The 269,227-nt window shown below is 55.7% G+C and overlaps 19 protein-coding genes and 1 long non-coding RNA gene across 54 annotated transcripts in view; 12 read left to right on the top strand and 8 right to left on the bottom strand.

Moving 5' to 3' along the window:
* Positions 1-7,324, bottom strand: part of MEX3A (mex-3 RNA binding family member A) — a 15,603-nt gene extending 8,279 nt beyond the window's left edge. The window contains exon 1 of the mRNA XM_068174785.1: positions 6,797-7,324. Coding sequence (XP_068030886.1) covers positions 6,797-7,265 — 469 coding nt within the window. The 5' untranslated portion in view covers positions 7,266-7,324. The remainder of the gene's footprint in view (positions 1-6,796) is intronic.
* A 25,191-nt stretch (positions 7,325-32,515) lies between these two features.
* Positions 32,516-55,567, top strand: LMNA (lamin A/C). The gene is made up of 12 exons (XM_068175093.1): positions 32,516-33,017; positions 48,607-48,763; positions 48,944-49,069; positions 49,166-49,336; positions 49,437-49,562; positions 49,654-49,874; positions 49,966-50,170; positions 50,302-50,409; positions 50,569-50,688; positions 50,769-50,864; positions 53,264-53,515; positions 54,196-55,567. Exons 1-12 carry the CDS (start codon positions 32,668-32,670, stop codon positions 54,226-54,228), a joined length of 1,965 nt encoding a protein of 654 aa, XP_068031194.1. The 5' UTR covers positions 32,516-32,667; the 3' UTR covers positions 54,229-55,567.
* Positions 55,568-56,028: 461 nt separating this feature from the next.
* On the top strand, positions 56,029-68,389 carry SEMA4A (semaphorin 4A). 6 transcript variants are annotated; one of them, XM_068175090.1, is made up of 15 exons: positions 56,029-56,111; positions 63,285-63,422; positions 64,384-64,544; positions 64,657-64,719; positions 64,801-64,899; positions 65,415-65,523; positions 65,635-65,751; positions 65,841-65,971; positions 66,189-66,358; positions 66,435-66,585; positions 66,823-67,012; positions 67,100-67,215; positions 67,310-67,473; positions 67,546-67,658; positions 67,749-68,387. In XM_068175090.1, exons 2-15 carry the CDS (start codon positions 63,287-63,289, stop codon positions 68,357-68,359), a joined length of 2,331 nt encoding a protein of 776 aa, XP_068031191.1. In that variant the 5' UTR covers positions 56,029-56,111; positions 63,285-63,286; the 3' UTR covers positions 68,360-68,387. The 6 variants fall into 6 exon arrangements, with proteins under 6 accessions (XP_068031191.1, XP_068031190.1, XP_068031189.1 ...); XM_068175089.1 differs by lacking the exon at positions 56,029-56,111 and adding an exon at positions 60,187-60,334; XM_068175088.1 differs by lacking the exon at positions 56,029-56,111 and adding an exon at positions 61,810-61,939 and having other exon boundaries at positions 67,749-68,388.
* A 2,513-nt stretch (positions 68,390-70,902) lies between these two features.
* On the top strand, positions 70,903-81,650 carry SLC25A44 (solute carrier family 25 member 44). Its single transcript, XM_068175094.1, has 5 exons — positions 70,903-71,036; positions 75,941-76,051; positions 76,363-77,090; positions 78,969-79,096; positions 79,487-81,650. The coding sequence occupies exons 3-5, from the start codon at positions 76,469-76,471 to the stop codon at positions 79,676-79,678; spliced, it is 942 nt and encodes a 313-aa protein (XP_068031195.1). The 5' UTR covers positions 70,903-71,036; positions 75,941-76,051; positions 76,363-76,468; the 3' UTR covers positions 79,679-81,650.
* Positions 81,651-82,751: 1,101 nt separating this feature from the next.
* Positions 82,752-86,317, top strand: PMF1 (polyamine modulated factor 1). Its single transcript, XM_068174859.1, has 5 exons — positions 82,752-82,884; positions 83,041-83,146; positions 83,818-83,918; positions 84,586-84,781; positions 86,116-86,317. Exons 1-5 carry the CDS (start codon positions 82,754-82,756, stop codon positions 86,167-86,169), a joined length of 588 nt encoding a protein of 195 aa, XP_068030960.1. The 5' UTR covers positions 82,752-82,753; the 3' UTR covers positions 86,170-86,317.
* Positions 86,318-86,749: 432 nt separating this feature from the next.
* On the top strand, positions 86,750-88,853 carry BGLAP (bone gamma-carboxyglutamate protein). 2 transcript variants are annotated; one of them, XM_068174860.1, is made up of 4 exons: positions 86,750-88,053; positions 88,320-88,364; positions 88,449-88,515; positions 88,630-88,853. In XM_068174860.1, exons 1-4 carry the CDS (start codon positions 87,993-87,995, stop codon positions 88,760-88,762), a joined length of 306 nt encoding a protein of 101 aa, XP_068030961.1. In that variant the 5' UTR covers positions 86,750-87,992; the 3' UTR covers positions 88,763-88,853. The 2 variants fall into 2 exon arrangements, 1 of the variants encoding a protein (XP_068030961.1); XR_010993953.1 differs by lacking the exon at positions 86,750-88,053 and having other exon boundaries at positions 88,328-88,364; positions 88,633-88,752.
* Positions 88,854-94,677: 5,824 nt separating this feature from the next.
* Positions 94,678-125,209, bottom strand: SMG5 (SMG5 nonsense mediated mRNA decay factor). The gene is made up of 22 exons (XM_068175047.1): positions 125,022-125,209; positions 119,154-119,252; positions 118,384-118,507; positions 117,604-117,760; positions 114,634-114,723; positions 113,274-113,363; positions 112,224-112,302; positions 111,540-111,665; positions 111,020-111,088; positions 108,962-109,170; positions 108,703-108,840; positions 106,969-107,670; positions 103,982-104,151; positions 103,645-103,720; positions 102,645-102,820; positions 102,117-102,275; positions 101,848-101,907; positions 100,875-101,034; positions 100,411-100,501; positions 99,750-99,824; positions 99,320-99,458; positions 94,678-98,941 (listed from the first exon to the last, which is right to left on the bottom strand). Exons 1-22 carry the CDS (start codon positions 125,096-125,098, stop codon positions 98,858-98,860), a joined length of 3,150 nt encoding a protein of 1,049 aa, XP_068031148.1. The 5' UTR covers positions 125,099-125,209; the 3' UTR covers positions 94,678-98,857.
* Positions 125,210-126,926: 1,717 nt separating this feature from the next.
* On the top strand, positions 126,927-128,967 carry TMEM79 (transmembrane protein 79). Its single transcript, XM_068174871.1, has 3 exons — positions 126,927-127,831; positions 128,040-128,253; positions 128,482-128,967. Exons 1-3 carry the CDS (start codon positions 127,102-127,104, stop codon positions 128,684-128,686), a joined length of 1,149 nt encoding a protein of 382 aa, XP_068030972.1. The 5' UTR covers positions 126,927-127,101; the 3' UTR covers positions 128,687-128,967.
* Positions 128,968-141,172: 12,205 nt separating this feature from the next.
* TPM3 (tropomyosin 3) lies at positions 141,173-157,531 on the bottom strand. Of its 14 annotated transcripts, none has more exons than XM_068175129.1 (11): positions 157,327-157,531; positions 153,885-154,018; positions 152,948-153,065; positions 152,641-152,711; positions 151,776-151,851; positions 150,661-150,723; positions 150,446-150,515; positions 148,611-148,689; positions 146,753-146,816; positions 142,872-142,992; positions 141,173-142,330 (listed from the first exon to the last, which is right to left on the bottom strand). In XM_068175129.1, the coding sequence occupies exons 1-10, from the start codon at positions 157,456-157,458 to the stop codon at positions 142,915-142,917; spliced, it is 885 nt and encodes a 294-aa protein (XP_068031230.1). In that variant the 5' UTR covers positions 157,459-157,531; the 3' UTR covers positions 141,173-142,330; positions 142,872-142,914. The 14 variants fall into 14 exon arrangements, 13 of the variants coding, with proteins under 13 accessions (XP_068031230.1, XP_068031228.1, XP_068031236.1 ...); XM_068175127.1 differs by lacking the exon at positions 151,776-151,851 and adding an exon at positions 151,196-151,271 and having other exon boundaries at positions 157,327-157,528; XR_010993969.1 differs by lacking the exons at positions 146,753-146,816; positions 151,776-151,851 and adding an exon at positions 151,196-151,271 and having other exon boundaries at positions 157,327-157,528.
* A 6,923-nt stretch (positions 157,532-164,454) lies between these two features.
* Positions 164,455-167,687, bottom strand: C29H1orf43 (chromosome 29 C1orf43 homolog). Its single transcript, XM_068175142.1, has 7 exons — positions 167,528-167,687; positions 167,027-167,128; positions 166,734-166,842; positions 166,511-166,564; positions 166,081-166,247; positions 165,913-165,971; positions 164,455-165,525 (listed from the first exon to the last, which is right to left on the bottom strand). Exons 1-7 carry the CDS (start codon positions 167,594-167,596, stop codon positions 165,327-165,329), a joined length of 759 nt encoding a protein of 252 aa, XP_068031243.1. The 5' UTR covers positions 167,597-167,687; the 3' UTR covers positions 164,455-165,326.
* Positions 167,688-167,707: 20 nt separating this feature from the next.
* Positions 167,708-197,818, top strand: UBAP2L (ubiquitin associated protein 2 like). 10 transcript variants are annotated; one of them, XM_068175119.1, is made up of 29 exons: positions 167,708-167,790; positions 171,655-171,784; positions 172,354-172,431; positions 173,491-173,601; positions 176,086-176,254; positions 176,531-176,626; positions 177,331-177,376; positions 177,688-177,797; positions 179,335-179,394; positions 182,644-182,696; positions 184,155-184,240; positions 184,681-184,852; positions 185,704-185,905; positions 187,074-187,351; positions 187,629-187,801; positions 188,496-188,685; positions 189,262-189,316; positions 189,751-189,925; positions 190,119-190,191; positions 190,833-191,028; positions 191,134-191,222; positions 191,874-191,927; positions 192,519-192,600; positions 193,723-193,940; positions 194,030-194,135; positions 195,281-195,348; positions 195,637-195,834; positions 196,305-196,355; positions 196,837-197,818. In XM_068175119.1, exons 2-29 carry the CDS (start codon positions 171,695-171,697, stop codon positions 196,930-196,932), a joined length of 3,375 nt encoding a protein of 1,124 aa, XP_068031220.1. In that variant the 5' UTR covers positions 167,708-167,790; positions 171,655-171,694; the 3' UTR covers positions 196,933-197,818. The 10 variants fall into 10 exon arrangements, with proteins under 10 accessions (XP_068031220.1, XP_068031219.1, XP_068031221.1 ...); XM_068175118.1 differs by having other exon boundaries at positions 179,335-179,409; positions 191,880-191,927; XM_068175120.1 differs by having other exon boundaries at positions 179,335-179,409; positions 196,320-196,355.
* Positions 197,819-199,033: 1,215 nt separating this feature from the next.
* HAX1 (HCLS1 associated protein X-1) lies at positions 199,034-200,877 on the top strand. The gene is made up of 8 exons (XM_068175141.1): positions 199,034-199,196; positions 199,338-199,543; positions 199,624-199,775; positions 199,899-199,944; positions 200,063-200,178; positions 200,273-200,423; positions 200,497-200,655; positions 200,744-200,877. The coding sequence occupies exons 1-7, from the start codon at positions 199,144-199,146 to the stop codon at positions 200,613-200,615; spliced, it is 843 nt and encodes a 280-aa protein (XP_068031242.1). The 5' UTR covers positions 199,034-199,143; the 3' UTR covers positions 200,616-200,655; positions 200,744-200,877.
* Positions 200,878-201,408: 531 nt separating this feature from the next.
* AQP10 (aquaporin 10) lies at positions 201,409-203,421 on the top strand. Its single transcript, XM_068175126.1, has 6 exons — positions 201,409-201,579; positions 202,192-202,318; positions 202,414-202,551; positions 202,638-202,756; positions 202,828-203,045; positions 203,125-203,421. The coding sequence occupies exons 1-6, from the start codon at positions 201,409-201,411 to the stop codon at positions 203,414-203,416; spliced, it is 1,065 nt and encodes a 354-aa protein (XP_068031227.1). The 3' UTR covers positions 203,417-203,421.
* LOC137463763 (uncharacterized) lies at positions 201,579-203,324 on the bottom strand. The gene is made up of 3 exons (XR_010993971.1): positions 203,192-203,324; positions 202,715-202,981; positions 201,579-202,295 (listed from the first exon to the last, which is right to left on the bottom strand). It is a non-coding gene; the product is annotated as an uncharacterized lncRNA (long non-coding RNA).
* A 263-nt stretch (positions 203,422-203,684) lies between the features above and the next one.
* Positions 203,685-213,244, top strand: ATP8B2 (ATPase phospholipid transporting 8B2). Of its 5 annotated transcripts, none has more exons than XM_068175110.1 (27): positions 203,685-203,848; positions 204,610-204,661; positions 205,333-205,446; positions 205,596-205,694; positions 205,852-205,913; positions 206,024-206,096; positions 206,472-206,542; positions 206,696-206,775; positions 206,985-207,143; positions 207,221-207,309; positions 207,383-207,579; positions 208,292-208,500; positions 208,653-208,696; positions 208,771-208,936; positions 209,006-209,194; positions 209,394-209,509; positions 209,660-209,824; positions 209,902-210,013; positions 210,138-210,243; positions 210,364-210,505; positions 210,591-210,774; positions 210,965-211,188; positions 211,482-211,565; positions 211,732-211,977; positions 212,064-212,202; positions 212,291-212,421; positions 212,500-213,244. In XM_068175110.1, the coding sequence occupies exons 1-27, from the start codon at positions 203,796-203,798 to the stop codon at positions 212,785-212,787; spliced, it is 3,594 nt and encodes a 1,197-aa protein (XP_068031211.1). In that variant the 5' UTR covers positions 203,685-203,795; the 3' UTR covers positions 212,788-213,244. The 5 variants fall into 5 exon arrangements, with proteins under 5 accessions (XP_068031211.1, XP_068031212.1, XP_068031214.1 ...); XM_068175111.1 differs by having other exon boundaries at positions 203,695-203,848; positions 204,610-204,668; XM_068175113.1 differs by having other exon boundaries at positions 203,747-203,848; positions 206,469-206,542.
* A 768-nt stretch (positions 213,245-214,012) lies between these two features.
* Positions 214,013-218,091, top strand: IL6R (interleukin 6 receptor). The gene is made up of 10 exons (XM_068175185.1): positions 214,013-214,179; positions 215,389-215,634; positions 215,717-215,840; positions 216,194-216,378; positions 216,460-216,620; positions 216,690-216,834; positions 216,916-216,959; positions 217,087-217,165; positions 217,258-217,366; positions 217,442-218,091. The coding sequence occupies exons 1-10, from the start codon at positions 214,080-214,082 to the stop codon at positions 217,629-217,631; spliced, it is 1,383 nt and encodes a 460-aa protein (XP_068031286.1). The 5' UTR covers positions 214,013-214,079; the 3' UTR covers positions 217,632-218,091.
* A 500-nt stretch (positions 218,092-218,591) lies between these two features.
* Positions 218,592-223,145, bottom strand: SHE (Src homology 2 domain containing E). Its single transcript, XM_068175186.1, has 6 exons — positions 222,126-223,145; positions 221,369-221,495; positions 220,275-220,583; positions 219,693-219,843; positions 219,473-219,592; positions 218,592-219,073 (listed from the first exon to the last, which is right to left on the bottom strand). The coding sequence occupies exons 1-6, from the start codon at positions 222,507-222,509 to the stop codon at positions 218,887-218,889; spliced, it is 1,278 nt and encodes a 425-aa protein (XP_068031287.1). The 5' UTR covers positions 222,510-223,145; the 3' UTR covers positions 218,592-218,886.
* Positions 223,146-226,168: 3,023 nt separating this feature from the next.
* On the bottom strand, positions 226,169-232,519 carry UBE2Q1 (ubiquitin conjugating enzyme E2 Q1). Its single transcript, XM_068174775.1, has 11 exons — positions 232,421-232,519; positions 231,986-232,090; positions 231,599-231,703; positions 231,230-231,280; positions 229,232-229,372; positions 228,586-228,670; positions 228,089-228,149; positions 227,492-227,582; positions 226,796-226,891; positions 226,591-226,657; positions 226,169-226,200 (listed from the first exon to the last, which is right to left on the bottom strand). Exons 1-11 carry the CDS (start codon positions 232,517-232,519, stop codon positions 226,169-226,171), a joined length of 933 nt encoding a protein of 310 aa, XP_068030876.1.
* A 613-nt stretch (positions 232,520-233,132) lies between these two features.
* On the top strand, positions 233,133-237,143 carry CHRNB2 (cholinergic receptor nicotinic beta 2 subunit). The gene is made up of 6 exons (XM_068174868.1): positions 233,133-234,182; positions 234,650-234,795; positions 234,895-234,939; positions 235,189-235,298; positions 235,406-236,366; positions 236,889-237,143. The coding sequence occupies exons 1-6, from the start codon at positions 233,291-233,293 to the stop codon at positions 237,057-237,059; spliced, it is 2,325 nt and encodes a 774-aa protein (XP_068030969.1). The 5' UTR covers positions 233,133-233,290; the 3' UTR covers positions 237,060-237,143.
* Positions 237,144-239,147: 2,004 nt separating this feature from the next.
* Positions 239,148-252,775, bottom strand: ADAR (adenosine deaminase RNA specific). Of its 3 annotated transcripts, none has more exons than XM_068174865.1 (15): positions 252,675-252,775; positions 248,452-249,981; positions 246,984-247,170; positions 246,741-246,901; positions 246,181-246,322; positions 245,791-245,996; positions 245,423-245,579; positions 244,308-244,479; positions 243,626-243,719; positions 242,151-242,279; positions 241,912-242,045; positions 241,218-241,400; positions 240,666-240,778; positions 240,093-240,220; positions 239,148-239,783 (listed from the first exon to the last, which is right to left on the bottom strand). In XM_068174865.1, the coding sequence occupies exons 1-15, from the start codon at positions 252,755-252,757 to the stop codon at positions 239,543-239,545; spliced, it is 3,660 nt and encodes a 1,219-aa protein (XP_068030966.1). In that variant the 5' UTR covers positions 252,758-252,775; the 3' UTR covers positions 239,148-239,542. The 3 variants fall into 3 exon arrangements, with proteins under 3 accessions (XP_068030966.1, XP_068030967.1, XP_068030968.1); XM_068174866.1 differs by lacking the exon at positions 252,675-252,775 and adding an exon at positions 251,852-251,997; XM_068174867.1 differs by lacking the exon at positions 252,675-252,775 and having other exon boundaries at positions 248,452-249,722; positions 249,824-249,959.
* Positions 252,776-269,227: the final 16,452 nt, after the last annotated feature.

The raw sequence follows: 269,227 nt of genomic DNA, 5'->3' as shown, positions 1-269,227 counted from the left end.
CCGCATGGGGTGTTTTCTTGACACTTTCCCTTCATGCATAACTGAAATTTGAAAACACCATGTAACAAAGCATTTTACTCGGGGGATTATTCAAAGGGGAGGGAGGTGGGAGGGAGGGAATTGCCTAGCAGGTGGTGTCAAAATGAAGCTAAGGGAAGAAAGGGACCCGTGAAAGCAGCACCAATACATAACTTGGTGTATGTTCTCCTCGTTGTGGCAGCACACAGACATCAGTGTGTCCATCCCTGGCAGACCCCTGCCACTTAGATTTTTATATTTAACAGAGAATTAAGCCCTTTCTCATTGTGTTTCCACAGCCTACCTTCTATTATCCTGGGTTTTGTCAATAATGCAGATCCCAAAGCATTTCATGAAGGAGGCTATAAGCTCAGTTCCTCCCCTCACCCTTTTTTCTCTTTAATTTCACTGATTACCAATTGACTCAAAGTAAACGTGTTTGCAAATTACCTGAGTACATCACAAACATTCCCACACAGGACCAAACCCTGGAGGAGTGGAGAGCCTCTGGCACCCAGACCAGCCAGCTAACTGGAATTAATCCGCACAGCAGCCATCTCTGGCTGAAAACATATAAATAAATTGAGTCTAGACATTGCCAAGATGGGTGGTGGGGGTCAGGGGGAGATCTGGATGCACAGCCACCTTCTCATCTCTGCTTTCCCCTGCATCACGGCACCGAATCCATCAAAATTAACAGAGAAAGCTCTAGGAGCTTGGTTCACCTCTCCAGCAAAGACAGCTGCTCACAAGGGACACGAGGGTGCTGGATGCCTCTGATCTAGCTGTCGTTTCCTTGGCATGAACCCATCCCAAATGTTCTCACTCTGGGCAGCCCCAAACCGGTGTTTTTTTCACGGGACCTCAGCAGGGTTTACCCCAAGGCTCCCAGGCGCTGCTCCATCAGCGGGCAGAGGATGATCAGAGCATGGAAGGGATGTGCCCAGCACAGCACCACGGTGACAATGCCACCAGGACAGTGCCATCACGCACAGCTGTGCCTGCGGAGCAGAGCCCTCAAATCATTTCACTTTGGTGTAAATTCAGAGTTAGACCTGCTGATGACCTTCTCCTCGGCGCTGCCACAAGGCCACATCCTGCACAGGTATATTCTGTTACTGATGCAGTCTAGAGGCTCCCACCTGGCACCAACTGGCACCTCCAGCCCAGGAGCATGACCCTGACCCTGGAGGCACCAGAGGAGCTGTACCAGCCACAGCAAACATCTCCGGAGCCAACCCCGAGGTGGATCTTTTTGTTTGATTGACTGTGTTGTGGTTTTATTTTGGAAAACACACCCCACAAATCACTCCAGGTCCTGATATTTCTTGTTTTCATCAGATACAAAGTAATCTCTACAGACAAAAGCTTTTTATCCCCCTTCTCATTTATGGCAAGGCACCGTTACACAGCACAGATACAAATTACACCTGCGAATACCCCACGCAGTCCCTTCTGGCGCTGCTAGTGGGGTGCAAGAGGGTCTAAGGGCAAATTAGAACTTGGTCTTCTTTTCTACTGTAGTCATAAAATTGAAGAGGATCATAAAATAAACAACCCTCAGCTACCTCGGGTAAGGTGGGGCATTCTTTTCCCCGTTAACATGAAAGCCTTGTTAAAAGACAAGCACACAAAGAACTTCACAAATAAACCCTCCTGACGGCCTGTGGGGTAAGGTTTTGCTGCATTGAAGACCTGATGAAAGTGGTGTCAAAAAACACAAATGCACACAAAAGGACCACAACCAACCAACTAAATATCTTTGCGCGGAGCGTTTATTGTCCTGATGATGCAAGTTGTGTTTACAAGAAGGGGAAAAACACCACCCAACACACCATGCCAGGAAAACCAGCAACCGCCTTGTTCCAGCGCGGCGATTTTACGCTTTTTCACGTTGTGAGATGAAAGTTGTTTATAAAAGAAAAACCCCACCAAAACACCCAACAGAAAAAAAAAAAAAAAAAATAAAAAACCCAGCGCCACAGACAATCACAAGGCGGAGGAAAGTTGGGAAGTGGAAGCCCCCAGCCCCGGCAGCGATGCATGGCGTGGAGTGGGTGTGCCCATGGCACAATCCTGCGCGGAGCCGAGCCGGAGCCGGGCAGAGCGCGGGGGAAGCGGGGCATGGCGAGCAGCGGGGGGACGCGGGGAGGGGGCTGCCAGACAAAGGCGGGGGCCCCCACCCAGTGACAGCACGCTTTGCCACTGCCCTAGATTCCGGGCGGCTGCGCTGCGGCGCGGTTCACTCGGTCAGCGCGGCAGCCGGCCGCCCGATCCCATGCGCGGGGGAGAGCGTGCGTGTCTCCCTAGAAAATTCCCTTTGTCTCCCTCCCAGACCCGTTTTCTCCTCCCACCTCCAGTTCAAACAGCGCAAAGTCGATCCCGTTCCGCACTTTTCCCCGGTGTGAATTCAGAGCAATTCTCATTAACACTTCGTAACGACCCGACACCGACTGCAATGTCTCTCTCCCTTTACGGCCCATCCCGAGCTGCCAGAGCAGCGTCCGGAGGTTTGTCTTCAGACCCCACCAGATCGGGTGGCTTTCAATCCAAGATTTCAGTGAAGCAAGGAGACAAGAAGATCTGCTCCCCTCGCTGCTCCTCGGATGCTGTACATACATCCACCTCCACAGGGTGGGTGGGGGAGCTGCCATCATCAGACTTCCTCAATGGAAAAGGCTTCCTCGGACTATTTTTAAATGCTGAAAGCATTGGAGCATGTTTGGAGCTACACAAAGAACCCAATCACCTGGGTTTAGTGAAGCTTCTTGTTATTTGACTTCACCTTGCCAAGAAAGAGCAATTTATGTTAAGATCCTCTCTCGCATAATCTCATTCCTGGTGACAACAGGCTGGTAGGAGCAGGCTGGGAGGTGCTGCATCAAAGGGTGTCTGTGAGTACAGGTGACAATGGATGCTATTACTGTGATGAGACCAGGAACCCTTAGAAGGACCAAAAATCCTTAGAGAGTCCAAAAATCCTTACAGGGAAAGTCTTATCTGGGAGAGGACGCAGCATGAAGCCAAAGCAACCCCACACCTTCTCCCGACACCTGCACACGCCAGACACACAAAGAACCAGCACCATGTCACCCTAACCACAACATCTGGCCTTAAATGTGCCCTTCCGTCTCTCCCCTGGCTCCACTGACAGCAGCCCAGCTTGTCTGTGGGAGCGGGCAGAAAAGTTGGATACGAATCTTGATCTGGCTAATCCACACCCATCTCGGGTCACTCCTAGGGAAGAACCGCAGTGACTGACGATCTCTGCCCCTTCCTAATTTCACAGTCGGCACAACCAAAACATGATGCCCTTCAGACACTCTCCATTCCTCCCAGCACGCACACCCCATCGCAACCCACATCCCTTGATGTCCCACCATCTCCTAAAAAACCTACTGCAAACCCCTCCAAGTGCTTTGTCTTTACAATTTCATCGGCATGGCCGTGAGAGCCAGCACAGCCATGGACAGGCTGTTGCAGGCAGGACACCCACAACGCGAGCTGGGAGGAGAAATAAGAGAGCCACCGAGCACCCTGATGTGCCACGCAGGCCTGGACTGGCTCCAGAACCAGGGAGCACTGTCCGTGCCATGGCACACACCAGGAGGTTCGGTCACCCAAACTCAGCACAGCTGGAGTTCACACACATGCCAGGGGAAGGGGGGATGACCTGCGGGAGCCCTGACTCAGGCAGAGACTCACTCCTGCCCCTGCCCCCCACTGCGACAGGAGGACAGGCGTGGAGGTCATCGCTCCACCTCCAACCAGGGCTACCAACCGTGCCCAGGGGCCACAGGCACCAGTCAAAGGGATTCTTGTGACTTCATCCCCTCATTCTTCCTTTTCCAGTTTCCTGTCCTCCAGTTTGCAAAGCAACCCTTGGCACATCCCAGCAGCCACCCAGCTCTTTGCCACGGACCCCGGGGCACCGTGTGGAGGAGTCTGTCTGGCCAGTTCCCACCAATCCCCCTTTCCACAGCCCACCACCTCATCCCAGCCAGTCCACCACCCCAAGCGGACTCGTGGCCGCGCTGCTGCTCAAATTCAGCGCACAAAGCAGCCCCAGCACAAACTGGAGCAAGGTTTCCAGCAGGAAACCTTGGATTGGCTCCTCCAGGGCACGTTCACAGCTCCTGGGGAAAGCAGGAGCTGCCAGGCTCAGGTTGAGTTCCTGCAGCATCTCTGGCTTGGAGCGAAGCCACCCCCTCTGCCACGATTACACCTCTTCACAAGCCACCCTTACAGACATTCCAATAAAAATATATCGGGATTGAGCCTTATTTACACTCAAGTGCCTTTTCACTCCTTTGGCAAAGTGAGGGGTGGCCTGATAGCAGGTGGAATTCCCATGGCCAAGTGTGTGCACCAGGGCCCCTATGCCCAGATCCAGGTCTCTCATATCCACGCCTGCCTGTGAGGAACATTTTCATAGACGGTTGATATTACTATAAAATAATCTGAAGGGATAATATGTTTCTTCAGAAAACAGTAAGTTGAAGAAAAAGCTAAACCCTGTTACCAAGTAAAGCCGTGAAATAATCTTTATTTCATTATTACTTTTGCCCCCCTCCCTTTTTCAAGATGTTTATCACCCTGTTCACAGGTATCTATAACACAATTGTTTTCCTAGAAAACCATCCCCACAGGAGTGGTACTCCCAAGGGATGACAATATGGGATTCTGGGATTCCTGGTCAGGCATCCATGAGAGTACAGGAATCAACCCCCTGGGAGCCCCACACCCAGCTCCAGACCCTCTTAATCCGGCCTTTTACACAAAAACAAGGCATAGGAGACAGTGGAGACATTCCTACAGGCCTTTAGAAACAAGTGTGGGCCATGATCTCTGCTGGAGTGAAGAGCCGTAGCTACAGGAACTGTGCTGAAGGAATCCCCAGCACAGGATCCATCCCACCCACCTCCATGATGGGCCACAGGCTGCACCATCTGCCCCACCAGCCAAAGGAGCACAGCCACAGCTGCATCTGCACAGCTCCGGCACACTGACATTTCAGTTTCCCAGATGTGGGAAAACCCTCACACACACACACACACACACGAAAAATGGTGGAAAAAATCCAGGTCTCCACGTTCCTCTCCATCGCTCTGGACACAACAGGCACGTGCTGCGTTCTGAACACATCGAAACACACCCCCTTCTCAGGAGTCTGGGGCAGCACTGAGATCCTGGAAGAAAACAGCCCTGGCACATTTCCCCTTGGTTCCGCCTGCCGAATCCTCTTTCCCAACTTTATAAAACAAAGGGGGCCTGATTCTCCATGGCCTCACACACACCAGTGCAGAGCTGGTGCTGAGCCCCACCGTGTCTGCCCGCGCTCCACTCCCGGCAATGTGAAGGCAGCACAGGGAGGATCGGGATCGGGGCCAGTGGGATCTCCTGGGCCAGACCTTCACCCCTTCCTGCCCATCTCCCCAGTGAGGGGCCCCCATCCCAGCGTGAACGCCAGAGCAAGAGCGGTTCCCTCGGCTGCAGATGCCCCAAGTTTTGGGGAGGTCAGCACCCCCCGGACTCCTGCCCACTCTCCATCCCGGAGAACCGGGACCGGTCCGTGGGAACCGGACCCTTGCTCCAGGGGTGGGAGCAAGCAGAGCCTCCCCATTGTTCCAACCGCACGCCCTAGCGTCAGAGATGTCCAGCAAGGAACCATTTGTGTCCCTCTCCCCGTGGCTTCCCCTTGCCCACCTCAGCCCTTCTCTGGGGGTCATCACCCCCCGGGTGCCAGCACAAACCCTCTGCTCAGGGCCCTTCGATCCCAACCCACAGGGGAGCATCTGCCCATGGAGCCGCAGGCTCTGCCCATCGCACTTCCAGAGCGTCAAGTTACTTGTTCAGAGAAAGAAAGAAAGAAAAAAAAGCCCAACACTTAGCCGCACTATTATTATTTTTTTTTTTTTCTCTGTAGCGACACAAAACTTCTCTCAGCAGCGCCGTGCCCCGACTCCCGCAGTGCCCACGGGAGGCGCGGGGCCCCGCACCGCACACCCGGGAGTGGTGGGGGTGGGCGAGGGGTGACTTAAGAGTGGGTGTGGTATGGAGATATATATATATATAGATATAGATATATAGATATATATGTATGTATTTTTTTTTAAAGCCCTCCTCCATTCCACCTCGCTCCGAACGGAGCCGTGAGAACAAAAGCATCACTGTGGCGGCGCGCGGGCAGCGGCTGCGGGGGGCCCACGCGGGACGGCGGGTCCCGCTCCGGGTTCCCCCCGCTCCAGGGTCCCCCCCGCTCCCGGGGGCGGCGGGAGGAGCTCGGCTCCCACCCGTTCACCGGCCGCTCGGACCGAGCCCGGCACCACCACACCCCCTCCGCCCGGCCAACAAAGGGGGACTCCGAGGCGCGGGGCCGGGCTCAGCCTGCACCCCCCGCCCTTCCCCCGCCTTATTCCCAGGTTTTTTTTTTTTTCTTAAGGAGAGCGCGGTCGAGATCGGCTCTTCGGCAGAACCGGGGAGCGGCGCGCGGGGCTCCGGTGCCGGTAGCCGGACAAGCCCCCGCAGCATTCCCACAGACCCCCCCCCCCATCCCACCCTTCCCAAAAAACCTCCGTGCCGGGAGCGCGGCCACCCGCCCACAACCCGGGAGCCCCGGGCTTTGTCCCCGGCGGGGCCGAGCGGCCCCGGCCCCGAACAATGGGCGGGAGGGAGCGGCGGGGGCGGCGGCGGGGCCCCCCGGCCGCGGGGGAGTGTCCCGGGGCCGGCGAGCGGCGGCACCGGGGGAAATCGGGGGTACCGGGGGCCCGGCGCTCACCTTGCCGTCCCACGATCTCGGCCACGTGCTCGGAGCTGGGCACCGGGACGCACTCGGTGGTGTTGGAGCTGCTCTTGAGCCGCAGCTCGGCCTCCTTGTAGAGCGCGCACAACTTGGGCTCCGCCGCCCCGGCGCTGGGCGCCGCCGAGCCCTTCGGGGCCGCCGGGGGCGGCGGCGGCGGCGGCGGCGGCGGCTGCTGCGGCGGCGGCGGCGGCGGCGGGGGCTGCTGCGGCGGCGGCGGCGGCGGGTTATTGTTGTTGTTGTTGCTGTCCTCCACCAGCACCACGGCCGAGGAGGAGGAGGAGGAGGAAGGCTCGCCTAGCCCCAGCAGGCAGAGCTGGTCCAGGGCGAGCTGCAGCGCCCGGTCATCCTCAAGCAGCGCTCTGTCTTTGCCGCTCCCACCGAAACAGCCTAAATCGCCGAAACCCCCGTTCCTTTCCATTATCCCTGGGACTACCAGGCTAGGCATGGCTAACAAAGGCTTGGGAGGGGGCTGGGGGCTGGGGGGGGGGGGGGGCGAGAGGAGGGGAGGGGGGGACACAAAGAGCTCGGGAGGGAGAAGGGAAAAAAAAGGCAGAGAGAGAGAACGAGAGAGAGAAAAGGACCCTCCGCCCCCCGCCCCCCGCCTGGCCAAGCCCCTTTCCCGTGTAACCCGAGCCCCGCGCCCGCCGCCTCCACCGCGGTCCCCCCGCCGACGCCCCCGCCCCCGGCCGCCGCCGCCGGGGGGTGCGGGGGGTGCGGGGGGCGCGGAGCGGAGCGCGGCCCCGCGGGGGGAAACTCTTTTGTTTGAAGGCGGCTGGGCGCTGCGGGAGCGGCCCGGCCCGCGGGCTGATGGGGGATGTAGTCCGGTCGCGGCACACCCCCGCCCGCGGCGGCGGGGACCGGGGCGGCGGGGCCGGGGCGGCGGGGAGCGGAGGTGGCGGGGGCAGGCGGTATGGGGAGGGGGACCCGCTGTGACACCGGGAGGGGGATGTGGGCACCCACGGTGACACGAGTGGATGTGAGATGTTGGGGGGACCGACTGGGACACGGCGAGGGGGCTCCGGGGGACCCACGGTGACACGAGTGGAGAGGCTGCACGGGCACCCACGGTGACATGGGTGGAGTGTGGTGTGGGGCACCGCCTGGGACACGGAGGGGGCGTTGCTGTGGGGGGACACATTGTGCGGAGGGCGGAGGGGCTGTAGGGGCACACACTGTGTCACGGGTGTAGGGGCTGCAGGGGGACCACGCGGTGCCACCAGGGGAGGGGAATGCAGGAGGATCCACCATGTCACCGGTGGAGGGGCTGCAGAGGGACATGCCGTGACATGGGGATGGGGGTACACGCCGTGACACGGGTTAGAGAGGTGTGAGGGGACCAGCCGTGCAGCGAACGGGTGGAGGGGACTGCGTGGGAAGCCACTGTGACACGGCTGGAGGATGATGCAAGGGGATCAGCCATGCCACGGGTGGAAGGGACTGTGGTGGGACCACTGTGCACTGGGTGGAGCGGGCTGCAGTGGGATTCCCTGTGTCACACGTGGAGGAGGCTCCTTGGGGACCCACCATGCAGCGGGTGGGTGGAGGGAGCTGCATGGGGACCCACGGAGACACAGGTGTAGGGGCTGCATGGGGACCCACTCTGGCTTCCACGAGTGACTCACTCTGCACACCCCTGGCAGAGAGGGATCGCAGGATTCTTTGAGGGGACCCACTGAGTGCACCCAGCATGGAAGGTCATGACTGGAAGGGGTCTATGTGGGGACCCAACACTGTGGAGGGGTCATAGGCAAAGGAGGGTTTGTGTGGGGACCTGTTGCTACCCGCTCGTGAGGGGTGCTGCAGAGGTGTCCAGGGTTGGGATCCATCCAGAGACCCACAGGCACAACAGGGATCCCTGGGAGGAGTGGTGGCTCAGCAGGGACACCTTTGGGCACAGGCTAGCAGGGCACCAGGGTCAGCGAGGTGAATGGTGGCACAATGGGGCAGGACCCCCCTCCCATGCACAAGGAGCTCACTGCTTCATCCTTGTGAAGGAGGACATGGCCTTCCAGAAGGCTTCCCCACAAACATGAGGACTTTGGTCTTGCAGTGGGAAGACCCCTGACACAGCCACAAGGACAATACTGCAGGCCTGGGAATTATGGCAAACAAGAAGGGGGAGCCCCCCAGCCCCCCAAGGCCTTGTAGTGGCTCCAGGCACAGCGAGGCTTGGTGAGGCTGCTGGGGCTCAGCTCCCCATCCTTGGCTCTGTGCCCCAGCAAAGCCCCCTCCTTCAGACTGGGAATGCTGGGGTGGGGGCCGTGGGACAGCCCTGCTCCCTGGGCTGGCCTTTCTCATTGAAATGAGGAGGATTCAGCGTGGAGGGAAGCATTGACAATTGCTCCCCAGCTCCCAGCCAGCCGGGCTGGGCGGTGAGTGTGCGAGCGCGCGGTTCTCCCCTCGCCCCTTTCTTCTCTTTGAATCAAACCAGATGTCTCCCATGAAATGAGATTGCCGGAGCTCACACTGGAGAGGGACAATGCAGAGGGATGCGAGGCTCCCGCCGAGCCACATCGCGCTGCAGCTCTGGCAATGGCAACGGCTGCGGCGAGGGCTGGGGGGTGGTGGCACCGGTGCCTTGTCACCGGGGCTGCACCTTTCTACCCCCCGCTGTATCCTGTGTGATTTGCTCTCTCTGGGATCCTTACAGGAAGGTTTTTTTCTTTCCCCCTACCTCCCCTTTCCGGGTCTACCAGCAGAAGATCTCAGCTGCGGCTAAACTCGGCAGATGGGGCACCCAGCACAAGGAGATGGCTCATCCACTGACTCAGCCGGTAAGGTGCTGCTGGAACTCTCCCTGCGAGTTTGCCCAGGCACTTTGGGAAGGGAAATTTTTGCTCTCAGTTTGGTTTTGGCGTCCAGGTTTCCTGACGTGTAGTACAAACTCAGGGAGATGCTGGGACACCAGCCGGAGGGGCAGCTCCCCTCTGCGCAGGACCCGGCGTGGAGCTGCTGTGGGTTAGAGCTTGTGGTGGTTGTGCTGCAGGTGTGCACAGAAAAGAGGGAAAAAAGTAAAGCTAAGTCAGGAGAACCCACCCACTGCTGTGTTTCATGCAGCTCTTTTTTGGTCATGGCTGTAGAACAGTGTCCTGAATGAGGCTTTATTTCTTTTTTCACCGTTGTGTGGTGATGGGACTCCTGAGAGCGGCAGTTCAGGATGTTTTCTTTCGTGGCAGTTTGGGATATTCCTTCTTCTAAGAGGTGTCTCTTTGTATTGGGATGTGATGGATGGTGGCTCCACAGGGCACACGCACATCCCATGGCAAGTTTTAACACAGGCACTTGGCTGGGTGTGCCCCATTAAATGGCCAAAAAGGTGCATTTAATGCACATGGGCGTTCACACACACACTGCTGGTTCCCTTGCACACACCTGCTGGCTGTGGCTCACTCCACGCTTTACAACCAGGTGAAACCCTTGTGTGTGTCTGTGTAAGCATGTGTTACAGGTGCAAACACACGGGATTACGTACGTTGAAATATGCCCATAAACCACACGTGTTTGTGTCCGAGGCGTTTGTGTGCACACACGTCTCCGTGCAGGGGTGTTCCCACTGCGGGCGAGGATCGTGTGCATGCCCATGTGCTGGTGGTGGGAACTATGGTGTTCTGCCCTGTAAATTGTGGACTTTTCACTTGTCCAGGCTGGATCTCATGCGTGAGGCTGGTAGCAACGCCTGCTCTGGAGGCAGCACGTCATTTTAGGGACATGGTTTTGCTTCCACCTCCATTTTAAGTTCTGTCACGGAGGTCTCAGGAGAAGAAAGTGTCCCTGAAAATCAGAAAGTGAAAGGAAAAAAGGGAAAAACTGTGGACCTCCAGCTCTGAGCATTCCAGCAGCATGAGCCAGTCCCAGAAATCACCAAACTGACTAAAAAGTTTGTGTGACTCCAAAAAAAAAAATTGAAAATTGAGTTCCTTTTCATTTGCCTCCTCCTAGGGCTGTCAGATTTCACTCTGGTTACATCACCTTGCTCTTCTGCACAGCCACAAGGTCTAGAAACTTACTTTAAAAAACAAAAATTCATACTCGCACAGATTCACATGACTCACAGAGCTGGGAATTTAAGGCAACCAGAAACGCTCCTAGAAAAATCACAGGAACTGGCAACATGGGCAGTGACTAATCCTGATGGGTCCCTGATAGCAGCATCTCTCAGTTCATACAATATTTTGGGGGCGTAGCTGGGCTACAACCAAGACTTTGATCCTCTTCCCGGTGATAGCAGCTGCTTGGGAATGATCTTACCTCCCGTCTGGCATCGCTGCCTCTGGGGAAGCTGGATTTTAGGAGTAATTCAGGTTAAAGTTAGCTCTGCCAGGTGGCTTGAGCCAGCTCCATGAGCTGGAGTAGGTCAGAGGGGCTCACATCGCGGAGCTGTCGGGGGCTGGATCATTCCCAACTCCCTGGATAGAGAGGTAAAAGGTTATTTTTGGGGGGCAGGTAGTGCTGGATTGCGAGTGAGGATTTCACCATGGGTGTAGTCTCTGCACAGCTATATCCACTCAGCGAGCACCCCTGCCGAGGTTTTGGCAGAAACGCAGCGTTTCTAGTTAAAAAGCGGGTATTTCCAAATGTTTTAAAATCCACATCCCCGAATTACTGTCGGGGGGGGAAAAAAAAAAGTATTAATTAAAGCCTGGGACGGCGGCGGAGTCCTTGGAGCGAAGAGGTCAGGATCAGGCAGCGGCATCACGTGCAGGCATCCCGAGGCAGGAGGCTGCAGAACGATCAAAGAAAAGGGAGAAACTGCAAACTGCAGCTGCTGCCGGTGCCAGAGCCATCGGGGAGGGGTGGCCGGGCACCACGGCTGGTGACAGAAAGTTCTGTGGGAGGCAGGAATAAAGCTGACATTGACTGAGGAGGTGCCAGCAGCCTGTCCTTAGGCAAAACAGCGACTTAGAGTCACCATCAAGAGCTAACGCAGAGAGAAACTTTCTGGATGAATTTGTGTCATCAGTGTGAAGCCGAATTTGGCACTTCCCAGTGCTGCATCCCTCTGCCACCGACATGACCCAAGTCTGGGGGAAAGGTGGCAGCTGCTGGGAAAGGTTTAATGCTGTGGAAGCATCCTACATCCCATAGACTGAGGTGATGAGCTGATGGTGGGGAGGACAGGGGGAGCAAACACCTGCTTGGAACCAGGACACCTTTTTAGGCTTTTCTTCATTTTCATTTTGCATAGAATCATAGAATATCCCGAGGTAGAAAGCTCAAAACTGGGATACCATCGCCACGAGTGCTTTGAGACATCATCTCCCTGTCCCTGGACAGATCATTTCAAGAACTGCTCAGCTGCACGTGAAACAGAAGTATCCCAAATGCTGGGAGGCTGTAAGGGCTCCCTTCTACTCTAAGCCCACGTGCTGGCCATTCCCTGTAGGACACGGTTCAGGGGGGACTCCGTGGCGGCCGATCCACCCGGGATGTCCCTCTGTCCCCAACTGTGTCCGTACAATTCATCTGCTGCCTGTTGACATTAAACCTCTTTGCTTTGTCAATGGGACTGGCAGCAAGAGGAGTCTCACTGTCCGTGGAAGGATCCTGAAGTGCTTTGCAAACATTTGTTAATTAAGCTGTTCTACGAGATAAGTAAATTAGCGCAAAGCCTGATCCAAAGCTCCTTGAAGTCCATTGGTTTTGGTGAGTCCAGGTCCATGGGATCAGGCCCAGGAGACCAGATTTTAAAACCCCTCAATTTTGTTAAGAGCTCAGCATATTGGCTGCAGATGGGTGCTAAGCTACAGGGACAATCTGGCGCTGGGATCGCGGGTGCCGCACCCTTGGCAGACTTGGTTGTGTTCATAACGTGGAGGGTTTGGACTTCTAGTCACGAGGGGTTTGTTTTTGAAAACTGCACTAAGGTTGCTGAAGAAACTTCTGCTGAAATCTGGATAATTTTAGTTCTGGGGTCAAAAGGGGGTGTTCAATTTCAAGGTCACGCTCTCCCCTTATTCCTGCTGCTTATACATGTTGCTCATTTTCCAAGGAACACGTTTTCCCCCCGTTGGAATCCCATCTTCTGCGAGCAGATAATTCCCGATTTCAATTTCTAGAACATCAGAATCACCATGTGTTTCCTTGGGTATGTCCTCTTTTGAATTTTGTCCAGGGGCACGTTGAGGTTTTGACACTTACCTGTGTCCGAATCTCCAGAAATCAGCCCAGGAATGCCAGCACAGCCGCGGATCAGCTCCGTGAGCATCACACCCACCTCCACCGTGGTGCCAGTGGGGCTGGGCTCCTGCATGTGCTCCCTCTGCCTGCCTGGCGTGTCCACCATCAGTCAGATGCTTCCTGGACATGTCATGTGTTGGCCAGATGGTCCATGTGTGCCCAGCAAATCCAACATATCCAGGACGTGTTGGATTCGCTGCACGTTCATTGTCAAGCTGTGCAGCGCGTGTGCACATATTTCTGTCCAGGAGATCTTGAAGGGAAACACTTCTTCATCCAAGGGACTTGCCTCTCTCCTGTTATCCTGACAAATGAACCCTCTCTGTAAGGGGCCACCTGAGAGAGAGGGACGGGCCGTGTTCCGAGGACAAAGGGAAATGTCTTCAAACCAAAAAGAGGGGAGATTTACGTTAGGTACTAGAAGGAAATTCTTCCCTGTGAGGGAGGTGAAGCACTGGCACAAGCTGTGGCTGCCCCATCCCTGGAAGTGTTCAAGGCAAGGTTGGGTGGGGTTTGGAGCAAGCTGGGACAGTGGGAGGTGTCCCTGCCCATGGCAGGGGGATGGAATTTGATGAGCTTTAAGGTCGTGTCCAACACTAATCATCCCATGATCCTATGGTTCTATGATTTCCAGTTTCAAGACAGGAATGTGAGTCATGGAGGCAAACCAACTTGTACTGAGTGCAACAAGAGTGGCACTGGCATTTCTGTGAGCTACACACGAGCTCCCTCAGCACAGTCACATCTTCCCACTTGGAGGCTCAGTGTACCCACTTTTAATGCTCTTTCTAGTTATGAGTTATTTTAAATGAAAACAGGGTAAGTTTATAGGAGGGGTGATGCCCAATGACATCCCATTCTTTCAGGAACATGGATGTGGGTGGTGTTGGCTATTTTTAGCCAAAGAAGGCCAACAAAGAGTTTTGAAGCACGGATTTGGTGCTGGAGAAGAGTGACACTGATTATTCACACTCACAACATATACAGTTAAATACATGTGAAATAGATTTTTTTTACCTTTTATCTGGGTGTTTTCTTGCTGTTTATAAATCTCGGGTGGAGTTGGCATGCACGATCCTTAAGTCCTTTGTGTCTTTCTAAGCAATTTGATCGAAGTCATGCAGCAGGTCCGGGGTGTAGTCCAGAGAGCCAGCATCCTGTTTTTTCTCCTCTGGACAAGTGCTATCACTCCAATTTTGTGCAGAAGCACCTTCCCCTGTCTCACTGCCTCACTTTTCCCCATCATATTCCACAACGGTTGTTGCACATTTTGACAGAGATGAGGAAAGTCATTACGTTGCAGGTGATGCCTCCTTTCCAGGGAGGCTCTAATCATCCTGTCGTGCTCCAGAGCTCTTCCTGTCGGTGCTAATTTTAGTCTCATGGTGGAAGTTGCTGCCGGGTGCTCGGGCTGGGATGGAGCCTGAGCCACGCAGGTGTGTTGCAATCCTAATGCTGCTCCGGCATCCTGCACGGCCCCGGCAGTCTGGATGTCAGACCTTGTTGGGAAAACTCTAAGGAACACATCTCAGCGCTTTTTTAGCTGTTTTGCACTTGCTTATGCCAGTCCAGGGATGGCTGATGCCTCTCCAGAAGCACAGCAGGGACAGCGGGGACCTGCTTTTCCAAATAGTTCAGTCTCATGCTGGCACCCAAACCAAGGGCCAGGTTTTCCCAGGTGTTCACATCCTGGCTCTGCCTGTCTGGGCAGGCTCCTGCGGGAATGCTGAGCAATTCTGAGAGAGCGGGTCCTTGCTCTGCTGTGCAGAGAAGACCTTGTCAGCACAGGGACTTTGGGCACAAACAAGCAGGTGATGCTGTCAGGTTTTTGCATTGATTTTCTCTCTGCAGTTCCAGATCCTTTTGGAAGTATCTCACAGCTTGAAAAGAGGTGTTTTATCATGGCTCTGGGTTCAGCCTTGCACTGCTCTGCTCTGGACACTGCTTTTGGTGGCGTAGGTTGATGAGTGGGAGACGCAAGGACCCGATGTGTGAGAGACCGAGCAGAGGGACCCAGAGAAACTGTGGCTGCCCCATCCTCTTGGCTGCAACCAAGTCCTAAGGGAACTTAAAGCTCATCTGGTCCCAGCCCCTGCCATGGGCAGGGACTATCCCAGGTTGCTCCAAGCCCTGTCCAACCTGGCTTTCAACACCTCCAGGAATTAGGGGCAGCCTTCTCCTGGCACCCTGTGCCAGGGCCTCACCTCCCTCACAGGGCACAACTTCCACCCAATATCCCATCTAACCCTGCCTTCTAGTAGTGGAAGCCATTCCCCCTTGTCTTGTTCCTTCAGACCCTTGTCCAAAGTCCCTCTCCAGCTCTGTTGGAGCCCCTTTAGGCACTGGAAGTGGCTCTAAGGTCTCCCTGGAGCCTTCTCCTATCCAGGCTGAATTCGAGCACATGAAAAGTTTCTTAGAGTTCTCTTCACCTCTGCCTCCCAGAGGTTAACAGTCCTGGAAGTTAAAAACTGGGAGGAACAAGGTCTTTGTCTAGCCTGGCCTAGACTCCTGGTCTCAACCCACCTCAGTTTTGCCCAGGCACCACCACCACCACCACCACGTGCTGCTGTGCCAAGCACACGGCAAGGCAGAATCAGGCCCTGAGCCAATTTACCCCTTCTTCTTATCAGTCTAGACATCCTCATTATCCAGATAAAAGTCTGATCCCTCCCTGAATCCCACTAAGCTCCTGCCTGTACAGTACTGAAGGCAGAGGGCACTCGCCCTCACCCAGGACTCCCCTGCGGGTGGGAGATGCTGCCCCCAGCTCCAGTTCCTGAGCTGGGAGCAGGTCACAGGGTGAGTGTATATTATTCCGAGTGCTTTACCAATTACAAGTCATTACTAATGCTTTTATTACCATTATTTAATAGATTGTGTTAATTATTATTATTAATTTGCTTTAAAAGCAGTGTTTCCATAGCAACAGGGAGATGTGTGCTGCTTTTCAGGCACATCAAGTGGACACTTTCCCATCTCTTCCCCAACGGGCTGGCAGCCTACCACAGGGCTGGGTGATGGAGGGGGCTGTGCTTTTGTCCCCGAGGAGACCAGGAAAGATGAGAGCACCATCTCTGTCCCTGGAGAGTCCCTTGTGCCATTACAAAGTTCCTGCGGGATGCAGGCTTCGTGCCAAAATGCTGCAAATGCTGCCCCAAGAGAGCAGAGCAGGTGTGGTAATGTTTGTACCTCGGTGTGACCCAGGAGTGAAACTGTCAATTCCCACATTGCTGATTCCCTGGACTCCAGTGCTCCCTCAGAAAGTGCCTTGTCTCCTTTTATGTTTTCCAGACAGCTGCAGAAGGACCGGGTCTTGGAAGCCAGGCTCAAGTTCAGCAGACCTGGCTGCAGGATGTCTGCAGTGAGCTGGGGGCTGCTACTTGGCGTGCAGGGAAGCTCTGAGCCTCAGCTGGTGCTGCAGGGGTTCCAGGGGTGATAGAAGGACCATCCAGGATGCTCAGGTGCCACTTCCCAGTCCAGGCTGTCTGCAGGCTCTGGTCCAGGTATCCCTGTGGTGAGAGGGGAAACGCAGGGGCTGGTGCTGGTTCTCCTGGGGTGTGGTGAAGGCTTTGCCAAGGCTGGGCAGGTGCTCGCTGCTTTGTAGATTCACACTCTACAGGGGTTTAAACACTGAACCCATGTTTAAAGTTGGCCTCTGACCCATCACGTCCCTCTGACACTGGGCCCTGCTGGCTTTCACCCCACACTGCCACAGTCACTCCTCCCAGGGGGCATGTGCCTCAAACACAGCTTCTGGAGGTGCCATTTGCTGGGGACTGTGTACCCCGTCCGTGGTGGAGGTGCCTGCGTGTCGGGCTGTGTCCTTGCAAGAGAGGTTTACAGCAGAGGAGGTGCAAGAGGCCAAGGTCAAGCTGAGCCAGGAGCGGTCTGTCAGGGCAGGTTCTGAGCCCCAGCACTGCTCAGGGAGAGCCCGTACCCAGTGATCACTCCAAAACGAGCTGGAACACTAATTGCTGCCAGCCACAACACAAAGCCCAGCACTGGAGAGCCCATGGGGACCACGGCTCCATCTGCCCCAACCTAAAGGAGTCCCAGGAGGGCCAGAGCCAGACATGCTGTCACCTTATCCTTGCTGGTCCAGGTGGCTCCAGGGGTTGCACCAGGAGCAGACACACATCCCCACACTGGCTGGGTGCCCTGCCTCTGCCTCCTGCTGGCAGGTCATCGCCAATTAATTTGCCCACTGCTTTTTGTGTTGTCAGAGCAGTGGAAATCCATGGTCTTCATGAAGGTTCCCAAAGCCAAATCCTCGATCCAGCAGCTCCTCAATGGGGGTTTGGAAGCTGCAGCCTTAAGGAACACCAGCAGTGACACCCGGGCAAGCAGCAGCACTCAAGGCACTTGCTGTAAAGCTAAAAGCATTTGTTCCACAGTAGCACATCCCACACCATTGCAGGTCACCCTGCCCTCCTGGGGCAGTGGGTTCTGTCGGGCTGGGAGAGGGGATTACCCTGCTCAGCCCTGCATGTCCCCGGGGAGAGCAGCTCCCGGCAGCCTTTCGGCCGCTTGGGGTCAAAAATGGGGGTGGCAGGTGCCTGGGACAAAGCCTCGTGTCACCATCACCCCTCGTGCCAACTGCGGCATTCCCAGGGTTCGGGGGGCTCTGGCTGCCCTGGTGTGGGTGGGTGGGTGCAGGTATGTGCAGATGGGACCCACCGGGAGCGCGGTGGCACTGCGGGGACACCCCTGCAGCCAGCTCCGCGCTGCACAAAAGCTGCCGAGCGCGCCCGCGCCTCCCCCTGCTCCTCGAGAAGTGAAGAAACACAAAAGAGAGAGGCAGGAGGGCTGGGAGCGGTGGGAGAGAGGGAGGGAGGGAGAATCCCCCATGCCCGGAGCTAATCCCGGCTCCTCTAGGAGAGGGATCTCGAATAACAACCGTCCGTGGTCGAGGCCAGATGGATTTGATTTAATAACAAAGCAGGGGGGCTTGGGATCGTTTCGGAGCCTGCCCGAAGGGCCGGATCCTCGGCAAGCAGCAAAGGGCCATCCCAGCCGTGTAAATCCGAGCGTGAGCTGCACACTGCTTGCACGCTTCCCAAAATGCCGGGATTGCCTCGGCTGTGGGGACATCTTCTGCTTCTCGGCAGCTCCCCGAGCCCTGCCACGCGTGGGGCACAGGGCAGCGCCAAAGGCACAGGGGCTCTGGGATTGTCACGTACACTCAGCCAGCGGGGAAAGGGGATTGGGAGGCAATTCCTGAGCTGTGGTGTCTCACCACTCAGGGCTGCCGTGGGCTCAGACCCCTTTATGGAGCACAGGGCAGCTGTTGGTCCTGCTTTGGCAAATCCAGGAGACCCCCACTGCACCCCACAGTGGCTGAAGCCTCCCACTCCTTAATTTCAGCGTCTTGGAGGAAGGGAGGTGGCTCAGGACAGTGTCACCCTGCCCCTGTGCCATGCCAAAGCAGGAGGCTGTGGGTTAGGAGAGGGGATAGCACCCAGGGCAGCAATGCTGATCCTAGGTGTTGCCCTGCTCCTGCCTCAAATTCCACCTTGGGTTTGCCTCCGAGAGGGTGGGTGAGTGCAGGGAGGAGTTTCCTACACATGGCAAGAATTCAGCCTTTGGGCAAAGACCCCCCTCCAGCTGTCTGAGGCCCCTCCCGCCCTTCCAGGAACATGGGGCCCTGTTCCTGACCCCGTTGTCAGGAGATGCAGTGAGCACCTTGGGCCGTGCCTGGCCTGTTCCCTTCCTTGGAGCAGCCACAGAGCCAGCGCCAGCAGGCGGGTGCTGGGCACCATCTGGCTGAAGCAACACCAAAATCCCCGTATCCATTCCTGTCTCCCCCAGTCCTTTGGGATGCTCCAAAGGTGATAGTCCCGTGACTGGCAGGGTTGTGGTGCAGCAGAGCAGCACCTCGCTGCCAGGCCATCCCCACCGCCCTGCTCGCCACGTCTGCCAGTTGGTGCTCGGGCCAGCAGCCTCCCTGGAGATCTTGTTTCTGGAAACCGGAGCAGCCCCGGCGTTACCCCGCCAGCTCCCCAAGCAGTGGGAGGTGCTGCCGTCAGCCCAACACCTGCAGCTCAGCCTGCGACTGCTCCCATCCGGAGCGCCTGGCGCTCTGCCGTGGCAGCAACGAGATCCCGGCGCCAGCGATGTGCCGGCAAGGGCAAGAGGGGTGTTTTCTGCTCGGAGAGGATGGCAGGGCTGTGCAGCTGGGCTGGAAGGGCACCGGGAGGCAGGAAGAACTGTGGGTCCATCCCAGAAGCAGGGAGCCAGGAGCCTGGCTGTGTGTCCGGCACGTTCTGTGCAGAGAGGTCGGGATGCAGGAGCTGTCGCTTGCATCCCACATCTCCCATGGCCTGTGTGTGCTGCTCAGAGATGCTGTGCCCATCTCCCATGGCCTGGGTGTGCTGCTCAGGGACACTGTGCCCATCTCCCATGGCCTGTGTGTGCTGCTCAGAAACGCTGTGCCCATCTCCCATGGCCTGTGTGTGCTGCTCAGGGACACTGTGCCCATCTCCCATGGCCTGTGTGTGCTGCTCAGAAACGCTGTGCCCATCTCCCATGGCCTGGGTGTGCTGCTCAGGGGTGCTGTGCCCATCTCCCATGGCCTGTGGGTGCTGCTCAGGGACACTGTGCCCATCTCCCATGGCCTGTGTGTGCTGCTCAGGGGGGCTGTGCCATCTCCCATGGCCTGTGTGTGCTGCTCAGGGGTGCTGTGCCCATCTCCCATGGCCTGTGTGTGCTGCTCAGGGGTGCTGTGCCCATCTCCCATGGCCTGTGTGTGCTGCTCAGGGACGCTGTGCCCATCTCCCATGGCCTGTGTGTGCTGCTCAGGAACGCTGTGCCCATCTCCCATTGCCTGTGTGTCCTGCTCAGAAACGCAGTGCCCATCTCCCATGGCCTGGGTGTGTCCTGCTCAGGGACACTGTGCCCATCTCCCATGGCCTGTGTGTGCTGCTCAGAAACGCTGTGCCCATCTCCCATGGCCTGTGTGTGCTGCTCAGAAACGCTGTGCCCATCTCCCATGGCCTGGGTGTGCTGCTCAGGGACGCTGTGCCCATCTCCCATGGCCTGTGTGTGCTGCTCAGGGACACTGTGCCCATCTCCCATGGCCTGTGTGTGCTGCTCAGGGACGCTGTGCCCATCTCCCATGGCCTGTGTGCTACTCAGAAATGCTGTGCCCATCTCCCATGGCCTGTGTGTGCTGCTCAGGGACACTGTGCCCATCTCCCATGGCCTGTGTGTGCTGCTCAGGGACACTGTGCCCATCTCCCATGGCCTGTGTGTCCTGCTCAGTGGTCTCTGGCTCGGGGCGCTGTGTTCATCTCCATCCCCATCCCACAGCTCTGCCCTGGCACCACCACCAGGGTTTCTGATTCCTGTTTCCACCCGGCAATGCTGTTGGCAGCACGTCCGTCTCCTGGCCGGCTCACCGGGACTATCTGCTGTCCAGGAACCTTTTCCCCCTCTCTTTGCTGTTGGCAAAAAGCCTGGAGGGAGAACCGGCTCGGTGTGGGGTGGTTGAGGGAGGCACAGGCTGTGCTGCCACTGCTTTTCCACTGCTGGGTCAAGACATGGTTGTTCCTCCCCACGCCAGCATCGAGGGGATGCTCCCCCGACACGGGGTGCCCAGTGCCTCGGGGACAAGTGCTGCCGGCAGTGGAGACCCCACCGAGGGATGGATTCTCTCCTCATCCCCTTGGGAAGACGCCAGCCTCGAATGGGAGCTCGGGAGCATCGACTCCCAGCTCTGCTTCCCTAATGAGAAGCAGTCTCTCAGGCTTGGCCCCGTGCCTGTAAAAATGAATCTACGCTTGTGCTTTCGGTGCCACGTGCTCCGCGGCCAGAGCAGGGGGTCTGTGCTGAGGGGTGGCACGGGCCAGCGAGGGGGTGGCACGGGCCAGCGAGGGGGTGGCACGGGCCAGCGAGGAGGTGGCACGGGACAGAGAGGGGGTGGCACGGGACAGAGAGGGGGTGGCACGGGCCAGCGAGGGGGTGGCACGGGACAGAGAGGGGGTGGCACGGGCCAGCGAGGGGGTGGCACGGGACAGAGAGGGGGTGGCACGGGCCAGCGAGGGGGTGGCACGGGACAGCGAGGGGGTGGCACGGGACAGAGAGGGGGTGGCACGGGCCAGCGAGGGGGTGGCATCCCCGCGGGCGAGCACCCCCGGGCTGCTGGGAGCCGGCGGGCTCTGCGTGGCAGCCGGACGATCCCCACGCCGCCCCGAGTCGCCAGGCTGGCACTTGGCAGAGCCGAGTGCCACCTCTGTCCCGAGTCCCAGCCTCCTTCAGGAGGCACGGGGTGAGGCCGGCCGTGGGCTCCACCCGCCGGGACGCGGGGCGAGCAGCCAGCCGCGGTGGCCAGCGCTGTCCCGGGGCTGGGCTCCCCGCTCTGTACTGCGGCCGTCAGACACGAGATGGAGCTGCCGATCCCTCCTGTGCCCCTCCCGGGCCTCGGGCCGTGCTCGGCTGAGCTTTGGCCCCCGGCCGGCCTGGCCACGGAGCGCCCTTGGCATCACCTCCGGGGGCTGGAGGCTCCCGGTGGCCGCGCCTCTGGGGGTGCGAGCCCGCGGTGAGACAGGGTTTGCCGCTGTGTCCTGTGCCCATGGGGACTGTGCCTGGGCTGGCCCTCACTGCCCAGGGGGAGGGGAAGCAGGATGGGCCCAGCTGTGTGTCACAGCAAAACCACAGGACCGGTCGGACCCTGGGGGTCACAGAATCGCCGCGTGGTTTGGGCTGGAAGGGACTTTGAAGGCCATCTCCTTCCACCATGCTGCCGTGGGCAAGGACACCTTCCACTATGCCGGGTTACTCCAAGCCACGTCCAACCTGGTCTTGGACACTTTCAGGGATGGGGCAGCCTGTGCCAGGGCCTCCCCACCCTCCTCCCTTTATCCTTTGACAGAGCAGAGGCTTGTGCAGAGCCGGCAGTGTGGGTGATGCTGAATTATCATTAATAATACCTTGCTTTATTTGCGTTATGGTAATTTCCAGCATCCTCATAGGACGGCAGGTCTTGGCTTTGCAAGGGGCCATGTATGGAAGTCCTACAGAGAGGATAGATATATCATGGGACCTGCTGATCACCAACACAAGTGAGCTCATCAGCAGCATCAAGATTGGCGGCAGCCTGGGCTGCAGTGACCACGCACCAGTGGAGTTCACAGCCCTGGGGGATGTGGGACAGGCAAAGATTCAAGTTAGGAGTGGACCCTGAATTGTAGGAAAGCAAACTGCAAGCTGTTCAATGGGACCCCTAAGAAACTGCCCTGAGGGACAAGGGGGCAGAACAGAGTTAAGAACTCTTTCCATAGAGTGCAAGAACTCTCAATCCACATGAGAAAGAAACCAGGAAAGGAAGACAAGAGACTGGCATGGCTGGGGGGAGACCTGCTGGTCACCTGGAAGGGGCAGAAGGAAATGGACAGGCAGTGGGAGCAGGGGTCATGAAAAGAGGATAAATGGCAGCAGATTTAGACTTTAAAAGAGTAGGTTCGGTTTAGATATTAGGAAGAAATTCTTCCCTGTGAGAGTGGTGAGGTACCAGTACAGGTTGCCCAGAGAAGCTGTGGCTGTCCCATCCCTGGAAGCGCTCAGGGTTGGACAGGGCTTGGAGTAGCTTGGTCCAGTGCAAGGTGCTGCTGCCCTTGGCATCAGGGTGGAAGGAGATGGGCTTCAAGGTTCCTTCCACCCCAATCAGTCTGTGATTCTGAGATTCTATGTGCTTGGAGAGACCACCTCTATGCAGACAAAGCCCCAGGTGTTAAGACAGTCATGGAAGAATGGAAAAAAGGCAGAATATGCTGAACCCAGACTGGCAAAGGGAGGCATGGACTTCTGCATCATTTCCAGATGAGCTCTGAAGACCCCATACCTCGCTGGAGGGTGGAGGAGAAGCTTTAGCACTTGGGCTGAGCACTGCCGACCAGGCAGATCTGAGCATCCAGTGAGTGCAGCCAGGCTTTGCACAGAGAAGGGCAGAAGGTAGAAGTGGAGGCAGTGGAAGGAGAAACTCACCTCCAGCATGGAACAGGAGGGCAGTTTGGTGCTCTCTGCCTTTGTCGTTGGAGCCAAGGGTGTTTTCTGATCGTCCATGAGTCATTCCCAGTGGGATCTGTCCTCCAGCCCCCCTTGTACAGTGGTTCTTGGGGCTGGTGTGCGTCACAGCACCCTCTGCTTCTGCTGCCACTGGCCCCCACAGCCTCCATCCTTCTGCTCTCTGCAGCAATTGGGGTCTCCAGCCAGCACCGTCCCCTTTCCAGGTACCACAAGCTCCATCCTGCCCAGTCCAACCCCACCCTGTGGTCTCAGCTCTGCCCTCAAATCACAGCAGAGATCCCCCAGCTCCCCCATCCCAAAACCCTCTTGAAAGAGTGGCTGGACCGCAGGGCTCACAGAACCCAACCCACAGCCACGGGGCCCTTGGCAACAGGCAAACAAACAGCCCGTTGCTGGCTTCGTCACCAGCGTGATTCATGGTGAGGCTGGGAGCCTGTTTGGCCTCTCCTGCCTGGGACAAACTGGGATGAAGCACTTTTTTATCATGTTTTCCCTTTGATGTTAATCTGCTCACCTCCAACCTCTGCTGCCTTTTACGTCCAAACCCCATTAAGGAAACTCGCTCTGCTCCTCCGCCCACTGGCCTGGGGATGCTGCAGGAGCAGCTCCAAAGGGCAGCACAGGTGAGCCTCGGCCACAGAGCTGCTCTGGCTTTGTCCTGTGCTGGAGCCTCGGATTCCCCCTGCAAACCACAGCTCGGGGTCTCCCTGGGGACATTTTGGGGCTCCAGGCCCTTCCAACATACAGAGCTTTCTCCACGAGGCAGATTTGTTCACCCTGCTTTGGGAAAAGACTTCTACCTCCCAGCTTGGATGAGAGCAGCCTCAGGGCTGTTCTACCTGTGCAGGGGTGAGAGTGAGTCCCACACCCCCTCTGCACCACGCTCTGACTCCAGCTTTGTGCAACGTCTTGCTCTAACTTCTACAACTGAACCCAGTTTCGTTTTCTCCCTTAATCTGAGGGACTCTCCCAGCACTTAGTTTTAGTACTATTTTGAGTGCATTTCTTGTTTTTTTTTTTTTTTTAATTTGGCTTTTTGGATCACTAAATGTGGCAAAGCCAACCAGCCACATCATGCTGCCCTCCACCCCAGTGGCAGCACTGAGCGGGCCAGGAGGGAGAAGTGCAGTGAACAGCAGAAAACAGCCCTGTTGCAGAAAGCACTGGGGATGGAAAGGAATGGAAGCGGCTGTGGACACACCTGTCAGGGCTGGCAGGGTTTGCCCCGTACAGCTTTTCCTGCTGATGGAATATGGGCAGCAGAGGTTCATCACACAGGAGTGTGGAGAGGGGGAAAGGTGCTCAGCAGCCCCACGGCCCATGCCCTGGTGTCCATCAGGGCCCTGGGCTGGTGGCCATCAGTGCCTGGCAGTGCAGGGTCCCTCTCCAGAGGCTGCAGCCCCAGCACTGAGATCTGGCTGCTCTGAGCATCCCTGCTGAGAAGGAGCCAGGGGATGCTCAGCATGCTGAGTGCACAAGGAGCAAGAGCCTTGGGACAGGGAGAGAATTCCCCGAGGGAACGGCTGCAGCTGTGCCAGGGGAGGGTCAGGCTGCATATCAGGAAAAGGTTCTTCCCCCAGAGGGTGATCAGGCACTGCCCAGGCTCCCCAGGGAATGGGCACAGCTCCAAAGCTGCCAGAGCTGAAGGAGCAGTGCTCCCAGGCACAGGGTGGGATTGTTGGGGTGTCTGTGCAGGGCCAGGAGTTGGACTCATGATCCTTGTGGGTCCCTTCCATCTCAGGATATTCCGTAATTCTACAGTTTTTCCCATGGAGTCCTGCTCTCTGAGCTTGTCAATATTGCTCAGAGTTGCCTCTGCAGCAGCAAAGGTGGCAGATTTGGAAGGAAAAAAATGGAAGAGTGGAGACTTCCATGTCCCTGTCATTCTGAGCTGAAATGAGCTAACACCATCTTTTATATGAGAAAATGTCTGGGATGTTTCTGGCAGGATGTGCTGACACTGAGGTGTTCATTGCTGTCGGATCCAGGGTGGTCAAAGGACAAACAGGAGTAAGATGCTGGGTTTGAGGGAGCAGTGAGTTTATAAAACATTTCTGGCATAAGAAAAACCTCAAGATGCTGATAGCTGGATTTTCTGGGGCTTGATTTCCTTCTGCCAGTGTGGAATGGTCCACGTGCTCTGCTCCCAGCTGGTCATGGACATCTGCAGACATAGCCCCTTTCCTGAGGAGCTGCGAGGACAGAGGAGGTGGCACCACCTGAGGAACTGGAACAGCATGAAGGCTGCAGGGGAGGTGGGATGCTGTTTGGAAACATGGAGTGTGTCTGCTCTGTCCCCTCTGCACCAAGGATCCCAGGAAGGCTATGCCAAGGCCTCTCCCCCTTTCTGCCTTTGAAAGGCAGTGGAAAGGGATCTGACTCTCTGCACAGGCAATGCGGGGCTCCAGGTGTCTCACGTGCCTTGTCCCTGTCCCCATCCCTTCCCCAGGGCAGCAGGAATGAGGGAGCCAGGCCTGGGGGCTGCTCTCCACCACAGCCCCCAGGGAGCTTTAATCCCTGCAGCTGGAGCAGAGGGGCAGAGCTGGACGTTGTGCTCATGGGCAAAGTGTAGAAGAGGAAAAGGTCACTCTAGAGGTGGGAATAGCTCATCCTGAAGCTGTTCCTGGAGATTATTTTTCTTGTGGGATCCTTAAAGCCCCAAGCAGTGGAGACCCTTGAGCAGAGGATGTTTTGCTGCAGGAGCAGCAGCAGCCCTGGGCTGTTTCTCACACCAGAAGACGCCCATCCTGGGGATTCCCCGGGAGAGAGTGAAGGTGCCAGGAGCCCTGCCAACCCAGGGACTTGGGCCCTCAGGGCAGATTTGGGGCTGGGCTGGCATCCCGGAGGATGCTGGGCAAGTTCAGCAGGGCTATGGTGAGTCCTGGAGGCAGGATGGCTTTTATCCACCTTCAGTGTGGCACTGGGGAGGGCTAAGGGCTGCCAACGGCCTGGATCCTCTCCAGCTCTATTCTGCACAAACATCCCCTCTGCACCTCCCCTGCCCTGCGAGGAAACGGGTGAGCTGCAGCCCTGCTGTGGGCCGGGGGTTCCTCTGGCCCGGGATGAGGGCAGGCACATCCACATCTGCAGTAAGCACATTGCTCTCTTTCTCAGGATTTTTCATAGAGGGAAAGAAATAGAAAACAATTTCTATTTCTGCTCCTTGTTTTTCTTATGTAGAACGTGTTTAGAGAATTGTTTACCTAGGGTGATTATTTAATTAGATTCTGGTGAGAATTGTTTGAGCCTGATGGCTAATCCAATCCACCTGTGTCTGGACTCTTGCGAGAAAGTCACACGTTGTGAGTTAGATACAGTAGTTAGAAAAAGTAAGTATGTAGTTTTAGTATCTTTTATATATTAGTGTGTTATAACATAGTTACAATAAAGAAATCATTCAGCCTTCTGAACTAAACATCATCCTTTCCTGCCAGCGGCTTCACGTGCATTTTACAGGTGAATGCACACCTGTCCATGTGTGCATGGACAATGCACATCCTGTCCATGGCACTGCCAGCCCTGCTGGGGCTCAGCGGCTCCGCTGCTCTGCGTGCCGGGGGCAGCTGGCACAGACTGCGGGAGGAAACCTCCACAAACCGCATCCCAGTCCTGGCATCCCCGGCCGTGCCCCAGGCTGGAGAGGCAGTGCCACGGGACTGCCTGGGGGGCTCCAGGGGGTTCCCAGCCCCCGCATTGACTAGCTCATCCCGACCTGGGAGTATCCCAAGGGACATCCCATCCCTGCCTGGCAATCTCCTGCGGGACATCCCTGCTTTAGAGCTTTTCTAGCACAATCTGTGGGAGTGGGCAGGAATCAGCGCAGGCAGCTCTGCTGGGTTATTTGTGAAGCCCCCCGGTGCCTCAAGGCACTGTGTGCCCACAGAGCTCCAACTGCTGCAGATCCCCAGCTCTCTCCAAGGCTGAGATGACTCTGCTGCTGCAGTGTGGGAAGCAAAGATTAATTTCCAGCTGTGCTGAGGGTCCTCTAATTTGCCCCAGGTGTCTGGGCAAAGCGCAAAGGGATTTTTTAACTCCTTTGAGTCCCCCCTCGGGGTTGATGGGGGTCTCGCCAGTCCCTGCAGGTTTGGGGGCTGTTCCAAAGTGGCACATCCCGGGCTGGTGTCTGCGTGTGTGAGCCTCCATCCCTCTGCCCCAAGCTGGCCTGGTCTCATGCCAGCCCATTGTCTTTTGGCTTTTCCTGCAGGCACCAAGCTCACTGCTTTGGGAAAACTGGTCATGAGAACGTGAGCGTGACCCCAACGCCGCAGGGCTGGGGGCTACAGGGAGCAGCGAACTGGCTTGTATATTCAGAAACACTTCTTTCAGTGAAATGGGATATTTTGAGCAGATGTTTGTGTGGTCTACTGACTTTATGGAAAGTAGGCTGGTCCTGCTTGATAGAAGGATCAGCAAGCTGGAAAGGGGCTAGGAGGGCTCAGCACCTCATCCCTGATCCCCCATGTGCTTAACCCATGAACTGAATAACGAAGCCACAACACAGCATGAGAGCAGCTTTTCCTTTAAAGCCCTCCCCTTGGGAGGGCTCGTGGGAAGCCATGAGATGCATTTTCCATTGGGTCACCGCTTGCCACTTGGCAGTCTGACCGCAGCACCCGTGCTCAGGGTTTGGGAGGGTCTGGGAGAGCTTGGAGCAAGCTGCACAGCGCAGAGTACGCTCCCCTCTGCCTGGCAGTGTGGGTGGGCTTCCATCCTTGCACCCATGGGTCCCTGCTGCCTTCTAAAGAGAGATTCAGATGCTGGGTTTTAGGGATGGCTTTTCTCCTGAAAGTGAAGCGTGGGGATGAGGAGGGACATGGCCGTCTCCACTGCCATTGCTGTGGGCAGGCATCTGCCCCAGCACACGCAGACAGAGCTGTTTCCATCTCAGGATCTCCAGCAGAGCAGAGGTGACTTGTTCCAGTGTCCCCAAGAGACATGGCAGGGACACTGTGAGCCTGAGCCCGCACCTACAGAGCCTCATATTTGGCCTGTCTGTCCATCTGCTCTGCCTGGCTGCTGGTCATGGGGAGTTTGCTGGTGCTGGTGGTTCTCAGATTGTCCTGGGTGGAGGGGCAGGGTCCATGCCAGAGAGGCTTGGTGGCTGCTCTCCTTCCCATTGTTGGATATCAGAGCAGAACCTCCAGCGCTGCCCTGGCTGCTGCACGCTGCCAGCCGCAGCTCCTCAATAAATACAACTGGTAAATCTATTAATTTTACAGCTCTAATTGATGTATTGCTGTAATTACCTTTTATAACAAGGCAATTAAACCCTATTAAAGATTATTAGCTAATTAAAACTCCTCTATGCACACACCCCAACCCCCTTATGTGCACAGATTGTTGGATGGGGGGAACTGGAAGCCCATTGCAGCTGGGTCTTGAGGTCAGCGTGATGCACGGCGTGATGTGATGGGTCAGGATGCTGGATGGGGAGATCATAGAATCACAAGCTTGTTTGGATTTAAAGGGACCTTAAAGCCCATCTCATTCCACCCCCCTGCCATGGGCAGGGACACCTTCCACAACCCCAGGTTGCTCCAAGCCCTGTCCAACCTGGCCTTGGACACTTCCAGGGATTCAGGGGCAGCCACAGCTCCTCTGGGTAGCCTGTGCTGATGCCTCACCACACTCAGAGGGAACAATTTCTTCCCAACATCTCTAAACCTTCTCTTTTTCGGTCTAAAGGCATTCACCCTTCTCCATGTCCTATTCCTGCCTGTTCCACCATCTGTCTCTTCATACTTGGGTGTGTCACTTAGCCAGGGCTGTAAGGGATCAGGATTGCTGTGTGCATCCAGCCCAGAAATTTTCTGCTTTCTGGGATCAGATGGGAAAAAATGTTGAGGCTGGGATCTTCTCCTCCTGGTAGTAAGGCGGATGGGGGTGTAGGGCTAAGGATGGGCCCTTGGGCAGAAGAATAGGTTTAAAGGGGAAAAGATGGAATGTGTCTGCCCTGGAAAAGAGAACAGGCCCTGTGCTGGGAGCAGGATTGAGGGGAGTACATTGGAAGAACTTGGAAGGTGTCTGGGAGACAGGGGTGGCTCGGCCCTGGGTTGCTGTGCACCTGCAAAAGCAGGTGCCAAAAGCTGTGCAGTCCAGGAAGTGAACCCCAGGGTCCTTGTGAAGAGCCTAAAAGACCTGAAAAGCCATCAGCAAAGCAGCCCACAGGGGTGTCCCCAGGAATGCTGCCTGGCCCCATGGCTCATCCCTTCCTGTGCCCCTCCACCTGCAGCAGCCAGGGAGTGGGGGTCCCTGGAGTTGCAGCTCCTCTTGTCACTCCCAAACCCAGCTTCATCACTGCCCACACGTTGTTTGTATCACGAAATTGTATCAGTTACAGGCCCCAAACTGGGCTGGTTTTGGAGGCCAAAGAGCCGGAAGTGCGTTTAAATTCCAGGGATGTGGCTGCTCTTTGCCTTCTGAGTCATGTGAATCAGATGCAGCCTCTGCTGAGAGCCTCTCCTCCAGCCCCAGCCTCCTGTCCGTGCCTTGTCCATTACTCTGCTGCAGCGTTCTGCACCCCAAGTTCCCTCGGTGCCCACAGAACCTGGAGAAATCCGTGTTAGTGGATCCTGGAGAAATCCACGTTAGCGGATCCTGGAGAAATCCACGTTAGCGGATCCTGGAGAAATCCACGTTAGTGGGTTGAAGCACAGCGCCGTGCCTGTGCCAGAGCCGTGGAGCACAGCCAGTCCTCTGGCTCATCTGGTTTGAGTTAAGCCCTCCTGCCTTGCTCAGGTGCCAAGCGCCTCTTTGCCAGACCCAGTGACCAGCTCAGGGCTGTGCTAGCCGTGTGGGGCTGGGATGCCCCTGCCCCTGGGGGTTGGTGGGCAAGGGCAGCAGCATGGGGTTGTCCGTGTCCAGGAGAAGGGGTCTGCAGAGGAGCAGTGTGGGGACAGCACTGTCCACCCCATCCCGGGGGAGCTGCGAGAGGAGCAACTGCTGCAAAGGAGCTGAAGTCTGACCCTCCCTGGGGGCTTTTCACTCCGGACTGCCAACAACCCCTGCGGGCTCCAGAGCAAGCAGGCTCCCCCAGGTCCCCCCTCGATGCCCAGCCCGGGGGAGCCCTCAGCTTTGGTCCCCCGGGCAGTGAAGGGTGGGATACTGAGCCGGGCTCCCGTTCACAGCAGGAGCTTTGGGGGGAGCATGAGGAGCCAGGAGTGCCAGATCAGCGACAGGCTGTGCCAGTGACCCTTAGCTATGATTTCCAGCTGTTGCCCAAGCTGGTCCCTCCCTGCCTTTACCCTGGATGCCATTTCCCACATTAAGGCAAGTCAGCTTTAGCCCTGCGGTTCGTGACGCTCCAAGGAAAACGCTCCAAGGTCTGTGTCCCCGCGGATGCTCTGGACGCAGGCAGGCATCTCCTGCTGAGAGAGCACCCTCGGGCGAAACGGCCTTTGCCTTTCCCTCCCACCCAGGGCTCGGGGTTTGAAACAAAACAGCGCGGAGGCGCGCAGGGCGGGCGGTCCGCGCGTCCCGGCAGCCTCCGAGCGCGCCGGGCCCGCCCTCCGCTCTGCCCGCCGGCCCTCGGGGCCGTGGCCACCATCCCTGCCTCCTCCATGCCTCGTGGCCCGGCCACAGCGTCCTTCCTGCCTGCTGTCGCCTGCCTCGGGGTGTGACACGCACGGGTGTCCCCAGGGCTGCGGCGTCCCCCCACCAGGGAAGGGGCAATGCGCGTGGGAGGAGGGAGGAAAGGTGTGGGCAAGGAAAGGCAGCCCGGGACAGGTTAAGGAGGCAGGAAAGGAGGAATTTGTGTGGAACTGGACAAGGAATGGCGTGAAGGAGCGCAGATTTCCCCCTGGAGACGCCGGGAGACCAGGGCTGAGTGGGTGGTGGCACAGTAATGCCTAGAGCGCTCCGGGGGCTTCTCCAAGCAGAGAGGGTGACCCTGCGGGCCACGGAGGGGAAGGGGGTGTAGCAGAGGCGGGGGGGGGGGGAATCCCACCCCCCAAGCCCTCCCCGTGGCAGTGCCAGGATGGCTGTGCCCAGCTGACACCCCCCATTTCTCCCCTTTCCCCTCCCGTCACAGAACTGCTGCTTTTTGAAAGTTTGACCCTGGATCGTTGCCGGGTCCTTTCCCCAGCCCGCGCACCGGCTGCCAGCGGGTTAATCATTGCCGGAGAGCGCACACACGCGTGTCCCGTGTGTGCTCTGCGTGTTTGCGTGTGTTGCTCCGTTGCTGTGTGAGTCATCCTCAGCCCGCCCGCGGCTCTGCCGCGCTCCCTGAGCGCAGCAGCAAATGGAGCTTGGATTGCAGCGCGGACAGGAGGAGCCGGGCGGCCGTGGCTCCGGAGGCGGCTCGGGTTGGCTGTGCCCTTGACTTTGGACCCCTCAGCTCGCAGGGAATGGTTGGGGAAGGCTGTGCCTTAGGGTGTTCCGGCTCTCGCCAGCGTCCCCAGCTTCGAGGTGCAGCTGCCTTCCCAGCTTTGCTTGCCGCAGAGCACAACTTTCCAAGGAGGAGCTCCCACGGAGGAAGGTGGATCTCCCCCCAGGACCCCCACCCACCCCTCATTTCTAGGGTGTAAAAGGGTTGCTTTTCCATTCCCATTGTCATTTTATTCCCATTTCTCACACACAGGAGGGTTTGGTTCCAGAGCACAACGCAGGGAGGGGGATGAAGTCCAAGGAGGGGACATCCTCTCTCTCTGGTAGCACTGGGAATGCCTGGAAGCATTTGGCAGATCTGGAAATCACGAGCTGCCCGAGTCTCGGCAGCGCTTCGAGGGAGACAGAGCACCCCGCACCTGCTGGGAGGACTGGGAATCACCCCTGCTGGGAGCTGGCCATACTGGAAGGGTGGTTGAGTGGGACTGGAGAGGACTGGGAGGCAGGGGAATAGGAAACAGGGCAGGGAATTGGGGTGGGAGCTCAACTGGTGCTCAGAATTTGGGGAGGTACAAACTGGCACAGCTGGCACTGAGGAGAGCTGGGAAATGGGGAATACCAGTGCTGAGAGAACTGGGCAAAACCAGTGCAGGGAAGTGGGTAGGTGCGTGGGGGCATTCTTTAGTGTCCCAGAGCTCTTTGTGTGGGATGCCTCAGGATTCAGGGGAGCCCAGACCAGGGTGTTTGGGGACTGTATTTGGGGGCTGTATTTGGGTCCCTGGACCCCAGAGTTTCAGGTACCTCAGGGTCCTGTGCAGCCTGTGGGTGTGCCAGGACCCCCCATGCCCTGCTGAGATGCTGCCTGCCCTGTCCTGTGGGACAGCAACCTCCTGGAGGTGCTCAGCCCAAGGGTCCTGGGGGTCCCTGGCTGCACCCCCTCACTTCAGCCCCCCTCAAGGTGCCCTTTTCCCTGACACTCCCAGTCTGCAGTGCAGCCTCTGTCGTGGGAATCGCCCTAGAAAAGCGTGTGGAAAGGGGTTTCCCCGGACTGTGTCCCCAGAGACGCCTTCCCAAGGCCCCTTTACCCAGGGATATTTTCCCAGCCTTTCCTAAGGAAGGGCTGGGACTGATGCGACTTGTCTCCACCCATGTTTTGGATAACTCCACCCGCCGCCGCCTCTCAGCTCCTCCTCCCAGTGAACAGCCCAGCTGGGATATAAGCAAGTCACTCAGACACCGGGAGCTGCCGCGACAGCTGGGCGGGTGGCGTGGGACATCGCGCCGTGACCTGAGCCGTGCCCTTCGCCTCGACGCCGGACCCCATGGCGACGCCTTCGCAGAAAAGGAGCACCCGCAGCGGGGCTTCGGGGACCCCCTTGTCCCCCACACGCATCACCCGGCTGCAGGAGAAGGAGGACCTGCAGGAGCTCAATGACCGCTTGGCCGTGTACATCGACAAGGTGCGCTCGCTGGAGCTGGAGAACGCCGGCCTGCGGCTCCGCATCACCGAGTCCGAGGAGGTGGTGAGCCGCGAGGTCTCGGGCATCAAGGCTGCCTACGAGTCGGAGCTGGCGGATGCCCGCAAGACCTTGGATTCGGTGGCCAAGGAGAGAGCTCGGCTGCAGCTGGAGCTCAGTAAAGTGCGGGAGGAGCACAAGGAGCTGAAAGCCCGGTGAGTGCCCTGGGGATGGCGGGGACTGCAGCGGGACGGGTGCTGTCGTCATGCTTGGCAGGGAGCCGGGAGGGAAGAAGGAGCGACCTGGAGGAGGCAGGGAGAGAGAGGAAAAATCCGTGGCCTGGCCGGGGCTGGAGTGTCTGTGGTAGGGACCAAAAGAGGAGAGAAGCTCTCTCGTCATTCCTGCTGTCCTTCCAAGCGCCATCTTTGGCCGGGATGCCCTTGGAGCGGGGATTTGGGAGCAGAGCTGGGGACGCTTGGGGCAGGGGCTGAGCAGACATGCCCTGGGCCCCCGGTAGGGTCCGTGTTATGCGGGCCGCAAGCGCCGGGCTGGCGGCCCCTCTGCCTTCGTCATGCTGGAGCTATTCCTAAACACGCTCCGGCACAGCCCGGGAAGCGGTGCCAGCCAGCTGGCTCTGTCCTGCCTACGGATTTCGCCTGCTCGTCCTATTTTCCTTTGCTGTCTTTGGCACCGGTTAAAGAACCTGCTCCAGGTTTTGTTTGCCTTAACCCTCCCTGTGCCAAGCTGCTCCCACTCTGTGGGGTCCCTGGCTGTGGGGGGAAGAAGTGTGCAGGTAGCACTCGTGTCCCCCTCCCACCAGCTGTCGCTGGGTGATGTGCTCCCATTGAGGCACGAATTCCTCCAGCCGCTTCCCATCGGCTTCGTTTCTTTTCCTCCCTGCCACCAGAAATGCCCCCCTCGTGGACCCCTCCCTGCTGCCACTGAGTACCTCTGCCCTCCTCAGGGCTGTCACCGGTTGCCAGCACAGGTCCCCTGAGGACACGGGGCTCCCTGGCCAATGTCACTGCTGGCCAAGCAGGGGCTGGCACTGGGCTTCCCCCGGGCTCTGCCAGCCCGTGCAGCGTCGGGACGTGTCCCTGTGGCGCTCAATTCCCGGAATGCCGCTCCAAGGAAGGAGCGAGCGGATCCCTTTCCGTCATCGGCTTTGGCTCGCAGCCGTGTTCGGGCTGGGCAGTGGCGGGACAGCCCCCTCTTATTCCATTTGATCTTTTGCCTCTTATTCTGGACTCCTCGTTTTGAGCCTGTACCAAATGAGGCTAAAATTAACTTCCTTAGCAGATGCCATAAATATTCTACCTGGGAGGGAGGGACTGTGCTGCCTGTTCGAGCCGTATCCGAAAGCCGTGTGGGGTTATATTTAGCTTTCTATTTCCCGTGCGCTGCTGCAGCTTCGTCCTCGGATAAGGCGGTTTGCTGCTCGCCAGATCCCTGCTCCCGGATCCCAAGGATCCGGCTGCTGGTGAGAGGAGGAGCTGAGCTGTCTAAAGGCTTTTTTTTCTCCCTTATGCAAACCCAAAACTATCTTGGCCACGATCTTTCGAGGGCTGGAAAAAATGCCCGGCCCGCAGCCGTGGCTGGAGGGGAGCTGGCTGCGCTGTGGAGCCGGCCGTGTGGAAAACGGATGTGGATTTTTTTCCCTGCGACGGGCTGCGCTCCGGGAGCTGCCGTGCCTGTTCCCGGGCGCTGACAAATCCCCTGAAAGAGTGCAGTGACTCTCGGGGGTTGCCAGAGAGCAGCTTGTGCTTGAGAGATGGGTTTCGGTGGGTTTTGGAGAGCGGTCGGTGCGCGGGGCTCGGGGGGACAGAGCTGTTTCCGAGTTGAGTCATCTGTGAGTCACGGGCGGTGAGATGGAAGAGCCGAGATGCGGGGGAAGCCGCTGCTGTTCATTCCTGCCTCTGGTTTGTCTCCTCTTCCTAGGGCGCGGTATGAGGGCTGCTCTCCAACCCCTAAACCCTTGCAAGGAGGCTGCAGCTCATCTTGTGTCCCTGGGGATCTGCTTGATGTGCCAGGGCTGCTCAGAGAGCAGCACAATCGGCTGCTGAGCTGCGATGTTGCTCCTTGGGCTCACTTTGACCGGGGTATCCCGAGTCTTTAGGGCATGAGGGAGTGGGGCAACCACGAGCCCAACCCTGCGGAGGGGTCAGAGCTGCTGGCGGGATCAGGAGGGCCCCGTTCTGACGCTGCTCTGCTCCCTGCCATCCGCTTGGGCAGGGATGTGCCCGCTCTGCCGGCTCTCCCCGCCCACCCTGAGCCCTTGGGCCAGCCCTGGGGCCGCTTCACTGTCCTTGACACGGTGAGACTTTGGCTAATAAGTAACTGGCAGCCCTCTGCACCTCTCGCTGTGCCCGTCAGCCCCGGAGAAGCGCCGGGTATCTCCCGCAGGGCAGGCGCCCGGGGCCGTGTTATCAGCACCCACAGCATCGCCGCTGCCTCATGCAGGGGTTGTCTTGCCAGCACAGAGGGAGGGTGGGGGGCCGGGATGCCAGGGCATGATGTGACACGGCCCCGGGTGCTGGGTGCTCCGTCTGGGGTGGGGAAAGAGCTGCTGGCTGGAGGGGGACAAGCTGTGCAAACAGGAGACCAGTCTAACCAGTACCAGAGCATGAGTGCAAGAGCTGCATGGGTGGAGGAGGGTCTGAGAAGAGCTGGGCTGCCTGCCCTCTGCCTCCTGCCACCCCTCTGCTCCTGGCCAACTGCTCTTCTCTTGGGAAAGTTTCCAGTGGGATTTTCCCACTGTTTGGCTGCTTCCAGACGTGATCCAGGAGGGGTTTCCCAAAGTGCCCACCTGGCTCTTGGCACGGGGACCCTCAGCCCTGTGCAGCCTGATACTGGTGTGCCCCAGGACAAGGGACTCCTGTGGGCAATCCTGCCTGTCCTGGTGCCACACGTGTCCCCAGCTCTGGCTATGCTGTAGCCACGCTTCAGGCGAAGCAGAGGGTGTGGGGAGGGTTCCTGGTGACTCAGTGGTGCTGGCAACAGAGGCATCATCTGTTCTCAGGCATAGGACTAGTCTGAAATGCCCCTGTCCCTGGTGTCCTCAAGCTTCTGTCCCCTCTCCTTGGAGGACACCCGGATTCCAGCATGGCACCTCCATGGAGGTTGGAGAGGTGCTCTGTGCTTGGTCCTGCCCATTGCCCCCTCTCCCTAAGCTGGCTTCTGACTCACAGGGTGAACAGAGCCACAGCCCTTGCCGTGCTCCATGAGAGTTCATCCCATCCCACAAGTGGGAGACATCCCACAGTGCAAGGGGACGCAGGGGTTGTAGAATACAGCCCTTGGGCACCTTCAGTCCCAGGAGAGACCCCTGAGGAATTCAGTGCACACTCCATGGGCAAGGAGTGGCCATGTGGTGGCCACACAGTGACCAGCTCCCCTCTCCAAGGCAGGAACCAGCCCTCGTTAGTGCCAGGCTGATGAGCAATGCCTTCCTGACTTGCAGCCCCTAACGTGATTAAGGCAGTGCCTTGGCAGCGCCTCCTCCTCCCGGGGCCCAGATCTCATCCCTGGCCCTAATGAGGACAAATCTCCTGTTTCCCAAACGTTGTTGTGGAGGGGGAAGCTCATCCAAGGGCAGAGCAAGGGAGGCAGCAGTGGGCTGCCAGGAGGTGAACTCCACAAGCCTTCCCCCAGCCCAAGGGGGTTTTGCCCCATGCTTTTTTCAGCAGTGACCCTCCAGGCAGGAGCAGGTAAACGAAACCTGTTTAGTTGAAAAAAGGGAGGAAAAAGAATTAAGGCTCAGCGCTGCTGGTGGGGGTGGGGAGGGGGGACATGCACTTCCTTCAGCAGCAATGAGCTTGTGCTGGAACATTTTGCGTGGGGTGAAACCTCAGGCTCCTGGGTTTCTCCCCCATCTGCCTCATGGAATCCCTGCCAGGGAGGGAATGCTTTGGCTGGGAGGAGGCTTTGCCCTTTTGGAGCAAACAAAGAGCAGCTTGTGCAGCTGGGGATGCTTTGAGGGGAGTCATCAACACAGAGCTGGGCTGATCCAGACCTCCGTGGCCCTCTGGGACCCTCTTAAACACGCCAGCCACCCTGAATCTCCAGCCCCGTGGACACATTGGTTGTCTCCTGACATCTGCAGCCAGCAGCTCAGGGTGGCTGGGCATGCCGGCCCTCCTGGCACGCTGCAGGGCTGGAGGGTTCCGTGGCAAAACGTTTCTTCCAGGCAAAGGTTTTCATTAGCTGTTCCCAGTGGAGAGGAATTCTCGCCTGTGCAAACATCCAGCCCCTCTTTTTCCAAGAAAAATTGTGGCAGAGAAACGTGCTCCAGCACTTTTGGTTTGTGCCCTCGTTCCCACTGCTGTGTTTGCCAGTGTCTTCCAGCCATGGCTCATCCCCTCACTTTTCCCAGGGATGAGTGGAGTCAGAGGAAATCCTGTTGCCTTATATATATTTAGGATGATAGGATCCAATCTGGTAAATTAAGGACTTTATCTTTGGAGCTGGGGATTAAGAAGAAGCGATTGCAAAGAGAATCAGGGCTGAGTTTGGTGTGGGAAGGGATCCTGGATCCCTGACAGCCCGTCCCAGCCTGCCCCAGTCTCACATGCTGCCACAAGTGTTTTCCAGCCTTGCACGTGTCACTTCACGAGTCTGAGTCCCATCAACACTCTGGAGCCCAGAGAACAGGGAGTTCCCCTGTGTGGTGCTCAAGGATGCAGACAGAGAAGGTGACACAGCCAGGGTGGGACATGTGGGGCGGCTGCCAGCTCCATATTCTGCTGAATTCATGGCCTTTGGGAGGGGTAGTTTCCTTTTGTGCTGCTGGCAACCAGGAAAAGGGGAAGTCACCAGAGTTTTCCCTCTGATTCTGGCCAAAATTAGAGCTGTCGTGGAGGATTCCCCAGGAAGTGTCAGCCCAGTGGGTTCAGGGTGAGCTGGGAATCACCTCCCACTGTCCCACCGCTGGCTGCATTACCTGTTTCGCCATCCTGCTCTTCGTGAGGTTGTTTGCTGAGCCTGTTCCTTTGTGACCAGCTCAGCACGTTCCCAAACAGCTGAGGCCGGTGCCATGTAAAACCTGTCTCTGTTGACAGCTGCCATCACACAGCATGGTGTCAGGGCTGGGTGCCCACCTGCCTCTGCTCCCTTCCCCTCCCTGCCCAGGGTTGAATATCCCCAGTGTGAAGCTGAACAACTGTGGGGGCTGGCATGGTCCCTCAGCCCTGCCTGGTGCAGTGGCAGCTGCAGCCCTGACTGCAGAGACATCTGTGTGACAGCCAGACACTCTGCTACCCAGGAGAAGCCCAATCCTTCCAGGGATGGGGCAGCCACAGCTTCTCTGAGCAATGCCAGGGCCTCACCACCCTCACAGGGAAGAGTTTCTTCCTAATGCCTCGTCTAAATCTGCCCTCTCACTTCAAAGCCATTCTGCTTTGCCCAGTCACTCCACGTCCTTGATAAGAATATAATAAAACCCCCACATTTTTCCTTGTTCCTGTACCTGAAGGATGTCGCAGCATGTCCATGAGCCGTGGTGTGATCCAGGGCTGTGGGTGCTGGGGAAAGCCAAAGGGTGTGGAAGTTGGTGAATGAGCTGCATTGAACTCAGCCCACAGAGTTACCACAAAACCCAGCTGGGGCTGGGACACCTCTGTTCCTGGCGAGGCTGAGTCAACATTTCACGTTCTCTGTCATAAACCAGTTACCTTTTCCCAGTGAAGGTGAAAGTGCCCTTGGCTTGGGGTGTCCCCCAGGCTGCAGCCAGTGCTTTATTTCTGCCTTCCATGAGTTAGTAGAGCTGGGAATTGCAGCAACAGCAGGGGCAAAGTTCCCCAGCACACAGGGTGGGTGCTACCCTGCCTGCACTGTACCTTCCTTAATTATGGGGTTGCGCCTGGCAGGCGTTGGGGCCGTGTCCCTGCGGAGAGGTGGCAGAGCCAGGGTAGAAACAAACATGGGCTCTCCTGAAGCTGTTGAATTTTTGTGTCGGGGCTGTGAGTGGCTCAGAAGCACCTGTGTAGGAGCAAGGTTCGGATAGCAGAGGTCTCTCCTCCCTCTTGCACCAAAGCCATCTCCTGCCACTTGCTCTGGCTGCTGCTTTGCACACACACGTCCTCCTGCCATCCTGGTCAGGCAGAGCTTGGTGCCACCACGCTGCAGTGCTCAACTGGAGCTAAGAACTTTCCGTTTGTTGGGGTTATTTACAAACACTTTAAGGACGCAGTTTCTCCCTAAAACCCCCTCTGAGCCGCGTGAGCCCAAAGAAACATCCACGCCGTTGCTGTGGATGCGTAATGTGGGCTTCAAAAAGGGCCAAAGGAAGCGTGGCCCCGGTGCCCATCGGCACTGAGGGGTGGCCAGTTGCCCCGCTGAGCTGGCAGCCCCCACTGGGACGAGCCGGGCGCCCCCTGCTCGCGGTGTGGCTGTGGCGGGGCTCTGGATCAGCGCTGGCTGAGCGCTCTGCCCCTTCCTTCCTGGCGCGATGGCAGATAGCCCGTGTTATAAACGCCAATCGCTTGGTTTTTAAAATTTTAAAAGTTTAATAATCATAAAATGGTTATAAAAATAGTAGTACAATTAGAGTAATGAAAATTTAGAGTTAGGACAATTACAAGACAATAAAAAGCAAAGAATTACGGACGTCCGGATGCTCTCGGGCACTTAAGCCCGATAAGCATGCCTTGTGAACAAAGGAATAATCTTTAAAAGCAGTAGCATGTTGCATATTCATACATCTCATACATGATGCATAAATTCCTTGCAAATTAAGAACTTTTCTGGTTTTTGTCAACTTCTTCCCCTTAATCCTGGTGGTTCCATAAAGACAGAGAGAAGGTGGAAGAATGTTTGTCTTTTCCGATAAGGAGGCAGTAATTCTTTATGGGCCCCTATCACTGGCATCTCTGTGTGAAGAGTTTCTTCATTATCTCATCTCTTGCTTGAGCTGGTAAAAAAACCCCACATACATAGGCTCTATTTTAACTACAAAACTACATATAGTATTAAAATGTTAATACAGCACTTCTAATCAATATAACATAATACGTATAGTATTCAATTTAATATTTGCGAAAAGCCAATCATAAAACATGAATTTTTCACAGCCCAGCAGCATCCGTGCGGTGCGAGATGCTCCCCCGCGGGACACCAGGCTGCTCTGGGAGAAACTGGGCGAGTTTGCTAAGTTGAGCCTCCGTGTCGTGGGCTTTAGCGGGGAAGGGGAGCCCTGAGGAGAGCAGCCTCAGCCCTGGGCATCGTGCTTTGCTGTTTGGACCCCACTTTCAGGGCAGAGATGCTGCTTTGTGCGATCCGGCCTCAGCTGTGCAGTTCCAGGGCAAAAAGCCAGCGGACGTGGGCTTGCCTGGTGGTGAGGCTGGGCAGGAGGGATGTGGTGGGAAGCCTGGAGCATCTCATGGTGGCTCTGCTCACAGGCAGTTCTGTGCAAGCGGCAGCTGGGGCTAAACTGTGCTTTCTAGGGATACCACATCTGCAGTCCTCGCTCTGGGGAAGTGCTGATTTCCTGCCCACGTGCCAAGCAGGTCTGGGCTCCATCCCTGCACAGCGCAGGCTGGCAGAGAAAGCGGACAGAGGTGTGCTGGCAGCTCTGCACATGGCACAGTGAAGCAAAACATAGGCAGTCACCTTGGTCGCTGCTCATCCCTGTGCTGAGCTGCATTTTCCTGCTGGAATCCCATCCATATCCATCCCCACAGCCACTCCAGCTGGAGCTGCCGGTGCCGGCAGTGACTCAACACTGCAGCCTGCCCCAGCCCCGCTGCCACCGCCACATGCAAACAGACCTTGTGGCAATGTAAACACCTTGTCTGCCTTTATCTGCTGCTGGAGCCGGGATAGCAAACCCTATTGTTCCCAGGACTATGTGTGGCATCTGGACCCAACAATCCCCTGCTTTGTTTCTTAAGCAAATGCTGCTGGCAAGAAGCTTTGCGTACCCAATTTATGAAAAATGGGGTGAGCTACTGCTGCTTCGGAAGAGAAAAAGGAGGCCTTGAACTCATCCCCTGTTTTGCCTCTCTTGGCTCCTTTCTGCTTTGTCCCACCTTGCACAGGGCCCTGGTTTCCATTGTGGATCAGGATGCAGCAGGAACAGAGCGACCTCCTCATCCCTTCCCACCCCTCTTTGGGCTCAGGAGCTGCACGTGTGAGCAGAGGAGAGGGAGCTGCAGCCACATCTGCACAGTGGGCAGCATGTTTCCTTGCTCCTGGGGCTGGGATTGCATCCCTGCTCCACATCCTGGCTGCGCTGCCATTTCCTAGCTAAACAGGAGCTTACGGCTGTTTTCCCCCAGTGCTCCTGGTCCCGAAGACATGACTAACACAAGTGACTCAGTTCCCTGTTTTTAACTTCCTTTGTAAAGCTCCCACCATGCCCAATCTCCCAGGGAAACACCGGGAATCTCTGCTTTGTCTTCATCCTTTGGGATGGTGGTTTACGGGCTCAGCGTTTTTCCTTCATCCGGAGAAGGATGGGTTGAAGTGAACAGAATGTTCTGGGGCTTGCATGGAGGGGCAGCACTCAGAGCTGTTCTAGGTGGAAAAAAAAAAAAACAAAACCAAACAAACCCACAACTTTCCCATAAAGTTTTAGCCCAATTATTCAAAAGCTGGCTTTTGCTGTGTTGAAGTAAGATAGTCAAGGCTGGGCAAAACTCCTTCAATTTCATCCAGTCCAAAACTTAATTGTTAATTTGTCATTACTTTACGTGTAATGTAACTATATTAATGGTACAATTCTGACTTGTTAAAATGGTGAGTGTTCAGAGTAGTGGCATGAAACTTGGAATTTCCTTCTTCCCTCCTCTTCCCAAAGGCTTTGGCTTTAGCCCAGCAATAGACAGCACTGCAAACTGTTAGCAAATTCTGGATTGGGAAAAACAAGCTGACAACACCCTCAAGCACATGGTGGGATTTCTGGGGCTGTCCTGTGCAGGAGTTGAAATCGATGATCCTTGTGGGTCCTTTCCAACTCAGGATATCCCATGATCTCAGAGCTTTTTTCTCGTGTCTCTTCTACAGAAATCTTGCCCTCAGAAGGTGGAATTGAGCAGTAGGGAAGGTGGTGTATTGACATATTTGAGTTGTGTCCAAAAAAAATCCTCTCTCCAGCTCAATTCCAAGATTTTATTAGCAAGTTTCTTTTTCTTGATAAAGGGTATTATTGCTTAAATCTATATTTAGGATGATTCGATTCCAGGCCATCAAATGTCTTTTAGATAACCCACTTCAAGATTTCATGGGAAGCTAGGAAAAGGCAGGCTGGCATGTTTGGAATGGATGGGTTTGGGTTGTGCTGAGCCTGGGCTGTGAGTGGGGTTGACCAATGTTTGATCTTGGTGTTCTGAGAAGTTGAGATGTTCAGGTTTATAAAAAGATAGAATCACATAATAGTTTAGGTTGCAAAAGCCCTCCAAGATCATTGAGTTCCCCCAGCCCTGCCAAGGCCACCACTAACCCGTGTCCCCAAATGCCACATCTAGCTGCCTGTTAAATCTCTCCAGGAAGGGGGAAACTCCACCACTGCCCTGGGCAGCCTGTTCAAGCATTGGTGACTTTTTTCGGTGGAAAATGCAGTTTTTTCAAGCAAGGAACTGGCGTCCCTCTGGAAACCCCGGGCTCAGCCCATCCCCTCAGGACCTGCGCAGACACTGGCCAGGTTTTCCCAGTGCCATGTCATTCCTGAGCTCTTCAGGACAGACCTGGGACGGGGCCAGGTTTGCTAAATCAAGTTTTGGCTGGTAGCACTTTGCGTGTCACCCCAGGCTGGAGGCTCGTTCCAGGTAACCCGGGGTTTGGTGGCAGACATTCCCCACAGGGAAATCCTGCCCTCATTTTGCTGCCCTCCCTGTGCTCCCAGCACCGGGGACTCCAGTGGCTGATCCTCTTTGCATCTGTCTCCTGGGGCTTGCTGCACCCTGGAAAAGCTTTTCCCAGGCAGCTGGGAAAAGGAGTTCCGTGGGTAACAGGGGGTCCTACAGGCAGCAGATGGGGTCCCACAGGTGGCAGGGGGTCTCCCAGGCAGCCAGGCACTGGCGGACACAGCTCTGGGGTGTTGGGATGCGTACTCCAAGCTGGGACACTTGTCCATGGAGGATAAGTCCTGCCCTTTGTCTGTGCCGACGCACAGATTTATGCCTGACACAAACCTCCCCCAAAAACACAGCGTGGGCTGTGGAAAATCAAATCCTTCCCATTCCCTCGTGACTCCCACGTGGCAAAAGGGCAAAACCCCCTTTTCTAGCTCTGAAACCCCTCTGGTAAAGCCACCCGCCCTCCAAAACCACGGGCTGGCCTGTTACTATGGGGGACTCAGCCCAAACAGCAGCGTCAGTTGGTGACTTGGGATTTCCATTCCGAGCTGCTGGTGCAGGCTGGGGTGAGTCACCAGCTGGCGTGACAGCCTGGACAGGGAGTGAGGACACTGGGGCTCCCCAGCCAGCACCGAGCTGCAGCATTGTTAATTCTGAGCAATTAATACGCTATCTGTTCTCAGAAATGTGCTTTGAGCCCTTAAGCAGCGCGTGGCTGTTTCTCCTGTGACAAGAGGGGAGGCTGAAGGGTGACAGGTCTTTGCTCTGGTGCATCCAGCAGGAGAAAAGCTTCTCAAACCTCCAGGGGGATGTGTGTGGCTGATTCCTGGCGGTGTCAGTATGGTCAGGTTCCATCACACTCCAGTGTGTGTGCACCCACAGCTCCCAGCAGTGCTCCTGGTGATGGGAGCTGTGGAGGGACAGGAACATCTTGGATTTGGGGAATCCTAGACAGGGGGGTCTGTTTGCCTCCCCCAAAAGGCTTTTTCCTGGTTCCCAATGAAGCAGCAGTTTTGGTTCATTTTAAGGGTGCAAGGAGAGGCCAGATCCCAATTCCAGGAGGGGAAGCCCACCTCCTGGGAGATGCCAATGTGCTGGTTTTGCTCCACTGGGGCCACGTGGAGCTGGACAAGCCCCTCAGCCCTATGGTTGAGCATGTCATGAGTGTATCAGGAGCGTGTGGCGGGGCTAGCACTGACCCTGGCATCAGGAAGGGTCTTTGGCACCACTGATGCCAGATGTGGAAGCTGTTTCCATGCACGTGTGCATGTGCTGGCATCCCCGGCTGCCTCTGGTGCCCCACAGGATGCTGGCTCTGTGCAGACACTGTCCTTGCTATACATCATGCTGGCTATTTCCAGCTCCCCTGCTAGGAGACCAGCCCGTGTTTATCCTGGTGATTTGGCAGAGGTGCTGCGGCACAGATGAGTCAGAAGCTGGGAGAAGCAGCTTTGCCACATTCCCATTGCCCCACTGCAGAGGTTTTCCAGGTCCGCCTCTCCTCGTGCTGTCCCTGCTGCCTGTCCCTGCTCCCTGGGGTGGGGGAACAATCCTTGATGGAGAAACAACCCCTGGGACTGGGGAACCATCCCTGGGATGGGGTGGTGATCCTGGGACAGATCCCTGGCACTGCAGGCAGCATGGACAGCAGCCTGCCCAAGGTGGAGCAAAGCAGATTTCCTTGGTCCTCCCAGCAATCCGAGACTTCCATGGGCACACGCTGCCACTCCTGCCTCGGGTTCCCAAGCTGTAAACGTGTCAAAGCCTTTTCTGGGATAGCCAGGAGCTCTGGCCCCTGGCAGCTAGGTGGGACTGAGACCTGCAGTCTGCGGGGATTTGCAGACGTCCATAAAGTTTTATGGATGGGGCAGGAGCCGACGAGTTCCCTGAGTTGGCACCTTTCCCAGGGTGGGGCAGCTGCAATTTGGAGGCAGGGAAGGAGGGGAACGCCTGCGCCTCTACGAGCTCCATCCCACTCATTGGTCCTCTTCCAGTGCTGCCCATGCTTCAGGAACACTTGTGGGGATTAATAGTGGAGAGGGAAACCAAAGAGTGTTTCCTAAAAATGCATTTGAGTGGGCTCTGGCATCTCAGAGAGGGTTGGCACCTTTCCAGCAGCCTGGTGGGCTCATGCCTGGAGCTGTTCCAACAAGCTCTGACGACTCTGTCCTGTCTTGACTTTTCCAGAGGGAGTGCCCAGACCTGCCAGGTTTCCTGGCTGGGGTTTTGGGGCAGAGAAGGGGGGAGCAGTAGCAGATGCTGCTCTGCAGGGCTGTCCCTGAGCCCTCTCTGAATCCATCGCGTCGACTTCGCAGCCTCGCGTCTGTCTGTGCTGAGCACAGCCAGAGCAGATCCAACTTTCCATTAACATTTGAGTTTTCTGGCAGCTCAGCTGCAATTTTCAATCTTTTTTTTTTTCCTTCTTCCTGCTTTTAAAAGCTAAAAATAAAATGTCTTGAGGCCCCTTTTCCCTCCATCTTTTCTCTTGAGACATTTGTTTCTTGAGGGTTTGATGCCCGTGTTGTTTTTTCTCCTCTTGGATTGTTTTCACCTGTGGCTCTTGCAGCACAGGGGATCAAATCCTGTGGGATTTGGAGGCACCCAGCCCTCCAGAATGAGTATCTGCCTCCCTTTTCACTGGGGAATTTGGGATCTTGTAGGCTCTAGTAGGCAGGATGGGGAGGCCAGTGAAACCTTCTGGGGAGGAGGAGGAGGAAGGTCTGTCTTCGTCCTCCTCTCCAGGGAAGGGGGAGTGACACAGCTGCCATGGAAATTTTTATTTTTAGCCCAGCGCCAGCTGGAGCCTGTGAGGCTTCCCGGGAATAAAGGCAGGACCTGAGGGCAGGAGAAGGGAAAACTCAAACCTTGGCTGGGCTGGAGCAGGGATCAACAGGGCCAGCGTGAAGCAGTGGGATGGGGGTCCCCAAGGCCAGAGAGGACTCACCTGTGTGCTGATACCTTAATCCAGACACTGCTGCCACATCCGGGGTCAGGGTGTGTCTGGAAGGAACATGGGCCAAATGCTCAGGCCCCAGGGAGCCGAATTCTGCCAACCGCTGGACCCCCCAGAACAGAGGACAGGAGAGGATTTGTCTCACCCTCCTCCCTCTGGCAGAACCACTCCCAGCTCAGTCCCGTGGCTGGTGAGCTCCAAGCTTCTGGCTCTCCTCCTCACATGGAATCCAGAGCTGAGCACAGGAGGCTTCTAAGGAAAAGGGATTTGTCCTTGAGCCGTTTGGGATTTACTATGGGGACTTGCAGGTGTTGATGCCCAGAAGCCTGGACACTTCTGGTCCCAGGAGAGGGCGAATCTGCTGCAGACACGAGTGGAACCCTCAGCATTTTTCCTTCCATTTGTCACTGGTCAATGGAACTGCTGTCTCTTGAAAGAGTCATACACCATCCAGGTCGTGCTGGAGCCCCATCCCAACGAGCCAGTGTCCTCCAGCTGCACCCGAACCTCCACAGCCGGCACGGCAAGCAAAGAGCAGCAGCAAACCCCAGGGATGAGCAGGAGTCACACGGCACTTCCCTCGGTCAGGAAGGGCAGTGCTGGGGTGGCCACGCTGGCCACGGGGCTGAGCCAGGGCCAGATGGGAAAACTCAGCGAGCCTTGGAGCCTCGGACCCGCTCCCAGTTGGCATTCTTGTCTTATGAGTCACTGGCACGAAAGGAGTGGGTTGAACAGGAAGGACCCAGCACAGAGCTCCAGCAGCAGCTCTCGGGCAAGTGAGACTGCGGTTCCCCGGGAAAAGGGGGCCAGCAGCATTTCTTGGTCAGTTATTCCGCTGTGGGCTAAATTCCAAATTCTCTAGACTGCTCAAATGCTATTTAGACATAAAAGAGGCTATTTTATGGGATTTATGGACTATGAAATCATACTCTGTGCATATCATTGAGACCTTCTTACCTGAGAGCCCCAAACATTAAAATATGAAAATCCGACCATGAATTCTAGAATTCATTACAGATCCAACATGCTACACTGAGCCCTTTACACCACAATTAAGAGTGTTCTGGGCTGGGAAAGGAGCTTTCAGAAATTGAAAGAAAGGCAGAAGACAGATCTTCACTCACTTCCAAGAAAAAGTCTGCAAGCTGCTTCTGGATTCCCAGAGGCGCTTGGGCTCTGCTTTTCCTGACAGCAGCACTTTAAGTGATTCTGAATTTCGTTACTGTACGTGTAGGAATTGTTTTTGTGTGTTTTTTTTTTTTTTTAACTGTCCTTAAGTGGAATTCCTGCTCTTTTAACATGGAATAGCCTGGGATTTGAAGGCAGGTTTGCACTTAAAAACAGTAGCCTGGGATTTTGAAACCTTTCCTTTAATCTCCAAAATAACAGAATAACTTCTCCATGCTGGTCGGGTCAGGAAACAAAAAAGAAATGCTGGAAAATCTGCTGCTGGCCAATCCAGGAGCTCCCAAATCCCGCATCTGCGAGTCTGGAAACGCCGTCCCTGCCGCTCGTGGGTCCCGTTGCCGGTGCCCTGGGATGGGCTGAGTGCCGCAGCCGCTCCCTGTATTTGTGACCGCGATGTCTCGGCTCGGGCGCGCCCTCCCGGCCCCGGGCGTGCCTCGCTGCCGGCTGTGCTCGCCCGCGGCGAGGGGCTCCGAGCCGCTCCTCGGGCCGTTCCACCCCTGCCGGTCCCGCACCCCGTTTTGAGAGAGGTGGGGTGACAGTCCCACCGCGGGCTTGGCGGCTGCTGGGGGGCCGTTGGGTCTTTTCTTTTTATAGGACCTACCAAAATAGCTTCAGGCTGCGTTTTGGTGGCGCAGGCAGATCGGATTCCCCGGTCACACGGTGGGTCTGTGAGGAGCGGCTTTGACCTGCTGGCAGAGGGCTGGAAAAGGAGAGGGGGGCCAGGATGGTGGATGGTGATGCCAGAGGTCAGACTGAGGGGCTGAGGCACCACAGCTCTGCATCCACTGAGCACCAGCTGAGCTCATGGCGAGGCACAGCCGCAGCAGTGCAGTCCCCAGCCCCTGGTGCTCCAGGAGAGGCATGGAGCTCTTGGCACTGGCAGGGTGCCACAGACTCCTCTGCCTGGCCACCTGACGTGGGCAACACCGGCTATGGGGCCGTTTCAGCTCCTCCCCAGCTGCTGCTCCACCATCCAGCCCCGTGTCACTCCATGCCGTGCCGTGCTAGCACATCTGACTGTCCCATGCATGGTGGCCTCTGCCATCACAGTGCAGATCGCTGTCATGCTGTACCAACTGTGCCGCAGCACGACGTGCGGCGGTGTGCCACCATCCTGCCCTGCATCCCGGCACGCCGCACGGTGCCACTCCTGCCCCAGCCTGGTCTCTCGCCGTGCCGTGGCGTGCAGATTGCACGTGGCTGCTGCACCCTGACACTCCTCCTGCTCTGCCAGTCATTGCCAGCCCTTCCCGCTTGCTGGGATCCCAGCGAGGGCTGGGTGTGCCGGGTGGCTGGGATGTGCTGGTCCCCGTGGTGGGTGGTTGTTAGGGACAGCAGTGAGGCCCTTTTGGGAGTGGTCAGAGGGGGACAGGAGTGACACTCATTGTGCTCGGGGTACAGTGCACAGGCTTTTCTGAGAACAGCCCTGAGGAGAAGAACTTGGAGGTTTTGGTGGATGAGAAGCTTGACAAGACCTTAGAGTCCCTTTCAGTACTTAAAGGGACTAGAAAATTTTGAGAGGGACTTCAGACAAGGGTCTGGAGTGACAGGACAAGGGGGAATGTCTTCCCCCCTGCCAGAGGGCAGGGTTAGGTGGGATATTGGGAAGAAATTCTTCTCTGTGAGGGTGGGGAGGCCCTGGCACAGGTTGCCCAGAGTAGCTGTGACTGCCCCTGGATCCCTGGAGGTGTTCCAGGCCAGGCTGGATGGAGCTTGGAGCAACCTGGTCTAGTGGAAGATGTCCCTGCCCATGGCAGGGTGTGGAACTAGATGAGCTTTAAGGTCCCTTTGAACCAAAACAATTCCATCATTTCTTGATGACTATGATTATTCCTGCTGTGCCACTCACCTGTGCCACCCTTTGCCCTGCAGGAATGCCAAGAAGGAAGGGGACCTGCTGACTGCCCAGGCACGCCTTAAGGATGTGGAGGCTTTGCTTAATTCCAAGGAGGCTGCGCTCTCCACGGCCCTGGGGGAGAAGAGGAATCTGGAAAATGAAGTGCGGGACCTGAGGGGACAGGTGGCCAAGGTGAGCAGTGGCAGCTGTGTCTCCCAGACTGACCCAGGGATCCCTTTTTACCCCCCAGCCTGGGGCTGCCCGGTCCCCGCTGTGCCAGGGGCTGTGGATGCAGTTGGGTGGTGGGTCCCCAGCCATGCCAGGTGCAGTGCCCAGAGCCCACTGTGATGGTCCTTCTCGATTCCCTGCCAGCTGGAAAGTGCCTTGGGCGAAGCCAAGAAGCAGCTGCAGGATGAGATGCTGCGCCGCGTGGATGCTGAGAACCGGCTGCAGACCCTGAAGGAAGAGCTTGAATTCCAGAAGAACATCTACAGCGAGGTGAGCTGTGACGTGCTGCCCTGGGGCTGGCATCACCCCCACTAGGTGTGTTGTGTCCCTTCCCTGAGGTGACACAGTGTCCCCTGCTGTCCCCAGGAGCTGCGGGAGACCAAGCGGCGCCACGAAACCCGGCTGGTGGAGATCGACAACGGGCGGCAGCGGGAGTTTGAGAGCAAGCTCTCTGAGGCCCTGCAGGAGCTGAGGAGCCAGCATGAAGCCCAGATCAGGCTGTACAAGGAGGAACTGGAGAAAACCTATGGGGCGAAGGTGAGCAGCTTCCCCACAGCGCTCTCCTCTCCCTTCAGCCCCAAAGAGCACGGGTGGGCTGTGGGTGCTGAGATGCTGATCCCCCTGTCCTGCCCCCCAGCTGGAGAATGCCAAGCAGTCAGCTGAGAGGAACAGCAACATGGTGGGCGCTGCCCATGAGGAGCTGCAGCAGACCCGCATCCGCATTGACAACCTCTCCTCAGAAGTCAGCCAGCTGCAGAAGCAGGTGAGTTGAGACCAAAGGGTGCCCTGGGGATGGTCCCCTCCTGGGGATGGTCCCGGGTGGAGTGGCCCACCCTCACCTGCCCTCCCCACAGCTGGCTGCCAAGGAGGCGAAGCTGCACGATCTGGAGGATATTCTGGCCAGGGAACGCGAGACCAACCGGCGCCTGCTGTCCGACAAGGAGCGGGAGATGGCCGAGATGCGGGCACGCATGCAGCAGCAGCTGGATGAGTACCAGGAGCTGCTGGACATCAAGCTGGCTCTGGATATGGAGATCAACGCCTACCGCAAGCTGCTGGAGGGCGAGGAGGAGCGGTGAGCACAGGGTGCTGTGCCCAGCTCTGGGCTGAGCGGGTCCCAGCCCTTGTGTCCTCACTGGCTTCATCTCCTCTTCTCCCCCTGCCAGGCTGAGGCTGTCCCCCAGCCCTTCATCCCACAAAGGTGCATCCCGAAGCCACCTGTCCACCCCAGGCTCCTCCAAGAAGCGGAAGCTGGAGGACAGTGAGAGCCGGACCAGCTTCTCCCACCATGCCCGGACCAGTGGCCGTGTTGGCGTGGAGGAGGTGGACTTGGAGGGCAAGTTCGTCCGTCTCAGGAACAAGTCCAACGAGGTGAGTTTGCCTTCGGGGAGATCCCTAGAGTCCCTGGGGTGAGGTTCAGCCCTGCTTCACCCTACGGGCAGGAGGTGAATGGGACAAGTTGGAGAGGAACCAGGGTTCTGAGGGTTGCTGCTCTCTCACAGGACCAGGCGATGGGCAACTGGCAGATCAAGCGGCAAAATGGGGACGATCCCCCCATTACCTACCGCTTCCCCCCGAAGTTCACCCTGAAGGCTGGCCAGGTGGTCACGGTGAGTCACTGCCTGGTGGAGGATCCAGGCAAGATCCCAAACCCTGCCAGGCCACTTACATGGTTGGTGTGTGGCTTTTTGTGGTGATAGACCCCCATCCCCAGGCTGTGGAGTCTGCAGACCAGAGAAGTCACTTTTCTCCTGTTTTTTTTTCCCTAGATCTGGGCCTCGGGAGCTGGAGCGACCCACAGCCCCCCCAGTAATTTGGTGTGGAAAACCCAGAGCAGCTGGGGCTCCGGGGACAGCCTGCGCACAGCCCTCATCAACTCCAACGGGGAGGTGAGAGCCGATGGCAGCTCTGGCACGGGGAGGAGGGTGGCTGGCACTGAACGTCCCAACTCACCCCCTGTCCCCTGCAGGAGGTGGCCATGCGGAAACTGGTCCGTACTGTGATCATCAACGATGATGAGGATGAGGACGATGATGAAATGAGCATCCACCACCGCCACCACCATGTGAGTAGAGCGCTGGGGATGCCGCTGGTTCCGAGGGGGTGCAGCTTCAGGCAGGGTGGGAGGGAGCTCAGCATCAGGCAAGATCAGGCATAGAGGAGAAGGCAGTGGGGAAGCTGCTGTGGAAACAACTGTATGAGAGAAGCCAACAGACCTCTGGCATCTGGAAGAGATTGCTGCTCACTAAAAAAGCTCTGAAGACCTTACTGGAAGTTGTCTCCAACCCTAAGGAACCCTGACGTGCCATGAAAAGGGCCAGAAGAGTCAGAGGGAGGCTGAGCATTGCTTGGAGGATAGGATGGTGGGAAGTTGATGGATGACACTTCTTGTCAGCAGCTGCTCTGTCCTCTCTGCTTCATGAGGGTGCTGGAACAAATCCAGAGGTGGCTTTGTCCTTCCTCTCAGCCCATCTTTCCCCATACGGAGCTGAAATATGCACCAGGAGGAGCAGCAGGCAGTGGGCAGAGAGCAGGCAGCATGCCAGGAGCAGAGCTGCAGCCACTTCTCCCTGAGAAGCATCCCTGGCTGCAGCCCAGCACCCCCCAGCAGGACACACATCGTGTGCAGGGGATGTGTGTCCTGCACACGAGATGCCCGCAGGAATCACGTGCAGAGAGGTGCCATCATGGCCAAGCCGTGCCTCAGCGAGGGTGGAAGATCTTCTGGATGTCACCTGCAGAGCTCTGCAGGAGCAAAATGGGGCATCCATCATCCACTGCCCTTTGAGTTCTCTGGATCTGAAGAGCTGTGCTGAGATTGATATCAGCACGTTGAGCTGGTGGATTGTCCTCCTCTACTCTGCCTTTGTGAGACCCACCTGCAGTGCAGGGTCCAGTTCTTGGGCCCCCAGCACAAGAAGGACGCAGAATTGCTGAAGCAAGTCCAGAAGTAGCCATGAAGATGCTCTGAGGGCTGGAGTCTCTCTGCTCTGGAGGCAGGCTGGAGGAGGTGGAAGCAGCCTGGAGGAAAGAAGATATCAGGGAGACCTTAGAACTCCTTCCAAGGCCTAAAGGGACTCCAAGACAGCTGGAGAGGAACTTTGGACAAGGGCATGGAGCGACAGGACACGGGAGAATGGCTTCCCACTGACAGTTAGAGGGCAGAGTTAGATGGGATACTGGAAGGAAATTGTTCCCTGTGAGGGAGGTGAGGCCCTGGCATGGGTTACCCAGGAAAGCTGTGGCTGCCCCATCCCCATCCTGGAAGTGTTCAAGGCCAAGTTGGACAGGGCTTAGAGCAACCTGGATTAGTGGAAGATGTCCTGCCCATGGCAGGAAGCTGGAACGAGATGAGCTTTCAAGTCCATTCCAACCCAAACCATTCCATGATTCTGTGATTCTCTTCTATATTGACCATCCCTGGACAGAAGAGCCAAGCTCCTGCAGCCACTGCTGCCCATTCCTCTGGAGGCTGAATCCTTTCCAAGAGCAAACTTCTCATTGGAAAGCTGCCAGCTTACAAAGTGGTGAGGAAGAGGATGTTTTCAGGAGCACAGTTCAGGTGTCTCCCATGTGCAGAGAGCTCAGGGTGTAAGCTCAGGGCCCACTGGCAGCGTGCTGGCCCCAGTCACCTGGGATTAGAAACACAAAAATAAGGGTTCTATTTTATTAGTTTTAAACCACGTGATGGAGAGGACAGGTGAGTCAGACTCTCTTCAGGGCCTAGTGTGAAGAGCTCTCCTGGGTCACACCGCTGCTGCCACCATCCTCAGGGGCTCTGCACAGAGGATGCTTGTCGGGGTCGGGTCGGTAAGACTCCAGCAGTGTGGAAGTCCTTTTTCCTTAGCTCGGCGGTCAAAGAAGACGTCTGGAAGGCGTGAAGTTGAGTTTTCAAGGTTGTTTATTTCTTCTTATCTAAAATATTTTCTTTCTGACCCGCCGAGGTCTAGCTAGTACAGAAGCCATGGCAGTCTGCTGCGAGCTTCGGGCGTCTCCCACATTATATACCTAAAATTACGTGTACCATGTTTACAGTTCTTGTACTAATACCTCAAATCTATGTTGGACAGTGTGTCCCTATCTTAGACTAATAGAAAAGTGTCACTATCACACTGAGACATGGAGGACAAGAAGAAGGAAGAAAAGGCTAGGGCACGCCTAGATTCTTCCATCTTGTACCCCTGAATTACATTCTAAAAAAACCCAAAATTCTACTTTTTCACTCTGTGTTAATCCCCTTATTACACTACTCGAGCTCTTTTGGTTTGTAATTCTTTATATAAGGTTGGTAGCCTCTCCCATGGGCTAGAATCGAAGCCACAGGTGTTTTTGACTTGCTGCCAAGGTTCCTGAGCTCCCTACCAGGGTCTCGAGACATCTAGAGAAGCCAGAGGGATGTTCTGGACTCCGACAGATGCTGCGGCAGGGGCTTGAGGCCGTTTTGTCTGTCCCCCCTGTGTGTAGGGCTGCAGTGGCTCTGGGGACCCCGGTGAATACAACCTGCGCTCCCGCACGGTGGTCTGTGGCACGTGTGGCCAGCCGGCCGACAAGTCGGGCACCCAGAACGCCGGCATCAACACCATGTCCTCGGGCTCGTCCACCTCCAGCGTGACCGTCACCCGCAGCTACCGCAGCATGGGCGACTCTGGCATCGGCCTGGGGGACAGCCTGGTGTCCAGGAACTACCTCCTGGGGAACTCCAGCCCCCGCAGGCAGGTCAGTGCCGTTCCCAGGCCATTGTCCAGTCCCTGGCACTGCACTGCCGGCTGGCCCAGTGCTGCTGGGTCTCCACCTGGCACTGTCCTTTCCCTGCAATGCTGCAAGGGTGCTGTCCCCTCCCACCTCTTGTCTCCCTGCTCTTCCTCTTCCTCTTTGGGCTCGCACTGGGATGGATGGGATGGGATGGATATATCCTTTATATCCATCTTTATAAAGGATAGGGGGTTCTGAGAGGGATTGGAAAGGGTTGTGGCCATTGCAGCTTCACACCCCATTCCGTCTTACACTCAGCCCCCTTGGCGCCCCAGAGCATTCCCCATCCTCCACATCACTCATTCCACTGCAGCTAAGTGTTCATGCTGGTTATGTGAATATTTCAGCACGTGGATATATATTTTCTATCTATATATTAGATTAATATACAATATATTCTATATTGATACTCTCAGTCGATGTTACAATCCTCATGTATCACCTACCAATAATTCTCAAATTTTGGAACTATGAACACCCCAGCTTGGGAGGATTTATTTATCACACCCCAAGGGCCAGGATGGAGGAGAGCCTGGGGGCACTGTGGGCATCCAAAGGATCCCACTGGACACTTTGTAGTCAGAGCAAATGGATGGTGACACTGGGGTCTTCTTAACTCTCTTCTTTTTCTTTCTCCCTCCCAGGCTCAGGCTGTGCAGAACTGCAGCATCATGTAATTCCATGGCGCATTCCTGTGGTTCCTGCCTGTCTCCAGCTAGGTTTGTTTTTTTTTCCCAAAGCAACAGATTTTTTTTTCCCTTAAAAAAAACAAGATATCAAAAACCAAGGTTGTTTTTTTTTTTGTTTGTTTTCTATAGCAGGAATTTTATATATATATATATTAAAAGTGCTAAAAGATGCTTTGATTTTTTTTGTAAAGAAAAAAATCTATTTCTATATTAAAAAAACCAAACCAAAAAATAGCTTTTCAGCTTCAAATATTTTTAGAACTTCAGCCAAAGACAGCAAAGAACTGTGTTTACAGAGCAGCCATGCAGGAGGAGTTTGTAGTTGAAATGCTCCTTAGATTGTACCTTTTTTGCCAAAGCTTTTTACGTAGGACAGGGAGAAGCGCAGCCATACCCACTGGAACTGCGTGCCACAGGGGCTGCTGTCCTGTCTCAAGTGGAGCACAGTGCCTTTACAACCCTTTTTCTTGGGATCTGAAGCCAAAATTCCCCTTTTTCTGTCTTTTTTTGGATTGTGATTCCTGGCGGTGCTGGCGCGGGGGCTCCTGGCAGCTCGCGGGCGATGCCCACGTCTCTCTGTGGCCATTGCCCCCTCCCCAGCCCCCTGCCCGCTGCACTCCCGTGCTCTATGTACTGTATTCCCCATATTCCCCATCCCAGGCACCTCTTGCCCTTTTTCTTAATCAGCCGAGTTGTGCCTTAGCTGAGGTGGGGGCCGGGCTGGGAGCCCCACTGGACCCCAGCTGAGTGGAGATGGAGATGGGGAGGTGAAAAGACCGGAGCTGCGTTTTGGGACCAGATGGATTTGACAGCTGGGGTGATGGGATGGACCTCGGTCCTGCAAGCTCAGCCCCAGTGGGGCCCCCCAGGGCCCCTCTTTGAGAGCCACTGCATCCAGAGGGGTTCACCCCACTTTTCCTAAGCTGCGGTTTTTCGGGCTCGTCTCTGGTGGCCAGAGCTCAGGAGCTGTTTCAGGGATTAAGAGAAAGATGCTCAGTCCAGGTCAGAGTTGGTTTGCCAGGAAAGCACCTAGGAAGGCTTTTTGTTCGAGTGAGGTGGATTTTGGGGTCTGATAGGTGCAGCTTCCCCCTTGGCAAGAGTCCATCCAGCCACTGGCAGATCTCTTGCCTTTTTGCCTTGATTGGGAAATGCCTGCAGCCCCGCCTGACCTCAGGTGCAGCAGAGGGGTGGGGCTGGAGAAGGTGCCAGGACAAGCTCCCCACTCCAGTGGGTTTTGGGGAGGTCGTGTATGTATCTGTGCTTGCAAAGCTTCTGTATTACTGCCTGTATTTTCTTCCAGAGTCAAAATACAGCTGAACCCTTCCCATGCTGTGTGCTGTCATCATTGCTGTCCAGGGGGATTTGGGGGTGCTGTGCTGCCCCCGCCAACAGCAAAGGGACCCCCAGGGATCTCTTTCCACCCCACAGCCAGGGCTGGGGCTCAGCACCCACTGTGGATGGGGGAAGTGGGGTGGCCCCCTACACCCTGGCTCACCCGAGGGTGGGTGGCTAAGAACTGGGCCAGCTGGGCAAGGAGCCCCCCAGAGTGGGACCGGACAGGGGGTGGAGTTTGAGGTCAGGACTCAGAGGTTCCTCTTGGGGTTTGGGGGACCAAACACTCCCCAGGATGGGATGGGCTGGGTGTGCGGAACCTGAGCGAAGGTTTGCTCCTACCACAGGGATGACCCGCACACTCTGCCAAGGGGACCCCCTGTGCCCCCGGGCCGTGCCAGGCACTGCAGCCAGGCAGGAGGGGACGCTGGGGAGGAGCTGTAAAGCCGATGCATAATCCGCTTTACCAGGCACAGCGCTGCGGAGCCGCGATGTGAGGGGACGCAGGCACAGGGCGGCCGGGGCGCAGGCACAGCCAGGTAGGTGCCCGGGATGCCCAGTCTGGGGGTACCCCTGCCCCAGAGCTTGGATGCCTGGGCCCCCCCATGCTGTGTGGGGCTGCACCACCCCAGGTTTGGGTGCAGCAGGGCTGAGGCTCGGGGGGCAGGGGGTGCCAGGGGGTCCAGGGCATTGCTGCCACCTCCCAGCTTCAAGTGAGGCTGCGGAGAACCAGCAAGGTGCCATCTCCCCTCCCAGGAGAGGGGCGCAGGGAGGTGTCAGAGGCAGGTGCCCACAGCATGAGAGGGGACACACTGACCCCCTCTCTGTGCCGTTTGTCTCCCATTTCTGCCATGCTGCAACGCTGGGGCAGCTACCCCCACAATGCTGCAGCCTGTCCCCTTCCATGGGCATTCAACCCTACTCCAGGCCTGGCACTGCCAGCCCCCAAAAGTCATGAGGTTGTGCCCAAAATAGCAGGTTCTGGAGTGATGAGGGGCAGCCAACCATGCTGCTGGTATCTTGTGCTGCTGCCTGAACGTGCTCCTGGGAGGAGACGGGTCAGGAGACACGAGAACTGCCATGGGGAACTGCCATGGGGAAATGCAACAGGGAACTAACACCCCGGATCCTCCCCATGTCCCCACGAGGCCTCAGTGTCCTGGCACTCCTGAGCTGGGTCACACTGGGGAAAGGCTGAGCTGGAGCCCCCTGGGGTCTGTAACACAGCCCCCAGGGTCATTGCAGAGCCCTGTAAGGACATGATGGGTTCCTCACAGAGCCCCATGGGGTCTGTAACACAGCCCCCAGGGACATTGCAGAGCCCTGTAGGGACAACACAGACACGATGGGTTCCTCACAGAGCCCCATGGGGTCTGTAACACAGCCCCCAGGGTCATTGCAGAGCCCTGTAAGGAAAACACAGACATCATGGGTTCCTCACAGAGCCCCATGGGGTCTGTAACACAGCCCCCAGGGTCATTGCAGTGTCCTGTAAGGACAACACAGACACGATGGGTTCTTCACAGAGCCCCATGGGGTCTGTAACACAGCCCCCAGGGTCATTGCAGAGCCCTGTAGGGACATGATGGGTTCCTCACAGAGCCCCATGGGGTCTCTGCCCAGCCCCCAGGGACATTGCAGAGCCATGTAGGGACAACACAGGCATGATGGGTTCCTCACAGAGCCCCATGGGGTCTGTAACACAGCCCCCAGGGTCATTGCAGAGCCCTGTAGGGACATGATGGGTTCCTCACAGAGCCCCATGGGGTCTGTAACACAGCCCCCAGGGTCATTGCAGAGCCCTGTAAGGACAACACAGACACGATGGGTTCCTCACAGAGCCCCATGGGGTCTGTAACACAGCCCCCAGGGACATTGCAGAGCCCTGTAAGGACAACACAGACATCATGGGTTCCTCACAGAGCCCCATGGGGTCTGTAACACAGCCCCCAGGGTCATTGCAGAGCCCTGTAAGGACAACACAGACACGATGGGTTCCTCACAGAGCCCCATGGGGTCTGTAACACAGCCCCCAGGGACATTGCAGAGCCCTGTAAGGACAACACAGACATCATGGGTTCCTCACAGAGCCCCACGGGGTCTGTAACACAGCCCCCAGGGTCATTGCAGAGCCCTGTAAGGACAACACAGACACGATGGGTTCCTCACAGAGCCCCATGGGGTCTGTAACACAGCCCCCAGGGTCATTGCAGAGCCCTGTAGGGACCACACAGACACGATGGGCTCCTCACAGAGCCCCCTGGGGCCCATGCACTCCCCACAGGGATCACAGTGTGGACCTTGCACAGCCCCATAGGGACCTTTCACAGCCCTGTGCAGCCCACAGGGACCTCACAGAGCCCAGGGGGAGCCACGACCCACAGGGACCTCACACAACCCTATGGGGACTTTGCAAAAGAGCTCCAGTCCTCCTCCAGCCAAAGCACTGACTCAAGGTCAGGTTTGTCCCGCTCCTCCTGTTGCCCCACGGATCTCAGCCCTGCTTTGGGTCCCCCAGTGTGGCAGGAGGGAGATGGGATCCCAGAGCAGGGGCCATGGCCTGGCCTTGCTCACTTGTACCCTGAATGTTGGGGTCTCTTCAGAGACACCCTGCGTGGGCTGGAGCACCGGGGTTCGGGCACGTGTTGAGCACCACCAGTTTTTTGGGGGTAAAGTTTAGCACGGGAAGCCTTGGAGCAATCACCGGGATGGGGTAGAGCTGGGACTGACTCCAGTGTCTGGCAAGCCACCGGGGTTTACCAGCCAGGCCATGGCCCAGTGGGTGCTGGGGGCCCCGGCAGCCCCACGCCAGCCCCTCCAGGCCCCTGCGTGCCCAGGGAGATTAAGGTCAAGCCACCCCACTAATCCCAAGGGGGGGTTAAGATGTGAGCTTGTGCCCACTGCTACCCCCCGAAGCTGCACCCCGATGTGCTTGCAGGTTGTAGGACCCCCTCCCCAGGGCACCCTGGGGGTGTCCAGGCAGGGCTGAGGGGCTGCAGCTCAGCCTTGAGGAGCCTCCACAGCGGGCTCCAGCTCAGCTCCCAGTGCTGCTGGGCACGAGGCACAAGCTCTTTACAGATCCCTGCACAAGGCTCCAACCTCCCAAAGCCTGGGAGCTGCAGGGGCACTTGGCTCTGCTCTCCAGCCCTGGCAGAGCCAGTACCCCAGGCAAAGGGGCTGCTGCAGGCTTGAGGCTTTTGGGGGTGCCGAGGCTGCACCCCAGCTGGTGCAGTGCTGGCAGCTCTCCGGCAAGGCTGAGGTCGTGCAGGGAAGGTGCTTGCAGAGGGGGAAGGATGTAGCGGCTGGAGATCCTGTTTTGGGGATCATGGGGCTCTCACACAGCTGGGAAGGGGAAGGGAGCAAGTTCCACAGGAGAAGTGAGGTCTGCAAGCACCAGTTAGGCCAGGCTTTCTGGCAGGGGAAATTCCAAGGGGGAAATGCCATAAACCAAAATTTGTGGATGCCGGGTTGGGGAGAGGGACACACATGCAGCCTGGTACCACGGCTGCACCCTAAGCCTCCTCCTGGGACCCCCCAAATCCACACAGCATGGGAAGACAGAGCCAGGAGCACTCATCTGGGATGGGTCAAGTGGGAGGGTTGAGGCAGCCAAGGGGATGCAGGGATGGGGTGTGGGGATGGGATGCAGGGATGGGGTGTGGGGATGGGATGTGAGGATGGGATGCAGGGATGGGGTGTGGGGATGGGATGTGAGGATGGGATGCAGGGATGAGATGTGGGGATGGGGTGTGGGGATGGGATGTGGGGATGGGATGTGGGGATGGGATGTGGGGATGGGATGCAGGGAGGGATGTGGGGATGGGATGCAGGGATGGGGTGTGGGGATGGGATGTGAGGATGGGATGCAGGTATGGGATGTGGGGATGGGGTGTGGGGATGGGATGCAGGGATGGGGTGTGGTGATGGGATGCAGGGATGGGGTGTGGTGATGGGATGCAGGGATGGGGTGTGGGGATGGGATGCAGGGGTGGGGTGTGGTGATGGGATGCAGGGATGGGATGTGGGGATGGGATGTGAGGATGGGATGCAGGGATGGGGTGTGGGGATGGGATGTGGGGATGGGATGCGGGGATGGGATGTGAGGATGGGGTCTGGGGATGGGATGCAGGTATGGGATGTGGGGATGGGATGTGGGGATGGGATGCAGGGATGGGGTGTGGGGAGGGATGTGGGGATGGGGTGTGGGGATGGGATGTGGGGAGGGATGTGGGGATGGGGTGTGGGGAGGGATGTGGGGATGGGGTGTGGGGATGGGATGCAGGGAGGGATGTGGGGATGGGATGCAGGGAGGGATGTGGGGATGGGATGCAGGGATGGGGTGTGGGGATGGGGTGTGGGGATGGGATGCAGGGATGGGGTCTGGATCTGGAGGTGTTGAGATGGAGGCGCAGGGACTTGTTGCCAAAAGCTGAGAGCACGACTGGCGTGAAGGGCCCCAATGTAGTTATGGGGGCACAGGAACGTGTCAGGATGTCACACGTGGGGGCAGAGGGCTGTCCCTGCCCCTCCTGGGGGCGGCGGGTCGGTGGTGTGTGAGGTGAGGGGAGGTAGTGCCCGCTCGTGTGCCGCGGGGCCGTGTCCGTGTCCCGGTGCGGGGGGGTCTCGGGGTCCGCAGCCCCGTGTCCGTCCGTCAGGGTCTGTCGGTGCGGGGGGGCCGCGGATGGCCGAGGTACAGCCGTAGCCATGGCGACGTGAGCCGGATGTAGGGCCGGGGGATGCTGCTCCCGCCCGCCCGCCGCAGGTCGGTACCGCCGCACCGCGACCGGGGCCGGGGGCGGCCGGGGGGCCCGAGGGGGTCTGGGGAGGCTCCGAGGGGGCGGGAGGTCGAGCGGGAAGGGGGATGTCGCCATAGTGGGGTTGGGCTTGGGGGGACCCCCAGCGCTGATGCTGCCAGCCAGCAACAAAGAGGCTGAGGTGCCGGCGCTGGGGAGACCCCCGGTACCCCCCGGTACCCCCCGGTACCCCCCGCACTCCCTGCCTTCACATTCCTCCCAATACCCCCTTTCCACTATCTCCTGGGCACCCCTCCACACCTCCTGCACCCCTCAGCTCCCTCCTGTGCATCCTCCTCTCTCTTACCTGCACCCCCCAGCTCTCCCCACCCTTTGTATCGAACAACCCCATCGACACAATCGTCTCCCATTTCCTCTTGCGTACACCCCCCCAAATTCCTCCCCTTCATCCTCCCATGCCCTTAGTCCACCCCCCGCTCCTCCCTTGCCTTCCATGTCCCACACACACACCCTGCTCTGGATCTCGGGGCTTCTTCCCCCAGGCCCAGCTGCCCCAGCCCCCCTTGGGTGTTGGGAGCATTCCTGCACTCCCCACACCACAGGGATGCTCCTGGGACGCGACATGGGCAGGGGATTGGAGTCCAACTGCAGAGAAGGACCAAACTCTTCTCTGCTGTGGGAAATTCCTGCACTCCCCACACCACAGGGATGCTCCTGGGATGTGACATGGGCAGGGGATTGGAGTCCAGCTGCAGAGAAGGACCAAACTCTTCTCTGCTGTGGGAAATTGAGGCACGGGGAATGTCTGAGCAGCTGGCAGATCAGTGCCACCAGCTCCACACCTGCCCTGCAGCCGTCACAGCTCACCTTGCCGAGCGCGAGGGCTGGGCCTGGCTCCATCCTGTGGCAGGTGATGTGCTCCTTGCAGGGAGTGTGCGTGTTCATTGGCAGCACAATACTCCCTGGCTAAGAAGGAATCCTCCAGGAGGAGATCCAAGCAAGAGCAAGACCCATGAAGCCACAGCTGTGGTCAACCCAAAAGCACAGGGGAAACTGACCCACCCCAGTGTTGAGAGACCCTTGGCGGGACTCCCTCCCTTGTTCCAAGTCCTATATAGGGAGGCTGTAAATTACATTCCCCCCACCATGTCCCCCAGACCACTGTGACCAGGGGACCCAAAAAAAGAGGAGAGACAAGGGTGAGAAGGGATTCCAGCTTCGCACGTTGCTGGAGCAGCCGCCAGGCTGCTGTCACCTCCCATCCTGTGTCAGCCCTGGCTCACGCTGGGGAACACTGGTGGTTTTCCTCAGCCCCACCACAGCCCCAGTCAAGCCTTCAGCCTCACCGAGGAGCCTCTGCTCCCTTTTCCATCCCGCCTCCCCCTCCGCGGCCTCAGTGGCTGTGGCCCAGGGCAGAACAATGCGGCCGGTCCAAGGCTCCGTGCGGCCCCGTCCCCCAGCCAGCCCTTTGCCAAGTGGGAAATCCGGGGCAGAGTAACCTACTTTCTGTGCTCACAAGGAGCTTCTGTCCCAGCCAAGCAAGGTGGTGAGCACAGCGCTGCCCTCCCAGGGCTCCATGTCCCGGTGGGCTGCTCTGGGGATGGGAGAGGCAGGTAAGGAGGCCCCAGCAGGGTGGGATGCTCCTCAGCCTTGTCCAGAGGGATATTGGGGTACCTCAGGTGTAGCTCTCATGTTGAGGAACTCCAGGGCTTTGGCTTTGGAGGGTTTCTTGCCTACAGCCATCCCAGAGCAGCCCGGGGTTAAGGATGAAATCTCCAGGGAAATGGGTTCCTGGAACAGCTGCAGGAGCTTTGTGGGGGTGCCCCATGGGGCTGTTTGTGGGAAGCCATGCTCTGCCCTGGGTGGCTGGTTTTCTGGGTGATGCCTGTCCCCGTGGGGCTGGTTTTGGGGATGATACTCAGGCCTGCTGTTGGCCCGCACAATCCACAGGAAAATGCCATTGTGTTCCTCACCCCAAAGATTTCCCCAGCAAGCAAAGCCAGGCATCTGGGCACATCTTTCTCGCCCACGTCACCCCTTGGAGGAGCAGAGCTCCCTGGTTCCCATCCCAGCTGCCTCCAGCAGGCTTCGCTGCTGTCCCTGCGGGGGTGCGAGGCAGGGAAGGCGGGCGCAGGCGCCCACTGCCCCAACCTGCTGGGGCTCGTCCTCTTCCAGCAGGACTTTCAGGTTCCCGCAGTCCCGGCGGAGCCAGGCAGGGCTGGGCTGGGCCGGGCTGCAGCGAGCCCAGCACGAGCCGGGCTGGGAGCTTGGCAGCAGGGCCAGGCTGCAGCTGGATCCGGGGCATGGGCCCACGGGAGACTCGTGGCCACAGCCCCCGGGGCTCGGGCACCTGCCCGGTGCCCATGCTCCAGGGGGGGAGGTGAGCGGCTCTGTCCTCGCCCGCCAGAGAGGTAATGCCGCTCGCTGGGGACACGGTGGCCAGCAGCAAAGGGGTCCTGGGGACCGTGAGGTTCTGCAGACGTGGCTCTTTCCCCAGAGCTTCTGGCATCAGCTGCACAGAGAGCTGCAAGACGGGGGTTCCCGTGTGTGTTCCCCCCCATTTTGTGGACGCTCTGGTAACTGATGGAGCCAGACAGAGGAATCCTTGATGGGGATGGGCTCTGAGGCTCTGGAGGGGGCGAAGGCAGGAGCCTCTGGACACTGTGCCGGGGTCCCGTGCAGGAGCCCAGAGGGTGAGGGGAAATCTCTGACTGTGCCAGAGATTTGGCTGCAGGAGCGCCGCAGGGCGAGGGGACATCTCTGAGTGCCGGTGTGGCAGTGGGAAGTTCGTGCCCAAACTGGGGGGGGGGGGGGGGGGTCATGTGGGGCTCGAGGTGCTGAGGGCCCCCCCCCCCATCCCCCACCTCTCTGCCGGGTGCTGCTTCCCCGTCTCGTTTCCGCCGGGTGCAATGACACGCAGCCCAGCAGCGTGTGCCCTCACCCTCACCCTCTCCGCAGGGATGGTGGTGGGACCCTCCTGGGGCGCATCCCTGCCGCCCCCCGCCATGCCCGCCGCCCTTCGCCTGCTCTGCGGGGTGGTGGTGCCGGCTGCCCTGCTCTGCGCTGAGCCCCTGCCCCGCGTCACCTTCCCCAGCGGTGAGTACGACCCCGGGAAGAGCTGGGACAGCTGGGGAGGGGGGGTACACAGCCTCTGCGTGGGACAGTGTCCATCCAGCATCAGGAACCTTGGGGTGCCCCCCGTCATAGCGCCCCCCGCCCCATCACTGACCCTCCCGTGGGGTTGGAGACAGCGCCAGTGGCCGCAGGTGATGTGATGGGGGATGAGAGTAGATGAGGCTGCTTGGCACCCCAACACCCCATGGGCCAGATCCTACAAGTGATTTTGTCACCCAGCTGGCACCCAGGGTCTGCTCAGGGTCACGCTGGGGGACGAAAAGCTGCCTCTGGAAGGGACAGGGCACAGCACGCCCAGCTGGAAGGCATGTGGCCAAGCAGAGATTGGAGGGGCTGTGATGTGGCGATCGGGCTGCAAGAGGGTCTGTGTGCCATGGCAGGGCTGAATCTTTCCAGCCCTGATTGCGCTGTCACTTCCCTTTCCCCATGCAGCCATGCCCAAAATTGCAAACCCCCCCCAGTTTTGGTGCCTGCTGGGGAGGAAGGAGAACCTGCAGTCCCTGGCTGTGCCCGAGGGCACCCTGGGGGCTGGTGACCACCCCAGCCTGGCACCTCGGGGGCTTGTAATCCCTCCAGGCTGGCACCCTGGGGCAGTGCATCCCCCAAACAGAGCACTACCCTTGGCCATGGCCCCAGAGCATCACAGGCACAGCTTGGGGGGAAACGCACCCCGTTTCTGGGGTTCTGCAGCTTGGGGATGTTCAGCTCTTGCAGTAGGAGCTGGAGGGGGACAGTGGGAGGTGGGGACCTGGAGGGTGAAGGGGTGCTAGTGATGTGGGAGCTGAAGGGGAAGAACCGCACCCCATTTCCTGTGTGGGATGAGCCACAATGGCAGCTGCTGCCACATCCGCACGCGAATGATGGTGGTGGTGGTGTGTGTGTGTGACCCCTGGGCTCCCCTCACCCCCTCTGCTCCTGCCAGGGGACCCCCGGCGGACCCTCACGCACTTCAGCCAGGACAACGTCTCCCATTACGACATCTTCCTCCTGGACGAGAGCGAGGAGGAGCTGTACGTGGGGGCACGCGACTGGGTGCTGGCCCTCACTGTTGGCACCCCTGGCAGCATCCGTGCCAAAGCCTCGGTGAGCAGCCACCACTTTTGGGGAGGTGGGAGAGGGAGGTGCCTCTGCTGTGTTTCAGTTTCCCTGTGGGGCTAGGCTCAACAGCCTGGGCACATCTTCATTCCCTTTGCAGATAATGTGGGGACCCACAGATGAGAAAACCTCTCAATGTGCTTTTAAGAAGAAGAGCCAAGAGGTGAGATGGCCCTGTGGGGGCTCAGGGATCCCACAAAGCTACTGGGGTGCTCATCACCCAACTCTGCTCTTTCCCCCTCAGACTGAGTGCTTCAACTTCATCCGAGTCCTGGTGGCCCTGAACCAGACCCACCTCTACGTCTGCGGGACCTACGCCTTCAGCCCCGCGTGCACCTACATTGTGAGTGTCCTCCCCAGGGCAGGACACTGGGGTCTCTGGGCAGGTTGTAGTGTTGCTGTAAGGACCCATAAAATACGGGCCCAGAAGTGTGTTGCATCACGGGGGTCCCCAGGACGCGGGTGCTGGGTGTCCCCCCCAAGGGACATCTTTGTGTCCTCATCTGCTAAAGGAGCCCTTGGTGATTCTCACTCAGCTGCCAGCAATCCTTCCTCTGGCAGGGAAATCCCAGTTTTGGAGTTTTGGGTCCCCTCAGGTGACTCCAGGCTCTCTGTCCCTGCCTCGGTTTCCTCCATGCTGAGCACGTGGTGGGGACTGCCACTCCTTAAAATGAAAATGAGGGAAGGTGACAGGAGCCGGGTACCCCCAGCATCCTCTGTCATCAGCCCCTGTCATCATCCCTGCACCCACCTTGAAGACATGGGCCACCCTATGTCTGCAAGGTATTCCACAGTCATTCCCTACAGATTTGGGGTTGTTTTCAGTCCTTTGGCTGATTTTTCTCCCCTTTTCCACAGCACCTGGAAAACTTCACGCTGGTGCCCAGTGGCAGAGGACAGCCCTTCCTGGACGGGAAGGGCCAGTGCCCCTTCGATCCCCAGCACACTTACACGGCCCTGCTGGTGGGTGAGTATGGGGCCAGTGGCCTCACAGGTGGGCTCCCATCCCTGGGATGGAGTGGAGGGCGAGGGTGGGGGGTCCTCGCCGCGGCTCAGCCCCCACTGTGTCCCTGGGCAGATGGAGAGCTCTATGCTGGCACCATGAACAACTTCCAGGGCAACGAGCCCATCATCTCCCGCTCGCTGGGCACCCGCACCCTGCTCAAGACAGACGCCTTCCTCCGCTGGCTCTCGGGTGAGCAGAGGGAAGCTCCTGGGCAGGATTCCTGGGGAGGTGCCCGCAGCCCCCCACAGCTCCAGCTTCTCACCCACCTGTGCCTGTAGCCGACGCCGCCTTCGTGGCCTCCTTCAGCGCACCTGAGGACGACAAGGTCTACTTCTTCTTCGAGGAGACAGCGGACGAGTTCGACTTCTTTGAGAAGCTCCTGGTGCCACGGGTGGCCCGTGTCTGCAAGGTGTGACAGCGGGGAATGATGGTGGGCTACGGTGGGGGTACAGCGATGGGGGATGATGATGATGATGGTGTGACAGGAGACAATGGGACCGGGACAATGATGGGAGACAATAATGGGGATGATAGTCGTACTGTGATCAACAACCATGATGGGGGACAATGGCAGGGGACAAAGGGGTCTTGTCACCTTGGTGATGAGCACCCTCTGGCTCCCACAGAGCGATGTAGGGGGGGACAAGGTGCTGCAGAAGAAGTGGACAACTTTCCTGAAGGCGCAGCTGGTGTGCTCCCAGGCTGGCCGCTTCCCCTTCAACGTCATCCACCACGCCTTTGCCCTGCTCCGCCACGACGGCCGCGCCGACTTCTACGCAGTGTTCACCTCGCAGTGGTGAGTGCCCAGGGGTGTGGAGGAGGTCCAGGGGCCTGTGCCCTGCCGCTGCCCACCTGGCTGTCCCTCCCTGCAGGCAGGCGGGCAGGGCGGGCAGCGCCGCCGTCTGTGCCTACAGACAGGAGGATCTGGAGAAGGTCTTCGAGGGCAAGTACAAGGAGCTGAACAAGGAGAGCTCTCGCTGGACCGTCTACAGTGGCCCCAACATGAGTCCCCGGCCTGGCAGTGTGAGTGCTGCTCACTCAGGGGGACTGGACTTTCCAGGGGACAATGCTGGTCCCCAAGAGACGGGGTCTGTCTATCCCCGTTTGCCCTGTGTGCTCACACTGCAGGTGGCATGAGAAAGGAAAAGGGTCCCTCTGCACCCCGCTGAGGCTGGCCAGGGCAGCGCGGTGATGCAGCGCATCCTCCCTTCCCACGCCTCAGTTTCCCACACCAGCACAGACCCCTCTCTCCCCCCACAGTGCTCCATGGGTGCCTCCTCGGACAAAGCCCTCTCCTTCATGAAGGACCATTTCCTGATGGACGGGAAGGTGTCACCCACGCAGGGGCAGCCTCTCCTGGTGAAGTCGGATGTCACCTACACGCGCATCACAGTGCACGAGACTCGCGGCGTGTCGGGGACCACGTATCGTGTCATGTTCCTGGCCACAGGTGAGGTGACATGGGGGGCACACAGGGTCACCCATCCGACCCTCCCCATGGCTCCAAAGCCTCAGCGATGTCCCCTGTGCCCCACAGCCGAGGGTTTCCTGCACAAGGCAGTGGAGCTGTCTGGGGGTGCCCACATCGTGGAGAGCATCCAGCTCTTCGCAAAGCCAGAGCCGGTGAAGAACCTGCTGCTGGCGCCAGGGAAGGTAGGGCAGGTGTGACCACCCAGACACCCAACAGCCATCCAACGCCGGCACCGGGGCCAGTGGGAGGCTCAACCCTGCACCGCTCCCTCCCCAGGGCATCCTCTATGTGGGCTACTCCAGAGGCGTCCTGCAGGTCCCGCTGGCCAACTGCAGCCTGCACCGGAGCTGCGCTGAGTGCGTGCTGGCGCGGGATCCCTACTGCGCCTGGCACAGCCCCGAGGGCTCCTGCCGGCCCGCCCGCCTCGCCACCGAGGACAAGTGAGGAGCGGGCCGAGAACGGGGAGGGGTGTGGAGGTCACTGGGATGCTGACCCCGCTCTCCCGGCCGCAGGAGTGCGTGGCTGCAGGACGTCGAGACAGGGAGCCCGGTCACCACGTGCCACCGTGGGAGGAGCGCAGCCATGCCCCGATCCTGGGGGGCACCGGAGGATCCCGCTGTACAGGGTTGAGTATGGGAGCACAGCGGGATGGGGTTCATGGGGTGGGACGGGGCGCATGGGGTGCACCGCGTCACCCTGTTCTCCACACCCACAGGGCTCAGCCCGCGGCTGAACGCCGTGGTCCCCCTGCCGTGCCCCCGCCACTCCGCACTGGCCACCTACAGCTGGCAGCAGCCCAGCGGTGCCCGGGGGCACACGGTGCTGCAGCCCGACCACACGCTGGTGGTCATCATGCAGCAGGGAATGGCCGGCACCTACAAGTGCCAGGCCACAGAGAACGGCTACACCTGGACCGTGGCTCACTACCAGCTCAGGGACTCCGACGGGGACAGTCTGGATAAGGAGGGCTTGGCCCGGGGGTCCTCAGGCCCTGGCACCCCCCGGTCATACTGGTTAGAGTTCGTCACGGTGACGGTGCTGCTGGCGGTGACGCTGACCGTGGCTGCCTGCCTGGCCCTCCTCGCCTACCGTGACCAGCTCAGAGCTCGGAGCAAGGTGCGGGGCTGCAGCACGCCCCACAGCCCCCCATCCCGCCCCCGGGAGAAGGTGCCCCTCAATGGGGGCACCAGAGAGCCCCCAGCACCTGGAGCTGCCACGGAGGAGGAGGAGGAGGATGAAGGCTCCCATGCTTGCTGCCTCCAGCTTGATGGGGCCATCGACGTTGACAACAACCGGCTCCACGTGCCAGCAGGGAACACAGCGTGACACTGCCAGTGGGTCAGGGAGACCCTGGGGAGGGGGGATGCGGGTAGGGGTGTGAATGTGAAAGGGTTTTTGGTTTTGTTTTATTTAATACACCTGTTTTAACCTAAGGCTCACGTTCTGGGGCTGAGGGTGGAATGGGCCCTGGGAGCAGCGGGCGTGGGACGGGACAAGAGGATGGGATGGGGCAAGGGAGTGGGACGGGACAAGAGGATGGGATGGGGCAAGGGAGTGGGATGGGGAGCGAGCGGAGGGCGAAAGAATGGGGACAGGCAAAGGATGTGGCACAGAGGAGAAACGTCCCCGCGGGGCAAGGACGTGGGGCGGGGATGGCTGGAAATGGTGGATGCTGACACCTCTATTACCCCAGGGAAAAAACCCAGGTTCCATCAAAACCGCAGCACGGGGCAAGCTGCGCTCAACGCGGGCTCCATCCGCCAGCGGGGCACCCACGCTGCCCTGCCACCCGCCCCCCAGCGCTTCACGACCCCGACCCCTGGCTCCCCCGAGTGGCAGAGCCCCCACTCGTCCCTGGCTGTCCCCCCGCCCCGTTTCCCACGCGCCTGATCCGCCTTTTCGAAGCCAAAGCGGCTGTACGTGTTCCTGCTCTTCGCTTTTTTATTAAAAGAGGCAAACTCGGCGCCTCGCGTTGCCGGGTCCGCGGGGCAGCCCCGGGGGCCTTTTGGGCAACGTGCGAGGGGGTGTGCGAGGCCTGGGCCAGGGGAACGCGTGTGCACGGCTGGGACACGGGTGGGCGTGGACACGGGTGGGTGTGGACACGGGTGGGTGTGCAGGGACACGGGTGGGTGTGGACACGGGTGGGCGTGCAGGGACACACGTGGGTGTGGACACGGGTGGGTGTGGACACGGGTGGGCGTGCAGGGACACACGTGGGTGTGGACACGGGTGGGTGTGGACACGGGTGGGCGTGCAGGGACGCACGTGGGTGTGCAGGGACACGGGTGGGTGTGCAGGGACACACGTGGGCGTGGACACGGGTGGGTGTGCAGGGACACACGTGGCTGTGCAGGGACACGGGTGGGCGTGCAGGGACACACGTGGGTGTGGACACGGGTGGGTGTGCAGGGACACACGTGGCTGTGCAGGGACACGGGTGGGCGTGCAGGGACACACGTGGGTGTGGACACGGGTGGGTGTGCAGGGACACACGTGGCTGTGCAGGGACACGGGTGGGCGTGCAGGGACACACGTGGGTGTGGACACGGGTGGGCGTGGACACGGGTGGGTGTGCAGGGACACACGTGGGTGTGGACACGGGTGGGCGTGGACACGGGTGGGTGTGCAGGGACACACGTGGCCGTGCAGGGACACGGGTGGGCGTGGACACGGGTGGGTGTGCAGGGATGCACGTGGGTGTGGACACGGGTGGGCGTGCAGGGACACGGATGGGTGTGCAGGGACACACGTGGGTGTGGACACGGGTGGGCGTGCAGGGACGCACGTGGGTGTGGACACGGGTGGGTGTGCAGGGACGCACGTGGGTGTGCAGGGACACGGGTGGGTGTGCAGGGACGCACGTGGGCGTACAGGGACACACGTGGGTGTGCAAGGACACACGTGGGTGTGGATACGGGTGGGTGTGGACACGGGTGGGTGTGCAGGGACACACGTGGCTGTGCAGGGACACGGGTGGGTGTGCAGGGACACGGGTGGGTGTGGACACAGGTGGGTGTGCAGGGACACGGGTGGGTGTGGACACGGGTGGGTGTGGACACGGGTGGGTGTGCAGGGACGCACGTGGGTGTGGACACGGGTGGGCGTGCAGGGACACGGGTGGGTGTGCAGGGACACGGGAGGGCGTGCAGGGACACGGGTGGGTGTGCAGGGACGCACGACGGTGTGCAGGGACACGGGTGGGCGTGCAGGGACACACGTGGGTGTGGACACGGGTGGGTGTGCAGGGACACACGTGGGCGTGGACACGGGTGGGTGTGCAGGGACACACGTGGCTGTGCAGGGACACGGGTGGGCGTGCAGGGACACACGTGGGTGTGGACACGGGTGGGTGTGCAGGGACACACGTGGGTGTGGACACGGGTGGGCGTGGACACGGGTGGGTGTGCAGGGACACACGTGGGTTTGCAGGGACACGGATGAGCGTGCAGGGACACGGGTGGGTGTGGACACGGGTGGGTGTGCAGGGACACACGTGGGTGTGGACACGGGTGGGTGTGCAGGGACACGGGTGGGTGTGCAGGGACACGGGTGGGCGTGCAGGGACGCGGGTGCAGGGACGCGCGTTCCTGTGCAGCGTGCACGTGCACGGAGGGGCACGGAGAGCGGGGAGTGCGGGCCAGCTCTCTCACCCCCGCCCATCACTCCCTCCTGTGGGTACAGCCGTGCTGTTTTCCCCTCCCGGCCTCGCCCCGGCCCCTCCAGCACGCAGGACCCGCACGCAGCGCTGAGGGCCACTGGCCCTTTAAGAGCCGTAATTCGGCGCGGTCCCTTTAAGGCGCGCCCCCCCACCCCCCCCCCCCGCCGCCCTCTTTAGTGCGGGCCGGAAGCGCGCGGGCACTTCCGGTGCGACCTCTGCCCGCTCCCAAGATGGCGGCGGCGCTCGGGTGCTGACGCCGCCGGTCACTTCCGGCGGGGAACGGCCATGGCGCGGCGGGGCCGGCCCGGCCGGGGGCTCGTCGGGGGTCCCTCCCGCCGGCGTCAGGTGAGGGGCTGTCGGGGCCGGGGCCGGGACTGCGGCGGGCCCGGGAGAGGCCTGGCCTGGGCCAGCAGCGGTGCGGCAGGGCCTGACGGTGGTGGCCCGGCCCGGCTCGGCGCGGCGCCGGTGCGGGCGGCGGCGGCGGCGGCGGCTGAGCGGGGTCCCGGGCAGGTGTGGAGGCTGCGCGGCTGGACGGGAGGGCGGCAGGTGGGGGAGAGGGGGTGGCTGGCGAGGGGTGCACGTAAGGCGGGGTGGGGGAGGTGGTTGGTGTGAGACCCCTTGGCCTTGAAAGACCCCGGGGGAAAGGGCCGGAGGGTCCCGGGGCAGACGGGGAAGGGCCCGGAGCCCCCCTCGGCGAGAACCCCCGGGGCAGGCGGGACAGGGCTTGAACGGCCGCGGGGAAAGGAGCTGGAGGATCCAGGGACCCTCCTCAGGGCAGAGGCCGAAGCCCTCCCGGCGTGGATGGGGACGCGGCCGGAGCCCCCCGGGGCTGCAGGGGTAACGCTGGCTTGGGGACAGTGGGGACACCCCGGCCACACGGAGCCGCGGGGCTGGGGACGCGGCTGGCCCGGCAGTGACCTTGAGCGGATCGCGGACCGAGCTGTCCCGCCGTTGTCTGCCTCAGAGCACGGCCGAGTTCCAGTGGCCAGGGATGGGAGGAGGTGCACTCGCCCGGGGCCGGGAGCGGGGGGCTCCTGCCCGCGGGGCGCGGGTGCTGGCGGGGGAAGTGCTGTCATCGGAGCGCCGCTGCCGCATCGGTAACGGAGCCACAGCTGTCCCGAGAGCTGCGGGCTGCCAGCGGGCTGGGGCTGGAGCAGGGCTCCCTCCCTGGGCCGGGTTTGGGTCCCCTCCCAGCGCGGGCTGAGTTTAAGGAGCGAACTGCGCGTTAGGCCGGCTCGGTGACACCGAGCTGGATGTGGCGTTAGCTTGGTGAGCTCGGTGACAGTGAGCTGGATGTGGCGTTAGCTTGGTGAGCTGGATGTGGTGCCAGCTCAGCTCGGTGGGATGGATGTGGTGCCCTAGCTCTGCTCGGTGGGATGGATGTGGTGCCAGCTCAGGTCGGTGAGCTGGATGTGGCATTAGCTCAGCTTGGTGGGATGGATGTGGTGCCCTAGCTCAGCTCGGTGGGATGGATGTGGTGCCCTAGCTCAGCTCGGTGGGATGGATGTGGGGTTTGCTCAGCTCGGTGGGATGGATGTGGGGTTTGCTCTGCTCAGTGGGATGGATGTGGTGCCCTAGCTCAGCTCGGTGGGATGGATGTGGGGTTTGCTCAGCTCGGTGGGATGGATGTGCCCTAGCTCAGCTCGGTGGGATGGATGTGGGGTTTGCTGGATGTGGGGTTTGCTCAGCTCGGTGGGATGGATGTGGTGCCCTAGCTCAGCTCGGTGGGATGGATGTGGGGTTTGCTGGATGTGGGGTTTGCTCAGCTCGGTGGGATGGATGTGGGGTTTGCTCAGCTCGGTGGGATGGATGTGGGGTTTGCTCAGCTCGGTGGGATGGATGTGGGGTTTGCTCAGCTCGGTGGGATGGATGTGGGGTTTGCTCAGCTCGGTGGGATGGATGTGGGGTTTGCTCAGCTCGGTGGGATGGATGTGGTGCCCTAGCTCAGCTCGGTGGGATGGATGTGGGGTTTGCTGGATGTGGGGTTAGCTCAGCTCGGTGGGATGGATGTGGTGCCCTAGCTCAGCTCGGTGGGATGGATGTGGGGTTAGCTCAGCTCGGTGGGATGGATGTGCCCTAGCTCAGCTCGGTGGGATGGATGTGCCCTAGCTCAGCTCGGTGGGATGGATGTGGGGTTTGCTGGATGTGGGGTTTGCTCAGCTCGGTGGGATGGATGTGGTGCCCTAGCTCAGCTCGGTGGGATGGATGTGGTGCCCTAGCTCAGCTCGGTGGGATGGATGTGGTGCCCTAGCTGTGCTCGGTGGGATGGATGTGGCATTAGCTCAGCTCGGTGGGATGGATGTGGGGTTAGCTCAGCTCGGTGAGCTGGACGCGGTGCCGGTAACACCAAGGTCAAGGTTCCATCCCCAAATAGGCCATTCACATTCACTCCAGAGCTGGACCCGACGGTCCTGCTGGGCCCTGTCCAGCTCAGACTGTTGTGTGATTCTGTGCTGGAGGAGGTGCCAGGCAGCCTCGGGCTGACTGCAGCTGGTTCCCAGGCCGGTGCTGAGGCATTAGCATGCTGGGCAGGGCACATCCCTGCCCGGGGCACACAAAGGCCCTGTCTGTGTTTGCCAGAGAATCATCTTTAGCTCCAGCTGCAGCAACGAGCGCTTTGGGGACCAGACTGACAGGGTGGCGTTAAAAGACATGGACTGGCGGGTTTATACTGAGTTCTGTGTGTGGGAAACTGAGGCTGTGCCCAGATGAGAGAGCAGGAGCAGGGACGCCCTGCTCGGTACCCCCTGCTTGGATTTCCAGGCAGAAGTTCAAGAAATGCTGTTTTGTGCGTGGTGGGAAGGAACCGCTGAGGGGTGATTTTGGCAGGAAGCTGCTCCAGAGTTTAAGGATGTGTGAGCTGTGCTGTGCTTGTACCTTGTTACGGAGAGCAGTTCAATTCTTAGGAGATGTAGCTGGATTACTTTTATATCAGTCTCCCTAAAATTCCTTGAAAGATCATCAAAGAGTCGCTTAATGAGTGTGACGGGATCCCTGCCCTGAGCAAGGCCGTGGTCTAAATTTCTGCAAGATTAAATGCTCTGAGCAAAACTCTTTATGTTGGCAGAGTAAGAATTGCAGCCATGCTGGTCATCCCTGGAGCTGCCAGGATCCCTTCCTTCTTCCACACAGGAGGGACTTTGAGTGCCTCAGAGCCATGGGGTTAAAGTGACTTTGTCTAATTCAGATCCTGAATGAGAGGAGTTATTGGTGAGAGTCCAGAGGAAGTTGGAGAGGACTCCAACTCAAGAAGTTGTGGCTGAAATTCTAAACCCAAAGCACCAGAGCGCATAAAACTAAATAAAGATCAAGGAATTATTATTATTGTTGTTGTTGTTTTTGTTTTCCGTATTGCAGTAATGAGAATGTTTTTTGCAGACAGCCCTTCCCCTTCCTTTGTGGGGAGCTCGATTCCATCCCTGGGTGGCAGAGGAATTTTGGAGGATGGACTAAACCCTCAGGCTTCACCAGGGAATCATATTGGCTAGACTATATTTTAATTTTTTCAATCAAATATTAAGCTAGTGGGACTCTTTACCAAGAACTAAGTTGTGTTTTCATAGGTGCTGTGCACAGATAATTCCTGTGCAGGAAGCTTTGTGTGTCAAATCATGTCAATATTAGCAAACCCAGTAAGGCTGTAATTGTAACTAAAGCAATCCAGGCTTTGCTTAGCCAGGCTGTGCTGTTTGTTGTGCCTTAACTGTCAAGGCAATTGGCTGGCAGGGTGAAGTGTAGCTCACTTTACAATGGTAAGAAGGTGGTTTTTTTGGGGTGTTTTTAATTCCCCTGTCCGTCTGCAGGAGCTGTGGTAGCCTGTAATGCTGTTTGCTCCTGTTCAGCAAATATTTTGTTGGTCAGCGGGCAATGAAATGGTCACTTAATGGGACACCCACCCCTGATCTGCCTTAATTTCATAACTGTAATTTCTTCTCTGTGCCAGAGGTAAACAACTTCCAGTTGTTTTGTTACTGTGTTTCTAACAGAATGTCTCTGGCCTGTGTGAGTTCTTCATGAATTCTGAAGCGTTGAGACATTTCCCTAAGAATCCCAGACTGGTTTGGAAGGACCTTAAAGCCCATCTCATCCCACCCCCTGCCATGGGCAGGGACACCTTCCACTATTCCAGGTTGCTCCAAGCCCCATCCAGCCTGACCTTGGACACTGCCAGGGATGGGGCAGCCACAGCTTCTCTGGGCACCCTGTGCCAGGGCCTCAGCACCCTCACAGGGAACAATTCCTTCCCAATATCCCATCTAACCCTGCTCTTGGTCAGTGGGAAGCCATTCCATCTGTCCTGTCACTCCAGGCTCTTGTCCCAAGGGCCTGTCCCTTGGAGCTCCTTTAGGCACTGATGTTATGGCTTGGTAATGTAAAGTGCCCCCAAATCAGTGTGTGGTGGTGACTGCCCATCCCTTTGAGTTCTCACTTGGTGAATCTGTTTTCAGATCAAGGTTTTGGCTCCCTTGTTCCTGTTCCTGCTTCTTGCTCTAGCTCTGCTCTCCAGCAATTCAGCTCGTGCCTTGGCACACACTTCCAGTGCCTGGAATACAAGTTATGATCCAGCTGCAGTCAAGCCTTTCCCAAAAGTTCAGCCACCCAAACACACCAGGGTTTTTTTAATTTGATGTGAAAGTAAGTCCTTACCAGCAGTGAACTGGTCCATGTTGTTTTGGGCGATTCTCTGAGCTGTGCTTCTCCTGCTGCCTGGCCCTGTGTGTAGGTTCCCCTTAGCCCAAGCTTGGTTAATCATGCAGCAAGTTAATTTACTAATTACAGCAGGTGAAAGCACCAGGAGCCTGGTTGTGGAGCAGCAGTTGGTGCCTGCTGGGACCTGGTGATGAGCTGCAGCAATTGGGGCTGGGGGAGGCTGAACCAGCCCCAGCCCCTCCCTCCTCATCCTCCCCATTCCTGGTGCTCTGAGCACAACCAGCAGTGGAAGGGGGGTTATCAGACCAGGAGCAACGATGGGGTGTTGGAAGGGAGGGTGAACTTTGCTCATGTAGTTGACAAGCAGTTCAACAGAGAGATCCTGTGCTGTGATTTAACCCCTTCTTTTCAGGATCTTGCTCATCAGTGTGGAGACTCCACATGGCTGTCTTGCCTTGTTTTCCCGTTGTTGTTCTTTTCGCCTTCTCATCACCCTCCAGCTTTAGAAAGATAAGAATGGAAGTGCCCAAAGAAATGGGTCTAATTCCTGCAGGGAATCTAGGAACAGAAAAGGATTTGTCACTTTCTTCTTTGTACAGATTCTGGAACTGAAAAGTGACGTCCTGACACCTGGGAGCATCACAGACCTGGAATGACTGGGGAGAAGCTGCTTTGGTTGGCCATCCCTGATCTTGCGTGTCCATTAAAAGGTGTGTGTGCTGCTGGAGTGGTGCTCATCTGCTTCTGAAAGCATGGGAACTTTGCTTTTCCACAGAGCAGTCTGGGCTGTGGTGAGAGCTGCTGCTGGAGCTCAGAAAACAGCCACAGTGACATCAGAAGGTGTCACCATCAGGCACATGGTAGGGCCCTGCCTCTGGAGGTTACAGTCCCTCTGCTTGGCTGGCACGATGCTGTGCAAGGGCTTGCTGTGTGCTCGAGGAGAGTCAGCCAAGTTTGAGGTGATGTGGGCGGTTGTAGCGAGTGGGGCTTTGTCCTCTACCCAAGGGGTCTCTCATTTCAGGTGCCAGCACTTGCAGTCTGCTTGGTCAAGGCTGGAAGGCTGGGCCTGGATCTGCTCTGTACCTTTGAGGGAGATCTGGACCTCTCCTGCTTGACCCCAGGGAGCCATGGAGGATAAACGGAACATCCCCATCATTGAGTGGGAGCACCTGGACAAAAGGAAATTCTACGTGTTTGGGATTTGCATGACTATGATGATCCGGGTGAGCGTTTACCCCTTCACGCTCATCCGGACGCGGCTGCAGGTTCAGAAGGGCAAGAGCCTGTACAACGGGACTTTCGATGCCTTTGTGAAAATCCTGCGGACAGAAGGGACGGCTGGGCTCTACCGTGGCTTCTTGGTCAACACCTTCACCCTGATCTCAGGACAGTGCTACGTGACAACATACGAGCTCACTCGGAAGTACGTGTCACGGTACAACAACAACAACGCTGTGAAGTCCCTGGTGGCCGGTGGCTCAGCCTCCCTGGTGGCCCAGAGCATCACGGTGCCCATCGATGTCATCTCCCAGCACCTCATGATGCAGAGGAAGGGAGAAAGCATGGGCAGGTTCAAGGTGCAGAACCAAGATGGCAAGCGTCTGCTGGTCTTCGGCCAAACCAAGGACATCATTGTACAGATTTTCAAGGCTGACGGTTTTAGAGGCTTCTACAGGGGTTATGTGGCCTCGCTGCTCACTTATATTCCCAACAGTGCGGTCTGGTGGCCCTTCTACCACTTCTATGCTGGTAAGTGAAAGGAGGTTGAAATGTATCCTATCCCAGGAGAGCCAGAAGCCCCTCGGATGGACTCTTGTGGATTCAGCATGATTTCCTTTCTCTCTGGGGGTGGGAGCAGAATCTGTCCTGAACTAAGGAGCTACATCTGGTTGTGTGGGAATTCTGCAGATGTTGGGTGGAAGTTTAACAGAGCAGCAGTGTTTCAATGCAGAACAAGGGGTTCGAGTGCTATAGGGCTTCAAACTGGATGGCTCCAGGCAAGTGGGGCTTCAAGCATCTGCTTTAACTTTCTCTTCCACTGATCCCAAATAGTGCCTTCTCCACGGGAGTGAGGAAGGCAGGGTTTTGGAGCCACCATGTGAGTATAGTTCATCTTTCAGTTCGGGTGAACTCAGGCATCTCATATATGGCAAAGGGACTTTTAGAGCTGCAAATCTCATGGCAAAACCGTGACAGAGACAAGGGTGAAATCTTCCCTGGATTTCTGTCAGGTGTTGCTTCAGTTTTGGCAACTTTAAAACTGACACTGAGTCTTGTGATGGAAAACTGCACTCAGTAGGAAGTTCTTTCTCCCTAGCTCAGTTCTCGTACTCCTTAGGGTGTTTCCAAAGGCTAAAGGTGTTGGCCAGCTAAGGTTTATTTCCACCTCTGATGATCCTTTAGATTTCTGCCGTGCAGCTTTGCACATGGTTTTTAGGCATCTATTTACCTAATTTCTGCCAAAAGGTGGTGGCAATGAGCAGTTTGGGTTTTGCTGTACTGGGCCTAAAGTACATCTTGGAGGTCAAGATGCACCTGTTCTTCAAAATCCAGATGTCTCAAAGGTCCTGTGTACTTCACAGAGTTCGAGTAGCTAGAGGAAGCATTGGTGCTGCATTTAAATGGCAGTGGCAGCTTGGCATGTTGGTGTGTACTTTGTGGGAGTGCTCCCATCAGTTTCCATGTCAACAGTTTATAAGACCAAGACCCAGTGTACAAACTGTAAGATTTTCATGCCAAAAGGGCTCAAAGGAGGGCATGTAAGAAAAGGCAGTTGATACGGAGAGACCGGAGCTCTCAGCTTCCAGCTCTTTCCCTGTCTTCTCAGTGGACATTGAGATGATGGGAAACATAAGCCCAGCTGTCAATGAATCTGCTTTGGCTGCATTTCCCAGTCCTCTGTCCCTGGAGCAGCAGCTGGGGTCACTGAACCCTCCTCGGGTTCAAAGGACACTGCTGGCCCTGATTCCAGGCAGTGTTCAAGGTCTCAAACAGAGCTGCTTCCTTCCCTCCTGCCAGACAGGCTTCCTCATTGTCCAAAACATGGGGCTTTTGAACACTCTTCTGTCCAACTTTAACCAATAAAAGTGTGGGAGATTCAAATCCTATTGGCCAGGCAGCAGGAGCAGAGTGAGGAAATCTGGGATGAGCACTACATGGTGCTTTTCTCCTTAGGGATCCACAGTGGGATACCAGGGTATCTCCTGGACAGTGCCCAGTAGTGACAGCTTTCTGTACAAATCTCTGCAGACACCTTCCAGTGGAGCCTTGTCTTAAGGCTTCCTCCACCTCCTAAAGAGGGTGGTTATTTTCATGCCCTGTTTTGGAGATGTGGAAGCTTATTCTGTCCAGTTTGCCCCACAGGCCTGGGAGCCAGAGTGGCAGCTGATGGGAGGCTGTGGGACTACGCATGGGGAGTGTCCTGGAGCCACCAGCGTGATGAGTCCTGCTCCCTGTGCTGTGCCAGCTTTCTGGTTGGTGTAGGAAGCACCACTTTGAGATTCTGTGGGAGGAGCTGGCAGGCTGTAAGCCAGGGATTCTGCCCGCTGCAAATCAGCTGGAGTTAGAGGGTGGAGTTAAGGAGATGATAAGCAGCCACTGAAAGTTTCCTCTCTCTCCTGTTCCCAGAACAGCTTTCGAGTTTGACTCCTAAAGACTGTCCTCACCTCCTTCTGCAAGCGATATCGGGGCCACTTGCGGCTGCCACGGCTTCCACCCTCACCAACCCCATGGATGTGGTGAGGGCTCGGGTCCAGGTAAGAGCTCAGCGTGCTTGGCACAGTGCAGGGTGGGGCTCTCATCTCTGTGGTTTCAGGTGAGCTGCTTCCCCGTTCTCCCTGGGCCTTTCATCCTGGGTAGTGGGTGTTTAATTGGCCCTCGGCATTAGCAAGAGGAGCCCAGGCTGGCAGTGCCAGCCTGGCCTGCACAGACAGGCTTTCTCTTCAGAAAGGGAGAGGTGCTGCTTCCTGCTGCCTCCTTAGGACTTTGTGCTTTTTTTGCTCCCCTCCTCAGGGAGTTCTGGAGACCAGATCAAGGCTGTTGGACTGGCTGATCTGCTGTCTCCAGAGCGTTCAGTTGCAGCAGAGCCCCAGAGCAGCTCAGTATGGAGTCTGGCAGCTCTGTCAATGTTTGTTCTGGCATTGCAGGTGGAAGGCAAGAGCTCCATCATTCTCACCTTCAAGCAGCTCATTGCAGAGGAAGGTCCCTGGGGGCTGACTAAAGGCCTCTCTGCCCGCATCATTTCGGCCACTCCTTCCACCATCGTCATCGTGGTGGGGTATGAAACGCTGAAGAAGCTGAGCCTGCGCCCAGAACTGGTGGACTCAAGGCACTGGTAGAGGCAGCTGGTGGAGGAGAACCTTCCTGTGAACTCTCTGAGTTTGGTCTGTGGCAGGGGAGAGCCTGGGATGCGACACAGCTGCTGTGCCTTTGTCTCTGGCTGGTTTCACAGCACAAGGCAGATGCAAAAGCAGCTGCACTTCACCTCTAGATCTGAGTGTCATGCAATGGTCTGCTGCTGGTTTTGCTTAAACTGTGACCTTTGGCAGTGCTCTTTGCCTGGAACAGTCCATTCCAGGTGTGTGAATGCATCCTGGCAAGTTATTAATTCCCTTTTTTTTAAATTAAAGACTTACTGGCTTAAGCAAAAAGCCGGTTTATTCTCTTTAAATTATTTTCATCTTTGCCAAACTTCCAAGGAGTCTCACAGCCCACAGCAGGACCCTCTGCTGGGATGTCTCTAGTGGCAGTTGTGCTGTGGGAAGCTGGAAGCAGAAAATAGACAAGTGACTTTCTCCAATTACCTGCTTTTATTTCTAGAAGATGTGAGACAAGAGTAACCTGGAACCACTTCAGACCTGATTTCCTGTGTTTTGAATAGATCTACATACTTGTTTTGTATATTCTTGGAAAATGTTCCCTGTCTCTCATCCTCCAAACAGCAAGCTGGGAGCTGAGCTGGCTGTTTGGAATTAGCTGATGGCAGTTTTGACACCTAACCTGTGTTTTTAATCTGTTGTAATTTAATTTTTTTTTTATTTTAGGGAAGCTTATTCTGATTTCTGGAGAACTGAATGGTTGTCCTGTGGCCTCGTTCAGTGTGTCAATCCTGCATGTTCAGAGTGGCTGCGGCCACTTCCCACCTTAGCTAGTTTAAGCCCAGAAATGCAGTTTGGAAGTGTTTGATCGTGGTGCTGCCAGCAGCTGGATGAGAACTGAATGGGCTTTGGGCTATAATTAGATGGGATGTGGGGAAGGGAAAACCTCGTGCTGGCTTTTGATCCGGTTCAAACCTGACAGGCGTGTTTATATTGAATAAGAAGTGGTGGTTCACTTCATGAGTTTAAATTCTGCTCATCCAGTTTGGGAAGGGCAAGGATATTGTTTTGCACATTTGCTGGATCAGAAGCCTGAGCTATGGTCTGTGTATTTTACCAGGTGAAAACTTCAGGGGGACGAAACCAGAGGCTGCTTTTTGGGGAGGGGAGGGGAGGGAGGGGATTGTTTGACTGCACTCTGCTGCTCTTGGTGGTTGAGATTTGCCTTTCATGCTGCCAGCCCACACGTGGTGCTCTTCTGGGTCAGCCACCTCCAGGGTGGTTCGGGGTGCACCTCCACACAACAAGAGTGCACCACCTCCATTCCCCTTCTGCCATAACCAGGAATTGTGGTTGAGGTGCTGATCCTGCTGACCTGTGGCTGCTGCTGGACTCCACGTGGCTGTCTCTTCCTGAGGGGACTCGCCAAGTGTGGCTCTGCCCTTGGTCCCGGTTGTCCGTGCCCAGCAGGCACTGGACATGCCACCATGCCTGCTGGAGATGGAGAGTGCTGAAGATGCTGCTGAGGTGGGAGAGGCTTCGCTGCTAAGGGCAGAGCTTCATTCTAAGGTGCAGTGCTGTGATGGGCTGTGGGTGTGTCGTCAGAGCCCTCTTCATCCCATTTTTGTTTCTTGCAGTGCTCAGAAAGGCACTGGATGCTGGAGCCACTGGTGGAGTTGTTGGAGCAGCACCTTCTGCACCTGCTCTGTTCACGTGTTTGTCGTTTAAAAGTTGACACCAGTTGGCTCTTGCTCTAATAATAGATTCTGCTCTGAAAAGCAGAACAACAGCACCCCAAATCACAAGGCAGCAGGATGTTAACCCTAATATTAACAGGAGCAATCACCATCAACCTCTGCCAGGTGCAGCAGGGCCAGTCCCAGTGTACAGAACAGAGGGGCGGCAGCACCAGTGTGGGGAGACACTGTCAAACTTAATGTTCCTCTCGTAACCAGCAACGTTCTTGACAATTAATAAACGTGAGAGACCTTCAGTTTGGTGCCTGCGTTTAAAAGCACATGACTCCCCACACCAGGGGAGGCTGCTGCTTTTTGTCGTGTCACAGAAAGGGTTTCACCCTTAGCCTTTGGACTAGGGCTAGGAGAGGGACGTGAGCTGCCTGAGAACTCGGTGGCTGCTCGGTGGCTGCTCGGTGGCTGCTCGGTGGCTGCTCGGTGGCTGAGCGAGCCAGGGAGAACCGGCTGGAGCACATGGACTGCCTGTCAGCAGCTGTGACCCAGAGCCGCCCCCAGGCCGGCTCCTGGTTGGCTGTTAACATGGGAAATGTCGCTTTTTTATTCTCTAACCGAGCTGAACTTCGCTGCTTCTTTTCTCCTTTCATTCTCCAGGCTCGATCGTTTTATTTCACCAAAAGTCGCTGGGGGGCAGGGCGGGCATTTCCCGGGGCACTGGGGAGAGAAGGGCGCTTTGTCGCGCTGCTTCGCTTCGGGGCCGGGCGTAGCCCCGCGCCGGGAGGCGGCAGTTTCTCACCGCGGCGGGTTTTGTCGCGGTTCGGTTCGGACCGGGAGCGCCGGGCGGGGCGGCCCCGCCGAGTGGCACAAACCCCGCGCGTTCCCTTCCCGCGCGTTCCCTTCCCGCGCGTTCCCTCCGCGCGTTCCCTTTCCGCGCGTTCCCTTCCCGCGCGTTCCCTTCCCGCGCGTTCCTTTCCCGCGTTCCCTTCCCGCGCGTTCCCTTCCCGCGCGTTCCCTTCCCGCGCGTTCCCTCCGCGCGTTCCCTTTCCGCGTTCCCTTTCCGCGCGCTCCCGTCCCGCGCGTTCCCTTTCCGCGTTCCCTTTCCGCGCGTTCCCTTCCCGCGCGTTCCCTTCGCGCGTTCCTTTCCCGCGTTCCCTTCCCGCGCGTTCCCTTCCCGCGCTCCCTTCCCGCGCGCTCCCTTCCCGCGCGTTCCCGTCCCGCGCGCTCCCTTCCCGCGCGTTCCCTTCCCGCGCGTTCCCGTCCCGCGCGCTCCCTTCCCGCGCGTTCCCTTCCCGCGCGTTCCCTTCCCGCGCGTTCCCTTCCCGCGCGTTCTCTTCCCGCGTTCCCTTCCCGCGGGGGCGGGGCCCCGAGCCCCGGCCAACGGGCGGCGCGCGCCGGCCGGGCCATGGCGGCGGCGGCGGGCGGCGATGGCGGCGCGGGCGGGGACGATGGCGGGGACGGCCCGGCCCCGGGGCGCGCCCAGGTGTTCAACACCGTGGTGGACACGTTCCTGGAGAAGCTGGTGGCCGCCGGGAGGTGAGGCGGGAGCGGGGAGGGACCCCTGAGCCCGGTCCCAACCGTGCCGTGACCCAGGGCCCACCGGATCCTCGGGAACAGCCCCGCAGCCGGCTCTGGGCCTGGCCCTGACCCGGCCCCACCGTGAGCCCGGTCACGATCGTGCCCTCCTTGCAGCTACCAGAGGTTTGTCAACTGCTACCGCTGCTTCTACAAGCTGCAGCCCCAGCTGACCAGGAGCATCTACGATCAGTTCATCTCCCAGCTACAGGCGTCCATAAAGGTGAACGGGGAGCGAGCTGGGGGGCTGCGGAGGGGTTTGGAGGGTCCAAAAGGGGGTTCAAAGCCACGGGGGAAAGTGCTGAACGGGTTGATATTAAGGGCAGCAAATACCAAAAGCAGAAAGCTGCGGCTGCTCTCCAGAGTTCTGTCTTCACCAGAAAAAGCGGGAGGATCATTCAGGTTGGAAAACACCACTGGGACTATCGAGTCCAAGCATTTCCCCAGCACTGCCAAGGCCACCACTAAACCGTGTCCCCAAGCGCCACATCCACGCGTGTGTTGAATGCCCCCAGGAATGGTGATTCCCAGGGTGTGGGCTCTTCATCCAGGACAAGGCTGGAAGGAATTTGGATAAGGGATGGAGTGACAAGGGGCAGTGGCTTCCCCCTGCCAGAGGGCAGGGTTAGATGGGATATTGGGAAGGAGTTCTTCCCTGTGAGGGTGCTGAGGCCCTGACACAGGTGCCCAGAGAAGCTGTGGCTGCCCCTGGATCCCTGAAAGAATTTAAATCCAGGTTGGACAGGGCTTGGAGCAACGTGGTCTAGTGGAAGGTGGAACGAGATGTGCTTTAAGGTTCCTTTGAACCCAAACAATTCCCTGATTCCATGACCAGCGAAGGCTCACAAGCAGAGTGGTGCCAGTGTTTATTCACCTTGTGTCCTTCCTTCACAGGAGGAGATCCAGGAGGTGAAAAATGAAGGGAATCTGGAGGAACTCTTCAGTTCACTGGATAAGATCGTGGAGGAGGCAAAGGACCGGGAAGAGCCAGCGTGGTATGGCTGGCCAGGGGTGGGGGGTCATGTTCCTACAAGGACAACAGGCAGTTCCCGGGTGATGTTTGGGTGTCCTGTTGGCCTTGTGCTGCAAGGGAGGGTCTGAAAGCTGCTGTATCTTTACAGCAATGTCAGTGGGCCTAGAGCACACAAAAATCAGTCTGATCTGTGCTCCTCTGGGCCCAGGATCCATTTCCATTCGCTTCCTTCGTGCAGGGAGGTCAGTGCCACTGGGATGGGGGGACAATCCAAAGGGCTGATGGGATGTTTTGGGCACAGCAGATGTCCAAAAGCAGAGTCCCCCTGCGTGCTCTTTGTGTCCCTGCCTCGGGGCCTCAGCAGACACTGCAGGTTCAGCCACCTGGGAGACAGACTGGAGATTGTGACCAGAAACACAAGATTTTGTGTTCCTGTGCTGAGGGGGTGAATGACATCCTGCCTGTTCCAAGCACCCACTTGGGGCCAGGCTTGGGGAGAAGCTCCCCGTTCCCTCCAGCGGGGCTTTGCTCTGGGGTCCCCGCTCCGGCTGTGCTCAGTTCCCCGTGCCGGTGCAAACTGGGAGCCACAGGGCCGATCCCAGCTGGCAGCAGTTCAGCAGCGGGGTGGGAGCCGTGCCGGGGGCGGGGGTCTCTGCTCGGTGGGTGCTGACGAGCTGCCGCGTGCGCAGGCGGCCCAGCGGGATCCCGGAGCAGGACGTGCGCAGCGCCCTGGTGCCCTACCTGCTGAAGCACCGCGCCCACCTGCACAGGGTGCTCCGCAGCAAGGAGGAGCACAACGGCAAGGTGGCTGAGTCCGTGCTGATGGGGAGGGACAGGATTGCAGAGCTGCAGCAGCTGATCCAGGCTCGCCAACAGGCCTGGCAGGTAAAAACAGACCAGACCAAACTAACCCAGCCCAAAGCAGCCAACCCCAAACTAATCCAGCCCGACCCAACCCAGCCCAGCCCAACCCAAACTAATCCAACCCAGCCCAACCCACATGAATCCAACCCAAATCAAACCAACCCAACCCAAAAACCCAGATCAACCCAAACCAGCCCAACCCAACCTAATCCAAACCAATCCAACCCAAATCAAACCAACCCAACCCAAATCAAACCAACCCAACCCAACCCAAATCAAACCAACCCAACCCAAAAACCCAGATCAACCCAAACCAGCCCAACCCAACCTAATCCAAACCAATCCAACCCAAATCAAACCAACCCAGCCCAACCCAAATCAAACCAGCCCAACCCAAACCAAAAACCCAGATCAACCCAAACCAGCCCAACCCAACCTAATCCAAACCAATCCAACCCAAATCAAACCAACCCAACCCAAATCAAACCAACCCAACCCAACCCAAATCAAACCAACCCAACCCAAAAACCCAGATCAACCCAAACCAGCCCAACCCAACCTAATCCAAACCAATCCAACCCAAATCAAACCAACCCAGTCCAACCCAAATCAAACCAGCCCAACCCAAACCAAAAACCCAGATCAACCCAAACCAGCCCAACCCAACCTAATCCAAACCAAACCAATCCAACCCAACCCAAAAACCCAGATCAACCCAAACCAGCCCAACCCAACCTAATCCAAACCAAACCAATCCAACCCAAACCAAACCAACCCAACCCAAATCAAACCAACCCAACCCAAATCAAACCAGCCCAAACTGACCAAAACCAACCCAACACAACCCAAGCTAACCCAACCCAAACCAAACCAAAAACCCAGATCAACCCAAACCAGCCCAACCCAACCCAAATCAAACCAACCCAACCCAAATCAAACCAAACCAGCCCAAACCGACCCAAACCAAAACCAACTCAACCCAACCCAAACTAGCCCAACCCAAACCAACCTAACCCAAACCAAAACCAACCCAACGCGACTCAAACCAAACCCAACCAACCCAAGCCAAACCAACCTCCTTCCCACAGCGCCCGCTGGAGCGGGGCTCAGTGGGGCCTGGAATGATTTCCAAACCCTCCACTTCTCCAGGACCTCCCCAGCAGCCATGTCCTGCTGAAACTTTAGCTGTGGACATTGTGTCTGGAGGTCTCGGGTGCTTTTCGCTGTGCAGTGGGTGGGATGTGGAATGGTCCCAGGGGACAGCAGTGTGTGACATGCTCGGCTCACACTCAGCCCTGAGTGTGGCAGGGTGGGAGAAGCATCATGCTGAGGTCTGTGGGTTGTGTTCCTTCCAGGCAATCAGTAAGGAGCAACGAGAACTCATCATGACATTCCAGGAGCCCCAGTGAGGCCACAGGATGAGGATGTCCCACAGGCACTGATGGGACAAGGTGTGTGCAGAACCCAAACTGAGAATTACCCCATCAGGCCACTGGAGACTGCAGAGGGACTGAAACAGCTGCTGGACTGGCACGGTTTGATCAGATTTAGTGCAGAAACAAAAAAAAAAAAATTGAGATCTTTGGAAATGGATGGCAATTCCATATTTCCTACTTAGCTAGACAGAGGAGTGTCACAAAGTGTGTCTGTGCTCTCATCCGCTCCACTTAGTGCTGTGACAGGCCTGATACAGTTTCCAAAGCCACATTCGGGGTTTTGTAGCTGTTTTAGCTGTGCATTAGACAAAATTCAGTGCCTTCAGCCCCAGGCCAGGCTGTGCCCACGTCTGAGGAGCCCACAAGCAGGAGCACGAGTGGGTCACAGCCAACACTCCTGCCTGTGCTTGCAGGTTCATTCAGTCTCCCTGTGTTCAGACCCTGCCTGTGGCAGCAGCTGCTGCACCAAGTTCCTCGTTCCCATTCATTCTGTTCTCCGAGTTATTTCTAGCCCTGGTCCCCTCCCAGCAGCCTGAGGTAGCCAGGGATCTGTGCAGAGGTTGGAACGGCCCTGCCTCCACTTTGTGGGTTTGTAGCACAGGGTTTTAATGTTTTCCTGTGGAACCTTCTAGAGCCAGGCTGGTTTTCCCAAACCCAGAGTTGTCTGTTGCTGCCTTATCTGTTTGCGGGCTGGGGAAGCGAAGGCTCCCAGGATCTCCCTGGCAGAGCCCTACAGTGACGTGTGCCTGCAGCATGGACAGGCTGTTCCTGGGGGCTGGGCAGGGAGTGAGGAGAGTCCCCCTGCACCTGCTGAGGACTGAGAGAGGTTCTGAGGGCAGCAGGCTCCGTGGTCTCTGCCCAAGGAGAGGCCCTGCCCTGTGACAAGCTGGGGAGGGGCAGTGGCCGCTCGCACCACGCCCCAACCTCTGTAAGCAATTAGAGTTGCAGAATTTCCCCTCTGCCTCCCCTCGCTGTGCTGGAATCTCAATAAATTGGGGCTGTTGTTCCCAGCTTGGCTCCCGCTGTGTTCTTGGCCCACGTACTCTGTACTTTATGGGTTTGTCTGACAAAGGCTCTGGTTCAGCAGCTCTGTCCGCCCTCTGCCCCAAAGCCTCCGGTTCCGCTTTTTGAGACAGGGCTGGGATTTGCAGGATCAAAAAGTGGTCAGGATCTGAAAGAGGAATGTTTTTCAGGGGCTCTGACTGCCCCGGCCACGCAGCGTGTGCCCATGGCATGTGGCAGGGAGGAGCTGTGTGGAGACCAAGGCACAGGCACCTGCTCACCCTCCCCCAGGGGCACAGTGCGACAACACCCCAAAGAAGCGCATGCTGCTCCCCCAGAAGTGGGCCAGCAAGTCCCCTCTGGCCCTGCACACGGAGGAAAACCCCACGGGTTTTGGCAGGAAAGTCTCCCTGTGTCACGGGAGCTGATTCTGGGATCCAGCAGTGGGAGCTGGGGCAGGGCAGTGGGTGACTGGGGAGCGCAGCGAGGAGCCCCCAGTGCCCCATCACCCATTCCAGTGGGGACTGGGCGCTGCCAGGCTGGCAGGGCTGGGCCCACCAACAAATCCCCCCTGGCCTGGGGCCACTTTCCCCTCCCTTTGTGGGCTCTGGCTGGGCACAGGGGGACCAAGTTCATCCCAAACCACAATTGCCACCTCTGCCAGCAGCTCCGGCCATGGCGGATGTGCTGGAAATAACCCTGGTGAGGCCGAGCTCCCCCTTGCCAAGGCCACGGGACCCTATAAAGACACCCAGGGAGCCAGGGCTGCACTCAGCCCAGCACAGCAAGGCACCATGAAGTCCCTCGTCCTGCTGACCCTCTTGGCCCTGCTCACCCTTGGCCTCTGCCGCAGAGGTACGGGGGAATCCAGGGCTGATGGGGACACTGGGGGCGATTCCGTGCCCTGGGAAGGGCTCTGCAGGGAGCAAAGGGACTGGGAAAGCTTTGCTGAGCTTTGGGGTGGGGGGGCACGGGGCTGCAGCAGGGAGATAGGGACCGGGACATCCTTCAGCAGGTCGGGGGGTGTCAGTGAGGGATGTGAGCTCCAAAAGGCGTGCGGTGAAGAGCAGAGCCCGCATGGGGCCGTTCTGAGCCCACCTTCCCCTCCGTGTCACCCGCAGCTGCCGACGGCTCTGCCAGCAGCCAGGACTCGCCCGGCTCCGAAGGTGAGTGAGCGCGGCTGCCCGGCCCCACTGCCCTGGGGACAGGGGACAGCCATGACCCCCTGACCCACCGCCCTGTCCCCGCAGCCTTCGTCTCCAGACGCGCCAGCGCCGAGCTGGTGCGGAGGCAGAAGCGCAATTACGGCTCCGGCAGGTGAGGCATCTACCGGGTGAAGATCCCGGCCCCAGATGGGGGAGGCTTGTGGCTCAGCCCAGCCCAGGGCTCCCACGGGACCCCCCGAGACCCCTGGGTGCTCTTTGTCCCCAGCAGCGTCTCTGGAACCCCACGGGATGCCCTGGAGGCCAAGCGCGAGGTGTGCGAGCTCAACCCCGACTGTGACGAGCTGGCCGACCAGATAGGCTTGCAGGAAGCCTACCGGCGCTACTACGGCCTCGTGTAGCCGCAGCCCCGCTGTGGGCCAGGGGCTGAGCTCCCCTAAAGCCGCGTCAGGCCCCCCCTGTTCACTTCCACCCTCTCACCCCTTCTGTTAGCCCTGGAAAGAAATAAATGCAAATAGTTGAGCCAGTTCCTTCCCAAGCTTGGGCCGTGGGTGGGTGGGAGGCTTTCAGGGGATGTGCCCCACGTCACCCCACACAGCTGAGGACTCCTGCTTTCCCTCCCTGTGCCCTCCAAGGAGGAGAGGTGCTACCACCCCCAGATCCTGCTCCCAGCAGCGAGGAGCCCGCAGCTGCACCATCGTTATTCCAGTTCAATTCAAAGCTCTTTCTCTCCAGCGTGGTGTTACCGGGGAGCAGCAGAGCTGCTCCAGGCACCCCGGGCCCCTGTAGCCTGCCCGGGAATTTCGTCACAAACCGCCTTAATTACTCATTAACCTTGACACACACATGCACGCTTACACTGCCGGGTCCCCACACAGCATGGCCCATTATCCCTGCCCCAGATTCATGGAATCACTGCTGGCTTGCCCTGGGAGAACTGAGGCACAGACTGGGTGCAGAGGGACTTGGGTCCTGCCAGGCTCTGCAGCCCAGCCCTTCACACAGTGTCACGGGTCCAGCCCCAGTGGGAGCGCCCGGGGAGCTGCCAGAGCCACCGGGGTCTGGGGCAAGGCCACGGTCAAGGCACAGACGATGGCAGTGCTGCCCACAAGGACCAGCCCGGCAGTGCAGAGGGTGCTCGGGACCTTGGTGGGGCTCAGGTGGCCCCGCAGCCAAGCCTGGCACGGGCACACATCACAGAGGATGTCCTCCAGCTGCAAGGGGCTGCCCAGCACAGAACAGATGTGGAAAAGCTGGTGGCTGTGTCCTGCCACGGCTGCTGGGGCTCCTTGGGCAGCTCCTGTTGTAAACACAGGTGAACCTGGTGGGAAGAATGCTGATGTCTGACTCCAGTTCAGAAGGCTGAATGATTTCTTTATTAAAACTATGCTATAATACATTAATATACTGTTTAAAGGAGATACTAAAACTACAAACCTACTTTTCTAACTACCATCTCTAACCAGCTAACAACTCGTGACCCTCTCTGAGAGTGCAGCCACAGGTGGGTTGGATTGGCCATCAGCTCAAACAATCCTCACCAGAATCCAACCAAGCAATCACCCCAGGGAAACAATTCTGCAAACACACTCCACGTGGGAAAAAACAAGGAGCAGAAATAGAAATTGTTTTCTCTTTCTTTCCTCTGTGCTGCTCTATGAAAAATCCTGAAAGGAAGAAGAATGTCCCTGCGACACAGCTCCTGCTGCAAGGGGCTGGGGACAGAGCAGTGGCACTGGGGGCTGCTGCTCATGGACACAGCCAGAGCAGCCCAAGGCAGGTGGGATGTGAAGAGGAAGCTGGTGAGCAGTGCAAAGAGGAGGTGGTGGCAGTGGCTGACCTCAGCCTCACTCCAGGCACAGTCACAGCAGCAGCAGAGGAACTGGGGGAGGGAGGGTGAGAACCAGAGGGAGCCCTCTGGAAGCACCCGGGAATTGGGGTGGTGGGGGCACCTGACCCTTGCCCTGGGCCACCCTGACTCACTGGGCAGAAGAGCAGGATGTTGTTGTAGAGGAAGGGGCACACAAAGTCTGCAGCACCTTGCTCAGCTGGGGATGCTCCAGCTTGGGGGAGTTGTGAAGGGGGAATGGGTGGGGGGGCACAGACCCCTGTCAGCTTCCACAGCAAGGACCCCACAAAAACCTTGGCTTTCGGCCTGAGCAGGGGGAATCACCAAGAGGAACAAAAAGCTGAGAAGGGGAAAACCTCCACCACCAGTTTCCTTATCCCAAACACGCTGGGAATAGCAAGAGAGGCCAGTGCAGATGAAGGAGTTCAAAATAGCCACAGGGACAAAGCAGCAGTGCCAGACGTGGCTGACCCAGGAGTCTGGCATGGCAAACACGCAGCCTGTGACAGACACAGGGTGCCAGGGGTCCTGCTGCTCCCTGTGCCAGCCCATCTCTGCCGAGCCCCTCCCAGGCTGTAGCAGCTGAGGGCTCTGCAGTCACAGATGCAGCAGATGTGGTGGGCAGGCACCGGGGCTGAAGAGGTGGGCACAGCTGGGGGCAAAGGGACAGGGGCAGACAAGCAGCAGGCAGATGAGCAGTGGTGGGGCCGGCAGATCCCCAGGGAGGATCAGAGCACCAGGCAGCACCACGTGCATTCCCACTGGCACAGCATCTTTTGAGGTGAGCTCTGTCCCGGTCCCCATCCTCGTCTCCATCCTCATCTCCATCCCCTCCTCATCCCTATCCCTGTCTCGGTCCCAGGCCCTGTCCCTAATCCCATCCCTATTCCCATTGCCAGCCTTTCTTTGTCCCCATCTCCATCCTCTTCTCCTCCCCATCCCTGCCCCCATTCCCATCCCATCATTTCATCACTCCCATCCTTGCCCCTGTTCCCATCACATCTCCACCCCCACGCCCATCACCATTCCTATTCCCATTCTCATCTCCATCCCTGTCCCCATCCCCACCTGGTCAGCAGGAAGCGTGTCCAGAACTGTCTCATTCATCTTCTGGAAGGAGCTGAGGACACAGCCAAGGGCTGAGCTCTTGGGGTCCCAGTACTCCAGCATGATCCCATCCTCCCAGGAGATCTGTGGGGACAGCAGGGCTGCTCAGGGGACACCCCAGGGGGAGCAGGGAGGCCCAAGAGCTGCTTTGGGATTGTGGTGGGGTGTCGCATTGCTCTGGGGAATGGTTTTTCCCCACCAGAGACCCCTGTAGCTGCAACCATGTTAGTTTAACCCTTCCTTCCTTTCTGGACCCAGTTGGCTGGGAGCTGATTGTCCCTTCCTGAACAGGAGGGTAGATAATGCCCTGCTCCTCCATTGTTCGCTCTCTTGACCACGCTCTTTCCTCTCTTGCCCACTCTTTCCTTTCTTGCCCACGCTCTTTCCCTCTTCCTCCTATGGAATAAACATCTTGGACAATATCAGGGGTAAGAGCCTCTTTTGGAATCTTTTGCCTTAACCCTCTAATATTTCCCCCCAAAGCTCTCTCAGATCTGGGCTAGCCTTGTAACTCCAGAGGGCTGCGGAGGAAAGTATTAACAGTGGGTGGGGAAACTGAGGCAGGGTGGGCTGGGAGTATCTCCCAGCTGAAACAAGGTTTCATGGGGAGTCCAGGTGACTTCCTTCCTCGGATGAGGGAACTGGGAGAAGAAACCTGGGGCAGAGCCTCCCCGTAGCCCAGCCAGACGTACCCGGGGCCCCCGGTGGACCCTGAAGACGCGCTGCAGCTGTACCAGCAGCGTGGCGGGTCTGGCACCCAGGCTGAGACAGGGGCTGCGTCTTCAGGACCAAGCCCACTGGGGGATGGGGATTGTGGCTGCAGGAGCCGGGACAGACACACCCAGGAAGGCTCCAGCTTTTGCCCAGGTTGTGTGCAGCAAAGCCTGCTTTCTGTTTGGCTCTTCCAGATCAGATCCAGACAGGATCAGGACCCCAGGCCCAGGATGGGGAGGGACATTGGGGTCAGGGGTGGGGGCTGGCAGTGCAGGGTTCTGCAGGAAAGAATGAGATCCTGCTTCGTCCCCCACACCACTGTACACCCTCTCCCCGCAGAGGCTCCCGACCCTACAGATATCCCCGGCAGATTCAGGCTTAGGAGCAGCACGGCAGAACAAGCCTCCAGAGACACCCTGCAGCCCCCCAAAGCCCCAGCCCAGCCAGGTTGTTACACAGCGCTCGATGAAGGACACTGAGCTGGGTAGCTGGGGAAACTGGGGCAAGGGAGAGCAGCTGAGCAGCACGAGGGCTGCTAGAAACATCCCTCTCAGCCCAAAACTCACACAGTGGTTTAGAGGAAGGAAAACCCAAAATGACCCGAAAGCACCTGGACAAACTTCCTGCTGCTCCGCACTGAGCAGGAGGCAGAGCGGTGCTGGTGAGAAGCGCCGGTGGTGTGGTGGCCATGTGGGCCACCCGCAGCTGCCCTGCAGAGCCCCCTGCTCACCACTGCCTCGGGCTGGGGGTCTTGGTCCTGCCCTTGCCCTGGCTCCATTCTGGGCCCCTCACTGGCAGACGGGGCCTGTGCAGGGGCTCAAAGGCAGCTTTGTGCTGGACACATCACCGACCCTGCCACAGCCTTGCTTTGGCTGAGATCCCCCCAAACTCCCACTGCAGACACGACCCCTTCCTGTGCATGGGGGGCACGTGGGAGCCTCCAGCTGCAGGGGCCACTGGAAGGCAGTTCTGGGCACCAGGCTTTAAATGCCACCCAGCTGGGAGAGCCAGGGGAGGTGACAAAGGCAGGTCCGTGCACGGGGCCTCAATCACCCACCGGGTCACACTGCAGGGTCCCACCAGAGGAGATCTGGGAGGGAAGAGGTGGAGAAAGCAAGTTTGGGGAAACAAAACTGACCCGGCAGCAGGAGGGCTGGCAGAGGCTCTGGCTTAGCCCGTGGGGGCAAATGCCAGCAGAAGGTCCATGCTGCAGCTGGATGGAGCTCAGGGGACAGAGGACTGAGCTGGGAGCAGGATGGATGCTTTCCAAAGCCCTGATCTTTGGGGATTTATTGATCCCCAGAGGAATTGTGTTGAGTGCTGGCTACAGCATGAGCAGCTCAAAAAGCCCATATGCCTGTCCCAAAGAGCCCGAGGTGCACACTGCTCCACACCAGGGCTCTGCTGCTTTGGTGGCCCCAGCCAAGGGGAGTCTCTTGTCCCCAGGGGTGTTGGCAGGAGGCCAAAGGGAGGGTTTGGGGTCTCCACACTGGGATGCAGACCCTGGTGCTGAGCCGTCTCTCCAAGATAACCCACGAGGCACAGCAAAGCCAGGCAGGGAGATGGTCAAGGCAGGGGAATGACACGTCTGTACCAGAAGTGGGAAGCAGAGGCACAGAAAAGGAGGGAAACAGGCACTGAGAAGCAGGCTGGAGAGACGGCAGCTCCTGGGGGTCCTGGAGGATTCATCTCCACAACGAGCAGGACCAGGAGTTGACCAGAGTTGTGGCCTTTTCCTGCTTCAATTTCACCTCAGTCTGTTCCCATGCAAGGACTGTGGGACAAACCCCCACCCATGGACCCCCCACAGCAACACCATCCTGCGTGGACCAGCGATGGAAGCTCAGGGTTTGTTATGGGGCTGGCAGCCTCTTGGCACGGCCCTTCCAAGCTGGAAAAAGCATTCCCAGCCCTGCTCAAGGGGATGGAGCCAGCAGTGACAGTCCCCTTCTGCCAGCTCAGCCTTGGGACAGGGCAGGTCTCACCCCCAGCCCGTTTCCCTTCTGGATTCACCTTTTAACACCCCCTCTGTGACCATCCCGCCGGTGGCAGCCTCCAAAGAACCCGAGAGAGAGAGAATTATGGCAGTGCCCAGCTCGCTGCTCCCACCAGGGGAAGCAGATCAGGGAGCTTTAACAGCAATGAATCCAGGGCAGGAATACTGATCCATTTTCTCTCCCTGCCCCCCAGCTACCTGTGGCACCAGGGCACAGTGGGACCCTCACACAGCCCAATCTCCAGCCTGAAGCCCCCAGTCCACCCTCTCCAAACGCCTTGAAGGGACACTGGAAAATCACACATTTTAAAATGTACACTTTCCCTGGCTCCTGCTTCTCCACCCCCTTTCCCCAGTTAAAAGTGAGCTGCCAAGGCCCCGATGAGCTAGGCCAGGTCCTCGTGCAGGGTCAGGGGTGCTCCCGTGGCAGCAGAGTCCTACCAAGAGGATGAAGTCATCCCAAACCGCAGATGGCAGAAAGGGAAATGCTACTCCCACCACAGGGCTGAGGAAGGACCCACCTGCAGTTCTTCACCGGAAAGTTTGGTCAGCAAAGCACGCGAGGGTGGATTTAGAGATGGAAAATGCATTCAGCCCCTGGGCTGCACAGGAAAGGTGGGATGGGCTGGGAATGACCACAGGACACAAAGTACAAACATCTGGTATTTTATTAAGCCAGTTGCTGTGCTCAGACCATGGTCAGACATGCCAGGAGCCCCAGCCCTCCTCACCCAGCTGGGCCCCATGTCCCCTCGATCCTCCCTGGCTCCTGCAAGCCCGTGTGCCACACGAGGGCTGAGGAGAGGTGATTGTCCCTCGCCTCCAACCTACAGTCCCCTCACTGCGAGTGGCAAGGCCAGCAACACGGCCCCTGTGCCAGCCCGCCTTGTCCCCACCCTGGCCAGTGCTGGCCAGCCTGGCCAGTGCTGCTGCACACCAAGAAGGAAAAGAGCCCAAAATTGAAGACGCGAGACAAAATCCGAGGCGTTGCGGGTGGCCCCAAGCCAAGCAAGGATGGGAGCAGAGGAGCTGCTTGGAGCAGCCCATGAAACCATGGAGCAGAAGCCCAAAAAGCACCAGCGACTGTGTCCACCATGGTTTGGGGACAGCCCAGCCAGCCTCAGCCACCACAGACCTGTGTCCTCCCAGCATGGGGTCACCCCAAAAACCCCGAGCCACTCAACAGGGTGGTAATGAAGAGAAAAACCAAACCCAAGAAACACACCAGAACACATGAAAACTCTTGTTTTCAGCCCACAAGATGGTTTTGCTGTTTGCTCTCCTTCCCAGCACAGCAGGCACTACTGGACTGGCTCACAGCTGCTCTGGGGCAAGCCTGGAGTTGCAGGAAGAGCCATGGCCAGAGCCTGCAGTCTCCATCCTGCCTGATGCCCTCCTGATGAGGCAGCTCACGGTTCTGGCTTGGACCAGGATGCACAGGGTGGGGGGCTCTCAGGGAGCCCCCACTGCAGCATCACAGCAGCCACAGGCTGCACAGAGCCTTGCACAGAGCCTTCCCTTTGCTTCCACCCCAAGACCCATTCCATACCAGCAAACCACCATGCAGGGGAGAAATGCAGAGGCCCTTGGACAGAGCAGAGCTGTTCAAGGAGGAAACTGCAGCCCATCCTGAGTGTTGGGATGGGGGCAGAGAAGTGACTTCCTTTACCCCAATGCAGGGGATGATATGTTGAGCCCCCTCAGAAGGCCAGGCTTGCTGGAGGACACTACATGCCATCTCCCCAAGGCTGCCCTGCAGCCACACTGCCCCCACACTGTGCAGCCTCCCAGTTTTTCAGCTCTGGGTATCTCTGACTGGGGATGCAAATCCAGAAACCGTTCACCAGGTCCTCAAGCACAGTGCTCTGGACAGGAAGAGGGTGGCATAGGGACCCTTCAGGTGTCCTTTTTACAGGTCACAATCCCTCCCCATCCAGCCCCGAGTGGAAGGTGCCACGGGGGCAGTCAGGATTCCCCATTGCATGGTGAGGGCTTCTTTCTCACATATGCAAAATTTTGGAATATTAAACCAACCCCTCAGGGGACCAGAGCAGTGACTAAGGGATAGCTGTGCGCAGCCCCTGCTGTCGCCATGTGGCCCCACATGGGCTCACAGCAGCTCCACTGCCCCTGGTTATAGAAAATGAATTTATTTACTTTTGCTCTTAAACACAAGGCCTCAGTGACTCAGAACACAGCTCCTCCTCAGCCTGCCCAGCTGTGCAGCACTTGGCTCCCAGCTGCCACCCTGCACAGCTGTGGGAGCTGCAAGAACTGAAAACACTTGCCATCAACTGAAACACTTGCCACCAGCGAGACAGGAACTCCCTGTGGGCTGCTGCTTTACCTGTACTGCTCTTCTGTCCCCTCAAGATCCAGCCAGGACCTAGGGAATGCTCGACCCGGGGTGAAGCTGAAGACTGCCCCCAGCTCCTCACTGCTTTGACCATAGCCCAGCAATGCTTCTCTTCACCAACCCCAAGTGCAGCCACAAGGGTGACGCTGAGGCTCTCAGGACAAACACACCGAGCTCAGCCTCAGTGACCTCCAGACTCCTCTGCTTGCTTGGCAGCCAGGATCAGGGGGGTTTCTTCAGCAGCAGGAAAAAGCAGAGCACATCAACTCTCTGTGCCCCCCACCAGACAAGGAGGGTTTCACCTCAAGAACAGTCCCACAGGAGATTCCCTTCTCTTTTTCCACCCCATCGAACAGAAATAATGAGCCACACAAACAAATGACTTCAAATAAAACCACAGGAGGAAAGAGCGACCGGGAACTTCACAACCCATCTCAGATCTCCAAGAATCCCCAAGGCGTGCCGGAGTCTCTGACCTGCTGTCCTGCACATGACCTTCTCTTGGCTTAGCCAAGCAAAGTACAGTGAGTTTCAGGAGAAGCTGTAAAAGGGAAGATCCTGCAGGGAAACCCCTGTCCCTCACAGCCAGCCTGTCAGCCTCCAGGGATGGACCAGCTGTACCATGGAGGTTGGCAATTCCCTCTGCTGTGCTGTAAAGGAGCTGGAACTGGAATAGAAATGAATCCTCTGGTACTTGTGCTGGTATTTTTAGTTTTTACCTGAAAACAAGGAACATCCTGCCCCTGCAGTACAACACACCATGCTCAGAGCCTGCACAGAGTGGAGTATGTGACTCGGCTTCTCATGTTACGCTCTCTGGCTGTAGCAGTTTCTGGCTGGCCCATGTGAGAACACAGAAGACTCCAGTGGTTTGTACTTGCATAGCTGCTGCTGGTTCATGTGGATGGAGACATCTGTTCCGTGGGCACACAGAGGCAAGAGGGAGCATGAAGAGACTGCCCAGCCCCTCTCCTGCTGCCCTGCGAGCAACCTGCAGCTTCATAACCGAGCACCGGCCGAGTGACAGCGTGTCAGACACAGGCTGCGTGAGATGCTGCCAGGATGGAGGCCTGCAGGATCCCTCCCAGCTCACCTGGGCAACCAGCTCTTCCAGCACCCGTCCAGGCAGCATCAGCCCTCCTGCTGGGGATGCCAAAAGCACGGAACAGTCCGTGAGCTCGGTGCTCCTGGACAGCCTCTGCCAGCCCACAAGGACGCGAGAAAGGGGGACACAAACGCTCCAGCTCTGTCACCATCTCTAGCACAGCATTGCAGCAGTGGTGCATTGAACAACCAGCAGAAGATAATGGCTTTGAGATTCTCCTTCCTCCTCCACACCCTATTGAAAGATTTAGTGGGGAAAAAAAGGGGAAAAAAAGAAAAGATGAAGAAGAGGCTTTGGGTCCTTTGGAGACATCTGCTCCATCCCACTGTTGCAGTGCTCAAGCCAAGCATTTGAGCCTTAACGGCGTAGAAATCCCACCCGGCTCTTCTCGCTCATTCAGCAGTTGTGCCAGATTCCTCCTTTTCTCCAAGGTCTAATGCATAGTGGGAGAAACTGGGGATGGAGGCAAAGTCCTGTGGCCTCCCTGGAGCAGCGTGGTGGAGCTCGTGTTGCTCACGGAGCGTGCAGCTCCCAGGGAGAGTGGAGTGCAACACGGGGCTGCTCCGTCCTCACAGGCCAACATCCCTTTGCTCTGAGCCCGCTCCATGTGGGCCTGGGAAAGGAAATAAATATGCTTGTTCTAAGGCAAAAAAAAAATTATATTAAGAGCTTTCCCCTCCTTTTAAATAAGAGTGTTTCCTTTTCTTTCTGACGTTGGAAGAGTATCCAAAACCCCAAAGGAACTCCTCTTTTTTCTTTTTTTTTTTTTTTAATATTATTTATATATATAAAAACTAAAAATTAAAAGGAAAAAAACCCTTGAAAAATAATTCATTCAAAAGGGGGGGCGGAGGGGAGAAATACTATCCGCTTTCCTGTCCCCAGATTGCCAAACAAGAGCAAAACACTCTTTGGATCTTCTTTCCCAAGCCGGAGGGTTCCGTTTCTGCTGCACTGGTTTGGTTTTGCTGAAGTGAAGTCCATGCTTTGAACCACCAGCCTGCTTCTGCTGGCCAAGCAAGCTTTGGGAGGAAGGAGGGGGATGAAGGACTGCCTGTCTCTCGCCCATCTCTGCCGACTGGGAGAAGGGCAGAGCTCTGCCCCGGCCATACCGAGGGGCCTCTCTCAGAGCAGTTGGCGCCATCAGAGCTGTACAGCCGTCTGGTCAGGATGCAGGTGGAGGGTGTCAGTGTGCGTGCCCACTTTGGATTTTTTTTTTTTTTAATTCGTTTGGGTAGGTATTTTTGTTGCTGCTGCTGCTGCTTCTTCGTGTCTTAAGTGTCGCCCAGATTGTTGTTTCCTTCGTTCAGACGCTGCACGTTGCGAGAGGGGGAGAGAAAGGTTCACCAACCCGATGCCTTTCTGACCATCAGCCCATCTCTTTCCACTGCTTGTAGAACTCCAGAACATTTTTTATCTCTATGCTGGCGTTGGTGGCTGCCTGGATGGCAGACTGCAAGCAAACACAGACAAAACAGGTAGTTAATTTTTAACTTGCCCTGTCAAGACAGCTGCCATTCCCAGCCTGGGGACTCTCCAGCAGCCTGGCACAGCTGGAAAGCCAAATCCTCCCAATTCTCATTGCTCTGGTACAAGAGGCCTGCACAGATATGAAATTAAATTTTCTCACCTGCCCCAGAATACTCTGTATCACAACACCAAGAAGCCTTGAGGGAATAAGGAATCTCAACAAATAAAGGAACTTTGGGGAAACCAGGCCAGTTATTAGCCAAAGCAAAACAACATTTTAAAAAATCTCTTGCCAGTTGATCATGTTACATCCTTGCTAGGAAGCAGAATGGCTCAGCTCAGCCAGACAAGAGCTACTGACCTGCATGGGCACTGAGAAGGAGCTCGGGTCCTCCAGCTGGAAGCCGGTGATGATGGTGACCATTCCCGTGGTGTCGTCCTCTCCGCTGCCCTGGGACACTGTCAGTTGTTTGCAGCTGTCCAGTATTTTATAGAGATTCCTGACAGAAAAGAGAAACACAGGGGAAGGTCAGCAGGAAGACCACAGATGCTCAGGACAATAAATGGGAAGCAGGGCTGCTTTCCTGTTCCCATTAAGGACTTCTCTGAGACCTTTCCGAGCACAGAGTGCTTTGTGTAACATGCACAGGTGGGTGTCCTTATCTCCAAGGAATTTCATCATTACTCACACTGAACAAGCTCTGCAATGGGTCCCAGTGCTAACACCTCTCCCCAAAGCCACCTGCCTGCTGTGAACCAGGCTCAGACACCTTCAGATGCTGAAATCTTACCAGGCATCTAAATCTTGTCTCTTCAATTTATGCCTCTCAAAGCTCTTCCCAACATCCTTCTGGCAACGAATGTACCTAAGGAGAAAGCAGAGTCTCTGAGCTCAGATGGAGACCATCGCACAGGCTGAAGTCAGTGCTCCACAGCAGCTCCTCTGGGTGCTGCAGGGCTTCCACCAACCCAAATCTAACACCCAAAGGCCCATGCAAGGAATCCTCTGTGAATCCCTTTGATCACCTCCCTGCCTCACCACCATTCCCACGTGGTGCTCTCAGTACCACATGTCTCAAGCCCACCAGCCCTGACATTGACCCCAGAAATGCAGTTTGTCCTTTCAGCTGCGTTTCTGCAGGGCACTTGGGCACAACCCAGCTCTTCCAGCACTCTCAGTGCAGTGGCAAAGGTCACTGCTCCAGTTTATACAGCAACAGAGATGCATCTCCACCATTGCTCAGAAGCAGCTGCACTTCACAGCTGAGCAGCAACTAGCAGCACATCTGAAGAACCAGCTGCTGAATCTGCACCTTCACTGCCTTCCCGTTCCTGAAGTCTGGCTTTTCCTTGGCCCACTCTTCATTCTGCTCCAAGAGATCCCCAGCCTGCTCCCACCCAAAGCCCACCCCTTCAAACAACAAGGGAAAATCCCACCCCCTCTGCTCTCACCTGTTTCCCTTTTTAAATTCTGCCTCCAGATACCGAATGCTGTCCCTAGCACCGGCGTTCTCCTTTTTCAGGAAGTCTAGGCCATCGATAACTAACAGAAAAAAAAAAAGAAAAAACAAAACACCAAAACCATCTTGTTTACAGTTCTATTTCTGCAAACTAATCCAGAGGCGTCAAGTACTCCCCATTCCACAGAACACTGTCCAATGCTCAGCTGCCACCGGAGAGGCACGGAGGGAACAGGACCTCTCTCCTCTCAGCTCTTCTGACACACTCTGTCAAAATCCCAAGCATGGGCCACACACAGAACAGGCCCCAAAAGCAACACATCAAAAGGGTGTTGCAACTGCTCCAGATGAAGTGAAGGATAAGAGCAGGAGGAGGGAAAGCCACCACCCAGGCCCCTGACAGAAGGGACAGGGGCAGGCAGCCACTGCCAGTTACCTGCTGTGGAGTGCCCATACCTGTTCGAGGGATGATGATTATGAACCTCCCACTAGTGGCCAGCTGCTTGACAAGAGCCAGGTGCTGGCAGAGGGCCTGGGTGTCCGGAACAAGGTAAGGAGACATGGCTGACTGTGCCTTGGGCTGCTGGAGACTTCCCTCCAGCTGAGACACCTCCAGCTGAAAACACACACGCAAAGACACTCGCTTCACATTTATGCTGAAACAGACCATCAAACAGGGCAAGACTTGCCCTGCAAAGCTCCACCAGGCCCTTCCAACCTCCAAGCACACAGAACAGAGGGCTGGATGCAGCAGACAGTCAGCAAGGGAAGAGGATCTCACTCTGCACTGCCCAGTGCAGCCCCACCTCGAGTACTGTGAACAGTCTGGGGCACCTTGATGTAAGAGGGGCATTGAAATATCAGACAGTGTCCAGAGCAGGATGACCAGGATGGTGAAAGGCCTCAAGTGGCTGAGGTCAGTCAGTTTGTTCAGCTTGGGGCAGAGAAGGCTGAGGGTGATTGCCCCATCACAGCCTACACCTTCCTCGAGGGGGTCAGCAAGCAGGAGGTGCTGACGTCCTCTCTCCAGTGACTAGCAATGGGACATGAGGAAATGGTACATTTCATTTCTAGCTTCATCGCTGCATCAGGGCAAGTTCAGGCTGAACATGAGGAAAAGGTTCTTCCCTCAGAGGGGGAAGAAGCTTCCCAGGAAAGTGGCTGTTGCACCAAGCCTGCCAGAGCTCAAAGGAGTGCCTGAACAACATTCCTGGCATTCAGTTTAAAGTAGCCCTGTGAGGAGCAGGGACTTGGACTCTGTGATCCTTACGGGATCCCTTCCGACCTGAGATACTCTACAGTTCCATCTGTGCAGAATGGACTTACTGCCTCTGTGTGGCACAGGAGCAGAACTCCCCCTTCCCTTCCCAGCTTCTGACATTCCAGCCACTACCCTGCTGGTTTTCAGGCTGGAACTGGTGTCTCCTACCTGCAGCCGAAGCTGAGCCATGTCTCTCATGAGCCTGTTCCGACGAGCTTCCTCTGCAGCCTAGTTGCAAAACCAAACTTCCGTATCAGTTAGCAGGAAACACACCAGCTGACATAGCATACACTTCCAGAGTGAAAAGGGGACACTGGAATAGCTTTAAGGAGCAGGACTTTCATCTCCTCCCAGAGATCTGTGATTATAGTTACAATCTAATAGTAAGCTACAGGAAACAGAGAATACAGAGAATTCATTCACCTCTACGAACTCACCATGTGAAACTGAGCCTGGGCCTGGTGCAACAGGTTGTCTTGCTCTGACTGTGCTATGCTGATGAAGATCCCAAGCTCTGAGTTGAACTGCAGGATGCTGCCTTGCAAGTGGGTAATGAAGTGGCCGAAGCTCCGAATGCAGCAGATCCTCACGACAGACTGCAAGGAAGCAGCAGCAGTCACCAGCCACCACAGCCACGGTGTGGCCTGAGGCAGCACCCACCTGCAGCTCACACTTTTGGAAAAGGCAGGAACTGATATTAAATGCCCGGTTCTGATGGATGTTTCTGATGTCTTCTGAAGTCAGAGACTGCAGGAGGGGGCTGCAGGAAAGGCTACAGCTGGCCAGAAGGTTCAGGGGTGCCAGCAGTCTGGGGCTTCCTCAACCCAAGAAAATCTTAGGAACCATCAGCAGCACCCTGCCACACCTGCTCCAGAAACCTCTGCTCAGGCCTTCAGTGCTAGGAAAAGGATCCACATAACACAACAATCCAGGTCTGATCTTTTTCAGCATTTACCCCAACTCACCTCCTCAAGTGCTGAGAAAATGGGCCGATCCTGCTCGAAGTTAAACCTCTTGTGTGCATTTTTCAGAGGGGGGAGATTGCGCAGGGCCACATCTTCAGGGAGCAGCAGGTTGGCCTTCAGGTCTGGGAGCTCAGCATCACTCAGGATGTCTTTGACTTCATCACACAGGGCCAGCCCTGGAGAGGAGGGACAAGGAGAGCAAACCAGCTGATGAGGGGGCTAAGAGGAGAACTGCTTTAAGGCACATGATCTGTAATGTTCACAGGCAGAGGTGTTAGTGAAACATGTTCTGTGAGCACCAGCTTAAGGAGGAACCACAAGAACACTCACAATATAAAGAGCAACTCTCCCAGACAATCTGTCAGGGGACTCTGGGAAATCCCCTGTTTGGAGGGACAGCTTTCCCACCTATTCCAACTAATGAGCAACCGTGTTTAAACTCCCCTTCTCATAAACCATTGGGAACCTCAGGCTCAGCCCTGAAGAGGCACAGAGCACATCACGGGCAGCTGGAGCTCCAAAACTATTTTCCAGGATTACCATGGCAAAATCACAGCCTTACTCCTGCTATTGGCAGTGAACTTCACTCCTGTTGGCCACACATGGATTCTCACATGTTGGTGCCAGTGTTTCAGTATGCTGCCAGCCACATTAATGCATTAATACAGCATTTTTGTGTATGATTTTTGGGGTTGTCCTGTCAGGACCAGGAGTTGAACTCAATCCTGGAGCAAGGTGAGGGGTCTCTTCCAACTCAGGCTGTTCTTTGATTACATGATTCTGAAGACTATGGGGCAGTAGTTAACTGGAATGGTGTTTAAACAAACAAACAAACAAACAAAAACCAACAAAAAACCCCCAACACATGCATGTTTTACTTCCTATTTTGCTTATAAAAACTGCTTCTAGGAAATCTCCCTCCCTGGGCTCTCACACACCCTGGGAATTTCTGATGACTAGGCTTGGTGAAACATGACATTTCCACTTCTTTCTCCAGTACCTGATTCCTGCAGGTCTGCAGCAGAAGGCAGAAGGTTCAGGAGCACAGATAGCCTGTTCCACAGGCTCTGAGAGCTCTACAGGAACAGAACACAAAAGGCCATAGAAAATGTCATGACAGATGTATACAACAACTAGGCGGCTTAGGCCTTCCAGCATCTCACAACCCTCAGAATACTTTATGAAGAGTAAACCTCACCATCCTTCTTAGGCTCAGATTAGCTTAATTCAGCTGGTGGAGGACACAACATCACCCTCTGCTCAGGACTGGGGCCATGGCTGCAACCAGCCCAGGGAAGCTGACACAACCCTGTAGAGAGCCCCGACACCATCCCCACCTGAGCACACATAATGATGAGGTCTGTGTTTGTCCTCAGCCAGTCCAGGAACACCTTGACAGTAAGCAGCAGCCCTTCGTTGGTCACAATCTCCAACTTCTCCTGAAGGGATCGCTCATTTCTGCAGGATTTGTTACTTGAAATGCTTTCTTCTGAGTCAGACACGTCATCTGGAAAACAAAGGCAAGCACAAGATGGCAGCTGTTAAACCCCCTGAGATGCCAAGCCCTGCTGGTGTCAGAGCAGAACTAGGCTGGTAATAGTTGAGTTGAAATACTAGATGCCTCCACACAGCCTCACAAAAGCAGTCCCTGTCCCCTGTGCTGTTACTAGAGTGCATCACCCCTGCATTTCCTCCCTCCTCGGGATAAGAGGGTTAAAACCTCCCTGTGAAGGTCTGACCAATGCCTGAGCTCTGCAGCAGCCTCCACGCTGACAGAGTGGGGCAGCACATGCCAGCACAAGGACCAGAGCAGTTCCTGCAGGGAACTGAGGCCAACATGCTCCCAGCTTCGAGCCAGGCAAGAGCAGGAAATGGCAGGGCTGTCCTGTGAGTCAGAGAATTTAAAATATTGAACATATTCTTCTCACTCTTCTAACTCTACAGAGCTGAGGATCTCAAAGCCATTGCCAGTGGAATCAGGTGTGACACAAGTGACCTGAGGTCAGGGTGGGAATCAACCACAAGTTTCACAGACCCTCATTTCAAGTGCTACCATTGCTTCCCATCAGCACAGCCATGGGCATTCCCATAGCTCAGAATCACAAGAAAGGAGGTGATTTATTCAGAACCCACCACTGACAGTGTTACACCATGAGAAAGCAGTTTGGATACAGCACACATGAGGAAAGCCCAAAGCTAAAAAGTACACAGTGAACTCATTCCATCTCTCATTTTCTACACCTGTGAAGGGTTAAACAGACCAAAGCCCATTTGTTTCGTCCTTTAACCCCCATCTCTTCCATGTGGCCATGGAGCAGTGCCACGAGCCAGTCAACACTAACATGATCTAATACTGTGCCTTCAAATGCTGGCCCCGGCAAAGCCTGAATCTTGCCAGTGCTGTAGGCCAGCTGGATTTGGCAGCAGGATGTAGAATGTTTCCTTGCTCCAGGGAAGCTGGGAGGAATGAAAAACAAGACTGAGCAGACCCAAGTAGTTTTATGTGAAACACAAACAATTCCCTGTAGGTTATCAGATCTCCCTTTCCAGCTGTTTTTACCCAGAACATCACTCAGCTGTGCAAGTTAGGTGGTAATGGAGACATGGCAGCTCCACCTGCTGTGCATCTCCCAGGAGTTCAGCATGCAACAGTCAGTGAGGCACATCTGGGGGGGTCACAGAGAGGCCCTCAGCACCTCTCACACGCACCTGGGTCACATCGTCACATCGACCACACAAATTTCTACATGAGCACTGGGGCTGATAACCTGTCATCTCGTGGAAAACTTCCTGTCCCTCATCTGCCCTGTCACCAGAAGCAATAGTAAGTGTCTGATTAGATATTTCACAAAGGGAAAAGAGAAGATGCAATTTTTAATACCTGCTGGAATCATCCTCTGGAGCCAAAATGGCTTCACTATAGCAAATCATGCCTGAAAAATTCATTGGCCTTCTACGATGGGCTTACAGCAGTGGAGGATGAGGGAAAAGCAACTGACCTCATCCACCTGGGTTTGTGCAGAGCATCTGACACTGTCCTGCACAACATTCTTGTTTCTTAACTGGACAGACATGGATTTGATGGCTAGACCACTTAGTGGATGACAACTTGGCTGGACAGTCACGGTTAAAGAGCTGCAGCCAACAGCTCAATGTCCAAGTGGAAATCAGTGACAAGGGGCATCCTCAGAGGTTGGGACCAGCACTTTTTAACATCTTTGCTGGTGTCACAGGCAGTGAGATCAAGAGCACCCTAGGAACCTGGACAGGCTGGAAAGCTGGGTCTGTGCCAACCCCAGAAGGAATAGCAAAGGCAAGGAGAAATGCTGCACCTGTACTGGGGCAACCCCAAGCACAAACACAGGCTGGGGGAGAATGGATGGAGAGCAGCCCTGAGAAGGATCTGGGGGATGGGTTGGCAAGAAGCTCAGCATGCTTTGGCAACGTGCACTGGGGGCCCAGCAAGCCAACACTGTCCTGGGCTCATCCCCAACAGCGTGGGCAGCGTGTGAAGGGAAAATTCTGCCCCTCTGCTCTGCTGAGAGCCTTCCCTGCAGAGCTGCCTCCAGCTCTGGGGTCCCCAGCACAGGGAGGACAAGGAGCTGCTGGAGTGAGTCCAGGGGAGGCCACGGAGATGATCCAGGGGCTGCAGCCCCTCTGCTCTGGAGACGGGCTGGGAGAGCTGGGGGTGTTCAGCTTAGAGAAGTAAAGGCTCCAGGGAGACCTCAGAGCTCCTTCCACTGCCTAAAAGGGGCTCCAAGAGAGCTGGTGAGGGACTTTGACAAGGTCCTGGACAGGACAAGGGGGAATGGCTTTAAACTGAAGCAAGGCAAATTTAGATGTGCCATTAGGAAGAAATTGCTCCCTGGGAGGGTGGTGAAGCCCTGGCACAAGTTGCCAAGAGAAGCTGTGGCTGCCCCATCCCTGAAATGTTTAAGGTCAGGTTGGATGTAGTTTGGAGCAACCTAGTGCAAGAGTGCATGAAATGACATGGGCTTTAAAGTTCCTTCCAAACAAACTAGCCTGTGAGCCTGTGATTTTCACAGCAGCTCAGCATTTAGTCTGCAGAACAGTAGTTGTTCTGTTAGCCCTGGTTGGCCACAGGTGTTTCCTTTGCTCAGTGCACATATTCCTGCATGCTGGGCAGTAAAATAAAGCTCCTCTATCAGGAAATGTCCAACTCAAGGCCTGCCCACTACTTGGGCAACCTGCTCCTCCAAATCTAACCAAAGGAGAGCTTGCACCATGGAAAATGGTGAATTTAGCAAACAGACTGCTATAGTTTGCAGTTTTCTACACATAATTGCAATAACAAAGCCCTTACCTTGCTCTGCCAAGCTGGGCTTCTCCAGATCTCCATTGACACATGGCTTGCTCTCTATCCCACCCTTCAAGGCAGGTGGTTCACTGTTGGGTTTCAGGAGGATGTTGCTGAACGTGGGAGCCAAGCGAAAGCAGCGTTTGGTCTGGAACAGCTGGGTGGACATGGCCTGGAGATTACTGGCTATGCTTGCATCATTAGTGCTCAGGGAAGCTGGCCCATTGACTGCTGGATCCACAGCTTCAGTTTTAGAGATGCTTGGGCTCTTGGAGTCCCCCAGCCCACTGCTATCCACACAGTTTTTTAGGGCCTCTTTGGGCCCACTTTTGCCTTGGCTGCTTCCTTCCTCACCCGGTTCATCCTCCATGTCCTCCAAGTCAGACCGAGATTCTTGACTGTTCATGTCAGAGTCTGTCTCCACATCAAAAGCAGCTTCTGCTTCCTCATCACTCTTCTCTGAACCACTCTCTGAGCCATCACTGCCCTTGATGGAGCTCTGGCTGGAGTCAGAGTCAAAGCCCTCACTCAGGTCGCTCTCATCCACCTTCTGGGGGTGGCGGCGGCGGCGCAGACACGACAGACGAGAGTACTTTTTGCTTTTCTTGCAGTCGTTCTTCCGCTGTTCCTCGCTGGGCTGATGATTGGCCAACTCAGCCTCAGCTTCCTTCTCAATTGAGTTCACAGGCTCCCGTGGCTCCTGGTCATCTGCATTCACAGGGAGAATGTAAGTTAAAGTCACAGTGTGTTCCACAGGCTGCTGCTGGCCATCCCTGGGTCCAGGGAACCAGGGCTGCAAACTTCAGCCATCACTTCCATCAGTGTCTTCCACCGCAGAATAAGCACCCCCAGAAGAAAGATTCACTTTCTAAAAGCACCTGGGAAGCTGAGATTCCTACTGCCCAAGCTGGGCTACTCTGCTACCAGGCAGCCTCAGTGCTCGAGGCTGCTAAACCAGAATAGAACACAGCTGAATTCTAACTCTCCTCCCCAGCTTTCTACAGTCAGAGCTGAGTGACCCAGAGAGCAGGGCAGGGACACGTGCTCTGTAACTACACCGACCTGACCCCATCCCTTTCTTGACCAACATGCATGGACCCTTTCTAGCAGCCCTGGATCACTGTGACAGCTCCAAAATCTGCAGAGGAGGGGTCGTTCATTGCTGCTTTTACCAGAAACTCCCTCAACCTTGCATTCTGTGAGGTATTGCCAATGGACTTTGCAGGGGAAAGGTTTAGCAGTTTTAGTCGCTGCTCAATAAAATCCCCCAGCAATTCAAGAGCTAACCTTGCCTGAGCAGAACTGAGGTATGCTGAGAGGGCCTGTCTCCTTCAGCCCCACTCAGTCCTCTTCTGCCTCCCTCAGCCCAGGTGTTTTACCTGAGATCATCTCCTCAGTGGAGGAGGAAAGCAGCCAGTAAACAACAGCAAACAGAGACAAAGAATAAAATCTCAGATTGGGATAAACAGATGATGAATGAGCTGCCAAGAGATACAGAAAACAATCTCCTTATAAAGAAAGCAACATGTCCATCCTGCAGTGATTCACATACTCAGAGCATCCAAGTGGAGACAACTCAGCACATCAACCATCTTTGAGGATTCCAGACCAGAAGTAAAAGATCAATACACCTCTGCACTACAAAACCCATGCCCAGGGGAGAAAGTGGAGAAAGGGGAAAGACAGCCCTGTAGGCAAGCAACCTGGGGGACCCAGGTGCTGCCATCTCTGTTCTCTTACCTGTGCCATCACTCTGAAAGGCTGGGACAGGATTTTCCCCTTCTTCTAGCTCAGCCTGGAGGCGAATATTGACGTGATTTATCAGGTGAGAGAAGAGAGCCAGCGTGAAGGCAATGGCTGCACTGTACTGTTTGGAACCTGCAAGCAGACAGCACAGTGAGGTGGAGGAGGTGAGCACTACACCAGTTCAGACAGCATCTCCAGCCTAACTGTGCTGCTGGATGCTCACCAGGAAATTTCCAAACAAAGCACTGGTTACCTGCCCTCTTGAGGCTGTGAACGCTCATAAGGCAGATGATCACCATGCGAAAGATCAGGAGATCAGGGAGGAAGGAGTAGCCACTCTCATACTCTTCTTCATCTTCACTGGTTGAGCTCAGGTTAGGAGGGGAGGGCAGGTAGAACAAGCACAGGTTGAAATCCTCCAGCACAGACTGGCAGAGAGATGTCAGCTCAGAATCCAAAGAGCTTTAAAAGAGTGAAAAATAATGAAGAATTATTAACTCAAGACTTATGCTCCTGGCATGTCTGCCCAGAAACTGAAACAAAACTGGCAGTTAGGCTGTCCTTTAGCACTAGGCAGGATGAGGCACCATGGAATATACTGCAGGCAACAACAGCTATGGGAAGTAAGTGACATTAATCAGATTATGTTTTCCTCTTTAAAGCTGCTTAACTAAAGACAAACAATACCTAGAGATGGGTCACCAAAAACCAGATCAATTTTCCCCTGGGAGCTCAGCAGTGGCCATTAAGATACACAAGGCACTTAAATGCTAAAGGGAGCAAAAGTTCTAGATGCACTGCTCAGTGAAAAGTATTACACTGCCACACACATGGGACTCAGCTTTTCCTCCTCCTAAGTCTCTCCTGCAGCCCAGAATATTCCAAAATCCTCCACAGCTGTTCAGTCCTTCAAAGGAAGCCATGAGATCAATCCAATGGGCTGTGGGAGCTTCCTAGTTACAAAACAGACTTATTTGTGAAATTTCCAGCAAAGCCTTTTCAGGGGAAAGTGTGCTTGGGAAATTAAAGTACTTCCCAAATTTCTTATGTTCTAAATACATGTTGAGTGGATATTAGAGGAGCCTTGTAGTTCCACCTCAGTACAAGGCAGTATTGGAAAGCCAATCCCATACTGGGCTGCATGAACAAGGGCAGAGCCAGCAGGTTGAGGACATGTTCTCCTCCTCCATGCACTCACAAGGTGGCAGCTGGAACGCTGTATCCCGTCTTTGGGTCCACAGGACAAAAAAAAAAAAAAAACACCAAACAAAAACACACTGACAAACTGGATTTAGTCCAGCAGAGGAACAGAGAACATGATGTATGAGAAGAGACAAAGAGAATCGAGTTTGTTCAGCCTGAAAGACAGAAGGCATGTGGGGTGTCTTCTGTTTCCAGATGCCAAACAGGTGATTACAGAGGACTGGATAAGACTCTCCTTAGTGGTGCACAGCAAAAAGAAGAGAAATTATGGGTACACACTACAGAAAAGAAAAATAAGATTAGATGCAAGGAGAAAAAAATTCTATGGTGAAGGTGGTCAAACACTGGAAAGGGGACCAGAAAGGTGTGGGATTTCTGTCCTTGGATCCAGTCAATACTCAGTGTGATGAGACTCTGAGCAAGCTCATCCAACTTCACTTCTGCATCTACTTTCACAGTGAGCACTTCTTTGGGGAAGTACCAGACCCCCAAAAGGTCCCTTCCAACCTAAACCATTCCACAATGAATTTAACTGCAGCTTGTATCTAAGCCCTTTACAACACCTGTTCTGTTTCAAGCAGTAAGAGGTTTATTTAAAACCACCTGAAAACCTCCCAGCACAGAAAGAGAAAATCCAATAAAAAAATCTAAAAGCCCAAAAATCACACAGCTATACAAAGCCTCACGTTTATTCCAACACAACCAGACTTCTAAGTGCAGTGAACAGCCCCACACATGTGTGGACAGCAACTCTTTGCTGTCCCATCAGCCTGAGTACAGGGCTTGCCAGGAAAAAGCATCTGCTGACTGCATGGGGTAAGCAAATCCCAAAGGCACAGCAGAGAGACAGCTGCAAGGCCCAGGAGCTCAGCACGCACTCAGGCTGGCCTGATTTAGACAAGTCACCAAGTATTTAACCCTTTGGTATTTCAGCCTCCCCTGGAAACACAATCTTCATGCTCCATGCATGGATAGTCCAAAGTCTTGGGCCTTTTGGCAGAAAGCCTCAGCACAGGCACTGTTATCTTACAATTAAACAATCCCTTCCAATTCTGAGTGCCTGCTACTGTCAGTTGTCAATAGAAAATACAATCTACCATAACCTTACCTGCTCTTTGGCTGCAAAAGACTCTGCAGGTACATGAAGCTCACCAGCAGCCTCTTAATGTCTTTTCCTCTAAAAAGATGGAGGAGAAAACACTGTAAAGCAGGTGCCCTATCACAGACATGGGCTGGGCTGACAGAGCTCTATTAACAGGTAAATCAGGTCTCAACTGAAAAGTCCATTCTGATGAAACTGGAGAGAAAGAAGACAGTTTATACACTGCCAACTTTCACCAACATGCCCCAACCCTCATGAATACTCCCAGACTCCAGGGAAGAGTGAGAAAATCTCTCAATGCAAACTCTACACCTGGCCAGCATTTAGTTTTTCTCCTGAAATTATGACCCAAGACAGCAAGACTGGGATCTAGAGTGGGGCTCTCAAAATTTGGGAACTGTCACCGTGCTGAAATGGCCCATCTATCAGCTCCACTTCCCACCAAGACATTACTCTCAACCCAGAGGATACACTAGTGGCACTGCAAATTCTCAGCCTGCACCTCTCCTTTTCTTTCCCTTCTTACCGTTTCTTGCTTGGAGATAGCTTCCTGGTTTCACACTTCTTCAGCTGATGATACATCTTGGCTGCTTTGTCATACAGCCGCTTCAGGTTCCCATAGGCACCTTCGAAGGACACTTCAGACTGGATGCTACAGCGTCAAAACAGGACACAGCCGAAGTTACTTCTCCACAAGGCTGCTCACACTTTAGGGCTTTAACTCACTAGCAAGTTATTCAGGTTTCAAGGCATGAGGACAGGCACCCAGTGCTGCTGTCTGAACATGCTGGGCACTAAAATCCCACCATTGGCCAAGAATTGCACTTCAGCTGCCTCACAGCTTCCACCTATTCTCAAATCAGTGCCTTCAAGCCAGGAATTTCACTCTGCTCACACCACAGGGTGCCTCCCTCAGCACCTCCAACCCACTTCCAGCCTGGCTCTCCAGCTCACACAAGGAGCTTGGGCAAAGCCCTCCAGGTGCAGCCCTGCACAGGTGATTAGTAACCACCAGCACAGTGGTTTGGTTTGACCAAGGCTCGCTCTCATTACTACCAGTCCTACTCAAGGGCAAACCAAACCCATCTCTTTCCCTTCTCCTAAAATTAATTTGCCAAAAACAGCTCAAAGTAAAGAGGAGAGGATCTGACACCCACAGCAGCAGTGCATGGTTTCCCTGCTCAGGACACGCAGATCTGCAGGAACTCACCAGCGTAAGTAGCAGTAGGTCGCTTCCACATTGTAGTACTTGCTCCCTGCCAATGTCCCCAGTTGGTTGAAGGGCATTCCTGTCAGGAAGAAGAGGGGCAATGGAATTTACTTGGAATTCTCCAATTGCCCTGGCTAGAAAGGAGATCCTCTCCCTTTCACTACATTTCCACACAGGAGGGAAGCCAGGAGACACAAAGAGTAGTAAAGCTGTAGTACAAAGGTCTGGACTACTCAATTCTTTCACCATCCAGGGTCTGCTTTCCATTTTACAGAGCTTTTAGATCCTCCCCACCTTGTGCCAGTTATCTATGTAAGAGAGAAGAGCAAACAATGCCTATTCCTTTGTATTAAGAATGGTGTGGCCTTGACTCCATATTCCCTGACAGAGACATCATCTTATCAGCATCGGAGAGCTCTATTGCAGCTCCTGCGGTGCAGAAACTTTTGCCACTTTTATTTGGGAACAGCCTTTCAAACAGTTCAGTGAGAACTCTGCAAAGACAGCATGTAGAGAACATTTGGCTGGATGACACACTTTAAGGTATGACACGCCCTCTACTCCAGCACTGATGTGTTCCCAGAAGGAGGCACTTCTGAAGGAGGAAGCAGCACGTGAGATTTCTTTTTTTTTTCATGGGTAAAAGGGGAAGGTGACTGATAATGCTCTGCTCCTGGCAATGGAGAGCTGGATCTGTGCTTAGCCCAGAGCTACAGCATCACCACAGTCAGGGAAGTCTGAGCTTCTCAGAGGTTCTCAGATGAGTACGGTGAGGTCACTGGCAAAGAGCACCCTGGCTTTAACTCCTCTGTTTGGTTTGCCAGCAAAAGAAAAATCACATGAGAACCTCCCAGCAGAGACAGAGACAATCCAATAAAAAAAATCTAAAAGCCCAGCAAAAGAAGTTCTCAAAGGAAGCAACTTTAACCAGAGGATAAAACCAGTCCTCTCTCCGCTGCAGGATATAAACCTAACCAGTGTAGCACTACATTATTCTTATGTTGCAGTAACATGATTTTAACAACTATAAATTCATGGTAAGTCACTCACCAACTTGTGGTGCAACAGAAAGGGCTTGATAGTAAAATCGCTCAGCCAGCAGCTCCGTGTCCACACCTGCCAGCTCATTCTGATAGCGAGCTGAAAGGAAACCACACACCATGCATCACAAACCCAAAGGCAGCACCTGCTGCAGAGCAGCACAGTTTCCCTATTAAAAATACCACAAAACTCGAAATACTGGCCAAGTCAACAAATCCACCAAAGAACTGCTCTTGGCAAACACTGAAACACACAGGGTTTGCCAGGCTTGTCTGAAACACTTTTCTTTCACCTGCTCACACCACAACTTCTGCCTTTTCCAGCCAAGGGCAGAGCCTGCCACACTTGCAGCATCACATGAACAAAAGGAGAAAGTTCTTCTGCTCCATGTCTTAAGTGCTGATTTATCTGTTCTTGAAGTAACTCAGAGTTGTGTTGCATTTTCCTGTACCTCAGACTATATTCTAGTACAGCAGGGTGTGAAATCAAGTCAGCTGACTTAATAAAATACCTGTGGCTAGACTGAACTTTAATTTATTTTCTCCGCCCCTTTTTTTTTTTTTTTTGACAAACGTAGGCATTTTGGAAACCTTAGGTGACAGCACTGTGAAAAGGTGAGCACCTTTCTCTCCCACCACTCAGGTAAGTCATTCCTACTACCCCCTCAAGACATTTATTTGCAATGCCATTCTTAGGCTGATTCACATGCAACACTAATGCCAAACAGCTTTCACCAGCTTGGAGGCTGCAGCGTCAGACATGTGTACCTGCACCACACTTCCAAGAGCTGCTTTCCACACAGCTGTTTTCTGCCTGCCTTTACTCCCACATGTTCACAATCAAGAAGCTGACACACTTATCACACTTCAGGAGGTCGTGACTGTGGGACAGTCATGCCTGCTATAAAAAGGATGCCACACAGCCAAACACAATGACACTGGGGCTTTGCAGTGGCAAAACTCTGGACTGATGCAATATTGCCTAAATCTGATTTTCAGTCCCACTGGTGCTGATGGAAGTGGCTTTGTAAGTCACAGCTAAGAAGTCTGAACTGAACTCTCTTTGATCCCTCGTACTGTCAAAACAACATAAACAAAAGCAAAGGCTTCCACTCTCACAGCCCTGGCTACAGCTGCTTAGCAGCAGCAAATTCCTCACCTACCTGACCAAACACAAAGCTCCTGCACCTTGAAGCAGTTCAGCCATGAGGATTTCAGCTTATCCCAGTCTTTGACAAAGGTATCAGAGGGAAATTGAATCTGCAAGTAACCTTGGCTGGTGCCTCAGCAGTGACAGCCTCACATGGGGGATACAGGCAGCATCTTTTTGCCATTTTAAAGGCTGCCCTGAGAGGCAATGCTGTCCTTACCTAGATCTCCCAGATAAACCAGACATCGGTGACAGGCCATCTGTGCCCACTCCATCTCCTTCTCTGACGCAGACACGGGTTTCTTGCAGCCTACGAGCAAACACAGAATCTCTCAGAGCATTGGGTGGAGGCTGCTGGGAAGACACCCAAGTCACCCATGCCTCTGCCCAAGACACCCAAATCAAATCCCCCATGGTCACACCTCACTGCCATCTTGTAGAGCAGCACTGGGTCACTCTTGCCAAAATGTGGAAAATAAATGCAGAAAAATGTGGAAAATTGCTCAAAATGTGGAAAATAAATGCAGAAAAATACTTCCAGACTCTGCTGTTCATCCACTCCCCCCTGGATTCTCTCGTGATGGGGCAGTGTGCCACCACCAGTCACTGAAATAAATGACTGTCACCATGTCTATAAGGTCTGCTACAGAGATGTGGCTCCATCTGCCCTCACGTGACTGGACAAAGGCCAATTCCTGCCTATATGATCGTGTGATCACATTAACACAGCACTGAACACAAGTAATACAGCTGATCTCATTAGCATGGCTAACGAGGCCTTTATGGGAGCAGGAACACACCCCTGGAAGCCAGAACAACCTCTGAGCACTGGCACTGGGCACCAATACACAATGGGGACAGACCCTCTCCAACACTGAACACAGAAACAAACTCTCTGTCTCAGGACCAAGATGGAGACTTAGGACTGACCAGCCAAAAAGGGAAGAAATTAAACAAGCAAAAACTAGGACAGAAATCTGTGCTGTAGGCAGGGCAGCCAGAGTCAGTTAGGGAGAACTGCCTCTGGACAACAGTGCCTTTGCAGTGGGTTCAGAAGGGCAACTGAGCTGGTGACAGGGCTGAAGGCACATCCTGGGAAGAGAGGCCACAGACTTCAGGCTCGTCCAAGCTGGAGAAGAGGAGGCTGGGGGATACCTCATTTCTCTCTGCAGCTTCCTGAGGAGGGGAAGGTGGCAGTCTCCTCTTCTTGGCATCCAGTGACAGGACACATGGAAATGGTTCAAAGATGCACCAAAGGAGGTTTAGATTGGATATGAGGAAGCCTCTCCTTACCAGAGGGTGGTCACACCCTGGAATGGGTTTCCTAGAGAGCTGGTCAATGCCCCAGACCTGTCAGTATTTAAGAGGCATCTGGACAATGTCCTTGACAATATGTTTTAACTTCTGGTCAGCCCTGAGTTGCTCAGGCAGTTGGACTGGACAATCATAGGTCCCTTCCCACTGAAATAATCTGGTCTATTCTATACTAAACTTATAAAAAAAGAGCAATTCAGGCAGTGGAAAGTGTCAAGAGCAACAGAGGAAGGCTGCAGCCAGCTGATCTGAACTAACTGAAGTCATCAAATGTGACTCAGTTCCTGGGCAGAGCACATCCAGGCCACAGCTCGGCCAGAGACCAGGAGGCAAAGGCTGCTGCACCCCCCTCCGGAGAGCACCCGCTGCCGCTGGGCCACCAGGCTGGCCTCAGTCCTCCTGCTGCCAAGGACTCACACCTTCTGGAAGAGGAAGTTCCCTCAAGCAGGAATCCCAAAGAAGATTTTGAAGACCGACCCATTCTGCGCTCTGCTTCCCTCCAGACTGAGGCCAAAAGGGTGGACATGAAATCTGGAGGCTGCAGTGACCAGTGAGGAGCTGTTCCCACTTACCAAGAGCCGCTGTACAAGCCACACTGTACAAATACACAGCCTCCAACCTGTGACCACATACACTGGTGGACTCACCCTCCCTTTTATTGCTCTGAATCCTCTTGCTCCCATTCATATAACCATAAAGCTGTGCCCACCCCCATCTGTGGTTTATATGAGATCTTTTCAGATCCATCTTTTCTGGATAGGCAAAAGTTACTTTTCTACTCTCCAGTGTGCTCACCTGCAGCATCTTTTTAAATGAAGAGCCCAAACACAGCAAGAAACCTGAACAAGGGGAGCCCTTCATATGCAATCACCCCTCAGGGTATAAACCCACCTGGAATGTGCATATTGAGGAGTTATTAATTCTGCAGTACTGAGATACATTTCTAAAAGCAACACTTGCCAAGAACATCTGCCTTTTAAACCAACATTTTGAAGCCAATAGTGATACCACCATTTCCCAGAACTAAGAGTAGGCCCCCAGCAAGTAAAACCTTCTTTTGCTGAAGACACACTAACTTCCCTTAGCCAGGTGCTGCTGCCCTGTCCCCTGCCAACTTTAAGCACACCAGTTAAACCTCTGCTAATACAGCTCACAAAAAAGGGCTCCATTTCTCACCTGGACTCCCCCACAACAGAAACATGTACCCTGAGGGCACTGAGTACAACCCTAGGCAAAGGAGAACAGAGCATTACAAGACAATCTAGGATGTGAATGCACAGGCAGTCTTGAGCTGTTTCAAGACTACAAATACTCTTATTCTTCCTCCTCTAACAGGTGCAATACCTCAGATTTCCCTGCACCTAAGGCCATGCAGAGGTCATACAGGCCAGCTAACATGAACTATGGGGCCTTCCTGTGTTCTCAGTCCAAGATTCAAAAGCCACACAGTGAAGAGAGCACAGAGAGAAGAAGCACCAAAAGGAGGAAGAGTCTTACATCTAGTGAACAGGATGTACTGACAGAAATCTGTTGATTTCAAGAACCTATACCCCTGTTTGTCTGCTTTAACTAAGCTTTTAAAAACATTCTATACAGCCAGCAGTACTCTTCAGTTTTCCATAAAAATCTGCCATCACCAGACACTTTTACTAAAGAATTTTCTCACATTGTTTTCTTTCTATCAGAAACACTTCTTTCTTCCCTAATTTAGTATTATTTAAACGAAAAAGTGCCACAGAAAAGAAAGAAGGACAGTCTGTTCTAAACAGAGACCTTGCTAATCAGGGGGAAAAAAAATTATCTTGAATGCTGTGAAGGGGAAGTCACCTGTGGGGGATTCAGCCTTGCCCATGAACCAAACACCTTGAGCACAAACCTATGAGAGGGTCTGTCACGTGTGTCCAGTCGATGCAGCACTGCAACTCCAGCTGGTAATGGGACTGGATGTAGAGCAGGAGGTGCTGGTAGAACCCTATGCCAGCCACCAGGTGAGTCCGGTACGCGCACTCCAGGGTGCTGCGGCTGTGGATGTGCTGGGAGAAGGAAAAGGAGCACGTTAATGCAGCCTGGGGTACAGTTTAGGCTCAGCTCTACTGAGCGTGAAGCAAGACAGTGGTAGCTCAGCTCTAATTGGTTTTGCACAGCTCTGTACCTCCTCCTGCTCAACAGTGTTCCCCCTAGTAGTAGTTACTAAGGGTCAACATCAAGGAGAAATACTTGTAAAAACAAATAAATAAAATCAAAGTATCTGTTTAGAGCACTTTAAATGCACCCAGACCCTGGAAAGCCGGGAGAGCTTATGGCATCAAAGAGCACTGAGGATCTTCCAGTGATCAACTCTTGTAAAAACAATCAGCACGGATAAAGACTCTTAAAAGAATCACTCTACCCGGAGAGATCTGTCTTATGAAAAGGGGAACACAAAAAATAAGCAAATTCTGTTGAAATGCCCTCTGCAATGGCAGGTCTCTCAACAGCATGTTAGTGCTTAACTGCTCACTGCCAAAGGCACAGGGCAACTCCATAGGAATCTGAGAGTGCCCAGCTCCCCACTCTGGGCTCAGACCACACCTTCTCCAAGCAAATGAAGCTTTAAACTTTGCCTCATCCACTGCACAGCTAGAGACCTTCTCATGCCAGAGCCATAGATACCTGCCTTTTTATTTGTTTTAATGAGTTGGATAACTTCATAGTAAACCTTTCTCCAGAGCAGTTCTTCTGCTTTTCTTCCATAATCCACTGGATGCAGGAACATCAGCTTCACGCACAGCTCCCGCAGCCTGGGACAGAGAGCAGAGCATTCTCAGTGAGCTCCTGCAGCCTCAAACAGAGCACAGAAGAGGAGCACTTCTGCCACTACAGAAGCACAGAAGAGGAAAATCTGAATCCATTACAATGGTTGAGCCAGGCCATCTGGTGATGGTACAGCCTGAATCACTCCCACACAAGAGCACCACGAAAAGCCACATACTTTAACCAGTGCCCTCTGGGCTCAGCTGGCCATCAGTGACTTCCTGAGGTGCAGTAATGACAAGAATTGGCTTAAAAAATTAGCTTAAAAAATTAGTAAGAATAATCCTCCTTGCTCTACCCCTTGCTAATCAGGTGAAGCAACCCCTACCCCTGATGAAAGATTTTACACACATGTAAGAAATTTCTGCCCCACAGTTTTTATTACTAGGAAACAATTGGCCAACACAAAGACATTTTATTTCTATCAATGACATCCAGGAAAGCCATGGACTGCACTGCTCAAGTACAGGTCTGAAATCCAGTTCCTGCTTCCAAAACCTGGAAGGATCCCAGGTTAACAGGTGCACCACAAACCAAACAAACATTAAAACTGCAGATTCAATAGCTCCACGTGTTGCTTCACACAGATTTTCCCCAGCCAAACGCAAAACACAAGCATGCTGCCCAACTTACTTGTTCCTCAGGCTGATGTTCTCTGGCTTGAACACATCCTGATAAGCTGCTTTATTGCCAAGGATGAGATCCAGCCGGTGCACGGCCTCAACCACTGCCCTGCATGGGAACACAGAGCCAAGAGTTTCAGGAGAGAAGGTCACCTGGGATCACTGCAGATCGGAGGTGTCTGCAAAGAACCACACTGCCCTGTACCACAACACAGTCACTGATCTCCTTTTTGCACTCTAGAAAGTTATGGAGAGCAGAAAAAAGCAGAGTTACACACATTTATAGGTATTTTTGTGCAGAACAGTGGTTTAATCACCACTTACTGCTGCCTGTCTGATAAAACATGTCAATTATTTCTACAGTTGCAAAATCAGAAATGTCTCTGGACACGTTGGCAACCTCAGCAATTAAACCTGCTATACCTACACTCAGATTAATTTAAATGTCTTCAACTCTGTGATTAAAAAAATTGATTGAATTCGAAAAACTACTGTTTTGATGGGTTAAGTTTTAATGGTGGAAGAATCAAACCTCCACCAATTCCTGTTTTCTTACCAATCTGCCTATGAAAGAAGGCAACATAAGTCTGTCATTTGCCAGAACTTCCCCATCTTTGTTAAGGATTCACTGGTTGAACCCCTAATGTTGCCTCAGTGACAGGTAACAGATATTCAAACCCAGCCTAAAAGAGGAAATTTGTTCCAAGGTTTCCTCCCCCAAAAGCCAGCCAAAAGACAGAGCGAGCAACCTCCAAACCTCTGAGCCATGCAAAAAAGTACTTTGGTGAATCATTGCCCAAGACCCTCCTCCTGGAGGAAGAATCCCACACTGTGTGTAAATCTCAAGCACTCAAAAGTTTGTAGATGTGAACAAATCACACCACAATTCTGAATGCTGAAGTAAAACAAATCCAGGGACTTTCAGCACCATTAGTGGTGAACCTCATCAATAGCTCAGGGACAGCTCGATACAGCACAATAACTGTCAACCCTTCCTGCACAAGAGGTCACCTCCAGCCTCTGCCTTTGCTCTGCCTGTATCTGAGGTCACCAAACCCCAGAGGTCCTTGTTCTCCCCTCAGCTTCATATCTACCCCACCCATTGTCACTCCTCATTTGCTCCAATTCCTGTCCCACCAAGAGCTGTTGGAGCGAGGAGCTGAAGACAATCGCAACACGCTGTGGACACAAAAGAAAGCAGGAGCAGAGCAAACTCCTGCCAAGCAGATCAGAGAGGTGCTACAGCCAGTCTGCTCCCCCTCCCGACATCCCCACCACCTGCAGGTCGGGAACTGCCCCATCACACTCACAGCACCACGCAGCGACAGCCTGCTGCTCCTGCACTGATGGGGGACAAACGGAGCACAGGGCACCCCCAAACTGAAGCCTGCAGGCCCATGTTCTGGGAGGCTGAAACCACCGCCACTTCCTTGAAAACTAAAGATGTTACTGCAAAGTAACCGACAGTTTCCTATGCCAGCACCTTCCCAGCAAGGCAAATCTCTCTTCACAAACTCACTACACCCAAAGGAACCTCCCTGAAAAAAGCCCCAAGACATTCCAGAGCTCACAGAGAAAATGTCCCATCTCTTGGGACAGAAAGCCTCTCACTCAAGGTAAAGAAATCTCACTTGTTTCCAGTAACCGCAGAAACTGACAGGAAAAGGAAAGCTTGGGGAATAGAAGCATCTCATGCAATGCCTTGGGAAAGCGGAACACCATAGACTTGAACCAGCTTCTTACTGAATAATCATAAAGAAAACCAAGGAGACAGTAAGAATCACACAAAAAATCCTGTTACGTTCTTGACATCCAGCCCCTCCTGCTCACTGCCCTCTTTCTCATATGGCCTGGAAGGTGTCTGCAAACTCTTGACAGCTTCGTACCCTCACAGCAAGGAAAGAAGCAAGTAAAATACATTTTGGTTCACAGGTAACAGGCACTGACTGTGCAGCATCCATGCAAGCTCATATTGGGGTTGGGACAATCCAAAAAGCCCCTGGTTTGGCTTCCCCACAACGCACAGGCAATGCACCTCTCCTCACTGCAGCCTGGGACTGCTGTCCCAGCCGTGGCTCTCAAAGTCCCTTCCAGCACACCAGGAGCTGACTGGTTTCCTCTGCAAAGGGTGACCAGAGGAAAGAGGAACTGCTGGTTCATTTGATTCCCAGAGAGAACTAGAGGAAAACTACAATCGTTGATTCCTGACATAGGCAGTAAAGCAGCTGTAAAATAACATTCTGTGAGCAACAGATCTCAGCTGTGTGCGTCCGAAACAAGCGCACGTGTCCATGACAGCCAATGTGGAAAATGATCCCAGTGGCCTGCCAAATAAGAAGTACAGAAAAGTTTCCTTCTGGGGACAGAAGGACATCACCTTCCCCTCAAGGTGGCCCGGAGGACAGCTGCCATGCAACCTAATTTTCTACAACAGCTCACAGATGGGCACATGCACACACTTGGTATTTCTGCTGTTCTTTCAGTGTTTGTAAAGAAACAGAGTTCATGACCAGAGAGCAGCAAGGCTGACACACTGGGATGGGGTTCATCAGCCCTAAGGGAGGCCCCAGCTGAAACATGGCCTTGTCCACATCCACACAGGCCCTGTGGTGCTGCTGGAAGAGAAGGAGGCAGGAGTAAAGCAGAATCTGACAGCTGGCGATTCCCTGCCAGGATCCCACATCTGTGGTGCTGAGGAAAGAGGACTCAGTGAGGACAAAAGGGACAGGAGCCAGCCTCACACCAGAAATGCTGGGAAACACCAACACAGCTGCTATGGGCCATGCACTGCTGGAAATGCACTTTAGCATCTGTGCCCTCACTGGCCCAAGACCACGGGTTGAACTTTCCCTAGCAGTTAAGAACACAAACCCTGTCCCAGGACCCATTTTTCTACCTGCTGTGTTTAAACATTGCTTTCAGACAGCATATCAGAGCCACAAAGGAGGCACATCAGATGCCAGTCTATTAAAAGAAACAAATACAGCACATGGTGCCAAGCAGGGTGGAAACAGGCCAATGCCAAGTCTTCTTGAGCCATACAGACACTGATCTGTCCCTCTTCCTCTGTGCAATTAACGGTCTGGGACGGAGCAGGACAGCAGGGAGAATTATTTGTCCCCTCTGTTTCTTTATTTAGGACATCACTAAAAGCCACAGTATCTGAGGAGTAAGACATTATTAAGAGAAAAGACCTGCAAGTCATTTAGCTCTGCTCTGGCATGTGTCAGTACACTGTCTGGAACAGGCTCCACACAAGAACAGCAACACTGAGTGCACGAGCTAATGGTTACCCAGAAACCTGTAAAATAAACCTGGTCACCTTGGGCTACAACAAGCATTGTAAAAGCTCACCCATGATAATGCAGTTGCCACATTTCAAGGTGAAACCTGGGAACTATCAATCTAGGAAGACTGGGAAAGATCAAAGAGTACCCTATGAGCAACAATGGGCACCCTCATCTCTGAAAGGACACTCTGACAGCCAACATGCTGCCAAGGACCTTGGAGACCTGAGCTCAGCTCCCACAAGCTGACAACACGCTGATCCCATGGGATCACAGTTTAGAGCTGGGACTGTGGCATTCACGCATCTGTGACTCAAAGGCGCCACTTAGTGCGACAGTCATGAGCTCTCAGACCACAGTCACCACACAACAGGCTCCTCGGAGGGCAGGGAACTCCCACTTCGGGCTGAAAGAGGACAACTGACAGGAGACTGTTAAGGTGGGAACCTGCTCAGAGAACTGTCAGCTACAGAGATGGAAATTTGTGGCCACTGCAGGTACTATAAATCCTGCACTAAAATCACAATGCTTCCTCCCCGCTAAAGAAGAGCTGTCCCTGCAGGAGAGAAGGAGGGTGGTTCTTTTTCTGCTGTAAAAACCCTCTAGAGCAACCACACGCCTTACTCTGCTACAAAAATTCAAACAGAAAACAACCCCTCCCTTGCAGGGATGACAATTCCTCATCTGGCCACAGGCCGTTCTCTCGCTGGCTGCAGCAGAACGTGAGGTTCCACTTGACAGATGAGCTGAGCAGCACCAGGAAAACAAAGCAGAACAGGTCTTGAACCACGACAAGGATGGTTTCAACAAAGGCAGAAGCACACACATCCTGCACATCCTCTCCAGCCCTGTCCCACACTCCTTGAGCAGGCACGGCGCTCTGCTGCTCCAGCTCAGCCTCCAGCTGATGTGGTGGAGATCACCGCAGGTGTCTCAGCGTGGCAGCAGCAGACACAGAGCTCCACAGCCCGGGGTGCTCTGGGCAGGACTGTGCAGCCCATACCTCCATCACACCAGGTCCCACTTCTGACCTCGCACCAAGAAAAGCAACCCACCGAACCTCCAAAGTGCAGGAACGTGCTTGCACCGAGCAACAGAGAAATAACCACCACCCAAACCTGCAGGTACCGGTGGGGATTCCTGGACACAGATCCTGCCAGTGCCCCAGCAGGAGGCAAAACCCTGCCCTGCTGTAGAGGTGGGCAGTGAGGTCCCACAAGGTGCAAGGACACGGCCAATGTCATCAAGACAAAAAGAAATGGACCCTCATGTAAAATTCATCTCTTGTCTCCATCACTTTGCTCATCTTTGAGGCCCAGACTTGCTGCTGGAACTCCTGTGGATCTGAGCCAGAAGGGAACAATTTCTGGGCTGCCGTCACAAAACAGGTCAGGAGCAGAGCAGAGGGGACCTGAGCTCACCAAGGCCAGCAGGAGTGCCCCAGTCCTGTTCTCTGATGCCATTTCCAATGTATGGTGTAGAAATGTGGGACCAGAGTCCCAGGGAGTGCTTAACTGGAAAGATCTGCAGCTGGAGCTGTGCTGCCCTCCACACAATAGCAAAGTGCCCCGGCTCACACTCCTGCTCATCACACCCTCTTCTCCAGCACTTCTCACGTAATCCCTGTGTACTGCCAAAGCCAGGGACACCCTCTCCAACCCCTCTCTCCCTGGATGACCCCACATCTCACCCTTATCCCATTGTGTCCCAACAACTCCTTTCCACTCAGCCCCCATCATTCTCCCTGAATCCCACAGAATCCCTTTTTCCACCTCCCATGTCCTTACTCATCATCCTGGGTGACCCCTTTCCCCTGACCCCCTTCCTGCTCTCCCACCTATCTCTCCATTCTCCCATCTTGCCTGGATCTCCCACAGCTCCTTCCCCCCCAGTCCCTTGGTCTGACTCATCTGCCCTGGAGCCACCAGACTCCTTTTCCCCAGTGGAACCCCTCCATGTGTTGCTTATCCCCTCTGGATCTCATACAACTCCCTTCCCCTGGTCTTCCCTAAACCTCCTCCTTCTCCTCTCCCTTTGCACTGCATCCTTTCCCTGGATTTCCCCACAACTTCACTTCAATCTTCCCTAAATTCCATCATCTCCTTTCCCCATCTTCTCTGAATATCCCTCCGATCCCCTTCGCCCTCGTTCTCCCAGTCTGCTCTGGATTCAGGAGCCCCCACCATCCCGTCAATCTCTGCTGTTACCTCGATTCCCCCATCTCCTTCCCCCCGAATCCTTCCCTGAAAAGTCCCCCATCTCCTTTCCTTCCATCTTCCCTATATCCCGGCACCTCCTTCACCCTGGCCCTCCCCAGGCTCGCCCAACCTCCCCCGCCCCAATCCCCTTCCCTACGGTCACCCCCCGTCCCCGCCGGACGCTGCCCAGCCCCATTCTCCCCCTGCTCTCCTCGGGCACCCCCTGTTACCCTCCTTCCCCAGATCCTTCCCCGTCCCCCTGAGTAACCCCCCGATCCCCTCCACGCTGGCTCTCCCCAGCCTCACCGGGAGCCGCCCCGGCCCCTTCCCGACACCGGCTCCCTCCGGTATCCCCTTCTCGGCCACTCCATCCCCTCTGGCCCCTCTGCTCACCGGTACAGCCGCTTGGTGTGCAGCACCTTGGCCTCCGGCTCGCCGCTCTCGCCGGCGGCCCCGCCACCCTGGCTCATGGCGCCCGCGGCGGGCCCGGCCCGGCCCCGCGGCCCCTCAGCACCGCCCGCGCCGCCGCCGCCGCCGCCCCCGGGCCCGCTCGGCCGCCATGGCTGCCCCCTGTCCCTCGCTACTCTCGCGAGATTTCCCGCGGCTGCGCCGCGCCGGGCGGGCAGGGCGGCGGCGGGGCCGGCCTGGCCTCGCGAGAGCCGGCGCGCGCGAGAGGCCCGCCCTGAGCGCCGCCAACATGGCGGCCGCCGCCTCAGCCGCCTCAGCCGCCTCAGCCGCCGCGCCGAGTGCCAGGCCGGGCCCGCCGGGAGCGGTGGACGCGGAGGGCCGGGCTCCCGCTGCCCCGGTCGAGGGCTAAAGCGGAGACCCCCACCGCGGCTGTTGTGCCGGGAAGCAGGGGGAAACGGCGCAGGAATCCCTCCGCGCTCTGGGATCCCGAGGGACCGGCCAGGCATCCGGGCGGGTCCTGTGGGGCCGCGGCTCCCCCGGTGGTGTCTTCAAGCTGAACCTTGGCACTTTTTGTAAACATAACTATGCCGTCACGTAACTTCTGTAAGAAAAGCTGCTCCATAAAATAAAAAGACTTTGTATTTCAAGCATTGTGTTAGGTTACGCTACGTAAATGTTCTTCAGCTGGGCGAGGATGTGTATTAGACGGGTTAATGTAAATTTTACTGTAGAAAAGATGTAACTTCGTGCTCCCCCTTGGTGCGCTTGATGTGTGGAAAACTCCACCTCGCACCCTCGCCGAATAAACACGGGCTGGCTTGTCTGTCTCCTTTTCAAACTTCGCGTGTGTTTAGAGAGCTCTTTTAACGCAGCACGCCCAGAGCGGCCCGGACGGGGATCCGGGGGTGCCCTGCCTGCCACGGGGGACAGCGCCGGCGCTCGGCCCGTCCCCGCCGCCGAGCCCCGCGGCGCCACGGCCGGGCTGGGACGGGCGGAGCGCCCGCCCCTCCGCCCGCCCCACCTGAGCCGGTTCGGCAGGTTTGAGGCGGAGAGGCGGCCGGGAGAGCGCTGGAATCCCGCAGGGTCCCGCAGAGCGGCCCCCATGGCCCCCCGCCCGTGCCCGAGTGAGTGCTGCAGCGAGGGGAGGTGCTGCCACGGGGGAAGCGGGGCTGGGGGGCTGCGACAGGGGCTGGGCTCCGGGATCGGGCGCTGGAGGTGCGGGAAGCCTAGGAAGCTGTTTCAAGCCCTACTTTTGGGTGTGGATCGCGGGGGAAGCCCCAAGGGGCTCCGTGCCTCAGTTTCCCCACACCTGTGGCCAGGCCAAGGCTCCTGAGGGTGCAGGGATCAATGTGCTGAGAGAAGTGAGGGAGAAATGTTCATTGCAGGAGACAGGCGGGACACTCAGGACAGGCCAAGAGACAAGGTGCCCCTAAAGGGTAACAACATGGGGGCTCTGCCTGTACCTCCTGCACCCATGGAAGGGCACCCAGCAGCCCCTTTTGCCCACCCCACAACAGTCTCAGCTACAAGAGGCAGCAAACCTGGCCCGTGCCAGCCGTAGCCATGGTTCTGGGAAGCAGCTTGGTCACCTCTCCCCGGGGCTTGGCTGGTCCTGGCCCGGGAGAGAGCCACCGAGGAGCCAGTTCTATCTACCGGGCTGTGCCCAGCTAGAACCCCCAGGATGTTTGTTCAGTGGGGGAAGCATTTCCTAGGCTGCCCCGCTTTGCAGCCAGACCTGCACCTCCAGGGTTCACTCCTCCCAGGACAGTACCTGACCCTGCTGCCAGGGGCCAGAGCACAGGGACACCAGGCACTGCTTTCCCCTCCTAGTGCAAGGACGGGTGGGTGCTGGGGGCTCCAGGGGTGCCAGTTTGCTCCCACTTTGTAACTGGGGCTGTGCACGTGACCCCAAACCTCTCATTTCTGATGTAAATTTATCTGTCTCCTTTCTCCTGGTCCAGGGTGAAAGCAGAAAGGACAGGAACTTTGTCCCCTCCGAACACCACAAGTGCAGGCAGCAGTGTTACCAGCCCCCATCCCTGGCAGTGAGGAACTGGACACTCTCATGGCTGCTGCAGACCCTGTCCAGCCCCCCGAGGAGGTGGCTCTGCTGGAGCTGGGGAAGGTGGCCCTGGCCAAGGTGCCACCAGCCCCAGGTGAGCACCAGGGGGACCCTGATGCCACCTTGCCATGGGACCAGAGTCAGCACAATGCCTGGGGCCAGCCGGAGCTCGTGAAGACAAAGAGGCGCTCGAGTCCTGAGGGGGGCCACGAAGACCCAGAGGAAGCTGTTCCCAGCTGCCCCACAGCCGAGGCCAAAGATGAGGAAGTGCCCCGGCTGCCCGTGGTGGCGGCCCACGTCTTTGTGCCCATCGACCCGCAGTGCATCGAGCAGAGCCCCATCAAGCAGAAGCAGCACCCGACCCCATGGCCCCACGAGGAGAGCAGGGGGGATGTTCCCCGCAGTGTCCCCCCCAGTGACAGACCCAGCAGCCTCCACCACAAGCAGGTCTTCCTCCCCCTCGGCCCCTCGCGCTACCGGAACCCACTGGGCTTTGAGGGGCACATGGCCAAGCCCCCGGCTGAGGGGTCACGGTGCCCGTGCGCCAGGGACTGTGGCACTGATAATCTCAAGGCTGTGGCATCAGTGGCAGGGGCCCTTCTCCTCTGCCCTTGCCTCATCTATGGGGCCTACATCTTCTTGCCCTTCGACGCCCCGCTGCTGCCCACCGTCAGCGCCCGCCTGGTCTACACATTGCGCTGCGCCGCTTTTGCCACCTTCCCCATCATGCTGGGTGAGCCATGGGCTTGGGTATGAGCGCTTTGCTCCTGCTCTGGGCTGCATGAGCCCTAGGGCTGCAGGAGCAGAGCTGGGGCTGAGCTCTTTGTGGCTCTGTTGCTCCCACCAGGAGCAGCAGATGGAGTTTTTCTCCCCTCCTGGTGCTCCCCAAACCCCGCCGTGGCTCCTCTGTGGTTCCACTGATCCCCTCTCTGTGTCCCCAGGAATGATCGTCAGCGGCATCTCCCGCCTCTGCTCCTCCGCCCTGGAGCCCTTTGGAGAGCTGCACCGGGAGGTGGAGATCCACCGCACTTACGTCTCCCAGTCCGTCCACCTCTTCATCCTCTACTTCTTCAACATGGCCGTGCTGGCCACCTACCTCCCACAGGAGCTCCTCAAGCTCATCCCACTGCTCACAGGGCTCTTTGCCATCTCCCGGTAAGTGGCTCCTTCACCCCAGGCTGCTGTTGGGCTCTGTCAGTGCCAGCCAGCACCGTCCCTTGGAGCAAACTCCCACTGTGGCAGCACCTCACCCAGCTCACCAGAGCCAGGAAGGGTTCCTCTTCCTACAGCAGCCATGCCTGGGAAATCCTCACTGGTCAGAACCACTGAGTACCAGCCCCATACCATCACCTTGGCTGAGCCCGCACCCTTTGCCTTCTCCAGGTTGATTTTCTGGATGTCCTACGCCATCGGCCGCTCCTTCCGTGCCTTCGGTTTCAGCATGACCTTCCTGCCACTCCTGGCCATGCTGCTCTGGAACCTGTATGGCATGTTCGTCTTGGAGCCCGAGAACCTCCTCTCCGTGGCAGCGCCAACGCCCGAGGGCCACTCCAAGGAGAGCCGAGCTAAACTCCGGCACTGGGGCTGAGGGAGGCCAGGAGATGGGGCGCCTGCACCCTACGAGTTCGAGCCCTCCTTCATGCCCTGCCTCAAGAATCCTGACAGCACAGGGGTGCTGGCACATCCAGCTGGGCCCCTGCTCCCTGCCTGGACACAGGGAGGTTTTGCTGGGCCCACAGAACCACGCTGCAAACCCTCTGCACCACGAGACTCCTGCTGCGGGTGAAGAAGGCCCAGAGCAGGACACTGTGAGCGCTCTTCCCTGGGAATGGGGTGGGATTTGCTTCCCCTCCTGCTGGAGTCAGCTTTGCCCAATAAAGCTCTTACCAAGCAGCTCTGTGTCTGGTTTGCAGAGGGTGCGTTAAATTCCCCACGGAATGACTCAGAGCTTCGCCTACAGGATGCAATCATCCAGCCTCAAAATTATGTTTCCAAGAGGGGAAAAAATGTTTCCCCCAGACTGTCCCTCTCCCAACCCTGCATCCCACTCCTGGGTCCCTGCATAGCCAGTCTCACCCTGTTTGTCCCTCCTCTTCCTCCTGGTGGAAGTTCAGCACCCGGTTCACAAAACAGTTGGTTGGACAGGAGGGAGGAAGCTCTCTCCAGGGAGGGCTGCAGGGAGAAGCAGGGTTGGATGACACGGCACCAGGTTTGCCACAGCCCAGGGCTAGGGATGGCCAGTCCTCCCCAGGATGGGTGCAGAAGGAGCCCTTTGTTTTGCAGACATGAATGGACCCCTGGGAGTCACATTTCTGACAGCCTCAGTTCTCCATTAACCCAAAGCAGTTAAAAATCCACCCAACTGAGGAAAAGCCACTCCAGCTCCAGATCGGCCAGGTGTCTGGCTTTTCCCACCTGCCATCCTGCGATGCTGTATCACAGGAACAGCCCACCCAAACCAGAGAATGGGAATCAAGGAGCTGAGGGACTCCAGTGAAGCTGTTTCAGAGAAGGTGTCTTGGTTTGAAAGCCAGGTGTCCACCAAGGAAGGCAGGAACTTCCCCTGCAATGGAAAATGTGACCCCCTTCCCTCCAAATTATTTTAACTCTGAAATCAAAGGGTTTTCAGGCAAAGATATGAAAAGAGTGATATATATACACTTCTTTACTAGTATGTGTATGTATAACCAGGCAAACAAACAACAATGTGAAAAACACGTTCACTCTCCTGTGAAAATTTTAAAAGTTGAATAAAGAGCAATAGGAGACAAGGACCACGGAGCAAAGGTTTTTACAGCCGGGTGTATCTTGGCACTCAGTCAAGACCACGCTGTTACCTTCAGGGACACCCCTTAAATACTTTTTCCCTTACATCAGCCTGTTGAATATTCATGGACCCTTATGCAGTGTAAACTTTTTTCCCCAAGCTAGTTTACATGTTCCAAGAACTGTTTAGCATGACTTCTCCTTGGATCTGCCTTTTTAGAACATGGGTATTCCTTGGTTGTGGCTTTAATCCTTTTTTATCATCATCTTCAGTTTTGGTCCCCGGCCCACACTGCCTTCAGAGGGTGAGTGCTGAGATAGTTGGCAGATGTGTAGCAGGTGTCTTCTTCGTATGTTCATTGGATGTTTTCCCATCCAAGCAGGCATTTTAACACAAACAATACTTATATCAGCTATTTCACTGCTATGTCTAAGCTTAATTGACAACAGAAATAAAAACTATATCTTTATAGCAAAGTCATTTTAACACCACACATATAAAATCCATTTTAACATTTGCGAAAAGCCGATATTATAATATGTATTGAAACATTAACTTTAAGGAATTTAGAGATTTTAGAGGAGCTAAGATTTTAGTTAGAGATAAGCCTTACTAGAGTTAATTTTAAAAAATGAGTAGGCCTTAATGAAGTTAAGAGTTAGTAGTTAACTAATAATTGATTGCTTGTCAACACAATGTTTAGTTAGCTGGGTTTATAATGAAGAATACAGAAACTGACAAATAGCTTTTAGGAACATAAGACAGTTGTGGGCCTCCTCTGTTCTGAAACCAAATGAAGACAGGGAATGGGAGTTCTACCAAGGTTCATTTGTCATATTTGCATTGAAAAGGTAGAAAGGTCAGAATGAGGAAGACTTCATTTACTTCCTCATTTTGGGACCCCTCCCCATGAAAGGGACCACCGACCCTTTTCAAGGAACAAACTACACATGCTTAATAGCTTTTGAAATTATTGGCATACGAAGCGAGGAATGGGATGTACCAAAATGATGAATATGTATTTGTACTTTGGGTATTCAATACTTGTATGGATAAAAGGACTCTGTAATCACCTGGAAGGTGCAGTGTGTGTTTGGGAGCTATCCCGCACGCCGCTCGGCGTCGCAATAAACATACACTTTCTAACTTCAAACTGTTAGAGAGCTTTTGTCCGTCACAGCTGGCTATCGGTCCTAGATCAATATCGATATTTCTTTAATAAATCAGTATCTATAATGTAATGAACAAAGTTTCCAGGTGTTCCCCAGAGAGGCGGGCAGGGCCTTCCTCGTTCCCATGGCAACACTGGAATGACTGCTGGCTACCGATATTGAAATGTTAATTAGTTAATTGCTCTGTTTGTTTCCTCTAAACTACCCAAAGGTAACCTGCCTTCCCCCCCACCACACCGACATTCTGGGACTAACATGCAAATAAGAAAACCCCCTGGCATCATGGGAGTATTTTTTAGGGGTAAAGACACCGCTAAATAAAAAACTAAACACAGTTTAAAAAAAAAAAAACTAAACACAGTTTAAAAAAAAGTTTAAACAGGGGGATAGACAAATGACCTAGCCGAGGAGGAGGGAAACACATCACCTGATCGACTTTTATCCGTCACCATCACCTAAGAGACTACACTAGAGTGAGCTGGGGCAAGTGGAGCCAGAAGACGGAGAGCCCAGGTGCTGCCAGCCGGGAAGGAGGGGGGACAGCTGTTGTTCTGGACTCCAGCAACAGACTCTGCACGCCTCCTCACCCTTTGGTGTGCCACAAGGGAATGTCATATGTAACAGGTATAATTCGCGCCTTTTTTTTTTGCATGATATATATATATAATATGAAATAGTTGTTAGGATGTACCCTTTGGCGTTAGAAGCCCCCCTTCTCAGGCAAAACTGAGTGCGTGTTGAAACCTGATTTACAAGCAGGGGGATGTGGCTCGCCAGGAGATTAAGGCGATATGGAGACACCAGGCGCTGATCACCATCAGGATCATCCCCCTGGGCCGATACATGTGAATACTCTGTTCCCCTAAATTTCATCAAGAGTTTCCACGACACCAGACTTCGAATTTCTGGACACCAGACTTCGAATTTCTGAATTTCTCTGCCTTGTCGCCGAGAAGGAAATCTCATCAACCTATGGGACTTTGAATGAAACAAAGGACTGAATGCCGAAATCCTGGCCTCAGGCAAAATTTTCCCTCTGAAAATCGCTTGTGCCAGGATGGTGGTGTGGGGGCACAGAGTGAAACCTCTGCTGAGGCTGATCTCTGTGTCTTGCACCCGGGCTCTTCACTGTCCTTTTCCGTGTGGCTGGCTAAGTTAGATCTCTATTGCTAAAATAAATTCTTTTTATTTTTTAATTTGGCTGGATCATTTTTCATTTATAACAGGAAGAAGAAGGGACAGCTGCTGCTCTGGGCTTCAGCGACACACCCTGCACGCCACCTGGGAAAGCTACAACAGCAGGGGTGATCTCCGCGTCGGGCCCCCTGCCCAGCTGATCTTTTTAAGGAGGAGCTGAACATTAGTAAAGGCATTAGCCCTGTTCATTTCAAGTATCTACAACAACAGACATCGGCAGCAACACCAAACAAAACCAGAAATCCCAGCGAAGTCCCGTCCTCTCTGCCAGCCATTTCCCCTTCGCTGCAGTTCCGGGCACAGCCAGCAGGGGCGCGGGCAGGGCGGCTGCGCTGATTCCTCCGCGGCTGCAGGGGGCGCTGTGGCGCGGGGGGCCCGGCCGCCTCCCCCCGTGCCGTGATGGCGGGAGGTCACGGGTAGCCATTGCCAGGCGCTGAGGGGACGCACACCGCCCCCGCCGCCAAACGGCCGGGAAACAAAGGAAGAATTAAGCGGAGTTGCAGTGCGGGAAAACCGGAGTAGACAGCGCACAGGAGCGGCCGCGGCAACACGCTGCCCGCAGAGGGTGCGGCGGGAGCCGGTCCCGGTGGTTCGGCGCCACACGCGCTGGTTGTGAGCGCCCAGCGGTCAGGCCTGTCAGGAAAATAATCCACAAACACCAGAGGTTTATGTCCGAAAAGGAGACGGAGGAGTCCTGTAACTTCAGTCGGATAAAGGGAGAGGTCGTGGGCATTTTCCCTGGGGTCTCTCAAATTGCTGCAGAACGCAGCCTCCTTTTTATCCTAATTTCTCGGCCGCGTTTCCTTCTCTCTTTCCTCCTTGCCTCAGGTACTTGAGAGGTACAGACTGCCTTGTGAAAAATGCATATTTTATGATTGGCTTTTCGCAAATATTAAATTGAATACTATATGTATTATGTTATATTGATTAGAAGTGCTGTAGTAACATTTTAATAATATAGTAAATGTAGTTTTGTAATTGAAATTAAGCTTTAGTAGTTAAAATAGAAAATATGTCTGTGTGGTATTCTTTTTGCTCAAGAGAAGGAGAAGATAATCAAGAAATTCTTCACACAGAGATAACAATTACAGAAACCCCTAAATCTTCCAGAGGAGAGGAATTTATGGCTTTCCTTATCAACAAAATCCGAACTTCTCCAAACTCGACTTAGACTTCAAGGCGCCTGGGATTAACAGGAATTCCTCAACAAGTACCCGACGAATTTCTTGTTTTAAATAAAAAATAGGCATATTCATGAAGTGCTTTGTGTATGCAACAGGTTACCCCTCTTAGGGAGGGAATTCTCTTTTATCGGGGTCCTTCTCCTGGCTCACTTTTGGCCCAGAAAGAGGTACCCAGCCCGGGCTGTAATTTTTTTTGCTGTTATTGTCTCTTTAATTGTCCTAACTCTAATTGTTTAATCTTTATTACTATACTTGTATTATTTTTTTTCCCATTTTATATTTCTTAAACTTTTATAAATTTTTAAAACAAGTGATTGGCGTTTATTACAGCCTGAAACGCCTGATACCTAAGACCCCCTTCTAATGTATCCCCCCCCCCCGCCTCTTTGTCTTTTCCTTGTATCAATCAGTGCAATTCCTATGGAATTTATAGTTCTTCCCCTTGTTTCTTTAATCTCTCTCTTTTACTCTGGTAAAAGTACCCAGTTTTATTTATCAGCAGACCTACAGTTTGTTTGTAAAGACAAATCTCTCCCATTCGCCAATCAGTGGAATCCTTCCCATTGTTTCTTTCATCTCCCAGTGCTAGTTTTATCTACCAGCAGACCCACAGTTGGTTTTTAAGGACAAATGCCTCATTCCTTTCAGACCGCAGGGAAACCGGCAAACAGCTCCTTAGAAACCCAGCGAAACCCAGCCAAACCTCCTACACCTTTTTTTTTTTCGGACCTTTTCAATGGAATGTTGCGACCTAGCTACATCTTTTGTTTCTTAATTGCCCCATTTGTCTCTCAGGCAACGCAGATGCCCCCCCATTGTCTTTCAATTTCTGGCCCATGCAGTTCATCTGTGATAATTACAGGGACCGAGGGCAGAGCACCAGCCCCGTTTGCCCTTTTGTGGTGTCGGTGCCCAGGAAAGCTTCCACCTCTACACGTTTTTCTCTCTCAAATCACTCTGCCCTACAACAAGGCTTTGTCTTCCCCTCTCACAGTTACTGGTCCCCTCTAGCTCCCAGGGTGCCAGCAGCTGGCAGACAGGAAGGAAAATATAGGGAAGGTGTAGATTGGATGCATTAACCTCTGACAGCCAGCACGAGGAAGGTGCTTTGCAGAGAAAGTCGTCTCCTCTTTATAAAAAGCTCTGAGTTTCTCAGGCCCAGGACAGGTGTGCATTCTATTTGTGATCTGTCAGACGTGGGGCAGTTATCTTCTGTTCACTGGGCAGTTTTCTTTATCTATTCCACAACCAATCCTCCCTCTGGGAAATATCTTCTGTTGCTGGGGCACTGAGTGTCCCTGCGTGGCTGATAAAATTCCATCATCCCAAGGGGAGCTGCTCCGCCCAGGGGGAGGAGCCAAGCATTCCTACATGGATACAATCTGAGATTTTGGGACACCACAGCCCAGGGGAGGAGCCAAGCATTCCTACCTGGATACAATCTGAAAGCATGGGACACCACAGCCCAGGGGAGGAGCCAAGCATTCCTACCTGGATACAATCTGAAAGCATGGGACACCACAGCCCAGGGGAGGAGCCAAGCATTCCTACCTGGATACAATCTGAAAGCATGGGACACCACAGCCCAGGGGAGGAGCCAAGCATTCCTACCTGGATACAATCTGAAAGCATGGGACACCACAGCAGCCTTTGCCCACCACATTCCCAGAGGAAGTCCAGGCCCACCTACACCACCACTGGACCTTCAGAGGAAAACTCCACCCTTCTACAGGATCCCTGCTCCAACAGAAGCACAGCTGGCACTGCAGGAGGACTGCAGCCACCATTTAATGGGACTGCTGCCAACACCGAGACCCACAGGGTGCCAGGTCGTATTCTGGCTCTGTCAGTAGTTTGTTGTGCACATGGCTTGTGTGAGAGCTGCCACTGCTCCAGTGTCAGGGCAAAGCTCAAGAGTTGTCAGGATCTGTGATATTTAAGTGATCCCAAGATTGTGAAGTCTCTGTCTTTCAGCCCCGCTGCCAAAGAAGGAGTCGTAATTCATCTGTGCTGGTTTTCAAGGTTGTTTATTCTTTCTTATCTACAATATTTTTCCCCTGACCTGCAGCAGGTCTGTCCTGCAGGACAGTGTGCAGGGCTCTGCCCCTCGGTGGGATGTTACAAACATTATATGCCAAAAACTACGTGTGGTATATTTACAATAACGTGCCAGTACCTATCACCCATGTTGAACAGTGTGTCCCCAGCCCAAACCAACAGAAAAATGCCAACACCACAGTGAAACACAGAGGGCGTGAAGAAGAAGAAAAAGGACAAGGCATGCCCAGTTTCCTCCATCTTGCCCCCTTTGAACCCCTTACCTAGAATGCTAAAATTCTACTTTTGCACCCGTGCCACACTAATTACTACTTATATCAAACACTCAGAGCTTGTAATTCATCCTGAAGGACTGAAAACTCTTTTGCATGGACAGAGATCAGAGACAGTGTCTCTCGGGGCTCTGTACAGGGGGCTCCTGACCCCTGCCAGGCTCCCAGACCTTCCAGGGCAGCCACAGGGATGCCCTGGACTCCCACAAAGAGTTACTGCTGGAATTCCATTTTTCTTGGATTTTTTATCCAAGTATCTGATTTCTCACATTTCTGAGACCTCTCGGAGTCAGCTCACAGCTACAGGAGCTGCAGAAGGAATTGTTTATGGAAAACTTATAGAGAAAGCCAACACTGTCCAGGGCTGATCCCCCAGCATGGGCAGCAGGTAAAGGAGGGGATTCTGCCCCTCTGCTCTGCTCGGGTGAGACCCCACCTGCAGAGCTGCCTGGGGCCTCAGCACAAGGAGGATGTGGAGCTGCTGGAGTGAGTCCAGAGGCCACAGAGGTGTTCTGAGGGCTGGAGACCCTCTGCCCTGGAGCCAGGCTGGGAGAACTGGGGGTGTTCACCTGGAGAAGAGAAGGCTCTGGGGAGACCTTAGAGCCCTTTCCAGGGCCTAAAGGGGCTCCAAAAAAGCTGGAGAGGGATTTTGGACAAGTGCCTAGAATGCCAGGACAAGGGGGAATGGCTTCCCAATGCCAGAGGGCAGGATTAGATGGGATATTGGGAAGACATTTTTCCCTGTGAGGCTGGTGAGGCCTTGGTACAGGTTGCCCAGAGAACTGTGACTACCCCATCCTTGGAAGTGTTCAGGGACTTGAAGGAATCTGGTCTATTGGAAGATGTCCCTGCCCTTGGCAAAGGGGTGGAATGGGTTGATCTTTAAGCCCAAAGCAGTCTGTGAGTGTTGGAACTCCATGGAATATGGCATAACCTGAAGCACAGAGCAGTTTGTTTCACACTGATGTGAGCAAGAGTGTTATTATATGACCTGAGGGACTAGAGAAAAAAACTGAAGAAAATTACTACCACTTTTGCCTCTTACCTGCAGAACAGAAAACAATTCTGTTTTACAGTGGTGAGTTATTCTCAGGTTCTGTGAATTGGCAGAATCAGTGGAGAGTGTGTTCCCTTCCAAGGAAAACCAAGTGCACTTTCCAAAAATACTCCCAGAATTTTGCATTTCTCTAGTGGTTTGTCACACAGAGGATTTTTGGTGAATATATGGGAATAGAATTGTGTGTGAGGGAGGGACTGAGATACATCACAGAGAGGGTTAAGTTCCTTCCTATTCTCTTATTTCCTTATTAGTGCTAAAATCTGTAGCACAATTACCCACAGCACTCCATTTGGCAGCTGCTCGTTGTTAAGTAAACACATATTCCCATCAGATAAATGCACTTTGGTGTCATAAACTTACATAGCCACCACATACAGCTTCACTTCCAGTGTCCTCCTGTCTCCTGTGCAGATGGTGAAACCTGAAATAAAACACGAGGTTTGCTCCCAAGAGCCATCAACAACAACCCGGTAACATGGTTTTCATTAAGAAATGCAACTCTGTTTTTAAAAATTATTAATCTGGGGATTAATAGTAGAAGTGCTCCTAAATTGGTTTGGAAAGCTGAAAGTTGCATTAAGCTTTGTCCCAGAGCAATGAGAGTGGCAGCAATGCTGATTTCTGTAACAGACACATTTTCCTGTTGCCAGAGCCCAGATTTCAGTGAGGAACAGGCACAGGGCAGTGGCAGCAATGGTCACTGTGAAACTCTTCAGGGCAGGAAGCAAAGACTGAAGCAGAAGCTTCTCATTCATCATCCTTTAAGTATCCAAATAATTTGACAACTAATTCCTGAATCCAAACACTCCACGGTGAAAAAAACAGCAAGCAGCAGGGAAGTCTCACAAAGGCAATCCTGACAGAGGCTTTCCCAGCTCTGGGGCCCACTGCTGTTAGTGTGCAGCTGAGTTGACTACTGTGATTTAGAGAGAAGCCCATCAAGGGGAGAAACGCCTGCTTCAGTTTTCAAATCACTTCATTTGCAAGCTGCTTCTTCCTGAAGACTGAGCTGTCAACTGCCAATGGGATGGATGCTGTTACAAAGAATGAGTATATTCCTGAAGAAAAAGAAAACATAAGGGATTTATAATTGTGCTTATAATTTACTGACTTTTCCTAAAAATCCAGCTTCTACAACACAGTGCAATTAGGAAGAGCAAATGGGCTAACAAGTGAACATCCTTGTTGGTGTGCAATATTTCTCTCTTTATTTTCATTTTCTTGAAAAAGAATACAGATATCCTCAGAGCACCCAAGTAACTACTCAGCAAAGTTGAAGCATTTGGAGAAACTTGGAATCAGGCTCCAAAATATCCTCTTTGCTTTTACAGTCTCTTTTACTATAAATCAGATTGGTCATAGCTAGGAAAGAGGATGGAGACACACTGGGAGATCAGATCCAGCCGGAGCTCTGTGTTGAAGGGGACTCTGATGAGCAAAGAGAGGAGTGTGCTGTGCCAGGCACACAGCTTGCACAGTGCCCATCCTCACCATCAGCTGCTGGAGGAACACGAGACCCTCGAGGTGCCATAATACGGGACAGCGATGTTCAAAGTCATCACGTTTAAGGGCAAGTTCTAATTCTGTAGAAGAACTTTTTTTAAATTCTGACTGTCCCTCAGCTGATGATCCCTCTACTCCAGGTTTTGGTGTTGACACCAGTCAACAGCAGGAGCTCAGAAAACAGCCCTGCTGTTCTGAGTGCACAAAGCGTGTCCCCTGTCCAGGCAGGACAAAGCCCCTCAGCCCCACTCCTGTTAGATTGGCAGCAGCCTCTTGGACTGCCAGGCCACTAAACCAGGTGAGAGCTTCCTGCCTCACAGCCATGCCCATTCCCCCATGGGCAGACCCTGAGCTCAAGATTTGGGGATTTTTCAAGATGGTCCCTTCTGCTCTCCAAACCTGCGCTAGCTCAGGAAAATGCAGCTTTCCAGAGCTTGAAGGGGTTCCAACAAAGCTGGAGAGGAGCTTTGGACAAGGGCCTGCAGTGCCAGGATGAGGGGGAATGGCTTCACACTGCCAGAGGGCAGGGCTAGATGGGATTGTCATGGTTTGACACCGGCCCAACACCAGGCACACAGGAGAGTCACTGGTTCACCCTCCCCTGCCACAGCTGGGTAGAGGAGAGAGAAAAAATTAACACAGGGTTTCATGAATTGAGATAAGGACTGGGAGAAAACACTTCAAGGGCAAAACAGGCTGAGCTTAAGGTTGCAAAGTGAATTTATTGCTGACAGAATTAGAAGAGGATAATGAGAGGTAAAATAAGCCCTTAAAACACCTTCTCTGCCCCCAGCCCCTCCCTCCTTCCCATTGGCAGTGCAGGGAAACAGGGCATGGGCGTTTTTGGGTCAGTTCATCACCCACGTTCTTCTGGTGCTGCTCAGGGAGAGGAGTCCTTCTCCTGTGAGACCATGGGGTCCCTCCTACGGAGACAGTTCTCCAAGAACGTCTGTGGATCCCCAGGGGCTGTGGGTGGATCTCTGCATCCCCGTGGATCCCCAGGGGCTGTGGGTGGATCTCTGCATCCCCCGTGGATCCCCAGGGGCTGTGGGTGGATCTCTGCATCCCCCGTGGATCCCCACGGGCTGTGGGTGGATCTCTGCATCCCCCGTGGATCCCCACGGGCTGTGGGTGGATCTCTGCATCCCCCGTGGATCCCCACGGGCTGTGGGTGGATCTCTGCATCCCCATGCATCCCCACGGGCTGCGGGTGGATCTCTGCATCCCCATGCATCCCCTCGGGCTGTGGGTGGATCTCTGCATCCCCATGCATCTCCAGGGGCTGTGGGTGGATCTCTGCATCCCCTGTGGATCCCCAAGGGCTGTGGGTGGATCTCTGCATCCCCTGTGGATCCCCAAGGGCTGTGGGTGGATCTCTGCATCCCCTGTGGATCCCCAGGGGCTGTGGGTGGATCTCTGCATCCCCTGTGGATCCCCAAGGGCTGTGGGTGGATCTCTGCATCCCCTGTGGATCCCCAGGGGCTGTGGGTGGATCTCTGCATCCCCCATGGATCCCCACAGGCTGCAGGGGCACTGCTGCTTTACCATGGTGATCAACACAACCTGCAGAGGAATCTCAGCTCCAGCACCTGGAGCACCTCCTGCCCCTCCTTCTCCACTGACCCTGGTGTCACCATGTTGTTTCCCTCACATGTTCTCAGCTTCTCCTCTTCTCTGACTAGGAGAAAACCGTGTGACTTTGTTTTGATGTAATTCTCAAATATGTCATCTCAGAGGCATTACCAGCCTCTCTCATTGGCCCAGGCTTGGCCAGCAGCATGTCCATCTTCAGAGCCATCAGGGATTGACTCTGCTGGACATGGTGGAAGCTTCCAGCAGCTTCCCACAGAAGCCACCTCTGTAGCCCCCCTGCTACCAAAAACCAGGCTATGCAAAACCAATACAGGGATATTGGGAAGAAATTTTTCCTTGTGAGAGTAGCGGGACCCTGGCACAGAATGCCCAGAGCAGCTGTGACTACCCCATGTCTGGAAGTGTTCAAGGCTAGGTTGGATGGAGCAGCCTGTCACAAGGTTGGACCCCTTCCTGTGAAGAAATTTTCTCTAATATCCAATATAAACCTCCCCTGGCACAACCTGAGGCCATTTCCTCCTGTCCTGTTCCTTGTTCCCTGGGATCAGAGCCTATCCCTCCTGGCTGCACCTCCCTGTCAGGAGTTGTGCAGAGCCACAGGGTCACCCCTGAGCCTCCTTTTCTTCAGGCTGAGCTCCCTCCAGCTCCCTCGGCTGCTCCTGGTGCTCCAGCCCCTTCCCAGCTCCGTTCTTTTCTCTGGATGCACTCCAGCCCCTCAAGGTCTTTCTTGTCGTGAGGGGCCCAAAACTGACCCCAGGGTTTGTGGTTCCTCAGCAGTGCCCAGCACAGGGGACGGGCACTGCCTGGTCCCAGCACCACACCATGGCTGGTACCAGCCAGGTGCCCCTGGCCTCTTGCCCAGCTGGGCACACACCAGCTTACGTGCAGCTGCTGTCAACCAGCACTCCCAGGTTGTTTTCCAGCTCTCCAGCCACTTTTCCCTAAGCGTGGAGCACTGCAGCAGGTTATGGTGACCCAAAGACAGTACCTGACACTTGGCCTTGTTGACTGTCACACTACTGGATCCAGGCTTTACAGATCCCTCTGCAGAGCTCTCCAGCAGATTAACACTTCCACCCAAGTCAGTGTTGTCTCCAAACTGACTGAGGAACTCATCACCACAGTCCTGCTTTCGCACTCCTGCCCTGGGAAGTGCTACTTACCCTATGCCTGGTCCCACTCCCAAGGGATGTGCACGTACTCCAGTCTTCATCCCCACCCTCATCCCCCAAAAGCCCGCATAGTAAAGCTCTGCAGCCAGCAGCCACGTGGAGGGATCAGTTTTTATTTCAAAAGACAGTAACACAATTTTTCAATTTAGTATCAAAACACTGGATATGGTTTTTGTCTCCAGATTGGCCCCAACAACTGCTACAACCAGGCAGCATGCTCAAACCACAAGCTACACGCTGCGAGCATGACATTGCCACACTCACGCCTCACAACCACGACACGTCAGCAATGCACAGCGACATGGCTTGTACTCAATTAAGACAATAAGAGCAGTCCTGGGCAGGAGGGAAGGCTTGGCTCCCTCCCTCCAGGTAGGCAAAAACACTTCTCCAAGGACACAAGGCTGTTGTACGTAAGTTGTTAAGTGTAACCCAGTGATGAGCAGTGAAGTTTGGTGCATCAGCACTTAGTGAAGGCAAAGTCAGCTCCAGGGTAGCAATGGGTTACAGGGACAGTGGCTTCTCTAAGCCCTTCAGGTGTGGAGGGAAAGGGACACAATCCCTATGAAGGTTCAATTGGTTCAATTGTTCAGATGACTGGCTTGGCTTAAGAAAAACAAAAACAACCCCCAAAAAAAAGACACCTTTCACTCAAGTTGTTCCTTCCCAACACAGAGCTACCTTAAAGCTGAAAAACTGAACTGTGCTTTTGGCAAACAGCTCCTGGAAAAGGAAGTTTTCTCAACAGGCTGTCAGCCTAGCCTGGCCACTCTGACTCACAGCCAGAACCATCATATCCGTTTCCTGCCCTGCCAAAGCAGGGTGGCCCAGAGCCGATTAACAGAAGGTTAATACCAAACTTTAAAGCCAAGAGCTCTTAAGTGTAGCTCACCAGCCTCACACGTTATTTGGAATGTTTATAATGGTTGCTACAAAAAAAGGTAGTTACAAAATGTGTACATCTCAAACATGCTCTCCAAACATTATTGCATTGTTTACTTCCCTTAATGATGCTGTTTGAAGCTCTGCCCAACCTGGTGGCCTTTAACCCTGGAACAAAGGAGATTTGTGTTTGGTCAAGTTGGCAACAGAAAGTAAACTCTGGCCCCAGGGTTAGAGGGCAGCAGCAGCTGGGCTGGCATGGCGTGGCAGAGGCAGTGGCAGGGATCCATTACATCTCATTCAGGTCTAGCAGGGTCTGGTCCAGCATTCTTTGCGTGCAGAGATGCTCCTCTTTGGTGGATTTCAGTTTATCTGGCAGGAACAAGAGTCGAGAGTTACGAATCAGCATCAAACAACGGAGAGTCCTTTGCCAAAGAAAGCTTGTGCCAGCCCCTTCCCCACACGCAGCTGCAGCGATCCTTGGGCCGGAGTGCCTGGCTGGGTGCAGCTGGAAGCTTTGAGGTTACCTGGCTTGTGTGTAGCCCTCGCCTCTCACACTGCTGCTGCTCCCACTCAGTATGGCCACGGTGCGCCTTTAGCCAGAGCTCTGGTCAGTGTTTCACATGCAGGCGTCTCTGACTGCAGCCAGCTCTTCCCAGGGCTTCCGCACCTCCACAGCTGACACACGTGGCCCAGCAAGGCACCCAAGAGCAACACACCCCTGGAACTACAGCTGGTGGTGCCCCCCTTCCCCTCAGCACAGGGCAGGGAGGCCAAGCCCAGCAGCAGGGAGCAGACCACCAGCCCGAAGGGCAGCAGGGCAGGAGCTGGGGCAGTGACAGGCAGAGTGAGTGAGGAGTGAGGGAGCTGCACCCTGCCCGACACTACAGGCAGCTGTGCAGTCAATTCTCACATGTTCCTTAAGCCAGGAGGAGAGCAGATCAGCAGCTAGTGCTCTAAGTAGGCTTTACTCCAAAGGTGAGCCCACCCATATCACTGGAGACATCCACACGCTGGGACACTGGACAGACAGGCTGTGGAAAAATGTCCTTTAGGTACAGGCAGAATCCCAAAGCCACTCCCAACCTCCCCAGGGCCAGAAACTGCACAGAGAGAGAACAGCCTTCCTCGAGCATGAGCAACAGCAGCATTTAAATACTCCCTGCAGGCACCCAGGACACAGCTTCAGGCTGTGCATTTTGGCACTTGCTGTCAAGATGTCTGTGAGCTTTCCCAACCCATTTCAGGGTTCTGTAGCTGCACTGGGGTCAGGCCTGGGAAATTACTGCTGTCCCCAAACCTTCTCAGTTAGGACTCCCCTAAACAGGAATGTACTACAGGTGTGCAGTGTCTCACCGACCACAAGGTCAGTCATTTATTGGTAGAAGCCATCATTCCATGCACCAGGAAATCCTACAGTCATTCAGCTAATAGTAAATTAAGTTGTAGCACTTGACAGGCAGCTTCAAGCAGACATAAGTCTAACTTCAGCCTCATTTGGGGGGTGCAGCAATTCTGGTTCCATGGAGGAGCCAGGCAGGACCCCTTGGACAAGCAAACAAGACTGGTCAAAACACAGCCAAGTCTGGGGGAGACTTTACCAAGAATAGAGGTTACCTTTATCTATTAAAAAAAAAAGCTTAAATAAATTACAGGATAAATCCAAGTGCCTCATTAAAAAGCAGCAATTGCATAAAATTCGCAAGTCTGCCAGTCTTAATGATCAGATTTCACTGTGGTCCACAGCACTGGTGGTCGCAATAAGCTGTTTAATGGGATTAGTGGGCCCCTTCTCAGTCACACAGATCATGCAGCATTAACTTCAGCTCATTAGAGAGCAGGCGGTTTTTCTCAAGCTGGCTGTACAGGCGCTCTGCAGCAGCGACAGGATAAGGGAAACAAGAGGAAGAGAGAAAAAGAGAGAAAGGGAAGGTTAGTAGAGCACCAAGATGAGCACATCAAACAAGCTGTCTCCATAATGTGTGCTTCTGAGGACAGCCTGGGCTATTCCCAAAGGTTTGTCTTTCTCTAACTTGTGCTTCAGCTCAGGAAGATCACGGAGGAAGCCAAGTGTGGGCAGAAGTGAAAGTGCTGCCAAAGATGTGCAAAGGCAAAGAAAGGAAGAAGAGACACCAGAAGAGGAGCCTGCAGGCAGGGCTGGGCTGGACCCCAGCAAGGACAGAGATCTGGGATGTGCTTTAAGCCTGTGGAGCACATTGCAGAAACGAGTCCTGCCACAGCTGTACCAGAAAGAGCTTCCAGAGGGAGCCACACCACACTGCAGTGGGATCGACAGGGTTTGAACAGCAGGCCAGGCACACCAGAAGAACTGAGAATGAAAACATCTCATCCCTGGCCTGGAGGACCCTCCTCTGAGAACATGCCTGGTGCCACACTAACAACCCAGTCAGGACTGGAGGCAGCAACTGCTTCAGGTACAGGACAGAGGGACTTCTGGAGCACAGAGCCCTCTTTTACATCTGCCTCAGCACAACTCCATGAGCAGGGCACAAGCTGCCACTGCCTTTGCAGCCGTGGCTTCTGCAGTCCCTGTCCTTAGAGCCCCACAGAGGTCCAGCAGCCTCACGCATCCTCGAGCACTCGTGCTCATCAGCACGTTTTGTCCCTTTCCAGGATCTGTCACTTCTCAGGGCTGGGTGGCCAATGTCCTGCCACACAGCCTGTCAGCCACAACCAGCCACTACAGAGAACACATTCAGCATCTGTCCTGCTCATTTCCATGAGCAGAGCCCTCCCAGCCTGACAGCTCCAATTCCTGCACTTAGGGGAATTCCAGGCAGTGAAAAAACCTTACACAACATCTTCCAGCCTGGCAGAAGTGACCAGCACCACCTGCAGTGACACACAGTGTGGTGCCTCTGCTGGAGGACTGAGCCTAGAGCACAGCCTTGGCCTTGGCCTTCCCCTCTAATCTTTGTACTGTGAGGTCCTAAGACTCTCAGGGGAGTCTCAGGGGAGGACTCTCAGGTCCTAAGCTCCCCTAAGCTGAAGGGGAGCTACACCATTCCTCATTGCTTTCAATCTCGGAATATTTTGCTCTTGAACAAGACCTAACTGGATAAAATTCCAGAAAGTGGAGTGGTTTACACGGAGCAGCCAAAGCATGTCACCTTCCCCAGAGTCTCAGCTCAGTCCCTCCAGTGTAACATCTGCACACAGAGGGGGAAGCTCAACTTCAGCTTCACTCTCAGCTTCTCTCAGTCCTCAGGACCTGTTCTAACTGTACCTTGCTCTGCAGGAGAGGGCAGTAATTTGATTGATTGTCCCTTCTCTTTACCAAGGGACCAAGGCACAGGCAGAGAAGCCAATGATTTTTGACCTACCACAACTGGGAAGTTGAGAGTACACAGCATCCTGGCCCATGCCTTGCACAACAGCTGCTATTGCTGTGAGAGACTCTGGCTCCATGCTGGCTCTGAGCAGCCCCAATGCCACTCCCCAGAGCTGAGTGATCCAGGCTGGTCCTGGGTCTCCCCAGTGGCAGAGGATGAGAGTGAACTGTGCTCAGCAGGACTTGGTGCAACAGCTCGCAGCTTTCAAGCAAACATTCCTGCTTGTGTACAGGGACCGGATGATTCACCCACACAAGGTAGCAGACTGGAGTGTTTAGCATGACTAAACTTCCCAGACTTCAGGAACAGCTTCTCCACATAGAAAACCTGTCCAGGTCTGCAGCAGCTACGCCATGTTTGGCCTGCTCCCTTCTCTGCCTAACCCCGGGGCAGCCTCACCAGCTATCCCTGCCACTCAGGGAGCCCCAGGACGTGGGGAGCCCAAGGAGCTGGCCCTCCTGGTCAGTTAACCTGTGTTTGCAGCGCTCCCACATCACAGCACAGCTCCCAGTAACCAGCCTGCACAGGCCCAGCAATCCAGTCAGACCAGATGTCTCCAAAACCTCCCAGGGTAACCATTGCATCACCCACCCACATACCCATCCACCACCCAGAGTGGATTCCTTCCGGATGAGCGGGGAAGGGCCTGCCACAGCCCAGCCTTAGATAACATTCCTGGGAACACCACTGAGCAGAGCAAAGCCACTGAGCAAGAGTCAGGATGCAACCAGACCTCCCTGTGAGGAGAGGCACTTCCCGAGGGCAGGCTGCCACCTCCCACCCACTAACAATCACAGAAGGCGTGGGGTTGAAAGGGAGCACTGTGGGTTATGTGGTCCAACCTCCCTGCTCAAGCAGGGTCACCCCAGAGCACTTTGCACAGGACTGTGGCCGGATCATTCTGGAATATCTCGAGTGAGGGAGACTTCACACTGTATCTGGGCAATCTGCTCAGTGCTCAGTTACCAACACAGGGAAGAAATTCTTCCTCATGCTCAGGTGGAACTTCCTGGGCATCAGTTTCCACGTGCTGCCTGTCCTACTGCTGGGCACCGCCGAGCAGAACCTGGTCCATCCTCTGACACCCTCCCTTCAGATACTGACAGACAGTGATGGCATCCCTGTTGTCTTAAGACCTGACAATAGAACACTGGACTGGAAGCCTTCACATTTACAGAAGCCCTGCCCCTCCCACAGGATCCAGATCCTCAACTCAGCTGCAGTTGGATTACTGAAGAGCTCTGGGTTCTTGCTTTGTGCTTACAGGGCACAGCCACTGCCCCACAGCCCAGGAGAGTCAGCCCACACTTGGAAATTCCTTGAGTGCTCCCCCCCTTCCCCACCTGCCACCAAATACAGAGTGGGGCAGCTGGGGCAGGTGAGTGTGCCTAGATTATCCTGACTGCCAGTGCTATCAAGTGGAGACCAGAAGGGCACAAACCTGAGAAAGCCACGGGAAGTGTCCCATGTCATCAGAACTCTGCTCACGAAGGGCTCTTCGGGCACTGTGGCAGATGAACGGACCCAGAAAGGAAAAAGTATTTGACCAACCACCATGAGGCAGCACAAACCGTTTTGAGAGGCTGACCAGTGTTTATCATACCACATCAACTAGCAACAGCACCAGCAGTGACACACGCCAGGCATTCACAGCCCAGTGGCAGTGCTCAGTGGGAAGCTCCATGCCACGCTCCTAGAAGGATTCTGCAGCCCCCAGCCCCTGCGTGGGGAGGGGAGGGCTCTGCAGAAGATTCCCTGGCTCAGATGCTCACAGCCCTGCTGCAGTGCTTTCTCATTGCTGAAGCAAGAGGCCACACATCGTTTCCCCTGGCACAGGCAGCACCTCACACCCAACCAGTTCTGCCCCAGTGGAGACCAGCCAGAGCTCACACAGTATTTATTGGCTAACGACTGTCATGTGTGTGACCTCCCACTGCAAGCCAGCGTTTGGCAACCAGTGCTGGTGAACACTCCAGAGCAGGCAGGAATGAGGAGTGTCTTCAGTCAGGCACAGCTCCAGGGCCTCCTGCTGCAACCCCCAGCCTCCAGTTTGACCCCATAGGCCCTGTCTGCAAAGCTGCCATCACATCTGGGAGCCAGCAACACACCTCAAAGAAAAATCCAGTGTGCTAGTGAGGTCTGTGCTCCACCGAGGGTGACACCAGTTTGAAGGCAATGCTGAGACAGTTACTCTAAAGCAGCAAGTGGTCACTAGAAACCCATTTCTCAAAAGCAACAGCCATTTATACAGGAACTGTTTTCCTTAAAAAAGGTGACATCATGCTCGAGCAAGAGGCAAGAGAAATACAAAAAGAGCTTTATGGCTCCACACAAGATATGCAGATGAGAACAACATCCTCCCCGCTCCCCCAACACAGAAAGGGCAGCCCCTCAGAGCAGGCTGTGTCTGGCACATCAGGTCACACAGAGGGAGCTTTGTTTGGGAGCAAGGGCAGCAGAACTGGGGGGCTGCTGCTTCCGTGTCTTTACAGCACCCATTCCCAGGGATGCCCTGTGCACAGTAACTGGAAAAAGGTACTGGAATTCAGAGTGAGATGAAGAGAGCGTGAATGCCGGGTGCAGATGCAGAACAAGCCACCAAGCAGAGAGACAAATCCAAAGTGGAGTTTGGAACCACAAGACTTATCTGTGTGAGACAGAAGGAGACACTGATTTTAAGAAACGCCTCAGTGTTTGTGCACAGCAAACTCTGCTCAGGGAACTTTGGGACACTCATGTTAAGGCTCTTCTCTGTGGGGTGAGGACCTGGCCTCTCCTGGGTTAGTGCAAGGACCAGACGGAGCAGTTGTTAGCAGCACCCACTGCAGATCTGAACACAAAGCTGAGGAGCGAAGTTGCAGAAACACACAAGTTCAGCTACTTCCACAGATCAGTTCATGATCTGGCCCATCTCAAGCCTATTGTGGCATTTCCTAAGGAATCCACCTGAGCGCTGTCCACAGCCTCTTCCAGAAGGAATCCTGAGACCATGGCCCAGTGGCTCCAGCAGATGACAAAGCCACATTTCCTGAGAAAGCCTTTCCCAGTGCAAATGGGAATTGCACTCAAATTTAAGTCAGAACCCTTTCAGGCCAGCACAGCACTTGGTTACACATGCAGACCACAAGGACCTAGAGTTAGAGGATGGCATGCTGGGGCTCCTTGGGCAGATCTGTAGAAGTAACCTGGACGGCACAGCGCCGTCGATTCTCCAACTACAGAAACCACAGCAAACCAAGCAAGCACTGGCGGTCCAGCCTGCTGAAGCGAGAGGCGAACGCCAGCCAGCTCATATTTACATGGAAGTCATGTCATTCAGGGCGTGGTCCAGTTCCTCACTAATTGCTTTGTACTTCAGTTTCTGGGCATAGAGCTCATCTAGAAGAGGTTTAGGAGGAGAACAAAAGGAAAACAATGAGGGAAGGCAAAGAGTTCTTCCAACACTCTGGGGCGGGAAAAGCAGGATGGTACACACTAGCAGAAGAAAATGAAGTTAGATGCGGAGCCATCACGACTCCGTGTTCATCCCCAACAACGAACAGGAGGGATCCAGCAGCTTGAGAACCAACTGACCCGCAAGTGCCTCCCAGGATTACAATCCAGCTCCGAGGGCAGCACTGCCAAGCACTCAACCACATCACCTTGTAAAAACAAGCTGTGCAGCTAGGTCAGCAGGAACCAGTGTCAGGAGGAGCAGCAGGGAAAGGCAACCCCATCCACTTAGGGAGAAGCTTGTTACACCTAAGGAGAGCACTGATAATTGAGGTGCTTTGTTCTCACCTGTGTCTCAATGCAAAGACTGGCTTGGCAGAAGTCAGTCATGTAATAGAGCTGGGCATCAGAGGAAATTCCAATCCTGCAGGATGCAGTGAGGTGGGGGAGCAGACTGGCCACACCAGTGTTCTCCATCAGATAATGGAGTAGACAGGCAGCTCTCTGCCTTCAGGGAGGGGTGGGCCTGGAACTGTGCTGACACATCCCTGAGCCCTGCAGAGCTGGCACAGACAGCTCCAGCTCTGGCTGCCTGGGCTACAGTACAGCTGGGCATGCTGTTAACAGCCTTGCAGAGCCTGGGAAACTTTGTCAGTTGTCATAAACTAGGTCACTTCAGCAGCAAGGCTGTAGACCAGAGCCAACTCTCAATCAACAGGTTTCAAGGGGAGCATGCAGGGATTTGGAGGACTTTTTGCAGTTCCAAATAAAAGCTTGTCCTGGACCATGAGGTGGCTCAGATTGCTGCTTGGCTGCAGCTCTGGAACAGCTCAGCTGACACCATTGCTGTTTCTAGATAAAAAACCTCCAGAGTGACTCCAGACAGTAGGATAGTGCTTTTGTATCTCCACGACCTGGCACTAAAAGACCACAGAGGCACACCTGTGGTCAAGGTAGAACACCTGTAAGGGTTTTGGTTTGTGGCACCACCACTCCAGCCACAGCAATCCAAAAAGAATCTGGCCACAGTCCCAGATTTAAGGGAGGCAGCTGAAACCTTTCTCCTTCTGTGGCTTGGGGCAAGGTTCTGCAATGGCTGGCCTCAGGAGTGTTCCTGAAGAACTGTGTGAAGGAATGGGAGGAGGAAAGGAACCCACCCTTGGCACAGGCTGACTACCCTGTGGACTGAACTGCTGGGGATTTAACCTTGATTCAGGACTCACACTGGGGAGTCTGAATCTTCATGGGGGCTGTTTCAAGACTCACTGACTCCTGTGCTTGACTTGCAAGACCCCATTTGCAGTAGCCAGCACGTGCGTGATGTTCTGCACGCACGTATGTTACTGTGACCAATTCTTACAAGTACAGGTGTTTCTTTCCTATGCCACTCCTAAATGGATTAAGCTGGAGCACAGGGATCTAGTTACATTCCTGAGGACATCACTACCAAAATACAGAAGCTATCTAGATAAGGCCAAGTGTCTGCATCAAGAGCTTGAGACCTGCTGCAGCACAGCTGGGGAACTGTTTTCAGAGCAGAGGCACAGGGCACTTGCCAAGCCTCACCTTGGAGGCCAAGTGGGGTTATGCTCCAAGTAATGAGGAGCACAGCAGCCTGTCCACTCTCCAGCTACCTGAGAGACAGCCCTCCTTAGCTTCTCACTCAACACACATTTCTTGGTTTCCTATCCCCAGAATGTACCTTCCAGATCATCAATGGTCTTCTCCAGCTTGGCTACAGAGCGTTCAGCAAATTCAGCACGGGTCTCCGCCTGCCAGACAGAAATAAGCCAGTTAGTACAACAGATCTACAGGATAGGGTACCAGTCCAAGGACATGGAGTCTCCCACCCTTCACATCTCTTCCCAGTCAAGCTGAGGCCAGCTCACCCAGCTGTATCCTGACATGGTCACTCACCTCTTTGAGTTTATCAGTCAGAATCTTGATCTCTTCTTCATATTTATCCTCTTTTTGAGAGTACTGTGGAAAAGGAGTCAGCAGTCAGCAGCCCCAGATACCTCCCTCTCCAGAGAGCCCACAACTACAGAGGGCAGCATAAACTCCTCACTGCAGCACACATGCCAACAGAACCTTCCACCTGGGACTTGTTCACATCCTCACCCAAGTCCAACAGGACTGGGTCAGGTGGCAAGTCTCACATCATGCATGGAACACAAACTTGGATGCAGAAAAATTCTCATCTTAACATTTTAACAGCTTAAACATCCTGGCTGATTGAGTCTGCCCCAAGACAGGGGAGGGCAGCCAGGCTTCCTGCACCCCAGCTTCCCTGAACCTCCAATGAAATACCTCAGCCCTCCCAGCAGAGCAAGCACAGCGCTCCTGGCTTGCTTAAGACTGCAGCTGAATAATTTCCACCTCAGTGGGTGCTCTGCTGTTTACCCTCCTAGCACAACAGCGAAGTTTCTGGCCCTGGGACAGGCAGCCCTACCTTCTCAGCCTGAGCCTCAAGAGACTTGAGATTGTTGGTGACATTCTTCAGCTCCTCCTCCAGCTCGGAACATTTACTGTGGGGTTTTGTAAGAAAAGGGGTGGGGGGGAAAAAGGAAAAGAAGAAGTGGGAGGGAAAGACAGGAGACAAGAAGTGAATCCACGTGCAGGGAAGATCAGGAAGTTCTTTAGGAGACTGTCTGAGATCAGACTGGATAGGACCCTGCTTTGAGGCACCTGTGCAGAAAGCAAGTTCCCTTTTTGCCTCTGAGCTCACGTTTGAAATATTCTGCCAGCACATGCACGGGGCACAGAGCTGAGCAGCGAGATGTGGACACAGGTTTCTGCCAGACTTGGAGTCTCCAAGGAGAAGCTTCACGTTTAGTGTGCTGTTTGGAGGGAAGCTGTTCTGGTGGACAGAAGGACAGCCACCACCACGCAGAAAGGGATATTTATGGGCAGAGAAGACAGAATGTTCCAGGAGAGAGCAAGAGAGAGACGCAGTTAAGCTGAGGGGAGGAGCATAGTGAGGAGACCACATGAGTTTTGGTTTAATGGTTCAAGAAGGGAAAGGTTAGTACCTTTTCTTCGGCAACAGACAGACACTTCAAGTTCTGGTCCATCACTCTGATCTGCTCCTGCAGCTCCCGGCAATGACTGTTAGTGACGGTCACACAAGGGCACAAGCCAGGTGGGGACAAGGTCAAAAGGAGCACCAGAACCACACCACCACAGAGCAAAAAACGGTGTGGGGGGGAAACACAAAAAAGTCATGGTCACAACATGCACGTCTGGGCGGGAAGCACAGTGCTGCTGCTGCTGCATACACACCAACTGTGTTAGACAAGGCCCAGAGCACAGAAAGGCCCTGCCCAGCTCCTCAAGGATCAGCTGAAGCATCTGGATACATGAGAGGAGCCCAAACACCAGGATTTGTGTCTCTGCTCTGAGCAGAGGAAGCCCAGATTTCTGCTGAGCAGTGCAGAAGGCTGTGGTGGTTACTGCAAATACTTGGAGAGGCTCAGAGACCAGCCTCAGCCACAGCTCTGCCCTCGGCCACCCCATGTGCCACTCCAGTCCCTGGCCCAGGAGGCCTCTGCCACTTCAGTACAAGCACTGTGCTCTGTAGCAGTGTGAACGATCTTGCGACTGCACGCACAAAGCAGCGCTGGTGAACGCTGAGGAGAGGAAGGCTCTCCAGCCTCCGTGACTCGGGAGTGAGTCCATGCAAAGGGGCAGAGCGTCTCCGCCCAAGAAAAATCGCATCGCAAACTCCGTGTCCTAGGTGGAGCTAATCCTGTTTCAAGGAGGGAAGTGCTTTCATTCCTTTCCTTCGCAGACCTAAACCCACCCTGTGCTTCAGGCCTTGTGTAACAAGGTTAGCAATGCAGTGTTAGTTCCCATGCAGAGGCAGACCTGCCAGGTACATGCAAGCAGACTACTCACGACTCTGCGAGCTCAGCTCTCTCTTCAGTACGCTCCAGATCCCCTTCAATGATCACCAGTTTCCGAGCAACCTGGAAAAAGGACAATCAGAGTCAAGGGGAAGGAGGAGAGTTCTGCACTTGTGCAGAGCAGCGAATGGAAGGAATGCCTGCAGGAGCCACTGGAGCTGTCGGAAGCTTTTGGCCAAGCAGAGCACTGATGTGGCTCTGCTGAGAGCCAGGCTCTGCCCCTAGGTTTGCTGTCAGCAGGAAGAGGACTCAAGTCTCCTGGCCCGGGTCAGTCGTACTAGAGCACCCAAGGGTCTCACCTCCTCATACTTCCTGTCCGCCTCCTCTGCAATGTGCTTGGCTTCCTTGAGCTGGATCTCCTGCAGTTCCATCTTCTCCTCATCCTTCAGAGCTCTGTTTTCAATGACTTTCATGCCTCTGCCCAAAAGCAAGCACAGGGAGGAGAGGAGATGTGTGAAACAATCTTGGACAAGCCAGCAGTGCCAGGAGTTCCAGAGCATTACCAGCAGTGCCCTGGAAGCACAGTGCTTCTCGATAAGCCACAATTCCTCTGAATGCAGAAGGTGGCACAGGAAGGCTGAGGCCACTGGGCTGATGTGAATGCAGCCACCTCAATTGCTTGGAATTAACTGTTCTTTGGAACATTCCTCCAGCAGATCACTGGGTTCCCAGGCCAAAGGGAGTGCAGTGCTGCTGAGAACAAGCCCAGCTGTCTTAAGGACTCAGCACAGCCCAGTCAAGCACTTCCGCATCTGGAATGAAGGAAGAGCCAAATCTGTCTCTATGGCAGGCCACCAGCTGGCTCAGGCTGCTCACGGTGTGTGCAGCAGGAAGCACATCAGACAGCTGGAAGTGGACTACTCCCCTCTGAATCACAGGCCAGGTCAGGGGACATCTGCCAGTTAGGGAGCATGCTGGCAGAGGCAGATGGAAGAGAGGCTGCCCCACCAGCAGCCACATTTACAAGGCAATGGTGTCCCTGAACCCATGTATTTCTCCTCCTTTGGAGGCAGGGATGCATGGTGGCACATGGCACTTCCTCGCTCCCAGCCTCAGGTTCCAGGACCATCAAGGCCATCAGCAGCCTCAGGTTCAGCAGCATTGTTTTAGCTGCTCTGCATAAGCAGGCACTGACTCTCACATCCAGCCTTGATGTGGGATCTCCTCCCCCACTCTGGGAAGCCCCAAAAGGTGATAGCACCAGACCCTCGGTGTTTGACAGGAGTCCCTGCTCACCTTTCGCTCTCATCTGCTGCCTTCTCTGCCTCTTCCAGCTTCTGCAGAGCTGTGGCAAGGCGCTCCTGAGCTCGGTCCAACTCCTCCTCTACCAGCTGGATACGGCGATTCAAAGATGCCACTTCTGCCTCAGCCTGGAGGGAGCAGAGGAGGGTCCTCAGCCTGGGCAGGTTTAGCAGCTCGGTTAGGAGAGCTGAGATCTGCCATGGGGTCAGCAGCAGCACACGGGAGCCCAAAGCAAACCCAGGATGCTTTAGCCACTGTCCCAGAGGCAAGCAGCACACTTAGCTCTGCAGGCTTCTCACCGTCAGCCTGCACTGCTCTGAGTTTAAGCCATAAACACCAAGGAGATGCCTTGCACCAAGGGCTGCCTCTGCAGCTGCCGGGATCCTGCCAGGCCATTCATCAAGCCCTGTTTATCCACCAGGCCAGAGCCTGGTGACAGCTGCCACTTAGCAGAGAGTCAGTTTACTGCTGTGATCTGGACATGAGCGTTGCTTGAGGCAAAGCCTCTCACCAGCAAGGTGAGAAGGATTAACATGTTCAGGGATGTGCCAAGCTGTACTGGGTGCTGGCAAGCTGGGCTGGTCACAGGTGCTGCCCAGCCCCAGGGCTTGTTGCTGCAGAGCCCACAGCCCCAGCAGAGAGTCTGCAGTGCTTGAGGCTTCCCTCCTCCCAGCAACTCACTAACAATCCAGAGAAGGAGCAAAAGCCTTCTCCAGTCTTGAGACAGGTCGAGGAGGCTGTTCCCCAGAAACAGCTACCTTGGTTCAGTCACACACATTGGGAGCTGGTGAAACTGCTGACAGCCTGCAGACATTTGCCAGAAACGTGACTGAGGCTTGAAAGAGCTGGCACAGATCAGAGGCCATCCCACCACCCAACGACTGCAATCCATGTTTTAGTTAGCCTTCAAAGAGGCCACAAGGTACAAGCCAGCCCCCGTGGCGCCGTGCTGGCAACAGAGATGGTGGGGAACGCAGACCATGCAGCTTTGTGCTCAGTTCATCACTCGTGTGGCAGAGCCACTTGTGCTCAGTAAGGCTATACGGCACTGCCATCACCCCGTGGCTTGCTCTAGCATTGAGCCAGGACACAGCCAGGGCAGATACAGAGGACAGGAACTGCCCTTCAGTGCTGCTGAAAACAAAGCACCTCAAGGCCAAGGATGAAAATCCCTTCAACGGCACTCCTCTTCTGGATGAGGGCAGATACAGAGGACAGGAACTGCCCTTCAGTGCTGCTGAAAACAAAGCACCTCAAGGCCAAGGATGAAAATCCCTTCAACGGCACTCCTCTTCTGGATGAGACCCAGATTAAACAGTCAACTCGAGATTCGCTGCAATCTTTTTGGGACCCTGGGGGCATGACCTGATTGGCTGTGAGGCCCCTGCCTACAGCCACATCCACTCCAGCCAAAGCCCAGGGCAGCCCAGATGCTTTTAGGGACTCTGACATCCCACTGGAGCCCCCGGGGGAGTCCAGAATCCTGCTCCCCAACAGCATTACAAGGGCAGGCAGGAGTGCAGCCATTCCAGGGCAGCACTGTGATCTTCTGCAGAGACCCGGGCACAGGCACATGCCACACAGACACGAAATACCCCAGCTGCACGTTACAAAGCACCCTTCCCCGCCTCACGTGCCGAGGAGGGAGGAACACAGCGATGAAAGGCGCCAGTGTTAGAGTGGGGTCCAACACCGGCTGCATCCAGCTCCCAGAGGGGCTGTCCGAGCTCTTCCCCCCACTGGCACTGGGGCTCCCCTGGCAGGTTCCAAGACCAGGCTGGGAGAGCACAGAGGAGCTCCCACGCAGGTGCACCCGGCTCTGGAGACGCCCACACCCCTTTGGTGCCCCAGAGCCAACACCCGCCCCGCTGGAAGGAGAAGTGGTCTGCCTGAAGAGGAACGCAACAATACCTTAAACAGAACCAGGAAGGAGACTGCCTGACTGCATCTTTTCCCTATTAAAGGGGCTAGCAGCTGTTGAGGTGGAGGACCTCCTCCTTCCTGCTCCCAGGCGATGGAGACACATCAGTACAGTGGGCCTCTGCTTCTTGATCCTCTGAACGGCATCACTCAGCCCTGACTTCCTACAGGCAGTGTTCAACCCACCCAAAAACCACCCTTAATTTTGAGGAAGTGCCTCTCCCCTGCTGCAGAAGAGCCCTTACACCTCCTGTTCTGCTGCTTCTCTCTAGATACAGATGAAACTGTCACGCTTCCCCAGAGCACGGGGTGACACTTCCAGGTGACTCTTCCAGACACCCCTGCTACAAGTGGCACATTCCTGTTATTCCATGCTTCCTTCACAAAGGCAGCCCTGAACCAGGGAGCACCTGGAGCCCAGCAAATCAAGTGAGAAGCTCATCCAGGCCTTTGGGACTCATCATTGCTACCCCAAGAGAGTCAAGAGAACTCCCCGAGGACCCGGGGCCAGGCAAGCCCTGGGCACCATACTGGGAGCACTGGTTCTCTCCCCTGAAGGAAGTTCAGGGAGCTGGGAAAAATACGCCTGTACCCGTGACAATGCTGCTATTGCAAGGAGAATTCCTTATGTGGCTGCAAAGAAAGAGCCAGCTGAGGCCTGGGAGTGGCGGGAGCTTCTGCCACGGATCCGGGCAGCGGAGCCCGATCCATCCCTGGCAGTGCCACCGCGCTGTCACAGCACAGACACGGGCTCGAGCACTCGGGGGGAGCGCTCAGCTTCGCGCTTCAAATCCAGCCAAGTCACTGCAAACCCAACGAGACAGATTCGAGCAAGGACCTGCCCCGTGTCACCCCAACCCCTGTCCCCAGAACGCCACCAGCCTCGCCTGTGTCCCCGGCCCAAGGGAGGCGGCCAGCTCGAGGTCCTGCCCGCGTCACCTCAGCCCTGTCCCCGGCCTTTCCGCTGCTCCCAGCCCGGCGCTGAGCGACAGCGCTGCCAGCTCTGATCCTGCCGCCGTCGCTCCCTCCTCCCTTTCAGGCGCTCCCACGCCAGCCCGTGCCTTCCCCCGCGGCTGCCGGTGTCAGGGGCAGCGGCGAGCCCCGCTCGCCGGGGTCTGGGCAGGACGCGGCGCTCGGGAGAGCTCCGGAGGGCCGGCCGCATCCCGGGGGAGCCCGCTCGTTCCTTCCATCTTACCCGCGCAGCTCCGGGCTCGGGGCCGCACAAGATGGCCGGGGCCTCCCCCTCCCCCCGGCCGGGTCCTCCGCCGCTGCTGTCCGTCCCGGGACACCGGTGACAGCGAAACAACGGCAGGCCGATCCCCCCGGCCCCGGCGTCTGCTCAGCACCGCGGGCGGGTCCCAGGGACTCAGAGGGAGCCACGGATCCAGAGCGAGAGCCCCGCTCCCAGCGGACACTTCGGCCCGGGTCGGCATCTCGCCGGCACCCCCGCGGCTCGGAACGACCCCCGGCGCCCGGCCAGCCCGGCTCTGCCCCCGCGCGGCGGCCCCGGCGGTACCTGCTCGCGGTTGCGGCGCTCGGCTTCCACCTCCCGCTGCAGCCGCTCCGCCCGCTCCTCCGCATCGTCCGCCTGCTGCTGCAGCACCTGGATCTTGCGCTTCACCGCCTCGATAGTGGTGGCCCCGGCCATGCTCGGTCCCTCCGCTCCAGCCCCGCCACCCCCAGACACCGGGACCGCGCCCGGAACGGCCGGACGGAAGTGACGTCACTTCCGCCCCGCCCCGCGGCCGCGTTACCGGGGAGATGAGGAGCGGCCGCCGCGCCCGGGGCGTGGCGGGGGCACCGAGACGGGCACCGGCGGGAACGGGGGCACCGGCACCGCGCGGGGCACGCAGCTCCGCACCCGGCGGGAACGGGGCACCGGCACCGGGCCGGGGGGGAACACCGGGAGCTGCCCCACGGGCACCGGCGTCCACCGGGAGCCGCCCCACATGGGCGTGCGGGCACCGGGACTGGCCTCATGTGTCACAGGGACCAGGCACGGCCTCGCAGGGCCCGGAGGATCCAGCCCTGCCCCACGCAAGCCCCCTCACGGCCGCCCGCTCCGTGGCCGGGCTCCCCTCAGCCCCGGGGGCAGCGTTCGGGCACGGCCCCGCCGCGGGTTCGGGCACGGCCCCGCCGCGGGTTCGGGCACGGCCCCGCCGCGGGTTCGGGCACTGCCACCCCTGACTCTGCCGGGGCCAGGAGCCCTCAGCCCTGCAGCAGATCCTGCTCCTTCCTTCCACCCGGGGGCAGGGCTGTGGCCGCCGGGCTCCCGCTCCGCTTCCATGTGTGAAATCCCACCGGTGCAACGGCCTGAGCCGAGGCGAGCACCCTCCCGTGTCGGGGCAGATAATGCTGCGAAGATCAGCGCTCGTCACAGCTGGGAGCTGTGTTCCTCAGTGTCGTGAGGGTCATGGAGCCCCCCCCGAGAGCTCGATGAACACATCACTGAGCCCTGTTGCTGCTCTCATTCCCCACGGATCCTACTCGTCAATGCTTGAAGCGTGTGGATAGGAGGGAAAGGCTCCGGCTGCCTGCCTGAGACCCTCGGCAGCCAGGCAGGTACATGCTGCAGGAGCCTTTGCACGTGTGCCATGGCATGTTTCCAGGGATGAGCTGGGAATTGAAAGGGCTCTGTTGGGCTGGAAGCACCCGGGAGGCAGCTCTGCCCTTTCAATGCTCCACGGTGCAAAAATCCCTCCACTTCCCAGAGCCAGGGGGAAACTGGGAGACCCCCATAGGCCACCCTAAGGGGCAGCAGCCAGGAAAAGGGGCTCCAGGTGCACAGAGAGGGATCCACGAGGAAGCAAGCGAGGATGTGGTGACAGCAGGGAAAATGCCAACAGCGAGCAAAGGGGGGCAAGAAGGGTGTGGGGGCGGGAAAGGGCTTCCAAGAGCTCTGCAGTGCTGCACTCCACACAAGCCAATTCCAGTGCAGGGCTGGCCGCAGGGACCTGCAAGCAAAGCTGCAGGGCGACAGATGTCCCAGGGCTCTGGAGCTCCCAGTGAGAGCAGCCCAGGTGCTGTGCTGGGGCTCGGGCACTTCCCCACGAGCACAGTGGGAGAGGACGGCTCCTGCCTTCTCTGCATCAGAGCTGGGCTGCATCGCTCTGACGCTGGACCCTGAGACATCCCGGCCTCTCAAGGACTGCCAGGTCCTGACAGGTGACGAGCGGGGCCTCATGCCTCTGGATGGCAGGAGAGCGGCCGCTGGGTGAAACCCTGCACCGCTCGCACCATTGTTTTCCTGGAAACAGTGGACAACAATAGCCGGGCTGTGCAATGCTCACGCCGCCCATGAGCCCCCGCCCGCAGGGGGATGAGCGCTCTCCCCTCCTCCTTCTTCTCGGAGCTCGGCTCCACCACCCCCAGCCGTGACTCAGAGCTTCGTGGACCCCATATCCCGCATTTGATGGGCTGCTTGCTGCCCGGCTCTGCCCTCCAGATTTGTCCTTCACAGGGCCATTCTCTGCTAGACACCTACACAGTTTTACCGGGAGCACACTGAGCCGGACAGGGACTTTCCTGTGTCCCCAAGGCATGGGGAAGGGCTGCAGTCCCACCAGGAAGGGACTTTCCTGTGTCCCCAAGGCATAGGGAAGGGCTGCAGTCCCACCAGGAAGGGACTTTCCTGTGTCCCCAAGGCATAGGGAAGGGCTGCAGTCCCACCAGGAAGGGACTTTCCTGTGTCCCCAAGGCATAGGGAAGGGCTGCAGTCCCACCAGGAAGGGGGGCAAGGCAGCACTCAGCTTCCACCCTGCACCCCATACATACATCTGCCGCCTTCTTCTCTGCCAGCTCCAGCTTCTCCTGGGCGTCTTTCAGGGCCTCAGAGTATTTGTCCAGTTCATCCTCTGTCCCCTTCAGCTTCTTCTGCATGGCAGCTAGCTCATCCTCCAGCTGGAAGGACAGCGGTGTCACCACAGGTGGACACCCCTCTGAACCCCTGCACCCCAAGAGAGCCCTGCCTGCCCCATCCCAGGCTCAGCTCTGCCCCATGGCAACCGTCCTGCCCCTTCCTTGGGACCAGCTCTGCCCCACAGTGTCCACCCCATTCCCACATCCCATCAGCTGGCAGGGACTGAGCCCTGGACAGCCCTCAGAGTGCCCTTGAGCTGTGGGATAGCGGCAGCTGCCGTACTCTCATACCCCAGGCAGAATCTCTGTTGGTTCTGGGCTCAGCAGAGGCACAGCACCAGGCAGAAGAACCCAGCACGGGCAGAAGCAACACCCCTGGGCTGGGGGCTGTGGCTGTCTGCCCTACCTGCTTGCTCCGCTCCTCCGCCTGCTTCTGCTCAGCCTCCGCCTGCTCTGCCCGGTCCAGGGCATTCTCCTTGTCCAGCTTCAGCATCTGCATCTTCTTCTTGATGGCCTCCATCCTTGGTGGGACACAGGCAGCGGTGGGCAGCGGGATGCAGACAGACAATGGGTGGGTAGGGCAGCTGTGTTGCCTGTGCCCCACTGACCGTTTATCAGCTCTGCCCAGCACTGTGGCTTTGCCTTTCTTGGGCTGACCCGCCTCCCCACCGTCCCAAAAAGTCTGTGCTCGGGACCCATTGTGTGTCCTGGGGTCTCCGGGTGGTCACAGCCTTATTTGGGCTCCCGAGGACAGCTGGGGCGTTATAAAAAGCAGCAGCAGATCTGCGAGAGGGGGTCCTGCATTGTTCCAGGTGCCCCCTCCCCCCATGCAACGGGACACCCTGGCTGGTGCCCCGAGTGCTTCCTCAGGATGTTGAACTGGGTCCGTGCAGCACTGGCATGAAGTCCTCGTCCCCCATTTGCCTTCCTGGGGGGGGCTTAGGATGTTTTGGTGGCCCTGGGCTGACATTTACCCCTGCCCGGGGGCGGCATAGAAAAGGGCAAGATCATCCTGGTGCTATTTTGGGAGCAGGGGCTTGGCCGAGAGTGTTTGGCTCTGCAGGGAGCAGCAGGGGAAACTGCACCCAGCACCGGGGGCAGAACCCCCCTGGAGCCTGCTGAGCCCCAAGTCCAGCTCCGGCTGTGGTGGTGATGGTGCTGAGGTGGAGGATGCTGTTGGCAGCTGGAGGAGCAGATTCCCCAGGCGCAGGGAGGAATTCTCAGGGCAAGTGGTGGCACTTCGTCCGCAGCTGAGGGATTTGCAGCCTCCTCGTGCTGGCCCAGAGGTCCCACTGGCCCCATAAATCAGGTTAGGGTCTCCCGTGGAAGAGACCCACTGCTCCCACCCAGGGACAGATGTTGAGGGCTAAAGGGGTCGGCACCCAGGGACCCGGGGGACAGAGAGCTGCTGGCAGCTCCAGACACCCTGGGCAGGGCACTGGGGGAGACAGTGCCCACCAAAGGCCCTGAGCAGTGGCTGCACCTCCATAAATAACCCCCCTCCCCATGCCAGGGCAGTGGAGGCAGTGCTGGGCACAGGGCCACGGGCCTTTGTATTGTCATCATCCCTGGCGTGAGCGGGGGGACAGGTGGCAAGCGTTGACCCCGCTGCCATCCCAAACCTCCGCCAACCCCCAGGACGGCTCTGGGCTCCCTCTCTCAATCCTGTGGAGATGGGCAGACAGGTTTTATTGGGGCAGTGAGGACTAGCAGAGGGTGCAGGACAGGGTGCAGAGGGTCCCCCTGCCTGAGACACGGCACAGGCAGCATCTGGCCAAGTCGGTGCTGGGCATCCCTGGCGCTGTAAGAATATGTTTGATATTTAGTTGGTTTTCCAATAAAACAACCTAATATCAAACATATCAGACAGAGACAGGGGCAGACAGAGGTGGGAGGACTCGGAGCTCAGCTGCCTGTAAGAGAAAAAGAAGAATACGCTGAGAGCTGGGGCAGGAGTGGTATCCAGGTATAACCCCCGAGGCACTGCAGAGGCAGCACCCAGCCTCACCTCAGTGCCTGGAGCCTGCTGTGCAGCTGTGCTGGTACCGGTCTGCTCGGGATGCAGTGCTGGAGCAGGCGGCGTCCTGTGGCTGGGATGAAGCTGGAGCAGGGCAGTGCGGGCTTGGTCTCCTGGCATGGCATGTCAGGGCACACCGTGACATGCACTGGCATGGAGTAGCATGCCATGGCAGGCAGCGCTGGGGCCAAAGGGACCCCACATCCATCACCATCTTACCTGGGCCAGCTTGGGGGACTCTGCTGTGCTCTGGCTTGGGGGCCGCCTGGCCGCCGTTTATAACCGCGCTCGGCTGCACCGAGCAGAGGGACGTGGCCAGCGACAGCCCTGGCCCTGCACACGTGGCCTCGTTCCCATTAATTACCACCCATCGACGTCCCCCTGCCCCCTCCACGGACCCCCGCGCCCTTGCCGCCCAGCACTGCCGGTCGATGCGGTCGATGGCCCCGCGCCGCCTGCTCCTGCCCCTGGTGACACTCCCTGTCATTAGCAGGGCTGTCAATACTGGGGGGCCAGCCCTGGCCTGTGGGCCCTGTGCCACCAAGGGGCTGCACATGACCCTGCCCAAGGACGAGCCCCATTGACACAGGGGAGTTGTGCCTCACGTCCCCTTGCTTTGGGGGAGCTGCTGGAACTCGCTGGAGTATCTCTTCCAAGGAGCAGCTGGAGGGGCTGCCTGTCACCCTGCTGCATCCATGTTGAGGATGTGGCCCCACCTATGCTGGGTGACAGAGGCAGGACCTCGATCCACACTGAAGTAGCTGCTGGGACCAGGGTAGTGGTGTCCAACATCAAGGGCACACAGGATATCATGGAGGGCTGGAAGCACAGCCTTCCCACTCCACAGCAGTGCTTCGCTACAGTGGGACACATCAGCCTTGGGAATGTCACTGGGGGCTTTGTGGGGGCTCAGGCTTTGGGGGACCAATGGGACAGGACACGGGGCTGCCAGAATCCCGAGTGCCATGGGAAAGACAGGGTCACAGCCTGGCCTTGGGGGTCAGGGGCTTCAGCCCCCTGAGATGGCAACACGATGAGGTGGCAGTGGGGACGGCAGGGACACACGTGGCAGCAGCAGTGCCAGAGCCGGGGGCGCGCGTGTGGCAGTGGGTGATGTGATGCAGCCCGACAGCCGAGCTAATGAAGGGCCGTGGCGGGGGGTGCCGGCCCAGCAGCCGCCAGCCCTGTCAATAAGCAGAGCCAGAGCAGGCACTGATGGGCCCTGGGGCTGGGAGACACCAAGGTCAGGCACAGGCAGAAGGGATGGGAGGTGGGGGATAGGGCCCTGCCAGCTGGGGAGCAGGCAGGGATCGTGGGGTGCCTGGATGGGACAGGGAGCATTGCACCCGGCCCAGCCAGGTTCCTCTCCCTGCTGCTGCAGGGCTGTGCCACACGGCCAGGAGCACTGTGGCACACGGCATGGCACAGCAGGACCTGTGCTGGGCCAGAGACCCAGCGTGGAGCACCCAGCCTGGTGAGGCATGCTGGCCGTGCTGCCATCTCCTGGCACAGCCATGGGCAAGATGAAGTGTGTAGGATCCAGGGCACCCAGGGTTGCAGGCGACATGTCTGGATCCCAGCCACAGGAATTGTGCTGGGATGTGTCTTCCCCCCGCTGCTGCCCTGGGCTGTCCCACGCCTCACATGCAGCAGACACAGCCTGTCTTGCTCAACGTGTTTTATTCTCAGTCAGGAGCTGGGCGATGCCAGGCCAGTGCCGCACGCTGGGCTGAGCACTCAGAGCCGCTCCACATAGAAGGCTTTCCCCTGCTGGCGCAGCTCCTGCTGGTGCTGTAGGCGCTCCTCTAGGACGAGCTGGCACAGGGCGTCTCGGCGGATCTGCCAGGTACAGGGGCTGTGCTGAACCCCCACATCCCCCTGGCTCATCAGAGCTGGGAGACACTGTTCCCCAGGACGTAGTGGAGCAGGACAAGGAGGGCACCCCTCCCTGGCAGCAGAGGGCTGGGGGACCCCAGCTGTACCCAACCACTGCCCAGCCTCACCGCTGCCTGCTCCCTGTCTGCAAGGTGCAGCTCCAGCTCCACACACTTCTTCAGCCGTGACTCCATGATCCACTGCAGCACCCCAAGGGATGATGACTTTGGGTGCTCCCTGGCGCCCTGCCCACAGCTATTGAGACACAGGGTGGGCAGGTCAGGGATGCAGAGATGTTCTCCCCAACCTGCCCTGTGCTAGGGCTCCTCATCACCCACAGATCTGCAGCCGTACGGGGGATTCAGCCCCCAGGGTGCTCTACCTCCTCAGGAGCCTTGCTCCAGCATTCCCACTCGCCTGGACCTGCAAACAAAGAGCAACATTCACGTGGCCCGGGGTTTAGCCTGCACCAGGGCACACTGCAGCCCACTGTCTCCACCTGCTCCCAGAACAGCTTCCATCTTCCCAGCCCTGCCCCATCTGACCTCCTCCTGCCGCAGTGAGGAGCTCTGGCTATTCGGTACTGCCATGGCCAGTGCCACAGAGACCCTGCAACAGCCCCCTGACACAGCCAGGGTGTTAATGGAATACCCGGGCAGCAACGGCATCCTGGTTACAGTAACAGCCTCCCGGTTCCTGGAATGGTGCCATCCTGGTTACCACCACTGTATGCCAGCTACTGTCATGGCATCTCAGTCACCACAGCGGTAATGGCAGCATCCTGGCTACCATTAATGGCATCCTGGTTACTTCGTAGCAGCTTCAGGAGGGACGCAGCCTGGGATTGGGTAGGGACAGGGCCCTGCAGTCAGAGGCCACTGGCACACATCCCACTTGAGCTAAAGTGTCATTTTATTAAAGAGTAATTAAAAAGTGCCGAGGTCTGTACCCTCCACTCTGTGTTGCCCACGCCACAGTGATGGGTGAGCTGCCGGCGCTGCCCTCAGCCTGACAGAATGCAGGCTCAAGGTGGGGCCGCGAGCTTTCCGCCCCAGGAGCTCGGCAGACGCTGGCATGCGAGGCGCTGGTGAGAGTGGGAGCAAACACCCCCTTGGCAGAACAGATGGGACATTTAACACCGCTTTGTCCACTCGAGACGTCCCCAAATGCCCGGCTGCAGGAGAATGAGTAGAAACCTCAGCCCAAAGCGGCAGCTTAGCCGTGGTGCTAAGAACAGGCACCAAACTATTTCTACCCCATCCGGGCGCGCAGGCAGGCTGGGCACAAAGGGCTGACAGCAGGAACAATGACATCACGGGGAAAAGTGTTCACCCTTCGGAAAAAAACGGACAAGTGGCTCCAGTGCCCAAGACCCTCACGGACAGGACGGACAAACATCAGTTCCCGCCAGCTGCCGCAGGGAAGGACGGGCGGAGGGGAGCGCTGGCTGGGATCCGTGTCTTTATAAATAAGCTCAAGCTCATGAGTTTATTCACAGGGTCCAAGACAATGCAGGACTCAAAGGCTGGAGTTTGATAAGCCTGTGGCAGAGAAGGCTGTGGGGCTGGTCCCCATGGGCTCAGCAGCTCCAGAGTGGGCTCCTGGTGAGAGCCAAACTCCAGCAGTTGGAATGGAGCCCCCGCCAAGTGATGACTTCCACAGTGGGGTGAGGGGGAGATCTGGGAGTGCAGCTGGTTCCTCTCAGTGCTGCCTGCGCTGCAGCCCAGACCAGCCCAGCATACCCACTGCAGCAGGCCCCTGCACGCTCACAGGGTGCTCTCCAGTGTGTTGTAGTTGTCCTTGAAACTCTTCAGCTCCAGGAAGTGTTTGGCACGTTTGCTCTTCTGGCTGGAAGGAAGGTAGGTGACCTGGATGGTGGTGGGGCTGGAGACTTCAGGGGACAGCGTGAGGTCTTTCACTGCTGACTGGTGCTGCCGCTGGCTGCTGCCGCCCCGGGCCTTGGTGCTGGGGGCAGAGAAGAGGCACCATCACCGCTGCTGCTGCCCCAGAGGAGCTGCTCAGCCTGTGTATCTGTCTGTCCGACACGAAGCAAATCTGCTTTCGTGATGACAGCACTCACTGAGATCCTGGCATCTAAAGCTACTGGTTCTGTGCAAGTGCCTGACTCAAAGCGGTCGGGGACAAGCAGGAATGTCGACTGTGACCATGGAACAAACCCAGAACTGCAGTAACAGATGGGCTGCAAGGAAGGAGTGAACCCTGAGGGACAGATGGGCACAGACAGCCCCTGTCTCAGATGACACCTGTGCCCTAAACCCACCTCTGTCCACACCCTCCCACAGGCTGCCGGGGCCCAGGAACCCACCACTGCATCTGGGCAGCAGCACTCACATGTTTGCCAGTTCATTCAGAGCTTCCTCATACTTCAGATATTCCATTTTCCCAAAGACCTGGGTACAAATAGAAAAGACCGTGGAACACCCGGCTGAAGTCACGGCGTGACCTCAGTCCCAGCAGCAGGGCAGTGCACAGGAATGCCCCGTGAGGACCAGCACTCACCCCAGTGCCATAGCGGGCGCTCTCGTAGCCGTCCAGCAAGGTGTCAATCAAGGCTTTGCGGATGCCTTTGAAGGAGGTGCTGGAATTCCGCAGCTCCAGCAAGTAGGCGCAGAAGTTCTTCCCTATTAAAGACTTTGGGTACCGACCCTCTGCTTGGAACGGGATTTCTGGAAAAAGGCACAACAGCTGAAGTGCAGGTAAAAAATGCTTGTGCTCATCCCTACGGTCAGGAACCGCTGGCTGGATAAATTTCCATCCATGCCCACTGCCCCAGCACACGGAACGAGCCAACCCTCAGGCCAGCAGTGGGAGAAGTGACTGCTACTCACTCCCCAGTGAGCACCTGGAGCCTCCCCAGGGGGCTGTTGGAACCCCCATTCAGGGTCTCTCTGCACCCTTCTGCTCCCACTCTTGCCCTGGGCTCCCTTACCTGATGTCCTGATTGCATCCAGTGCCTTCATCCTGTACAGGTAGTTATAGCAGCCTGGTAAAGGGAAAGCACAAACTGAGGTCTCTGCAAACCTTGGAGGGAAGCGGGGACAGGGAAAACAGGAGAAGAGACAGCATCTCATGTGACAGGACACCAACACGAGCAGTCAGAGGTGTGACCTGGCCCCAGGGAACAGTGCAGGACGGTACCTCGGGCACGGTACCTGGTGTCTCCAGCTGCAGGAGCCGGCCGTCGTCCTCTGCCAGCAGCCGTGGCTCGTACTTGATGTCCTGCACCCTCGACAGTCGAATGTCAATCTCTTCCTTCAAATCCTGTACAGCACGAAAAAATACATCTACAGACCGCTCACTTTGTTTGTGGGCTCAGAAGGATGAGAACAGGTCCAGGTAAACGCTCCCCACCGCCTATCACCGCTCTGAGGCAGCAGCTCTGGCACTAGCACAGCTCCTTCAGGCACGGATGGGCCCGTGGGTGTAGGGAACGCAGAGTACCCACCTTGGGTGCGTGCTGTCCCACAGGCACGTGGGGGCCACGGCGGGACTTCATGGCAAAGCGCATGATCTGGCGTTTCACGAAGATGAACAGCAGCACAAAGACCTGCGGGGCCACAGCGGGGCGGGGGTCAGGCGTGTGCCGGGGGTGGAGGAGGGCTCACGGCCAGCCTGTGCCCAGCCCCCTGGCTCCCGCTTGCCAGCCCCTGCGAGCCCGGCGAGCAGAGCTCCCTGTTCACCCCACCAGGAGCCCCACGGCCACTCAGGTCAGCCCCACACCCCCCCGATCTCTACAGAGGCTGCCACTCACGTCCTCTCCCCGCCCCACCGACCCCAGGAGCCCACGGGCGCTCCAGCCCCGTGAGGGCCCCGAGCCCGACTCCGAGGGGTTCCCCACACGCAGTCCGGGACATGACTCCTCGGGCCCGGGCCCACGGGAGCCCCGCGGACACTCCAGGCCAGACACGCCAGCCAGCCCGCCCCGCCCTGTCCCGCCGGCCCTCACCAGGCTGCCGTAAGCCATGACCAGCACCACGTTGACCCCCGAGAGCCAGTTGCTGCCGGCCCCCGCCATGCCCGGCCCGGCCCGGCCCGGGGCCGCACAACATGGCGGCCACAAAGCCGCCCTGCGCCCCCACCACGTGACCGGAGGAGCCCGGCTCACGTGATCCGTACGGGGCCGCTGCGTCCTCGGCGTGGGCAGCCCCGCCCCGCCCGGTCACGTGCCGGGGGCGGGGCCGGGGGAGTTGTCAGTGCGGGCGGACCCAGGTAAAGTTGCGGCGGCGGCGGCGGCGGCTCCGGTACCGCGCGGCCCCCGAACCCGCCCCCACCGCCTCCCGCCGCCGCCCCCTACCTGCCCGGCCTCGCCGCCTGCCCTCCCGCCCGGCCCAGCTGCGTCCGGTGCCCCGGGGGCGGCTCTGAGCCCCGCCGCCGCCGCCGCTGGGCCCCGCGCGGCCTAGTGGGCCGGGCTGTAGCCGGGGGCTGGCGTAGCGCGCGGCCGCCGCAGGTGAGGCAGGCGGGCGGGCCGGGCGCGGATGGGGGGGGGGGTGAAATGGCGGCCGCGGCCATGAGGGCGGAAGCGGCCCGAACTCGCCCGCCTCTCCGTTGCGGGCCCGGCCTGGCGCCGCCGTGGGGGCTCCCGCCCGGCCCCGCCGGCGCGGCGCCCTCCGGTTCGGTCCGGTTCGTCGCCTCATTGTGTGCCGCGGACTGGGCCGCGGGGTCGGGCGGCTCCGACCTTGCCGCGCTCTCGGGGCCCGCCCGTCCCCGCCGCTGCCGGCGGTAACAATGGGCGCCGTGCTCCCGCCCTGCCGGGCTCCTTGCGGGCCGCCAGGCCCGCTGCTGCCGCCGCTCCTCGGTGGCGCCCCGTGCGCCCTGACAGGGGTGGTTCCGCTGCCCACGTGAAATTCCCGGGCAACAGCGGTTCGGGGGTCCTGGAGGAGCCCCGGCCCGCGAGTGCCGCCCTGCTCCAGCCCCTCCGTCCCGGTCTGGGGGCTCTGCTTGCGCCCTGCGGCCCGGGGGTCTCCCGAGCCAAGCGCTGCCGGTCGATACCAGGTCGGGGTCTCTGGTGGCATATCCGGGAGCATCTCCCTAAAAGCTCGTGCTTTGCGTACATGGAATGATTCGGTTTGCAGCCACCATGTCTGCTCTGGGGGAAACTTCTGGTGTTGAAAACCCTCTTTTGGGTCCTCATTCTGCCCCGTATTGCAGGAAGAGCTTTGCTTTCTCTGGCCCTTTCCTTTCGGGCTTTGGATCTTTTCTGCACACGTTAATTAAGCTTTGTCAGAATGGGGTGGAAATACCATTTTTTTCTGTATTAACACATCAGGGAAACTAAAACTGGGATGTGCCAGGGCGAGCAGCAGCCAGCAGGTCTGGCACCGCCATGGGACCTACAGATCCTGGTTCTGAAACTGTAACTTATTTGACGTTTCTAATAAAATGAACAGTTTGTTACATTTTTGTATCCCCTCATTTTCTGGAGACTCCGCACTTTCCTTGTGTAGTTGAGGCTCTCCTCTTTAGGCCTGGTGGGAAGGCAGGTCTGAGAACAAAAGGGGGTGACAGCAGATGTCTCATCTGATGTCTTTGACCAGAGGGTGTTGTAACCTGTAACTGTGAAACTTTTGTTTTCCCTGGGCCCCGTCCGAGTGCGGAGCTGTTGGCCTGAGCTGTGAGCCCTGCTCCATTCAGTACTAACACTCCAGTGTGGACTGGCCACCACTCGCTTTGGCTGGAGCTGCCCTTCCAACTCTTGGTGCGTGTGTGCAGGTTTGCTCTTTCAAGAGAAGAGGTGAAGTGCTTTTGATGAGAGCAGCTTGGATCCGGGAAGCTTGCGTGCAGCTGCGGGGCCAGCGCAGGCGTGGGGGTGACGCCGTTCTGCGGGGTCACTGCTGATCCCAAATTCCCCCAGTGAGGAATGAGCTACCAGTAGCCAAGTCCTCTTTCCCCAGGGGTCTGCAAGGGGACACCTCCTCAGCTGGCAGCCTCAACAGAGTCAGGCTCTGGCTGAGGTTTTGATCGAGGATGTTTTTCTCACGGGTTTTTAGCGTGTTAAATGACAAACGCTCGCGTTGCTGGTGGCAGTGATGCAGCTGGGCAGGGTGCAGCATGGCAGCTGCTGAGCAATGCCTGGGCTGCACAAGGTTTGGGCTCAGTCTGCTGGACCTGCAGCCCAGGGAAGCTGCAGGTTGGGGTTCTGTAGATGTGTGGAATCGCTTCCCTCTGGGCCTGTGGTTCTGCTGCCAGGTTGGTTTAATACAACAAACTGCGCGTGAAGCTTGGAACTGGGAGAAAGCAAAAATAAATATAAATATATACCACGGGAATGGAGCTTGCACAGAGGGGAAGGCTGGTGATAGAAGCCTTTTTCTGCTCTGCCTTGGCAGAAGTGCAGGCTTGGTGCTCTTCCCCTGTACCTCTGTGGCTCTTAGGAGCTTGGATTGTTTCCTGATAAGGGACCTTGGCACTGTAGAACTGTGGTGTTAAGTTGCCATGAGGCATGGGGGGCTGTGAAGGGGGGAGTTTGGGGGTTTTGTGGGGAGCTGCAGGAGCAATTGCACAGGAACTTGCCTACAGAGAAAGGCCAGGCACTGGTGGGAGCAGGTGTGGGGGGTGTAGAGGCAGTGTTAGGTCCTCCCTGCTCTCAGGAGGGATTTCTCACCCAGTTGAGTCCTGGCAAACTTCAACAGGAGCTTCCCCAGCTTTTCCTGCACTATTTGCTAACGCTGCTTCTGAGCTCCCTCCTTGGCACACTGTGTTTTTCCCCGTGCTGCCCTGCTCGTGGACAGCAGTGTTTCAGATCAGATCCTGCACTGATTAAGCTCCCTGCTTCTACCCATGTCCCTCGTGTCTGCCTGGGGCGCAGCAGCAGGTCCTGCTGCTTTGGGGGAAGGCTTTGCAGTCTTAGTAATGAAATACAAAAATACAAAAAAAATCTGTGATTATTGAAATTTCAGGAGCTCAGAAGCTGTGAATCCTGACAAGTGCTGTGGGATGTCTCTCACATCCTTTTTGCCTGAAAGGCACTAGAGAGGGTAAAACCTCAGTGCTAATCCCTCTCCAACACCCCCTGCCCTGAGGCCCAGTGTGAGGTTAGAAAACTCTGCTTGCTTTGGACACTCAAACTTTTCTTGGGATTTTTTGCCTCAAGCAGTGTTACCTAACAGTGTTACTGGCTGTTAATCCTTGCAGACATCTTATTCACATTTTTAGTATGTTTGTGATCAAGAATATTAGGAAAAACGTTGTTTTTCCAGTTCAAGGGAATAATTTAAATAAGTAAAAATAGGCACTTCTGCAAGGGCAGGTTTTCCTTAACACAAAAATTCCACAGACCTGTAGCATCACTTATTGCTGGAGCATTTTTGCTTCCCCTGCCCTACTTTAAAGGCAAGAAAGGGGAAAGGGGAAGTAGCTGATGTGTCTGAGGCTCTGAGATGCTCTGTCCTTCAAGTGATGCTTTTTTTAAGCTTTTTTTTGAAGCCTTCCTGCTCCATTTGATGGCCACAGCCTCAGCTTGGGTGCATGGCAGATCTGTGCCCACTCACATGTGTTCCAACAAGAAGTTGTTAAACTCTTTGCCTCAAGTCCAGGGAATGGCTTCAAACTGAAGGAGGCTCAGTCTAGATTACCTGAGAAAGAGGTTTTTTACAGTGAGGGTGGTGAGGCCCTGGCGCAGCTTGCCCAGAGAATCTGTGGCTGCCCCACCTCTGGAAGTGTTCAAGGCCTGGGTGGACGGGGCTTGGAGCAACGTGGGCTGTTGGAAGGTGTCTCTGCCCATGGCAGGGGGATGGAACTGGATGAGCTTCAAGATCCCTTCCAACCCAAAGCAGTCTGTGAGTCTATGATTTTCCTTTGGCTCCTGGTGCCTGCTTGTTCCCACCTGGATGCAGGTGATTTTCCATCTGGAGCACTCTGCCATGGTATCCAGAGAGAAACCTCAAGAAGTACAAGTGGCTGTTTTGTGTTGGGAGCACGTGGTGATGGCAGCCTGGCCCACTGGAGTTTTGGGGAGGGTGGGGATCCACGGCAGCCATTCTGGCTGTGTTACCCTTGTGTTTGTTGAGTCTTGGTGCTGCCTTTTGTTTTTGGTATCTAACAGTCCGTTCTCTCTTCTCCCCTGCCCCACCACAGAGTTCCACCTTGTAAATACTGTTATTTGTATATACTGTAAATGATGACATCGGTGGGCACTAACCGAGCCCGGGGGAGCTGGGAGCAGACACAGACACAGAGCCAGACGCAGCACAAGCAGCGGCCGCAGGTAAGGGCAGTGGCCATGGGGACCAGGTGGCTTCTAGGTGGAGACCTGGCAGGTCCAGTGCTAAAGGCTGGGCTGGCCTAACGAGCTCCCCGTGTGTCACAAGGTGCTGCTGCCACAGTCAGGTTAATTGGGCAGCTGCTGACACTGGGGTTTGCATGTCTGTCTCCAAGTGGGAGCTGCTGCTGAGATTTGGTTTTATTTCCCTTTGTCCATTCCTCAAACACTTTAATGAATGCAAGTGGCTGAGAAGCACTTGCAGTGGGTCTTGGTGGTCTGGTGGTGGTGAGGTCTGCCCCAAAACAGATGTGGTTTGGGTGGCTGCTGCTCATCTGGTGGCATGAGGCCATTCAACAGTATATCACTTTCTTCCAGACTCCTCTTCTTGCTCCTTTTTCATCTCACTTTCTCCCCGGAGTTTTCCTTCTCTGACCCTTGTTTCTGCCTTCTCTTTACATACTGATTCCTTTCCAGGGTTTCCAGAGAACTTGGGGTAGCAGAATGGCCTTTGGAGGATGGTTTGGAAACGCACCACTCTGACAGTGTGCTCTGTCTCTCCCTGATTTCTTTAGGCTACTGCAGAACAGATTCGACTTGCACAGATGATTTCGGACCACAACGATGCTGACTTTGAGGAGAAGGTGAAACAAGTGAGTGTGGAAAATGAAGGTGAACTCTGACAGGAAGGCGAGATCAGTATTGGGAGTACTGTGAATGCTGGGGGGGTGGGAGGGACACACCTGGCTGCTCCCTGACTTTCCTTGGACTGGCTTCATAAAGTTGTATCATAGCATGATTTGGGTCAGTAGGGATGTTAAAGGGTCTCCAGTTCCACCCCTGTACTGTGGTGATATCTTCCACCATCCCAAGTTGTTCCAGCAGTGCCAGGGCCTCACCACCCTCACAGGGAAGAATTTCTTCTGAATAGCCTGTATAACTCTGCCCTCTGGCAATGGAAAGCCATTTCCCTGTCCTGTCACTCGAGGCCCTTGTCCAAAATCCCTTTCCATCTCTCTTGGAGCCTCTTTAGGCCCTGGAAGGGGCTCTGAGGTCTCCCTGGAGCTTTTACTTCTGCTGGTTCAACACCCCCAGCTCTCCCAGCCCGTCTCCAGAGCAGAGGGGCTGCAGCCCCTGGATCATCTCCGTGGCCTCCCCTGGACTCACTCCAGCAGCTCCTTGTCCTCCCTGTGCTGGGGACCCCAGAGCTGGAGGCAGCTCTGCAGGGAAGGCTCTCAGCAGAGCAGAGGGGCAGAATCCCCTGCTGTGGATGAGCCTAGGACAGCATTGGCTTCCTGGGTTCCCAGTGTACATGGCCAGGTCATGTTAACTCAAACCCCCAAGCCCTTCTCCTCAGGGCTGCTCTGCATCCATTCTCCCCCAGCCTGTGTTTGTGTTTGGTATTGCCTTGATACAGGTGCAGCAACTTCTGTCCTGCTGAACCTTTAGTTTGTTTCTGCAGGTAACAGTGTTATCCTGAGAAAAGGAGGTTGTAGTGAAACAATGTTAACTCAAAAAATCACACCCTCAGTCACTTCTTGTTGAGGAACACAGTTAAGCTGAGAAGACTGGGGAGATTCCCTAGCCCTTCAATTTTTTCTTGAAAGGTTTCTGGTTTGGGATTCAACTCCCTTGCCTCCTGAGAGACCCAGAGAGATTTTGGAGCCATCTTGGTTTGGAGCATGCTGACCATGGTGTTATCTTCTCTACAGCTGATCGACATCACAGGCAAGAACCAGGACGAGTGTGTGATTGCTCTGCATGACTGCAATGGGGATGTCAACAGAGCCATCAACGTGCTGCTGGAGGGCAATCCGGACACGGTAGGATTATGTCCTGTAAATCTGGTGAGGCCTAGTTCAGTGTAACTGCCTGTTTTGCAGGTGAGGCATCCAGGAATGTCAAGATAAGGAGAGCCCCTATGACTGAGTAGTTCCACAGGAGCATGCACAGTGTGACTGTGACCTGGCTGCTGAGCGCTGCTCTCTGTGGGCTTGCACGGGCTGTGAGAATGGCCCTAGGTTTGAAGGAATAGAGGGGAAAATGCCAGAAGTAATTTCTTTCCTATTGCTTTTGAATCTAAGCAGTTCAACAGCAGTATGGTGGCAGCTGTATGTGCTTTCACACCAGTGAGTATGAAGGAGCTTGCCTTTCCTCATCAGGGCTGAGTAACCTGCATTGAAAGGCAGGTGTGTCAGCTGGGGTTCCTTTCTGTCAGAGCAACGTGGTTTTTGTGTCTCTGACCCCTAAAGATTTATTTCTCAGTGATGCACTGACTGCCTTCTGTGCTACTGCCTATGCCATGGTTTTGAGGGCCTTTTTTCTGTTTTTTTGTTGTGGAGTTGGGCTTGGCTGCTGTTTCTCATGCAGGTGCTTGTCTCAGGCAAGCTGAGGTCAGCCCCAAGAGCAAGAAAGCTTGCTTAGGAGGAGCCTTCCTGCATGCAGGGTGTCATTCCTTTTGTGACAAAGACAGCAGAGATGCAAGTACTGTTACAGCCCAAGAAAAAGCCTAGGAATGTGAGATCCATCCTTCCAAACCACTGCTGATATCACATATCCTCCTGGCACCCTGGTTTGGTTGGAGCCAACTCAACTCTGAGTTGAAAGTCTAAATACCATTTTAGAATATTATGCTTTAGCTCATTTTTTTTGCCTGTGATGAGCCCTGGGGGTATGTGGATGAGCTGGAGACCTCAGACTATGCTTTGTGTATTGCATCTGCTCCCCGGTGTGTGGTTCTCTGCTTGCTTTGGCTCCAGACAAGTTCTGTACAACACACGTATGCTTTCCTCCTTGACTTTAGAAAGCCCTTTTCATTGGCAACTGAATAAAGTAGCTTTTGGAAATCCTTGTAGAAAAGGGATGTGCATTGCTGAGATGCAGCTCTGCCACGGCTGTATTCTCCTCCACATCTTTTGTAATCAGTGACTTGTAGTCAGAGAACAAACCCCTGCTATCCCAGCAATTTAACTGCCTAGAGAAGCACACTGCTCATCAGAGTAGCATCCGGGACATTGTGCAGCACACGGAGCTGTGTAGCAGCACCTCCTTTATTGGATGAGCAGCAGGAGGCCCTGCAGGGCAGGGCCATGGAGAGGCAGGCAGGGAGCTGGCAGAGGAAGGGCTGGGCTGCCACTGATCCAGCTCAGTGGCCTTGTGGTCACAGCATCACTGAGCACAGGTGGCCCCTGCAGTGCCAGTGGTCAGGCACCTTGGAGCTGCTTCTGACCTGGGTCTAGTTTGTGCAGCAATCCCAGAAAGGGGATTTTCTTATAAGAAGCAGACTTGATTGAACAACAGGTGCTTGGTTAGTTACTTGTTAGTTGCTTGGGTGCTCTGGTGCTGAAGACAGCTTACCTGCTGAGCTGGGTGCTGGTAATGTATTGTATTTCAAGCAGTAAAGGAGAAGGTATGATCTTAGCATTAGATTAGATTTGGTTAAAAAAAAAAAAACGTAATTGAAAAATGTTTACTTGGAATGCTGTATTTTTAAAGTTTATTTCTGAGCCAGATACCTATGGAGAAAGGCTTTGGAAGACTTTTGGGTTTGATGGCAGTTTGTGCCACTGTGTTGTTGGGTTTTTTGTCACTGTCCCTGCATGTTGCCGTTGAAACCCAGCTGTCTGCCAGTTGTGTTTTCAGGTGATTGTCAATGACTTAAGACTATTTTTAATTGTTCTAACAGTGTGCAGCATCAGTGTAAGAATATGAAACCAGGGCAACTGTCAGAAGATACATGGGTGCAGGCCCATGGCAATGAGCTGGAGGCAGACTTGACATTTTGCAGTTGAACTTGCCTGTTGGTTAAATTCTGTGATGCTTCTCTCCATCTGAGATGATATTTAAGGGAGAGGTTTTGTTAATAACTTTGCATCTGCTGAAAGAACTCACCCCAAATGTTGACTGCAGATCACTATGAAACATTTATCTGGGTTATTCTGAGAGCTCCTGGTGACCTGTGTGAAATGGCAGGCTTTTTTAACCCCTAAGCAAGGTAAATGTCTCCATGCTTTGAATTCTGGAAGTATCATGCCATCTCTATTGAAGAATTTTAGTAGATCTTTGCAGAAATGGAATAACTCATCTCCTGTTACCTCGAATTGCATGCCAGTCAACTCTAAGAAAGCTTGGCTCAAAGGAAGATGATGTGCTGTATGTGGACTGATAGTCTCCTTAAAAAATGGATCTGGAAACCATTCCTGAGGAGAACCCTGTTAAATTCTCTGTAGCATGTTTAAATCTTTGTGTATTTGCCCCTTCCATTGATCTAACTGTAATTAATTTCTTTCCCCTCTGCAAACCTTCAGCATTCCTGGGAAATGGTTGGGAAGAAGAAAGGTGTCTCAGGACAGAAGGAGAGCGGACAGACGGAACCCAGTGAAGAAAGCAAAGAAAACCGGGAGCGGGAGCGGGATTTCAGCAGGCGACGTGGCGGGCTGCCGAGGCGAGGGCGAGGTGCCACCCGTGGAAGAGAGTGTATGGACCTGTCCTAAATTTAATAACCCCCAAAACCCTCCTGCTGAAGCACTGTGCTGTGTAACAGCTGCCAGTAGAGCTTTTTGGGCAGACACATCTGCCCATCTGTTCAGTGCTTCCCTGTCTGAGATGATTCAGCTGAAATCAAAAGTTCAGGGAGCATGTGGTGAGCTGCTCCCCCACACAGCCACTGCATTTTGGGGTTTGAGATCTGGTCTGGCATCCCCGCTAAAGCAGGAGGAGTCTTTAAATTGTCTTTGCATTGTTCTGTTTCAGTTCGGGGCCAGGAGAATGGACTAGATGGTGCTAAGAGTGGAGGATCTTCTGGAAGAGGCACGGAAAGAGGGAGGCGGGGACGTGGCCGAGGCCGAGGTACACATGGGGTGTGAGGTTCCCAGGGGGTGGGAGGAGGAGAATTGCATCAGTATATCTATCTCCTATGAGATGCCAAAGCCTCTTTCATGGGAGGAATTGCCAAACTGAAAACATACACTTGATTTTTCTGTCCTTGTGCTTGCTTTTAGTGCCTACATGTTGCTTTCCCATGTTAAAGATGCTGGAAACAGCACCTAGTTCTTGCATCACATCCATGGAGTTAGGAAAAAGAAAAGTGCTTTATTACAGAGGTGGGAAGTTAAAAAACTCAAGGTTAAGTCTTTTAGCAGGTGGCCAACGGCTTGTTAGCATCCTCATCATTCTTGCACGTGTATCTGAGCACCACCACTGGCTTGGACTTCAAATACTTGGGGCAGAAATTAGTTTTACCCCAAAATCTGCTGCTTAGGAATTGTTGTTGGGGTCACATACTGCAGAAATCAGAATTTAGGGTCCAGTGCTTCTGGTTTGTGCCAGCTGGAAACCTCATGTGAGCCTGGATTGATGCATTGCTAATCATGCTGCCAGCCAGCTGAGGTCACTCCCATACATCAAAAGATGTTGCTGGCAATCCCATCAACCCAGGAAGGTCCTCTCCACTTTCATATTCTGGTCATCAGAACTCTGGGTGTTGTTCAAGTGTTTCTTTTCCTGGTGATGTAAGAGCCAAGGGACAGCAGTGCATGTGTATGTGTTTACAGGTGGCTCTGGACGGCGAGGGGGAAGATTTTCTGCCCAAGGCATGGGGTAAGTTTCACTGACACAAACCACAGCAAAAATAAAAGTCTGTGCATGAGTGGTACTGTTTGTGTCAGTCATTTCTGTTCCCATTTTCTTTTTGGTTTTTTTGGGGAGGTTTTTTTGGTTTTTTTGGGGTTTTTTTTGGTTAATAAGGCCCAAGCTGCATCATGGTAACTTCAAGTTGGGATGGCTGGTGTAGCTGAAGCATCTCTCTGCTGAGAGAACTGCCTTGTGCTATGTGATACGGTCTGAATAAAATCAATTGCTTTCAAAATGCTTTGGCAGAGTGATCATTTCCATCCTTGCATTTCTTACAGAACTTTCAACCCAGCTGACTATGCCGAGCCGGCCAGCACGGATGAGAACTACGGGAATAGCAACAACACGTGGAACAACACTGGGAGCTTTGAGCCGGACGATGGCACGAGTAAGAGTCTTCACATGTGTGCGTGCTGGCTTGTGTTGAGAGTGTGAGTGGGTTTTGCATCCATCCAGCTGCAGTGAGGACATTCTAGGCAGGTCTTAGGCTCAGGGATGGAAGAACAGGTGTTGGTTCAGAGATGGATTCGATGACCCTGAGACTTTGCACCCTTTGCACGTTAGAAACGGGAGCTCGATTGCTTTGGGGTGAGCTTGTGGGTGCTGTTGCCTGGCAGAGGCACAGGAACACTTGCCTCTATTTGTTTTCCTGTAGAAACCATGCTACTGCTTGGAAAGCTGTTTTTTATAAACTGTAGTGTGATAAGCAGATCCAAGATCTCCAAGTGTTTGGTGCATCCTCCCGAGAATTACTTGGGAGTCAGATGTATTGCTCTTCATTTTGATACTGAGAGCATTCTTTCTTTCATGGTCATCTTGCTCAAACCGTGGTGGGAATAGGACTTGGTTACAGAAACGAGCTGAAAGCAATTCTGCTGCCTTCCCTGTTTGAAGCAAACATGTTTGCTGGGTGATTCTGAGCACCCAGCTGCCTCTGCACCTTCTCCTGCATTAGAGAACTGGTGCTCTGGGTTTTGTTTCATGTATGCACAATATTGAGACACAGGTGAACTCAGATTTTGCAGTGTGAGAATGGGACAGTCACAGTCCTTGACTGTAAATAGCCTTTTTTGAGGGGGGTGGGTTGGGGAGGAGGAGGGCAGGGCTCATTGGTGGTTTTTTTGTCTTTTTTATGGAGCAATCTGGCACCACTGCAAAGTTAAACTATTTTTCCACAATCACTGAGTATTTAAATAAATACCATGTCTTGGGTATAAGAAGCATCCACACTTGTGTTAATGGTGCTTTAGACCCCTTCCATACTTCTTGGTTTTGCTAAAAAACTGATAGGTTTGGAAAGAGAGAATTAAAAGTCCCATTATCTGGGATACCTCTTACTGCATATTGTTGGTGTCAGGGAGAGGGGTGGGGGTGGTTCATTTGTGTTTTCATGGGTTTTCTTTGGGTTTTGTTCATTTTTTTTTTTCCTTCAGAAAACAGCTATTGTGGAAGGAGGGTGTTTTTGTGAAACACCAGCAGACAGAGCGATCATCTTGGCAGCTGAGAAGGGGTTTTAAATACCAGAGGGATGGACACAGCTCTGTGTGCTGGAAGTTTAACTGTCTAGTGGGAACAGGCTTCTGTTTGAATGGTTTTCATTTTCCCCGTGTTGGTGTTTTGTGGAATTGTGGAATGAAATGGGTTAGAGTGTGGTTAGGGGGAGAACTGAAGATTTTTCTGATGAACCACTCAGATTTCCTCTAGTACTACAACACAGCTGTAAAGTTTATTGTGCAACACCACTGGTCACCTGTGTTGTGTGTGGTTGTTTTGTTTCCAATTCAGTAGCCACAGGCATCTCTTTAAATTAATAATATCCACAGGTACGATGTGACTGGTGTACATGGGGGCAATGAAACTCACCTACACTTTTAAAAGTCAAAATTTCACTGGTTGTCTTTCTTTTCTTTTTTTTTTTGTTTCAGGACTTGATTTCATTGGGGGTGAGGGGTCAAATTATCCCCGAAAATTTGACACTGCTCCTGGTACGATACATCCAGGTGCACTAACTGCCCCGGATACCTTTACTTTATAGCTTTTAAAAAAAATCTGAAATATCTGTGGATATGTCGTTCTTCTTTCTCTTAATTTGTTCATTTTAATTAATATCTGACATTTGTTCTGACCGTGCTTTTACTAACCTTGACACCTTGGATGTAAATTGGGAGAAGCTAACACCAATTCCTGTGGATAATGCAAATTTTAACTTCAACCATTGCTTCTGGATGTCCAGAGCAGCTCTGTGTCCACAGCACTGGTGACAGAGTATCCCACCTGAGGGCAGGAAGCGTGGGGCAGCTCAGTCATACTCCCTGTGTCTCACATCTCCAAAGCTGTCACTTGCTCTTGTCCCTGTGCCCTTCCTCCCTGCTGTTCCTGCTCAGGGTCGCACCAGCGCTGCCAGGGCAGCTGGTCTGGCTGAGCTCTCTCTGTGCTTTGCCTCTGCTTTTGGCTGCTGCTGGGTGAGCAGTGCCCCATGGCTGCTCTGGCATGCTCAGCCTGCCTGGCTGCTCCTCTTCACCTCCCTGCAGTTGAAGATGATGGTGGATTTTGAGATGACAGGGATGCTTGATGGCAGAGCTGCTCTGTGCCTGGCCACTTTATTTCCTGCTCATAAACCATTATCTTATGAGGCCAAGAGATGCCCACGAGGGGATGCAGTTTGCCTCACATCTACAGAATTCCATTGTGTCCACAATAAGGCCAACATCTTGTTTGTCTCCTCCATCTAACCTGAGGTTTTGAAGTTGAGGCTAAGGGACCTTCTGGAAGAACTTGCCACTTGACTCTTGAAGGTCAGGGCAGGAGGAGAAGTGTTGAGGCCGAGGAGTCTCTCGTGCAAGGGCCTGAAAGCAGGCAGACATGCATGGAGTGCTTCTGCTGTGTTGGAGCATTTTGGGTTAATCTTTAACTTCCCCAGGCAGCACAAGGCCATCTGCTCCAGCGCTGCCATTGTGATTTTGCTGCCCTTTGGCTTTGTTTGGATTAACGTTCCTTGGAGGTGCACAGTGGGGGCCTTTGGGTGTGTTGCCTTCCCAGTGCAGGGTGACAAGCCTGGATCCAGTCCTTGAGTGGCAGCAGACTGCCTGCTGGGCTGTGGGAGGAGCAAGCTGGGTGGTTATCTCCCAGTTTAAAATGAAGACAGAGTGTATTTGGGGAGGCATTTGAAAAACTTGGAGACACAATGGGATTTTTTTTTTCCTTTACCACATTCATATTTGCACATGTTGTTGTCTTAATTTTATTTTTTCCTCTTTTTCTTGGTTTGAGGAGCTTAAAGAGCAGCAGCTTTTTGAAGGGCTTTCTGAAAGCAGAGAGGAAGGCTTGCTGTTCAGAAGACCACCCTTCTGAAATGGTGTTAGAAGGCTCAGGGTATTGCTTGTGTTGCAGCTCTCCCCTTCAGAAGAGCTTGATGGAGAGTGATACAGTTGGTTTCTTTAAAAAAAGCTTCCCATGCTGTGCTAGATGGGAGCTTTCTGGAGTGTTCCTGGTGAATATATCACAGGTCTTTGATTCTCCATCTGCCCCTTTGTGTGTGGGGAGCTCAAGCCATGCTGAGTCAGTGTCTGATATTTGGGGGTAGACTTGCTGGGAAAGCCCTGTCAATGGCTGTTCTTCATCTGCAGGGTTTCCTTCTGCTTTTAGTGCTGCTTTTCTTTTCTTATTTTCCCCAAACAAACAAGACTTAAGAGCCCCATTCTATGTTCCTGCATGCACAAGCTCTTGGGGCAGCTCTCCTGTCTTCCTGCTCTCTGGGCCAGCTGCAGGTGCATCCAGCTCCCACTTCACCTCTTGGGTCAGGCTTGGGCTAGAGTGATCTTTCTGATCCATGAAAATTTGGAAAGCAGCCTTCCCACTACTGCTGTGAGGGCACCAAAAATCTAAGGATTGTGGGAATTTGGGGTTCTAAACTGCAGATGTGTTTTGCATTGAATGTGTTGATGTTCTGGCTGTGGAGGAAGGGGTAGTGTGCCTTAAGACTTCTGGCACTCTAGCAAGTATTGTTGTATTAATATCAGTATTTCAGACTTGAATATATAAAAAAGTAAATCCTGGGAGACTTCTTGAATTGGCTCAATTCATCAAGACAAAAAAGCAATTAAAGAAGAATAATTGACTGATACTTATTTTATGCACTAGATCCCCCAAGTCTAGACAAGTGGCTGTTGTCTATATGGGGAGATCTGTGTCCTGCAGAAGAGCTCAGAATGTTCTCCTTCCCCACACACTTTGTTTTATGATGTAAAAGGGCTGATACCAGCTTGTTCCATCCAGTAAGTGTCTTCAGGATTAGCCCTGTTGGTGCTCTCAGATTTTCTTGATCTGGTTTGTGTGGACTGAAAATAAACTGCACAAAATGAGACTGGCTTTATGCTCTGAGGTTTATGGGGATGTGAAAGCTCCTGCTCTCTTCCCAAATCAAATTTTAATTGTTAAATGGAGTCTGAAACTGACACATAATACTCAAAATACAGAGATTAAACTGTGATGGAAGCAAGGATTGGAACAAGTTGAAAATGCAGCCAGGCAATACTCTTACTTTCTGGTAAATTTTTGCTCACCTAAATTGTGCTGTGTTGGATTGCAGCTGAGGTTTCCTGCTTTTCTCCCTGCACACTTTGAGCATATCTCTGAAACTGGTCACAGAAAATGCAGGAATCCCATAAATTTTCTTTTCTGCATCCCATTTGCCTGAGCACAGGAGGTTCTGGAGCGCTGAGGTTTCAAAACTACTTTTTTTTTTTTTGGTGGGGTGGAATATGAACCATGGGAATTGCTCAGTTATCCTTAAGTTTTATAGAAACTTGAGGTTTACCTGGATGGTGAGATCCTGTGCCAGAGCTGGCAGGAAGCCCACAAGGGAGGAGCTGCTTGCAGGTGCACAAACCTACAGCTACTGCAGTGCAAGGGGAAGCCAGGAAAATGGCACAAGGAGGCTGGGGACAATGCTGGGGCTTCCATGCAGAGCTCAGCTTCCCTTTTTGGGGGTTGGGAAGATGTACTGCCAGCCCAGCAGTTCCTCTTTTTCATCCCAGCCTGCACCAGCAAGGCAGAGGCAATCCCATCACGGTACCTTGACTGTAAAGCCTGGGTTGAGGTTGACTGCTTTAACTTGTCTGATTGGCAAATAGAAATCCTCCTGGCTGCCTGCAAAGCTCCCCAGTGCTCCCCTAGCTGTTGGACGTAGAGCTTTGATGCATGCCTAACTTGTGTACCTGTTGTTGTCCTTATAGGTGCATGGAGGGCAGCGACAGAAGAATGGGGCACGGAGGACTGGAATGAAGATGTAGGTATTTTCTGAACCCGTCTCCTCTGTGCATCTTCCAGCAGGCTGCTGTCTTGTCTGTACACACAGAGCTGCCAGGGGAGCTCAAAGCCCATCCTCCCCAAACCGTGGACAGAACCCCAGGCAGGCTCCCAGCCCCAGGAGCTATGATGAATAAGTAATTGTTGCATCTTCTACAAGATATGTGTTGTAGAGCTTGTCATAGGAGCCCAAGACAGGAAGAGATCTCCTGGGGCATTGAGGCTGGTCCTCTCATTTCCTGTAACTGCAAGATGGAATTCTTCCAAAAACTGGCCTGACTCCACACAGGACTCTTGCTCCACTCCTCTGGTGGTGTGGCAGCTGGGGAAGGTTTGCCTTTGATCACACCAGCAGCAGTTTCATGGTTTCATGCACATCATGTGCCTCTGCTGGTCCTTGTGATTTGAATGGAAAAGAAGCTCTTGACTTTACTTTCTGCCATGCTCTTTGGTGTGTCTCACCACCTTGTATTCTCGCCCTCATCTCCTTCAGGAGAGAGTGGACATTGTTAACCTTCTGTTAATGCCTGTCTCTAAGTTTCTTCTGAACTGGGCTTCAGTCCCTCTCTGAATCAAGGAAGGACTTCTGTTCTTGCAGATGGGAGCAGAGTTGGACATTTCAGTGTGATTGTTAGTTTTGTGTGCTCATTTTGGCTCAGCTGACAGAATGGGCAAGCATGGCAAGCATTTGTTTGCCAGGCACCGCCTGGGGGAAGCACTGCTGCTGTGTTCAGAGACACGAGCAGCTTTCCTTTGTTCGGTCAGGGCTGTGCTAGAAGGGAGCTTCTGAGAGCCTTTCTTACCCTCAGTGTGTGTGAGATGCTCCCAGGAGTTCTGGATTTACTTCTTAAACTCTGGCAGTTCAGTTTGTAGCAGCTCCGCAGTCTGGAATAGAAGTGTTCATGTTCAGATGTGTTTCAGGCCATGTTTCACAGGTCATTGCCAACATCCACCAGATTTTGAGCAATATTATTTTCCCTTCCATAGTTGATCTGTTGGTCAGATCATCCAAGTGAGCCCAGATCACTGGAAGCTTAGCTATGGATCCAAAGTTTCTCTTTGACTTTGCTACCAGTGCTTGCACCTACCATGCAGGGGCTTTTGCAGGTCTGTGCTACATGCCATTGACTCAGAGCAACAGCCCAAAGTCCTAGGGCAGCCCTAGGGGATTTATGGACTATGGGAAATTTGTAGAAGCATTTGAGAGGGTTTTTTTTCCACTGGCAGATGACTTGTGCGCTTGCCTGAGAAGAAACAAATTAAATAGAAGCCGATTCTGATGGAAGCCAAATGCTGGAGAAGTTTCAGTCTAAGCACTTGAATTTTTTGAGTTTTTCTGTGGTTGTTTGTCTCAACCATTCATGTCCTTTGTGTCATAGGGACTGCTATGAGGTGCTGCTCTCACTTTTGGATTCTTTTTTCCTTTTTTATCCTTCAGCTGTCAGAGACAAAGATCTTCACCGCCTCCAATGTGTCTTCAGTGCCTCTGCCTGCCGAGAATGTGACAATCACAGCTGGACAAAGGTGAGAGCCCATGGGGATGCTGTTTACCTGCAAGAGTGGCACATGAGTCTCGGAGCAATTTGCCATCTTCAACTAAACCTTACTAGCTAGCTAAAATGCAGCAGCTCTGAATGAGATGGGGTGGGTTTAAATGGAAGAGTTGACTTAGGAGTTACTGGGTCCTAATCCTGGATTAGAATTTTCCTAGGCTCTGTTGTTGGTTCTTCAGGTCTGGGGGCATTTTGCTGTGTTAAATTAATGTGAATTGTGATTTAAAATCAAAGGCCATGCAGGGTCTTGCTTGGTCTGTCTGTCTTTTTGAGGCTGCTACTGGCAGTTGTGAGTTAGTGTTCTGCAGGTTCCTTCAATTTGTAAAGTAAAAGCTGTGAGGCTCGAGGGGGAATACTGTTCTCATGGAAGTGGGAGCTTCTGGTAACCTCAGTGGGTCTTTGTCTACCCAGAATTGATCTCGCAGTCCTGCTAGGAAAGACACCCTCTTCTATGGAGAATGAGTCAACAAACCTGGAGTCATCCCAGACTCCTTCCCTGGCGCAGCCACTGGTGTTCAGCAATTCTAAACAGAGTGCTCTATCCCAGCCTGCCTCTGGAAACTCCTTCTCTCACCACAGCATGGTAAGGAAATGCTGGTCTCTGCCACTGGGTGTTTGGCTGAGGTTGCTTTTATCCCCTGTTGTTGTATCTGTTTGGGTAGTATAGGAAGTACAGTCCTGATGCTCGCTGCTTGGGGCTGGTGGAGTGAAATAATTTGCTAGTCTGCTTTAAAAGCAGTGGCCTGAAGTTCATTGCTCAGTTTGAAATAATTGTGATAATTCCTCCCCTGCTGCCTTTGTCAGATTTTCAACAAATGCTTCATTCCTGCTTAAAGGAAAGGAAAAGCTCTTTTGGTCCAGGGCTTGCAATTCCGACAGTTTGAGAAACAGAACTGGTTGGGAACTAGTGTGGAGTGGAATGCTGGCACCCTCTGACAGGAGAAGGAAGTAGACATTGAGTCAGGGATGTGCATAGACTTGGGCAGATGCTGCTTTGTGTAACTTCAGCAAAAAGAAATAAAATTTGTTTACTTAATGGTGAAATAGTTGAGGAAAGATTTTCAAAACCACATTAACTGTAAAGCCAAGGTCTCCTGGTGTTTTTCTTTTAGTGGAACTGAATGCATGAGAATAATTTAATATGTTTAAGATCCTGTCTGTTAACTCCCTTTTTAACCCCCTGTGCACTGTACCATGGCATGGATTGGGCAAGAGATGAGCATACCTGTGTTCACACACGATGGAGGCTGGCAAAGAAACGTGAGCCCTTCCTGCCAGCAGTGTGGGTGCGTGTGGAGCTCAAGAGTGTTGAGCTGAGGCACCCAGTGAGAAGCAGCAGGGTACAGGGCGTTTGGGCTGATGTTCTGAGATGTGCTCTGAGCCAAGTTCCAAGCCATGGGAGACATTGACTTTATCTCCTTGCTGAAATTGCAGGTGAGCATGTTGGGGAAAGGGTTTGGAGATGTCGGGGAGGCCAAAGGCAGCAGTACCACAGGGTCGCAGTTCCTGGAGCAGTTCAAGACAGCCCAGGCACTGGCTCAGCTGGCTGCTCAGCACACCCAGCCTGCTGGGAGCACCACTGCTGCTTCCTGGGACATGGGATCCACCACACAGACCTCGTCTCTGGTGCAGTACGGTAAGAGAAGCAGCGTGGCTCCCCAGAGGGGAGGGAACGTGTTCCCCCAGAGCTGCAGGGACATGCTGGGAGCAGCGGTGGGAGGGGTTCAGCAGAGGATCTGCTCACAAGTTCACAACCAATTTAGCTGAGCTGGAAAAATTAAGAGAGCTGTGAGTGAGACTTAAATGTAATAGTGTGTGTGAGTCTCTCCCTTTTATACTTGGAACAGTTGAATCTGTCATTCCAGACAGTTTCAGGGCCAGGGATCTGGTGTTCCTGAGCCTCTCCGTGTGCAGAACTACTTCCTGGTGTAAAGCTGTGCCAGAAAAAGTTCTGAAAGGGCACCTCTGGAGAATAGCTCCCAAATACGAGCTCTTGTCAGTCTCTTCTCCCTGCTGAACTCCTACTGTCTTTTAAGGGAATTTTAAGGGGATTTGCTCTTAAATGCTAAGAAGTAACTCTCTCGCTGGGCTGGCATGAGGGAATAAACAGGGATTGAGAGGCTCTTTTCAGATGAGAAGCTGAATTTTGGTGTGGTTGAGTGCTGGTGTCATTTCCTTCAGCTTGTGCTTTTTATAGGGAAATGGCTCTAGTTCAAATCTAAGCTGAAGAAAAATTGAGCCCTGTCCTAGTGACAGTCAGTGTTGGCAGCTTCTGATCTTCTCATACAAGAAGCCTCAGAGGAGAATCACAGAGAATAGGAGTTGATTTTTGCATAAACTGTGGAAAGGATTAGTCAGATGAGGAAGGTGGTGCAAAGACCTGAGGGTAGGCAGCCCCAAGCAGTGATGTTGCTTGAAGATACCTAGTCCCTGCAGGAGAAGGGTGAGGCAATGGAATGCAGGACTGATAACAGAGATGGGAAGGAAGTGGCCTGCAGGACTCTGACACGCAGTGTCTCCACACGAGGGACTCCGGAGCCCAGCTTTTCTTGGAGAATGGAGGACTTCTGCCATGCAAGCTGGCTTTCCTGTAGGGATGGTGGAAGCAACTGAGAGAAGAAGGGCTTAAAAAGGCTTGGCATTGGTGGTAGTGAGAGTGTGAGGCTGGGAGCAGAGATGCTTAAGTTCTCTGCTCTCTAACAAGCTTCAGGATGAAACATAGAGGAAAAGGGTTTCTTTTTCTTGGTAAGCATCAGAATTTGATTTATTTTTAAGGAAACAAACCCTGCTGTCTTGTCCCATAGATCTCAAGAACCCAACAGACTCTTCTGTGCATAGTCCCTTCACCAAGCGTCAGGGCTTCACATCAACTTCAACCATGATAGAAGTGTTCATGCAGGAGAAGCAGCCTGTGGTGACTGCCTCCACAGCCACGCCGGCACCTCCATCCTCACCACTGCCCAGCAAAACCAATCCAGTTCCCCAGATGTCTCCAGGGTCCTCGGACAACCAGTCCTCAAGTCCCCAGCCAGCACAGCAGAAGCTGAAGCAGCAAAAGAAAAAAGCATCATTAACATCAAAGGTGCAGACCAGTGGTGGGGAAGGAGACATCGAGTTGTGCTAGAGCTGCAGAAACGGCCATTTGTGGCTGAGGGAAGGTCTGGGCTTGGCCTCCCTGTTGTTATCACTGAGTTGTTTGTGGGGATGATGGAGTTGTGTGCCTGCCTGGGTTGAACAGTGTAATTCAGGGGCTGCAAGCCTGTAACTGCCATTGTGTGCAGGGAAACAAGGGTAATAAAGTCATTCTCTGGGCTAATCACCGGGAATGATTGACCCGTTGTGTTGTTCCTCCCTTGCAGATTCCTGCACTTGCGGTGGAAATGCCTGGCTCCTCAGATATCTCAGGGCTAAACCTGCAGTTTGGGGCGTTACAGTTTGGTTCAGAGCCTGTTCTTGCCGAGTATGAATCGACGCCCACAACCAGCGCCGCCGTTAGCCAGTCTCAGAGCAGCCTCTACACCAGCTCGGCCAGGTGAGGACCAGCAACCTGTTAATCCAAGCAGGCAGCTTTGGAAGTTGGCTGATCCTGTGGACTTGAGTTGTCGTGCATACTAGTAGACCCTTTCTGACTGTGCTTTGGTCACAAAGGGGGGACAATGTATGCAACAGCAAAGCACAAGTTGCCAGCAGACTCCTTGGGCAGCTCTGTGGCTCTTTGGCCTGCGGTACTTGCACAGAAAACAGTTTTTCTGCTACCCTTAAACTGTGTTGTTGAAAACACAGACGGGGAATCCCCAGCACAGCTGCTCCATGTCTTTGGTGAACCTATTCTCAGGGCTTTGTCCTTCTTTTTGCCTGGCAAACTGGGACACAGTGGGGTAGGAGTATCTTCGGTGACGGTGCGTTTGTCTTCTGTTGGGCTGACCCTTAGCGTAACTGGCCAGTCCCTTGAGCACTGGCACCTGAGTGGTGGCAGCTCATGAAGGGTTGCCTAAGGCACAGCAGTGTGTGAGGCAAGGCTGCAGCTGGATGTCCATGGCTGGGCTAGCCCTGCTCTCTGGGCACGGTTCTTGGCTTGGCTGCTTCGTGTGGTGCCTTCATACTGATGCCTGGGGCTTTTTATCTTGAGTATTTGAAGTGAAGAGCCCAGTGTGGGCCAGCAGCTTACAGCAGGGCTGTTTTAGAGGAAAATGAAGGAACACTTTTTTTTTTTTTCCCTTTTGTAGTGAATCTTCATCCACAATTTCGTCCAATCAAAGCCAGGAGTCTGGTTACCAGAGTGGCACAATACAGACAGCAACATTTACCTCCCAGAACAGTGCTCAGGGACCACTGTACGAACAGAGATCCACCCAGACGAGGCGATACCCAAATTCTATCTCCTCTTCGCCCCAGAAAGATCTGACCCAGGCTAAGGTAAGAGAAGAGCTTTGCTCACCCATTGTGCTGAGTGAGCCTCACGTGTGAAGTGTCTTGGGGAAAGCTGAATGGTTCTGTGATCCTTCAGCCTCACTGTGTGGCTCGTGGGCTCTAATGAGAGCGCTCTTCTGGCTGCTCTGTTTTGTGCCTGGACCACTGGGGTTAACAGCAGTCAAGTTGATTGCAGGGCATGTGTTGTGTCATGAAGAGTTACCCTGCTAGAGAGGGGCGTGCACACAAAGAATTTTGTTTCGATTTGGTTCCTGTGTGCTCACACCAGTTCAGTAACGTTAGGTTTGGCTAATGAACTTGGATTGGGAATGCTGAGGCAGTCTTAACTACCAGCAGCAGAGAAACTTCTTGCACTGATTTCTCTAATATACACTTGGGGACCATGCTGGCATGGGACCATGCAGACCTTGGGACTGACCCAAGCACAGTCTGGTGACACATGCTGGGGGCAGGGCCTCTTCATGACTGTACAAGAGAGTGAGAGAGGGAGGTGACACTAGCTCTTCCTCTGGAAATGTGCAGCTATAATGCCCAGTACTCCTTTTTTCTCTTCTTCCTCAGAATGGTTTCAGTTCTGTACAACCCACGCCATTACAAACCACACAGGCTGTTGAAGGTAAGAGTCTTGTGAGTACAGTGGGTGTCCTGAATCTCTTGTGCTCATGTTCTCTGCTTTGAATGAGAAGCTTTTTCTGTGCTGATAGCAAGTTTTTTCTTTGCTGGACTAATTGCTGCCATTCAGATTATTTGTTTGCCTCAAAATATTCAGCTTTCTGCTGATCCTTGAAGGGTCACCTATGACTATAACTTACTCTTCTTTGTGTATGGAAGGCACTTCATCTGTAGGTCTTGAAGCTCTTTGCAGAGCCACTGGTAGTGTTGGGGTAAAGTGAGATGTAGAACACAATCATAAGTGTATATCTGTTTGGCAGCACTGAGCGAAGCCCCAAATCTCCCAGCTCCTCTAGCTGAGCACTTGCTGATCCTTGCCTTTGTGTTACCCTCTGGAAGTTGCCAGTAGCTGCCCTTAACCCAAAGCTTTGTTCTCAGGTGCTACGGGCCCTGCAGTGAAATCCGACTCCCCCTCTGCTCCCAGTATCGCACCTCTCAACGATGGGGTGTCTGCATCGTCCTTGCTGACAACAGCCAGCCAACACTCAACAGCTCTGAGCAGCCTGAGCCACAGCGAGGAGCTCCCCAGTACAACCACTGCCCAGCTCAGCAGGTGAGTGAGTGCAAGGGCTGGATTTCTGAAGAAGCAGAACTAGAAGCAGGAATCTATAGCAGACATCAGAGTCTGTCTCGTGCAATGAGGAAGACTAAGATGACTCATCCCATTCAAGCAGATGGGAAATGGGATGGTGCTACCAGTGTTGACTCTCTCACCTTGGTCTGACAACGTTTTCTCTTCCTGTCAGTGCATTACCCACCCAGCAGAACAGTCTGTCTTCATCCACATCCTCTGGGCGAACATCAACTTCAACCCTTCTGGTGAGTCTGGGTAGGATCTCTCACTGTGTACCTCGTTTCTGCTCTGCTTGGCGGGGTCTGCTGGGGGGCCTGACCCTGGGGCTGTGGTTGTGACAGGAGCTGCCGGGCTGCTGGCTGTCCTGCTGGAGTTTGGATGCTGTGTGGAGAGAGACGACGGGGGGTAATGTCAGAACACTGTCTGTGCACTGGTGGCTCAAGGCTGTTGACACCCTGCCTGTTTCTGACTGAGCAGTGCCTTCTTTTGAGCCTCTAGTAGCCCTTGAAGGTGCTGCAGAGTCACGGCCACATGTCAGAGCAAACTGGTAGCTGATGCCGTGGAACCAAATATCTCTGCTGCTGGAGCTCTTGCAGTACGGTTCCTGGGTATTGGCTTTTGCAGCAGGATAAATCACCCTGCTGCAAATGTGGTGTCAAGCCCTGTTCCGCTCATTGCACAGATGTGTTAGGATGTAACCATGAGAGAGGTCTGTAAGCATTAGGGATTGGCTGCTGTCAGGACTTTGGACTTAAGCCAGGCTCACTGCAGAAATACCCAGCTGCAGACAGAGCTGCATAATGTTCTGTGTAGCACATGTCCTGTGGTACCTGTGCACTTGGTTCCATCTGCCTGATCCCCTGACTCTACTTCCTTCCTTCCGCAGCACACAAGTGTGGAGAGTGAAGCAAGCCTCCATTCTTCTGCTAGTACTTTCTCCACCTCCTCCAGCACGGTGTCAGCTGCCCCACCGGTTGTCAGCGTTTCATCCAGCCTCAGCAGTGTCAGCAGCCTGGGCCTCAGCCTCAGCAGCAACTCCACAGTGACGGCCTCGACTCGCAGCTCTGTTGCAACCACATCAGGTACTTTCCTGGCTACTGCTCTACCAGAGAAGGCTGTGAGGGCTAACAGAGCGAGCTTCTGCTGTTTGCTTCACTGTGGGATTTTCCTTTCTCCTCCTTTTTCAGGAAAAGCCCCTCCCAATCTCCCTCCTGGAGTCCCACCGTTGTTGCCTAATCCATACATCATGGCTCCGGGGTTGCTACATGCCTATCCGGTGAGTGGAGCTTTGCAGTGTGTGTCTCATGCCAGCAGGTCTCTCCCAGCCTCTTCTGCAGCAAGGAGGGATGTAGCATAGTGGGGAAACTAAAAACTGTGCCATAGCCCAGCAGGACTGCCTTGGACAGGCAGAGTTTGGACCTGCTGTTTTTCCCATGATTTCCATGTGCCCGTGGGGGTAAATGTGTGTTGTGATCACCTCAGGGCAGAGTCTACGTGCCTGTTCTCTGCAGCCTCTCCAGCCTTTTAAGAGCTCTTGGGCAGAGCACAGTGTGTGGAAGCACAGAGCTATGTTAGAAACATGGTGTGACAAAGGGCAGTCAGGGCAAGGGTAGCAACAGCCACAAAGTCTAGGGGTGTGTGTCACACCCTCTCCTAAAGGTAAGGACCGATTTCAGTTTTGAGATGATTCCCAGAGAAAAACTGTTGAGTGGCTTTATGGTCTGGAGCACTTTCCTTTGAGCAACTCACAGAAACTTCTGGCAGCATCAACCTGTCTCAAGGCTCTGGCTGCCTGCATCTGGTGGCTTGTGTGGCTGCTGACCAGCTACTTCTGGCTTTCTCTCGTGTTTATCTAAATGTTTAGTCTAAAACTGGGAGTCCTCATGTCGTCCATGTCCCCATTGTCATCTCTGGCTCTTTTTTCTAGCCACAGGTGTATGGATATGATGACTTGCAAATGCTCCAGACAAGATTCCCGTTGGTGAGTACCACAGAATGACAAGGACACTCCACTTCCACTGGTGCTGCTTGGCTAGAGACAAGTCAGCTGAAGAGCTGGCAAAGTGGAGTGCTGTGGGGATACAGCTCTCCGCAGCAGCAGTGAGGAGTTATCAGTTGCTCCTTGGCACGTGGGGAGTTGCCAGCACGCGTTATTCATACAGCAGTATTAATTGTGGAGCCAAGGAGCACGTGTTACACCAGCAGGGCTATTACGGAGATTCACCTCTGATCCATGACAGAGCCAGTGACTAAATACCTGATGGAAATGGGCTTTATTTAGTAACAGGACATGTCCATTTTATTGTGAAGAGGGGGGGAAAGTCCAGCCAGTTTAAGAGCTTGCATACCAGTAGACCTTATCTGGTTCTTCTAATAGCCAGATGAGGGGGATGGTACATGCTACAAAAACCTGGGGCTGCTGTAGGTCATGATCAGCCTGGATGTGGCTGGTTGGACTGCAATACTCAGACATATCTTGCAGCTACAGTACAGAAATTCCTCTCTCCCAAATATACTGCTTTGCACTTTGGACAGAGCTGATAAAATGTCTTCTTTTGTTTTTATTCGTCAGGATTACTACAGCATCCCATTCCCTACACCCACCACACCACTGACTGGAAGAGATGGCAGCCTGAGCAGCAATCCATACTCTGGTAGGGAAAAAGACTGCTCTGATTCCCATCCTGTCAGGGTTTGTGCTGCTTCTCCTAGTGTCCTGTGTCTTTGTCCACTGGAGCTACCTCTGCACCTGCACTGTGCCTCCTGCAGTGCTTTTGGTTTGGAGCATGCTTCTCACAGCTAAATTCTCACCTTCCCTTTGAGCATCTGGTTGTGTCAAGGTCTGATACTGGGAAGAGGTGGGCAAGTAGGATTTAATGGGGCAGTTGGAAAGGGAGTGAGGAAAGGCTGAAAGATTCTTCAAGGCCTACAACTGAGGGACTGCTTTCCAGATGGTTGTGAGGCAGGTGGTAAGCAGTGTTTCTCAAGCACTGAGAGCAAAAATAGAAACAAACACGAGATACGGAGAAATCGATTTTTTTATATGGGACAGTCTCATGGAGAAAGCAAGTGAGAAATTTGAGACCTGTCAAACTCAACCCAAGCACCCAGCGAGTGCATGACCTCGCACTGACCTTGGTAAAATAAAGTTAATGCACTGCCAGTCCACAGTGGGCAGTGACTGCTGAGCTTTCACGTGCTTTAGGAATTATTGCACTTGGAGGTTCACTCTTTTTTCCAGCACCACTTCTCCTCAGCTTTGGCAGGAGCTGGTTGGTGTGGAAGTGCTTTTGCCCAGCTGAGGCTGAAAGCTCAGAGCTCTATGAGCTTTGAACTATGTGAGCTCTGAATTGGAGAGTTGTTTGCATGGAGGAGCCAAGCGAGCGCTCCTCAGGGAGCTTCCCCCAGCCCTGCAGCCAAGCCCTGCACAGCCCGGGCAAGGATCTGGGTTGTGTTCAGTCCTGCTGGTGGTGCCTGGAGATGGATGAGGGACAGCATCAGGCTCTGCTAGCAGGTTATCCAGTGCCAGACTGTGGGCTTAGCTACTGTGGCTTCCCTTTGCCTCTGTAGTCCTGTTAGGGCCAAGGAGCAATTAACAGCTTCACCTTATCGGCGTGCAAAAGTCTGAGGACCACAGTCCTTGGCACTGGCAGGAGGTGGGGGGGAGGGGAAGTGATTGAAGTCACTGTTTATCAAAAGACTGGATCACCTTTGGGCTGAGTTGAAATGGGCCAGGATCTAGCATCTGTTCTTCACTCTCACCTCCTCTATTTCAGGGGACTTAACAAAATTTGGCCGTGGTGATGCCTCTTCCCCTGCTCCTGCAACAACTCTGGCGCAGCCTCAGCAGAGCCAGACCCAGACTCACCACACCACGCAGCAGACGTTCCTGAACCCGGCGCTGCCTCCTGGCTACAGTTACACCAGTCTGCCATACTACACAGGGGTACCAGGGCTCCCCAGCACCTTCCAGTATGGGCCCGCCGTGTTCCCTGTGAGTTTCCCAGAGGCACGGTCTGCGATTTGGACAGAAGGGTTGGCACAGCAAAGCCTCTTCTCACTCTGTTCCTCTCTGTTCTGTAGGTTGCTCCTACCTCTTCCAAGCAGCATGGTGTGAATGTCAGCGTCAATGCATCAGCAACCCCTTTCCAGCAGCCCAGTGGCTATGGCTCTCATGGGTACAGCACTGGTAAGAGACCCACAAGAGCATTTTTCCGCAGTCTTTCCACATTTTTCACAGCTCCCAGTCTTACTGGCTGTGATAGGGACTGCTGTCTTACAGCAGTAATAGAGGAAAAATTTCAGAGGTGCCGCTCCCAAGTAGTTTGATTGTCCTTAGAAAGGCCCAGGATTGTTCTGCATCCAGGTCTGGAGCAGGTTTGGGGGTTACAGATGACTTCATGCCCTCCTCTGTGCTCCACAATCAGCTGTCTGGGCCCTTGCACTACTATCAGAAGCTTAGGCTGCTGAATGGTTTGGTTTGTTGGTTTTTTATCTGCCTATATGTGATTAACAGAACAGCAATTGTTCTTGATTTGAACTTGCTTCCCACCAGTGTTTGGCAGACACTTTCTAGGGAAGTGTCCTTGATTCAAAGATGCAGGAAGGTCATGAACCTGCTGCCTGTCTTGGTACTTGGTTGGTGTCTGGCTGACTTACACAGGGCTGCATTTGCCTCCCTCTACCAGTCTTTAAATTCATTTGGTCACTTTTTTCACTGCACTGGAGCCCTTCAAGATAGTATTTTCTCTTTGAGAAGGTATTTCAGCTTTGTACCAGGTCGCCTGGTGCTGAGTCCTCTAAACTGCTTTCATTTCAGCACTTTTTCCAGGCATTAAATGGTGGCTGAGGTGTCCTCTGGGCCACCCTCTTTTATGGACAGCCAACACCCCACGGGGCTTGCATTGTCAGTCACTGCACCAGCCATCCCAGCCTACAGCTGAGTTGCCTTTACATGCAATTGCCTGTTTTACACCAGAGGAGCTTTTGGGCTGTTCTTGCTGCTGTGCCACATGCTGTGGGTTTGTTTCCCTCTCTGTCCATTGCATTCCCCAGCTCTCCTCACACCTCCTGTTTTCCACGTGTTTCTCTGGATGGCAGCCAGCCCTTCAGCTGGTTTCTGGAAGCATTTTGAAACAGTGTGTGTCCAGAGGAAAATAACTTACATGGATGCTTTGCATGTGGTCATGCCGGGGCCCGGCTGCCCAGGCCAGTCTGTGTGCAGATCTTCTCTGACTGCTGGAGCTCTCCACCAGGTGCTGCTGGTGTTAGCAGCAAGCGGCTCCTGCTGACCCACTGGGTGCTGCCTAACACCCACCTCTCCCTTCTCCCCAGGTGTATCTGTGACATCCAGTAATACAGGCGTGCCAGACATCTCGGGCTCTGTCTACTCCAAAACTCAGGTTAGTGTCTGTGTGCTTCCTGCATTGCTGGGGAGGAGCCAAGCTCGGAGACAGCCTCTCTGGGCAATGAGGTCTCTTCCCCTTGGATCAGACAGCCTGGGAGAAGGGAAATGCCTGACCTTTCCCAGCTTACAGCAATTCCAAGGCCAGAAAGAGCCATAGGAAGAGACTCTATCCGTTCTCTGTACCGCAGGCTGACTCTGGGCCTGTGACGTGTAGAGATGGGGAGGGGCACACTGCCAGCCTGACTCCCTGCCCTTATTTCTGCCGTTGGCATCTCTTTCCTAGCAATCCTTCGAGAAGCAGGGATTTCACACTGGAACCCCGGCAGCCTCCTTCAACCTGCCTTCGGCGCTGGGCAGCGGCGGCCCCATCAACCCTGCGACAGCAGCGGCGTACCCCCCCACCCCCTTCATGCACATCCTGACCCCGCATCAGCAGCCTCACTCGCAGATCCTCCACCACCACCTGCAGCAGGATGGGCAGGTAAGCAATGCCCCTGGCACCTCAGCGCCTTGCTGGGCTATCTCCTAGGCCTCTTGCTCCCCCTTTACTTCCCTGGTCCCTCTCTCCCTCCCTGCCTCCCTCCCTCATGCTCTGCGGCGGACACATGCAGTGACAGGCACATGCTGACACCTGCACATACACGCAGGGCCCGTAAGAGGATGGGTGAGGAGGAAGGCCTGGGGTGTGCTCTGCCAGGGTGGGTACTCAGCACAACCCCCCTGCTGCTGGGCTGCACCCGATACGGCCAGGTAGTGCCCCCTCATGCAGACACATCTGGGGCACCCCGACCTCCCCCATCCTCAGAGGGGGCAGCTCCACAGGCCAGCACCAAAGGGGTTCCTCGCCATAGCCACGACCCTGCAGGAGCTTTCAGGAGCTTTCAGGTCTAACCATGGATTTCTATTGTCATAGTTTGTCCCTTTATTTTACATATCCTGGTACTGCAACAGCTTCCATATTTGCAGATGATACTGTGCTGCCAACGCCAGCAGGAAGATCAGGTAATGAACTCTCTGAAAATGCATTGCACTTGCCGTGGGCTCTGCCCCTGCCCCTAAGGCTCCCCAGGATCACATAGCCCCTTCCTTCTCCCCCATGGCCCTGCGAGGCGAGGAGAGAGGCCCTCAGTCAGTACGTGCACACACACACACCCGCGCGCAGACACAACCCACACCGACCCTTCCCCGTCTCCTCTCTCCCTGCTGCCCACAGTCCTGTGTGCTGCTGGCCTGGAGCAAGGTGTGGAGCCGAGGGAGGGTGCTGGGGCACAGACGGTGCAGCTGCGAGGTGCTGGAGGCTGCCCCGGTGCCAGGGAGCTGAGCTGGGCTGAGGTGGATCGGTGGCTGCCAAGGAGCCGTAGCCCAGAGCACCTGGCCAGGGCCATCTTCTGGGGCTCAGGCATGCCAGCGTTACCCTGCAAAGGAGGCCGGGGGTGCTTCCCCTGCACTCACCACCCGCTTCTCCTTCTGCCCTTTCCCGCAGAGCGGCTCCGGGCAGCGCAGCCAAGGCAGCTCCATCCCCCAGAAATCCCAGGCCAACAAGTCCGCCTACAACAGCTACAGCTGGGGCGCCAACTGAGGCCGGGCCCCTCGCCACCACTTGCTTCCGGAAGAGAATCCCAGTGCCCCTGATGATGAGGAAGGATCCCAGGGAGGAGAGAGCCCTGCGGCGGGGAGCGCCCGGGCCCCCAGCCCCAGCAGGGCCCCGCAGGGCAGGCCGCAGGCACCTCTGCGTTGTCTGTCTTCAGCCACTTTCCTGTTGTATGTAATATAGAATTTGTATTTTTTCTTTTTTTTTTTTTTTCCTTTTTTTTTTTTTCTCTCTCTCTCTCTCTCTCTCCGCATTCAGATCTGAACCGTTTGCCGTAGGGGCCTTTTTTGGTTTTTACTCCTTTCTATCCCCTCTCCCATCCAGCTGCCCCAGAATCTCTCAGATCCAAAGGAGTGGAAGCTGCGAGTCGCCTACAGCAAACCCCCTTATTATTAGGATTAAGACCAGTAATTGATATGAGCAGCATTGTAAGATTAATTAGTTGAAGTGTTTTTTTTGTACCGTGTTCTAAATTTAATGGATAAATGTGTCTTGTATATAAAAACAAAAACCCCATGCTGTCCTCTAGTTCTCTCATTTCTCCCCCACCCCGCCGAGGGGTCCCCCCTGGTATTTTATGTTCTCCATCTGCGTTCCTCCATCCTCACGGGCCCAGAGTGCAGGTCCTGCCCTGCTTGCACGCTGTAAGTATCTTCTGCTTTTGGGTTGGGGATTTAAAAATTTTTTTTTCCTTTTTTTTTCTGTTTTGTGGGGTTTGGTTTGGTTTGGGTTTTTTTTTTTTTTTTGGGTTTTTTTTTTGTTTGTTTGTTTGTTTTCTATGCAGTCCAGATCTTGTATTTTTCAGTTCCACCTGATCCCTTCAGCTGCAGCCCCAAGTGGGGATTTACTGAAGAGAATAAAGATCACAAAGTGATGTGTGTATTTTTTCCACCTTCTCAGCCTCGTTCCCTATTTTTGGTGCAGGGGGTGGGTGGCCCTGGGCGGTGGGGGCCGTGTTTCCCCCACCCCTCCCCAGCTTCTCGCTGGTGTTTTTGTCCCCTCGTTTTGTGGCTTTTCCCTTTTCCCGGCTGCAGCGCTGGGCAGAGGATGCTAGCACAGGGATAATGCCCTCCCTCCTCTGAGACTCTCACCTTTCATTTCTGCTTCCTACTGTGCTCTGGTGCTGCTGGTGCTCCCTTTGGGGTTCGAGGGGTGCTCCCCCCAGCTCCTGCTCCCCGTAAGGTCATCGGGGCAGGCGGGGAAGGGTGGGCACAGGCGCCGGGGAAGGCACGGAGACCGCTGGAAGTGGTGCCTGAGCTGCAAGGTAAGGGGATGGGGGCTCCGGGGGGTCCCTGCCGCGGTGGGGAGATGGAGCTGGACCCTCCTGTGCTCGGTGGGGCCGGCTGGGGGCTCAGGGGGTCCCTGCTATGGTGGGGAGATGGAGCTGGACCCTCCTGTGCTCGGTGGGGCCAGCTGGGGGGTCCCTGCTGCGGTGGGGAGATGGAGCTGGACCCTCCTGTGCTCGGTGGGCTCGGGGGGTCCCTGCTGCGGTGTGCAGATGGAGCTGGACCCTCCTGTGCTCGGTGGGGCCGGCTGGGGTCTCAGGGGGTCCCTGCTGCGGTGCGGAGATGGAGCTGGACCCTCCTGTGCTCGGTGGGCCCGGCTGGGAGCTCAGAGGGTCCCTGCCGTGGTGCGGAGATGGAGCTGGGCCCTCCTGTGCTCGGTGGGCCCGGCTGGGAGCTCAGAGGGTCCCTGCTATGGTGGGGAGATGGAGCTGGACCCTCCTGTGCTCGGTGGGCCCGGCTGGGAGCTCAGAGGGTCCCTGCTATGGTGCGGAGATGGAGCTGGACCCTCTTGTGCTGTTTGGGCTCGGGGGGTCCCTGCCGTGGTGCGGAGATGGAGCTGGACCCTCCTGTGCTCGGTGGGCCCGGCTGGGAGCGGCCGGGCCGGGATGGGCTGTGGGAGCACAGGTACCGCTGCGCGCAGCCCGGGACCCCGCCAGCCCGCCCCCGCCCCCACGGCGGGGCCCGGGGCACTCCCGGGGGTGGGTAGCTCGTGTGAACAGGCACGGACGGGGCCGCGGGCCTGGGGCGGCCGCAGCGGGCGGGCTCCGGTCCCCGCGGGCCCGGCGAGGACACGAGACGGCCGCGGCGCATCGCGACACCCGGCGGCGCTTTACGGCCGCGGCGCTTGGCGGCAGCGCGACCCGGGCGCGGCGGCGGGACCGGGGGAGCGGGACCCGGAGGGATCCGGAGCGGGATGAGCTTCTACGACGTGTTTCGCGGCTTCTTCGGGTTCCCGGGACCGTGCAGGTGACCGGGACTCCGCCCGTCCCCTGGGTGCCCCCGGCCTCGCCCACACAGGCCCTGTCCGTCTCTCAAGCGCCAGTTGCCCCACCGGCCCCGGCCCTCCCCCGCTTGCTCTCCGGGTGTCTCACTGCCGCGGTCCCGCAGACCCCGGGACCCGCTGTTTGGCGGCGCGGCGTGGGACGAGGAGGAGGAGGAGGATGGCGGCCCGTCCATGTCGCGGCCCCCCCAGGACTTCGGCTTCGAATTCAGCCCTGGCTCCTCCCGCGGCGCCTTCGAGGAGCTGTTCCGGGACATGGGCGAGCTCCTAGGCGTCTTTGGGGGCTTCTGGGCCGAGCCCCAGCAGCCTTTCGGTGGGTACGGGAAGGGCTGAACGAGACTCCTGGGGCCGCTCGGAGCCCCAGGGCCTGACCGACGCCTTTCTGCTGCCCAGGGCCCGCCCTGCCCGGCCCCGGTGAAGGCAGCGCCGGGCGACCGCTGCGGGACTCGATGCTGAAGCAGCCGGAGAGTCCCCCTGCCAGCGCGGCCCCGGGGAGCTCCGCGGGCGCCGGCGATCTGGCCCGGCCATGGAGACCCTTCTTAGGGGTGGGTGAGGGGTCTGGGGTCGGCTCGGCGGCGGTAGCCAGCTCTGTGCTGTTGCAGTGCTGCCCCGGTGTCGTGCTTCGCTTCCCCACACTGGCCTCAGTGGTGCGTGGCTTTGTCTTGCAGCTGGACGATGCTCACCGGGCTCCTCCTGGCCTCAAGGAAGACCAAGGTGGGTGCTGGCAGCAGGGGCTGAGGGGCCTCTGCCCTCCCTGCTCCACCCGCCTGTGCTGCCACAGCCTCTGGGGCGCGTGCCCGTGCTGCGGCCCCCATCCTACATCTCCCCCCAGACCTGGACTCCCAGGTCTCCTCCGCTGGGCTGGGCACCATCCTGAGACCCAACGAGCCCAAGTCCCACTCTTACTTCCAGAGCGTCTCTGTCACCAAAGTGACTCTCCCTGACGGGGTGAGTGTCCCTGCAGGTGCAGCAGGGCTCTGGGGGACCCGGGCACACCGTCCCCGTGGCTGGGGAGTCTCTCAGGGCTCGGTGCTCTGCACAGGGGGTAGAGGAGCGCCGCACTGTGCAGGACAGCCAGGGCCGCCGGGAGACAACGGTGACGCGCCGGAGGGGAGACCAGGCCTTCATCACCACCACCAAGGAGGATGGGCAGAAGAAGGACTACCGGGAGGAGGTGGTCAACATGGATGACCGTGAGTGGGGGTCTGGGGAGCATGCAAACAGCGGACAGGGGCCCCACTGAGGGAGCTCTGCCTGCCCTCGCAGGGGAGCTGGCACAGTTCGCTGGCACGTGGCCGCAGCAAGAAGAGCTTCGTGCTGCCAACCCGAGCGACCCCTCATCTGCGCTGGGCAGATTCTTCCGACGCTGGTTCTCGAGCTGGTAGCTGTGTCCAGTCCTGATGGAGCAGCCCGTTTGTGTGACAGGTGCAGGCTGGAGGGACCCTGGGCTTGCCAGGCCTGTCAGAGCAGGCAGTGGGCAGCAGTCTCTTCTCACCACCCGTTTTTTTTGTAGATGGGTCAGTTCTTGCTGGGAAGTGGAGCCTGGGCTGGAGGCTGTCCACCTTCTGCAGCGCTGCAGAGCCACAGGGAGCCCTGTGGGGGTCAAGTGTATGTGTGTACAGAGCAATAAAGTCTATTTATGCTAAACGGTGACTTTCCACACTCCTTCAGACTGGAATCTCTTGCGTTTGGATTCCCCCTGTCCACCAGGATGACTGGGAGGCTGCCTCAGGGGTGCAGGTGATTGCTGGGCTCCTGTGCCTGCACTGCTGCCTTCTTACCTCCCTCTCCCATTTCCCTGCCCGATGCTGTGCTAATGCCTCCCCTGGGCCACTCCTGAGGGCCTGGCCGAGCCTGGAGGCCTTTCCAGGACCTCTTTATTAGTGTTGATTGCAGCTGTGGCTCGGGCAGGGATGTGACAGGGATAAAGGGGGTTCCTGGCTATGAAATACCTGTGCCTGCTCACCTGAGTGAGGTCCTGGCTGCCCAGAGCCACTTGGGGATCAGGGTGTTCCTACCCGGCCTTGCCCTTCTGGGGTGCAGCACTGTCACAAGGTGTCCCCGGCCACACACAGGACTCTGGTCCCTGCCAGGCGTCTCCCGTGGTGCAGCCATGATTGGTTTAAAGTCTGCACATAATCACCCACCTGGCTGTGGGGCTCATAAAACCTGCTGCGAATGAGACACCTACACCACTCTCAGCGCTGCCACCGCTGCCGCTGCTGCCCCTGCCCGCTCGGTACGATGGGCACCACTTCTTTCTTGACAAGGGCCCAGGGTCTGCTCCGCATCCGGAATCAGCTGGTGCGGGAGTGCCTGGCTGAGGTGCTGGCCACCTTCGTGATGATGGTAAGCAGGGCACGCAGGTGGGTTGGGGGGTGTCATGTGGGTGGGACAGGGCTGTTGGTGTCGTGGTGGCAGGTGCCAGGGGTCCCGGGGCTCTGCTGCTTGCCCCTTGCGGTTGGAAGGGTTTGGGGCTGTGCCACACTCAAAGGTGCAACTCGGCACTGCCTGTCCTCCCGTTTGGACCCTGTTCCCACAGCATGGTCCACCCTGTGCCATGGCTCTGGTGCAATTAGGGTGTGGTGCTGGGCAGTGTGTGTGCCTCCATACCTCCTGCCTCAGAACAGGTAAAGGTTGGGGCTCTGGTGCTGTTCTTAGCATTTGGGCTACATCCCACAATGGCAAATGGTGTCCCTGGGGCTCTGTTGTGGCACCTTTTCCCCAACTCCTCCCTACAGAAAGCAGTTTCTTTAATTGCTTATAATTTGGTTACTTTGCCATCAAAACCACAAGTGAGGGCAGTAACCGCCTTCCTGCCAGTCCCTGTCTGGTGTCCAAGTATTGGGGAGCAAAACCAGCGGGGCGGCAGCAGCTTAGCCTTTGCCTTGCTGCCCTGCAGTATCTGTGGTGGGAGAGTCAGCACGAGGTCTGAGGTGGGGCTCCATCCCTCTTCTCCAGACAATCACCCTGAGCAGTGCTGCACAGAAGATTGCCTTCTTTGAGACGAAGGGGAACCTCATCACCAGCTACCTGGGAGGCGCCCTGGGTGTCATGGCAGGCATCTACACGGCAGGGGGAATCTCTGGTGAGACAGAGGAAAGGGTCTCAGCTCTTGCTATCCCCTGGCTCTGAGTCTCCCAGGACCCTCCACTCCCAGCCCTTCTCCTTACTCCATTGCAGGGGCCCACATGAACCCGGCGTTCTCCTTAGCCATGTGCCTGATAGAGCAGTTTCCCTGGTGGAAGTTTCCCATCTTTGTGGTTGTGCAGATCTTGGGATCTTTCATATCTGCTGGAGCTGTTTACATCCTCTACTATGGTATGGGGGAGCAGCATCGGACAAGGGAACCCCACGGTGATGCTGGGGTGGCCAGGCTTATGTACATGCTCTGCCTCTGTCCCCAGATGCCATCTGGCACCATAGCAATGGGACCCTTACTGTCTCTGGCCCCCAAGAAACTGCCTCCATCTTCGCCACTTACCCAGCTGACTTTGTGTCCGTTGCCAATGGCTTCTTGGACCAGGTGGGTGCCACTGTCAGCTCCCCCAGCCCCCTCAGTCCCCATGGTGTTGAGCTGCTATGTTGTCCTCGCAGGTGATCGGCACAGGGGTGCTGATAATTGTTGTCATGGGCATCATGGACAATCGCAACAAGCCTGTCCCCAAGGGCCTGGAACCAGTGGTTGTGGCTCTCTTGGTGCTCTCCATTGAGTGCTCCATGGGGGCCAACTGCGGCTGCCCCCTGAACCCTGCGCGGGACATCGGGCCCCGGCTCTTCACCTACCTGGCAGGTTGGGGCCCAGAGGTCTTCAGGTGAGCAGAGGGAAAGGGGGCGAGGTGGGGATGGCAGGGACGATCCCCAGCCTACCCTGTCCCATCCTCCCATCCTCAGCAGGGGCAATGGGTGGTGGTGGGTGCCACTGGTAGCACCGCTGCTGGGGGCCGCCGTGGGCACGTACCTGTACCAGCTCTTCGTGGCTTTCCACTACCCGGAGGAGGACAGCGAAGTCGAGGCAGAGCAGGGCTCCATCGTTCTAGTCAACACCGCCATCGACACAGACATTGGGATGTCGCCCAAGGAAAAGGACACTGGGGAGACAGTGCCTGCCGGCTGCCCCCCAACACCATGCGCCAGCAGCACAGTCTCCCCCACAGTCGCTGTCACACCATTAAAAGAGTCCTGAGAGCACGGGGTGTCTTGTCTATGGACACGGGGGTGCAGGGACCTGGTGGAAGGCCAGCCGGGCCTGGCTGCAGGGGGACCCCAGGGGCTAGTGTGGGGGTTCCCCCACTGGGATCTGCCGACGTCCCCGGGACCCCCGGCACTGCCCCCACCACGGCAACCCGTGGGGCTGTCTGTGGCGCCCCAGGACTCCCACGGCTGCCCTGGAGCCGCCCCGCTGGCCAGGACGCCGGCGGGGCTGCAGCCTCGGCCGCGCTCCGCCGCTTCCCCGCGCCCCCCACCTCACTTCCGCCGCCGACCGGCGCCGCCGCGGCCATGGGGAGCTGAGGCGGCGGCAGAGGCAGCGGCCCCGGCCCGGCCCGGCCGCCCGCCCGCTCCCCATGGGCTGCGGGGCCGCGGGACATGGAGCGGTGCGCGGCCCGCCGAGCCCCGGGTAAGCGGGGCCGCGGTAGGCCCGGGTGAAGCGCGGCGGGGTCCCGGTCGGGCCCCGGTGCGGCCGTTGCCCCAGTAACGCGGTGGGGCGGGAGGGCCGGGCCGGGCCGGCGGCTCGGGCCGGGGCCGTGCCCCGGGAGATGTCCGAGAGGTGGCAGCCGGTCCGCGACCCCGGCGGGGCGGGTGGGTGCGGCGGAGGAGCAGGAACGGGGGCCGGGGGCGCAGGGATGGGGGTGCAGGGCTGCAGTGGAGCGCGGCTGGGAGGGCGGACCGGAGAGGGTTGGGGGTGCTGGGCTGGGGATCCAGGAATGCAGCGAAGCAGGGCTGAGGGAGCAGAGGCGTCCCCTGAGGGTGCAGTATCTGGGCGTGCAGGGCTGGAAGGGGCTGGTGACCTCGGGATGCCGAGCTGGGGGAGCAGGGAGATGCAGAATCTGGGGCCCTGGGAGTGTGGGTAAGTAGAGCTGGGGGTCTCGCAATGCAGGCTTGGGAGAATCTGGGGATGCAGAATTTGGGAGTGGAGATACACTTAAGCAAAGCTGGGGTTCAGGGTGTGCAAGGGTACGGGTCCTGGCATGGGGGAGCACAGGACCACACGGCCCAGCTGGGGAGGCTCGTTGTTCCCTGCCTTCTGGGATTCTGGGCCTAGCTTGGCTCTCAGGACGGAGAGGAGATTGGGGTGGCAGGGCTCAGGCTCTTGGGGCTGTCTGGCTGCAGCTGCAGGGGTGTCGGGGCGCATGGGGGTGACAGGGCTTTGTGTTGTAGAGGAAGAGCGTCGAGTGCGAGCCAACGCGCGGGAGTACAACGAGAAGTTCCAGTACGCAGTGAGTGAGGGGGGGCTGAACCCCTTCCCGGGGCTCCTCGGGCAGGTCTGTGGGGCTGGGGTCTGAGCCACCCACACCCCACACCCACACCTCGGTGGGGGGATGGTGGGGGAGGCGTTGTGACTACAAAACAGATGTTTGTCCCTGAAAAAAATGGTGCTGATGATATTGATGCCACTATAGCTGTGGGGCCGGCCGGGCACAGTGCGCTCCGTGTGGAGGATTCAGCCCGCCCATCCTTGGCCGAGGCCCAGAACCCTCCTGCTCTGCCCAGATCCCAGCCTGGTCCCACATCCCAGTGTGGATCACAGGGCAGCTTCTGAAGGTGCCAAGAGAGGGCACTGCTCACCTTGACGTCCCCGACATTGGAGGTTTTCCTTGGCTGCTCCAGAGCTGGCTGCAGAGAGGGGAGAAGGGGGTCTGGGCTGGGGTCAACCTTGTGGGGACCAGCTGGAGGAGGCTGGTCCCAGGGTACCAGCTGGTGACTGAGCCTGAGGAATTGGCTTCCCAAGGAAGCTGCCAGAGGTAGCGCAGGAGCAGGAGCCTGACCCCCCCCAAAAGAACATGCTGAGCCACAGCCCCTGCCCTCCAGAGTGATCTCATTTTGGGGGGTTATGGGGCCTCGGCAGCCTGTAAGCCCCCTTCTTGCCCCATCTGTCCCTAGAGCAACTGCATCAAGACCTCCAAGTACAACATTGTCACCTTCCTGCCTGTCAACCTCTTCGAGCAGTTCCAGGAAGTGGCCAACACATATTTCCTCTTCCTCCTCATCCTGCAGGTGAGCGCAGTCCTCCCCTGTCTGGACATACAGGAGGGCTCCGAGTAGTGCCATATTTTGGAAGTGGGGAGATTTGGCACCCTTAAGCAGGGGCAGCATCTGCCTGGGGCTGGCTGGTTCCTGTGTAATTTCCCGTTCCCTGTCCCCAGCTGATTCCTCAGATCTCTTCGCTCTCCTGGTTTACCACCATCGTGCCTTTGGTTCTTGTCTTGACCATCACAGCTGTCAAAGATGCCACCGATGACTATGTGAGTGGTTCCCCCTGTGCCCCTCTGCCCACTGAGCAGGGGGTTGGGATGCTGTGCAGGGGTGCAGTGTCCGGGGCCATGGCATTTGAGATGGTGGGGGAGCGCTGGACCCCATCCCCAGAAGGCTGACACTGCTGTCTCTTCCCCCTGCTCCCAGTTCCGCCATAAAAGCGACAACCAGGTGAACAACCGGCAGTCTCAGGTCCTGATCGGTGGAGTGTGAGTGTCATGGGCACAGAGCAGTGGAGAGGGAGCCAGGGACCCTGCGGGATGTGGCAGTGGGCAGGGCAGGGCTCCTGCCTGACTACAGTTTGCTGTCCCCTCTACAGCCTTCGGCAGGAGCAGTGGATGAATGTCCGTGTTGGAGACATCATCAAGTTGGAGAACAACCAGTTTGTGGCGGTGAGTGCAGCCCTGAGACAAGTATGGTTCCAGCAGGGTGGTTGGCACACAGGCACCATGGAAGGGTGTGGTGCCACTTTGCTTTTGTGCTCTTCCGTCACTGCCCAGGGTGGGGACACTGGGGACTTCCAACCTGGAAGTTGCGTTTAGGTTGGAGAGTTGGGGCCATAGTGGAGCCATGTTTTGAGCTCTGAGGATCTGGGCACTTGGAGTGATGGTGACTAGGCTCGGGTGCAAAGGACACAGTGGGGTTAGGGACAGCCTTTGCAGATGCTCCAGGGAGTTCCAAGGACATCTAAGGGCCGGGAGCTTCCCCGGGGAAGGCACGGGGGAGCCCCAGTGTTGGCACAACTCTTCACAAGTCTCTCCCAGCAGGCTGACCTCCTCCTCCTCTCCAGCAGTGAACCCCATGGGTTATGCTACATAGAGACTGCAGAGCTGGATGGGTAAGTGTCCCTGCTCGCCTTGGGGGGCCATGGAAGGCAAGAGGTGGGAGTGAGAGTGGGCTGCAAGCAGGGCAGGAGCTGCTGGGCAGCACCTGCAAAGGCTCTCCCTGCCAGGCTGTCTCTTAGCCACACGTGGTGCCTTCCTGCCTGCAGAGAGACCAACATGAAGGTGCGTCAGGCCATCCCCGTCACCGCGGAGCTGGGGGACACCAGCCAGCTGGCTCGCTTTGACGGTGAGTGCCTGTGACCAGCCCTCTGCCACGGGGCAGCCCCCCACGTTCCTTCCTCTGTCACCCTTGGTAGACAAGGACCGGCCACGTGGCATTGTCATTCTGCGGCTCGAAGCGGATCTCTGGGGAGCCAGGGATGGTGCTGGGAGCACTGGGATGGAGCTGGCCCTATGGAGAAGGCAAGTCCCAGCTGAGCCATACTGTGCACCCAGGTGAGGTGATCTGCGAACCCCCCAACAACAAGCTGGACAAGTTTGGTGGGACACTGTACTGGAAGGAGAGCAAGTACCCCCTGAGCAACCAGAACATGCTGCTGCGGGGCTGCGTCCTGCGCAACACTGAGTGGTGCTTTGGCCTCGTCATCTTTGCAGGTGGGCTGAGGCAGCAGCTGCTACTGCGCTGCACAGAGGGGAGGGAAAGACACCCCTGATGCCTTCCTGCTCCCCAGGACCTGACACAAAACTGATGCAGAACAGCGGCCGGACCAAATTTAAGCGGACAAGCATCGACCGCCTGATGAACACGCTGGTGCTCTGGGTATGCAGAAGGGAGATGCTGGGAGCCCTGGCTCTGACGCAGTCAGGGCTCTGATGTACTGTCCTGTCCCCAGATCTTTGGGTTCCTGGTGTGCATGGGAGTGATCCTGGCCATTGGCAATGCCATCTGGGAGCACGAGGTGGGCGTCTGCTTCCAGATCTACTTGCCCTGGGACGAGGGGGTGCACAGTGCCTTCTTCTCTGGCTTCCTCTCCTTCTGGTCCTACATCATCATCCTCAACACTGTGGTGCCCATCTCGCTCTATGTGAGGTAGGGCAGGGGGCAGAGGGGCTGGGCAGGGGGGTGTATGAGAAATTAGGGGTGCCCTCTGGGGAGGGGAGACAGGGATGGAGATCCACAGGCAGAACGGTGTGTTCTGTGGGTGGGTGTGGGCTACTCTCTTGGTGACAGGCCATGTCTGCCTTCAGGGACACCCCAAGACCTGAGGACCCCACAGGTCCCTCAGGGCCCCCCTGGCTGTGTCTGTCTGGCTGCTGTCTCTCCCTGCCCTGGCTGCACGCTGGCTATTTTGCTCTGCCCCCCTGCAGCTCCCAGGCTCCTGCACTGTCCCTTTCTCTCTCTCTTTTAATTTCTCTCTCTTTTCGTTCCCCAGCATGGGTTCTGTCACCCTTAGCCCCGAGGTAAGAATGTGTCACCTCCACCCCTCCCACTCATTGCTGTCTGCCCTGTGGGCTTGGGAGGGGTTCAGGGTTCGTAGGTGTGTGAGCTGCCTGGGGAGCATGGGGCTGCCCCCTGGGTGCCTTGCCTCAGTCCCCAGCCCTGGCTTAGCGGTGGCTGTCAGCAGGAATGGGTTGCAGGCCAGCCCCCGGGAAGGGTGTGGGAGCTAGCAAGCCATGGGGGGCACCCGGGGTGCTGGAGTGCCCAGGGCACTGAGGGTCTGGGGTGGGCACGTGTATGCCTGTCGCTGGCTCAGCAGAGTGTGCTGCCCTGCCCCAGTGACACCCAGCCATCCTCCCTGCAGCGTTGAGGTGATCCGGCTTGGGCACAGCTACTTCATCAACTGGGACAAGAAGATGTACTGTGCCAAGCGCCGGACGCCAGCTGAAGCCTGCACCACCACCCTCAACGAGGAGCTGGGGCAGGTGGAGTACATCTTCTCTGACAAGACTGGCACCCTTACCCAGAATATCATGGTCTTCAGCAAGTGCTCTGTGAACGGGCACAGCTATGGTGAGTGCCAGATGCCAGAGCCAGGCTAGGGCTCCCCGCCTCTGTTTGGGGCAGTCAGGGGACAAGGAGGCTTAGTGAGAGCGTTGTGCAGCTGCAGCAGCTGCCACGGTGTTGGGTCTCTGTCGTAGTTGACTCCATACCCTGTTTTGCAGGTGATGTGCAGGACATGCTAGGTCACAAGGCAGAGCTGGGAGAGGTAAGGGTGCTGTCAGTTCAGTGCCTGTCCACACCAAGTGCCACAGGGGGGTAACCCCAACTTTGCCCCTCCAGAGGCCAGAGCCAGTAGACTTCTCCTTCAACCCGCTGGCGGACCCACGGTTCCAGTTCTGGGACCCCAGCCTACTGGAAGCCGTCAAGCTGGGAGACCTCCACGTGCACGAGTTCTTCCGCCTGCTTTCGCTGTGTCACACCGTCATGTCCGAGGAGAAGAGTGAAGGTGGGCGTGGGGCAGGATCTATCCCTGTGGGTCACAAGACACTGTCACTGACCCCCATGCTGTCTGCAGGGGAGCTGTTGTACAAAGCACAGTCCCCAGATGAGGGAGCGCTGGTCACAGCTGCCAGAAACTTCGGCTTTGTGTTCCGGTCCCGCACGCCCAAGACCATCACAGTGCATGAGCTGGGTCAAGCCATCACCTACCAGCTGCTGGCCATCCTGGACTTCAACAACATCCGCAAGCGCATGTCCGTCATCGGTGAGGTCCTGGGCACGGCACGGGGGCTGGGAAGGCCACGTGGGGCTGCAGCGTGGGGCTCACTGTGGTGTGGTGGGGGACCAGTCCAGCGCTGATGGGGATGTGACTGCGGAGGCATCAGCAGGTTGATGGCTGGGGGTCAGAGCGGGACCTGCTCCTGCACCCCTGAGCCAGACATCTCGTCCCCTCCTCCCTGCAGTCCGCAGCCCTGAGGGCAAGATCCGGCTGTACTGCAAAGGTGCTGACACCATCCTGCTGGAGCGGCTGCACCCCGTCAACCAGGACCTGAGCAGCATCACCACCGACCACCTCAATGTGCGTAGGACAGGGTCCTGCAGGCGGGGTGGGGAGGAAAGAAGGGCTGCCCAGGAGCCTGAGCTGGGCTTGTGCCCTGTCCTAGGAACACCACTGGGGTCTGGGGACACCATCGGGGTCTGCCAGCACACCAGCTCTGACCGCTTGCAGGAGTACGCTGGTGAGGGGCTGCGGACACTGGTGCTGGCTTACAAGGACCTGGAGGAGAGCTACTACAAGGACTGGTCCGAGCGGCTGCATCGAGCTGGCAGTGCCCCTGAGGCCCGTGAGGATCACCTGGCTAGGCTCTACGATGAGGTGGAGCACGATATGATGGTAGGTGGGCTGGAGGCTGAGGCTGGTGGTGGCTGGGGGTGGCCCCTGCTGATCTCCCGCCTGTTTGGGTCCCCAAGCTGCTTGGAGCCACAGCCATCGAGGACAAACTGCAGCAGGGGGTCCCCGAAACCATTGCCATCCTGACGCTGGCCAACATCAAGATCTGGGTGCTGACAGGGGACAAGCAGGGTGAGGCGTGGCTGAGGTGCTGGCTGGAGATGAGGATGTTTGTGGGCTGGATTCCACCTGCCTGGGATCCCTGCTGCTCTCTCCTGAATGGACTCTGGCTCAGCCCCTGGTTTCCTGTCCTCAGAAACAGCTGTGAACATCGGCTACTCCTGCAAGATGCTGACAGATGACATGACAGAGGTGTTTGTGGTCACAGGCCACACTGTGCTGGAGGTGCGAGAGGAGCTAAGGTGAGGGTTGGAGGGCAGAGGACACAGAACAGTTGCCAGTGTGGGGTACAGCTGCAGCTGGGGGAGCTAGAGCTATGGAAGGGCCCCTGAGATGGAACCCTGTGCCCCCTCTCTCCTCAGGAAAGCCCGGGAGAAGATGATGGATGCGTCGCGTTCTGTGTGCAATGGCTTCTCCTACCAGGAGAAACTCTCCTCCAAGCTTACCTCTGTGCTGGAAGCCATTGCGGGCGAATACGCCCTGGTCATCAATGGGCACAGCCTGGTAGGACCCTGGGAGTGCCAGGCAGGACATGGCCCCGTGCCCGGCTGTGTACCGTGATCCCAGCTGTCCCTTGCTCTCCTTGCAGGCCCATGCACTGGAGGCAGACATGGAGGCGGAATTCCTGGAGACAGCGTGTGCCTGCAAGGCCGTTATCTGCTGCCGTGTCACACCCCTGCAGAAAGCCCAGGTGGTGGAGCTGGTGAAGAAGTACAAGAAAGCCGTCACTTTGGCCATTGGGGATGGGGCCAACGATGTCAGCATGATCAAGAGTAAGGCCTGGGATCTGGGGGACCACAGGAGAAGACAGGCCACCCCCCTGCACCATCCTGGGGCCCGTGGGAGCTTCTGTGCTCACCTCTCTGTGCCCCACAAGAGCAAAGCGCCTGTGCTGGGGGTGCAGCTCTTGTCCCCTGTGCTCCTGGCAGCCCTCTCTTTACCTATCTCTCCTTCCCTCCACAGCTGCCCACATTGGGGTGGGCATCAGTGGGCAGGAAGGCATCCAGGCCGTGCTGGCCTCCGACTACTCCTTCTCCCAGTTCAAGTTCCTACAGCGTCTGCTCCTGGTGCACGGGCGCTGGTCCTACCTGCGCATGTGCAAGTTTCTTTGCTACTTCTTCTATAAGAACTTCGCCTTCACCATGGTCCACTTCTGGTTTGGCTTCTTCTGCGGCTTCTCAGCACAGGTGGGTTGGTGGCTTCTCTCACCAAGAGCTGGGGAGGGTTTTCCTGCAGGGCTCCTCGCCTCTGAAGCGTGTTCAGGTCCATGGACTCCCTGTGGGGACTCATCCTGAGCCAGGAGGCGCAGCCTGGCATCCAGCATGCAGTGTGTGAGGAGCCTCTCTGGTCAGGGTGGGCAGTCCTGGGGGGCTGGAGACAGCTCTCCTGTCCCTGCAGCTGTGGGCACAGGGACTTGGGGGCTGGCTGGGTCACAGGGTGGACAAGTCTTGTGCCTTGCTGAGTGCTTTATTCCATACAGACAGTGTATGACCAGTACTTCATCACACTGTACAACATCGTCTACACGTCGCTGCCTGTGCTCGCTATGGGTGTCTTTGACCAGGTATGGCGGGGGTTAGTGAGAGGTCCCTGGGTGTGTGAGGAGTCTGTACCCAGCCTGTGGGAAGAAGGGCTGCCTGGGTGCCCGAGTCGGGCTGTCCTTCTCATTCCATGGGCTGTGGTGGAGGCTGCTCCCGCTCAGGGCTAAAGGGAGATGCCCATGCCCCCAGGATGTGCCAGAGCAGCGGAGCATGGAGTACCCTAAACTCTACGAGCCTGGGCAGCTGAACCTGCTCTTCAACAAGCGGGAGTTCTTCATCTGCATTGCCCAGGGCATCTACACCTCCATCCTCATGTTCTTCATCCCGTACGGTGTCTTCGCTGATGCCACTCGTGATGACGGTGCCCAGCTGGCCGACTACCAGTCCTTCGCCGTCACTGTCGCCACCTCCCTCGTGATTGTCGTCAGTGTGCAGGTGGGGTTGTGGCTACTCGGCCCCAGACCCTCGGGGCACCTCAGGCATCCCCTGAGCCCTGTCTCTTCCTGCATCCCCCCCACTAGATCGGGTTAGACACAGGATTCTGGACAGCCATCAACCACTTCTTCATCTGGGGCAGCCTGGCCGCCTACTTTGCCATCCTCTTCACCATGCACAGCGACGGCCTCTTCCGGATGTTCCCCAACCAGTTCCGCTTTGTGGGTGAGTCCCTGTGTGCCCCATGCTCCCCACCCCAGCAGGGTGCTGCCTTGGCCTAGCCCTCGCTGGATTCATTCTTTTCCCCCTCCAGGTAACGCGCAGAACACGCTGGCCCAGCCCACGGTCTGGCTGACCATTGCCCTCACCGCCGTAGTCTGTATCGTGCCCGTTGTGGCCTTTCGCTTCCTTAAGCTGGACCTGAAACCAGAGCTCTCGGATACGGTGAGAGTGCGTGGCTGTGGGAGCAGCCCTGAGGAGAGGTGGTTCCCCAGGGCCCTGACCCTGGCCCTGTGTCCCCAGGTGCGCTACACTCAGCTGGTACGGAAGAAGCAGAAGACGCAGCACCGGTGCATGCGGCACGCAGGGCGTGTGGGCTCACGCCGCTCTGGCTATGCCTTCTCCCATCAGGAGGGTTTCGGGGAGCTCATCATGTCTGGCAAAAACATGCGGCTTAGCTCCTTGGCACTCTCCAGCTTTGCCCCCCGCCCCAGCACCAGCTGGATTGACACCCTGCGGAAGAAGAAGGGCTGCGAGGGCAGCAGTGCCAGCAGCCCCAGTGGTGCGGCCGACAAGACTCTCAGGGTGTGAGGATGGAAGGAGTCACATCTCCTCCAGTGCAGCTGGGGGCTCCCCTCCTCTGCCCCTGGCCCTGGGGAGGGCAAAGCCCTTTGTCAGCAGGGTCCCATGGTCGGAGCAGAGGTGATGTGGGGGCCAGTGCTGAGGTTTGGAGGAGTCTGGACTGTTGCCTTCTAGCCAAAAAATACAGTCTTTCCCTCCCCGGGGAGGGTGGATGGATGGATGAGGGATGGATGGATGGATGGATGGATGGATGGATGGATGGATGGATGTCATCACCATCAGCCCCCGCCACCCCCCTTTCACTCCTCTATCAGTATTCAATTCCACTGAGTGCAAATGCCCCATCACACATGAATGTATCGTACCAGAGGTGCAGGGCTCTGGGAGGACTCTGTGGACTGTGGCCTCTCTGTGCCCTTCACCCACGTGTCTTTTTTTTATATAAACAAAAAAAAAAGAAAAAAAGAAAAAAGAAAAAAAAATACTTCCCCCCCCCCCAAAAAAAAAATAGTAACCAAAACAAAAAGGTAAGGAAAAACCCTCTGAGTTTACAGAGCGACTCATTTCTTGGCTGGGTACAGGGAGAAGGGGGGAGGAAGGTCACCCTCCTTGTCCCCCTGCCTCAGGGTTCACCGGGACGGTGGGTGCTGGGTCGGAAAGGGGAAGTGTTCTGTGCCACGGGGAGGCTGGGTTTTGGCGGCTGCCGTGATTTCACTCCCACGCGTAGTCTTGCGCAACCCTCAGCCTCTGCTTCCTCCCTGATCCTCCTCCTCTCCAGCTCCTGCGGGACTGAGCACTGCTGGAGTGTGGGTGGGCACTGGGGGACCCCCGGGGCCTCTCTGGGGCTGTTGGGGTCCCAGGGATGCGATACCAAAGAGGAGTTTGTTAAGACGGGTGTTGGCGACGGCCGGAGGGGATTTGGGGGGGTTTTGGGGTTGCTTCGGTGGAAGGGCCGCGGATCGAGGTGGATAATTTATGGCACGTTTCTGTCTGGTGGACTGGTATCATTTTATGGTTCTTGAGAGGGGAAAAAAAAAAAAAACCAAACAAACCAACAACCCAAACCAGTTTGTTGGTATTTTTTTCTAATTTAAAAAAAGAAAATACTGTTCTGAGCAGATCCTGCTGTGTCCTGTCTCGGACGGGGGTGGGGGGAAGGGTACGAAAGAGGTCCCGGGGAGCAGGGGGCTGGGAGGGGGCGGTGTTGGCTCGCCCGGCCCCGGGCGCACGTGCCGCCCCGCCTCTCGCCCGGTTTCACAACCGCGGCCGCCGCCGATGTTTTCCTCCCCGGGACTGGGCGCATGGCGCGGCCGCCGGGGCCGCTTCTCCTCCTCCTCCACCTCCTCCTCCTCCCTCTCCGCTTCCTCCTCGCCGCCGCCGGGCGGCCCTGCGGCCCCGCCGGTGAGTGCGGCCGGCACCGGGCAGGGCGGGAGAGGGGGGGTTAGCCCTGAGCCTCTGCCGGTGCCTGGGCCTCGTGGGTCCGGGCACGGCGAGGGGACACATGCGGTTCCCTGCCCGCCCCAGAGAAGCTCAGCCGGGCCCGGGGAGGCGGGCGGGTGGTGGTACGGGGCACCCCTGGGGGGTGGGTGCCGAGTCCCGGGTGCCGAGTCCCGGGTGCCGTGTCCCGGGTGCCGAGTCCTGGGTGCTGAGCCCCGGGTGCCGAGCCCCGGGTGCCGAGTCCCGGGTGCCGAGTCCCGGGTGCCGAGCCCCGGGTGTTGAGTCCCGGGTGTTGAGTCCTGGGTGTTGAGTCCCGGGTGCCGAGTCCCGGGTGCCGAGCCCCGGGTGCCGAGCCCCGGGTGCCTTGCCCGGGGTGCTGAGTCCCGGGTGCTGAGTCCCGGGTGCCGAGCCCCGGGTGTTGAGTCCCGGGTGTTGAGTCCCGGGTGTTGAGTCCCGGGTGTTGAGTCCTGGGTGTTGAGTCCCGGGTGCCTTGCCCCGGGTGCCTTGCCCGGGGTGCCGAGTCCCGGGTGTTGAGTCCCGGGTGCCGAGTCCCGGGTGCTGAGCCCCGGGTGCCTTGCCCGGGGTGCCTTGCCCGGGGTGCTGAGTCCCGGGTGCTGAGCCCCGGGTGCTGAGCCCCGGGTGCCGAGTCCCGGGTGCTGAGCCCCGGGTGCCGTGTCCCGGGTGCCGAGTCCCGGGTGCCGAGTCCCGGGTGCCGAGTCCCGGGTGCCGTGTCCCGGGTGCTGAGTCCTGGGTGCCGAGCCCCGGGTGCCGTGTCCCGGGTGCTGGCTGCCTGCTGGGTGCGTTCCCAGCAGCCGGAGCCGAAGGGAACAGCAGGTTCACGCCGCTGACCTTTGGAGGGAGCTGGGAGCGCTGCCCAGGCCTAACCCGGGCTGCCAGCCAGCGCAGTCGCTTAAACCCTCTGGCACTGGACCCCCACCCAGGGACTCCCGGGACCGCCAGTCCCGGTCTGCCGCCTTCCCTGGGCTGTGCTCCCCGCCACCAGAGCCCTCATACCCCACAGTGTGATGGCCACTGCCACTCTGCAGCTCGGTGCCCTGGCCCCCAGCAGTCACTGGACATGGGGAGCAGATAATTGGGTGCCTTCCATCTCCAGGGACACCCACTGGGCCTGGGGTCTCATCTTCATCACCTGGTCCCCTCTTGTTCCTCCAGGACTGTCGCGGGACACGGTGTTGGGCCACCTGGGAGCCAACATGACGTTGACCTGCCAGGACGAGGAGCCTGCAAATGCCACGGTGTTGTGGCAGGTGCAGGAGCAGGGGGCAGCCGGGGGCTGGGGACGACAGCTGGCGGAGGGTAACACGCTGCTCCTGCGGCGGCTGCGCTACGAGGACTCTGGGCACTACAGCTGCTCTGTGGGGAGCCACCTGCTGCGCTCCCTGCGGCTGCTGGTGGCAGGTGGGTCCACGCTGGGGCGGGAATGTCCCTCGCAGCATTGCCTGTCATGGCCCCTGTCCCCCAGCACCTCCCTGCCTTGCAGAGCCCCCTGAAACTCCCCAGGTCTCCTGCTACCGGCGGAGCCACGACAAGGACGTCCTGTGTGAGTGGCCACAGCAGAAGAAGCCGTCCCCAGGGACACGGGCGATGCTCTGGGTGAAGCGGAGGTGAGCGCTGTCACTGCATCCACCATGGGCTGGGACCCCAGGAGGACAGAACACGTCCCTCTCCATGGACCTGGTGCCATCTGGGACCCCATGGCTCAGGCTGCTTGCCTCCCTGCAGACCCTTTCCCTAGCGGTGACTGGTAGCTGCGAGCCCACGGCACGGGATGTGTTCCTTCCCCATGGCCCCATGGCCCCATGGCCCAGTGCTGCCTGGGACCCCATGGCACAGAATGTATCCCTCCCCACAGACCCTTTTTCTGACACTGCTGGGGACCCCACAGCATAGGACATGTCCCCCACAGCTGCCCTGTGCCTAGAGCATGCTGCAGCCCCCCTGAGCTGTGACCTCACAGGTTTGTGGCTGAGAATGCCACAGAGCAGCGGTGCCGCTACTTCTCCAAGGCACGGAAGTTCGTTTGCCGGGTGAAGGTGCCACCTGGCACCGATGATACCAAACACCTCGTGGTGTCCACCTGTGTCAGCAACAGTGCCGGTGGCTCGGCTGGCAAAGACAGGATCATCACTCTCAGCGGTGTCCGTGAGTGCCGCCCCTCTTGCTGGGAGCTGGGGTGGCCGAGGGTGCAGTGCGAGGCCCTGAGCCCCCCCGCCTCCCCAGCAGTGAAGCCAGACCCCCCGGTCAATGTGACGGTGGAGGCTCTGGAGAAGGCGCCGCAGCGGCTGCAGGTGAACTGGTCCTACCCCCCATCCTGGGACCCCCGTTTCTACTGGCTCCGCTTCCAGGTCCGCTACCGCCCCGAGCCTGCCCCGACCTTCGTGGAGGTGAGTCCCCGCTCGCTGGCATGCTGCTTGTCCCTGGCCAGACTGTCCCCAGCCCTGTGTCCCCTCCAGGTGGATCAGGTGATGACAACTTGGCTCGACATCCGTGACGCGTGGCGCGGGACGAGGCACGTGGTGCAGGTGAGGGCGAAGGATGAGTTCGGCCATGGCACGTGGAGCGAGTGGAGCCAGGAGGCCGTGGGTACCCCCTGGACAGGTAGGAGGGAAACATGGGGCCCTGAGACTTGGGGGCTCAGCATGGGCTCTCCCAGTCTCATACTCCCCCCTCACTGTGCAGACCCTTGGGACCTCGCCTCTGAAATGGAGCCTTTCAGCTCACAGGTAACAGTGGTCTCGGCCCTGGGAAGCATCACACGCTCCTGAAGGGGTCTCCTGTCCCCATGTGGGACACGGGGACACCAGGGCACGAGGGCTGACCTGTCCCATTGTGCCCCCTCACCTTTTGCAGGTCCCCGTGGAAGATGGCACCTATGGGGTGACACTGCCCCCCGAGCTCTTCGGGGAGGATGATACTAATGGTGCTGGTGGTGAGGAAGGGTTCCAGGACTGGGGCTGGGGGGCAGCGACACCCAGGTGCCTTCTCCTCACAATGAGCCCCCCCCCCTTCTCTCCGTGTCAGGGTCTGTCATGGAATCCAGCACCCATCCTGTGACATCCCCCTATGCCTTCCTGGTCACCGGCGGGAGTCTGCTCCTTGGCATTGCCCTGTTTGTTGGCATTGTGGTGAGGTGAGTGCCGGGGGGCTGCTCCAGGGGGCTGTGTCTGCCCCCTCGCTGACCTGGAGCCACTCTTCTCCCCTGCAGGTACAGGCAGATGTGGTGGACAAATGGGCAGGAGACGACCAAGCCAGAAGGCGAGGGGCAGCACATGCTGGTCCCTCTGGGCTTACCCCCACCCACACTTAGTGATACCCCTCTGCTCTCACACCCTGTCCCCTCAGCCCCGGGAGTGCTCCACATAACTCACGCAGATTATTCCTCCTCAGGGCAGTAGCCAGGGGCTGAATATGCTGGTAGGTGCTTGAGGGTTGGATGGGGGGGTCCCAGGGCTTCGATGTGGCTCTGGGAGCAGTTCCCCCCCCCCCATTATCTGGTGGCTCTGTGGTTGGGACAAGCCTCTGAGGAGGAGAATCAGTGCCATCCCCCATGGAGGAGCAGCTGGGAAAAAACAAACTGGGTCCTGGGGGGCACCTTCAGCACCATGGCCAAGCTGGGATGGCCAGGAGTGACAAGCACTGGAAGCATGGCTGTGCCAGAGCATGGGAGCTGGCCCAGGACTGGGTTTGGGGGTCCCGCAGGGAAGGACCTGGTCCCTACAGTGCCACGGGGGTCGGGGAGGGAGGGCCTGGCTGGATCAGCCCCATACCTCTGCTCCAGCCCCCTCGGGGCTCCTTTTTAAAGCATATGTTGGGGAAACAGGACAATGTGTCTCAAATAAATGCTTTGGATTTATACTGGAATGGCTGCTGGGAGCGGGGTAACAGAGGGGTCGCTGCAGCCCCCCCATTGCCTGGGAGTGGCTCCAGTGGGGTTGCACCCCCACTTCATTCACCCCCTCCCTTGCTGTACTCTATGTCCCCCCACCATGTGCCCCAGGCTGTGCTCCGTGGTTCACTGGTGCCTCCCAGGCTGATCCCCCCCCGTGCTGTGCATGCCTTCATGCCACAAACCCCCTGCCCTGCAGCCCCAGCCATGCCTCCTCTGTCATGCACTGCTCACCCCGTGCTGGGTTGTGCAACACCCTGGGGAGCTGCAGCTGCACCCGGGCAGGAAACCACAGGCTGAGGGGAGAGGGTGCTCAGGCACCCTGGGGACAGTGTTCCTCTTCCCTTCTGCTATAAAAAGCCTGGCAGGATGCAGATGTGCTCTTGAGAGAGCCCCAGTACCCCTGGCCCCCAAAACTGTGTTGACTCCTGCCAGCACAAGGCCCATCCCAGGTCCCCAGGACCACTGCTCCCTCTTGGCCAACAAGTTTATTTTACTAGATCATTACACGTCCCACTCTCACTGCATGCCCCCAGCTCGGGCAGGTGGGCAGCCCCATGACAAGTCGGTTCTGGCACAGGGTGGTCAGGACTTGTCCCAGCAAAAGGGGGACAGCCCTGCTGGAGTCCAGGAGTGGGGTCCCTTCAGGACTGGAGGCAGGACGGGGGGTTCTCTCCCTGGACCCTTCCCGTGGCACATGCCCATCGCTGTCTCACGCCACGGGCTGGGGGTCGCAGACCGCTCGGGGGCGGCACCAGCCGATGCTAATGCAGCTTGCAGTGGACGGGGTGCAGCAGGGCCATGTGCTCAGCCCCTTTGAAGGGCAGCTTCTCAGTGGAGTAGTAGTGCACAACTTCAGGGATGCTGGCGAAGACGCCGCTGGCCTGGCTCAGCGTGTACTTGTTGTCCTTGGTCTGGGCCACGATGATGTGGACGCAGCCCTGGCTGGTCCTGGGCGGCCAGCAGGCATCAGTGCTGCCGCCAGCCCCCCGGCGCCCGCCTGCCCCGCGGCCGTATCCACCCCTGTTTGTTCCCGTCCCGCTCTGATTGTTTCGGCTCCAGGGGCTGCGCTTCCTCAGGAAGGAAACGCCGCTGGCGCTCCCGACAATGTGCCGGGGAGGGGGACACGCCGTAACCCCCCCCTCCGCCCCAGCTTCACACCACGATGCCTGGATCCCCCCGTGGATCGGGGGGTGCCATCCCTCGGGATCTGGGTGCTTCCTCCCCATCAGGGCTTTTGGTGTGAGCAACCCACGGGGAGCTCCTGCCGAAGCACCGCCCCAGGGTGGGAACCCCCGGGACCCCCACCTCACCCCCCCCCCCCAGTTCTGTGGCCACCCCGACACTCACTTGAGCGCGATGGAGTACTTGCCGCTGCCGGTCTCGCTGGTGCGCACCAGGTAGCCGGCCTCCCGGCACGGCTGCAGCCGGCTCTCCGCCTCAGCCCGAGTGATAGCCCCGTGGTACCAGCTGGGGGACACGGCGAGGGGACGCTAAGCCGTGGCAAAACATCGGGCACTCCATCCCTCCTCGCCCCGTTCCCCACGCGCGGATCGGCCTCGCAACTCACGGCTGTTTCTCCAGTGCCAGGGCGGGGTCCACCCGCTCCCCCTCGCTGTGCTCGGTGCCCGCCGGCTTCAGCATCTTGGGGGTCCAGCTCTTCTGGCGTAGATGCTGCCGCTGTGTCTCCTCCTTAGGACGCTCCGAGCCCTCAAACTGGACTGGGAGGGACGAGATGTGAGCCCCCAGAGCCCCACCTCCACTTTCAACCCCCATCCCTAGCTCGATCCCTGTCCCCAGCCCCAGCACCTCCCCCACTGCCAGTCCTAAACCCTTCTCCAACCCGTGTGCCTGTCCCCATCTGGTCCAACACCCCACCATGAAAAGGGACATCTTCAGTCACATCAGGTTGTTCAGAGTCCCATCCAACCTGACCTGGCAGGCATCATCTCTCTGGGCAACCCGTGCCAGTGCCTTGCCGCCCTCAGCCCAAGAAAATTCTTGTATCTGAAATGCCCCTTAGAGTTAAAAACCATTGCGCCTCGTCCAGCCCTGCCATAAAGTCTGTCCCCGTCCCTGCTGCCATCCCCATTCCCACCCCATGCCCGTCCCTTCCTCCCCTCCTCATTCCCATCCTGTGCCTGTCCCCTACCTGACAGTGCTTTGACAATCTGCTCCTTCTTCCACTCCCAGGGCTGCTCGTACTCCCCCGCCGGGCGCTCGTCATTCTCGGGCAGGCGCCCATCACCAGCCCTCACCCTGCGCTCTGGGGTCCCCCCGGCCACCCCCTCCCCAGGCTCATAAGGGGTGTCGTAGAGCTGTGGCCCCTTCCCTGCCACCTCCTTGCCCCCCAGCCGCTTGGCAAGATCCAGCTTGGCACCCCCCTCCCCAGGCTCTCCAGGACTGTCCAGCAGCAGGATGGCTTTGACCAGGGGATCCTTGGAGCCACGACGACGGATTTCTGTGGGGAACAGGGATGATGGGTCAGGCATGTGTCCCCCCCTCCCAGTCCCACTACCAGCCCCATGGTAGTGGGGACTCCATGCTGGCAACGCCCCACTGGGAGCCAGCTCGGGAAGAGCTGGAGCAGGAAGGGGCCCATCCTCATGGCGCCTGGTCTGCTGTCCAGCCCCGAGGCTGCTGGCGCCACAGGCACGGACCCACGCCACTGGGGCCAGCTGGGCTCCGTGGCAGCAGGATGCTACACCCCGAGCTGCAGCTCAGCTGTGCGGGAAGCCGCCCCAGGGGCTCGCCCCTCCCAGCCCCCTGCTTCTCCCCACGGCGCCAGTCCTCGCCTAACAGCCTGGGCTGCCCCGCACGGAAAAAAAAAAAAAAAAATCAGCAGCAAATCTTTTATTTCCAGCTTCCGGCCCAGTCAGTTCCTGTTGTTGTGGCCAGCTGGACGGTCGCCACGCCAGCCGGGGTGTCGCCGGCTGGGGGGCACGTCCACTGGGAACTCTTGGGGGGTGGTACCCTGGGGCGACTGGGGGGCATTGAGGGCTTTGCAGTGGCCACATGTGCCCGTTGGGTGATGGCAGCGGGTCATGGCAACGGTTGAGGGGCCGGCCAGCACGGGTCAGTGTCCGGCCTTGCTCCCACTCCTTATCTGGCCCTGCGCAGCCGCAGGAAGCGGCAAGCGGCTTTCCTGTTCCCGGAGCCTCCTGCACCGGGTGGCTCCGAGGGCAGCCACAGACTCCTGGCTGGGGAGTGGTGCCAGCTGTGCCGCTGTGGTGGCATGGCACATACCTGTGATCATCTGCTGGGCATCATAGGGCTCCATGTACCCATCGTTCTCCCCCAGGCGCTCAGCATCCCGCTGCCCCTTGGTCCGTTTGGCATCGTAAGGGTCTGCGTAATCCTCCAGGATGATAACCTGAGCAGAGAACAGGCATTTCTGGCTTCAGGGGGCTGTGGGGGTCTCAGCAGGGGTGGCAGAGATGCCACCAGCACAGAGCCAGGCAGGGCACAGGCACACTGGGGGTCCCCAGGGAAGGATGGCAGCTTATCTGGGGTAAATGGAGCCGTGCCACAACCCCAGAGGATGCACCCAGTGGCACCTTTGGGTGGGGGCAGTCCAGACCATTCCTATGCCTCTCAGTGATGGTGAGGAGCCTGGGGGGAGCTCTGGGACCCTTCTGGGTGACAGCAGCCCTGCCGACTGGCTCCCAGTCCTCCCAGGGCTGTGCAGGGGTGAAAGACCAGCTTCCCAGAAAAGCTTTACATCAGCCTTTGTTTAACCAGCAGATGAGCTCTGGGGTCAGGCTGGCATGGGACACGCGGGCTCTGATGAGGATGCCCGACGACCCCCCCACCCCCGAATGGGTGATGAAGGGCAGCTGAGATGAAGGCAGCTTTGAAGGAATTTAAAGTCAGTGGAGCCGGGCAGGATAAAAGGATGAAGTCAGCCAGGCTAATGAGTCGGAGACCAAAGCAGTTAAAGCTGCCAGTGCTTCGCGCTCCCCACATCTCCCCCTCCGCCCCCGGCTCCCAGTCCCTGCCTTACCGTCTCTGTCTTGGGGGGCTTCCCCTTGTCCTGCTCGGGGGCAGGCAGGCCGGCAGGCAGGGCTCCAGGGTGCCCCTTCCCGTTCTTCTCGGAAGCCTCCACCTTGATGAGGCGGTTGATGTAGGTTTTGGAGGGTCCCTCCGGTGTGCCTCCCTCCACTCGGGAATTCTTCCGCATCTTCCCGGTAGCAGCCTGGAGTAGACCCTGCAGGTTGTCCCGTGACAGCCGGCTGCCCCCTTCCTTGCCACCCCCAGCCGCCCGGTAGCCCCCCAGCTCAGCAGTTGAATTCTTGCGGCTCTTCCCGAGGCTCCCGCTTCCCGGCCGAGCCCTCTCTGAAACCGTCTTCAGGTTGGATGGGAACTCCTTGAACCACTTGGCCGCCATGGAGCTGGGGAGATGCAGGGTGTCGCAGCCCCCCCGGGGCTCCGCGACACCCCACGGCTGCCCCGCCGGCTCGGAGTCGACTCAGCCGGGGGGCGCTGGGCAGCCCGGCTGCCCCCAGCCCTGGAAACGGGATCCTCTGCGGACTGGGGCCAGCCCGGGAGCGGGGATGCGGGCCGGGGGACCGGGGCCTTCGTGGGGGGCTCCAGGCGTCCTCGGCCCCGGCGGGGACAGCTGGTGGGTCCCCAGGGGTGCCGGCTCCTGCGGCCCGGGGAGGGAACCGCGCGCCCTGGGAGGTGCCTGGCCCCGGGGAAGGGTCTCGGAGGGAGCCGGCGTATCTGCTCCAGCAATGCGTTGGGTCGGGAGGGCTCGCCGGGTGTCGGAGGAGTCCGGCCGGGGCAGTCCCGGGGAGGTTCCAGGGGTCCGCCGCCCCTGGGGACGGGGCCCGGGGGGGTCTCTCCGAGCTCCGGAGGGCCCGGCCGGGAACGGGCAGCCGGGGGGTCCCGTCGCGGCTCCTCGGCAGGACCCGTCTCCGGCGGCAGAGGGGCTTCGGAGAGGGGTCAGGCCGGCCCGGGGGGCCCCATGCGGCTGCGACGGGATGGGCCGGGGCCGGGCCGGGGCCGGAGGGGCCGGAGGGGGCGGCAGGGCCGGCGCTCCCCGCCCAGATCCGGAGGGGGCGGCCCCGGGGAACGGCGCGGCACCAGCGGGCAGACGGCCGCGGCCCCGGGGAGCCGTGGGAAGACGTGGAAGCTTCGGTGGGGGTCCCGTCCCGGTGGGGCTGACAGACCCCGTGAGGCTGCCTGGCTGATGGGACGACCCTCCACATGGATCCCCCGGACGGACCGTACGAGCGGAGCCCGCGCGGAGACTCCAAGGACAGCGCAGACCCGCGTGGGTGGGCCCCCTCCACGGAGCCTGGGCACGGACCCCGAGGATTGAGCCTGGCCATGGGCTCTGCTCGCTCTGGATGGAGACTCTGCACAGCCCCGCTAGCCCCCTGTGCGCAGCCACCTTTACAGGGACCTCGGGCACAGCACGCCGTGCACAGCCCGACAGGGCACAAGCGCTGGGTGCAGCCAGGGCACTCTCTGTGGTTCACACCACACCAGCCGAGCTCTGTCTGGCCGTGCTGTCACCTTGCCGGAAAAGCCCGGCGGTTTGGCCTCCTGTCGGGCTGCAGAGCCGGGGCACCCTTACAGCACCAACCTCTCCCCCTTTGCAACTGCACGGGAAGAGGGTTTTGTGGCAAAATTGCTCCCACAGCCCCCAGGATGGGAGTTTGTGGCAGAACACGGGCTCCTCTTCTGTACAGGGGGGAGGTGCTGGGCGCTGGCAGCGCCGTAGGAAGTGATGGCAATTTCCTCGCTGGCGCTGCCGGGCAGGGTGTGCCTTGCAGCGGTGCCCGAACTGCCAGTGGGATCTCGCCTGGCTTCAGCTTTGCCTTTTTGAGGCCTGGGAAAACTCTACTTCCCCACCAGTGAACTGGGGTGCTGGCTCCTTTTCTTTCCTTCAGAAGGCAGACTTCGGTCCCCCTCAATTTTTACGGGGCCTCAATAGGACAGACATGCAGGCAGCACTGTCCTGGTCGCTTTGTGCTGCAGTGGAGTTCACACCAACGTGCCGCATTTTCTCCTTCGGGAAGTCTTCCCTCGTCCTTGCTCTCTGCCGGCTCCCACAGGGGAAGGCTTTGGGAGTGCCTTTGGCAGGTGGCTCTGCACACCTGCTTCCCTAAGACAAGCTTCCCTGAGCCAGCCTGGTGGCAACGAAGCCAAGCCCAGCTCAGAGTGGGATGGCTCCTCACTGGGCAGGTGTGAACAGACAGGACTGGCAGATGGCCTGCTAGACACCTGCTCCTGCTTCACTTTCAGCCTCGATGCTTGCCAGGTCAGCATCCCAGTGAGAGTGTCCTGCAGGGCCCTCTTCAGTTCTGCTCATCCCAGCCTGTAAAGCCACCAGGACCTGGGAGTGTGTGCCATGAGCTCTCCCACCCAACCTGGCATACCCAATCCCAACCCAACCCCGTCCCATCGCTGGGCTCAGCAGAGCAGCCCCTACTTCACTGAAGAGAAAGTCCCACAGGTGTTTTAAACCTTCATTAAACTGAGTTAACCTGCTACCTAGCAGGTTCCTGAGCTAAAGGTGGGAGCTGAGTGCAACTACTTCTGCCCCCCCAGCCCCAGGTACCAGGAACAGGGTTGGAAAGGACCCAGAAAGAACCCCAAGAGGTGCTGGTCTGGGCTGGAGGACACAGGGCAGAGCTGCTCAGCTTCACAAATCCTCTGGTCCTTCAGCAAAGCACTTAAAATAGTCCCCAAGCTGAGGCCAGAGCCACTCCTGCAGCTGTGAGTAATCCCTCTCCTAACAGCATCTTTTTATTCCAAGGCTCTGAGCAGGACAGGGAAGCAGCTGCTGAAGTAGATAATGGAGTTCTGAGGCTCTTTGATTTTCTAATGACTTTTATTCAAACACAGTGAATTAATACGCATGGTTCCATCTTTGACACTAGTGCGTCAGCTCTGTCCTCCAGACGAGGACGTGGCCCGAGTTAGAGGAGCTCCAACAGCCAAATCTCCTTCCAGCAGACTCAAAACAGGGCCGTGGGGATTCAAGGAAACAGGCCACAACTGCAGCAACCCCATCCTGGGAGGGCTGGAGTACAAAGGCGAGCAGGAACAATAGCTTAAGGAAAGTAAAAGAAAACCCCATAGAACGGGGTGTTCACTGCCAGACAGGTCCTGGCCAGGGATGGGAGCAGTGGCAGGACAGCAGTGCCCATGCTCCACTCCCTGCAGAAGCTTGCAGCCACAGCGCAGCAGAGATGGGAACAAGGGGCTCAGCCTCCATGCGTGGCTGGTGGGGAGAAACAGGACAAAGCTCAGGCCTCAGCTCATCTTACTGCTGGGCAAGAGGACAGGGAGAAGCGTGGGGTGGGAGCTGGCAGCCCTGGGATACCCCCACAAACCCTTCCTCCACTGCAGGAGAGAGGACAGCCTCACAGATCTCCCCCTCTGTGCTTCGAGTTGGAAGTCTGCAGTTTATAAAGAAAAGCTGGGTTTGCCCAGGGAAGATGGGACAGAAACCCTGCTCCCTTCATGCCAAAAAAGAAAAGGGCTTTTCTTCTCCCAAAGCAGTTGCACCAAGTCTTCCTGCAGGGCTTGGGCCCACCACAGCTCCACTGATTGCCACACCCTGGGACCAAGGCTGCAGCAGGGTTTGCAGGGCACAACCCACCCAGCAGGAGCTTGGAAAAAAATTAGTTAGACCAGCGCTCTCAAATTAACAAACTGTAATTTTTCTTCAAAGATACATTTTCCATACACATCCATCATACACCGTAACAAAAAAAAGCAGTGTACATGAAATAAGAAAATAAATTAAATCCATAGCATAGGTAAGGAGGATGCTCTAGACTGGAGTAGAGTCAAAAGTTTCCAGCAATACAAGAGGCTCAAGAGTTTGTTTTAACAAGAATGCCTGCTAGCATGGGCCCAGCAAGTGTTCTGGGTCAGTCCCACTCCTTAAACAGTTATTTAGAGTTTTGAACAGCCAGTATTGTCCTGCAACAGGCAGAGCTATTACATCCTGGGAGAAAGCCAAGAGGCATCACTAAGATCCACGCAGAGCATCCAGAAGATATTCAGATTGGTCCTGCAGCATCCACACTAGCCATCCTCCTTGGGCGGTGTATACCAGCCTAAAATGAGGAGAGATCAGTGAGGGAGGAAACTGCACCTGGAGAAGCTGTTGAAAGCAGCCAAGTGCCACATATTCCTGCTTACTGGGAGGCTTTCCCTCTGGCTTACTCCCCAACACCACACGGGACAAACATGAAATCATTTAGGTTGGAAAAGACTTCTCAGGTCATCAAGTCCAAGCAGTCAGTGAGGTGCTGCCTCTAGTTACAGCCGCCAGAGCCCAGCACTGGGCAGCAGAGAGGGCAGCAGCACTCTGCAGCCACACTGTGCCACAGCAGCTGCCACTGCTGCTGTCACCTCAGCACCTGAGGCAGGATAAAACTTGAGTGGCTTGTCTGGGGAGCCCAAACAAGCAAGGGAAAATGCAGGTCCTCTCCCTCAGCCCTTACCATTCTTCTCATGGATCTGAACCAGGGACTTGTAGGACTGCTGTGCTCTTGTCAGGCTGTACTGGTTCTGCAAGGGAAGGCAAGGAGACTGTCAGTCCAGCAGGAACCTTGGGGAAGCCATCCCACACACCTTCCCTGTGTGGCCAGACCTGGCTGTGCCCCCATCTGCCACCCCCCCCATTCTCCTACACTGTCCAGCCCCTACCTTGTTGGCTCCAAATTGTACTCGTGCCTTCCCTTTCACCAGCGTTGCACTGATCTGCATGATCACCGACTCGATGGAGTAGGCACTACTCCAGCCCTTAGGGATGAAACACACAGTGAGGCCAGACGCACCCCCCTGTGCTCCCAGTGCAACCAAAGGGCCTTCCCCAGCTCTGGCAGGCAGTGGTAAGGCAGGAGCTGTCAGGAAAACCCAGAACAGCTCCCCCAGTTCCCGCAGGGACCAGCACCCACCTGTTTTGTAAGCAGTTCCATGCAGATGGCACCGCCACCCAAAACATACCTGGGAAGAAATGAGACAAAGTTACCACACAGATAGATGCGATTGTACCCACCCGCTGCTCCAGAGGTGAGACATCTTCTCTGATCAGATTTCTGATGGAAAAAATATGCTAAAACCTCCACCATCGCTGTCTGCTTCCCAATGGCAAATCCATGTCCAGGAAGTCACAGGATTGCACAGCTCTGGATAAACCCAGTGAAAACTGCTGCAGGAAGCAGCACTGCAGAGCAGAGAGAGACAGATTGTTACTCACCCCCCTGACAGCACCGGGGATACAACCCTTACAAATGGTGGATCAAAAGGAAAGTTGTCCTGGAACGAGAGAAGGGAAGCAGAGCCATTGAGTTCTCTGATGCCTCGCTGAGTCAGGCGTCTCTCGGGGAGGGGGAGCCTTACTTTAAAAGAGAAGTTGAGGAGGATGAAATCTGTTCCTTCTTTCTCTTTGAGGATTTGGAGATCGTTGTGCAAAGCGCTGTCCTCGTCAACCCTGTGTCAGGAAAAGCCCAGAGGGTCAGGCAAGGCCGTGCACCTCAGGCCAGCCACGCTCGCTGCCAGCACAGCCCGGAGCTGCCGTACCTGCACAGCCGGGCAGTCACACGGGCAGCACGGGCTGCCAGCATTCTGCTTCTGCTTTGCAGAGGAGACCATCACACCCCTTTTCCATGCTGCCAGCTTAAAAATAAAGGCTGCCTGGCCCAAGCAAAAGGCAGCGCTCGTGTCTGGAGGGTGTGAAAGCTCAGGGTTTGCCTGCTGCACCTCTTTCCGGACTCTAGGAACAGCAGAGACTTGCAGAGTCCTCCGATTACCTCACCTCGTCTGGAGATATCATCTCCTTTTTGTTGTGGAGACAGCAAGCCAGCTGCCTGAGAGAGGCTAACTCAAGGTCTGCTTGGTGCTCCCCTGCCATGCTCATGTCCCCTCTGCTCACAGGGACCTTCTGGTCCCATCACCAAAACCCACCAAAAATGCATGATCCCAAGATGGGCCACCTACTTCAGGAGTTTGACGTTCCAATCGTACAGGCTGTCATTCACTAGTTCAACTGCATAGTATCCTGCAAGGAGAACAGAGGGGGGTTCACTGTGGCGGGTCACTGAGAAGGGGTTGAGCCATCACCCAGATTTCAAACTCCCTGGGCCCTGCAGCACAATTTCACTCGGGCACTGTCCCTCCATGAACAGCAGCATCTATCCAGGACAGTCCTGAGGGCAGCAGTTTCTTTCTCCGAGTCCCTGGGCTCAGGAAAGGAGCAGGAACACCATCCCCCTCAAAGTCAGATGATTCCCTGACCCACAGCACGCTCCTCACTTCCATCCAGCAGTGGCAGGGAAGAGAGAGGGTAAGGTGCTTTTGTTCACTCTTGACAGAGCCACAGCCATCAAACGCCGGAGATCCTCCCCCTCAGCGGAGCAGCACAGCTCCAAGGCCCACTGGGTACCCCACAGAAGGAGAAGGAATCCTCCTCCCCCGGAGCTCCTGGCAGCACTCACCGCCCTTGAAACTTGGTGATCGGTAAATATCCCTGAGCTCCTTCATTAGCCGGTCAGTGGCCTGCACAGACCCAGACACTGCACCCTGCAAGGAACAGGGAGGGGGAAAGTTGTATTGTTATGCTGCACCCAACCATGCCTATTGCCCTGTGAGGTCAACACCTGAGCTACAACTCGGTCCAGCCTCTATACCAGACTGTATCCTGCCTGTCACCTTTCAGACTGTCCCTTGCCCCAAATATGTCACCTCAGGCAGCACAGCTGCAGCAGAAACACCTCTGTGTCCTCTCTACTGCCTTAGAATCTCAGCCCAGGGGTACAAAAGCACAATCCACCTCCACAGCCTCAGGTGCTTGTGGGGGGCACGGCTCCTGGGGCAGAAGGGAGCCCCAGATCTTGCTGCAGGAGGACTGCTCCATGAGGCACCAATGCCCCTGGGGTCACCCAGTGCCCTCCCTGAGCTGCAGAGGCAGTTCACAGACTCCTCTGCTTCAGCCCCATCAGCCCTGGAGAACTGGTACTGCTGTGCCTTTGGCTGGGGACAGCCCCTCTGATTTAGGGCTGGAGGGCTGGCAAGGGCCTCCATCACTCTTGCCCTTGAGTCCCTCTGCTTCCCCAGCCCACCGGCCCACTGGGCGACACGTACATTTAAGTAATCTTGCCTCTGGTTCTTTTTTATTTTCTCTAAAATGGCCAGGTTTTCTTTCCCAATGCCTTCATCCTCTGTCTTTCTCCCATCTGCCGGCTCTTCCTCTTTCATCTCATAGTGGTCCAAGTCCTCAGTGTCCTGGGAAGGGAAGAGGAAAGCTCCAGGAGATGTGCCTTTGCCCCTCCCTGCTCTGAGTGCTGTGCTGCCCTGACCCAGGAGTGATTCCTAGTGCAACTCCTTCACCCCAGGGAGTCCCAGCTCCTGATCTGAGGTACAAATAGAGTGGAAGACACAAGGTCTGGGCACTCAGTTGGGCTCACGGGAGCTCTTTGTTTGCTGGATTCTCCCTGCCACAACTCATGCCTGTTTATAACGATCCATTAATCTCGCATTCCTCAACAAGCCCCAGGCAACCATGACCCTGGATCTTGGCACACCTGTGGCTTCAGCAGCTGCTGGGTGGCTGGAACAAAGCACAGCCCCTTGGCAAAGTGCTGCCAGGCCACCTGGGCCAGCCAAGCCTCAACAGGGACACAGGTCACCAGCACCACGAGAAGAACAGACCCCCGCAACCAGATCCAGCTGCACAGGATGTTACTCCTTCAACAAGAGTGGGGATTTCACAGCATGTCTCTCTGCAGATCAGCCCAGCACACCCCAAGTGTAGTACCTGACCCCAGAAGAGCCTTTGGCCCTCACTGTTTCCCAAAAAAACACGTGGCAATGCAAGACCCCGATGAGAAAATCAATTGCAGCCATCTGGGCCCACTACAGAAATCTCTCCCCATGCACACAGGGTTCAGGTGCCTGGAAATGGCTGTGGGCATGCACAGCTCCAGCACTGGCACTGAATCCTCTGAACAAGTGTTTACTCTGGCCTCTCTGGGCTGGTCGTGGCTACTGAGCAGCATTTTTGGAAGGGCTCGGACATTTTTAGACTCACACAGGAAAACAGATCCTCCTAGAAAATCCCTCGAGTAGATTAACCTGCATAATGAATCTGTGTGCCAGGGCACAGTTCTGCTGCTCCACTCCTCCACGCAGCTGAACAAATCCCACTGCTCAGCACAAAACCTTTGCTCTACACGGGAGCATTCTCCCTCCACAACACCTGGCATTAGCAAAAAGCACAAGGGGGAATGCTCAGCTCCTCGGGGTTTGTTTTTCCAGCCCACAGAAGTGGAAGCCTTGCACACACTGATTTGCCATAAAGCAGCAGATTTGCAGATTCACAAGGTTATGCTGGTTCCAGTTTAACCCTCCCCCTTTTCCCCATGGACGCCGGCAAAGCCCAGCCTTAATTTAGCAAGCAATTAACTTTGCTAAAAGCCCCCAACTGCTGGGGTGCTGCTGCTCAGTGACCTGCCCCCAGGCTCCACGGCACTGCTGACTCAGTGCCCGTGCTGTTCTCGTGTCTGAGGCATTGCTAAACGTCACCATGGAGATTCAAGATTATTCCACCCACTTCCACAGATCTCTAAACTGCAAACCAAACAACCAGAGCCTGTGGGTTGTGCAGCAAGGTGCCCTCAGCTTGCAGTGAAGTGTGGCTGCCTCCACCACTGCTGGCAATTAGCTCACTTGCCACCTGACCTCATCCTCTCTGTGGGAGTTCCGTGCAACAGTGACTTCCCGGCCAGCAACAGCAACCCAGAAATCCATCTCTCTTGCAGGAATTTTAGACTTTAGAGAACAGCAGGTATTGTCCAAGCAGCTCTGCTCACGGCTCATCCACATGCCTTTGGAGGCCATGGCTACCTGGCCGTGCTCAGCCTCTGTGCTCACCCAGGGTTTGTGAATATGTGGAGCCCAGCTGTGCCTCAGAATCCTCAGCATCGAAATGCCAAGAACTATCCAGGCTTTGATCCAAACTTCCCTGCCTGGTGGCCACAAGCTTCTCCTAGACAAGGCCCCTGTACCCTCACACCTTTGAGCACCTTTCTCCCTGTGCTCAGCTCTCTGGCACATATCCTCCCACACTACGGTAGCACTTACCTCTGGCATCTCTTCATCTTCCTCTTCTGAGGACACTTCTTCCTGGGTGCTCTGTGGAGAGAGGATAGGGATGGAGATTGTGTGGTCAGCATCCTGGGAAAATGCTCTCCTGCCTTCCCAGATGCTTCCAAGGTGAGTTCAAACGGGTATGAACAAGCAAAACCAAATTAAAAGCAAAGAGTAGCTGAGAGCCTTTACAGAAAACAGCACCAAGGCCCAGCAGAGCAGGCTAGCATCACCCAGGACAGGAATCCAACTCCTCACCCACTGTGTTCCTCCTCTGGTAACCCCCAGAAGCCTCCAGAGCAAACGTCAGGGAACTTGGAACACGTTTTCTGAGCTTTGGGAGCCTTTTCCTGAGCCACTCACCTGTTCTGCCGGCAGAGGCTGGTCCAGCATTTCAACATCTGGATGTTGGGGGAGGTTGTACAGTTTGCACAGGTCAGAGATTATTCGCTTCAGGTGCTGCAAAAGCTGTCCAGAGAACAGAGGGTCAGCGAAGTGTGGGGAGCTCCGTGCCCAGCTGAGCCAGCAAAGGCCCCAGGGCTGCTCCCTCCTGCTCCAAGCAGCGGGACACACGGGAGCAAAATCCCACCCCAGCATCAAAATGATGTCAGAGAAGATCATCCCAAATATCTGGAACATTTATGAGACCAGAAGCAATCCCCACCTGAGGCAGCTGGGGATATGTAAGCAGGGAGTTACCCCCCAGAGCTGCCAGCCCTCCCCTCTCACGGGCAGCAGAGCATGTCTCACCAACGTGTTTCCTTTCCTGACTTCCACCAGCCTCTCCAGGATAGCTGCCAGGTTGGGATCGTCTGACTCCACAGACCATATTGGGGGAACAGCTGGATAAGACTCCTGGAGAGGGGGAGAAGGAAGTGTTGGTGGGATGGAGGCTGTTGTGGTGCAGAGCAGTGAGCCAGACAGGGTGGGGGGCTGAAGACCCCCTCTGTACCACAGAGATCGGGCCACAGGTGACGGATCCACCCTCCAGCATAAACCTGGGGCTGGGGGCAACACACACCCCTCCTCTGGCCCTGTGCCGTGTCCCCCTGGCCCAGGGCTGAACACGGAGGGAGGACGGTGGCATTTTGGCCACCCCTCTGGCCGTGGGGCCACTGGGGATGGAAGGTGGTAGAGGCAGGACACTGAGGGCACCCCATGTTGCCCATGGGCTACTACCCTCACAGCTTTGCCCCAGCAGTTACAGAAGAAGCACCCACGCAGAGCAGAGGCCAAGCAGACGCCTTTAAACCAGGACAAAGCCTCTGGCAACGTTCCCAACATGCCCCTCCAGAAAATCCTGGTCATTAGTCCCATTCAGAATCTACACCAGGGACTACCCAAGCTCCGCTAGCCCTCCTCGCCGGGAGACACAAACCAGTTGTAACCTGTGATCAAAGAGGGCATCAGCACACCAGCGCCAAGCCATCCAGCACCGGGATCCCTCAAACACCGGTGCGGATGAGCCAGAGCAGAGAGGAGGAGCTGACGCTGCTGCCACAGGTGCCTCTTCTCCAGGCAGATCGGGGCTCCCCGGGAAACCCTCCAAAACAAAACCGGGGGAAGCAGGGGAAATGGGGGCAGCCGTGCACGGCGCGGTCTGAGGGGCTCCACACACCACGGGGAACGGCCAGCTCTCGTCCACCGGGACCACTGCCGCCCTGCTTTTTCTCGGCGTGAGCCGCGGCCCCGAGGAGCTCGCACGGCGCTCCCGCAGGCCCCACGGAGAAGGCGGACGGGGGCAGCCACCCCCCGGGCGCCCCGCAGCCGCCGCCCGGGACGCCGGGGCACGCCCTGGCCCCAACGGCGACAGCCCCGTACCCGCCGAGGAGGAGCCACTCGGTGCCGGGGCCGCCTCGCGGTGCCCCCGCAGTGCCCGGGCCCGCCGCAGCCCTGGGCCTCACCGTGATGTTGCAGTGAATACGGACGGGTCCCGGCGGCGGCCCCCGGGAGGCAGAGGCGCCGGCACGGGCCCCGGCCCCCGGGACGAACTCGCAGCTGATCTCGTCCGGGCAGGCGCTGCCGATGCGGAACCGCTCGTGGCCGCGGTGAAAGATGGACTCGAGCAGCCGCAGCTCCCGCCTCAGGAGCCGCCCGGCGGGGGCCGCCGCCACCTCGGCCCCGCTCCGCCCGGGTCCCCCCGCCGCCGCCTGCGCCCTCGCCGCCTCCTCCGGCCCCGCCCGCTGCATCTTCCCATGGAGGGACCCGCTCCGCCGCCGCCGCCGCCGCAGCCCCGGAGCCCGCCCAAGATGGCGGCGGGACGGCCCCGCTCCCGGAAGTGCCGTCGCCGGAAGGGGCGGGGCCGCCCCGCCGGAAGCGCCTCGCGACATAGCGGAAGTGACGCTCGGTAAGCCCCGGGGAAGCGGGGCGGGGCCGGAGGGGAAGCCCCGCCCCTGCCCGGGAGGGGTCACGGGGGGTCACAGAGGGGGGGGGGGTGGGGGGGCACCGGGCACGGCCGGAGCCTGGCGGGACGGGGCTGCCCAAGGCCCGGCAGTCCCGGCTCTGAGACACCCCCCCGACGGGTGTACGGCGGGGCCGCGGGGGCTCCGGTACCGGGTCCCACCCGCCAACTCTCCGCCCTCTCGCTCGGATCCCAGCCCGGGGCTCCGCCGGCCCGCTGGCCCCGTGCAGGGACCCCGGTGGAGCGGCGGGTCGGGGGAGCTCAGACCCCGCCGCCGTGTCCCCGGGCCGCGGCGGGGCGGAGGCGGGGGCGGCCCCGGGGCCGCTGACGGCGGCGGTGACGGCGACGGAGCCGGAGCACGGGACGGCCCCGGCGCAGCGCCCGGCACCGCCTCCCGCCCGGGGCCGCCCCGCCCGGGCCGCCGCCGGCTCCAGCACCTCGGACAGCGCCCGGCCAGAACCGCGGACAGCGCCGGGTACCGGCGGCGGCACCGGGCCGCCCCCATGGCGCTGCTCCGCGTCCTCTGCCTTCTCGCTGCCCTCAGACGTAAGTGCCGGGGGCTCTGGGGGATGGCACCGGCGCAGGCGGGGAGGGCACCGGACAGGACCGGCCCGGGGGCTGCGCCTGTTGCACAGGACAGGTCCGGGCTGGAGCCGGTACCGGCCCCTCTGCGGTGCCGGTGCCACCGGCGCTCCCTCACCGCCCCCGGCGGCTTTGCGGCCGCCACCGGGGCTCCGGCTTTCCGAGGCGGTGGCAGGGGCGGGCAGGGGAGAGGGGGTGTCACGAACGGGCACGGGATGGCGGGCACGGGCAGGGGAGGGCAGAGGGGAGCCCGCGGCGCTGCCCGGCTGCTCGCCCCCCGCTCGCGGAGCCCCGTTCTCCCCCCGGCCCTCCCTGCTCCGGGCCCGCCTGCGACGCCCACGCCCCATCACCGTGCACCCCCGGGGGGTTCCCCGCACCCTTGTGGGGGGCTCTGCCCGCCACCATGGGGCTGAGGTTCCACCATGCCCTAGGGAGCCTGGGTACGGACACGGAGGAGCGGCTGGTTGAGTATCTGCTGGACCCCGCACGCTATAACAAGCTGATCCGGCCGGCGACCAACGGCTCTGAGCTGGTGACCGTGCAGCTGATGGTGTCGCTGGCGCAGCTCATCAGCGTGGTGAGTTGGCCAGGACTCTGCTCCCCAACCTCCTGGGCGAGCGAGGGGCCCCAAACCCTCCCAGCAGCCCGGGGGTGACTGGCCCTTGTCTCTCTGCAGCACGAGCGGGAGCAGATCATGACCACGAATGTCTGGCTGACACAGGTGGGCACCCTGGACTCTGACGTGGCCCTGAGACCCCTATGTCCACCCTGCCTCAGGACTCCCCAGCCCCTGCCTTGAGACCCATCCCTATCCCATACGTCCTGTGTGGGACCCTAACGTCTACCCTGCCCTGTTACAGCCCCCCGTAAAGCCTGTGTGGGACCCCTGTGTCCCCCCCTGTCCTGAACCACCCCCGTGCCCCTGGCCCCCGTCCTGTGGCTGGGCTGGGCTGATCCCCCCTGTCCTCAGGAGTGGGAGGACTATCGCCTCACGTGGAAGCCCGAGGACTTTGACAACATGAAGAAGGTCCGCTTGCCCTCCAAGCACATCTGGCTGCCTGATGTGGTGCTCTACAACAAGTAGGTCATTTTTTGGGGGTGCTCTGTGTTCCCCAACCCCACCCAGGGCAGGGGACCATGTCGTACTGCTGGGCTGACAGGACTGACAGCACCTCTCTTCACCCCAGCGCCGATGGGATGTACGAGGTCTCCTTTTACTCCAACGCCGTGATCTCCTATGACGGCAGCATCTTCTGGCTGCCGCCTGCCATCTACAAGAGCGCATGCAAGATCGAGGTGAAGCACTTCCCCTTTGACCAGCAGAACTGCACCATGAAGTTCCGTTCCTGGACCTACGACCGCACCGAGATTGACCTGGTGCTGAAGAGCGAGGTGGCCAGCCTGGATGACTTCACACCCAGCGGCGAGTGGGACATCGTGGCGCTGCCGGGGCGGCGCAACGAGAACCCCGATGACTCCACCTACGTGGACATCACGTATGACTTCATCATTCGGCGCAAGCCGCTCTTCTACACCATCAACCTCATCATCCCCTGCATCCTCATTACCTCCCTGGCCATCCTTGTGTTTTACCTCCCGTCTGACTGTGGCGAGAAGATGACACTCTGCATCTCCGTCCTGCTCGCCCTCACCGTCTTCCTCCTGCTCATCTCCAAGATCGTGCCACCCACCTCACTGGACGTACCACTGGTGGGCAAGTATCTCATGTTCACCATGGTGCTGGTGACCTTCTCCATCGTCACCAGCGTCTGCGTCCTCAATGTGCACCACCGCTCGCCCACCACGCACACCATGCCGCCCTGGGTCCGCACCCTCTTCCTCCACAAGCTCCCGGCGCTGCTCTTCATGAAGCAGCCGCGGCAGAGCTGCGCACGCCAGCGCCTGCGCCAGCGCCGGCACACGCAGGAACGCGCCGCCGCCGCCACTCTCTTCGTGCAGGCTGGTGCCCACACCTGCACCTGCTATGCCAACCCTGGCGCTGCCAAGGCCGAGGGGCTCAACGGCTATCGGGAGCGGCACGGCCAGGCAGCGGGCCCCGCAGCGGGCTGCAGCTGTGGGCTGCAGGAGGCGGTGGACGGCGTGCGCTTCATCGCTGACCACATGCGCAGTGAGGATGACGATCAGAGCGTAAGTCGAGGTGGGCGGTGTGCGTCTGGGAGTGGGCAGTGCTCAGGGGTGGCCAGAGCTGGGGCGTGCAGGCAGAGCTGGGGGGTGCAGAGTGTGTTCTGGCTCGTGGCTGCACCATAGGAAGTGATGTGCACAAGCACCAAGGGTTCTCTGCCCAGCCCCATGACCAGTGAGGTCCATCTCTGATCCCTGAACCACCACTGCAGTGCCAGGCTGAAGCAGCTGCTCTGGAAACCCAGGAGGCCTGGCCCTGCACGGCAGTCAGGCTGCAGATTTTGCAGAGCTCCCCTCCACCAGCTCTGCTCACTGGGGAAATGTTTCCTGGGCTCAGCGGTGTGGGTGACAGCAGCAGGGGGAGTGAGCCCCATGAGGCCCAGGGCAGGCTGGCAGGCAGCCCCAGGAACTGCAGTGCTGAGGGAGCAGATTCGAGCCTCTGAAGATATGCCAAATTCCCAGCTGGGGCAGTGTCAGGCGCTACTTAAGGCCCCAGCCTGACCCAGCATTTTTCCTGGCCCCATGCAGGTGAGCGAGGACTGGAAGTACGTGGCCATGGTCATCGACCGCCTCTTCTTATGGATCTTCGTCTTCGTCTGTGTCTTTGGCACCATAGGCATGTTCCTGCAGCCCCTCTTCCAGAACTACACCACCAACTCCCTGCTGCAGCTTGGCCAGGGCACCCCCACCTCCAAATAGCATGGGGAATGGCCAGTCCCAGGCCCAGAGAGCTGGGTACTGGGCTCAGGCAGCCCCTGCAAACCAATAAATACTCCCACAGGACCGGGCTGGTTCCATCTGGTGTCATTTCATCCTACACTGTGCTCTGCAGGCCTCAGAGAGCAGGATGCAGCCAGGGCTGGGGTGACTCTGGCTGCCTGTGACCAAGGTAAGAGGCTAGGAAGGCATGATCTCTGTAAGAGGAAAATCCCAGCTGGCGAGGGAGGGAGCATAGGCGCATGAAACCTGATCCGTGGGGACATGCTCAGCTCTCTCCTCTGCTCCTGGGAGCACCAGTCACTGCATCGCCTCTCAGGGGCCAGAGCCCCAGCCTCAGTGGGCAGCCCCTGGCTCCAGCCTGGTGCTGCCAACCCCTGTGCCAGCTCTGGGGCTCCCAGGAGATGACAGAGCAGGAGCGGAGGCACGGGGAGAAGGATAGAGCTGCTCAGCTCTGGCTCCGAGGTGAACACATGGACCAAGCAGGAAGAGCTATCTTTAGGTCCTACCTGCAGGCAGGGCAAGGGCAGCAAGTGCCAGGGGCTGCTCCAGCTCCATCTCCTGTTCCACTCCAGGCTCAGTGTGCTGGAGCCAAGAGCAGGCACAAAATGAGTTGCACAAGGAAAAGGAAAACACAATTAATCAACTCGAGCTGGGAGCTGCTGACCGTGGGTCACTGGGCTGACAGCATGGCCAGCAGCACTGCCTGCACTCCCTTGGCCAGCAGGAATTGGCCTCATGGGGGAAAACTGAGATGGAGTGCTTGCTAAAAATACCACTAATCCCCAGGGCTGGGGGGAGTGGTGTTGGCAGGGCCTGGCAACACACAGGGGCCAGGGGAAGCTGCACGCTTAGAAATTAATTTAAATCCCAGCACTTCACCCAGCCAGAGAAATCCCAGCTGCTGCAGCTGCTGCTCCTGGAGCTCAGGGGTGCACCCCAATACCTAAATGTTAAGAGCTTTGCTCCTAAAGCAGCCCCATGCCAGGCACTTGCCCCAGTTCATCCCACCTCTGTGTCTCTGCTGTTGGACCATCCTCGAGTGGGTGCAGGTCCTGCTGTGCCCCAGTGGGGAGGGGAGATCTGTCAGTATTGGGAAGGCGTGGGGAGCACAGCAGGAGCCCCCATAGCCTCAGGCACAGCTCCCTGAGCAGCTGCAGACAGAGGAGCCCCCCCAGCCCTGCTCTGGGCTGGGTGCCAAGGCAGTTCCTTCCCCTCACAGCTCTGTGCGGCGGTGGATGCCCACGGGCAGCTGCAGGCAAGGCAGGCTGCACGTGACAGCCGGACTTTCAGCAAGCGGTGACCCTGCTTGGCCCCAGCCTGGCTGCCTTCAGCTGTCCTGTGGAGATCCACAGCCAGAGCCGGGGTCTTGCTCCCAGCCTTAGGGCTCCTCGCTTTGGGCTGTACTTCATGCTAACAGGTCTTTGGTCTCTGTCTCACATGAGACAGGACAGACAGCTAGCTCTCATCCCAGGCAAAGCCAGCATTTGCTTTGTACAGGGAAAGGGGCTGCTTCAACGACACCCAAAAAACTGCTGCTGCATGGCAACAGCATTGCTACTTCTCACCTTCCACCAGCATCTCTGGCATGTGGTTCAGCTCAGACACAGACAGACACAGGACAGGGCCTGCAGCCACCCCTGGTGCCCAGAGACCAGACAGCTCACCCTTTTCTAGAGCTAGGAGTGAGGGAAGGAGCTGGGAGGGCTCTGCCCCAGCATTTCAGAGCCCAGCCCTCATGGGCTTAGCTCTGCCCAATGATCCCTGTGCTTGAGGTAAGAGGCTCAGTTCCAAACTCTACCCTGCTCCCTTCATCATTCAGCAAATACTAACTCATCTCAAATACTCTGTCCCTCTCCAAACCCCACCATGGACCCCTCTTCACCTCAGCAGGATTTAACACACCGCTGAACAACAACGCTGAAACTTTCTTTTTTGTTATTAATGCAGAATGTTATGCTGGTCCTATGGCTGCACATTGCAGAGGTCAGTCCCATGTCCCAGCTTGGCTGGGCTGCCAGTCATCTTCCAACAGAGACACAGAAAACCAGTCAACAGCCTGAGGTTTTTTTTTGTTTTGTTTTTTTTTTTTTTTTTAATCTCAAAGGAGAAAATTTGCCTCAAAACCTGCCAGAGGGATTTGCAGAACAAGGTCCAAAGGTTTCAAGCTCACAGTCTTGGAAATTCCTCTGGTTTCTTGTACCTTCTTTAAAAACAATAAAGGAGGGACAAAACTATAAAAAAGCAAATGGGGACTGAGCCTGCCCTTGCTTAAAAAAACAAGAGAATAATTTACATGCACATTTTAAAAACGCAGGGTCTGAGTGACAGTGACAAGGCAGCCAGGCCTACGAGGAAACTGCTGCACAGTCCTGATTCCACTCCAAAAACGTGGTGAAAGAAGGATGAGCACAGCCATGCACAGCCTGTGCACGTTAACGCCCCACTCCTTGCAGAGTGCTTCCCTACACATCAAGGGCAGAGAAATTTTCTTCCTCTTGGGGTTTGCGGATCCAGCTGCCATAGCCCAGCTCCTCCAGAGCGCTGAAGAAGCACTGCTTGGCTGCCTGGTATGCTGTGGCTGCCTCCTTGGCATCCGAGTACACAGAGAAGCCCTGCAGGTCCTTGCGGTTGTTCTTTGCACAGAGCTGCTGGAACAGGGTGAACATTTTCCTCTTGGACACACGAGACACCTCCAGCTTCACTCTGGGAAGGAAGACAGTGACAGCAATGAGGGACAGGACACTGGGAAGAGCCAAGAGAAGCAGGGGGCTCAGGGAAAATCCCATGATGGAGGAGCCCTGGGCTTGGCAGGGCTCAGTGGTAGGGTCCAGGCAGGGCAACATTTTGTTTTCCTTCAGGAGTGCTTGCTTATGTCTGTTTAAAATTCCTCTATCCAACCCTCCCCATGTGTCGGGTGCTGTAACAGTGCAGAGTGTACTCCCCACCTCAGAGCTGCCCCCCTTCCCCCAGACAGCGTCAGGAAAAGGCAGTGTCAGGAAAGGCTCTTCTTACCCATCTACTTTCCCTTTGGTGCCGTCCAAGATTTCAACTTCGCTTTCATCAGCAAGACACCAGTTCACCGATGACTCCTTCGTCTTGCCTGTCTGCCTTGCAGAGTCGTACACGCTGACTCGCCCAACCTGCACGAGAAGGAAGCTTAACCTGGTCCTGCTGCCTCAGTCTCTTGCCCCTTTCATCCCTCACAGTTTCAGCTCATCCCAAACTTTCCAGAGCCACAAGGAAAAGGTTCTTACTGAGTTGAAGGCTAGAGAGGCAACTTTAGTGTCCTTTTTTCCAGACTAAGACACTGCCAGTAACCCCCAAACTGTGGGGTGACACAAAGAGGGCAGGTTCTTGGGAGTTGTCCTGTGTAGGGCCAGGAACTAGACCTGATGAGACATTGTGGGTCCCTTCCAACTCAGGATATCCCTTGATTGTGTGATTCTGTGTTTCTGGTCACTAATTCCTGCTCCTGGTTGGAGGGCTGCTGCACAACGACCCTCCCTGCAGAGTGCCTCAGGGACCCTCAAACCCACAGGCAAAGGAACGGGGGACAAAGATGAAGAAGTGCTGCAGCTGCAGTACCTCAGGATGGTTAATGTGATATGGAGCCTGGAGCTTTTCCTTCAGTGTGTTCCCATCCCTCTCCATACGGCAGCAGATGGCACGGGTCAAGTGACCCTGACTGTACAAGTAACCTGTGGAGACAGAAGTAAAGGTGTGAGGAAACAGGATGGCACAGGTGATGGGTTGGCCAAGCCCCCAGAACTGCAGCACTGCTCACAGGCTCCCGAAAGCTCACAGCATGTGGATCATAGCTACATGTATCCTGGATGTGTACGACAATGGTCTACAGACCGCAACATTTCTCACTAAAGACACAAACACGCAGTTTTTGTCTCACTCTCCTAGATCACATGTGCTTCCTAAAAATCCAGAACTTTGCAGAGACACTGACTCTACCCACAGCCTAAAATCCACAGACTCCTTTTACATTTTCAAACAGCTCTGCCAAGAAAGACAATTCAGTCTGTTACTCCTACACCCTCCACAAACAAACTTTGCCATCACACTGGGGAGTGAGATGAACTGTCACTGCAGCCTAGTTTTACCCTGGAAGGACAGAGGGTTTCGCACCGAGTGTAACAGAGTGGAGATAAACTGGCTCCAGGAAGTGTGACAGCAATGCCCCTTGCAAGCCAAGAATATTCCAGCGTAAGATTTTGTCACTGCAGGACATGGTTCGTAACCGTTCCCCATGCTGGATCCCGTCCCACGTGGGCACAATGTCACTCGACTCCACAGGAATGGTGCCTTCCCCTGCACAAGAGAAGAAGAAAGCTTTTCTGTAGAGTGTCAGATATTGAACAAATCAAAACCCCAGCAGCAACTGCACAAGACACTTCTGGATACCCAGAGTCTGACACCAGGTTCATACTCCTCAGCACTGGGTACTGATGAGTCTGACACCAGGTTCATACTCATCCTCCTCATCAGTACTGGGTACTGATGAGTAATTTTCAACATGGCTGAAGCAGAAGAGAGCTTTGCTTGAAAGGCAGGACACAGACCTAGATCAAACTTCAGCTGCAAACTTCACAAGCGTGGCAGTGCAAGAGGCAGAGCTGGAAAGGGGAAAGGGACTGGGACTCTCTCTAAAGCCTTCCTGGGAAGGGGAAAGGGACTCTCTCTACAGCCTTGTATCTACCTCTTTTGGTTCCTGAATGCTTCAAATCTCACAACAGCACACAGAGGGAAGCTCTGGAGCACCAGAAAGGCTCCCAGGAGAGGACTGAAGCCACTCCATGGTGCAGGGAGTGATTGCACTCACCGTTCTCCACCTTGGTCCGCAGCTTGCCTTGCTTGGGGTTCTCAAAGAGAGGCTGATGTTGGGGTTGTCCCATCTCGTTCGCCTGATCGCTGCAGGATTTATCAAAGAGTGCTCCGTCTCCACACGGTGCTGTGCTAGAAAACAAACCCCTCTCTGCTTAGCACTGACTGTAAAGGAAACAGCCAGGGTCAGGGGTGTGTCAGTGCTGCTGACACCAGTCATTCAAACCCCCCACCAACCTGATGTAGAGGTGGAAGGTAACACTGCTCTTTATTTTGAGTTTCTTCCCTCCCGCTTGCTCAAAAATGCTCTCTTCTGTAGAGGAAGGATTAGACGGGTCATATTTCATCAGCTCACTGTAAAGAAACCTGAGAAAAACACCATCCTGTCAAAAGGCTGCTCTGCTTCTCAGGCAAGAAGTGCTTCAACTGACAGGCAGGGTCCCACGACACCCATTCCTGCCACATGGAAGAGCAGAGACCAGGAGCTCTGGCTGAGGATGCCTGGGAAGCCAACAAACAATGCTTGATGCACAAAAAGGGCAAAAAATCCAGCAGATTTTCTGCCATACAGAGGACAAGCAGAAGAAAAGCAGCATCCTGTCCAGGAAGCCGGGATAAGCTCTGGCAGGAGAAAAGAAGGAGCCTGGGTGGGTGCTGCTCGCATGCGTCTGATCCCAGGGTGAAGAAGACTTCAAGGTTGTTAACAGCACCTTTAGTCAGCAGCAAGTTTGCATTAAAAGTGAACAACCCTGCAGGCAGCTGAATTCAAGTGGTATTAGAACGAGCCCAGGATCTGTTTGCACTGCTGGGTCTTTTATGGCTGCTTCTGGCCAGGGAAAACCCTGAGGTCTCCCAGCATGATGTCAAGGACTAAAGAAGAACTGCAGCCTCCCAGACAGTCCTTGAGCAGAGCCTGTGCAGGGACTGATTTTGCAAGGGGAGGCAGAGTTCACTCTGCTGTGCCAGAGCAGCCACTGCTGTCAAGATTAACAGCTGAAACAGTCAGTAAACAAGATGCAATCCTGATTCATCACTTCCCAGAGACCTGCCCTCAACACTTTCCCTTGCTGAGGAATGCAGAGCACAGTGGCAGCACACAAAGGCTTGGAGGAAGCAGCTGATTTTTTTTTTGTTCATAACTGAAGGACAGATGTTGACCAAGCAGTCCAACTTCATCTCACTTTAGTTTTCAAAAACTAAAAACTGCCACAGTGAATGTGGGAGGAGAAGAGCAAGAGAAGAATTGTGTAATTTAGTTGGGAAAACCCTTTCCAGCCTCTGAAAAACATGTTCATTATCAAAGCAAACATATTCAGTATGTTTTCCTGAATCCTTCTACACCCAGACAGGCCAGGAGACCAAGCCTGCAGTGTCTTGGCGTGGCAGGAGCTGTGCTCAGGCTGGAGAGCACCCTGCATATCAGCCCAGCAGCTTCAGCAGGAGGCTTTAATATTAAAGTACATCAGATGCAGCCCTTGGGCTCCTGGCAAGTCTCCCATTCAGTACTTATTTGGGCATCATTCAGGTATGGCCCCTTCTTATCAGAAATAACTTCCCTCTATTCAACACATGAGTAAACAGTGTCTGAGGATCACAGCATCTCTCAGCACAGCAAAAAACTCGGGGTGTGTTCCAGCCACATCCCTCCAGAATGGGAGAGCAGCTCCTGGCAGGCCCCTCTCCTTTTCCTTTTGAGTTTCCCCTTTTCTCACCTCACAAAGCCTCTTCGAGAAATGATTTCTGCATGACAGTCATTTACTGTCTCTCCCTTCAAGCTTAGCTCTTCCCCTTTCACACAGCGATTACCTGAAACAAACAAACACATAAAGAATTAAATAATAGGGCAGGTATCAAAGTCAAGATGGCTTCAGAGACAGAGGGAAGAAGTCTTATTTCTTTGGGCTCTCAAGCAGCAGCACCAGCACGAGCACCCTGCCTATTAAATCACTATCACAAGCAGTTAAGAAAATAAAGGGACGCCACTTTAGGGACAGACAGACTTCAACTGCCATGAGTTTTGGGGGACTGTACCTCCCCGAGGGCTTTTCAGCCCATCACTCCAGGTAGAAGCCTGGCAGCAAAGCAGGGAGGGAGAGAAGGTACGTGCAGCTGGGAGAAGCTGGGGGATCGTGTGCTCTGGCACATAAGGAACCCATGCTCTGATGCACAGAGTAGGACGCAGCAATGCAAGCAAAGATTAGGAGCAATATAGCTGCAGGCACATTTGCTATGTTCTCTCTCTCTCTAACCGGATCACTCATGACACCATGTGAGCCTTGGGAACATTTTGTACCCTCTCTGAGGAAGCCTACAGCAACAGCCATTTCTGAGCCGTGGCTGACAAGGAAACCTAGCACGGAGAGTTCCGAGCGTGCTGGAAGAAGCTGCTCATACCTGTTCCGATGCTGACCACCACTCCCAAGCCCTTATCTCCTCTCCTCATGATGATGGCAGCCAGGATCTTGCGGCCGAGCAGGCTGTGCTGGACGCGGGCCGTGAGGGAGTTGAAGCGCTGGTGGCTCAGCATGGCCAGCTGATCGTGCAGGGTGCTGCCGCTCACGGGGAGCTGGGATGGGGACAACAGCACACGTCCTGAGCAGCTCACACGACACAGCTCAAGAATGAGCTAAGCTGCAGCACAGCTTTCCAAGCAGAAGGCAGTACACAGAAAACTCTGAGCTTTGGGTGGTGCTGTGTCAAGGGGCGGGTGAAGTTCTTCTAGGTATTTCTGGGAAAGCCTCATCCAAGGCTTTGAGCTCTGCTTTAGCCGCATCAGAGACAGCAGCAAGCGACACGGGCTGAGGAATGGCCTCCTGACAATGCCAGGGAAAACCCCGAGCAAGAAGGAACAAAATTAACCTGCCTATTTCCAGAGACTCAGCCAAGGAAATCTGTTCCTGGCTTTGGAGGAATTCCTCCTCTGGCTGCCGGTGAGGAGAGTGCACAGTCATTCCAGTGCAGACCAACTCATCTCCTCCAGCACTGCTGACTGACAAATCCTCCCTGATGGCTTTGCTATTTAGAGCCCCAGCTGCACTGCCTGGAACGAGGCTTTTCAGAGATCACAACACTCTGAGCGTGATTTATATCAGCCCAAGTTTGGGACAGCCATCCTGACACAACCAGGGCTTTGCGTTTATCTGATGCATGAATTTTTTGAGCTGATACACAATTTTTAATGCAGCACAAAGGAATTTGGAAGGCGTATAATAGAAAAAAAGTTATAATTAAAAATAAGCATGTTCCTACTCTACCACAGGAACACATTTCATTAGCTTGTGGAAGAATCTGATAATAATTTAGCCCTAAAGCAGAGGCCTGTAGGACAGAAGGGTATGCCTGTGCCCTGAGGAAACATCTAACCCACTTCAGGAAAACCATATCAGGTTATCAACAGCTGCAGAGAACAAAGGGATCACGGTTAATTTTGAAAGCATTTTTTGGCTGGACTGAGGGGAGGGGGATAGGCAGGACTACAAACACAACCCCAGCTTTGGCAGAAGATTTACCTCAGTGACACTCATCCCTTCCATGCGCTCAGTCTTCTCTGACTCCCCAATCAGGACTCGGAGCGCTGCATCAGCTGCCTCCTGCTTGCCCTGCTTTTTGTTGTGTGCAGTTACAGCTGGGAACCAGCGGCCTCCAACCTTCGCCTGATAGACAAACCTACAAGGAAACCAAGAAACCTGTGGATTTCAGTTTGGTTTTTACATTCTCAAAGTGGAGAGAGGACGGAATCAGAGGGACAAGATTCGGCAGAGGCAGCAACTAGCCCTGTTGCCATCTCAAAAGGCATCAGCGATTTTGAGCTTTCTGCCCTTTTCCTAGGACAAGAGCAGCAGCACAAAATTCCCTTCTGCCAGATGCTGCTACTTACTTGGGGTCATGGGGAGGTCCTGACTGGTCAATGAGTTTGAACTCTGCAGCAAACCCATTGGAACGGGCATATTCCAGCAGGCCACTGACAGGATTGACGTTAAGATATTTGATGAGCTCCCCAGCACCCTTCGTTTTCACCACTTTGGATTCATCTGGAGTGGCGATATTGTGCATGGACTGGTCACTGTGAGGCTTCACAACAGGCTAGGGCAGAGTTAGACAGGAGAAGACTGTTAAACACTGAGCAGCTGCATTTAGTGCAGGCCAAGAGCAGCAGCAAACCTCTGCCCCACATGACCCTGTGGGGTGAAATCCAGCAGAATAGGAAATAAAAGGGGGGAAACACCCAATTCCAAACACTTGGGTCATATAAAAAAGCTCTTTATACCTGTTCAGGCAAGACATGGGGTACAGACTCTCCAGAAAGAATCTTCACAGCAACTTCTGCTGCCATTTGCTTTGCTCCCTTCTTGCTGTTTCCTACCACAGCAGGGAAAATTTGGTCACCCATTTTCACACAGTAGCTGAACCTGACAGGACATTACAGTACATGAAAAGTGTTAACCACACGTGTCTCAATCTGCTTATTATCCCCATGCCCCACTTCCCAGGCAAATCCTTCTGGGTTATCTCCAATTTATCTTCAATTGAATTCTGCTGTGATGGCCCTAAACACTTCCAGTAGAGCACCCCCAGGAAGGGTACAGGACTGGAACCTCCTCCTGCTCTGGTAGAAGAAACAGCATCCTTTCTCTGAGAAAGGGCATCACTTTGGGTCTCCTTCTGGAACTAGATATCTTGGACAAGCCATGCCCAGAAGCCTTGGCTAAGAGGAGCACTCAGCTAGGTCAGTGACAAGTCCAGGAATGTGGGCAGCGTGCTGAAGGGGAAGGACAGTGAAGAAAAGAGTTTCCACCCTCCCTCAAAGCTGACCAGAATACGCCATACCTTGGATCATGAGGTGGGCCTTCCTGAGAGAGCAGCTGGAATTCAATTATGTTCCCTGATTTTTGACCATACTCCATTAATATGCTGATAGGATGCTTCCCAGGAAGCAGGTTGAGGTGAGCAGCTGCTGCAGATGACAGCTCTGGCTCCAGCTGCAAAGGCTACAGCAAGAAGATGGAGGAAATCAGTGTCAGACTCAATACTGTTTGAGCAGCCTCACAAAATAAAGAAAACAGGACTCACCAATTCTGGTTCCGAGCTGTTGGAGGGAAATGGCTCCTCACATTTAATTCCACTGTGCCTTCCATTCTCTACTTCACTCATCAGGACCTTCATGGCATTAGCTGCTGCCTCCTGCTTAGCCAATTTTTTGCTCCCTGCTTCTGCTGGTGGGAATTGGCGCCCGTTGATCACTGCCTGGAACTTAAACCTTTGAAAGAGAAAACCAAAGGGGCATATTGAGAAGCAGAAGTGTGGTCTTCTCAGAGCAAGCAAGGCTGCTCTTGGAATTCAAAGGAGGAGAAACAGCCAGCTCCCAGCTGGGAGAGTAAATCCAGGCTGTCACGAGCAGAAGACAAAAAAATCCCAAGGGTACCCAAGCAGCACTGCATCTGGGCCTTGTTTCATTACATTTCCAGAGCTGTTCACAACAGAGGAGCAGCTCCACGTTTTGTTCTGAAGGAACAGGACGAATTGCCTTGTTCCACCACAGATGCCAGAAACAGGTAATGAGTGTATGCAGGCAGCAGCTCTGTTGTGGTTCCTGGCCAGGAATAAGAAAGCTCAAAAGCAGCCTGCACTGTTTCATTTGCACCTCCTCCTTGTGGCATTCTCCGTGGCTATCCAGGGCATCCCTCTTAGAAAGGTGATGCCTCACATAAACCTCCTGCCTTTGACATTTCTGCCTCCCCCATGCCGGTGACCTCTAACAAACAAGTTGATCTTCCATCCTCCAGCCCTGGAAATCTGCTTCCAAGGAGAGTGAATCAAACCAGATCTGGAGAGGGATTATGGTGCTGAATCCATTCAGATTATTTCTTAAAAACAAAAATAAAAAAAACCCCAACAAAACAAAAACAAAACACCCTGGGACTCCATCTTTAGAAATTAGGCCAATTTTCCTGTCTAGTGGATCTATTGACATGTTCCAGTGTGGCACATGTGGAGATTTTCTCAGTCTCACTTATGCTCAGTAACAGCCATGATTCTACAAGGGACTCCAGAGACTGACTTAGCCAACTGCAGTGTCATGCCACATGCTCAGCTCAGAGAATTGGCTCTGACCTGCTACAACACAGAAATGTCCAGACTGGGGCCACCTTGTCTAACTTAAGACACCTGCACCCAAACACTTTGTTCTGGGCTCCCTTTACACCATTTCCAGGGTGAAAGCATCTTTAGAGGCAGCTTAGAAATACCAGTTTCCCCCTGTACGGTCAAATCGAAGGCAAGTAATTAGATAGGACCTAATGAAGAAATTAATCCCATCTTTGCTGCTCAGAATGAGGAATGCCAAAAACGGGCTAGCTAGGGTTAAATTTTAGCCTTGCTTTATTTTTTAAGCTGATGCAAGGAATCAACTAGATTAATCCTTCTGAAACGTAAGAAACATTAACAGCAGGCCCCTTCAGGACAGTTGAGTGGGTGAACTCAGTTTAAGTCAAATCATTTTATGGAAAAGGAGCTCAGAAAAGGCAAGACATTTTCTTACCGTGGCTCATGAGAGGGTCCATTCTGCTCCAGCATGATGAAATCACAGTGTTGGTATGTGTACTGGGAATATTCAGTAAGGCCACTCACTGGGTTCTTCTCCTGACAAGCCATCAGTTTCTCTGCAGGTGTACATGGGAAAGCAGTTTCGAACTGGGCAGCATAACTGGGGGAAGACTGAGAATCCATGATGTATTCTGACTTATCAGGCTGCTTGCTGATAGCATTCAGATTATCTGGGATATCATCTGTGGTCCACTTGCTGTTTTCTGAGTTATCATAGTTACTCAAACTGGAGAAGTCAGGCTTAGTGTCCTCAGATGCATCTGCCTCCGTGTCACCGACACTGCCCTGACCAGCTTGCCCCAAAGGCTGCTGCTCATTTTCTGCACTTTCTTCTTCTTCCTTCACCGCTGCTGGCGAAGCTGCGGTCACCTCCTGGGGACACGGAGGGACAAAGGAAGAGGGAAGACCTGACTCAGGAGGTGTGGCATCTGCCATCTGCATTATTGTGCTGGCCTTCAGCCTCATCTGCATCCTCTCGCGTTTCCTGTTTGTCAGGGACCACCGTGGTGGAGTCGCGTTCTGCTTGTGGACATCTCCCAGCTTTTCCAGAGCGCTAAGAAACGCGTTAACATCCTTAGCCCTCGAAAACCCAATGTTTTTGGCAAGATTGAGAGCTGTTGTTTCCACCACACTGAACAAGTAGTTGCAGATTTTCTCCTTTGTCTCAGCCATCTCCGTGTCTCCCAAGCCAAATGTGCTCCGCTCTCCTCTGTTCTCACGATTTGCTGGATCTGTGCAACTGGCACTGTGGTCAGTAGGGCTTCTTTCTCTCCCTGAACTAGGGCTGGCAATTCTCCACAGTGGCGGTGTCTCTCCCTCTTTGTGCAACTTGCCTTCTCTGAGGAGTTTATACAAAACACGGTTGACCTCTTTCTTTTGAGTTTTAAGTTTACGTGCCAGATCATTAGCCGTGCAAGTCCTCCCCTCCCCGAGCTGCCTGAAAACAGTCAGAATTTCTTGCTCATAGTCTTGCCCAGCAAGAGACAGTCTTTGGAAATTCAGCCTCACAGCATCAGAATCTCTCCCGGAGTTCTCCTGACGATGGTGCTGCGGAGGGCAATACCGAGGCAGAGTCTCAACCCGTGGATGCTGGCTGGAGAACCTAGGGCCTGCAGCCCTGCTGGAGCTGGGCTGACCTCTGCCTGCAGGAGCCGGTGCCGCAGCTCGTCCGCCTCTGGTGCGCCACTCCTTGTGTGATCCCTGTCCCTGCAACACAGAGACTTCAGCGTCCTGCTCTCTCAGGAACTGCTGGTGTAAAAAGGTTTCCTGATTAGTTTCTTGTGGGGTACGAGGGTGGTTAAAAAGACCTCGGTTAGTGCTGGGGCAGTTATGTCTTGGCTGGGTGAGATAGGAGCCTCTGCCTCGCCCAGCGCCTCTGACCATAGCGCACTCCTGGGACACGAGCGGGAACCAGGCTGCTGACGAGCCAGGAGAGAAGCTGCCACTCACTCCACACTCTCCTGCCCTGAGGAGAAAAAACACAGGAGCTCAGATCACCTTCTCACGACGACAGCATTCCAGAAATGCAGTTTAAACCGATTCCCAGCTACTGAGGCACTTCATCTTCTCACTTGTCCGTTTTTTCCCTACTTTACTAGGAATCTAAATTAGTCCTGTAAAAACACAAACGGCAAACTCTGGCTGCCCAGCAGAGAACCAGCAGCCCCAAACTGCAGGGGAAGTCAATCCCAAGAAGCAGCTTTGCCACAAGCAGCCCTCTGCTCCTGTGTTAGGCTTGATTCCAGCACGGGGCTGGGTGGCACTCCTGAAACACAGCAAGCTCCACTGCCCTGCCTCAAGGGAGAGAAGAATCTCAGATTTTAGGACGTTACAACCTGAGAAATGGGGGCACTGAGGAGGTAAAGGAACACAAGGAGGTGAGCTGGAGCAGCACAAGGAGCTGGAGCAACTTGCACGGGCACACAGAACAGAGCTGCAACAAGCTTGCAATTATTTTCAGATTCGTGGGCAAAACAGTGTGAAATGCCAAGTGTCTTTTCCTCCCTGGACACTATGCGACCTGTAGAGGTAAAACATCACACGGCAGGGGAATGAAAGTGATAATATGCAGAGAAATTGGGCGGGTGTGCAGCTGGCAACGATACGTGTTTTTTCCATCACAGCCCAAATCTCAACCTATCACACAAAGTCGTGCTGCCCCCCTGGGGTACAGGGGTAAGACTTAACTATTAATATGCTTTTTTAACAGTAAGGAACCCAGCCCAGCATATTCTAATTTTCTGATAACACTTGCTACACAACGGAGAGGATAAGGACACGGAACATGATACACACTGCCGGGTCCACGCCCTGCCTGCTCCTCCGTGACCTCCTTACAGCACCTATCGTCACAAAGACAGCTTTTCTGATCCAAGCCTCATCTTTACAAAGCTCCTTGTGAAAAATGCGTTATTTTATGATCGGCTTTTCGCAAATATTAAATTGAATACTATATGTATTATGTTATATTGATTAGAAGTGCTGTAGTAACGTTTTAATAATATAGTAAATGTAGTTTTGTAATTGAAATTAAGCTTTAGTAGTTAAAATAGAAAATATGTCTGTGTGGTATTCTTTTTGCTCAAGAGAAGGAGAAGATAATCAAGAAATTCTTCACACAGAGATAACAATTACAGAAACCCCTAAATCTTCCAGAGGAGAGGAATTTATGGCTTTCCTTATCAACAAAAAACCGAACTTCTCCAAACTCGACTTAAGACTTCAAGGCGCCTGGGATTAACAGGAATTTCTCAACAAGTACCGGACGAATTTCTTGTTTTAAATAAAAAAATAGGCATATTCATGAAGTGCTTTGTGTATGCAACAGGTTACCCCTCTTAGGGAGGGAATTCTCTTTTATCGGGGTCCTTCTCCTGGCTCACTTTTGTCCAGAGAGAGGTACCCAGCCCGGGCTGTAACTTTTTGCTGTTATTGTCTCTTTAATTGTCCTAACTCTAATTGTTTAATCTTTATTACTACACTTGTATTATTTTTTTTTTCCATTTCATTTTTATTAAACTTTTATAAATTTTTAAAACAAGTGATTGGCGTTTATTACACTCACCCCATCCTCACCAAACGCCTCAAGGTCAACTTACATCTCACTTTCATTAAACAACTGCACTCGGCTGCCTTCACCGGGACTTAATTTTTACAACAAACATGGGGAGGCTGAGTGCAGAGCGACAGGTTCCCGGTTCCGAGGGAATCCCACTGCTGCCCCCCGCTCAGCGACCCCGTTTTACAAAGCGCTCCCTGAGCCAGGGGCAAAAACAAGATGAGAGCTTTGGGAAAAAAAAAAATAAAAAAAAAAACAAACCAAAAAACGCTCTTACCTCAGTCTCATCCGCACGCCAAGTTATTTTATGAGAAAATAAAGGGGATAAAAAAAAGAAACCGAGCGAGCGCCAAGATGGCTGCGAGCTCCGTTTCGGTTTCGGTTCCCGCAGCAGCCGCTCCGCCCCGCCCAGGGAGCTCGCAGCGGGGGCTGGCCGGGTTTCGGGCTTTCCCAGACAGGCTCTCAGCTTTGGGAGCAACCATCAGGTTCCTTACCGGCGGGGGAAGCTGGGGGGAAAGCGAACCCAGGAGGGCAGCTCCTCTCCCCGGTCCCTATGGCGATGCAGCCCCGTCACTCAGGAGCTGCCGCCGGGACGGGGGTCCCGGTCCGCACACGAGGAGCGGCTGCGGGGACACCCGCCACCTTCAGCGGCAGCCCAAGGGAGACCCGACCCATGTCAAACCACGTCCCCGGGCCCGCGCACCCACGGCGGGAGCTACGGCACCGCGAGCACGAGGGGCTCGCCCCGGTCGAGGCCGCCGAGCCCGGAGGGCACTGCACGGGAGACAGGGCGGCCAGCACCGAAAGCCGGGGCTCGAGGCTTTTATTCGACGCGTTCTGCCCTGTAGAACCCCGTCCCGACAGAGACCTCGGGGAGCCCGGACACGGTCACACCGCGTTCCGAACGCCCGCGGGGTTGCCTGCGCTTGGAGGCCGCACCACGGCCTGGGCCCGCGGGGTCACCGGATCCGGCGGCCGCTGCAGGACACGCAGGGCCGGAGGGATCCACGCAGGCCCGTGGGGGCCCGAACTCGGCCCGGAGCTGCGGGGACCGGCACCGGGACCCGGCCCGCAGCCGCCCCCTCCTCGCACCCCCGTACCTTGCCGCTGCCGCCGCTGCCGGCGCACGCTGATGACGCACGCGAGCCCCACGCGCCTGCGCGGGGAGCCGCGCGGCGGCCATCTTTCCGCGGGCCCGTGCGCGGCCGCCATCTTTCCGCGGGCCCGAGCGCCGCCATGTTTGGCGCGGGCAGCGCACGGCTGTGCCGGCGCCGCGGGGCCCGGCGGGGCTGGGCTCGGCCGCTCCGCTGCGGGAGAGGCAGCGCAGCCGCCCAGCGCCACTCCCGCTGTGTGCCGGGGGAGCGGCCGCCGCTGCTGCCCGTGCGCCTCAGACGGCGCTTCCCCCGCCCTCGGCGTCGCCGAGTGTCCGTGTGCCCCCCGGCCCCGCCGTGCCCTCGGGCCTGGGCGGCTTCTCCCCTCCTCCGTGCGCCCCCAGGGCCCGTGGGACACCCATTTCATGTGGGCGCTGTGTGTGGCGGGGCTGCGCTGTGTCCTTCGGGGTCCCTTTGTCCCCTGGAGCTTCCTTATCCCCGGTGCCCCTCAGCGAGGTCTCCCCCACAGCGGGGCTCCTCTGTTACCTCAGGCTTCCTGTGGGGCTCCCCTCCGTGAAAAAATGCATGTTACATGGTGAAAAATGCATATTACATGGTGAAAAGTGCATATTACATGGTGAAAAGTGCATGTTACATGGTGAAAAATGCATATTACATGGTGAAAAGTGCATATTACATGGTGAAAAGTGCATGTTACATGGTGAAAAGTGCATATTACATGGTGAAAAGTGCATATTACATGGCTCTACGCAGGTAGTTACTATATGTGTTGTGTTGCGTTGATTAACAGTGTGGTAAATGTAGTTTTGTGGTTAAAATGAAGCTCTAGTAGTTGAAATAGAAACTATGTATGCGGGGTTTTTTTTTTAAGGAATGAGATACTCACTTCAAGGTGGGCATCACAGAACATAGAAATCTTCCAGAGAAGAGGAATTTATGGGTTTCTTATCAGAAGAAGCTAATTTCTTCAAGCCTCGCTCAGACTCGAAGACGCTGTGGGGATTAAAGGAAACAGTTGACATTCAACAGAGAGGGTTTCTTATTTTAAATAGAATGTATGCATAACCATGAAGTATGTATGAATATGCAACAGTGTATGGTTTTTAAGGGTTATCACAAAACATGCTTATCAGGCCTAAGTGCCCGAGAGCATCCGGACGTCCGTAACTCTTTGCTTTTTATTGTCTTGTAATTGTCCTAGCTCTAAATTTGTTTACTTTATATATAATTTAAAGACACACAAGCCAGTGATGGGGATTGCAACAAAATGTGGAAACCACCTGGACAAGGGCGGGAGAACCTCATTTACCATCAAACGAACGTGGCCAGCCCGGAGATGGACCGTCCATCAAGGCGATCCGAGGAACACCCGGACGATGAATACGCCATAAATATCTGAGATTGAGGCAGCCGGAGCCGTCGGGGAGATACGTCTCAATACCGAATTCCGGGAACGCGATCGTGGGTGTTCTTCGCTCTCCGGACACGTTTTGTTCGACTTGCCACAGAGGAAGAACTCCACATGAATATGTGCAGTCGGAAAAGGAAGAAAAGGGTCTCTGCCTCGGGTAAGAAAAACCGTATAAAAATCGCTGGGACGGGACAGTTGGTGTGAAGCATCGGGGACCCTCTGCTGTAGCTGATCCCGGGCTCGGCACCGACCCTTTTTATTGGATAGTGGCTTTTCGTTGTTATTCTCTAAATTTTTATTTGGACCGTTTAATAAATTTTCTTTAATTAATAAATTGGAGCATTCATTTATAACACGGGCAAACCCCATCCGGACCGTGTGAGCTACAGAAGTACCGCCACGGAACAGACTGCTCCTGACAGCCGTGTGTCATTCACCGTCTGGCACCGGGATCCGAGCGGGCGCCGCCCGGCACTGCGATACGCGGAGTAAATAAACAGACTCCACAACCTGGGGCAGTTACGAAGTGGGTATGTGTGCCAGCGCCCGGCAAAAGTGAGATATCTCTCCAAAAACTTGTGCCCCGAGCCTCAGTCTGACCCACACCTTTATTCACAAAGGTGTTCTATATGCAATACATTGCACAACTTTTCCATGCATATTCAACCCCTGGCCCTGCCTGTCCTCGCCTCTCATGCTAAAAAGGTCCACACCCTTCTGGGCAGGCGTGGTTTGCTGTGGTGGTCGCACGGGGGTCTCTCGGTGGTCTCTTGAGGCTGAAGATTCATGGCTGAACTTTTGAACTTTTCTCCTTTGCAAATGCTCTTTCGGTCCTTCAGTGCTTATCTGTGAACTTCTGTCAATCTTGATGGGCTTAGAGACAGGGGAGCGTCTTCATCTGGGTTCTCTGCATCCTTGGTCCCCTCCGGTATTGTACTTTATGCAAGAAGCTTCAGAAATTTGCATTTTCCTATGCCCTTTGTACCATGGCAGAGGTTTCTTAAGTAAAAGGTTAAAAAATTCAACACATAACTCTACAAGCTAAAATATAAATGCTTGGTTCATTTTGTTAACTTAACTGAACTCCAAAAATCTCTATTTCACCGGCGCTGCCGTTCGTACGGCTCCGAGCCGTCAGCGGCTTGGAGCAGCACGTGTCGGGCAGTGGGCACTGTGGTATTTTATATTTGTGGCTATGGATCATAACCAAAAGGCTTGGGAGCCGAGCTATTCAGAGAGAGACCAGCCGTGGGGGTCTGGTTCTTGATCCAGGCAACAAATGGCAGGAGAGGAGGAAGTGGCCTCAGGATGCACAAGGGCAGATTGGGTGTTAGGGGATGTTTCTGCAGGGAAGGGGTGATCAGGCACTGGAACACGCTTCCCCGTGGCGCTGGTGAAGTCATCATCCCTGGAAGTGTTCAAAAATGGAGTGGATATGGCCCTGGCAGTGATGGGGAATCAATAGCTGGAATCAGTGATTTTAGAGGGCTTTTCCAATCTCAGCAAATCTGCAATTCTATAATTCTGCTGCTGTGGTACAACCAGTGAGCAACTACCGCATGCAGGGCCATCATCTGGGAGTCCCCAGACCTTCTTCTACCAGAGTGGTGGGTGTGGAGAGAGCCAGGAGGGTTCTGGATGAATTTTAGGGGTCCATCTGCCTACATTTGTCCACGAATGGGCAAAACATACAAAGAGAAGCTCCTCAGAGCACCCTGGTCCTCCCAGCAGCTCTGTGTGTCCCGGTGGAGTGGCAGCTATATTTAGGTGGGGACTATATACCTGCCGTGGGCTCTTCCCTGCAGCTTTCCAAAGGCATTTCCATGAACCTGGAGCAGTGGCAGGGTGCAGAAATGGTGAGTCAGACCCCAGAATTGCCAGGCTCAGCTGCTGCTCATGTTCAGTGAAGGTTGTGGATTGTTTTGGGCTTGTGTGTTGTAGTGTGGTTTTGGGATTTTTTTTTTTCCTGCAATGGAGAGACTCCTTGCCTAAAAAAGAACTCTGCACACTCACTGAAGTTGTCACATCTCTGTTCCTAGGAGGGTCTGGGAGCACAAAGGCTCCTGTCTGGGATGAGGCTCATGGGAGACCATCAGACACGGGGGTCACAGTGCACATAAGCAGTCTCCCATCCACTTCTCTGAACAGCACACAGAGGACACAACTACCGACTCCTTGATCTGTTCTTTTCTCTTTTTTTTCACTCTCTTTTAATTGCTGGTGATCACTCCCAAGCTTTGCTCCAGGCTGGATGGATGTGATTCATCTTGGCTGCTGTGGAGATGGAACAGGAAGGTTCCAGTGCTGCTGTCTGCAGCCTTGGTGTGCTCATGAAATCGTGTGCTGCTGGCATTGTTGGGCCGTGTATCCTTTAGAATTGCAACACCCTAAACCTGACAAACAGGCACTTCATCCACACAAGCTCATTCTCCTTTCTCCTGCTTCATGGAAAATTGGCAGACTCCCAACCTGTTTCCATAGGAACGGGGCTGGGAGACCAGGAGACCTCCAGCTGCTGGAGTCCCAGCATTAACACAGCCATGGCATCAGCTTGGCCGTGACAGGAGCTCCTGCAGCCTCTGGAGATTGCAGTCATGGGAAAAGGAGTCAATTTGTGGTGGAGATAAGGAGCTGATAACCAGCTTACCTGAGGCGGCCCGGCTGATTTTGGTGGAGGGTGGAGAAAGCTCCATTACTTACTCTTGGATGCTGGCCCTCATCCTGCTCCCCTGCTTCTTTGGGGGCTGCCCCAAACCTCCTGCTTTTCCCAGGCTGAGCAGAGGCTTCCCCGCAGGATGGCAGCATTCACTAAACCTCCGGCGTCAGCTGGAGATGCCTCAGGTGTCTGCTTTGATTTGCTTCCCTCTTATGAAATGAAAAGAGAGGAAATAAATTGTGGCACAGCTCCCCCGCCTGACTTTCTGCTCGGATGCCAGTTATCAGCTCAGGCTATTGTTCTGCAGAGTTTCATTTTAAGCTCCTTTATTAGACACTCTAAAATATCACTTCCTTGCTCTTGCAAACAGCCTGTTCCTGCATGAGAGATTTGCACTTCTTAATCAGCTGATGGTGGTTTCTGAGGGAAGGCAGCCCTGGGAGTGGTGGTTTGTCACCTGCTGTGCTGGTGTTTCATCCCCTCTGCCCCAGGGCCAAGCTGTGTTCTCACACTACTGGTAAAAGGTGCAATTAGGGTTTGGCCTCCTTGCAGAAGCACCCATCAAACACTCCAGGCTCCTCATGTGTGAAGTGAGGACCTGGGCTGAGCTGGTTCCCACGTCCTTCTGAGTGTTGCACTTTCTCCAGTCTGCCTGCAGATGTACAGCTGGGAACTGACATGGAAAATCTTCGTAACTCCAGAGCTTCAGTTCCCCTAGAAGGGAAAAAAATGCTTTATTTTCTTCCAATGGATTTTTATGGTAGCTATAAACATGGAGCAGGTAATGCTTGGGAGATGCTGCTCCATTCTGAGCCTGTGGCCTTGGTATGGGCACCAGAGCAAGGAGCTGCTTCCCAGAAAGGGCCTTCTCCCCCTGCTTTGCTCTCTACTGCTCCCAACAGACAGGTTCCCAGCTGGGGAAGCAGCAGAGCTGTCCAGGGAATTGCACAAGCTCTTACCTTGCTGCTCAGCCAAGGAGTGAACCTGTGCTTTGGTCCAGCCCCAGCAGCTGCCACGTCTGTGGTCTCAAGACATCAAGGTGGGTTTACTCATCCTGAGAGCTCCCAGTGAGGGTCAGAGGGGAAGGGGCTCTCCTGACACCTCTGTCTGTGTGATACTCATCCACCTCAGGCACCAGGGATGGACAGTGTGCTGCAGTGGAGCCCAGCAGTGAAAGGCAGGTAGGCCTGGCACATCTGCAGCAGAAGGAGCCAGCACGCTGACTCCCACGGAGCTGCAGTGGTGGGAAGCAGCACAGATTTATTCTGTCTGGTACAAAAGGTACCCTTGAAAAAAGGCAGAAGGCAGACTGTGGCTCTGTGGAAGGGGCTAACAGCAGGTCTGTTAGCTAAAGGAGTGAGAAGAAGCTGAGAAGCAAGAAGAAGCTGATAAGGAGTTCTTTCTAAGGTTGTTACTAAGGTGACTAAGAGAAGAGAAGAATCGAAGAAAGATAAGGAAGGAACTTTGTAGCTGGACAAGAAATTTAGCAGAAGTCGCTGTTACTTTTCACCGATGGTGTTGAATTATTGTGGCCAATAGTTAGAGTAGAAGAGGTATAAACAATTAGGAAGTGTATAAAAGGTCAGCCATTTTCAAAAATAAAGAGTTACTATCTGAGACTGCTTGATGTCTCTGCTTTGTGTCGTGACCACCTCAACAACGACATGGCTCAGCCACCTGTGTGGCAGGACGTGCTACGTGAGCACGGCCTTCACTCTGAGTTCTTGGATGATCAGGGGCTCTTTTCATGTGGTTTTAGAGCCACCACAGCATGTGTGGGCAAATCTCCCCTGGAGTGGGCTCCTTGGGCTCCTCCCTCCCAGTGCCATCATGGCCAGGGGCTCCTTCGGCTGGGAAAGGAGCTGTGGGAAGACAGGCTGCTCAAATCATGCTTCAGATGTCAGTGTCTCTTTGGCATGGCTCCAGGCTGGTCAGCCTCTCCCTTACAAAGGCGTTGACTCAGGTGGTGGCCAAAGCATTGCTGCAGGAGGTCAGATGGGGAGCCTAGAACCTCCCAGCTTGTTCTTGGAGGGGCACTAGTGAGGAGAAGGGAGTTCCTTTCACTGATGCAGTGGTTTCCAGAGAGTCAAGCAGCTGAATTAATGGATCCTTCCTAAACCCGGAATTCAAAGATCTTCTTAGTACATGTCAGTTGACATGGCATTAATACTCCCTTCTGTGACCTTTACATCACCATCCAAGCCCAGGCTCCCCTTTCTGCCCTTTCATATTTAATATTAAATCTGATTTATCTGCAAGGGTGCTTTATCATGTGCTCAGACAAATCAAAGGGATTTCACAATCCATCCCTGAGGCAGAGCCATGGGTGGGAAAAGCATTGCCCTGAGGAGAAAAGCACTGACCTGAGGGTAAAAACATCACATGCACCCTGGACAGAGCCCTCCATCACTAGTCCCTTGCCACTTACCACCACTCCAGTGCCTGATTTTGACCTGTGTTGCTTGAGGTACTTGCTGACATCTCCCCCACCCCCTTTTTCTTGAAGATCAGTGCTCAACAAACTCCAAAGCTGCCCAAGGCAGCAGCTGCTGCTCTCCACTCCTCTTGATTTATGTGCTGTTGAGCACAGAGAGATTCTAAAGGACCATCTCACAGGGAAAAGCCTGGCACAGCTGGGTCTCTGAAGGACTTCCTTGCATGTAGGACTCCTTCGTGCCTCCCATGAGATCCCATTACACCTCTTCCAGTGCTTTTTCTTTAATTGCTGCAGACCAATTTTCATGCAGCACAAACTGACTGCTGATGGAGTCAGTGCCATGTGCTGATGGAGACACAGGAGACTTGACTGGAGGGACTAATGGATGGCGGAGGAGATGCCAGCTGCAGATCACAGGGACATGTACAGCACTGTAATTGGTTGGTTTGCACAGATTTCCTCCCAAACAGCATTTTTTAATCTAAAAGAATGCAAGAAACTGGAACATGTCTTGCTTCATTCATGGCTTCCCTGGAGGCAGCAGCAGCATGTTATGGAAAAAAGAGAAGGAGGAGGAAAAAATAGTCAGAAGCACCAGGTGGCTGAATATCTTGCAGCCTAATTGATTCCTCTTTAATTAGAACAAAACCTGTTGCACTCAACCGGCATTCACTGCCAGCTTTGGAGAAAGCAGCATCTTCCCTGGCCCTGTACCAGCCCAGCTTGGCATGGAGGGAGGAGAGGAACCTCAGGGAACCATGTGAAGCAGACAGTTCCTCTTCCACACCTGGGAATCGAGGCAAACTCCAGCTTCTACAACTTTCTTCAAGGCAGCAAGAGCAGGATGAAGGACAGCCAACCATGCACACTGAGCTGCAGCAAGGGAATTGGCTGGGATTAACTGGAGTAACTGAGACTTCACAGGGACTTCTGTGCCTGTGCCTGACCTCACTTGGGAACTGCTCACCGCTTCTCCCACAAATCCAGTTGTTTTTAAAATGGGAAAGAGCTCGGCTTCGTGTGCAGTGAAATGACTTCTCTGCTTTTTGCCTCTTCAGTTTTGAATGGATGTTCAAAACCTTGCCTGTGTTGGGGACCCTCCCCACCTGCAGGGCTGTGTCTAGCCCTGGGGCCCCAACATAAGGACATGGAGCTGCTGGAGAGATTCCAGAGGAAGCCATGAAGATACTTCCATGGCTGTAGCACCTCTGCACTGGAGATGGGCTGGGAGTTCAGCCTGGAGAATGGAAGGTTCCATGGAGACCTTAGAGCCCCCTCCAGTGCCTAAAGGAGCTCCAGGAAAGTTGGAAAGGGACTTTGGTTTAAGGTCTGGAGGCACAGGACAAGGGGGGATGGCTTCCCACTGCCAGAGGGCAGGGTTAGATGGGATACTGGAAGGGAATTCCTCCCTGTCACAGTGCTGAGGCCCTGGTAGAGGCTGCCCAGAGAAGCTGTGGCTGTCCCTGGATACCTGGAAGTGTTCAAGGCCAGGTTGGACAGGGCTTGGAGCAACCTGGAATAGTGGAAGGTGCCCCTGCCCATGGCAGGGGGTGGGACAATATGAGTTTTAAGGTTTCTCTCAGCTCAAACCAGTTTGTGATTCCATGAAAACAGGCTCTGCACTGGCTGGTACAGGTTAGGTGGCAATGTCAAACCTCATCCCCTGCAGCACCTGGTCACACCTCAAATGCTTTGGGCAATGCCACCTTATGGTTTTAATGTCCTTGTGACATGTGCAAGGGCTTCCCCTGGTGCAGGGTGGCTGTGGGGGCTCTCCTGTCCCCTCACTTCTCCCCAGCAGACCTAGAAGCTGGACCCCACTCCTGGCCCTGGGTTGCTAGCTCTATTGAAATGTCATCATGGATGAAGTGACAGCTTGTCTGCAGGTTTTGTAGCAAAGCCCCCACCACCAACTGGCTTCTGATGGCTGCTGTTGTTCCAACACAGTGACTGCTCCCCAGCAGAAAACCCCAAAATAATCATTTAAGAAGCAAAGTGTCATTTTCTAGCCCATCCCTGCTGAAAAACCTTTCTTATGGTGGGAGCACCAGGCCAGCAGCCTCTGGGAAACCGAGATGACTTCTTCCATCTGTTTAACATGTAAAGGGACACAGATGCTATTAACACTAGCCTGGCCTCTCATCAGGCAGCTCCACCCTTTGCAGGTGCTCTCAGGAATTACAGGGAGAGAAGAGGAAGCTGATGTGCAAACGCTGTGGCTGAGCAGGAAGCTCAGAAGGTAAAAAGCATTCTCCCAGCCCTTGCATACAGTCCCAGCCCTGCTCTCAGCATTGGGCAGGGGACCTGGCGGTGCCACAGGCTCCAGCAGTTAACTAATCCCATTGGAATGGCCCGTAGCAAGAGCTGGAGCATCCCTGTCTGGGCTTATGAGGGCTCAGGAGCTGTTTTCGTGGTGCCCAGCTGTTTGGCTGATATTACCCACACTGCTTGGAAGGCGTGATCTGGCCTGCAGACCTCACACCACTGCGCTGATAATTAACAATAATGAATGAGCCCCTCGGTGCCAGGAGTACCAAGGCTGGGTAGATGAATTAGCAGCAGAGCAGCCTCAATTTTACCTTGGAAAAGGAGCAGCACATCCGAGATGGAAATAGCTACAGGACAGGTCCCCACCTCACTTTATCTCTGCAGCAAGTGCAGAAGAGGGTTTCCTGAACGTTTTTCTTCCTGGGTTCAAGAGCTGGGGACCAGATCTGGGTTGCCCAGCTGGAAGCCACATCTCCTGCTCACTCACCACCCACCCCATCCCCTAGGAAGAAAAAGCATCTCTACAGGGAGTGAGACTCCCAGCTCCTGGCTGGGGAAGTGCCAGCATTTAGAGGCCGTAGCTCAGCTCCAGAGCACTTGCCTGCCTGCAAAGGCAAAGCCTGATCCAAAGCCCCTGTTCCCTGCCTGCCCCTCCCTCGCCCCCAGGAGCTGCCTCCCACGTCCTGCTCACTGCCAGCAGGCAGATGCTGATTCAAACCTGTGCCCTGTGGAGCCGTTTGCTTGGGATTTTCCTCTGCCTTGTGGAAGGCCAGTGGTTCCTCTCTGTTTTTAAAAGTTCTATGTGTAAGGACCTGTTTAGCAAAACAACAGCTTTTAAATCTCTTTCTTTCTTTTCTTTCTTTTTCTTTCTTTTTCTTTCTTTTCTTTCTTTTTCTTTCTTTTCCTTTCTTTTCCTTTCTTTTCCTTTCTTTTCCTTTCTTTCTTTCTTTCTTTCTTTCTTTCTTTCTTTCTTTCTTTCTTTCTTTCTTTCTTTCTTTCTTTCTTTCTCTTTCTTTCTTTCTTTCTTTCTTTCTTTCTTTCTTTCTTTCTTTCTTTCTTTCTTTCTTTCTTTCTTTCTTTCTTTCTTTCTTTCTTTCTTTCTTTTCCTTCCTTTCCTTCCTTTCCTTCCTTTCCTTCCTTTCCTTCCTTTCCTTCCTTTCCTTCCTTTCCTTCCTTTCCTTCCTTTCCTTCCTTTCCTTCCTTTCCTTCCTTCCTTCCCCCTCTTTTTTCCTCTTTTCTTTGGAAGTGCCCTTCCCCTCCTGTCACTGCACATCCCAGCGCTGATGCGGGCACATTGCACTGGGCTGGGGAAAGGTGCCCAGACCTCCACACCAACAGCATCCTCCTCTTCCTCCCTCTCACTCCTGGGACTGGGAAAGCAAGGGGCAGGCACAGGGAGGTGGAGATCCACGCTATGGCCATTATTGCCTTTCTGTTCACAGAAACTTTAATCCTGAGTCATTAATTTAAACAGATTTCATGCTGCACATAAAGATTAACATATTTTGCCTTGCCTTCATGGGCAGTATCAGAACTACAGCTGCCTTTGTACAGCAGGGCTCTGCTGCTCTAAGCCATTAATCCTGGAAATGAAGCTCCAAGGGTTTAATCACCTATCAGAGAGCCCCCTGGACTGCTGGAGGTATTTTTAGGATTTAGAGGTATTAGCTCAAAACTAAAAAAGCCTGATTTATTGATTCATCACAATTCAACTACTGCACATCACCTTCCTCCTTCTCTGCTGGCTCCACGACAACATGTTTAGCTAGGGGAGCTGTTTCTGTTGGCATCCTCCTAGCCCACATATAAGGATGGGATTTGGGGCGCCAGTCCCTCAGCCTGCCATCTTCAGAGTGAGCTGAAGCCAGCAGTGCCCTGTTGCTAGGCTCAGAGTGGTGCTCATTGGGAAAGGATCCAGCTTCCCCTTATCTCAACCAATGCATTCACTTTGGGAAAGTTATTTGTGTGCCCTTGGCACCCCAGACAACTTTTATCCTTGTTTTTTTTCGGAGGTGAGGGATGAACTGGAGGGAGCAGCCCAGCTCTGATGCTTGAGCAGGGTTGGGTGAGCATGGGGAGCCTCAGTGCAGAGCCAGAGGAAAAAGCATCTGCCATGCCACCAACCTCCTACACACCTTTCTTGAGCCACAGCCCAAGAACATGGGAACAAAAAATCCTTTTTGGGACCAGGTGTCTGGAAAACCCCTCATCACTCCCATAAAACAAGGCATCTGGGGGTTCCCCCTGGTTTTACAAAGTGCCCAGCAGCTCCTGGCGGGGGGGGGTCCAGAGATGTGACCGCAGCCTCAGCTTCCCTCTGCACAAGGGAACAGGGATGTATCCCCTTCCCTGGGGTCTCCCCAAACTGCACAGATGCACCCCGAGGAGCACCAAGCTGCTTCCCGGGGATGAACAGGACAGCTCAGCACTGCTGAGGGGAATCACTGCACCCGGCACAACCCTCGTGGCACAAAGTCTCACTTCAGCAAGGTGTCCCTGTGTCAGGAATGCCTCCAACATCACTCCACTGTTGGCCCCAGGGGCAGAAAGAAAAGAGCTCTCACGGCTTGTGGAACAGAGGGTCCGAGGCACCGGTAGCTGTACGTATAGATCATATATTTGTGTGTGTAACGCTGCACAGAGAGCTGCATCCTTACACACCCGCACAGATAAATACTTCCAGACAGTGACCTCTTCAGATTAAAGTCCAAGGCACTTTTTACAGTGAACAGGTTAAAGCCATAGTTTAAAACATGCCTGTTTCTGGGTACAGCTCGGGTTTATGGCAATGCTGTGGGGATGGGCTGTTGTCATATGGGCCAGTCCCCACTCCTGTCCTCCAGCTGAGAGACCGGCCCTGAAGGAGGAAGGTGAGCCCGGGACTGGATCCTGACCGCAGAGACATGCAAGCAGCTCCCACTGGAAGGTGCATCGGCAGTGCTGAGACCCCAGCGGGGGGAAGAACACTTTGGGCGGAAGAAGGAGCAGAACTTGGGTGCACAGAGCACCAGGGCCCCCAGCCAAGAGCACCCACTGGGCAGGTGGTTCTGGAGCCCTGCCTGGTGCCTCATGGGGCTCTGAGGTGGCTCATCCCATAGGGAAATAACTAATGCCACGGAGAAGCTTTTTCTCTCTCCTGCAAAATCCCCTCTCTACAACCTTGAACCCTTTGGATACCTTTTAGGAGGGAGCTTGGAGTTAGGTGAGAGGAAGCTCAGAGCAGTACAGAGCCTGGCAGCAGAATCTTCCCAAACTGCTGAGCAATCACCACCATCGCCCCCCACCAAACATACCTGGTGGCCAAGGCACAGGGCTCTGAGCTGCCTGGGAGATGCTGGGCAGGAGAAGCCCAAGGGAGAGTGATGCAGAGGACCAGGAATCCCCTGGCAGCCCCAGACCTAGCTGGCAGCAGCAGAGGCTCAGCCCTGGCCTCTCAGAAGAACCAGCCTCTTTCCTCCATCAGAGCTGGTTTCTGCAGGGAGATTTCAGGTCTGGGCTCCAGCAAGGAGCATCCAGATCTCATGGCAGCTCACTGCTGCTAGGGTTCTACTGGGTTGGACTGGTCTGGAAGGGTGAGACCAGCGCAGCTCTGACAGTGGTAACAGTGACAGCATGGCAGTGACTGCATCTCTGACCAGGAAGGACCAGTGTAGGGACTTTTAGGCTTTTTCTGGACAAAAGCAGCAGGAATTGGTTCCATAGCTGCTGCTCATTCCCAGACACATCGTGCTCTGTGAAGACTGGCCAGGACAAAGTGTGGCTGCCAAAGAGCAATTTAAGACTTATGACCCAGTAGGGATCAGGTCCAGCAGCTCAGGGGCTGGAGGTGAGGAAGTGATGCTCTCTGAGGCTCAAGGAGTCCATAGGATCACAGAAGCATGGAATCACCGAATAGTCTGGGTTGGAAGGGACTTAAAGCTCATCTCATTCCACCCCGTGCCATGGTCTGGGACACCTTCCACTAGACCAGGTTGCTCCAAGCCCCATCTAACCTGGCCTTGAACACTTCCAGAGATGGGGCAGGCACAACTCTGGGCAGCCTGCTCCCAGCTGGAAGGCTGAGACAAAACAGTCCCTGCAACCTCATCTCATTTCTCTTTCATGCTCAAGGTTTTGTCCTCCTATGCCGTCATATCCTGAGGTTGAGCAAAAGCTGCAGCTCCCCAGGGCAGGGTGTGAAATGTGAACTGGACATGTCCCAATCTCTTCTCCCAAGTAACAAGTGAAAGGACAAGAGAAAATGCCTGAAAGTTGTGCCAGAGGAGGTTTAGGTTGGATGCTGGGAAAATTTCTTGTGTGTAAGTGTGGTCAGGCTCTGGTACAGGCTGCCCAGGGCAGTAGTGGAGTCCCCACCCCTGGAGGAATTTAGAAGATTTGTGTATGTGGCACTTAGGCACGTGGGTTGGCAGTGGGCTTGGGTGGTGGTGCTGGGTTAACAGTTAGACTTGATGTTCTTAGAGGACTTTTCCACCCTCAACGATTCCATAATTCTATGAAAATGTGCTCTGCACCACTGCTTTCTCAAGAGCCTCTGCCCTGGAGGAAAAGGGGAAGTTTGACTCTTGCAGAGCTTGTGCCCAGGGAGCGGAGTCCCTCCTTCTGCTGGAGGAGACAACCTGGGGGGAATGGCTTTCCAGAACCTGGGAAAAAAGGGGAGCCTGACCTTTCTCTTGGGAGAAGCAAAGCCACTGGGCTACACACAGATCCAGACCTGCTAGAGGTCAGCTTCCACGTACTGGAAATGAGTACAAGGGGGATAAAGGATAACAACTCGGGTTCTGCACCTCTCCCTGCCTCCCTGTCCCCCATCCTCACTGGCAGTAGTAGCTGTACTCAGAAACAGACATTTTTGGCAGCAGCCTGGCATTGCTGCCTGCTAACAACCGTGTTGGGTACAAAACCATAATTGAAAGTTACCATAACCATCATAATATAGCAATATATTTCATAGTTAAAATAAACTATTATACTTTCCCCTATCATTAAAAAAGAAGCGAGCGGTACAGAGGCAAGATGCAAACCCAGGTCAAAGCTCCTTAAGTCTGGACAGAAACATCCATGAGTTTGCAGAGAGATCGTGGAATTTTTCTGGTATTTCTAGGATAGTTCCTTGCAGGCGGAGCAGGAAGGAGAGTCGTGGAGCAAAAAAAAGCCCCAAGACTGTGCCAAAAATGGGACTGGCTGGGTTAGGTGGGTCCTGGAGGGGCACTGGGGATTGGCCCCATTGGACTGTGGGATCAGATGCTTCCCAGCTTGCAGGAGGTCGGCATCTCTGCGATTTTCCTCTTGTGCTCTTCCTCCACCTTGGTTGCTGATCTCGGCTCTTCTCTCTGTTTGTCCCGATGTCCCTTAGGGTACCCAAAGTGATCATCTCAGGTGTGTGGACGGGACTGGCTGGGGAGCATTTACTGGAGCTGTTCACTGGGGCTGTGCCAGCCAAGGCTGCTGGTGACCAAGAGCTGCCGTCAGGGAGCAGCTCTGGGTGGGCACGCCGGGCTGGGCTGCACTGGGGGCTCCTCACCATGGCTTCAGGTGGGCTCTGGGGTCCTGGCAGCAGGGCTGGAGGGGGGTTAGTCTCGGTTCTGGCCACGGTGGAGTCCGGTGCTGGGAGCAATGGATTGGGGCTACTGGTACCAGTGTTGAAGAACTGGCAGGGGCGTGGGTGAAGGGGTGGGATATGGGCTTTGGGGATTGGGATGGGCATTCAGGGGTGTGGAATGGCGGGGGGGGGGTGCAGGGGGTGGGATAGGGGTGTGGGGGTGTGTGGGATGCAGGGTGCAAGGTGCAGGGCATAGGGTGCAGAGCCTGGCTGCCAGGTCCCAGGCGGAAGGGTTGTTGCAGTGCAGGTTTGTGCTGAAATGAGGCCAGGGGAGGAAGGTTGTGGGGTGCACAGGGATCCACTGCCCCAGCCCTGTCGAAATCCCACGGCAGCAGCAGCTGCTCTGCCCCAGAACAAAGGTCTCTTGCTCCAGTTGCAATCCCAACACTCTCACTGTGGTCCTTACCACCTCCAGCCTTGGGGCCTGGAGCTGACACCACCTGCTCTTGTCTCACTTGGTCGGATTTCCCAGACTTGGTCATGTGCCTGGCAGGGAGGTTCCCGGGTTCCTGCTGGCAATATTGAAGAATCAATACTTCCTCTGGCTCTCTGATGCCCTCGGACATGTCTTCACACCTTGTCCCATGCACAGCACCATTCCATGGGCAGTTTGCTCCTATCTGAGGCCCAGAAAGCATTTTTCTCCACCAGCTGCCTGCAGGCTAGGGAAAACGCTGCATTTCAGGCTCCTTCTCAGAATTTCTAACATATTCTCTATTGCAATGCTGGGAACTCCTAACAGAGATCAGCAGGACCTTCTGCTGGGCAAGATGGAGAGAGGGGCACCCACAGGCATACAGGGAGCAGCAGCTGGGCTGAGAATAGATCACAGGGAGCTCCCAAGGCAGCGGTGAACCCCCAGCCATCTGTGGGATGTCAGTGATACTGATTACAAGAGCTTGGAAGAGTAGCTCGTTCCCAGAAGCCAGGCATCTCCCATCGCCAAGGACCAGCAGCAATGGGCACACGCCTACCTGAAGGCAGCAGGGATGACCGTATTTGTCCCCTGCTAACAACACCTCTGCAGCAGAGGGATCTCATTTTGCGGTGCTAATTTTGCATCCTTCTTCCTCCTCCTCCTCCTCCTCCTAGGGCCAGCGTGGGGGCAGTACTCCTCACTAACTGCTGCTCATTTTCTATGGAACTCCAGCTGCAGGGCACAAGGAGTGAAAGCACCTCACACCACTGGCAGCAAAGAAATTCTTCGGCATTGGGGGTGTAGGGGTGGTGGTGCAGGAGGGTGGTGTGTCTCTACCCCTACGTGTGCACAAAATCCAGCATTGTTTATGGAAGGGGAAAAGTTACAAAGGAGAGCGTTACAGGCTGAGTATACCTGGAGTAACACAGTGACTGATTACAATTACTGACACTGCTGGGTGAGGTGTAATTAATATTGCAGAGTAATTACATAGTTACTTCATCTGTTTAAAAATATATAAATACTCTCTGCTGAGTTTTCATGGAAAGCAGCAAACACCAACCCCAAAGTCGGAGCCTGGCATGGCTCCATGCAAGGATCCAGAAAAGCCAGAACATGACATTGGGGAGAACTGAGGAGGAAAAAAGGGAGAAATGGTGAAAGCAAAACAGAAAGTGGCTGGTTCCAGAAGCAGCCAGGTGATGCCAAGGGTACCTCAGGAAGCTGAACACCAGCAAAAAAGTATAATGGAGTCTGAGGTGCTGCACTTTGGCAGGCATGGGCAGCAGTGCCATTGCCAAGACGGTGCCAGAGAGTGCTGCTGCCCTCCACCAAACCCAGCAGAAGTGGCATGAAGGCGATGGGCTTTGTTTTAAACAGATGAAGCACCTGCCCCTGCTACCACATCACTTGCCAGTGAGCTCCTGCTTGATCCTGGTGGATTCGACATTGCCAGCTGGGCTCAGGCATGGATGTTCCCAGCACAAGTGGAGACAGTTGGAGCTGATGGGATGTTCATCCAGCACTTCTGAGACTGCTGCACAGAGCCCACTGGCTTTGCAAAATGCTGGGAGGCTCCCAGCAGGCAGTGATGTGAGCACCTGGAGACTCCCTCAGTGCCCGAGCTGGCCTGCCAGCCCCATCACTGGCCACCAACACATTGGCTGGGGGCAGCCCTGCGTGGCCCTGCACGCTGTAGGCACTGCTCTCCTGGCTCTGGCGTGCGTCTCCAGGCAGGATAGGACACTAAGG

Source organism: Anomalospiza imberbis, chromosome 29 (genome assembly GCF_031753505.1).
Source record: "Anomalospiza imberbis isolate Cuckoo-Finch-1a 21T00152 chromosome 29, ASM3175350v1, whole genome shotgun sequence".
Taxonomy (NCBI): Eukaryota; Metazoa; Chordata; class Aves; order Passeriformes; family Viduidae; genus Anomalospiza; species Anomalospiza imberbis.
This window is presented reverse-complemented; position numbering and strand designations above follow the sequence as displayed.

Excerpts from the sequence above, each read along its gene's own strand:
- PMF1 (XM_068174859.1), top strand. The coding sequence starts at position 82,754 with ATGGCGGCGGCGGCGGGCGGCGATGGCGGCGCGGGCGGGGACGATGGC. Across the intron at positions 83,147-83,817 it reads AGCTACAGGCGTCCATAAAG|GAGGAGATCCAGGAGGTGAA; the intron begins GTGAACGGGGAG and ends CTTCCTTCACAG. Across the intron at positions 83,919-84,585 it reads GACCGGGAAGAGCCAGCGTG|GCGGCCCAGCGGGATCCCGG; the intron begins GTATGGCTGGCC and ends CCGCGTGCGCAG.
- HAX1 (XM_068175141.1), top strand. The coding sequence starts at position 199,144 with ATGAGCTTCTACGACGTGTTTCGCGGCTTCTTCGGGTTCCCGGGACCG. Across the intron at positions 199,776-199,898 it reads CATGGAGACCCTTCTTAGGG|CTGGACGATGCTCACCGGGC; the intron begins GTGGGTGAGGGG and ends TTTGTCTTGCAG. Across the intron at positions 200,179-200,272 it reads AAGTGACTCTCCCTGACGGG|GGGGTAGAGGAGCGCCGCAC; the intron begins GTGAGTGTCCCT and ends TGCTCTGCACAG.
- TPM3 (XM_068175129.1), bottom strand. The coding sequence starts at position 157,458 with ATGGCCGGGGCCACCACTATCGAGGCGGTGAAGCGCAAGATCCAGGTG. Across the intron at positions 150,724-151,775 it reads TGTCTGTTGCCGAAGAAAAG|TACTCTCAAAAAGAGGATAA; the intron begins GTACTAACCTTT and ends CCTTTTCCACAG. Across the intron at positions 148,690-150,445 it reads GACCATTGATGATCTGGAAG|ATGAGCTCTATGCCCAGAAA; the intron begins GTACATTCTGGG and ends AACCTCTTCTAG.
- C29H1orf43 (XM_068175142.1), bottom strand. The coding sequence starts at position 167,596 with ATGGCGGGGGCCGGCAGCAACTGGCTCTCGGGGGTCAACGTGGTGCTG. Across the intron at positions 166,843-167,026 it reads TGGGACAGCACGCACCCAAG|GATTTGAAGGAAGAGATTGA; the intron begins GTGGGTACTCTG and ends CGTGCTGTACAG. Across the intron at positions 166,565-166,733 it reads CCTGCAGCTGGAGACACCAG|GCTGCTATAACTACCTGTAC; the intron begins GTACCGTGCCCG and ends TCCCTTTACCAG.
- SLC25A44 (XM_068175094.1), top strand. The coding sequence starts at position 76,469 with ATGGAGGATAAACGGAACATCCCCATCATTGAGTGGGAGCACCTGGAC. Across the intron at positions 77,091-78,968 it reads CTTCTACCACTTCTATGCTG|AACAGCTTTCGAGTTTGACT; the intron begins GTAAGTGAAAGG and ends TCCTGTTCCCAG. Across the intron at positions 79,097-79,486 it reads TGGTGAGGGCTCGGGTCCAG|GTGGAAGGCAAGAGCTCCAT; the intron begins GTAAGAGCTCAG and ends CTGGCATTGCAG.
- UBAP2L (XM_068175116.1), top strand. The coding sequence starts at position 171,695 with ATGATGACATCGGTGGGCACTAACCGAGCCCGGGGGAGCTGGGAGCAG. Across the intron at positions 176,255-176,530 it reads TGCCACCCGTGGAAGAGAGT|TTCGGGGCCAGGAGAATGGA; the intron begins GTATGGACCTGT and ends GTTCTGTTTCAG. Across the intron at positions 187,352-187,628 it reads AAGCATCATTAACATCAAAG|ATTCCTGCACTTGCGGTGGA; the intron begins GTGCAGACCAGT and ends CCTCCCTTGCAG.
- ATP8B2 (XM_068175113.1), top strand. The coding sequence starts at position 203,796 with ATGGGCTGCGGGGCCGCGGGACATGGAGCGGTGCGCGGCCCGCCGAGC. Across the intron at positions 205,447-205,595 it reads TCTTCCTCCTCATCCTGCAG|CTGATTCCTCAGATCTCTTC; the intron begins GTGAGCGCAGTC and ends CCCTGTCCCCAG. Across the intron at positions 207,310-207,382 it reads TGAACACGCTGGTGCTCTGG|ATCTTTGGGTTCCTGGTGTG; the intron begins GTATGCAGAAGG and ends TCCTGTCCCCAG.
- LMNA (XM_068175093.1), top strand. The coding sequence starts at position 32,668 with ATGGCGACGCCTTCGCAGAAAAGGAGCACCCGCAGCGGGGCTTCGGGG. Across the intron at positions 33,018-48,606 it reads CACAAGGAGCTGAAAGCCCG|GAATGCCAAGAAGGAAGGGG; the intron begins GTGAGTGCCCTG and ends TTTGCCCTGCAG. Across the intron at positions 53,516-54,195 it reads ACTCCAGCCCCCGCAGGCAG|GCTCAGGCTGTGCAGAACTG; the intron begins GTCAGTGCCGTT and ends TCTCCCTCCCAG.
- AQP10 (XM_068175126.1), top strand. The coding sequence starts at position 201,409 with ATGAGACACCTACACCACTCTCAGCGCTGCCACCGCTGCCGCTGCTGC. Across the intron at positions 202,552-202,637 it reads TGTTTACATCCTCTACTATG|ATGCCATCTGGCACCATAGC; the intron begins GTATGGGGGAGC and ends CTCTGTCCCCAG. Across the intron at positions 203,046-203,124 it reads TGGGGCCCAGAGGTCTTCAG|CAGGGGCAATGGGTGGTGGT; the intron begins GTGAGCAGAGGG and ends TCCCATCCTCAG.
- TMEM79 (XM_068174871.1), top strand. The coding sequence starts at position 127,102 with ATGGCTGCTGCAGACCCTGTCCAGCCCCCCGAGGAGGTGGCTCTGCTG. Across the intron at positions 127,832-128,039 it reads CACCTTCCCCATCATGCTGG|GAATGATCGTCAGCGGCATC; the intron begins GTGAGCCATGGG and ends CTGTGTCCCCAG. Across the intron at positions 128,254-128,481 it reads GGGCTCTTTGCCATCTCCCG|GTTGATTTTCTGGATGTCCT; the intron begins GTAAGTGGCTCC and ends TGCCTTCTCCAG.
- IL6R (XM_068175185.1), top strand. The coding sequence starts at position 214,080 with ATGGCGCGGCCGCCGGGGCCGCTTCTCCTCCTCCTCCACCTCCTCCTC. Across the intron at positions 214,180-215,388 it reads GCGGCCCTGCGGCCCCGCCG|GACTGTCGCGGGACACGGTG; the intron begins GTGAGTGCGGCC and ends TTGTTCCTCCAG. Across the intron at positions 216,835-216,915 it reads CGTGGGTACCCCCTGGACAG|ACCCTTGGGACCTCGCCTCT; the intron begins GTAGGAGGGAAA and ends CTCACTGTGCAG.
- SMG5 (XM_068175047.1), bottom strand. The coding sequence starts at position 125,098 with ATGAGCCAGGGTGGCGGGGCCGCCGGCGAGAGCGGCGAGCCGGAGGCC. Across the intron at positions 117,761-118,383 it reads TCATTAAAACAAATAAAAAG|CACATCCACAGCCGCAGCAC; the intron begins GCAGGTATCTAT and ends TCCTTCTCCCAG. Across the intron at positions 109,171-111,019 it reads CTTTTGCAGCCAAAGAGCAG|CTCTTTGGATTCTGAGCTGA; the intron begins GTAAGGTTATGG and ends ACTCTTTTAAAG.
- CHRNB2 (XM_068174868.1), top strand. The coding sequence starts at position 233,291 with ATGGACTCGAGCAGCCGCAGCTCCCGCCTCAGGAGCCGCCCGGCGGGG. Across the intron at positions 234,796-234,894 it reads TGGCGCAGCTCATCAGCGTG|CACGAGCGGGAGCAGATCAT; the intron begins GTGAGTTGGCCA and ends GTCTCTCTGCAG. Across the intron at positions 234,940-235,188 it reads CGAATGTCTGGCTGACACAG|GAGTGGGAGGACTATCGCCT; the intron begins GTGGGCACCCTG and ends CCCTGTCCTCAG.
- ADAR (XM_068174865.1), bottom strand. The coding sequence starts at position 252,757 with ATGGCCGCCGCGCGGCTCCCCGCGCAGGCGCGTGGGGCTCGCGTGCGT. Across the intron at positions 244,480-245,422 it reads AAGGGATGAGTGTCACTGAG|CTCCCCGTGAGCGGCAGCAC; the intron begins GTAAATCTTCTG and ends TCCCCATCCCAG. Across the intron at positions 239,784-240,092 it reads ACCAAAGGGAAAGTAGATGG|AGTGAAGCTGGAGGTGTCTC; the intron begins GTAAGAAGAGCC and ends CTTCCTTCCCAG.
- BGLAP (XM_068174860.1), top strand. The coding sequence starts at position 87,993 with ATGAAGTCCCTCGTCCTGCTGACCCTCTTGGCCCTGCTCACCCTTGGC. Across the intron at positions 88,054-88,319 it reads CCTTGGCCTCTGCCGCAGAG|CTGCCGACGGCTCTGCCAGC; the intron begins GTACGGGGGAAT and ends TGTCACCCGCAG. Across the intron at positions 88,516-88,629 it reads CGCAATTACGGCTCCGGCAG|CAGCGTCTCTGGAACCCCAC; the intron begins GTGAGGCATCTA and ends CTTTGTCCCCAG.
- SHE (XM_068175186.1), bottom strand. The coding sequence starts at position 222,509 with ATGGCGGCCAAGTGGTTCAAGGAGTTCCCATCCAACCTGAAGACGGTT. Across the intron at positions 220,584-221,368 it reads TGCCCAGCAGATGATCACAG|AAATCCGTCGTCGTGGCTCC; the intron begins GTATGTGCCATG and ends TGTTCCCCACAG. Across the intron at positions 219,844-220,274 it reads GATTGTCAAAGCACTGTCAG|TCCAGTTTGAGGGCTCGGAG; the intron begins GTAGGGGACAGG and ends CGTCCCTCCCAG.
- SEMA4A (XM_068175087.1), top strand. The coding sequence starts at position 63,236 with ATGACACGCAGCCCAGCAGCGTGTGCCCTCACCCTCACCCTCTCCGCA. Across the intron at positions 64,545-64,656 it reads GCATCCGTGCCAAAGCCTCG|ATAATGTGGGGACCCACAGA; the intron begins GTGAGCAGCCAC and ends TTCCCTTTGCAG. Across the intron at positions 65,752-65,840 it reads CTTCCTCCGCTGGCTCTCGG|CCGACGCCGCCTTCGTGGCC; the intron begins GTGAGCAGAGGG and ends CTGTGCCTGTAG.
- UBE2Q1 (XM_068174775.1), bottom strand. The coding sequence starts at position 232,519 with ATGTTGGGAACGTTGCCAGAGGCTTTGTCCTGGTTTAAAGGCGTCTGC. Across the intron at positions 228,150-228,585 it reads ATCACCAAGTTTCAAGGGCG|GATACTATGCAGTTGAACTA; the intron begins GTGAGTGCTGCC and ends TTCTCCTTGCAG. Across the intron at positions 226,892-227,491 it reads TCCTCAACTTCTCTTTTAAA|GGCTGGAGTAGTGCCTACTC; the intron begins GTAAGGCTCCCC and ends TTCATCCCTAAG.